We start from the raw sequence: 243,793 nt of genomic DNA, 5'->3' as shown, positions 1-243,793 counted from the left end.
ATAGCTACACAACTTCCCTTGCCTTGGACAATTTATTGCATTCACTTCAGGAGGGAATGAATGGTAAGAGATAGAGATGATTCCCCAGACTACCTCCTATTCAGTTTGGGAGCTAGTGGAAGACTGCCTTCTCTCCAACACCAGTCTCTGATGAACGGGATCTATTAAAAAGAACTGCGTTGGTTTACACTGCAGATTGAATGGAGCACTAAGTGACTGCATTAGTATTCTGCAGTGGGGGTAATTGTCGCCTCCAGTTGGTATATAATGTTGCAATAATACTTTCACACAGGTGCAACAACTGTTCAAGTGTCCTTATTTAAGTTGTCACTACTACCCAGAATATCTCCATCAAATGCCCCCACCTCCCTTCACCCCACAGTTTTTTCCTCCCTCTTAGCAGGTGTAAAATAAACAGATGAGGAAATACGTGTACTTTCAAACTGTCACCTATGTATCATGAAGGTGGGAGGCTACTGCAAATAACTTAGAAACTGCTTCTAGGAGGCGTTTAGCAATACAGCCCACCGATACAGGTCAGATGCTATTAATTGGATCACCCCCAACCCCTCAGGCCTGGGCTGTAATTTGCCAAACAACCATCTCTCATTTGCAAATAAAAGTTAAAATCAATCCACAGATACAGAATGCTGACTTCCTGTCACTAAAATTTACAGGGGTTTTCTTTGTAGAGCTGGCAGATTGTGACCAAGAGAGACAGAGAGAGAGAGAGAGAGAGAGAGAGAGAAGGAGAGGGAGAGGGAGAGAGAGGATGAATATCACTTGCTTCCTAAGCAGGGATTTGCCTGCGATGCGCGGCGAGAGGACTGCGGCGGCTGATTTACACAGTTGGAGCGGAGGAGGAGCCGGGGGGTGCTGGGGGGACAAGCTGGCTGAGGCTCCGGCGATGGGTTGATCTGGGGCTCCCGAGTGCCGCTCCCTCTCTGCGCGATTTGGGGACGGCTGATGGATTTGCATTCGGGTTCCAGCCTGGCGTTTGTTATATTGCCTCCTAACACTCGACCTGGCGCTCCCAGTTTGGGTGCAGACGTTGGTAAGTAACGTGTAATCCGATTTTAGTTATTTCCCAGGCCATTAAAGTGGCACTTTTAAAGCAGGTCAGTCATAAATGATGCCGCTGCCGAGAGCGTCTCCTTCGCCTGAAACGTTCCGCGGTCTCCTTCCCGCTCCCCACCCCCCCGCCGCACCCCGCTCCAGAAGTGAGGGTGCTTGAATGGTGAGCTGTCAGGGGGCTCACTCTCTGCCAACCGGATCGCTTCACCTTGGTGCTTTGCCCGAGATCACCCAAATTCAAGTCGAATTTGGTGTGTACAGCCGTACTGTCGTATTCGTATTCCATCTCTGCTTTTCTCTCCTCCCCCCACCGCCACCACCTTCGCTGTCTGGCCAATGCTGGGATCTGGGATCCGGTCACCCCCTTCCAGCCTCCTTCCCACTCCTCCCCACCCTCTTCTCTCATCTACACAGCACCCAGCCCCACTCCCACCTACTCAAAGGGTCAAGAGCAAAGACACCCGGAGAAGGCAAGGTCTAGTTCCAGCTCTCCCTAAGGAAGAAGGCCTCGCGAAGGGATTGCGCCGTGAGTGACAACCTTTCAGGAAGCAAGAGAAAAAAAAAACAAAACAAACAAAAAAAAAACCCAGAGAGCGAGCCAGGGCTTTCGGGGACCGCGAAGCTCGCCACTGAATCGAGAGCACCGAGATCTGAAAACAAAGAGCCCAGTCCTGGGACACTCACTGCTTGCCATCGAGGGTATGTAGAGCTGCGGTCGGGAGCTGCCTGTCACTGGCACTGCCGCGCTAGGTGTGCGCCCGGCTTTCACATTGGTATGCAGCGACCATTTCCCTGCAAGTCGCAAAGGTGGAAGCACTTAAAAGGATTACAAGCGTGATTTGGTGGCCTTTCTGAAAGTTGGTGCCTGAGGAGGAGAAACTGCAGGCTACTGCATGATGGATACAATTCAGCCTCCCAGAGAGTTTGCACCTCTCGCTGGGAAGCCCCTCGGAGTAAACCTCGGAGATCGAGAGCGCTCTGCACGGATAGGTACTCACCGCCATCCTTTCCTACTTTGCCTAATTGAAACCAGTATTCTCGCGTGTAAGGATGTTCTTTGTAGAGCATATAGTTTGGCCGCGGTGGCTCCTATAAGCTCACAGGTGCTAGAAGGTTGTAGTTTTGAACTGGATATTTAGCTGTAAGGACGATGATAGAAAGAGTGGTACTGGAGACCAACATACCCTCGGACCCCTTTTCTTGGGGGAGTAAATAGTAAGTAACTCCAATAAATAGGCCAGGTGGTGGAGCGAAGGGCCCCTCCCCCAGCGGATCGCTCGTGTTGTAAAGGATAGAAGGAAAATGGCTTGAGCTTTTAATCATTTTCCATTTCTAAACAGACCCATTGTGCGTTTCGCCCGGCGATAGATTAGAAAAGGACCTCTGGAAAGCTCAGGGCTTTACAGAAAATGAATGATGCAGCATTTTAATTATTTGTTCTAGGGAAGATCATTTTGCTTCCATATTGGAATATTTAATCTTAGATATGGAGAGATTAGTGGGCTCGGAGATCCAGCAAAGAGGAGGGGGAGGTGGGAGGGGGTACAATGGGGAGAAAGGGCTTCTTGTCCTCCCTGTGGACAAATGATGCCCGGGCGCTCTCAGCAGAAAGCGGTCGGAATCCGGGCTCCAGAGCCCTTCATCCCCTAACTTTTAGAGCTGTTCCTATAGCTTAGACACCCTAAACTGAGATAAAGGAAAGGAAAATGGTGAAATAGCCTATTGGACATGTCCCAGATCAAGAATTTAGGGGGTTGTAGTTCAAGAGAGAACAGAGAATGATTGCCAAGGGGGCCATTTACTGTCACTGGGAAGCCTCCCGATTACCCATCGATTCCATCGCATCTTGGGTTCCGATAAGATCCTTGAAACAGTCACCGTCTCTGCACGTTGGGTACAGAAGGTGGTGTGTGGGGGCCGGTGGGGGGGGGGGAATGGTGAAGGAGAAGGGACTGCTCTCGTTCTGAGCTCAGACTGTTAGTGTTGGTCTGCTTCTCGGTTGAGACCCGGAGAAATAGGGTGGGTCTGGAATGTTAAGGGTGTGGAATGTTAGAGAATCCTGCCGGCCTGCTTACTTAGTCTCTGACAGCTACTGTGAAGTGGCAGACACAGGTGCGGTCATTTCTAATGCAAAATACCATGCAAATATCTGGTGACTGACTCTTAAGCAACGTTTTGTTGAGTTAGGTGATTTATATATATTTAGAACGGTAAGAAACTGATACATAAGTTGGGTTTTGTATAAAGCGCTTTAAAAAACAATCAGCTCTACGGTCTAACTTTGAGCCCTTGGGCAAGTGAGTCCAGTTCTTTAGCGACCAGAAAGTCCCTCCCTTCCCCATGAGTTGGTGACAGGATTGGCGTGTGTTGAGGGGCTGGGGGGCGATATTGTGGAGGCACAGTTCCCGCTGACTCCTTTGCTGCACACTTGCCTCTCTCCAGCTTCTCTACTAAGGTGCATTTCCTCCCAGCAGGTAGGACTGTAGAACCATCAGGTGAGCCTTTAAAAACGCCTCTTAGAGGATTCTTGTGAGCTCTGGTCTGGTGGCTCCTCTTCACTGAAATGTCTTCCCTCAATCATCCCCACCCTCAGGACTCTCTACCATCCCTTTGCCGAAAATATCACGGAGAAATATTTGGTGGGGCGGGGGGGGGGTGGTGGTAGGAAAGAAAAGAAAGAATCTAAACCCTGAAATGCTGCCCCCTATCCCCTCGAGGTCTTTCCCTGTGTAAGAAGTGAAATGTGTCATTGTTACCCAAGTGGTCTGCGTATCCTTCCAGAGCATTGGTTTATCTCTGTTTTTAAAGAGGTGGCAGCAAACACATAGCTGTTGAATCCAGGGGGAATCGAAGGCTTTGAGGTGCAGTACAACAAAAGGATTCCTGGTGCAAAGAGATCGAAGCAAAATGCAGGAGAAACTCGGTCCAAGTCGCTCAGGCTGCCTGAGCTCTTACTCAGGACATTCAAGCAGAATCAGCTAGATTCAGGTCTTCTGCTATGGAGACCTGAATTTCCCTTTATCCCAGTCTTTGGAGGGAAGTGTGTGCTGTGAAAAGGATAATTCCGAAGGACAGTCTTACTTTTCAAACTGTCTACACTAGAGAGTGGAGATTTTGGGAACTAGAGGAGCAAACTAGTCAAGCAATGGTTTCCTTTAGAGTTAAAATAAATTAAAACATGCCTACACCCCTCCCCCAGTCCCAACCAAAGGAACGTTTCCCCTTGGTTGATCTCTTCTTCCTTCTTATTTTATTCTGACAATTTGTCATTTTGACCCCTTCACTTCTTTTCTCTCCCCTTAAACACACACACACACATACACACACACACACACACACACACACACTCACACACAAACTGTATAGTCACGGCTTCCTAGTGCTCGCGCCCGACCCCATGCTAAGCGCGTTCCCCTTCTTGGAGCTCATTTTGGTGACGTGGAAAGCCGGATCCAGGGTTACAGCACATATTAAAAAAAGAAAAAAAAAAAAAATCCAGCGCAAGAGAAGTCCGAGATTCTGCACCGTGATTGAGCCTGCCTTCCTCCCTGCCTTCCTCCCGCCCTCCTTCCAAGGATGCCCAATGATGTGCTGCCGGTACCCAGGAAGAGAAGCTACGGCGGTGGCAGCAGCAGCGGCGGCAGCGAAGCTGGAAGCCTGCAGCAGCCCTTCTCCCTCCTCTGTTGAGTGTTCCAAGCGGCAGTTCTGCATTCTAAAGAAACCCATTGAAAGGCCCATTGCATTCCCAGCACGTCTCAAGCTTGCTGCCTTTTATTTTTTTCCCTTGGTCTCCCCCCACCCCCCAACTCCCTTGCCTTCAGCTTCAGCAAAAGGAAGGAAGGGAGAGGGAGAGAGAGAATCCTTAAACTCAAGCTTTTTCTTTTTTTCCTCCCCCGATGTTCAATGCTAAAAAAAAAAAAAAAAAAAAAAATCCTGCAAAATAGGTAAGTCAAAGACATCTGGAGCCTTTCTTGTCTAAATCTCAAGGACCTCAAAAACAAGAAAAAGCATTTTTAAAAAAGAATGGTGAAAAGGAAATAACTTAAGTAGATTTTAATATTTTAAAAGGGATACAGGGAAGACTAACCGATACTGCAATGTAGCCTCATCTGCCTTCTCTCTTTTTTCATTTAATTGTTTCCAAAAATTGAGTATTGCATGCCTGAGGCAAATTTCTCTTTGCTTCCTTACGGGTTCTCCTTTCCTTACAGCTGTGTACATCATATGCAAGTTGAGTGCGGAGATTTATTCTTTTCACTCTCTCTGTAAATTATACCATTGTGTTTGAAGTTAGAGGGTTGACAAAATATTTCCTTAATGGATGCATCTGTGTGGAAAGAAAATATATGCTAAAAATTCGTTTATTTTTATTGATTAAAAACAATTCGATTTTGACTGTTATTTCAGTGACTCAGAAAGGGTAATCTAATAAAACTGCATTATTATAATTTATTTATGTATGTATTTTCATATACTGATGATATTAGGCAAGGAAAGAGAACCAAAGAGTAAGTCTCTGTATTATTAGAATAGTGCACTGTATTTGTTTCTTCTGATGGGAAAAGAACGATGTCTTTCTTTGAAATGTATTTCATCTGATAGATCATCTATCAGCAGGTAAGAATCCAGGTTTCCACTCTTTCCTGCCTTTAACTACCCAACTCTCCTCTAGCCAACCACCTGCCATTCCATCTTTTTGCAGGGTTTCTCAGTAGATCTCAAAGGCACAGATATACATTCCAAACTAAGCTCTGAAAGTGTTTTAATACAGACACTCCCAGGCTCAGCATCCTTTAGCTGTCACTATCTTTAGCTCTGACAATTGCATGGGCTTGTTCTTTAGAAAGGCTAATCACCCTTAAAGAATTTAAACGACCAAAATGATACACATATGTAGAAATCATTTAATTAAAGGAGATGTTAATGATCTGTTTGGGCAAAAGGGGTTGGGGTATAGTGTGTTACTGAGCATGCACTATAATTAAGCATATTGTGCTCATTTCTTAAGAGAAATCTTAGGTTTTCCTGAGATACCAATCATCTTATACATCTCAACATCTGATACTGGTCAATGGGCTCATAATTTATCATACTCTTTAATAACTTTGGGGTATGCCATGCCTTTTTATGAATAGAAACCCAGAGTTTAAAGAACACTTTCTTCCATCAGAGTTTCAATCAGATCCATAATAGGCACCTCTGATATCAATATGATTTTTAACAGGCAAACAGGTGTAATGGCCAAATGATTGCCATTATTACTGAATCTGCCTATCCGTAAAAGGAATCACTGTATGCAGTTTCCTTGCTTGCTATAAGAAGCAATGAAGGCTGCTTTTGATTTCATGATATGCCCTTTACCAAATATGGCTTGATTCAGGAAAATGTCATCACATGGTACAATATTTCAGTCTCCTAATTTTAGGATATAGGACATATTAAGCATGTTGATAGGTTATTTTGACTGTCAGTTCAACAATTACTAAAGTTTTTATATCACTCTTAAAAAGCCCCACATGTATGAGACAATTAGAATAGAGCATATGACTAAAAGCTAAAAATCTGCATCTTTATTTCTGTTGCAGTTTTGTAATCAACCGCGAACGATGAAACCTTCTATAGCTGAGCTGCTTCACAGAGGGAGGATGTTGTGGATAATTCTTCTAAGCACAATTGCTTTAGGATGGACTACCCCGATTCCCCTGATAGAGGACTCAGAGGAAATAGATGAGCCCTGTTTTGATCCATGCTACTGTGAAGTGAAAGAGAGCCTCTTTCATATACATTGTGACAGCAAAGGATTTACAAATATTAGTCAGATTGCTGAGTTCTGGTCAAGACCTTTTAAACTATATCTGCAGAGGAATTCAATGAGGAAATTGTACACCAACAGTTTTCTTCATTTGAATAATGCTGTGTCGATTAACCTTGGGAACAATGCATTGCAGGACATTCAAATGGGAGCTTTCAATGGTCTTAAGATTTTAAAGAGGCTATATCTACACGAGAACAAACTAGACATCTTCAGAAATGACACCTTCCTTGGCTTGGAAAGTCTGGAATATCTGCAGGCAGATTACAATGTCATTAAACGTATTGAGAGTGGGGCATTTCGGAACCTAAGTAAACTGAGAGTTCTGATTTTAAATGATAATCTCATCCCCATGCTTCCAACCAATTTATTTAAGGCTGTATCCTTAACCCACTTGGACCTACGTGGAAACAGGTTAAAAGTTCTCTTCTACCGAGGAATGCTAGATCACATTGGCAGAAGCCTGATGGAGCTCCAGCTAGAAGAAAATCCCTGGAACTGTACATGTGAAATTGTGCAATTGAAGAGTTGGCTGGAACGCATTCCTTACACTGCCCTGGTGGGAGACATCACCTGCGAGACTCCTTTCCATTTCCATGGAAAGGACCTGAGAGAAATCAGGAAGGCAGAACTCTGTCCCTTGTTGTCTGACTCTGAGGTGGAGGCTAGTTTGGGAATTCCCCACTTGTCGTCAAGCAAGGAAAATGCATGGCCAACTAAGCCTTCCTCAATGCTGTCCTCTGTCCATTTTACTGCTTCTTCTGTTGAATACAAGTCCTCAAATAAACAGCCCAAACCCACCAAACAACCTCGAACACCAAGGCCACCCTCCACATCCCAAGCTTTATACCCTGGTCCAAACCAACCTCCCATTGCTCCTTACCAGACAAGACCACCCATTCCCATTATATGCCCTACTGGGTGTACCTGTAATTTGCACATCAATGACCTTGGCTTGACTGTCAACTGCAAAGAGCGAGGATTTAATAACATTTCTGAACTTCTTCCAAGGCCACTGAATGCTAAGAAACTGTATCTGAGCAGCAATCTGATTCAGAAAATATACCGTTCTGATTTTTGGAATTTCTCTTCCTTGGATCTCTTACATCTAGGGAATAATCGTATTTCTTACGTCCAGGATGGGGCTTTCATCAACCTGCCTAACCTAAAGAGCCTCTTTCTCAATGGCAACGATATCGAGAAGCTGACACCAGGCATGTTCCGAGGCCTACAGAGTCTGCACTACTTGTATTTTGAGTTCAATGTCATCCGGGAAATCCAGCCTGCGGCCTTCAGCCTCATGCCCAACTTGAAGCTGCTATTCCTCAACAATAACTTGCTGAGAACCCTGCCAACAGATGCTTTTGCAGGCACATCTCTGGCTCGGCTCAACTTGAGGAAGAACTACTTCCTCTACCTTCCTGTGGCTGGTGTCCTAGAACACTTGAACGCCATTGTCCAGATAGACCTCAATGAGAATCCTTGGGACTGTACCTGTGACCTGGTTCCCTTCAAACAGTGGATTGAAACCATCAGCTCAGTCAGTGTGGTGGGTGATGTCCTGTGCAGGAGCCCCGAGAACCTCACCCACCGTGACGTGCGCACTATCGAGCTGGAAGTTCTCTGCCCAGAGATGCTGCACATTGCACCAGCTGGAGCATCCCCAGCTCAGCCTGGAGATTCTCACCTTGCTGGGGGGCCAACGAGTGCATCACCTTATGAATTCTCTCCCCCTGGGGGTCCTGTGCCACTTTCTGTGTTGATTCTCAGCCTACTGGTTCTGTTTTTTTCAGCAGTCTTCGTTGCGGCAGGCCTCTTTGCCTATGTCCTCCGACGGCGCCGGAAGAAGCTGCCCTTTAGAAGCAAGCGGCAGGAAGGCGTGGACCTCACTGGCATCCAGATGCAATGCCACCGGCTTTTCGAGGATGGTGGAGGTGGTGGAGGTGGAAGTGGAGGTGGGGGACGACCGGCTATTTCTTCCCCAGAGAAGGCCCCTCCTGTAGGTCATGTATACGAGTACATACCCCACCCTGTTACTCAGATGTGCAATAACCCCATCTACAAGCCTCGCGAGGAGGAGGAGGTGGCCGTTTCATCAGTCCAGGAGACAGGGTGTGCAGAACGCGGGACTCCTGGGACACAACCCCCAGGAATAGGGGAGGTTCTCCTAGGAAGTGAGCAGTTTGCTGAGACACCCAAGGAGAACCACAGCAACTACCGGACATTGCTAGAAAAAGAAAAGGAGTGGGCCTTGGCAGTGTCCAGCTCCCAGCTCAACACCATAGTGACCATGAACCATCATCACCCTCAGCCTCACCACCCAGCTGCTGGTGGGGTGTCAGGGGTAGCTGCGGGAACTGGGGGAGACTTGGCTGGGTTCCGTCGCCATGAGAAGAATGGTGGGGTGGTGCTGTTTCCGCCTGGGGGAGGCTGTGGTGGTGGCAGTACGCTACTAGACCGAGAGAGGCCACCACCAGCCCCCTGCACAGTGGGGTTTGTGGACTGTCTCTATGGCACAGTGCCCAAATTAAAGGAACTGCACGTCCACCCTCCTGGCATGCAATACCCAGACTTACAGCAGGACGCCAGGCTCAAAGAAACCCTTCTCTTCTCGGCTGGAAAGGGCTTCACAGACCACCAAACCCAAAAAAGTGATTACCTCGAGTTAAGGGCCAAACTTCAAACCAAGCCGGATTACCTCGAAGTCCTGGAGAAGACAACATATAGGTTCTAACAGAAAAAGAAAAATAAATTAGTGCTTTTTTTTCAAAAGAAAATAAAAAGAAAAAATATATCCCTTGCTCCCTTTATACTTGTCCCAATAACTCCATTCTCACAAACTTCCCTTCCCTGAACAGAACTGAAACCGCATGATAACTAGAAAATACAGATGTATGCTCTCCCCACTCAGATGTGATTCGGAGGAAGGGCCATACTCAGATCATTAATCAATGAAGTGCCTTCGCAGACTTTTGCCAGCAAATGTTATTATTTTTTTATACTGAAACTTGAGACTTTGACTGTGCCATGTGTAAGGTAATATTAGGGATCGTTGTATTGATCCTAATTAAGTAAAATTCAATGTGTCTTTTTCTTTTCAGTAACTTTTGTTTTTAGTTGTAGTTTTGTTTTGACAGGGAGGGGGGAAAACAAATTGACATTTGTGGCTTTCGTTCCTCTTGCCCTCATGGCACAGATTCTGTACATGTATTAATACTGCAGTTTGCTGCATGCCTGGAAACTGCAAGGCAGGGAGGGAGGGGGCGGGTCTTGCTCGAACGTTCTCACCCACTCATTTTTCTCTTACATACATACCCACACGCAAATCTCTGCACGTAGGTCCCTACACCTGCAGCCTCTTCCTTCTGGTGTAGGTACATACACACACACACACACGCACACACGCACACACTAACACCCCCCCACTCCTGTTCAACCCAATCTAATTAGTTCGGGTTCGATCCATTCCTATCCTCTCCATAGCTTCATCTTCCCTTCACCCCTAGTGTACAGCTCACAGCGTCTCTCCTCCGCCCTGGGAAAAGTCATCTTCCAGGATGGAGCCAACTGAAGTGGAGGCCTGGTGGTTTAACAGCCGTAGGCAGTCACCTAGGATGAACACCTTCTTTGTGACACTTCATCCTGATGCCAAGATTTTTTGGAGAACATCTGCACTTTCTTATATATATATATATATATATACATATATATATATAAAATATAAAAAACATAAAAAAGCAACTGGGTATATATCACTAACAGCTTTGTAGGAAGCACTTTTAATGTTTTCTCTCTCACACACAAAGATTCAAAAGAAATGTGCATATATTTATTCTGTAATTTCAGTGATTATAAATTGTAAAGGTAATGTTTAATCATTGTATAGTGATTATGCGTCTGGTATAGCTTTCCTAATAAAAAGTTTTTGAAAAACATAATACATTATATATAGAGGATACAAAGCTTGAACCTTAAATTCCAGCTATGCCATGCCTTTCATGCTCCCATTTTTTTAAAAAAACTTTCTTTTACTTCTTATACAGAAAGCTAGTTTATTAACAAGTTTGATGCACTGTGATATTGATAAATCTTATAACCCATCATGCCCATCCCATGCCAGGATATAAGTGGGACATTAAAAAAATCTGATTTATATAGTTCACCTCTTTCTCTTGGATTATGAATTTCAAACTTAGTACTCCAATGACACATCATTTTTCCTAGGCAGGATGCAATTGGGAGAAAACACAGTAACTATATTGCTAAGAAGTACAGGATTAATTTGGAGGAGATGATCAAGGATCCATGATTGTATGATAGTTAAAGACATAATAAAGGAAAAGGAAAGTGAAATTGCTATACTCTTTTAAAACTCACACTAAAATTACTTACACACACACACACACACCAACCAATAAAAATATAAGGCCTTGGAGCCATTTTGTCAGAATTCTGTTATTTGTTGTCACTGTTATATTTTAGCTACTTTTTTTTCCCAACCACTAACTGCAACCGGCCCCAAACATTCTTGAACAAAGACAGGATGCTGAAAGAGTTTTTCTTTCTGTATGACACTAAAATATGTTGAAAAATTAACCTGACAATAATCCAAGTTATGATCCATTTACATGTGAGCGAAACCAAAGAAAATCGGATTTTTAAGGTGCCAGTATGTTGTTTGTGGAGGAAACTAAACTGATACAAAAGAAATTCGAGAGCTTTGAGGCAGGCACTTATCTCATCAGGCCAGTAGAGGACAGCAGAGATCCAGAGATTCATAGAACCTGTAGCTGCAGAATTATGCAGTGAGGCCAGTGTTCTCTGCTAGTGTTTCCTCAAGTTGCCCTTAGTAGAAATTATTATTATGCTTTGAATGTAACTCACTACAAGTCACTGATGCCTTACATCACGTTTTTTCCATAAAAAAGGAGACTAGTGGCTTCTAAAACTCCATAACTGATAGAAAACTAAGGCATTGTATTTAAAAAGAAAAAAAAAAAACCCATGAATGTCTAGAGTAACCTATTTATATATCTCTTGATTAATTATATTTGGGTAATAACATAGATATGCATAAAATAAAAAACACAAGTATATCAATATGAAATGGAACTTTTCAGGGCTACCTTGCATTTGGTACATTATACCTAAACCTTTTGTCCTCCATTATTTTAAGTATATTTTGGAATTAGTTCAGATGAAGAAAAGCCCATGGACATGATTCACTATTTCTCTATATACAATATTGAAATGCAACTCTTCTAATGCAAGAGGATCAGACCCACTATTAAATAGGTGTCATTCTTCTTTTTTTTTTTTTTTTTTTTTTTTCTTTTCAGTACACGGGCCTCTCACTGCTGTGGCCTCTCCCATTGCAGAGCACATGCTCCGGACGCACAGGCCCAGCGGCCATGGCCCACGGGTCCAGCCGATCCGCGGCATGCGGGATCCTCACGGACTGGGGCACAAACCCGCGTCCCCTGAATTGGCAGGACTCCCAACCACTGCGCCACCAGGGAAGCCCCTTCTTTGTTACTTATTTTCTTTTTACTTTCCCATAAGTCATCTTTTTCATAGTTATCTCACTTTCCTTGTTTTTACTAATCATCTCTCCTTCACCTGAAGTCTTTTTTTTTTTTGAAGCACAGAAAGTATTAAACTTTAAGTGTTTTAATATCAGATTTATGAAGTCCCTCTAAGCTAGTTATTTATCATGTCCCCATTCCTTCTAATCAAATATTTTGATGAATAGTAGAAAGATGTGCATAATAAAAATTCAAAGTGCCAAGCTAGATACTTACCATTTCCTTAATAACTGTGCATACATTCATAACATGGCGTATTATCAGACTAAAGTACAATTCCTAACAATCTGGAGCTTTTGACATTTGAAAAATGGAGTGTCCATAAACCATATCAAATTATAATTTGATAATTATGTTTATATTTTATTTATTAAATATAGAAAGTAAGACTATCTTGTCTGAAATATAGGTATAAATTTTACCCTTGAATTAGGAGTAAATTTATTAGTGAAAATAAATTTATATGAGAATGGAATTTTGTATCAAAGGAGGTAATATTTTTATTCCATGGAGTTTTCTACCCCCTTGGCTAGGCCACTTATTTTAGCTGTGCATTAGAAATACTTAAGTTAGCTTTACATTATAATACCAGATATGTTTTCTTAAAGTACCATGGGTATTAATATAGGTCCTATGATTAGGATTTGTTCTATGTTTTTGCTGCAGTAAAATGATTATTTTTAAGAAAAAGATAGATTACTAATTCACTTCATAGTGCTGGTCAATTAAACTGAAGCAGACCCAGATCTGACAGATGTTTGTTATTATTCTTTGCTATTTTATTACAAATTATAATAATAATATTTGAAAGTAATAAAATGTATTGTAATATCCCTTTAACTATGAGATGGTGAGTAGAAAATAATTGAAAGTGAAATATTAGTTTGATTCAGTACTAGTTTTAACACATTATTTTTCTATACTGTATTATTATGTGAATGCTTTTATGTTTTTATTTAAAAAGCTGTATTATTTCATCTGATTGCAAAATACTAAAAAATATAAGGATGATGACCACCATATTTTAAATAAAAGTTTAGAGAGAGATCACAAGAAAAGTTTAATTACTGAGCTTGAAAAGTTTTTTTTTTTCTTACCTAGGAATATTGGTTTTAAACCCTTGTTATTTCAAAGAATATTTATGTTTAGATTATGAAAATTGATAATGCAATTGCAGAACATAAGGATTTTTCATTAACCATTGCAACACATTATTTTGATTCATTTAGTGTAAATTCATTGTTCATACAGTACTATCCTTTTGCAATTATGTTGTCTAAGCCAATAAATGTTGCATTTTTGTGAAATGGCTATGACAAAGGAATGATTAACAAAATGCTCCACAAAATGTAAGACATATGACTGTAACGAGTCAAGATAATATGAGAGGAAATGGTAATAAAAAGACTTCATCTTAAGTCATTTGAGCAATTTGAATTTGAGCTTAGACGTTTATAACTTATACTTAACTCAAAATCCTCAACTGTGAAAATTCAGGTAAACAGAACATAAATAACTATCACCAATTTCACTATATAAGTATTCTGTTTAATAAATATACTATATGCTTTTTAAAAGAAATAAGAGCAATAACACATTATAATTGGGCAATCATGTGTGTGTTTATATATAGTACTATTATATATGTATATACACTGTATATACATGTATATAGTTTATGCTGGATTATACTTACATGTAAATTATGGACTTTTTTCTTTCACATATAACAATTTCAGTTTTATGCATTTATTTTCCTTGCTTCTGTGTAGCTATGTCCAAGTGAAGCTGGGTGAAATTATAAGTCTTCACTTTGGGAATATGCACATGTAAAAAGTAACTCTGGGGCTTCCCTGGTGGCGCAGTGGTTGAGAATCCGCCTGCCGATGCAGGGGACACGGGTTCGTGCCCCGGTCCGGGAAGATCCCACATGCCGCGGAGCGGCTGGGCCGTGAGCCATGGCCGCTGAGCCTGCGCGTCCGGAGCCTGTGCTCCGCAAAGGGAGAGACCACAACAGTGAGAGGCCCGCCTACCACAAAAAAAAAAAAAGTAACTGCAATTACTATTTCTGAATTTAAAAGTCTTTTATCTTCCAATTTTTTTCATTTTATTATTTAAGTCATAGGGGACAAATCTCAGTCAAACTGTGAGTTAAGTCAAGTCCTCACAGTAAAGAAACTAATCTCATAAATAGGTATGTAGAAAAAGTGCAATCTTGAAGTTAAATATAAGAGAAGTAAAGAACCTATTTAAGACATTCATCATCCTATTTTACTTATTTTAATATCATCCTTCATTTATAATATATAATACTAGTAATAATAATAACAAACAGAGATGATCACTTCTAGTATGATTTTATATGAATTGAAGGGGAAGATTTTTCATATAAGAAAGCAGGTGTACACCAGGGGTTGCTAGTTGTGAAGAGGTAATAGTTTGACTACCTTCTTTAACTCTGATAATATTTGCTCCTGAAAATAATACATGCATTTTTTGAGAATATGTATTGTTTCTTCTCTATCGCACAGATACAGATGATTTTTCACATGATTTTTAAATTTTAATAGAAAATAATAGTCATGGTGAACTTTAAAGATATATAGCCAGAAATGCATTATAATAAATTATGTGTGACCCAAACCCTCCAATATCTTCAAACATTAAAAAACAGATGAACATTAGTAAAAAGAAGGCTTTCTTCATTAACACCCAGTGACAAAAAGGCCCAGCATACCTAATTAAATGTTTCTTTAATGTATCAGTTCATCCACTTATTTATGAGTAGTATAATGAACTGATAGACTTTGCAATGTATTCAAATGTATCAAAATCAAACAAGTTTCATCAAAAAGAATGTGCTAATAACCAGTACAAACAAACCTGTGTACTTTATTTTAATTCAACTGTAATAATTAGCGGGCCATTCTCTTGATGAGGAAAGGTACCACATTACCAATATTGCATTATATGTGAATACAGGGCTTTTGTGCTTTTGACCAATTTTACTAGGAACGTTGAGGGTTTAGAGTTTATTTGCATGATGAAAGACTACGTAATGAATTTTGGTAGAATTTAAAACAAAAGCATAACTTGCCTAACCTGGGGGTGGCAAAGCTAGCTCTGAAAAAAGATGCTGAAACAAAAATGTCATTTGATTATGTGAAGGAATGGAAAGAAGTTCTCTTCTCCCTCATGGTCCTATTCCTTTCACTATTCCTGACAGTCTTGCTTCTACTTCTGTTTCTGACTCAGTACCAAGATATTCTTGTAACTAAGGGCACATTCATTGAGCTCAAATTAGGTGCTAAGACAAGATCAGGTAATGATGAGAATCCCCACACCTAATGACAGAATGTTCAATTCACTTATCTTGTACCTTAAGCTGAGAAAATAATCAAACGTATTTCACTTCATTGTAAAATCATTTATAAGTCCAGTGAAAAAATCAGAACCTAAAATAATAAATTTAGAACCACTTCTGGAGATTGAAAGAATTAGCAAATGCTTTAAAAATATGGAACCTGTCTTTAAAATCTCAAAGCCTTGCTTTTCCTCCTCTGAAATGCCCTTTGTCTTTGACATGGCATCCAAAGTACTGGTTTAATCAAAATTAAAATTAAAATGCAAAATATTTGTATTAAGACGCCCTCTTCCTACTGGAATCCATATATTTTCAGTAGACTTTCCTTATTTGCAATGTAAACTTTCTGACTATTCAGCTGTAATATTGTTGCTTGGAATTCTAAGGTAGTTTTCCCTACAGAATTGTGGTAAAGCAATTTATTTTAAAATGTCTCTATTTTTTTTTTTTTGGCCTGCCGTAACTAACTTTAAAATAAAACAATTCTGTCAATATGTAAACTATTAACCATATACTGTAATTTGAAGGAAAAAAAAGAAACCCCAAAAGTCTATCTAAATTGAACATTTTATATGTATTAAACTGAGTTGGGATTTTTTTACCTACTTGTGCTCTTCTTCACAAGATTTGGATTCAAATGTGAAATCCATTCCTTTATTTCTAATTAACAGTTTATTAGATGCTTTATTTTTCCAGCTGGTAATAAAAGGGAGGTGGGTAAAGAAAATATTAACAGATATAATAATCTTTCTGTGGAATAATTAGGCCCATGAATCTCTCATTTTTTCCTTTAGTAAACCTTCCTCAACAAGAAGGACAATGGAAAGAGAAGGGAAAAAATGAAAAATGCTTTTCCTTTTTAAAGACCATTTGATAAAGGCTTAATGGAGTAAGTCTGAACTAGACTTTCATATTAACCTTTCAGTGTTCTATATTTGGAAGAATTAAACCCCATAGTAGGTTCACTATATCTTCCAGCATGATTCTAAGACACTTCAATTTCCATCAGTTAACATAGTCATTGGACATGAAATCAACCCTTAACAGTAACTAAAGCAAATATAATTAAAAGTAATTTTTTTGTGTGTATATGTCAATCCCAGTCTCCCAATTTATCCCTCCCCTCCCTTACCCCCAGTAACCATAAGTTTGTTTTCTACATCTGTAACTCTATTTCTGTTTTGTAGATAAGTTCATTTGTACCCTTTTATTAGATACCACATATAAGTGAGATCATATGATATTTGTCTTTCTTTGACTGGCCTCACTATGACAAATTCTAGATCCATCCATGTTGCTGCAAATGGTATTATTTTATTCTTTTTTATGGCTGAGTAATATTCCATTGTATATACGTACCACATCTTCTTTATCTATTCCTCTGTCGATGGACGTTTAGTTGTTTCCATGTCCTGGCTACTGTAAATAGTGCTGCAATGAACACTGGGGTGCATGCATCTTTTCGAATTATGGTTTTCTCCAGATATATGTCCAGGAGTGGGATTGCTGGATCATATGGTAGCTCTATGTTTAGCTTTTTAAGGAATCTCCATATTGTTCTCCATAGTGGTTGTACCAATTTACTTTCCCACCAAGAGTGCAAGAGGGTTCCCTTTTCTCCACACCCTCTCCAGCATTTATTGTTTGTAGACTTTTTGATGATGACCTTTCTGACTGGTGTGAGGTGATACCTCATTGTAGTCTTGATTTGCATTTCTCTAATAATTAGTGATGTTGAGCATCTTTTCATGTGCTTTTTACCCATCTGTATGTCTTCTTTGGAGAAATGTCCATTTAGATCTCCTGCCCATTTTTTGATTGTGTTGTTTGTTTTTTGGGTATTGAGCTGCATGAGCTGTTTGTATATTTTGGAGATTAATCCCTCGGCGGTTGCTTCATTTGCAAGTATTTTCTCCCATTCTGAGGGTTGTCTTTTCATTTTGTTTATGGTTTCCTTTGCTGTGCAAAAGCTTTTAAGTTTAATTAGGTCTCATTTGTTTATTTTTGTTTTTATTTTCATTACTCTTGGAGGTGGATTGAAGAAGATATTGCTGCAATTTACATCAGAGAGTTCTGCCTGTTTCCCTCTAAGAGTTTTGTAGCATCAGGCCTTACATTTAGATCTTTAATCCATTTTGAGTTTATTTCTGTGTATGGTGTTAGAGAGTGTTAAAAGTAAATTTTAATGCAAAAGAAATCACAAGGATAAACTGAGGCAACAGTGCAAACTAAGACATTTAGCTTAGTTCATGGTACAGACATGTAAAATGAATTATAAAAGTCCTCGCTTTCTTTTTAATTAGTAGTTTTTCCAAATAATACATAACTCATTATGCCACAGTTAATTTTGAGGCCATGTTAACATAACTTTTTCATTTGCTCCATATCAGAATTTATTTAAGGAAGACAACCCAGTTATTAATATTTATTTAATAAAATAATTATTTATTAAAAATTTACTATAATTTGTCATATAATATATCCCAGAGCTATGACTATTCCAGAGCCAAATATATGTAGTTTAAAACAATTTTCATTATCTATAATATTATTCTTCTCTATTAGTATTTATGATTTGAATTTTATCAGTATAAATTATATTGAAATTGCTCCTTAATTTGGATCATATACTCTTCTCTCTTTATAAATGTAGATAACTGATAGCTGAACATTGCTTAACTGAATTCTAATATATATATTCTGTATATATGTAAATATAATATATACACATATATATGGATTTTATTTACTAACAACTTTATCAAATAAATTTGCATAATGTATCACTGCACAGGTGAAATTTTAAAAAGATTTAAATTTAAGGTTCAAAATGGGGTAAGATATAGTGTGGAATGCTGAACAATACATATAATCTAGCTGCTAATGTTTTATTTGTTAGTTGAACCAGGCTTAAGTTTGACAATAAATCACTTCTCTTCCTATGTTAATTCAAATATGACCACCCCATTCTGAGATAATACGTTCACTACTCCTACCGCATTTCAAACAAAATAAACTAACATTTCTATAAATTGCTGTGTCTTAAAGAAGGGCAGGTAGAGATATCAATTCTGGGGAACTTCTCTGCAAACTACTCCTTGCCTATCTTAACTGCAACATGCACAGCTCCACTCTTATTTCCACTGCAAGGGGCATCACAGAATGATAATAAACAAATATTTATTGCAAACAGAAAATGAAGAAAGAGAGAAGACAGTGTGTAGTCAGTTGGAAAAAGTTCCTAAGGTAGTTCTGATATGCTCACTCATCAACTCCCACTTTGAAAACTACTGTTCCCAGCAAATATCTTTAGTTGCATCCAAGCAAATACTTTATCTTTTTGTTTATGCAATTTGCTAATTTCCATGTTTGTACAAATCACTGTGGTTATTCTTTTATTTTCTGAAAATACACATCTCTCGTGGGCACCAAAATTTAGTTTTGAGCTTCCTTGGTGGCGCAGTGGTTAAGAGTCTACCTGCCGATTCAGGGGACACAGGTTCGTGCCCCGGTCCGGGAAGATCCCACATGCCGAGGAGCGGCTAGGCCTGTGAGCCATGGCTGCTGAGCCTGCGTGTCCAGAGGCTGTGCTCCGCAACGGGAGAGGCCATAACAGTGAGAGGCCCATGTACCGCAAAAAAAAAAAAAAAAAAAAAAAAAAAAAAAAAAAAAAAAAAAAAAAAAATTTAGTTTCAAGTTTACTTCATCCAGTAGGCCTTTATTGATACAGTAAACAAAATTTTGATATTCTCTCAAACACTTATGCACACTATTAATTCTATGCTGCTTTAGATAAAATACGTTGGAATATTTTACCCTCAGTGTCCTTCAGTCACTTTGCCTGTCTGTACCAAGAATTCTGGCTTTTCCATTATAAGTACTTGAAAATACAGACTCTCTTGAAAGTCTTCTGTAGCCCAGTCTCTAGGACCATATTTTGCACAGCTATGGAAAATATATTCTGAACAAACTTCGGAGTTTCATGGATCCTATCTTGTTTCTACTACCTTTTTTTCCCCCATTATTTCTAACACACAGCCTTAATAACAATAGTATGTAAATATTTATTGACTAAATGAATGAACAGAGTTTTAAAATACGTATGGTCTATGCATTCTTGCAAAAGTTGATAGACCTTTGGTATGTAACCCAGAGAAAAGATGAAAAGGGATAGAGAGGGTTGGAGTGTGGAAGAGGCAGCAAGAAGTGTTACAGTATGGGAAATGTAATAACTTCTTGTACTTTTCTTGGTTTTCTTTATTAGTAATATACACACGGACCTCAAGGAAATAAGATTGAGGAAACTGAGTAGTGTGAGTATGTCTCTGGGGAGAAAATAATGAAAAGGAAGGAAGGGAGGGAGGAGCTCTAAAACTTAGTTTTATCTTCCTCAACAGCCCCAAAGCAAAGGAGTTTGGCTGGTAGTGTGCAGATATGGCATTAGTGAAGCTTGTACTCAGTTGTTTAAACGCTTATAAATAAGAGCAATAATTTAATAGACTTTGTTGATGTCTTCTTTGTTATGTTTACTTAACTGGTGGTTCTACCACTTTACTGAAATTTCTATTGGAAAGTTAATCCAGCCAAAGAGTATTAAATAAAACAGGGCACACATACAAGTATTATACGTACTACCTTCCTTTAGAGAGATGTGCAACTTAAAATTTTTATTTCTTCTATACCAGCCAAATATACAAGATTTTACACTTAAGAGTGACAAAATATGACTATCTCTATTCATATATTTCAGCCTCTGATCCTGTTGTGGACAAAGGTGAGGTAAATTTAGCTGATGAATGAAGAAGTGCATGGATCATCATATGAATGAAGATATAAAATGTATTTCTATCTTACAAGATGCAAATATTAATGTATAGCTAACCACATTTTCACTTAGGTAATGTGAGACTTTAAAAGGAGAAAAAAATCATCTGTGTTCTTACTAACGTTTAAATCTTGAAATGCTACTATGATCATATTCTCCTCTATCTTACCAAAGGATATAATAAACTAACCAATGAGAGTTTAGTTTAGTAAATTTAGCCCAAAAATAAACATGTAAGGCAAATACAAAGACATGCTTTTAAAATAATTTCATTTATTTTCATTAAAGCTATGGATATGCCTATGGAAATTCAGAGTTCTTTTTGGGTATCTGGAAGCTTGCTATTGTGGTGCTACACCTTAGCTTGCTTTAGTGTAGCACCAAAGCAAAGTCTTGGATGTTTGACTTTGTATTAAAATTATATATTCTTGTTGGCATTTTATGCTGTCCTTGAAAAAAAAGATCCTAAATTGTACATTTATATCTTTTAATACATCTAGAGTATAATTCAAATATCTTAGAAGTTATTGTGCAAAAGAATTGCAGAATTTCAAACTGTTGTCAAGGCAAATAAATGGCACATAGTCAACTATGTCGTAGAAGATGTAACATAAGAATATCTTGCTTATTAAATAGAATCAGGGATGCAGAGATGAATTCTTCAAATGCAAAGTAAGTTTATATAAAATTAAAATATTAAAACATGATATTTAGGAGTATTTAATATACTAGAATTTTAAAGTAAAATCTTTATGTGTATAGATATGTGTACTGATATTCCAGATACTTTTATTACTGTTTCCATTAACAAAAATGCTATAATCATATATTAGAAAGTTAATATACAACTTACAAAAGCTATGAACATGAGATATAAATTGAGTTGTATATACTGACCCATTGTAAAAGTTAGCAATCATATCAATTTGAATTTTTCTGAATAACTGTGTAAAAACATGATGTTATATGGAGGGCAGATATAGTAATAATTAATAACTCCTAGGGAAAGCTTTCCTATGCCTTAAAAATGCTCACAAACTGTAAACTTCTTTGCAGCTTTATAGCATGCTGATATCTAAGAAACATAAAAAGCCTTTTGCGCCTCCTATTAAAATGTATTTTTTATTTGATTGCTTATAGTTCTCAAATTGTGATATGATTAGATTTGTTTTAAATAGTTGAGGATCTCCTATCACTGTGTTATGTAGATTCTGCTCTGAGTCAATATTATTTTATTATGGACTATGCTCTTATCTTAAAAGGTGAAAATGTCAAAACAAATGTAAAATATAAAAAACAAAATCCAACAACTATGAATCTTTGCTAAATGAGTACTGTAGGGAGTTAGATTTCCTCTGCCTCCTGCTATTAACAGTTGAAGTGACGACTGGATAAGAAAAGACTACTGTAGTTTGCAATCTTATCCTTTTGTCCATGTCTCTCCACTAAAGTACTATTGTTCAATAGAAAGCTAAGTCTAAGGAGGATCCCACAGATAACCAGAGATAATAGGCCTCACTGCTAAATACCTTTCCCCCTGTGAAAATGGAGCTCGGTATATTAGAGCTCCTTGACCTAATATGAAGATAAGCAGGCTATAATAATACAGCTTGAAAATCCTTGAAGTTTTTTACATAGTTTTAGTTCCCCATTACACTCTAGAATGTGGAATAGGGCTAAACTTTAAAGGATGTCTTCATGATCCAGATATTGCTTCATAAGGAAGGGGAGACTGAAGCTCCATATGCAGAACGTGGGACCTCTGCTAATGACCATTTTGATAGTGCATCCTTTTGAATGTACATCCCAGTAAGTCATCATGGTGAAGGCAATTGTGACCACTGTAATAACCTCTCGGGAAGACTTTTTCTCATACCTTGAGAAAAATCTCAGATATTGCACTGTAGCTGAAAAGCAGAAAAATAACTTTTCCTTTTCCTCACTCTCCTACCTATTAGTTTAGTTGATATTGATAAACATTTCTCAGGATTTTGAATCAGACTGAATTTACATCATGAATGGGATATATGCAAAGATGGGAGACAATGACTTCTTTGTGATATATGCTGAATTCATGGCTCACATAGAGAACCCAACAGTAAAATGCTTAAGAAATATTGAATTCTGCCAGATCTGGGTGAAAATCCCTGTTCAGCCATTAATAGCTATATAATCTTGGACAGGTTGTTTTAATCTTTTTGAGGTGCTTAAAATCTCTAAGTTGCATGATTTATATTATTAAAAGATCACTCTAGCAACTGTGAAGACTGGACTGAAGGGGGCTAGACAGCAGCTAAGAAAACAGTTTGAGTTTATAAAAATATTTTTCTTTGCAATAATTTTAGATGTACAGAAAAGTTGCAAAGATAGTAAAGAGAGTTCCCTGTGTATCATTCAGTCAGGCTCCCCTAACATTAACATCTCACATACTGATGGTGCCTTTGTCAAAACTAAAAATTGCTAGCTAAACTACAGACTTTATTTATATTTCAACAGGTTTTTTTTCCACTGTTCTTTTTACTGTTCTAGGAGCCAACTCAGGATATCATATTGCATTTAATAGTGTTGCTTTTGCTTTATTTTTCCACATTCCAGCTTAAAGATACTGGTGACCTAGACTAGCTGGTAGCAGTGAAGAAGGAAGAAAGCAGATGTGAAACATATGCTGCAGCTAGAAACGATGGGTGAGATTACTAATAGATATAAGTCATGAAGCAAAGGAAAGAATCAAGGATGATTTGCACCTTCTGGCTTGAAGAACTGAGTGGAAAGTGGTGACTTTTATTAAGACAGGTGACTAGAGGGAGGGTGGGATTGAAAACATGTTTAGAATGAAAATTGTGAGTTTCATGTTAGACTTGTTAAGATGTGAGTATTAGCAATAATATTCATAAAACATTTAGATCAATGTTGCCACATAGTCTGTGTTCAATAAATGATGGACATTATGAAATTATTATTATTATAATCATCATCATTATCACCATTATTATCATCCGGAAGAAATTTCAATATTGCTTCAGGTTGCAAAGAAATTTTCTATCAAAGTGACAGTGAGAGAGGCGTTCCTGTTTGCTTCTACACTTTTCTCTGTACAGTGTTTTCAGAGACCTAACCAATGGAAGTGTAAGCTGGAAATGCCAGGCCTTGTTTGGGGCTGCAGAAGGATATGCAAATAACATTCCCTAACTAGGGATCCTATAGTACAAAGCACTCCACTGTAAAATCCCAAGTTGACAGGGTACTACACAACTTGAACAAAGGCATAGAGATATAAAAGGGAAAAAATATGTTAAGAAAATGGAAGAGGTTTGGTGAGTTGAAGGGAATGGTTAAAGATGATACTAGTAAGACAAATTGCAGTCATGGTAAGAAGGGCTTAAATGCATACAAAGGAGTTTGGAATTTAGCCCAGTAGAGGGGAGAGTATATAATTTTGTAATATCAAGATCTTTCTCAGTGGGAAAACTACATCAATGTAATAATGGAATTCTAATGTAAAAAATCCTTATAAGGAATATGATTTCCTATGTTCAGTCCATTGCTAACCATAGTGCTTTTCAGAGTAGCAAGAATGGATATTTTGAGGATGAGAATGGTGAATTTAGCAAAAGGAGTCACTTTTGCTTTTGATAGAAATATTTAGTAGATTCCTATGCTGGAAAAGGCCCAGGGCTGCTGTAAAGTTTCAATTATGATGTGCCTTTCCTTGGTCAATCTTAAACCATTCTCTTCAAGCCAGAGAGAAAGAAGACTAACATGTCAAAAATGCAGGACTGATCTTACTCTCTGAAGGATGGTAGAATATTATAGATCCTAGCATAAGTTTTGTCCAGTGTAAAATAACAGAAGTAAATTCTGGCTGAGCTAAAAATTGAGGCATTTCCAGGGCAAGAAAGGGCAGTATCTCTTCATGATGCTATAAGTATACTTTCTTTGTGCTGTACATAGACAAAATACCCAGAATTTACAAGTATCAGCATGTATCTAGCCTTGATCCAATGATAAGCTATTTTGACTGGAATTGTATGTTACATTTAATCTTGTAGCAGGTTCATTTTACATGTGCCTTGAACATCAAAGAGGGACAAAAGGGCAGATTCAATGTACTACTGGATGTAAAAATAGGAAATGATTTGTATATATACTAAAATATTAACAATTAAGAGTTATTCTACCATTCATTAGATGGAAGGTGGGTGCATGTAAATTGGTAGAATAAAATCAAACAAGGGATCAAAGATTTCTTTATAACTATGAATAATCTAATATCTTTTATTAGATCTGCTTATATTTTATTCTTTGAACACTTGTGCATGCTAAGCAGTAGAGATAATAAATAAGGTTTAAAGCAGTCACAAACAAGGAAATGCTATTAAGAAAATGAATGTTTTCATTTAGAATTAGCAGGGTAGAATCCAGGCCATGAATCCCATAAGAAGATTTAGTCCTTTAACTGCAGCCCCTGGGGACAGACAAAATGCCAATAAAGACTCACTTCACATACATATATGAAGGATGAGAGTGTGAATGCTTAGAAACACTCCCATGTCTTCCTTGTTCAAAGGGTTATTTAATCTTGCTGGTGTTATTTGAAACAATGGTTTCAACTCTCTGCTTTGCTTTTCCTGTGCAGACACAGCCATCACAGTGCTGAGTGGAGAATCTACTGTTTTCATAATTTAAGTATTGTTAGACTAGAAATAGGAGAAGAGCCTGCAGTAATGTATGTACCATTTAAAAATGTCTTTGGAAGTTCTCTAAAAAAGCTTCTATAGGTTTCTTCCTTAAAGTAAGAGATGTAATCTTTAAATGCTTAATTCTGAATGACTTTAACATTGTTGTCTGTGATACTGATGCCTGATTTTTCTCAGTTACACTTAGTCCAGTTTCTGCACTAGTAATTTTCTCCCTATTTGTATTTTTTCTTGTTTTGAGTGAAGAATCTAATTATATAAGTTTAAATTTTAAACCTGCTATAAAACAGTCAACAAGGTGGCAGGAATTTTATGAATAAAATATAACATGATGCTTCTTAAATGATGTTTAAAATATGACTTTTAGGTGTCTGTTCCAGGAATGATACAAAGTTACTTATCAAGAAGTTGGTGAGATACTGATAAGAATATACAGTGTCATATTTTGCATAGCGCTATTGAACATCTGCTTCAAGGCAAGCCACTGTGAATACAAACTATATTATCTCAAGGAAATGACAGACTAATTTTGGGAGATGTGACTTACACATGCAAATTATTTAAAGGTATTAAAAACTATTCTATAGATGTAACACACTATAGGAATTAAGAAGGAGTTAATTACTGTTTGATACTGTTTCATACCTTAATATTTAATCGGATGTCCTCAACACCCAGGTCAGCCCTGAGTAAGGACCTTTTGAAATGCTGAAGAACACAGCCTTAGCTCCCTGTTCACAGCTCATTCCTGTTTCAGTTTGTATTAGCTTGAATCAACTATTAAGTGTGTAGAATAGAGAAGTATGTAAAGTATTTGAAGGAAAACATTAACCATGATTCTACACTTAAAAGTCCTGAGCTTCAGAATCACTTAATGATACAGTTATAATTATTCAAACTCTTGCATTTTTTTAAAGTGTTCTAGATTTAGAAAAATGCTGACTTGTTCAAACAACTGCATCTGAAATCATTACACTCCTTTCTCAAGAAAAAAAAATAATCTCATATCATCATGGTTTAAAATATTCATTTAAACATATGTTATGGAAATAAACTCCAGCTCCCTGAATTTGGTTGTACTGCCATCTTTATCTCTGAACTGATGTATAATCATTGTTTCCATGCAGCCTTTTGTGAATGGTAGGAAAGGACTCGCATTGCTATGAAATAATGGCTGAGGTTATAGTGGTTGTACAGTTGGGAATCAGGTCAGCTTTTTCCAGACTCTTCTAGGTTGCTAACACTGCTCTTATCAGTCTGCACATATTCTGCTAATTTCAATAAATAACTATTGATCTCTGCAATAAATCTATAGGAGTCAGCAATATTCTGCTCCTTAAAGTAAAAATCGTAAGCATAATACAATCAGTTCATAATGGAAAATGTTATCCATCTGCAGAATAACTCAGACAATTGTTTCTGTTGAGGAGTTTCTTATATAATCATATTTGGTCAGAATGATTTAGATATAGTCTCAGGAATCCACAGGAGGGAAAAGACAGCCTATTGATTTTTATAACCCAAATGTTTCTGGAATTATTTCTATCCATCTCTAAGAAACTACTCTTTAAGCCATCATAATTTATTCTTGAACTAAAGTAATAGCTAATTATTCTAACAATTTTTACTCTTGACCCTACCCCCATAAATACCTTATCAAGAGCAGCCAAACTCATAATTTTTAAGTGCAATTCTAATTAGTTTCTTCCTTGCTTAAAAGCCCTTCAACAACTTCTTATAAAGTCCAAAATCTGTAATATATTCAGGAATGCCCAGCATGGTCTTCACCTCCCAAATCCTCACCTCCACTCCTCATTATTTATCACTCTTTCCCTCATTCACTAAGCTTCAGTGCATCCACTCTCTATTACTTACTTAAAAGTCGCAGGTTATTTCCCACCTAAGGAAATGTTCCATATCCCCACTGCCTAAAATCTCTTTCTCTACTTCTCTGTCGTGTCCATGCTATAAATCCTTTAAGTCCTATCTTAAAAATCGCTTCCACAGGAAAGCCTTGCCTGACTTCCCACAGAAAACTGGGTCCTCTATTTTGCAGTCTCACAACCCCACTTAATTTTTCTTCAGAGTCATGAAAGCAGTTGTAATTAATTTTTGTGTGATTACCTCTTCAATAACTGACTCCATCACTAAACTATAAGTTCAGTGAGGACAGAAACTATGTCTGCTTTGTTAATGTGTGTCTTCACTGATTTACTGGGTACTTAGCACATGGTCTGTGTTGAATAAATATTTTTTAATGAATTAATCAATGAATAAATGAAAACTAAAACCTAGTCAAGTTTGAGGGAGAAATATTAAAACCAAGGACTAACTAAAGGAAGTCAATGAGCAGGAACTTATCACTGCTTCACCAACACTGTGTCAGGAATGCAGGTGCCTCCTGAGGAAACACCCCGGTTAAGGGTCCTGCTATGAATCAGAATGAATTACTATTAAGATTATCCAGCTACTACCCTTGCTTGATTCTATGCTCATCAAAAAATACTCCCTTTTCAATTTTTTCTTTCCTTGTTATTTTTTCAGAAAGAAATGCCACTGTGAAATATGGAACTATCCTGATCTCTATGACATACTTCTCACTGTAAATAAAAGATATTGATATTCCAGTTTATGCATAATCCCTTATTAATTGAGTTAATATGAGTCAGTCTCACAAATCTAAATACCTCTCCCCTCATGGACAGAGTGGGGAAGAGCTAAGAAAACAGGAATTTTAAGAAAGCAATCCACTCAAGACTGCAGTGGACCTTAAATCAAAGGCATGAGCACAATCTGTTCTAGTTAAAAAGAACTTAATGTCTAGAAGGGACTTCAAGTATTAGAATAGAAACTGTTATAAATGCAGGATACAGAGCTAAGAATTCAATAGCCAAAGCAATAAAAATGAGAGGAGGCTGAGTAGAACTAAAGAGTGGCCTGGGAAAATTGTATGCCACAAGCACTGTTGCTCATAGTACCAGAAGTAGTACGTTGTGGCTGCTTGGTCAGCTGCATTTAAAGCACAGCAGGCATGAGTGACACTAAGGACTGGACACAAATGCAGCATCACAACAAGTCTAAAAGTATGCCAGTTAAAAACTGATCAACCTCTCTAGGGAGGCAGGAGAATGTGGAGTCACAGTGTGTTGATTAAGAGATGGGACCTAGAGTTAGAATGCCTATACCGAGTCCCAGACCTCCATATAATAACTATGTGACCTTGGGCAAGTGACATTATATTGTTAAGCATTAGTTTCCCTTTCTATAAATGGTAATAATAATAATAGTACCAACTTGTGAAAGTTAGATGGGAATTTATGTATACACTGCTATTTAGTGCAGTTCATGGGACAAAATAATGCTTTGTAACTGTAAAGGTACCCTAAATAAAATAACCTACTATGTTCAAAGCACTGTGATAACCATTCACAGGAGGAGGTAAGGCAGGGTGAAGGAAGAGAAATCTAAAGATAAATGAGACTGAATTCCTATGATTTAATAAGGGAGATTTATGATTTTAAAAAAGGGAGACTTTCTGATTAAAAAAAAAAAATCAAGAGCCTGTCCTGTCACTGTTTGCACAGGACAAATTCTTTTGGTAGATGGGCTTAGTTATATAAGAAGGAGAAAAGATGAAGGACAGAGATTAACTTGTTAGAATGTGGATAATTTATTTAACCTTTCAAGAAATTATTTTGGTAAAACTGAATTAATAAAACTCAGTAGAAGACAATTTGCAAAGTAATTTAGGGACATGAAAAGTAAAATTCCTGGGGCTTCTTTGGTGGCGCAGTGGTTGAGAGTCCGGCTGCCGATGCAGGGGACACAAGTTTGTGCCCCGGTCTGGGAAGATCCCACATGCCGCGGAGCAGCTAGGCCCGTGAGCCATGGCCGCTGAGCCTGTGCGTCTGGAGCCTCTGCTCCGCAATGGGAGAGACCACAACAGTGAGAGGCCCGCGTACCGCAAAAAACAAAACAAAACAAAAAAGTAAAATTCCTGTTTAAACAGAAATATTATTTCATACCAAAATGAAGACTGGATGCAAACGCTTAGTCAAATAAAAGTGATTTGTGTTTTGGGACTTACTAATGTGTGTAATTGTACAATAACAACTAAATGATGCTCACTTCCTTTGAAAAGTTCTGAGCAATGTTTATGGAATGGAGAAGTTGAAGATTTCAAAAAGAAAAGCTGCATCAGAGGAAAGAGAAGGAACAAAGTGATGGAAATAAGAGGATTGTTCAGTTCGCATATACTTTTACACATATATTTTAGGTAGGTGGTCGACCATTTGGGACCAACTATACCAGTAGCTATTGAAACAGTAAATTATAATAGGAAGGTTATCAAGTCAATATTTTACTAGTAAAGCACAAAATAATGACTTAGTAACAGGAAGCCATCTTGAGCTGTTTAAAGCATATTGGAATAGCAAGTGTTACAGGCAATGCAGTAAGTCAGCACAGTAAGAAGCTTACGTAATTAAGCCAAACATTGGTTTCGAGTTTTTGGTTGAAACCACCTACTGATGACTCAGTTAGAATGAGACTGAAAAGAAGGAATGAGTAAGGTATAAAAGAGTATGCTTGGAGGTTAGAAAAGTGTATGTGTGTGTGTTAAATAAATAAGTACACATGACAGAAAACCAAAGACTGAAAATTCAACTGACTAATAAGAATAAACCAATGATAGCAAAAACAAAAACTGATGTAAGGAGTGACCTTGCAAGTGTGATAAAAATTTCCCACTTCATAAAACTGCTACAAATAATAGACCGTTTCCCTCATTTACCAAGGGATCTCCTTTACCGAGATTCAAGACTCAGAAGATAAGATGAATTTCAATTCAGCAAAACTAAACAGGCCTAGAGGCAAATTTACTGATTAAAGAAATGCCAAACCATGTCTAAGTGTTACCAGTTATTCAGGTGTTTTGATCAAGATGTTATGACAAAATATAATCCCTGAAACTATATGTAGAGGCCTTGAGAAAGGAAATTCTCTAAATTCGGAGGACCTCTCTATATTCTGAGCAGTAGTTAATGGTAATAATGAAATCTGTTTGACTGCTGGGTGTTTGTGTGTGTGAGAATATAGGTTAAAAATTCAAACTACAAAATGTGAATTCCACATAACTATTCTGCTCTAAGTTTTTCTATGGGATTGTATTAATATATTTGTCTTTTTGTCAAAAGCATTTATTGTGCTTAATAATTTTATATTTGTGGATCATTATGTTTTATCAACTACATTTTATCATCTGAGGTTATATCTTCCAAACTTGCTGTAGACACGTATGTTCTAAAAGCCTTTTCAATACTGAATCATCACATTTTAAATTTCAGTTTTTTTAGTTTGATATTACAGGTTGCATTGAAACCTCTACAAAGTTTCATTTTATTTGCTTTTAATGTAGCTTGTCTTTAACATTTATTTCAAATGCATAATAGAAGGCAATTCCATTTACTGCAAACAAAAACTAAGTAGAAATAAAGTCTCTCTTCATAGAAAACTCTATGGCAAAATTAGATGCTGGAGAAGAGACAGATACTGTGTATACCTATAAAAGCAAAGACCAAAACATACTGAGGTACTTTTCCCATTTCAGTAAGACAGCAACAAGTAATGATCTTGCCTTCCTCAAAAAAAAAAAAATTAATACCATGTTCGGAATGTCACTCAGCATTCAGCTTCACAGAATTCTGCTCTTATTATTTAAAATGGGGTTTCAGAAGTTCATGGGAGAGCAAAATCTACCCCTTAAGATGTATGCTCATTAATGTTCCACTGAAGGAAAAAAAATACAGAATGTAGTTCTGATAACCTATTTATACAATTAATCTTTTGATATGGAATGTCCCAAACTTTTGAATAGAATTTGCTTAAAGTCAAGGTTTTTAAGGAACCCACCTTAATTATTCAGCCTTAGTAGAACAGAGCTTCAATACTATGGCTTCTTAAAGCAGTGTGTTTCATCATCCTAGCCATTTATGAAATATTATGTTATGGGTTAGAAAGGGTGAGATCATGAATTCTTTTTAAACATGTGTTTCACTTGTTTTAAGATTGAAATACACAGGGGATGATTACAAAGCTATTGTATAAGTGAATATTTTAGATATAATTTTAAAGCACAAAGAAATGAATATCTTTCTCCTCTCAACTGTAAGAAAGTTCTCCTAAGAGGTAGAAATGCTAGTGGGAAAGTATGTTTAATTGCACTTGTCTTTATTTATTTATTTGTTTGTTTGTTTATTTATTTATGGCTGTGTGGGTCTTCATTGCTGTGTGCAGGCTTTCTCTAGTTGTGGCGAGTGGGGACTACTCTTCATTGCAGTGCATGGGCCTCTCATTGCGGTGGCTTCTCTTGTTGTGGAGCATGGGCTCTAGGCTCGCGGACTTCAGTAGTTGTGGTGCAAGGGCTTAGTTACTCCGCGGTATGTGGCATCCTCCAGGACCAGGGATCGAATCCATGTCCCCTGAATTGTCAGGCGGATTCTTAACCACTGCGTCACCCGGGAAGTCTCTGTACTTGTCTTTAATACTTTGTTGCTAAACATGTGAGTATGTTATCCATGCATTTAAAAGGAAAACTTCTATTTTTACATAAGTGCCTAATATTTATTCAGAAAATCTGCTAACAGTGCATTGTTTGGATATAAAAAAGAAAGAAATTTTAAATAAGCACATTTTTATTTCTAAACTAAATGAAATAATATATGAACTACTTCTCTCTAGCATAACTAAAGAGGGCAAAAATTTATAAAAGTGATTCACTCTGGATTTGTACTCAAAAAGAGGGTAGTACACCTGTAGAAGGATGCATTTTGTGGGTTCATATTGATGGGGTTGCTATGTTAAGCAGGAGAATACATCCCAACTAGGTGGGGTGGCCTTGTTTTTACAAATGTGCTATACAGACTGAATGTCAGTGTCCCCCTCCAAACTCATATATATTAAATCTTAATGCCTGATGTGACAGTATTAGGAGATGGGGCCTTTGCAAAGTTATTCAGTTGAACCCTCATGAATGGGATTTGTGGCCTCAGAAAGAGACCCCAGAGAGCTCCTTTTCCCCTTCTACCATATAAGAACACAGAGAAATACTGTGGTCTATAAGCCAGAAAATGGGATCTCACCAGACACGAATCTGCTGGTGCCTTGACCTTGGACTTCCCAGCATTTAGAACTGTAAGAAATAAATTTCTGTTGTTTATAGGCCACCTAGTCTATACTATTTTGTTATGGCAACCCAAATGGACTAGAACAGAATGACTAGGGTTGATATGAAATATGCACATTTTGTATCATTCCATTAAACAGTGGCTTAATAATTTCTGCTTGAGCCAGGCTTCAGGAATGAGAAGAAAGTCCAGAAGAAGAGAAAAAAAATCAGGTTATTAGGCTATGTAGGGTTATATGTGCTAGTCTTAACAGACCATAGGTTTTCATAAAAGAAAAAAAAAGTCTGTTTGTCTCTCTGTCTCTGTCTCTTTATTGCTTTTTTTTATCAATATATGCTTGTAACTTTCAGAGCTTACATAGATAGGGATAATGCAAAAAATTATAAACTTGAGTAATATTCCTGGGAAATTTACATTTTGGTGGGACAATTTCTCTTCTTTGGCTGTAAAATATATGTTACTTTTACCACCACAAAGACTATGAGAGTGTATGATTATAAAGTGGTTATTTTCAGGGTCATATCAAGGGTGGGACACATGTGAACTTAATGGTTTGTTTCAGCTGGGTAAGATTCCACAGATTTGGATAGACTAGACTAAGGTTTAGCAGGTGCTGGGATAAGACAACATGTTATACCAGGGACAGGGAGAGCTTTCCCCAGACCGTACATAAGAGATTATACTAGCAGGATTAGACTTACGTGAAAATTGGAATTAGGAGGTGTTTAAAATTTGGCCTAAATGGGATGACAAAACTGATAGTCTCAAAGGAGACATACTGAGATGAGACAAGACTTTAGAATTGGGTAGTTATTTTTTTTTTAGTAAATTATTTCCATAAATTGCTGTTTAAATATTAGTGATTAGGGGGGATAAGAAAAAGATTAGAGCTGATCTGTATCATACTTTCTATCTGCTTCAACTTGTAAATGTTTTAATCTGTATTCAGGGTAGATTAATAGTCTGTAAATGTGTGTCATACCATAAATCTGTGTTGGAATGCAACAGGATAAATACCTTACTTGAAAATATGTTATCTGAATTTAATGCACTTGTTTCAGTTTCAGGGAGTAGAAATTGACACATTATTAAATGTTGAGTAGTCATAAAGTATCAATTTATTAAAAAAATTTTAGCACTAAAACTAACTAAAAGCCATTTAAGCTCATTAATAGGACTCTGACTTCTCAGTAACTTCCATTGATATTAACAATAATAATAGGAAAATTAACTTTGATGGCATAATTGATTGTTTATATTATTTAGTACCTAAAAACAGAAGTACAAGTGCAGTAGGCTAGAAGGGGTTATGGTTAATGTAAAAATCATATGCACTCAGCCACAAAAAAATAAATTCTTATAGTTAGTGCCTGAGGTCAGTAAAAGTATAGAGCATACCTTCACTATGTGCTCTGAATAATTTTGGAAGCCATAAGACAGAAAGAAGGGACACATTCCAAAGGTTTTTTGGGAAACTGGATTGAGAATTACTTTAACATGTTAAGAATAAAATTGGAATTAGTGATATGACTGCTTTAACTCCACATCTAAATCCTAAGCAGGCATCAGTGGGAAATCAGAAGTAAGATAATCCTTGTGGTTCAGAAGTCCCAGATAGGGCCTGGATTCTATCTCCTTTGACCTGAGCTAAAAAAAAAAAAAATTCTCCTACTAAAATAATATCTTTTCCTACTTGACTGTAACTTCTTCATGGTCAGAGGCTGTGCACATCTTAGTATCTAGCAGAGTTTCTGGCATATAATATAGACACTCAAAATAGTTTGTTCTTGCTATATCCGGTAGTTATTTTCTATAAAGGTCGGGGGGAACACTGAGTTAGTAAATACTGGACTGTTGCTCCGAGGAGAAATACATATATGTGTGTGTGTGTGTGTGTGTGTGTGTGTATATATACACACACACACACACACACACACACACATATATATGTACACTATGCACACACATATCACATATAAATTACAATATTAATACTAAAAATGACTCATCTTGGTAAATTCTATTTTCTTTATTTGACAAAAGAGAAAATGAGGTTCAGAAATGTTAAGTGACTTTCCTGAGGCTGCCCCATTAATAGGTGTCAGAGTTGAGATCCAAATCTCACCCAGCTGGCCTCAGAGCTGGAGCATCTTGCAGTACACTGCACTGCCCCCTACTGTCTCCATCTTCTGGTTATCTCTGAATAAGAACTAAGCCTAGGCAGTGTGTTGCCATGTTTGACCTCAACTGGAAATATGTACATTTTTAGGTGCTCTGCACATGTCCAGAATTTACCCCAGGAAGTGCCTCAAGTATTAACCTTGGGGTTACAAATAAATTTCAGTAAGAAGGTGAATTCACAAATATAGAATCCATGAATAACAAGTACTGCTCCTGCTCGAGGCTCATCTTGTGTATTTCCTGCCACAATCATTTCTACAATACAAGAAACCCTGGTTTCTTTTAGCAGTAAATGGTATTAGAAACCAAGATCTGGGTTCTATCATGCTCATTGCTACTGCGATGACTCTTCTTTAAGGCCCTCTCAACTGATAAAGAAAATAAATCTATCTTTGTACACTAATGTATAGATGCATATCTATAAATATTTCTTTATCTAACCATAATTAACTCTGTTAAACACGAGTTCTAACTGATAACTCTAATTCATTATGCCATGAATAATCCTAGTGTCTTTCTCCTTGCTAGTAAATTCCCACTCCAATGGTGATAAACCTGGCTCCCATCATCCACCATGCACTTACTTATTGGGTTCTAGAATCATGTACGGCAGTAACAGATTGATAACCTGTACCTCTGTGGGAAAAAATTCATCAACCAGAGTACAGTGCTTATGTACTGTAAAGGTCCTTGTACCTTTAATCTTACAGATTCTGTTAATTTCCAAAGTCACTTAGGTCAGTACCTCCACCATAGGAGTGCTTTACCTCCTCCATGAGGTTTTTTCATACATTTGTAATGCAATTAGATTCCCTTGTCACAGTGTTCATTCTTTCCTAGGACCTCAACCTCCTAAATTATTATTTAAAATTGCATACTTATGTTTCACTCTGTGCTATAAAGTTCCATGGGTTTTGACAAATGCGTAATATCATATCCACTATTACGGGTTTAATTGTGTCGCACCCCAAAGAATATGTTTGAGTTCTAACCCCCCAGTACCTCAAAATGTGACCTTATTTGAGATAGTCTTTACAGAAGTGATACGTAAAATAAGGTCACTGAGGTGAGCCCTAGTCCAATAAAGCTAGTTTCCTTATAAAATGAGTATACAGAGACACATACAGGGATGCCATGTTAAGATGAGGCAGAGACCATGGTGATGCATTACAAGCCAAAGGATGCAAATTTTTCCAGCAAACCACTAGAAGCTAGGAGAAAGGCATGGAACAGATTCTCCCTCATAGCCCTCCAAAGGAACTAACAATGCCAATACCTTGATTTCAGAGTTTCAGTCTCCAAAACTTTTGTTCTAAGCCACCCAGTTTTTGGTAATTTGTCAGGCAGGTCTAGGAATCTAATACATCCACCATTACATATAGAATAGTTTCACTGTCTAAAAATGTCCTGTGCTTCACCTATTCATCTCTCACTCCTTCCCCCTGAGTCCTTGACAATCACTAATATTAACGTTTCTATTGTTTTGCCTATGAAATGTAATTTTTAAGTAGCACTTTGGATAATCACAGGCAGCTAAAAAAAGAAAGAGAGAAAGAGAGAAGAAAAGCACTTGACTTTCAACTGTTACATTCAGGTATTTGTTGAAAATTATAGGAATAATTAAATGTGGAAACTAAGTAGTATAAAAAGAACTGTCAGAACAAAGAATCCTTCCAGTTTTTGAGGGTACATGTGGAGTAAGGTAAAATAACAGGTGTTACTGGCAAATAGTAAAAACTTAAGTACAAAATATTATGTCAGTTATAAAACTTAGTACTGAGGTCAAATAAAGCAGAGTAATCATCCTATCAAAGCAATGATAAATTAATTGGATTAATGGAATTCATAGTAACTTAAAACATCTGTTATTGCCTTTTGCTGCATAAGCAGGGGGCATACACTCAGATTTCAGTTTATTAGCAAGGTATATAACGTTCAAAGCCTAAAAGATATAATGTTTATATGTAGATACGAACTTGTGCTCAGCAAAAGATGTCAAAATTTATCAACAACTTCTCTTAAAATGTACATAGAAATGAAAGAGAATAAAGATTACATCCTTTAAATGGGCAGAGATAACTTTACAATGATTATTAACTAAATGTTAAATCCTTTACTCCGTCTTTTTCATCAAAAATGCATTGCCAGGCTTCCCTGGTGGCGCAGTGGTTGAGAATCCGCCTGCCGATGCAGGAGACACGGGTTCGTGCCCTGGTCCGGGAGGATCCCACATGCCGCGGAGCAACTAAGCCCGTGAGCCATGGACGCTGGGCCTGTGCGTCCGGAGCCTGTGCTCCGCAACGGGAGAGGCCACAACAGTGAGAGGCCGGCATACCGCAAAAAAAAAAAAAATGCATTGCCGCGTAGAGAAGCACACATCAAAGTTTAGGCATCAATTGATTACTTTCTAGAGGTGAGCACTGCCTCTAGTTGCTTCTAGGGAAAACGGACTCAAGAAAAAAGAGTGAACTATGCTTTGGTTTTTAGTAATTCCATCCAACTTATTTGCCTTGCACACACAGTTGAATATTTTGTTAAGAAGTGAGCATATTATTCAATATTTTGTTATCACATAGAGGGTTTGGGGCACTATAGTATGGAATCTACTATATTACACACAACCGTGTGTGTGTGTGTAGGTGTGTGTGTGATCTGTTTTCTCTGTTACACACTGGGATTTGAAGATGGCAGGGACCATGTTCTATTTATCTTTAATTCCCAAATACTTTACACTTGGAACATAGTATGTAGTCAATAAACATGTTTTAAAATTATTTTCTCCTTCTTAGTCCAAGATTATTTAAAAAATGTTGAATTACATAAAAATATAAAGCAAAATATTTAAATAACCAGTAAGATTACAAACCCAAATTAAACACTTATATCTTGATATATTTTCTTCTGACTTTTAAAAAATGCACACATATTTATATACCTATATGTAGGTATATATTATATAATTTGGATCAGATAATAAATTCTGTTTAGAGCCTCCCTATTTTGCTTACTATTATACATGCTAATTTTACAATATCAATAAAATCACTTAAATATGTCTTAAATGGCTATGCAATATACACTTATTTAACCATTCTCACCATGGCTAATTAATATTTTAAATTAAATTTATAATGTATACAATTTCATGATGAAGACACATGGTCTTAGAGTCTATGAGCACATAACATTATTATGGCTTAGCAAGAGTTTCTTTTTAAAATTTTTTTATTGAAGTATAGTTGATTTACCATGTTGTGCTAATTACTGCTGTACAGCAAAATGATTCAGTTATACATACATATACATTCTTTTTCATATTTTTTTCCATCGTGGTTTATCACAGGATATTGAATATAGTTCTCTGTGCTATATAGTAGAACCTTGTTGTTTATCCATTCTATATATACCAATTTGCATCTGCTAATCACAAACCCTTAATCCAGCCCTCTCCCACTCCCTACTCCTTGGCAACCACCAATCTAGTCTCTATGTCCGTTATTATATTTCTGTTTCATAGATTTGTTCCTCTCTTTCATATTTTAGATTCCACATATAAGTGATAACATATGGTATTTGTCTTTCTCATTCTGACTTACTTCACTTAGTTTGATAATCTCTAGTTCCATCCATGTTGTTGCAAATGGCATTATTTCATTCTTTTTTATGGTTGAGCAGTATTCCATTGTATATATGTACATTTTCTTTATTCATTCCTCTCTCAATGGACATTTAGGCTGTTTCCATGTCATGGCTATTGTGAATAGTGCTGCTATAAACATAGAAGTGCATGTATCTTTTTGGATTAAAGTTTTGTTTGGATATATGCCCAGGAGTGGGATTTCTGGGTCATATGGTAATTCTATTTTTAGTTTTCTGAGGAACCTCCATACAGCTTTCCATAGTGGCAGTACCAACTTACATTCCCACCAACAGTGTAGGAGGGTTCCCTTTTCTCCACACCCTCTCTAGTATTTGTTATTTGTAGACTTTTAAATGATAGCCATTCTGACTGGCGTGTGGTGGTACCTCATTGTAGTTTTGATTTGCATTTCTCTAATAATCAGTGATGTTGAGCATCTTTTCATGTGCCTATTGGACATCTGTATTTCTTCTCTGGTGAAATGTCTCTTTAGAGCTTCTGCCAATTTTCCAATTGGGTTGTTGTTGTTTTTTTCTGTTGTTGAGTTGTATGAGCTGTTTGTACATTTTGGAAATGAAGCCCCTGTTGGTTGCATCATTTGCAAATGTTTTCTCCCATTCTGTAGGTTGTCTTTTCATTTTGTTTATGGTTCCCTTTGCTGTGCAAAAGGTTGTTAACTTTGATTAGGTCCCATTTGTTTATTTTTGCTTTTATTTCTATTGCTTTGGGAGACTGACCTAAGAAAACTTTGGTACGATTTATGTCAGAGAATGTTTTGCTTATGTTCTCTTCTAGAGTTTTATGGTGTCATGTCTTGTGTTTAAGTCTTTAAGCCATTTTGAGTTTATTTTTGTGTATGGTGAGAGAGTGTGTTTTAACTTCATTCATTTACATGTGGCTGTCCAACTTTCCCAACACCACTTGCTGAAGAGACTGTCTTTGTCCCATTCTAAATTCTTGTCTCCTTTGTCAAAGATTAATTGACTGTAGGTATGTGGGTTTATTTCTGGGCTCTCTATTCTGTTTCATTGATCCATATGTCTGTTTTTGTGCCAATACCATGCTCTTTTGATTACTGTAGCTTTGTAGTATTGTCTGAAGTCTGGGATGGTTATGCCTCCTGTTTTGTTCTTTTTTCTCAGGATTGCCTGGGCAGTTCTGGGTCTTTTATGGTTCCATATACATTTTAGGAATATTTGTTCTAGTTCTGTGAAAAACGTCATGGGTAATTTGATAGGGATAGAGTTTAATCTGTAGATTGCTTTGGATAGTATGGCTATTTTAACAATATTAATTTTTCCAACCCAAGAGAAAGGGATATCTTTCCATTTCTTTGAATCATCTTCAATTTCCTTTATTAATGTTTTATAGTTCTCTGCGTATAAGTCTTTTACCTCCTTGGTTAGGTTTATTCCTAAGTATTTTATTTTTTTGGGTGACTTAGCAAGTGTTTCTAATTTTTATGCTGCGTTAATTTTTGATAAGATTTTTAGAGTATATTATTAAATTTGACAAATGATAGGACTAGGACTAGGGTGAGGCAAACAAAGTGCCTAAGGCAAAAATTTAAGGAAATACACACTCTTCAGTGCAAATGCTGACCCTGCACTTACATGAACTCAAGTGTGAGTGCTTCCTTAAATTTTGCACTAGTTCCCTTGTTTGCCTCACCCTAGTCAGGTCCCTGACTAAATGTTTATCTTAATTTTTGCAGCATCCTAAAAATACACCATGTGAGAAGTATTAGGCTATTCTGTTCCTAAAACCTAACCTCTAATTTCACATTTGGAAAGCATTCTTTGTAAATCATTATTTTTCATTTGGAGTTCATCTGTGTGTATCATTACTTCTAAGTCAGGATTTTTAAATCTTTCTGTTATGTTATTATGGATAAAGTATATTACCTCTAATGTGATGTTGTTTATAACAGAAGCCAAAAGCAACTTTGAGTTATTTTCCATTTCACCACTTAGGAAACTTAGGCAAGTTTTTGATCTAGTAAACAATAAAGCCTATCACATAGGATTTTTTTTAAACTATTAAATGGCAGACTGTGTAAATCATCTGGCACAGGGCTTGACATAAAGCAAGCTCTAAAAATGAAAGTTATTAGTTATTATTATTTATTAATTATTATTGCCATACACATCTACCTCCTTTTTGTCTATCTTAGTAGATGGCTTCTCCTACTGTTTGCTGCTGATTCTACATGTGTGCTCTTAATTCCATGTCCCTCTGTCTCCTCAACACTGTGACCATTAGCCAAATGCCTTAAATAGAATAGTCAACCCTTATTGGCTTTTCTTCTTAATCTGCCATTAATTTCTAAATGTGACTAACAGTCTAGTCCTCAAAAGCTGTGCAAAATGTACTGTCATTAACATATTTTTCCTCTCTGCAGCACTGGAATATTGAATAGTATCTCCTTGAACCCCATTCTTCTTGCCTGGAGTCTCTAACACCATTCAATTATGACTGTCTTTATATTTTTAAGGACACTTCTGCTTAGCTTTTTGTTTGCTTGTTCATTTTCTTTCATTTGCTTGTTTTGCTTTTTTGGAATGGCAATAGACATTGAGTAGGATTTGAAATTTTAAGATGGTATATCTAAAGGGTTTTCTGGAAATAGTTTGTAGTGAAGAAGAGGGAAAGTAAGAAATAATATGTGGATGGAGATTACAGAAAAAAGGAATTATAGGAGAAGGAGCTAATTTGGGAAAGGAAGTTCATTTTAAGTGTATTGTGTTGGAGAGGTCTATAGGACATTCAGAAGGGAAGATCAAGTAAGCAGTTGAGATACACAGTTCTAAGAAATCTAGTTGGAGTTACAAATTTGGCAGTGAATAGCATAGAGATAGTTATTCAAGTCTATTGCTTAATGACATCTCCTAAAATATTAATAAGAAAAAGAAAATAAGAGAAAAGACAGAATAGATTTCTGGAGATGAAAATGTAATGGCTGGGTAGAAAATGAAAATCCCGAAACTGAAAAGTACTTGGTGGTTGATAATGACAAGGCCTCTGAAAGGAACTGTGATGACAGAGAAAGTGTCATTTGATTTGGCATTTATGAGGCACTGAGTGTCTGACCTTCAAGATCAGGGAAGGAATGTGAATAGATGTTCAATGAAAAAATGTAATGATAATGTATAAGAAATTGAAGCACCAAATGACAGTCTAATAAGTTCAAGAAATTTGGTGGTATGGAAGTTTAAGTGGGACCTGAAATGGAGAGAAGGATTTTTTCATTAATTATTAAAAACGTGAACGTGTTTATGGATCTGTTAATAGTGGCTTGACATTTCACTGTAGATAAGTAAAAGAAATGCTTGGTACAGTTGAGGGTTTCTCTGAAATTATTTACTTGACTTTTTAGGGGATTCAATCTGCAATTAGGTGACTTTTCTGTAGTGCTTAGAATCATGCGACTTAACAACATGAGGAAGGAAAACATGAAGTCAGTGGACCTGAGAGAGAAGGAATGGTGGGAATACGAAAGTGGCAGGGAAATATTCTAAGTTTAATATCAAGGAAGTAGAGCAGTTCCAAGTGATAATCAGGCCAAAGAGGCAACTGTGCACGTGAGTTGTAACTGTTTGGCACAGAGGACTTCCATAAACTATAAAGTAAAGGTGCCAGGAAATGGCACCAAGGTGAAGCAGTATGGTATATACAACTGGGTATGGCTGTGATAAAGGAAAATAATACATTCTTTTAGTGATGGAGTTTGACCCTTGGTATTTTACCACAAATAACTAAATCACAAATAAGTTAATCTGAATCATAAAGTCATAAAGCTTTAAAACTGAAATGGATATCTAAGATAGACTTGAACTGCCATCATTTTACAATTGAGGAAGTGGTGGAAATGTGAGTTGTCAGAGGTCACACTTCTAGTGAGTAACAAATTTAAGGCTACATAAAAACTTAGCACTTCATGGATGGACCTAGAGGTTATCATACTAAGTGAAGTAAGTCAGAGAAAGACAAATATCATATGATATCACTTATATGTAGAATCTAATAAAAAATTATAGAAGTGAACATTTTTACAAAACAGAAACAGAATCACAGATTTCAAAATCAAACTTATGGTTACCAGAGGAGAAATGTGGGGGGAAGTGATAAATTATGAGATTGGGATTAACATATACACACTACTATATATAAAATAGATAACTAACAAGGACTTATTGTATACCACAGGGAACTCTACTCAATATTCTGCAATAACCTATATGAGAAAAGAATCTGAAAAAGAATGTGTGTGTGTGTGTGTGTGTGTGTGTGTGTGTGTGTATACATATATACATATATCTGATTCACTTTGCTGTATACCTGAAATGAACAAAACATTATAAATCAACTATACTCCCATTAAATAAAAACAAAAAAACTTAGTACTTGGCCATATGCAAAGGCATATCTCAGAGGTTTTGTGAGTTTGGTTCCAGACCATCATAATAAAGAGAATATAGCAATAAAGTGAGTCACACAAATTTTTGTTTCCCAGTCCATATAAAAGTTATGCTTACACTGCCCTGTAGTCTTAATAGCATTATGTCTAAAAAAATGTACATACCTAATTTTAAAATACTTTATTGCTAAAAATACTGTCATCTGAGACTTCAGCAAGTTATAAGTTTTTTGCTGGTGGCAAGTTTAAAATATTGTGGGAATTGCCAAAATGTGACAGAGGAACAGGAAGTGAGCAAATGTTGGAAAAATGGTGGTGATAGACTTGCTCAATGCAGGGTTGCCACAAACCTTCAAATTGCAAAAAATGCAGTATCCTTGAAGTGCAGTAAAGCAAAGTACAATAAAACAAGGTATGCCTGTAATTTAAATGGATCATATCTTACTGATACTGAAGAATGTTTTGTATCATGTGAAGAGTATCTGGTTTGTCCTTTCTACAGATTTGCATTTTTAGTTCTTTGTCTGCCAGGATTTATTGGATTGATAATGGTTTATTAATTGATAAAATACTGTTCTTTTAGACAAGAGATGTAGTTATACAGAACATGCAAGTTTTGATTGGTTCTAGCAGATTATATCATTTTTAACAACTTTATATTTTATTTATAACTTACATTGATTGAAAATGTATCCTCAAATTTTGTCATTGGCTACTGTTTAGCAATGTCTGAAACACAGTGTGATGTGCCCAACTAAATATTAGTTTCTTTTAATTTCACTGAGCTCAATAGAAAAGAATTATTAATTTCTCTTTGTGTGTATAATCACTTAGCAAAATTGCAGAATGAATCACATTTCTAGAATAGTTTATTGACATTAACCAATCCCACACCCTCAGTTTTTAGATGAGCAAAATAGAGATCAGAAAAGTTTAAATGATTGGTCTCACATGACTTGTGCTACATGATTATGTTTCTTAGGTTTCTTAGATTTTTTAATTCCTTTGGCACTTTCCAAGCTCCTCCTATCCCAGGAATGTAAGTACTTGGTGACAATAGTTGTGGATTAATGGAGTTTCCAAGCCTCAATCTCCATTACAATTCATTTTAGTGTACATATTCTCTCTTCTCAGTATAACATCTTATTTAACCTTACTCTACACATTGATATTCAGCTCCTTCATAACACATGGCCATAAGCAATTTATATTTTTGCTTGACAAAAAACATCCCTAGAAAGGAGCAGCCTAACAAGACAAAAATACTTTTAGATGATAAACACTCTACTATACTACAGTAAAAAAAACAAAAACAAAAACTGTGGTCCCAAGCCCACCCATTAGCAAAAGCTGAGTGGGGATCACAGGCTTCTGCCCTCACAAGTACATATTAAAGTGTCTCTACATCCTCACTGATATTGTTGCAGGAGAGATCACATGGGGAGTCTGGACTTGAACCCTCACTAAGTAGTAACCAGATCCCCCTCCCCTTCCCCTCTGGCAAGGTGTTAAAGGAGGCTTAATGAAGTTAGGACTTTCACTGTCACCTGACAGAAATGAGATCACCCACACTGCAGCATTAGGGGACACCTGGGGAGTCAGAAGCCCCACCCTCATCCAGTAAAATGAGAATCCTCCCCCTCATTTGTCAATGTAGACCAAGTGGGGAAACCTGGACTTCTACCTCCATCTGGTAATAATAAGAAGGTACCCTTCTTTTCCCCAATGGAGTGAGCAGTGTCAAATAAAGTCAATTAAAACAGAAGATTTAAGTAAGATGTAAGGTCTCACAATATATTAAATATTCAGGTTTCAATCACAAACCATTCATCATCCAACTACAAGGAAGATCTCCAGCTAAATGAAAAAAGACAATCAATACATGCCAACACTGAGATGGCAGAAATGTTAGAATTGTCTGACAAAGAGTTCTAAGCAGCCATGATAAAAATACTTCAATAAGCATTTATGATCATTCTTGAAAAATTAAAAAAAATAGAAAGCCTCAGAAAATAAATAGAAAGCTTTGATAAAGAAATAAATGACATAAAGTACCATCAAATGAAAATTTTAGAACTTAAAAACATAATAATGAAAATGAAAATCTCAGTGGATTCTTTCTTTTGCATCTTCCATTATAGAATGAAAGATGCAAAAGAAAGAATCAGTAACACAGAAGATGCAACAATAAAAATTACTAATCTGAACAAATAAAAAATAGAATGAGGAATAAAAACCCCAAAACCTCAGGGCCCTATCGGACTATAATAAAAGATCTAGAATTTTTGTCATCACTGTTGTGGATGGATAGAAAAGAGAGCAACTCTGAAAAAATACTTGAAGAAATAACAGCTGAAAACTTTGCAAATATGACAAGAGATATGAATCTACAGACTCAAGGAATAATAACCCCAAACATGAGAAACCTAAGGAAATCCACACCAAGACACATCATAATTAAGATGAAAACTAAAAACAAAGAAAATATCTTGAAATCAGTCAGAGAAAAATGATGCTATATCTCTAAGGGAAAAACAATTTAAATGACAGAGGGTTTCCCATCAGAAACCACAGAAGACAGAATAAATGGTCACAACAGGAAGGAACTGTGGCCCAGCATCTTATACCCAGCAAAAATATCTTTCAGTAATGAAAGGGAAATCAATACACTCTCCAATGAAGAAAAAGGTAATAGAATTTATTACCAGATATCCCTTAAAAAAATGGCTAAAGGAAGTTTTCTAAACAGAAAGGATATGATAAAAGAAGGAACCTTGAAACAACAGGTAGGAAAAAAGAACATGCATGGTAAGTGAAATATGGGTATATTCAACAAGTTTCCCCTCTACTTCTAAAATTTCTAATTTATGTTTGAAGGTTAAAGCAAACATCGTAAGACTGTTTAATTGGTTCCAAATGTATGTTGAAGAAATATTTAAAACAATTATAAATAGAAGAAGATAAGGGATATACAGGGAAATGAGTTTTCTATACTTCAAAAAAATCTTATAAACTAATGACTTCAGGTGACTGTGATAATATGTATTATAACATAATACCTATAGCAACCAATTAAGGAAAACTATACAAAGATATACTCAAAAACACTAGAAAGATATACTCAAAACAATAAAAGAAAAAAGAACACAAATAGGGAAAAAAGGCCGACTTAAGCCTTAACATGTCATTAATTACTCTGTAAGTGGTATAAATACACCAATTAAAAGGTAAAGGTTGGCAGATTTGATTAAAACTTATGGCCCAACTATATGCTGTCTATAAGAAACTCATTTCATGTACAACAACACATGCAAGTTGGAAGTATAAGAATGGAAAAAATATATATCATATAAACACTAATAAAAGGAAAGTAAGACTATGTGAATATCAAATCAACTTTAGAGAAAATAAAATTAACAGGGACAGAGAGGGAAATTATATAATAATAAAAAGGTCAATCTAAAAAGAAAACACAGCAATCCTAAATAAGTAGGCATCAAACAATGAAGCTGCAAAATATATGAAGCAAAAATCAGTAAAGGTTAAGAGGAGAAATAGGAAAACCTACAATTATAGTTAGATGTTTCAACTGTCTTACCTCAACAACTGATAGAACAACTAGACAAAAAATCAGCAAGGATATAGAAACTCTGAACAACATCAACCAACTGGATCTAATTAAAATTTATACAATGCTTCACCTAACAGCAGCAGAATGTACTTTTTTTTTTTTTTTTTTTTTTTTTTTTTTTGCAGTACGCGGGCCTCTCACTGTTGTGGTCTCTCCTGTTGCAGAGCACAGGATCTGGGCGCACAGGCTCAGTGGCCATGGCTCATGGGCCCAGCCGCTCTGCGGCATGTGGGATCTTCCCGCACTGGGGCATGAACCTGTGTCCCTTACATCGGAAGGCGGATTCTCAACCACTGCGCCACCAGGGAAGCCCATACCTTCTTTTCATGTCCCCAAGAATATACACCAAGATAGGCCATATTCTGGGCAACAAAACAAATTTAAAAGAGCTGAAATCATAAGAGTGCATTCTCTGACCACAGTGAACTAAAATCAGAAATCAATAATAGAAAGACACCAGGTAAATCTACAAACCCTTGGAAACTAAAAAACACAATTCTAAACAATCCATGTGCCAAGGAGAAAGTCTCAAGGGAATTTTTTTTTTAATGAACCGAATGAAAATGCAAATACAACATGTAAGATTTGTGGGACAAACCTAAAGCAATGCAGAGAGGAAAGCTTATAGCACTAAGTGCATATATTAGAAAGGAGAAATCACAAATCAATAATCTAAGTCTCATCTTAAGAATCTAGAAAAAGAAGACCAATATAAACCAAAGCAAGCAGAAGGAGGGACACAGTAAAGATAAGAGCAGGTTTAAATTCAGCTGAAAACAGAAAACAATACAGAAATATCAATGAAGAAAGAGATCTAGTTCTTTGAAAAGATAATAAAATTGGACAAACCTCTAGCAAAACTGGAAAAAAAAGATGCAAATTACCAATATCAGGAATGAAACAGAGAATATCACAATAGACTTTTCAGGAGTCAAAAGAATAATAAAGAAATGCTGTGAACAACTTTACACACATGGATTTGACACAAGGAAGGAATGGACCAATTCTTCAAAAAACAGAACTATCAAAATTCATCCAATATGAAATAGTAATTTAAGTAGACCTATAAATATTAAGGAAACTGAGTTCACAATTTTGAACATCCCCAAAACAAAACATCCAGGTCCAGAGGATTTCACTGGAGAATTCTACCAAATATTTAAAGAATAGTTAACACAAATTCAAAACTATCTCTTCAGGAAAATATAAGAGATTATAAAATTTTCCAATTAATTTTATTAAACTAGTATTACTTAAATACCAAAATAAGACAAATAGTCAGTACACAAAAAAAGAAAACTACAAACATACATCCCTCATGTATACAGATGCAACAGTCCTTAACAAATTATTAGCAAGTAGAATTCAGTAATAATTAAAAGAATTATAAACCATAATCAAGTAGGGTTTATTCCATATATGCAAAGCTGGTTCAATATTTGAACGTCAATCAATGTAATCCACCATATCAACAGGTTAAAGAAGTTAAAAGTCACATTGATTCTGGCAGTGAAAAATAGAAGAAGGACCTTGGTTTTTGTCTTCTTTGAAGAAAGAATTCAGTAAAGAGACCAAGATTGTGAAAAAGATAAAAGCATTTACTAGAAGCAAAGTACATGTGAAAGAACACACAGGTGGACTTACAGAATGACTTACGCACCATAAGGGCGGATTAGGTTGCTTACATGGGGACAGTTTTCTGGGTTGTCTCTGGCCAATCATCTCCATATTTGGTCCTGGTGTGCGCATGCATCTCTCAGCCAAGATGGATTCCAGCTGGCATCTTCTCCCTCCTTTTGTCCTTCCCCTAGACTGAGGGCCTTCTCTGTGCATGTGTTGGATAGGGAAATCCACAAGAATGTACCCAGCCAGGGCCCAGTGCTCCTGCTGGTATCCCATCTGGAAGCCTCAGCAGGAGACCAGGTGCAGCTGCTCAGCCTGGGGCCTATCTACTCCCACCTCAACATGGCCATATCAACATACACAGAAAAAGCTTTTGGCAAATTTCAACAGCCATATATGATAAAAATAAGCTTGATAAAAAGCATCTACCAAAAAAAAAAACACCCTACAGCTAACATTATATTTAATAGTCAAAGAATAAATGCTTTCATCCACAAAGAACAAGATAAGGATGTTTACTCTCACTACTCATTCAACATAGCACCAGAAGTTCCAGCCAATGCAAAAAAGGCCAAGTACAATATTTAGAATGTATAAAGAGGTCTCAAAACCTAATAATAATAATTAAAAATATCCAGTTAGAAAATGGGCAAAACAAGAAACATTTCACTAATGAGGACATACAGATGACAAATAAGCACATGTATGTTCAACATCATTTGAGAAATGTAAATTAAAACCATGAGATATTATTTACCAGAATGCCTAAAATAAAAAAGTAATGATAGCACCAAATGCTGGTAAAGGATTCAGGGAAACTGTATCACTCACACATTGCTGATGAGAATGTAAAATGGCACAGTCACTCCCAAAAAATTCTGCAGTTTTTATAAAACTAAACATGCAACTGCCATATTACTCAGAAATTGCACTCTTGGGCATTTATCCCAGATAAATGAAAATTTACGTTCACACAAAAACTTGTATATAAATATTTATACCAGCTTTATTAGTAATAGCCCAACACTGGAAACAACCCAGATGTCCAACTGGTGAACAGTTAAAGGAACTGTGGTATATTGATACCATGCAATATTACTCAGAAATAAAAAAGAACAAACTACTAACACACACAACTTGGATAAATCTCCAAAATTATGTTGAGTGAAAAAATCCAACCCTAAAAAGTAACTTACTCTATGATCCCATTTATATAACATTCTTGAAATGACAAAATTATATAAATGGAGAACAGATGAGTGGTTGCTGGGAATTAGAAGAATGTGGCTACTGGGGGTGTGGCTATAAAAGAATAACATGAGGGATCCCTGTTGCTATGGAAATGTTCTGCAACTTGTATCAATATCAATATCTTGGCTGTGATATTGTACTATAATTTTTTCAAGATGTCACCATTGAGGGAAACTAGGTAAAGAATACATGAAGTATTTCTGTATTATTTCTTACAACTTACATGTGAATCTATAATAATTTAAAACTAAAAAGTGTAAATAAGCAACAAATCCCTAGCTCTCTCTTTCCCTTCCCTGTCACCCACTCCACCACCAAAAGTTTCTTCTTTCAAGTGAAACAAATTCACTCCCACTATATTAAAAAAAAAAAGCAATTGCTACACATAAATGATTATAAAAGGTCTTAAATCTTTACATTGGATGGAAGAATGAAAAGAATCAGATAACACCAAATAATGCATAATCCTCTGATAAAATATTTCATCATCTTTTATAAAGCTGTGGCCACTTTTGATAAATATAAAAATCACACATTTTTCCCTATAATACTATTGAAATTTCAAAATAAATGATAATCACTAAACCATTCAAAGCTGTAAAAAATTTTGACTGGGTTTTCAACCCTCCTCCCAGAGAGTGAATGCACTGGCATCCATAAAACAACAACGTAGTAGAAGGAACACAGCCTTAATCTGAGCCAGGCTGTTCCTGCTATGTTTGACTTTATGCCATCCAGGTCTCTGCTGGTTTCCCGGGGCCTTGCAACTGGATGTTGTGACTGAGAAGAAAGCCAAAAGAAAATAAATATATTTCATTCTCTTCAAAGTTGAGGCTTGACTCTACTTGGTTTGGTTAACATCATCAATAAGGAAAACAACACAAGTGCACAGAAGAGAACGTGGTGATGGAATACTCATCTTCTTTGAGAACTGGTGCCAGACAGGGGGTTTCAAGAGAATGAAGCACATGAACAGACTGTTGTTTCTTTCCTGTTGCCTCTCCCATTTATAAAAATCTATATCTACATCTCCAGAATCCACTTCTCACCACTGTCATCACTACGATCCTGGGACAAACCACCACGACGCCGCTCAATTCTCGCAATAGATGCCTCCACTTCTATAAGCGATACCCGACCTCACTAAACAGAAGTTAGGTCATTTGTGTTACTTCTCTGCTCAGAACTGAGTGGCTCCTACTCGTCTCAAGGAAAAGCCGAAATCCTATACTTGTCTGCAAGGTCCTGCCGGCCAAGCCCCACGTTCACCTCATTCGCGCCGCTCTGGCCGCGCCCAGCTTCCTCCTCAGGAAAGGCCGGGTCCTGAGGAGCCGGGAGCCTGCGCCTCGCCCTCCCATCCTCAGCTCTATCCGCACCGCAGGGACCCCGCGTGGACACCAGGCCTACCTCCAACCCCACCAGTCCCTTTCCTCCACAGCTGCCGGTCACAGTCACCTCAACACCGGCCCCAGGACAGCAGGGAAGGAGACCCCCCGCAGGCGCCTGAAGCGGGAGGCGGGAACTCAGGGGGCCCCGGTAACCAATAAGAGGTCAAAGATGTTGGCGCCCCGGGGCTGGTACGTGTGCGCCCTCCGGGCTCTGGCCAGTCCCCGGGAGAGATTCGAGCGGGGAAGGTGGGGAGCGAGGGTGGAGAGTAGAGTGCAGCAGCTGCGTGCAGTCTCTCCGCAGAGCTCTCGGCTCTTCCTCCCACAATGGGTAAGCGCTCTCGCTTAGGTTCTCTGTCGCCTCCAGTCCCTCTACCTGCGGTGTTTGCCCCTGATATGCCTGTGACTCGCTCCCTCACTGCCTTCGAGGTGTTGCTTAAATCACCCGTTCTCAAAGTGGCATCATCTGCCCAGAACAATTCGTTGTGCAACCATTATCCCCACCCTTATCGATCCATGCCCCTTTATTAACTCTTTCTTTGTTCAAACAACGACTCACTTTCTAAGGTAGATAGTTTTACTTTTTTTGTCTTCCATAACAGTCGGCTAAAAGATAACTTTCTTTAGGGCAAGAGAAAAAATTCTCTAGCCATACCGGCTTCAGCTTTTAGGTCACAGCAAGGACTTTGTCTGCTACTTCAGATCTGGCTCTTCATGCTCACTGTCCCTATCTAGAGCCAAGCAAACATCCTTCTCTTGAATTACCACCATAACCTCCAGCTGCATACTATTCAGTGTATCCCCTTACATGCATCTAGAGGGCTTTCTAAAATTCAAACCTGATTATATTACTCCCCTGTCTAAAACCATTTAATGTTTTCTCATTGCATTTAGGATTACACAGAAGTTGAGTGAGGGACAAAGAAGTTGTCAAATAGAAGAATAGTGGAGCATCCTTACAGACAGACAGTTAAGCTTGGAGATGGTAGAATTATTCCTATTCCAGTGGGGCTTCTGAATATGTCCTTAGAAGAGGGACTGGTTGTGACTTAGGGCACTCTGGAATTTGAGAGTAATGTGCATAACTTTAGGTGTCACCCCGATCCAGGCTGGACAAATGAACTTGTCCAGCAGTCTTCTGCATTCCCAGTTTAGACACAGAGTAGACAGTCAATGAGATTCTCTCAGGGTTTCTGCTTTCCCTGAGAGTAGTTGAGCACTATTGAGGAACTTGGAAGTTTATTAGCATGAAAGGAAGACTTTGTGAGGATTAGGGGAGAAGTGAAACAAGGCAGTATGGGAGCAATTGTTTAGAGAGATTTATAACATTCCTTGGTATTTAGCAAAGATAGTATCTTTTGATGGCAGGAGGGGAGATGGTGAGGTTAGTATTGATCAGTAAGTAGCCTGGTCTCCAGGTGCTGAGGGCAGGAATTTGAGATCATGTAGAATCAATGACACATTAAAAGGTAAAGCGAGAAGATATCTTAGTAAAATCTTAATATATTATATAGTAAAATCTTAGTATATATTGATACTTAGTAATATCTTTACATCTATTTCATTCGAGGTAAATTCTGTGAATGTTTAGCTAATTTAAAATACCTCTATCTCAAGATGGAATATGGATAAGAGTGTTGTATCATTATGTAAATAATGTCATATTCTTATTAAGTAGACTAATTTTCATCAAAATATGGATCATATCTGTCTTATTTGTTATTCTTGGTACCTAGAGAAATGCCTGGGAGCATGCTTTATTATTTTTTTGAATAAATAAATCACATTTATTAGTTTTATATCATTTTTGATTCATATCATATTACCATTATATGCATGAAGATTTTTTTTAAATGTTTTACTTGAATGACAGTTTTGCAATTTGATGGTCTATGTATAATATCCTGTAAAAAATAACATATGAAGGACAGTTTGAGGATGGATGTTCATGATGGATTACCTTGAAGTTAGAAAAAGGAACATCCTGTTATGATGTATGTTAACTTAGATTATATAATAGGTAGTTAGTAGGTAGGTAATCCTTATTGTGCAGTGACTTGAAAATATATTCAGATTGTGGAAGCTGGATTGTAGTGGATCTGATACATCTTACATTATTTTAAACTGGAGCTAAAGGAAAATATGTAAAATCAAAAATTTGAATAAAAACATATGACAGAAGCAACCTAACTGTCCATTGACAGATGAATGGATAAAGAAGATGTGGCACCTATATACAATGGACTATTACTCAGCCATAAAAAGAAATGAAATTGAGTTTTTGTAGTGAGGTGGATGGACCTAGAGTCTGTCATACAGAGAGAAATAAGTCAGAAAGAGGAAAACAAATACTGTATGCTAACACATATATATGGAATCTAAAAAAAAAAAAAGGTCATGAAAAACCTAGGGGCAGGACAGGAATAAAGATGCAGACCTACTACAGAATGGACTTGAGGACACGGGGAGGGGGAAGGGTAAGCTTGGACAAAGTGAGAGTGGCATGGACATATATACACTACCAAATGTAAAATAGATAGCTAGTGGGAAGCAGCCGCATAGCAGAGGGAGACCAGCTTGCTGTTTTGTGACCACCTAGAGGGGTGGGTTAGGGAAGGTGGGAGACGCAAGAAGGAAGAGATATGGGGATATATGTATATGTATAGCTGATTCACTTTGTTATAAAGCAGAAACTAACACACCATTGTAAAGCAATTATACTCCAATACAGAAAAAAAAATTGAAAGAGGAAGGAAGGTAAGGAGGTAGATAACCAGGGAGGTAGGGAAGGAAGGAAGAAAGGGAGGGAACAGATGAGAAGGGAAGGGTGTGTAGGTAAAGGAAGAAAGAAAAGTCTCCCAAGGCCACAGCGAGAAGAGAAAACAGTATAGGTATCACTCTGCCTACAGATAAAGAATGATTATACATAAGTCAAACATGGGAGATGCCTTAAAAAAACTAAAAATACAGTTACCATATGATCCAGCAATCCCACTTCTGGGCATATTTCCAGAGAAAACTCTAATTCGAAAAGATACATGAACCTCAATATTCATAACAGCACTATTTGCAATAGGCAGGACATGGAAACAATCTAAATGTCCATCAAGAGATGAATAAAGGAGATGTGGTACATATATACAATGGAATACTATTCAGACATAAAAAAAGAATGAAATAATGCCATTGGCAACAACATGGATGGACCTAGAGATTATCATACTAAGTGAAGTAAGCCAGACAAAGACAAATATCATATGATATCATTTACATGTGGAATCTAAAATATGAAACAAATGAACTTATTTATGAAACAAAAATAGACTCACAGACATAGAAAAAAAAACTTACAGTTACCAAAGGGGAAAAAAGGGTTAGAAATAAATTAGGAATTTGGGATTAACAGATAACACACTACTATATATAAAAAAGATAAACAACCAAGACCTACTGTATGGCACAGAGCGCTATATTCACTATCTTGTAATAACCTATAATGGAAAATAATCTGAATCTATAATAGAACTGAATATACACTGTACATCTGAAACACTGTAATTCAAGTATACTTCAATCAGAAAAATAAATAAAAAGTCAAACATGGAAAAAAAATAACAACATATGACAGAGAGGTATCTTTTAATTTTTAGAGACTAAAATTCATTAGGGGTGTTAATTAAGCACTAGTAAATTTTCAAAGTAGAGTATAATAAAATATAAAAATTCATCCTAAGAAAATGGTAAAGCATGTGACATGAGATTCAAAGGGAACGTTTATATTTGAGTAGAGCTGAAACAGCCATACTTGAATAGTTGAAGTTGAATAGTTTATTTTCAAGGATATATAAAGATTTTACAGTTAAAGTTTAATACTAAATTTTGGAACTTAAGTCACTTATCACCTATTTATTGAGAACTTACATCATACTAGGATATGGAGTCAAAACAAAGTCCCTATCAACACATTCACACACACACACACACACACACACACACACGTACCACCCCATAATCTTTATATGCCTACTATACATATATACATACCTATATAATTACTTTATCTAGTTACATATACCTGTATGCCTATTACATATACACACATACATACCTACTACTTATATTGTACATACTTATATATTTTCTGAGACTTAAGAGAATATCAAAATTAAAACTGGAGACTAAAACCATTGTGGATGAGAAAGTAATTTTATAATTTTAATAACAAATGAATAAACATGGAACTAAAAGTCATTATCTAAAATTTAAAAATAAATAAAATGAGCATAAGAAAAAGTTTGTAATTTTATGAAATGACATTTTCTAGCAATAACAGCTTTAATATGTAAATTTTTTTTCAAAATTGTATCTTAGAAGCATTCATACTGGAATATGTGCTCAATTGTTAATTAGTGCTTTGTCATAGTTTTAATTCCATCTCCAAGTTTTTTCTGTTATCTCTGAAGGATTCACCTTGCTAAAATGATTATTCAATTTTAAAAGCATTCTGGTTTTAAAATATTGTTAAAGAAAAGCCATGTTAACAAATTATTTAGCCTATTTTAAAATGGCACTGCATAAATATTCTGCTAGACCCTTTCTGTGCTTCCTGGAAACCTCTCTGTATAAGATGCATTGACTCAGGCAATCAAGGTGCTGTTTAGTAAATGGCTTCACAGAGCATCAATTTCTATGTAAACCAGTGCTAGTTGCTCTTCTTTATCAGCCATTGTCAAAAGTACTTACTTTTAAAAGACAAGAATAAATAAAATGAATGAAATATTTCTCTTTCCCTTGCTAAGTTTGACAGATAGATTTATATGCCAAATGTATTTGTATTCTAAATCTTGTGTTTTAATTAACGCATGTACCTCATAAAAGCACGTGTTACCAGCCATGTGCAGAAAAGCTGACCCCTAATTATGTGTCCTATCTAATCATTTTTATGGCTGATTATCATAGGATTTGTGTACTGGAGAAAGATCAATTTAAAACAAGCGGAGGTAAATGCTGTTATAATAGGGCTTGTTATTAAGCAGAATCAGTTTTATGTCAAATCTTGTCCTCCAAAATACTTAAAGTACATACTGTAAAAATTTGATAAACTGTTCACCTGAAGATAAAATGATCATACTACACATGGATTAATAAATGCAAAAATGAGAAAAGTGTGTAAAGTAGGATGAAAAGTCAGGATTCAGGAAGAGAAAAGAAAGAGAGCAATGATAGGCAGGAAACAGAATATTATGTATAGACAGATTAAAAAACAAAAAGATCTCAACAAAATGGTGTATTGTTACTTCTTATCTGGTCCCTTTTTCCCAGTTTCCTCAATATTTGTGATGATGTTAAAATCTAAAAATTTTGCATCACTGTTCTTACATATGTAAGAGCCCTCCTCTTCCTTACTACCAACTCAGTTTTGCCAGCTAGGAAATACTCTTGAAAAACTGCTTCTGTGTGTGTACAGATGGAGAGGAGGAAGGGAGAGAAGGAGGAATATATATAGATATACACTATATATATATATATATTTAACAGTTGACTAACAAGTGAGTGACGATGCTTTAGCAATTGTGTCATTCAAGGAAAAATTTATCGCTTCTTTCAGTTTGTGGCGTTAATGAGTAGCCACAAAGTTGTAGCCAAAAATCAATGTCAGATGGTTCTGAGGAAGGTTTTCTGATGATTCTCTTATTTTTTGTTTACTTTGGAAGAAATGATTTTATAGAAAATCAACATAACACTCACACAGATCCATCTGTGCTTCTGGGTCATAACATAGTCCTTGTGACTTCAGTGATAGCAGAAGTATCCTGTCTTGAACAGCTTTAGAGTTCTTAAAATGTAAAGAGATTCCCCAAACTGTTTCAGCATACGAATTGCCTAGTTGAAATACAGATTCTTGGGCCACTGCCTTTAAGATTTGGATCCATTATTTCTGGGGGAGGTTCCAGGGGTCTGTTTTTTGTGGTATTCCAAGTGATTCTTATGTGCCTTCTTAAGGACCACTATTATAGTAAAACATAAATAAGCCTTGCTGATAACAAACCAGGAGGCTGCTTCTCTGGTCATTCCTATTCTGAGTTCAGAAATTTCAGGCATTTGTCAGCATCTGTACTCAGTTTGGACAACTTTCTGTAAACATAATTGAAATGATTCAGTAATTCGGAATTTGTGAAGATGACAAAAATAGTTAAAATTAGTTAGGCCACATTATTCAATAAGAGTTGTATTCACTGTACATTTAACCTCAATAAGCATTTATAACCAAAACAAGTGGGTTTTATAATGCATTCCTTTGGACTCAAAATCAGTAGTTGTTTGACATCCTACAGTTCCCTTTTTAAATTAGTACATTAAATCGCTTTCAAAATGCGTGAAGCTTTTTCTTTGTTTTTGAGCAAAGTATGTAGCTTTATTGCTGTTATACCTAGGAAGGTGACATTGAAAGCTGATGCCATATTCTTCTTTTTCTTCACTTCATTACCTGATGTAATGAACCAAAGAAGGAGATCTTTAGTCTTTTATTGAATTTGTTCTTTTTTGAATTCCTGATTAGGATGTTGTCAGTGCATACCGTAATATCTGGAATTCTGGAAAGCAGAGGTCCATAAAACTTTGGACAATACACAGAGTAATAGAAATTTGAGCTGGAAGAATTTCACTTGAAAATCTGAGTAGAAAATTGATTATTAAGAAGGACTGGAGAAACAAAAGCCCTGTTTCTCAAATGTTCAAATTCTAGGAATCATGTGGTATAGATGTTAAACACACAGATTTGATAGGTCTTAAAATCTATGTGTGGACCCTGACATCTATGTGTTTAACAATTACACAGGCCTTTTTATGACCACTCAAGTTTGGTATATACTGAAACAGAATTAATGATGGGTTAGTTTGATGAAGGCATGTTTGTAAAAGTCTTCACAGCTGAGTCTGGGAGGAGTTCATGACCTTGGCCACCAAATATGGGTGAGTCTTAGATTCTTATGCACAGTACTTCTATAATCCCTATAAACTTTTTAAATGGAAATTTATTTTGAGGAAATTTATATACAATAAAATGTACCCATTTTAAGTGAACCTTTGAATGAGTTTTGTCTCTATACAGTTATAGTGATGCAATACTTGGTACGTATTAATGTTTTGAGGAAATATCTATTGCTCTTTAAAAATTGAAAATAATTCTCCCTTTGATTTTTTTTAAACCTTGTTATCAACGTTTAAACAATTATACACCAGCAAACAATTATACACCAGCAAATTCGACAACATAGAATAAATGGACAAGTTTCTAGAAACAAATCTGGATTAAGAAGAAATAGATAACTTGAACAGACTGATCACTAGAAGTGAAATAGAATCCGTAATAATAATAAAAAAATTCCCTACAAACAAAAGTCCAGGACCAGACGGCTTCACAGGTGAATTCAACCAAACATACAAAGAAGAACTCATACCAATCCTTCTCAAATTCTTCCAAAAGATTGAAGAGGAAGGAACACTTCCAAAGACATTTTATGAAGCCACCATCTCCCTGATACCAAACAAAAAAAACAGACAAAGAAACTACCAAAAAAGAAGATTACAATCCAAAATCTTTGATGAATATAGATGCAAAAATTCTCAATACAATACTAGCAAACCTAATCCAACAACACATAAAAAAGATCATACACCACGACCAAGTTGGATTCATCCCAGGATCACAAGGGTGGTTCAACATATGGAAATCAATCAATGTAATACACCATGTCAACAAAAGAAAAGACAAAAACCACATGATCATCTCAAGAGATGCAGAAAAAGTGTTTGATGAAATTCAACCCTTATGATAGAAACCCTTATGAAAGTGCGTATGAAGAGAACATATCTCAACATAAGAAAGGCCATTTATGACAAACCCACAGCTAACATCATAATGGTGAAAAGCTGAAAGGCTTTCCTCTAAATTCAGGAACAGGGCAAGGATGCCCACTCTCACCACTTCTACTTAACATATTATTGGAAGTCCTAGCCACAGCAGTCAGATAAGAAAATGAATAAAAGTTCATTGGAAGGAAAGAAGTAAAACTGTCACTATTTTCAGATGACATTATACCTTATATATAGAAAACCCTAAAATCTCCACCTCCAAAATATTAGAACTAATAAATGAATTCAGCAAAGTAGCAGGATACAAGATTAATATACAAAAATCTGTTGCTTTTCTGTACACTAATGGTAAACTATCAGAAAGAGAAACTAAAAAATAATCCCATTTGAAATTGCATCAAAAATAATTAAGTACTTAGAAATATAATTAACCAAGGAGGTGAAAGACCTGTACTCTGAATACTATAAAATATTGATAAAGGAAATTGAAGATGATACAAAGAAATGGAATGATATCCCATGCTGTTGAATTGGAAGAATTAATATTGTTAAAATGTTCATACTACCCAAAGCAATCTACAGATTTAATGAAATCTCTATAAAAATTCCCATGACATTTTGCACAGAACTAGAACAAATAATCCTAAAATTCATATGAAACCACAAAAGACCCCAAATTTCCAAAGTAGTCTTGAGAAAAATGAACAAAGCTTCAGGTATCACCCTCCCAGACTTCAGCCTACAAAGCTACAGTAATTAAAATATCATAGTACTGGAACAAAAACAGACACATAGATCAATGGAATAGAATAGAGAGCCCAGAATTAAAACCACATACTTATGGTCAATTAACATATGGCAAAGGAGGTAAGCATATACAATGGAGAATAGACAGTCTCTTCATTAAGTGGTGTTGTGAAAACTGAACAGCTGCATGTTAAACAATGAGATTAGAGCATTTCCTCACACCATACAAAAATAAATTCAAAATAGATTAAAGACCAAATAAAAGACCTGAACCCAGTAAAAACCCTAGAAGAGAACATAGGCAGAACACTCTTTGATATAAATTGTAGCAATATTTTTTGGATCTGTCTTCTAAATTAAAAGAAACAAAAGCAAATATTTTTAAAGTTAAATACAGGCGAGTGTGTGCGGAAAAAAAGAAACAAAAGCAAAGATAAACAAATGGGACCTAATTAAACATAAAAGCTTTTGCACAGCAAAGGAAATCATCAACAAAAGGAAAAAACAACCTACAGAATGTACAAAAATGTTTGCAAATGATGTGACTTACAAGGGGTTAATGTCCAAAATATATAAACAGCTCATACAACTAAATATCAAAAAGCAAGTAACTTAATCATAAAATGGTCAGAAAACCTGAATAGACATTTTCCCAAAGAAGACATACAGATAGCTAACAGATGCATGCAAAGAGATTAACATCACTAACTATTAGAGAAATGCAAATCAAAATAACAATGAGATATCACATCACACCTGTCAGAATGGCCATCATCAAAAAACCTACAAATAATAAATGCTGGAGAGGGTGTGGAGAAAAGGGAACCCTCCTACACTGTCGGTGGGAATGTAAATTTGTCCAGCCACTATGGAAAACAGTATGGAAATTCCTTAAAAAAATAAAAATAGAGCTACCATGTGATCCAGTAGTCCCACTCCTGAATATATCCAGAACAAAAACTCTATTTAGAAAAGATACATGCACTGCAATGTTCATAGGAGCAGTATTTACAATAGCCAAGTCATGGAAGAAACATAAATGTCTACTGACAGATGAATGGATAAAGAACATATGGAATATATATATATATATATATATATATATATATGTGTGTGTGTGTGTGTGTATATAAACAAACACAATGGAATATACACAAACACAATGGAATAATATATATACACAAACACAATAGAATAAAACACAAGCACAATGGAATAATACTCAGCCATTAAAAAAAGAATGAAATAATGCCATATGCTGCAACATGGGTGGACCTAGAGACTACTATATCAAGTGAAGAAATGCGTTTCTCAAGACAATTTGGCCTTATATAACCTGAATCCTGATAATAATTTAGGTTAAGTTCTTAATATTGTTGGGTGGAAATACTTATCCTTTTTCTTAATGTTTTCAAAAATGTTTTAGTCAGAAATTAGTTGAGACAAATATTAGGTCTCCTCTAAAGACAATCTTTATGCTTGTCTCATGTTATTTAAAGGTTTTATTTTTCCTACAGGCTTCTTATGAATCTTATTGCTTCAGTTTTAATTTTTCTTTTAGATAAACGTTCACTTTTTCCTCATTATCTTGATTAAAAATAATTTATGCAAGATTTTAATTCTTTCAATACATATAGGCATGAGTTAACATTTTTCCTTTAGAATACATCTTGGAATTCAAACTTAGTAGAATGTACATATCTCTAATTGCATCACTAAAATGTTTTCTTCACTATAAAATTTTAATTTGTAAATATTTTATTAACAATAAATTTATTAAATAAGGTAATTAAAGAGAGATATACACTATACATGATCTAATGGAAGTATATTATTAAGCATTATTTGGACAATTAAATGTAAATCTAATACTAAGGTAAACTGATATATTTGTTGCATAGTAGAGACTAAGATAAACAATATTTCAGCCTGAAAATGGGTACATCTTGACCCTTGCTTGGCTTTTATTGTGGAATGTTGTGTCAATCAAGTCAGGAGCTAAAGTGAGTTTGGATTTTGTTGTTCTAAGGGCACCCTAATTGTATCACAAGCTTCACATTTCTTTAGCGTCATCTTACTTTTGAATTGTCCTTACTTCAAAAGAAGGGAGGGGAAGTATTGGATTACAGTGTATGTTCTCAGTGCTTGCTCCACCCTCAGCTTTAGGTCTTGCTTTTTCCTCTGTGCCTGAGAGAAGGTAAGCTGTCTCCATGCTCTTGATATCCTCAATTAACTGCAGATTCTGTTTCCTGGATCTCAATGGTCTTTAGCTAGTTTGGTGGCAGGGAATATTCTCTGTTGTTCTTGTTCATCCTCTATTTTGGGCAGTTACTGTGTCCCTGAGTCTCAGGCCTGGCTTTCTCAGTGATTCTGCCCCATTCTCATCTTTAGGAAGATATTTCTACTGGTCTGGGTCCAAGACATATTCTTGCGCCTTTCCCCAGATTCAACAGGTCTTCTTTACCTATGCCCCAAAGATGTCAGGGTTTACTGCCTTTTTCTAGGGTCTTAAGGTCTGTGCTCCATTAGGGGAGTTATGGAAGAAGGTGGAATATTATGCCTTTCTTGCTGTGGCAGCCATCTCCTTCCACTATCCCTGCATCACCAAGGAGGATTTTCCGAGACTCTCCATCTAGTCCTACGTTTGAAAAAGAGCCTGTGAATAGGTACAAATTTTCCTCGTGTCTTTGGCTCCCAGGTTATTCTCATGATAGCCACACGCAGCCTGTAGCAATTCATTACAAATATTAGCTGAATTCTCCTTACTGGTTTGTATGGCATTGGTGTCCATGTAATCTAGGTAAGCAAAAGTTGGGTCCTGTGTCTCCTTGCATTCTTCTAACTTAGATCCAAGTTATTAAACTTACCTGTAACCATCAACTGTACAGCGAATTCAAGAAAAGTTGTGGTTTTTCAGAGTAGTCAACTTTTTTGTTGTTTAAAAAGTGGTAGCATTATGATCTTTCCAGATTTCTATATTCCAGGCAGAAGTTAGAATCTCCACATTTTGAAGTGTAAGTAAAACAAACTTCTTTTTAAGAAATTGTGTTACTAAAATTGACCTGTCAGAAAGTAGAAATTCTTAGCAACTCAGCGTTCATGGAAGAAGCTGATGAAATACGTTTTGGTGCAAGGAGTTTTCAGTTTCGTGCTAGCAACCTTGTGGCTATCAAAAGCATTACATGTTTTCTGAGTTGTTTTCCCATGTTACTTGGGAAAGAACAAAACAGTTAATTAGATATGTGTATTATAGGTGACATGCAACACATGGACTTTTCCTGGATTATAATTTCTTTTAATGTAATTCAAATAATGTCGTGCAAACCTAAAATTGACCCCAACTATTAGTTTTAATTTATATTGTAGGTATAGATTCTCAGACATTCTGGAAGAAATAATTACAATATTAGTATTGTAAACTTTGTTTTGTATATTCTGAAAACATCAGAGAAGGTTGCTAATAATATAAAATGTTATCTCCTTTGTCTGTTTTCTTTTTTTTTTTTTTTTTGTGGTATGCGGGCCTCACTGTTGTGGCCTCTCCCGTTGTGGAGCACAGGCTCCGGACGCTCAGGCTCAGCGGCCATAGCTCACGGGCCCAGCCGCTCCGCGGCATGTGGGATCTTCCCAGACCGGGGCACGAACCCGTGTCCCCTGCATCGGCAGGCGGATTCTCAACAACTGCGCCACCAGGGAAGCCCTGTTTTCTTATTTTAATTTGACAATTTTCCTATTGTGTCATAAAGAGTTTCATAACTTAAGACTTTTGTACCCAGTGCAAAGTCTCACATACTTTATGAGACAGTGATTGTACAAATGGGAGTGCCATTCATCACTTTATCCTCCTTAATGCAAAGTTGGCATTTAGTAACATATCAATTGGTTAGAATGGTCATAGGGAAGGTGAGAGGGAGGGAGACACAAGAGGGAAGAGATATGGGGATATATGTATATGTATAGTTGATTCACTTTGTTATAAAGCAGAAACTAACACACCATTATAAAGCAATTATATTCCAATAAAGATGTTAAAAAAAAGAATGTCATAAAATTCTCAAAATGTAGTGAATATGAATATTAGAGTTGGGCAGAATTTCTTAGTTCAATGGTTGCTCATTACCTTGGAAAACTTGTGAGTTAAATGAGCTTTGATTCTATATTTTCCTCCTAAAAACTTACATTTCATGAAACTATTTCTGATAGAGGTGAATACTAAAATGAATATTGGAAAATATCTGGTATAATTTTAATTGAAAATGTAGAAAGATTACATCTTGTAGATGCTCACTCATTGGGGTACTTCATTACCTTCAAATAATTTGTATTTAAATTGATTTAAATTTCACTTTTAGTAATTGCCAACTAATAAATATTTTGTGAATTACATTATGGGTGAAGAAATAAGAAACTGAAATGTTTAGTCCACGTTTCACTGAGAAATTACTGTCATTGTTGAAACCTTTATAGAATTAGAATTGGAAATTTGTTGAACACAGAGTTCTATGCAATTTTTACTAATTATTCTTAATAGTATAGTAATTACCTCAGAAGGATTTAGAAAGTTAAGTTTCTAAACTGGCTTCAGTGTTCTTATTTTATTTGCCAAAGAAAAATGGCTTTAATTCTCTAGTAAATATTTATTTAAATGTGAGATTTAGGTAAATCTCACAGTGCTAAGGGAAACAAATTAATTTTAGACCATCCTCTAGTCACTTTAATTCTATTTTTCTTTATTGTTATGCATGGAATTACTATAGCAGGAATATATACATTAAGTAGCCATTCAAAAGAAATCATGGTCTGTTTACTTTGAATTCAGTACTTAGTCTGTTTTATTATTGGCTATTTCCAATATGTGAATGAATATTCCATCATCAAAATGTGGTTTTTCCTACAATAAGTTCCCTAGAATCAGAATATGGAAATAGGGTTAAGAAAGTTATTAATAAGTTGAAAGTTTTAGGACTGTTTTCATAAACTAAATATCATTTTGATATTTATATCATTTCAATGATATTTGCAATACAAACAATAATGATCAGAAATATTATTTTCAGGCATTCAGTTTTCTTAGTTGTTCCATTTTATGTGAACTGCATAGACTGATATTACACAAAATATTTTTTTACTATCATATGGTTGAAATTTAATAATAGCAGTCTATCTTGTCGATTTTTTCCAGTCATGATTAAATGACTGATTTTGAAAATTAACTTACTAGGAGTTCTTCGAGAACTTATGTTTGAAATGAGCCAGCTCTTCCCATCCAAGTCACTGTTCACATTTTAAGAATGAAAATTTGACAAAAACAAAACCTTTCCCCACAAAATAGCAAAGCATGAATAATAAAGTAACAATGAATTTTATTTCCTTTGGCAATCAATTTATTGTGATTCTATTAGTCCTTTTAAGATTTTATTATATTTTATTAGTCCTAGATGTTTATGCAGGGTATGTATGCATATAGTTTCCTGATTTGTAAAAATACTTGGCAATCTACACAACTGAAAGCCAGAGGAGGTAATAGACAATACATATAATCCAACCTCTTGATTTATAGTGGACACTCCTAACATTTATCATTAGAATTCATAATTCAATAACCAATTTCTATTCTTACCATCTGTATTGGATGTGTATAAGGTGCTCTAATAAAGACGGTCAAACCTTCACCGGCAAAGCAGATAGATTACTTCTCTCTCATTTAACATTTAAGAGGAAAGTTAATGATAGGGTGGATAGGTTCCTCTGGTTCACAAGATGATCCAGGAATATAAATCTCTTCTAACTTCTTACTCCACTGGGGATAGATGGTCATAGCTGGCTTACAGAACCACATGCTCATAGAAAGAATTAAATAGAGAATGTGGAAGGCAAGCAGTTTCTTCTTGAAAATGTAAGGTGGAAGTTGCATGCATGAATTCTGGTTTCATCTCACTGACTAGAATTTAGTTACATCATCAAAATCAACATCTGAGAGATTGGAAAATGTAGTCTGTAGATACGCATGTACCTTAATAAATTTAGGGGATTCTCTGCCACTAAAGAATAAAAAAGAAAACACAGAGAAAATGAAAAATTGGCTCTGTTGCTGGTGATACTGATAAACAATGTTTTTAAGTACACCATATTGTTGTTGCAAAAACTGACTTTTGAATGTATCACCAGTGATGTTCCCCAGCTACATTTTGTTCTTCCCACCTCCTGAACAAGGATTAGGATACTAAATTGTTGAATTGCCCTCACTTTTGGACATTATCCAATCCAGACCTAGTCCCTCCCCCTTCTCTAATTTCTCTTTGTAGTCACTTAGCATAAGTCCAAATCCTATAATAAACCCCTCCCAAGTTTGTCTGAGACACCTTTCCCTTCCTTGTTTAAATTCAGTCATGTTCCTCGTGGTCTTTGGCTGGTTGGTTTTGACAAGGGAGAATCGATATAGGTATACAATTGGTAGTCACTGCTATATCTTGCTTCATAAAATGTTGTGTGTACTATTGTGAATTAGGTAAAGGGGAGGAAGACATTGTCCTTGCTCTTTAAATGTTCTCAGTCTCATGTGGGCAATATAAGCAAGCATGGATACCTGTAATATGAGATAAACTAAGACAGTACTGTAACACAAGTATAAAATACACTGTTATGGAGGGGAATGGGGAGATATTAATTAATGCTCTTAAGGGCAAGTAGAAAAATTTGAATAGTCCCTTTAGAAAAAGAGTGATGTCAACTGACACTAGAACGATAGGTAAAATTTATATTGAAGAAGGGCAATCTAGCTTCTGGACCAAATAAGCACAGATGTGAGAGTAAGAAAATGAAAGAGCTTTGTAGATGGATATGGCAGAAGAGTAGGTTGATTGAGGATGTAAGATGAAATGGCAGACACCAAATTTAGAGTTTTAAATATAAGATTAAGAAGTTTAGATCTTTATCTCCAGGAAATATGTGATACTGGAATACTGCCTTGAGATTAAAACAAGTTGCATTATTTTGTTGGGGAGAGGTAGGTGTATACTTTAGGGAAAAGAGAGAGAATTAGAATATCTGGAGTCTGGAAGACAAGTTAAGAAAGAATTATAGTAATGTAGATTTGAAGTTATAAATTACAGCAGCAGCAGTAATGCAGTAAAGAAATGATTGCATATAAGATATTGGGAGAGAAGCACTTGCAGAATTAAATGTCTACATATGATGCCGAACAAAAAGGAGCTGAAAATTTTAAGCTTTCATGACTTGGAGAAAAGGGGAGATATTAAGACAGAGAGATAAACAATGCTCTTGATAGAAACAGTAATGAGTTTTGATTTAGATCTGCTGAAGATGGATTATCTGGAAACTTCGGTCTAAAACTTAGAGGAATAGCCATATCTAGAGCTAAAAAAAACTGGAGAGTCAGCTGTGCAATTTATCAGTGAGTGATTAGACTGGGATACCAGCACTCATCATGGTCTCTCTAATGGTGCTGGCCTCTAGCTCCTTACATTGTCCTCTAAATTCCTTTGCATTCAATGTTTCATATGTGTCTTAAAGCAGGAACCTTGGCTTCTCTCTTTGTATTTGTATCTACTCTACCTATTTCCGGCTTCTAGAGGTAACAACTGAAACAAATTTAACAATTCCTAGAACCTGCTTACATCCCTTCTCCTCTCCCCATGTGGCCATTTTCCTTCTAGGTTTTTCATAGGCCTCTGAAAGAAATAGGATATTTTTGGTAATTCAGGGTTTTTTAGTACCTCTGCATCATCACTGTGAAAATCAGATTTTTCTCTTCTGTTGCATTCTGCTGGCCAACAATACATGAAACTAGCATATTAAATCATATAACTTTTAACGTAAAGTGTATGTTTGATACACATAAGTTATACTGAAATACATACAGCAAAGTCCATGAAGAGAGTACTTAAATGTTCTGATTACTAAAAGTGTCAATCACCAGGTATGGTTTAATTTCACTCTTGGTTTTTACAACTTTTTTTGCCTATTGCCTACTCAACTCAATTTTTCTGTTATTTTACTTCATTAAGTTTTAACTGTATAATTTGTATATTAAAAAGTAAAATTTGTAAAACTCATAATTGCTTTTAAAGAAAAACAATATATTTTAAGTTAAAATGCCTTCTTTCATTGCTGTATATAATTTCCCTATATCTGTAATTGAGTACCCTTATATTGGGGTTTTGTCTAAATTTACATTCTAAGCAATTCATGAACACATTGCTTCCTTATTGGTGAGGTTAATGAATAGAACCAGAACTAGTGTTGGGGGATGTATGGAACAGAGAGAGCAAAAGGAACTAATCAAAGCAAAGTCCAGCTCATGGCACCAGAGAGGGAAATCTGGACACAAAATTGAAGATATAAAAATTTTAAATCACATAAAGCTTTTTAAATAGCACAAAAACTGTTACTTAAAATATGTCTACACATAAAAGAAAATCTAAAAGATTACTAATTAAAACTTGACAGATTTAGTTTCAATTCAAAGATGTCAGAAACTGGAAAGAGTGTTTTCTCTTACTCCTAAAAAGGGGGAAAAAAGGTGGACAAACTGCTAATTAATTACTTTGTTTTGAAACAGTCAGAAAACTGAAATTGCAGGGAAAATTTTAAGGTTGATCCATGTTGTTGCATGACTCAATATTCATAAGTCTTTACTGCTGAGTAGTATGTCATTGTATACATATGCCAGGTGTTGACAGATACCCGAGGTATTTCCAGTTTGGGGAAATTATAAAGTTGCTATAAACACAGATGCCAAAAATTTACAATCAACTTGTTTATAGCTATTTGCTGGGATTTTTATTGAAATTATATTGAATATATAGATCTAATTGTTAAGAACAAGAATTTAGCAATACTGAGTTTTCTAATACATAAATATGGTTTATCTCTCCATTTATTTAGTCTTTGACTTCTTTCATCAACATTTTGCTGTTTTCAGAATAGAGATTCTACATATATTTTGTTAGATTTATACCCAAGTACTTATTTTTCTTGCTATCATAAATTATCTATTCACTTATATCTCTCTAAATATTGGGCTGGCCAAAACGTTTGTTCGGGTTTTTCCATAACATGAAAAACCCGAACGCACTTTTTGGCCAACCAATATTTATAGCTATATCTATTTCTTTTTATCTACTTATCTGTCTGTCTATATTTTAGTTTCAGTTTCCAGTCATTCTTTGCTTTTATGTAGGAACATGATTGACTTTTGTACATTGACTTTATATACTGTGACTTGGCTACATTCACATCTTTGCTCTAGAAGATTTGGGTTGATTTAATGAGATTTTCCACTTGTATAATTATGTGCTTTGTGAATAGAGAGGAAGTCACTTAAAATTTCTATTACATTGGATTTAGTTTTGCCTGTTGTGACTATTCTAGAATGATTCTTATCTTATTTCCATATCACTGCTCTTTCTATACTGGACGTTCTCCTTTATATCTCCCCAGGGGCTTAACAGTACTCCATACATCTGCTTCTTTTACTGTTTCTCTTTAAACTCATATTCAAGATACCTCAAAAAACTAGTCACTCTACTCTATGTGACCACATTATTTTAAAATATATTCCTTTGAAAAGGTAGTGCCCAGATTATATGCAGCATTCAAGTACTAACTGTTTCAGAGTCAAATTGTACTCTTAGCAGAGCTGTAATAATAGTAATAGACTATGTAAGCACATATAATTCTCACAGTAGCCCTATAAATAAGTATTTTTATTTCTAATTTGTAGACAAAAAGACTCAGACTTGAAAAAATTAGCAAATGTGCCCAGAGTTTCTCAGGTATATGTGGTACAGCTGGTATTTTTACCCAAGTCTCTTATATCAAGTCCTTTGCTCTTAAACATTATTCTAGCTTAAACCAGCAGTATAATTGATAGCACATTTTTTCTGTATGAAATTGTATTTACACTATAATTTTTGATAATAAAATTAGTGCTATAACTAATAAATAGATAAATAAAATGTTGATTTTATTTCTGTATTACTTATTTATATAGCTCTACTTTTACCTTTCATTCTTATGGATTTTGCCAGTTCTTCTGCCTTAAGATTAATAATAAGACACAGGAGATAACTTGTTTAATCATTGCCTTTTATGAAATATTATCTGCTAATTGTTAGTTTCTGCAAATGTTTTTCAAACCCTAGCTTACAAATATGTTTCCACTTTCCAGTGAGAGTTTAAATTTCACACAATGAGATAAAACAGTAATTAAAACAATATCCAAATAGTAGAAGAAATACAATTTTGAAAAGAGAAAAAAACAATATAAATAAGTACTTTTATGTTCTTAAGCTAGCTCACAGCTTCCAGAAATCAAAGAGCATCTGAGAGCACAATTATTAATTAACTAGATTCCCAGAGTGAGATATTTACACAAGCTGTTTTCAGGGTTAAGGTTTTTTTAGATTGCACGTGAGCAGAAGTTTATTAAATACTGATAGGCTGGTGAGAGTGCAATAAAACATTATGAGTAGCTCAATTTATAGCTGAGCACTTTTCCCTGATCATTACTTTGGCAGCCTTGCCCAACTCTGGTACAGCAGAGCAAAAAGACCAGACTAGGAAATAAGGTAAGTTTACCGATCATATGTCTTTGTTACTTTCGTGTTTCCAAGTAATTGTGTGTTCCTTTAATTCATGTTAGCAATATTCCTGTCTATCTGCACTTGTTTAAAATAGCAACTATAACATATTTTCATTTGCCATTTTAAATATATAGCCCCTTGTACTAAAACAGGAAAAAACATTTCTAAACTTTTTTAAAGAAAGAATATTTTCTTTGCCCAGCTCTTCATTAAAATTTTTGTCAGTCTCAAGTAGAATCATAGCAAGTTTAGTTGAATTGCTCTATATAGATGAAAATAAAGATCAAAAATATTTTGAAATATAAAGAAATACTCTAGGTATGATTAAATATATTCTATTTAAGAAAAATATATATGGAGAATAGAATGCTACATTTATAAAACATTTAATCTTTTGTAGCAGATCTTTTAAAGATCAGTCATCAAGTTATCATCTAATAAAGTATTACTCATTTTGAAAATAAATATACAGAGAAAGGACATCAGTATATAATTTCCCCAAAAATATTTTGCTTAAAATTACTGTGATCTAAAATACGATCACTGTAATTACTACCTACAGCATATGAACAACTTTAGTACTGATCATTTATAAGTACTCATATGAATAATTTAATTTTGGTACATTAATTTTATTCTGATTTTTTTAGATTAAAGAGGGTTAGCTTCAGGACAATGTGCACTTTTTCTTATATTTCCCTTAAAAGAAATGCATAGTCCTTTTTATTGGCTTTTTGATCTCAAAGTGAAATTACTTTGAGTGATAGTTAAACTCATTTAAAGTTAAACCTTAAATGCAACTGTGTTTTCTCACATAACATTGAGCAACTGGGTTTCATTTTCTAAACAACTGCTTAGATCATGTCGCTTTATTTATATTTAGCTTACATTCATTCAGGTTCTCTGAAGATTCCTGATGTAATAAACAGTTTACATATCTATAACAGGAAATCATATGCTAAAATTGAATGCTAATCTTTAAACTTTCAATCATAAGGTATATTTTTAAAATTGAGCTTGTACTTATTCGATGTCAGGCTCTCAACTACTTTCATGATTCTTTCTATTAGGTATATAACAACCCAATGGAGGAAATTAATGCATGTTTAAATAATTGCAATAGATATACTATGTGCTATTGTAAAATGGGAAGAGGATAGATTAACTCTGCTTCTAAAAGTAGGAAAACATTCACAGATGACATGGCACTTGAACTGGGCATAAATTGGAACTAACCCAGAAGAGCAGATGTGGAAGAATTGAAGAAAGATTAAACAGCATTTACTAAGAGGACATGTTATTCAAAAAAATGATATTTCATTGGTGGGGATAAGATAAGGGTATAATTCTGAAAATATTCTGGAGGTAGAATCAACAGGACTTTTTGAATGATTTAATGTGGTAGCAAGATATGAAAGAGGGAAAATAAGTTTTTAGGTTGGAACAACTGAGTATATGAACTGACATAGATAGCTACAGGAGGAGGGACTGGTATGAGAGGGCAAAAAATTTTATTTTCAAACCGCAATCTGTAAGAGCAATTACTGTGAAAATTCTGAATTTCTATCTAGGTATATGCCATTGAATTAAAACATATAAAAACATAAAATACAGAAAAGCCATGGAAACTTAAAGACTAGGAGAGATAAGAGACGTATGGTCAAAACTAAGTTAAACAAATAGGTTTTAAGATAATTACTAGAGCTCTTCCCTACCTACATTTAGGCACTTCTGGATGCTAACTCAGATGCATAATGTTATCTGAAATGAATATATATTTTTGATATGAGAGTTTGGTATATTTTATTTGCTATTTAAGGGTGGAACTTAGAAAGCACGTAGTTTAATTTTTTTTTTTTTAAGAACCAACTCCTAAATATATACCATATGTATGTGTGTATATATATCTATCTCTGTGTGTGTGTGTGTGTGTGTGTTGTGTATATATATTTTTTACAAAATTTTATATTGGTTTTTTTTTTTTTTTTTTTTTTTTTCGGTATGGGGGCCTCTCACTGTTGTGGCCTCTCCAGCTGCGGAGCACAGGCTCCGGACGCGCAGGCTCAGCGGCCGTGGCTCAAGGGCCCAGCCGCTCTGCAGCATGTGGGATCTTCCCGGATCGGGGCACGAACCCGTGTCCCCTGAATCGTCAGGCGGACTCTCAACCACTGCGCCACCAGGGAAGACCTATATTGTATTATTTTATATAATTATATTTATTTTCTTTACCACATATTTATATTTATATTCTTTTCCACAATATCCTTATAAGAAAGCACTGTTGGAATTGTAGAGCAATAGTACGAAGAACTGGATTTTTTGACTTTGAAAAAAATAACATTTTCTCTAAGCCTTGAGTTCCTAATGAGTAAAATGTGAATAATGGCATCTCCTTCATACAATTGTTGTGAAGTAAGGAACATAATGCAAGCATAAGCTTTCTTTGACTTGAAAAAATGTTCTAAAATGAGAGAGCAAGATGCACCTATTTGGAGATCTTTTTCCTTTTGTATTTTCATTTTAGTATACTACTATAATGTGCATCACTAATTTATTCTTTTTACTTAAAACTGCATGTGTTGTTTACACTTTTGCCAATGTGTATTATTTTACATTATAAACTGATAGAGCTCTCTGCGACTCTGCTTGTGTTATGCTTAGTAGACAAAAAAACCAAATGTGCATAATTTTATATTAATAATGGTCACTTATTGTAGTTGTATATTCTACATTTCAAACATATATTCCTTTTCTTTCTTTAGATGGCAAGGAAGAAATTTACTGGATTAGAAATCTCTCTGATTGTCCTCTTTGCTATAGTTACAATAATAGCTATTGCCCTAATTGCTGTTTTAGCAACTAAGACACCTGCTGTTGAAGGTAAATAATATTGAAAATACTTATTATAGTGAGTTTGAGATAAAGTTTACTCCATAATAATTAAGGATTTTGAAACGTAACCTATATGAGATGAAGTGCATGAAGAAAGATCTCAGGTACGTTGAACAATTACTACAACTTTTTCTATCCATTATATTGCAGGTTTTCCAATGAAGCATCATTGTAATCAAGAAATCTATGTGCTTTGATATTAATGATCTTCCCCATATTGTGTTCCTTAAGCAACAGCAAAGAGGCAAAAGGATCAGGATGTTAATGAACAGTGGAATAATCATCTATAGTTACCAGTGAGGTTTTTCTAACTAGTAGGAAATCTCATTAGTGAGGTTTTGCTCTGGGTTTCAGACACCTGCAGGGATGTGGGGGGTAGGGTGGGGAAATTTAGGGGGATAATCTCTTTGTCATAGGCTTAACTTTTTATTAAGAAGAGAGATGTTGTATTAGAAAAACAGGTAGCAGGAATGAAACAGACTTGAAACGTTTATCTTTTTTTCCTGAATATTTCTATCCTGATTTGAGGTTGATACATGCCACTCTGATCCACCTAATCTACTTTTTCTTTCTTCATCATTCTGTCTTGACTAAATCAGAATTGGAAAACATATTGCAAATTATCTTCTAATCTAACAGTAGTTAGCATTTTCTGCTGCCTCTGGTCTCTTGTTTTACCTTCTTTTAGTAAACTGAAATCTCACTACACTGTGAAACAATCAAATTTATCTTCCCCATCTCTGATTGTTAGAAAGTCATTGTTTATTACACAGAGCTGGAATTTAGTTTTCTTTACTATTCCCTGCTTTCTCTTTGATTCACTTCAAGTATCTTCTTCCTCTTAATCTTCTCTTTTCTGCTCGAATTCTTGTCTCCTCTACATCCTTTCCCCATCCATGTTTTTCCACCTTCTTTCTTCATCTCTAAAACACAATTTTTAAGCACTGTGGGAATATACATTTTGTTTCCTTTTGAATCTACCTCAAGACCTCCTGTGAATGTATTTTGATTCTCTGAAGGAACAGTCAACAGGGCTTTGACAGTTTTAAATAGCATTTGGATCTTTCCCTTTTGGTGACTAGGACTTGAATTTGTGGGGTTTTTTTAATGCAAAGTTTATGTTAATTTTCATTATATATACATTTATGAATACTTTCAATGTTTTTGTTACTTGAGAATTTGGAAAATTAATTTAAAACCATGTTTTCTTTTATTGACCTCTTTCTTTCCCAGAAGTCAGTGGTTCTACTTCAACGCCTGCTACCATTCTCACAACCACTGTGTATCCTGGTTCAGGAAAATGTCCAAGTGTGCTAAATGATCTTATCAATGAGAGAATAAACTGCATTCCAGAACAATTTCCAACACAGGTCTGCAACAAAAGTCTTGAATAATTTTATGAATAGATATATATAGTATGATAATTATATTAAGATAAGTATATTAAGATAATTATTTAATATTGGATCAGTTCCATATTTTTAAAACTCTAGCCATTAATTAGGCTGCATTTCTTTTTATTGTATTTATGTATGAACAGATGAGAGATAATGGAAATTACTGAGCTTGCTTTTCTGTACTTCCTTACAATTCAAATTAATAAGTTAATATTTTCCCATGCTTAACAAGCTATTGTTAAATTTATAAATCTTCATGAAATTCTATCCTCTCCAACCTACTTCTTAAAAAAAAAAGTATAACCTTTGACAATATAGAACATTTGAGAAAGATATCTACATTCTATTAAAGTATTTGTGATGATAACATTAAGAATAGTCTGTGGAAAACAAAGTAACGTTGATTCTTCTAATTTTTAAAAATTATTTATTTTTATTATTTGGTAATTGGGGAGAAGGAGCTCAAATGGAGAAAAGTAAGTGTAACTGAATGGATTCACATAACCCTAGTTGACTCTCCCTTGGTCTTCATAACTTGCGTGGGATTAAAATGTCAATGAGTGAATTTGTGTGTGTGTGTGTGTGTGTGTGTGTGTGTATTCCCATTTTGCAATGTCTATATCAAAAGTCACACATACTTTAGTTTCTGTTAGGTAATGACCCTCCAAAATGCTCAGCTCCCATTTGCTCTCATTTGCAATATACATATTTGCATGTGTATGTGTGCATGCGTGTGTGTATGTGTACCTGATGACATTTTAATTTGATGTTAAAAATAGGAGAGAAGTTAACATGTATATCATCAGCTGGTAAAAGTGGAGGCTTTTAACAGTTTTTTCAAGGCAAATAGCCAAGAAGAAAAAGCTCACAAGCATTCAAATTATGAAAACATGTCACACTATTAAATTTAAATATTAAATAGATTTTTGATTATGCCAATGTTAACACACAGCAGCACCATATGACTCAACTTTTACTGTAAACATATATAATTTTTCTTTCACTTCATATAATCTTTCCATATAGATCATAAAATTACTGAGAATTTAGTATTTTACTTTATTAATTGGATGTTGCAACAACTGGCACATAAACTTGTTAAATCATATTGAACTATTAATTTTCTGGAAATAACTACCTTAAACATTTTATGTAGGCTTAAGTTTAGGGCCATATCTTCATCTTTATAGCCTCAACTGCAACTTGATACATAATTGGTACACAATAAATATTTTAGTTCTTCTGCATTGACTACATGACAACAGAATAGACTGTAATTATCCAGAGGGCAGGAACCTTTAAAATAACGAGCTTACAATAATGTGTATTGATATGTAAATTTGATAAATCACAATTCAGAACATCAGTCTCTGATAGGGTGTAATTGATTCAATTCATCAAATATTTACATTTCTTCCAAGTGAAAGGAACAAAAGAATAAATGATATTTTAGCACATTATATATTTGAAGAAATAAGATTTTTTTTAAACATTCACTCAGACATTTATTGGAATGAGTGTATGTTTAAAAAATAGAGATTGACCCACATGATAACAATACTAACCCCATGATTCCTTTAATAAATGTTTTATCAGACACTTTGTGCAGCTCGAGGTTGCTGCTGGAGACCATGGAATAATTCTGTAATTCCTTGGTGCTTCTTCGTAGATAACCATGGCTATAATGCTGAGGGAACAACATCAACAAATACTGGTGAGAAGTATTCTGTCATGATGATCCAACATATTTTAAGTTGAATGAAAAAACTACATTTAAAAATTTTCTTTGGAAAGATATCTTAAATAAAATCAAATGGGAAATATGTACACAAAAATGTTCAAATCGGTATATTAAGGACATTTTTTGCATGATTGTATCTTCCAAATGAAAAAAAAAAGTCATTATATGTGACAGGCAAGAAAATTAGAAAATGTGAAAATATTTAATACTTATTAATCTTTGTAAATAAAGTTATAATTCATGAAAACTTTTTTTCTTTCTTTAAGGACTTGAAGCCAAATTAAACAGGATACCTTCACCAACACTATTTGGAAATGACATTAACACTGTTCTCCTCACAACTCAAAGTCAGACACCCAAGCGTTTCCGGTTCAAGGTTTGGTCTTTGAGATTTCTAAAGAAAAGTTATTAATAAAACATGTTATGAATACACTTTTCACCCCAACAAGACATTTCCCTCTTAATAAATATTTATTCCAAAGCAAAGAGCTAGTTTAGACTCATTACTCCACTTCTCTGAGACTGTTTACTCAAATATAACAATAAATTTTTCTCTGGCAGTAGTTTTTGGAGAACTTAATAATATAGTCAATGTAAAATATTTGGTACAGTGTCCTGAGAAGAATAAACACTCAAAAAACTTTAGTAATTTTTTGTTATTCAACTAAAGACTGTGATAAAAGATTAGTTTAAAATTTAATTTGAGAAAGGTGTTAATTGTTCTATATCAATGTGACACACTCTCTAGTTCTTTTTACTGATATCACTTCTAGTCATGATTTTTTTTGAATTTTATTATTTTTTTATACATCAAGTTCTTATTAGCTATCTATTTTATACATATTAGGGCATATATGTCAATCCAAATCTCCCAATTCATCCCACCACAACAACTCTCCACCCCCGCTTTCCCCCCTTGGTGTCTATATGTTTGTTCTCTACATCTGTGTCTCTATTTCTGACTTGCACACCGGTTCATCTGTACCGTTTTTCTAGATTACACATGTATGCGTTCATATTCAGTATTTCTTTTTCTCTTTCTGAGTTATTTCACTCTGTATGACAGTCTCTAGGTCCATCCACATCTCTACAAATGACCCAATTTCATTCCTTTTTATGAGAGTAATATTCCATTGTATATATGTACCACATCTTCTTTATCCATTTGTCTGTTGATGGGCATTTAGGTTACTTCCATGACCTGGCTGTTGTAAATAGTGCTGCAATGAACACTGGGGTGCATGTGTCTTTTTGAATTATGGTTTTCTCTGGGTATATGCCCAGTAGTGGGATTGCTGGGTTATATGGTAGTCATATTTTTTATTTTTTTAAGGAACTTTCATACTGTTCTCCATAGTGGTTGTATCAATTTACATTCCCACCAAGAATGCAAGAGGGTTCCCTTTTCTTCACACCCTTTCCAGTATTTGTTGTTTGTAGATTTTCTGATGATGCCCATTCTAAGTGGTGTGAGGTGATACCTCATTGTAGTTTTGATTTGCATTTCTCTAATAATTAGTGATGTTGAGCAGCTTTTCATGTGTCTCTTGGCCGTCTGTATGTCTTCTCTGGAGAAATGTCTGTTTAGATCTTCTGCCCATTTTTTTATTGGGTTGTTTTTTATTTTTATTAAGCTGAATGAGCTGTCTATATATTTTGGAGATTAATCCTTTGTTTGTTGATTCATTTGCAAAAGTTATCTCCCATTCTGAGGGTGGTCATTATATTTTGTTTATAGTTTCCTTTGCTGTGCAAAAGCTTTTAAGTTTCATGAGGTCCCATTTGTTTATTTTTGTTTTTATTTCCATTACTCTAGGAGGTGGGTCAAAAAGGATCTTGCTGTGATTTATGTCAAAGAGTGTTCTTCCTATGTTTTCCTCTAAGAGTTTTATAGTGTACGGTCTTACATTTAGGTCTTTAATCCATTAGGAGTTTATTTTTGTGTATGGTGTTAGGCAGTGTTCTAATTTCATTATTTTACATGTAGCTGTCCAGTCTTCTCAGCACCACTTATTGAAGAGACTGTCTTTTCTCCATTGTATATCCTTGCCTTCTTTGTCATAGATTAGTTGACCATAGGTGCCTGGGTTTATCTCTGGGCTTTCTATCCTTTTCCATTGATCTGTTTTTGTGCCAGTACCATATTGTCTTGATTACCATAGATTTGTAGTATAGTCTGAAGTCAGCGTGTCTGATTCCTCTAGGTCCATTTTTCCGCTCAAGACTGCTTTGGCTATTCGGGGTCTTTTGTGTCCATACAAATTTTAAAATGTTCTTGTTCTAGTTCTGTAAAAAAAAATGTTTTTGGTAATTTGATAGGGATTGCACTGAATCTGTAGATTGCTTTAGGTAAAATAGTCATTTTCACAATATTGATTCCTCCAACCCAAGAATATGGTCTATCTCTCCATCTGTTTGTGTCATCTTTGATTTCTTTCATCAGTGTCTTATAGTTTTCTGAGTTCAGGTCTTTTAATTTCATAGGTAGGTTTACTCCTAGGTATTTTATTCATTTTGTTGCAATGATAAATGGAAGTGTTTCCTTAATTTCTCTTTCTGATCTTTCATTGTTAGTACATAGGAATGCAAGAGATTTCTGTGCATTAATTTTGTATCCTGCAACTTTACAAAATTCATTGATTAGCTCTAGCAGTTTTCTGGTGGCTTCTTTAGGATTATCTATGTATAGTATCATGTCATCTGCAAACAGTGACAGTTTTATTTCTTTTCCAATTTGTATTCCTTTCGTTTCTTTTTCTTCTCTGATTGCCATGGCTAGGACTTCCAAAACTATGTTGAATAATAGTGGTGAAAGTGGACATCCTTGTCTTGTTTCTGATCTTAGAGGAAATGCTTTCAGTTTTTCTCCATTGAGAATGATGTTTGCTGTGGGTTTGTCATATATGGCCTTTATTTTTTTGAGGTAGGTTCCCTCTATGCCTACTTTCTGGAGGATTTTTATCATAAATGGGTGTTGAATTTTGTCAAACGTTTTCTCTGCATATACTGAGATGATCATATGTTTTTTATTCTTCAGTTTGTTAATATGGTGTATCACATTGATTGATTTGTGTATATTGAAGAATGCTTTCATCCTTGGGAAAAATCCCACTTGATATGGTGTATGACACTTTTAAGGAGTTGTTGTATTCTGTTTGCTAGTATTTTGCTAAGGATTTTTGCATTTATATTCATCAGTGATGTTGGTGTGTCGTTTTCTTTTTGTGTAGTATCTTTGTCTGGTTTTGGTATCAGGGTGATGGTGGCCTCGTAGAATGAGTTTGGGAGTGTTCCATCCTCTGCAATTTTTTGGAAGAGTTTGAGAAAGATGGGTGTTAGCTCTTCTCTAAATGTTTGGTAAAATTCACTTTAACCGTCTGGTCCTGGACTTTTGTTTGTTGGAAGATTTTAATCACAGTTTCAGTTTCAGTGCTTGTGACTGGTCTGTTCATATTTTCTATTTCTTCCTGGTTCAGTCTTGGAAGCTTATAGCTTTCTATGAATTTGTCCATTTCTTCCAGGTTGTCCATTTTATTGGCATAAATTTGCTTTTAGTAGTCTCTTATGATGTTTGTATTTCTGTGATGTCCATTGTAACTTCTACTTTTCATTTCTAATTTTATTGTTTTGAGTCCTCTCCTACTTTTTCTTGATGAGTCTGGCTAAAGGTTTATCAGTTTTGTTTATCTTCTCAAAGAACCAGCTTTTAGTACTGATCTTTGCTATTGTTTTCTTTGTTTCTATTTCATTTATTTCTGCTCTGATCTTTATGATTTCTTTCCTTCTACTAACTTTGGGTTTTATTTATTCTTCTTTCTGTAGTTCCTTTTAGGTGTAATGTTAGATTGTTTATTTGAGATTGTTCTTGTTTCTTGAGGTAGGATTGTATTGCTATATACTTCCCTTTTAGAGCTGCTTTTGCTGCATCCCATGGGTTTTGGATCATCGTTTTTTCATTGTCATTTGTCTCTAGATATTTTTTGATTTCCTCTTTGATATCTTCAGTGATCTCTTGGTTATTTAGCAACATATTGTTTAGCCTCCATGTGTTTGTGTTTTTTATGCGTTAGTCCCTGTAATTGATTTCTAATCCCATAGTGTTGTTGTCAGAAAACATGCTTGATATGATTTCAATTTTCTTAAATTTACTGAGGCTTGATTTGTGACCCAAGATGTGATCTATCCTGGAGAATGTTCCATGTGTACTTGAGCAGAAAGTGTAATATGCTGTTTTTGGATGGAATGTCCTATACATATCAATTAAATCTATCTGGTCTATTGTGTCATTTAAAGCTTGTGTTTCCTTATTAATTTTCTCTCTGGATGATCTGCCCATTGGTGTAAGTGAGGTGTTAAAGTCCCACACTATTGTTGTGTTACTGCCAATTCCCTCTTTTGTAGCTGTTAGCATTTGACTTATTTTTTGAGGTGCTGCTATGTTGGGTGCATATGTATTTATAATTGTTACATCTTCTTCTTGGATTGATCCCTTGATTATTATGTAGTGTCCTTCCTTGTCTCTTGTAACATTCTCTATTTTAAAGTCTATTTTTTCTGATATGAGTATTGCTACTCCTCTTGATTTCCATTTGCATGGAATATCTTTTGCCAACCCCTCACTTTCAGTCTGTATGTGTCCCTAGGTCTGAAGTGGGTCTCTTGTAGACAGCATATATATGTGTCTTCCTTTTGTATCCGTTCAGTGAACCTGTGCCTTTTGGTTAGAGCATTTAATCCATACACATTTAAGGTAATTATCAATATGTATGTTCCTGTTACCATTTTCTTAATTGTTTTGGGTTTGTTTTGTAGGTCATTTTCTTCTCTTGTGTTTCCCAGTTAGAAAAGTTCCTTTAGCATTTGTTGTAGAGCTGGTTTGGTGGTGCTGAATTCTCTTAGCTTTTGCTTGTCTCTAAAGCTTTGATATCTCCATTGAATCTGAATGTGATCCTTGCCGGGTAGAGTAATCTTGGTTGTAGGTTCTTTCCTTTAGAAAGAAAATAGTTTTCCTTTCCTTTCATCACTTAAATATATCATGCCACTCCCTTCTGGCTTGTAGAGCTTCTGCCAAGAAATTAGCTGTTAACCTTATGGGATTTCCCTTGTATGTTATTTGTCATTTTTCCCTTGTTGCCTTTAATAGTTTTTCTTTTCCTTTAATTTTTGTCAGTTTGATTACCATGTGTCTCGCCTGGTTTCTCCTTGGGTTTATCCTGCCTGGGACTCTCTGCACTTCCTGGACTTAGGTGGCTATTTCCTTTCCCATGTTAGGGAAGTTTTTGACTATAATCTCTTCAAATATTTTCTCGGGTCCTCTCTCTCTCTCTCTCCTCCTTCTGGGACCCCTATATTATGAATGTTGGTGCATTTTATATTGTCGCAGATGTCTCTTAGGCTCTCTTTGTTTCTTTTCATTCTTTTTTCTCTATTCAGTTCCATGGCAGTGCAGCCTACCATTCTATCTTTCAGGTAACTTATCCGTTCTTCTGACTCAGTTATTCTGCTATTGATTCCTTCTAGTGTATTTTTCATTTCAGTTATTGTATTGTTCATCTATGTCTGTTTGTTCTTTAATACCTCTAGGTCTTTGTTAAACATTTCTTGCACCTTCTCAATCTTTGCCTCTATTATTTTTCCAAGTTCCTGGATCATCTTCCGTATCATTATTCTGAATTCTTTTTCTGGAAGGTTGCCTATCTCCACTTTATTTAGCATTTTTCTGGGTTTTTATCTTGTTCCTTCATTTGGTACATAGTCCTCTACCTTTTCATTTTGTCTCTCTTTCTGTGAATGTGGTTTTCCTTCCACAGGTGGAAGGATTGTAGTTCTTTTTGTTTCTACTGTCTGCCTTCTGGTGGATGAGGCCATCTAGGAGGCTTGTGAAAGCTTCCTGATGGGAGGGACTGGTTGTGGGTAGAGCTAGATTTTACTCTGGTCAGCAGAGTTCAGTAAAACTTTAATGCACTTGTCTGCTGGTAGGTGGGGCTGAGTTCCCTCCCTGTTGGTTGTTTGGCCTGAGGTGACTGAGCACTGGAGGCTACAGGCTCTTTGGTGGGGCTAATGGCAAACTCTGGAAGGGCCCATGCCAAGGAGTACTTCCCAGAACTTCTGCTGCCAGTGTCCTTGTCCCCATGGTGAGCTACAGCCACTCCCCACCTCCGCAGGAGACCCTCCAAACCAGCAGGTAGGTCTGGTTCAGTCTCCTATGGGGTCACTGCTCCTTTCTCCTGGGTCCTTATGTGCACACTACTTTGTTTGTGCCCTCCAAGAGTAGAGTCTCTGTTTCCCTCATTCCTGTTGACGTCCTGCAATCAAATCCCACTAGCCTTCAAAGTCTGATTCTCTGGGAATTCCTCATCACATTGCCATACCCCTAGGCTCAGGAGCCTGATGTGGGGCTCAGAACTTTCACTCTAGTGGGTAGACTTCTGTGGTATAATTGTTCTCCAGTTTGTGAGTCACCCACCCAGTGCCTATGGGATATGATTTTTATTGTGATTGCACCCCTCCTACCGTCTCACTGAGGCTTCTCCTTTGTCTTTGGATGTTGGGTATTTTTTGATGAGTTCCAATGTCTTCCTGCTGATGGCTGTTCGTTAATTAGTTGTGATTCCGGTGCCCTCACAAGAGGGAGTGCTCTAGTCATGATTTTAAAGAAACTAATTTCTGCTGTTTTTTACCAAGTAGTTTATTAGTATCGTCTTTCGGATTTGGCAGTGAAAACACTATATCCTTTGTACATTACCTTTTAGCCACAATTTCACAAAAATTAAGATTTTATTTTAAACAAAATTCAAAATTCTTGCTGGATTTTTAAGCAGGTGATCACTGAAATGTAACAAGGATAATTAAATTACAAAAACCCAGTATTCAAGAATCCATATTTACTAATACTATCATTATTTTTTTATATTGGTCAATAAAAATTTTTATTTGATATAGTACCATTATGACCAACAAATTCTATTAATTCCTTTACAATTTATTCTGTGCATAGCCATTCAGCAACATTAAAGTTAAGTTTATGACTAGATTAATAACTCATCTATAAAATTATTAAATGTATTATTTCATGTTTAGAGCTCACCTTTAATACTTAGTTCAGAATTGAAAAATTAAATAACAGTTTTGAATCAAATAATGCTAATTTTTCAAAATCTTTGCAGATTACTGATCCAAATAATAGAAGATATGAAGTTCCTCATCAGTTTGTAAAAGAATTTAGTGGAACTGCAGCTTCTGACACATTGTATGATTTGAAGTTTATAGACAATCCATTTAGCATTAAAGTTTATAGAAAAAGCAATGATAGACTTTTGTAAGTAATTATTTTATATTAATAAAAGATTAAATAATTGGTCAATTTTATTATGTTATCATAGAATTATGAAAGTCTTAATTTTAAGGCATTTTCAGAAATATTAAATTTCCTCCCAAAAGAGGGTGGGTGTACATGTTTTAAAGATTATAATGTTAAAGAGATTTTAATTTCTCATGGAATAAAGTAATAAGAACATGAACGAAAGTATAGAAATGGGGCCAACGAAAGTTGAAGGTGAAGAGCATTACTGATACAATATAAGTCTTGTTTATATTTTTGCATACTTAAACTCCTGTTGTGTCTTTTCCCCATTATTTATCATATTCTGTTGTCAGTTTGAAGTGTCAAATAGTTACTAAGCAGAGAGTGATGAATTTCCATAGTACAATTAGAGGATTTTTCATATATATGTATGAAATTAAATTGAGTATATATTAACATATAATAAATTTAAATACTATACATATATTAATTTAAATATTACCTGAATGCCTTCATTATAAATGTATTTTGAGGGATATTTTTTGCAAAGAATATAATAACTTTCAAGATTATAACTCTTGAATCTCCAAGAAAGGTTAATTAAACAATTGTCAAGACTGAATATCAGCAATTATTTTCTGTAAATATATTTTAATAACTTGCAATTGAGTTTATGTTAAATCACAAAAGAAATGCTGTTTAACATTTCTCAGAGTATATATTTGATATGCATAAAACATGTAACCTTTCTCTTTTTGGAAAAATAATTTTCAACTTAATTTTAATATATATATTAGAGGTACGGAAACCAGTATAGTACTGTATTTTAAAACTCTGTCTCTGGAGAAAAGCAGAACTATGTCTGAAATTTGGCTCTACTGCCTAACCTTAAAACATGAATAAATTTGTCCAATTTGTGTCATTTGTGAAATGAAATTTATAATGGTAGCTCTGCTTTAGGATTTTGGTGAAGATAAAAGGAGAGAATGCATGTGAAGAATCATATTGATGATGATGAAACAAATTGTGTTGATGGAATTAACAAGTTCTGGTTATGGTATAAAATTCATGTGTTACTAAGAATTGATCATAGCTAAAGACTGACATATTTAAAATGCAATATTCTGGATGATAACATAGACCTGTATTTAGTAGAACATTTTATATGTTTCTAGCTCATTTATTTATTTATTTCATGCTACAGGTTTGACACCAGCATTGGTCCACTGGTATACTCTGACCAGTATTTACAGATCTCAGCCAGACTTTCCAGTGAATATATTTATGGTATTGGGGAACATATTCATAAGAGATTTCGTCATGATTTATATTGGAAAACATGGCCAATTTTTACTCGGGATCAACTTCCTGGTGATGTAAGCCACTCTCTTTCTTGTTATAAATAAAATAGGTATATTTGAGGATAATTTTAGCCTGTTTGAAGCCATTATTTATTTGATGTCAGTGATACACATTTCAGAAGCTTGTTTACTTTAGGGGTGAGGATTGATATCAAAGTCCTAAAATAATTAAGTGACCAACTGATTTTATGAATATTTTAAAAGATATTTCCAATTTAGGAATGTTTTCTTTTGATTTTAACTTTTATATTTTATCATTCCACTCTTATACTTAAACCTATCCAGGGTTAGTTATTGCACAAGAATAATTCCAAACACCTTGCTTTACATGGTTTTGTATGTATGATATGGTGTCTGCCTATCTATTGGACATCATGTCCTGCATCTATACCCACTTTTTCCTTTACCATAACATATGATCATCTTTCTTAAGTTCACATATTTTCACAAGAGGTTGGTTCTCTTTGCAAGTGCTAAACCTTGAAGTTCTTTATTAATTATACAAGTCATTGATAGCTCGGTTGGTTTCACCTCATAAGAACTTTTCCCAGACTCCTCCATGCAGAATTAATCTTTACTTTCTAACCCTTTATTCATATTTTAATATGACAACCATCACAGTGTATTATTTGTGTATACATTTGTCTATACTTCTAGAATATGCGACTCTTCGGGACAAAAACCATACCATTAAAAAACCTTTTTTTATTCATTCATGATTGCTTTGAGTCAAATGTTAATGATTTTTAAAATGCTGATGCTCTTTCATTGCTCAAAATGAATGTGAGTTGTTCTAAAGACCTTCATTTCATACAAAAATATTAACAAATTTTGCCAATCTTTGTTTACAGCATCACTGTCTATAATAAACACCTAATAAATACCAGGCTAATAAATACCGCATAGCTATTTTCATACATCTTTCCTTTGAACTTCCATACCCAATCAGCCAAGAAGTCTTTCTTCTTTCACTTTTTAAGTTCATTTCCAATTTTCCTCCACCACTTCATCTACTCATCAGCTCTCAACGACTGTACTGCAAAAGATCTATGAGGGTGGACATCATTTTGGAATTCCCTATAATACCTTGGGCATACATGAAACATAATGGATAAGCATGCTATTACCCTATCACGGATAGCTTTTTTTCTTTAATTGAAGTATAGTTGATTAATATCTTATTAAAACTCATTTAATCATAATAAAACATAAAAGAAAGTAAACTATTAATAGTATAATATATAGTTATATATTTATATCTTAATGTATTAATAATTAAAATAAGTTCAATGTTTTTTGTGCTACAATATTTCATATGGTACTTATATAGAGAAAATTGTTATAGGAGTATGGGAGTAAGTTAAATATGAAGAGTAAATTACAAGAATAAATTGGAATCCATAAAGTCCATTTTCAGTGTATAATCTTTTTATTTTAAATAAATTTATGCCTTATAGAATAATAATAATTTATATGGCCATCAAACATTCTTCATGTGCATTGAAGATACTTCTGGAAAGTCATTTGGTGTTTTCTTAATGAACAGCAATGCAATGGGTAAGAGTAATTTATCTGATGATATATTTAAATGAGACTTGAAACGTTTAACTGCTCTTTCTTCATACCAATCATAGGTATTGTATACCAGAGTAAACTTTGTTGTTACTATTTAGAAGGTGAAATTATTATAAGCAGATTTTGTAGTTAGTGAGACATGGATTTTTGCATATCTGTGCTTCTGTTTGAGAGAAAGTATGCTATATTGTGATATTCAGGCACTTGATTTTCCCTCCAGAAGAACACTGAACACATCCATACAAATGAATATTCCCATTCACATAACCTCATTTGTTAAGATAAGTTAATATGTCACTCCAGATAAAAAAGAGAAAGGTCTATATGGGGATAAAAGAAGCAAGAATGATCTTTTTAATCTTATCATAATTCAAATAGTGTAGAACCTTTTGTTTTTTAATGTTGTGAATAATGCAATACCTAAATTGGATAGGTGGATCAGTGATAGTAAAAACTACAAAAATTTAATCAAGAGCTGTATACCATATGGTTATTCTGACAATTACTATGTCTTGCATATAGACAAATTAAAAACCTATGTAGTTTTTTTCTTAGAAATCAACATGTGATAATATGATGTTTCACAGAATCTTCAATTAAAATAACCAATTGAAATGCAATTTTAAAAAGAAATCCTTATGTTGTAAAAAGATGGATCCTCTATCCCCTGCTAAGCAGTTTCTAGAGGAGCTTTTGCCAACATCTGTAAAAGGAAGCATCTGGAATATCCTTTCTTAAACCTCATGTATGGTGGCATTCCACTTTTCTCCTATATTCTTATCTTCAATACCTTATCTTAATCATTTAAAAAAACTGTAAAACTATGTGATTAATACAAAGTACTTTAAATAGACATTGCAATTATTTTATCAGATGTACATGTTTACTATTTACATATGCTTTTCCAATTTTTGTTTTGTAGAGATTTTCATCCAGCCTACTCCAATAGTAACTTACAGAGTTACAGGTGGCATTCTAGACTTTTACATTTTTCTAGGAGATACTCCAGAACAAGTAGTTCAACAGTATCAAGAGGTGTGTTTCAAGTTTTTTTTATAAAATTTTTTCTACCATACTTTCAAACATGTCTACATATTAAAATGATTTTAGCTAAGATATTTGAGGGCTCTTAGCTAAATATATTTTTAAACCTTACCATTTTTCAGATATGAGAAAGTGGTTTTGTTTTTGTTTTTGATATACAGTGACACCTAGGTATATTTAGATGTCTACATTTCAGATATCAGGTTGTTTCTTGCTTCTAGGCAGGTGAGTTCAGTAGTTGGATTCCTTTGAGATGTTGCATATTAAATGTTTACTTATTCATGACCTTCTTTGGTGGGATAAAACAAAAGGAAGTATCTTATCTTCAAGTCTGAGGATAGGTAATGGACATATAGGTCATGCATCCGTTTGATAAGAATCTTAGAGACGAGTGAGTTATGAGGAAGGCTAGTGAAACTTGCTGTTAATGTACCATAGGTAAATTCCAGGAAAATTGGCTCTGACACTCAGGCTTAGAAGGACAGATATTGAAACATAGTCTGAAGTCTTAACTTCTTGAGGTTACTGTCTAAACAACTCTCATTTACCTATTAAATAGCATCTTAGTGTACCTGAGCCCAAGATGGACCTTAGAAAGGTGAGGAATCCAAGGCTTATTTTGAGCCTAATTCTAGACATTTCTCCCATGTAAATTGTTCTCCTGTGACTGTTAGTGTATATAATTTCTGGTGTTATTATGGAAAATAAATAAATTTTATAGATATAAGAGTTAAGTATCATGCCTATTTATAAAATTTGTTTTATTGATAAATCTCATGACATATAAGTCCCATTTTCAAAATGCTCTCAGAAGAGAAGCAATTACTATCAAAAACTTTAGTTAGGATCTAAAAACCTGAAATAAAAGTAGATAGGGTTTTACACAATTGAATAATTTACAATGTCTAGCAATTCCCAAATTGCTGTTCATAAATGTGAATTTCAGAAAGGCAACAAAATTTACAGTCTCTATAATATGAAATCATAGTTATTGTATACAGTTATCACACCATCAAAAGAGGGGATAGCACATTTTTGTAAGAATTCTATATTTTACTTGTGAAATATTAGTTGGGATAGTTGTCTATTACATGCCGGGTGAAGTCTGTGGTCAGCAGTAGTTGAGTTTGAGTCATGTTTGACATGAGAATGCAGCATTCATGTGATATAGAAGTCCATTTGCATACATCATTTTATGGGCAGACTTGTAGAAGCTTGAATTTAAAAAATAAGAAAAATGACTTGTTTAGAATATAGCACTATTAATCACTGCTGCATTTCAATGGGGCTCAAATTATGTAGAGAGAGGCAAAAGAAACTACCTCTTGTTTGAAGAAAAACAAATTATCCGCTCTGTATAAATTAATACAGTAGTGGTCCGAGTATGTCAAAATTTAAAACAATGCATTTGAATGACTAGATCATTTCATAAGTGTTAAAGATAATGTATACATATAAGGTATAAGATGAATAGTACATAATATAATATAATAAAACATGTTTTATACACTTATGAAAATAAATTATGTGATACATATAATACACACACAGAAATTTCAATCACATGTCCAAATCTTTAAAGAAGTTCAATGGAACATAAGGTGTTTATGAATAGAGTTTAAACATACTGAGTTTTGGGGGAGTTTTATTTGATACCAAGTTTTTTAAAATTAATTTAATGCTAAAATTTAATAGAATACAATAACCTGAGTATTTTTTTAATTTTTACATAGCACTTTTTTTAACATCTTTATTAGAGTATAATTGCTTTACAATAGTGTCTTAGTTTCTGCTTTATAACAAAGTGAATCAGTTATACATATATCCCCATATCTCTTCCTTCTTGCATCTCCCTCCCTCCCACCCCTCTAGGTGGTCACAAAGCACCGAGTTGATCTCCCTGTGCTATGTGGTTGCTGCCTCCTAGCTATCTATTTTACATTTGGTAGTATATATATGTCCATGCCACTCTCTCACTTTGTTCCAGCTTACCCTTCCCCCTCCCCGTATCCTCAAGTTCATTCTCTAGTCGGTCTGCGTCTTTATTCCCGTCTTGCCCATAGCACTTTTTAGACATACATGATGAAGAAATCATGGATCCAAAAAAATGTATATTACATAAAGATACATATATATAAACATATATAAATATGTATAAATACCTAAACCAAAGAAAACCCATCATGCCAAATAAGATATTTGTCTTAATGTAACCTAATACTTAGTTTTTGGTGAAAAAACTTAATATCAGTTGCACTCATCTTTCCATGTGCAAAATCCTGTGCTCTGTTTTGATGAGACATTGGTGCTCTGTTGTGAGTTTTCACTGAGCCTGCTTGGGTCACCAGAGAGTGGGAGGAGAAGGGCCCATTTGGCCCTTGAGGGAGAGAAGAAACCAGTGTCCTACATGTGAATATAAGTACCTTATGAAATAACTGCCTGGGATCCTTGTAGAAACATATTTTATTAATATTTTTGCAAACTCGGAGAGAAATAAGTGCCAAAATGCAAGGGAATAGAAATTGTATACTTTAAACATCTTTTTTTCTTATGTGATGATCATTCATTCATTCATTTTGTTGCTACAAGAAGTGGGAGTGTGGTGGGACAATTTTCTTTTTCTCAAATCTCTTTAATGCTATTCTTTTATTCTCTTTTTTAACTTTCCATGCAGGGCAAAATATACTTTTGTAAATGCTACTTTTTTAAGTGCTACCTTTCTGATTTTTTAACACAAAATTAACAAAAGATGAGTGACAGAACATAAACTTGCTAAGTGTTTCATAACAAAATTCTAAGAGAATATCCAGGACACATTTAGAATGCTGACACAAAATCTTTGTTTAAAGTATGTAGTTAAACTCAAATCAATGCTAGAGATGTAACAATAAGAAGCATATTAATATTTGTTTCTAATGTTCACTATTGAGACTAATTAAATATCCGTTTACTTCAAGCTCATTGGACGACCAACAATGCCAGCATATTGGAGTCTTGGATTCCAACTTAGTCGCTGGAATTATAAGTCACTTGATGTAGTGAAAGAAGTGGTACGAAGAAATCGGGAAGCTGGCATACCATTTGTAAGTAGGATGAAGGGTTTGTGGGAATATATTTCAAGTTAAATGTTGTCATATAATAATAAGTGTAGGAAATTGTCAGGATTATCATATATACCATATACATATAGATATAAATATAAATTATTAAGCTGCTTTTTAAATGATAAAGTACACATTATGTCCATATGCAATGTCCAGGCCTGCCTGAATTTTGAGAACTGATTATGAGTTATACTACACTAGAACACATGTTGAAGTGTGAACAAAATTACACTCAGTTTTTTAAATATACTTTCTTTTTAGAGCTTGTATACTTTTTAATGTAATAAAATTTTAATGTATTTTATGTAATGTGCAGTTTTGTTTTTTATACAAAGAACCCATATATGTACATATACATATATATATATATATATAGACCTAATACATATCTAGTGATCATCACTAAAACAAATGTGAATAATCATTTAATGCTTTTGTACTTTAGAATTAGAAAAACTAGTTTTATAAGCAATACCATTGTGTCTTTAGTGAAATAAAAATCTAAGTTCATTTACTTTTTAATCATTATATTTATAATGCAAATTCTTTAGACTTAAAGGTTGAGGTGATTAAAGGGTTCTTTCAGTACTGTTTATTGAAATATACTCTGCTAATTTTCAGGATACACAGGTCACTGATATTGACTATATGGAAGACAAGAAAGACTTTACTTATGATCAAGTTGCATTTAATGGTCTCCCTGAATTTGTTCAAGATTTGCATGACCATGGGCAGAAATATGTCATCATATTGGTAATAACTGATTATATATATTAAGTTTTAGTATTTACACATTTGTAAATTAATTGATTTTCTATAGTTTCTTTTCTCAATTATTAGGACCCTGCAATTTCCATAGAGAAACGTGCCAATGGAGCAGGATATGAAACCTATGAAAGGGGAAATGCACAAAATGTGTGGGTAAATGAGTCAGATGGGACTACAGCAATTATTGGAGAGGTAAATAATGATATTCATTAAGTTTGTGTTGCTCAGATTTTCTGTTGTGCAACAGCAAAGTGTTTCTGAGTGTGTGTGTGTGTGAGTTTATTTGCTTTCAAATCTGGATTTGATATTTAACTGCATAGAGAAATTTTAGAGGAAATATTTCAGTGATCTCTAAAACAGTTTTTGTAGAAAGACAGATAATTTTCAGTGGCATAAACAAAACTAATGATAAAAAATATGATAAATTATTTGGATTATTATAAAATTCTGATCATTTGATGTAAAATAATTGTATGTATAAACTGACTACTTAAAGGCAGGGTAATAAGATTTATAGTGTACATCTTCACAATGAAATCATAAGTTAGCTATGATTAAAATTATTACTTTACATGTGGAAAAAAGTGAATTTGAGAGAGGTGAGGTAACTTACCTCATGTCACAGAATTAATAAGGAGCAGTGTCAGGAAACTGCCTAGCTCCAAAAGGCATAATTTTTAACCAGAACAAATATTCTTTTGGAGACAACTTTATAAGACATATCAAAAACTCATATCAGAAAAAATAGACTTTAAAATAAAGAATGTTACAAGAGACAAGGAAGGACACTACATAATGATCAAGGGATAAATCCAAGAAGAAGATACATCAATTATAAATATATATATACACCCAACATAGGAGCACCTCAATACATAAGGCAACTGCTAACAGCTATAAAACAGGAAATCGAAAGTAACACAATAATAGTGGGGGTCTTTAACACCTCACTTACACCAATGGACAGACCATCCAAAATGAAAACAAACAAGGAAACAGAAGCTTAAATGACACAATAGACCAGATAGATTTAATTAATATTTATAGGACATTCCATTACAAAACAGCAGATTACACTTTCTTCTCAAGGGCACATGGAACATTCTCCAGGATAGATCACATCTTGGGTCACAAATCAAGCCTCAGTAAATTTAAGAAAATTGAAATCAAACCAAGCATCTTTCTGACCACAACACTGTGAGATTAGAAATCAATTACAGGGAAAAAAATGTAAAAAACAGAACACATGGATGCTAAACAATACATTACTAAATAAGCAAAAAGTCACTGGAGAAATCAAAGAGGAAATAAAAAAATACCTAGAGACAAATGACAATGCAAACACAATGATCCAAAACCTATGGGATGCAGCAAAAGCAGTTCTAAGAGGAAAGGTTATAGCTATACAAGCCTACCTCAAGAAACAAGAAAAATATCAAATAAACAATGTAACCTTACACAAAAGGAACTAGAGAAAGAACAAACAAAACCCAAAGTTAGCAGAAGGAAAGAAATCATAAAGATCAGGGCAAAAATAAATGAAAGAGAAATGAAGAAAACAATAGCAAAGATCAATAAAACTAAAAGCTGCTTCTTTGAGAAGAAAAACAAAATTGATAAACCATTAGCTAGAATCATCAAGAAAAAGAGAGAGGGGACTCAAATCAATAAAATTAAAAATGAATATGGCGAAGTAAAAACAGCCACCACAGAAACACAAAGCATCCTAAGAGAATACTACAAGCAACTCTTTGCCAACAAAATGGACAACCTGGAAGAAATGGAAAAATTTCTTAGAAAGGTATAACCTTCTGAGACTGAACCAGGAAGAAATAGAAAATGTGAACAGACCAATCACAAGTAATGAAATTGAAACTGTGATTAAAAATCTTCCAACAAACAAAAGTCCAAGACTAGATGGCTTCACAGGTGAATTCTATCAAACATTTAGAGAAGAGCTAACACCGATCCTTCTCAAAATCTTCCAAAAAATTACAGAGGAAGGAACACTCCCAAACTCATTCTATGAGGCCACCATCACTGTGACAACAAAACCAGACAAAGATACTACAAAAAGAGAAAATTACAGACCAATATCACTGATGAATATAGATACAAAAATCCTCAACAGAATACTAGCAAACTGAATCCAACAACACATTAAAAGGGTCATACAACATGATCAAGTGGGATTTATCCCAGGGATGCAAGTATTATTTAATATACACAAATCAATCAATGTGATACACCACATTAACAAATTGAGGAATAAAAACCATATGATCATCTCAATAGATTCAGAAAGAGCTTTTGACAAAATTCAACACCCATTTATGATAAAAAACTCTCCAGAAAGTGGGCATAGAAGGAACCTACCTCAACATAATAAAGGCCATATATGACAAACACACAGTAAACATCATTCTCAATGGTGAAAAACTGAAAGCATTTCCTCTAAGATCAGGAATAAGACAAGGATGTCCACTTTCTCCACTATTATTCAACATAGTTTTGTAAGTCCTATCACGGCAACAGAGAAGAAAAAGAAGTAAAAGGAATACAAATTGGAAAAGAAGAAATAAAACTGTCACTATTTGCAGATGACATGATATTATGCATAGAGAATCCTAATGATGCTACCAGAAAACTACTAGAACTAATTAATGAATTTGGTAAAGCCGAAGGATCCAAAATTAATGCACAGAAATCTCTGGCATTCCTCTACACTAATGATGCAAAATCTGAAAGAGAAATTAAGGAAACACTCCCATTTACCACAAAACGAATAAAATACCTAGGAATAGGAGGCTTTCCTGGTGGCGCAGTGGTTTAGAGTCCGCCTGCCGATGCAGGGCACACGGGTTTGTGCCCCGGTCTGGGAGGATCCCAGATGCCGCGGAGCGGCTGGACCCGTGAGCCATGGCCACTGAGCCTGCACCTTGGAGCCTGTGCTCCACAATGGGAGAGGCCACGACAGAGAGAGGCCTGTGTACCACAAAAAAAAAAAAAAAAAAAAAAAAAAAAAACCAAACAAACAAACAAACAAAAACCTAGGAATAAAGCTACCTAGGGAGACAAAAGACCTGTATGCAGAAAACTATAAGACACTGATGAAAGAAATTAAAGATGATACCAACGGGCTTCCCTGGTGGCGCGGTGGTTGAGAATCCGCCTGCCGATGCAGGAGACACGGGTTCATGCCCTGGTCCGGGAGGATCCCACGTGCCGCGGAGTGACTGAGCCCGTGAGCCATGGCCGCTGGGCCTGCGCGTCCGGAGCCTGTGCTCCGCGGCGGGGGAGGCCGCGGCGGTGAGAGGCCCGCATACCGAAAAAAAAAAAAAAAAAAAAAAAGATGATACCAACAGATGGAGAGATATACCATGTTCTTCAATTGGAAGAATCAATATTGTGAAAATGACTATACTACCCAAAGCAATCTACAGATTCAATGAAATCCCTATCAAATTACCAATGGCATTTTTTACAGAACTAGAACAAAAAATCTTAAAATTTGTATGAAGACACAAAAGACCCCAAATAGCCAAAGCAGTCTTAAGGGAACAAAACAGAGCTGGTGGAATCAGACTCCCTGACTTCAAACTTTACTGCAAAGCTACAGTAATCAAGACAATATGGTACCGGCACAAAAACAGAAACATAGATCAATGGAACAAGAGAGGAAGCCCAGAGATAAACCCACACACCTATGGTCAACTAATCTATGACAAAGGAGGCAAGGATATGCAATGGAGAAAAGACAGCCTCTTCAATAAGTGGTGCTGGGAAAAATGGACAGCTAAATGTAAAAGAATGAAATTAGAACACTCCCTATCACCATACACAAAAATAAACTCAAAATGAATTAGAGACCTAAATGTAAGACCAGACACTGTAAAACTCTTAGAGAAAAACTTAGGAAAAACTCTTTGACATAAATCACAGCAAAATCTCTTTTGATCCACCTCCAAAAGCAATGGAAATAGAAACAAAAGTAATCAAATGGGACCTAATTGAACTTAAAAGCTTTTGCCCAGCAAAGGAAACCATAAACAAGACGAATAGACAACCCTCAGAATGGGAGAAAATATTTGCAAATGAATCAACAAGGATTAATCTCCAAAATATATAAACAGCTCGTGCAGCTCAATATTTTAAAAAAACAAACAACCCAATCCAAAAATGGGCAGAAGACCTAAATGGACATTTCTCCGAAGAAGACATACAGATGGCCAAAAAGCACATGAAAACCTGCTCAACATCACTAATTATTAGAAAAATGCAAATCAAAACTACAATGAGGTATCACCTCATACGGGTTAGAATGGGCATCATCAGAAAATCTACAAACAACAAATACTGGAGATGGTGTGGAGAAAATGGAACCCTCTTGCACTCTTGGTGGGAATGTAAATTGATACAACCACTATGGAGAACAGTATGAAGGTTCCTTAAAAAACTAAAAATAGAATTACCATATGATCCAACAATCCCACTACTGGGCATATACCCAGATAAAACCATAATTCAAAAAGACACATGCACCCCAATGTTCATTGCAGCACTATTTACAATTGCCAGGTCATGGAAGTAACCTAAATGCCCATCAAAAGACAAATGGATAAAGAAGATGTGGTACATATATACAATGGAATATTGCTCAGCCATAAAAAGGAACGAAATTGAGTCATTTGTTGAGATGTGGATGGACCTAGAGACTGTCATACAGAGTGAAGTAAGTCAGAAAGAGAAAAACAAATATTGTATATTAACACATGTATGTGGAACCTAGAAAAATGGCACAGATGAACTGGTTTGCAGGGCAGAAGTTGAGACACAGATGTAGAGAACAAACGTATGGATGACAAGGGGGGAAAGCCGTGGAAGTGTGGGGATGGTGGTGTGCTGAATTGGGCGCTTGGGATTGACTTGTATACCCTGATGTGTATAAAATTGATGACTAATAAGAACCTGCTGTGTAAAAAAATAAATAAAATAAAATTCAAAAAAAAGAAAGAAAACTAATACTAAACTTTCTTTGGGTTATTTGTATGGAAATATGTTAATATAAATGTTTCAGACATTACATGAAATTCCTAAAAGTCTTATATGTTCTGGTATAAAGTTATAAGTCATAATTCTAGTTATTACCTTAAAATGTATATCTCAGAAATAACTAAATTTCCTTGTCAATTGCATTATTATGAACTTTCTTCAAATCTTTAACTGTGGTCATTTTTAAGTCTTTTGTCATTTAGAGACAGTTCTGGGTGTACTCTGTTGCTTTTGCAAAAGTGTTCCTATAAAAGGGTTTCATCTTCAAGGAATTCATGGATAAGACTCTGACAAGTACAGGTTTCTGGTAACTGACTATACTGCTGAACTGAATGAATAAGCATTTTCAGAACTCTAATGGAAAACTGATGAATTCACAAAAGTCCTAACAAAAGATCAAGATAAAAAAATTAATTACATGGGACTGAGTGAATTGTTGAGGATGATTATAATTTTTGTGACTTTCTGTTTGAATAAAAAAACAACAAAAAAAATGATTCTCGATACATTGACTTGATAATTCCACTTCTGTAATTTAATCAAAGGAAATAAAACAGGAGAAAATATCAATTCATAAAAACATTTTATGATAGCATTATTTACAATAATAAAGAATATCTTGACCATCACTTTCTATCACATTCATCAAAGTTAAAATTACTACTGAAAGTTTTTTTTCAAATAATTATGAGCTCCACCAGGAAACAAAGCTCAATATATCTCCCCATAATGCCCATTAATATCTCACAGAATACATTTTGTTATGACCTGTCCTATTGAATATGGACAGATCAGATAACCAATATGCATAATTTGGATATAAAACAATATTATTTATCCCAATACATCTGAAATTGAATTCTTCTTGTTGAATGTCATTATTTTAAATAGTAAGTAAAATAATTTGAAGAAGCATAAATCATAAAGAGCTAGCATAGTACATGTAGTGTTTAATAGCATGGAAACAGATATGAGATTGCCTAGGTTTGAATTCCTTCTATACCACTTAGTAGTGGTGTGGACTTGAAAAACTTCTTTGCTCATCACTTTTCTCATCTGTAAAATGGGTTTAATTTTACTACTTACCTCAGCTGTAAAGTGATGATAAAATTAATACCTATCTCCTAAAGTTCTAATGAAGATTTAATGAATTAATAACTAAAAGCACTTGGAACAGTCCCCAGCACACAATGAGTTATATTCACACTTGTTAAATAAAAATAAATGCACAAGGAATACTTTTGCTTGAATTTCTTGGAAACAGATGTCTTTGGAAATGAACTAACGTAATTTCTTTATCAGACAATGAATATATTATACAGTTTTTGTTTATTTGTTTTTTAACAACCCACTAGATGCTAAAAAATAAATTAGTGAAGTCAAAATAGCAGCTGCATCCCATATTCTTATATTTTTCCCAACTTAAATGCTTCATGTTCTCACTCTCTCTTTACTTTAACTATCAATACTTTCCCTTAAATGAACTTTAAAGTAGACATGAGATTATTGTAAATATAGATAGTGCATGGATCACATATACGTAAAGAAGTACAATGTCATAACTTCAATAATTATTTATTCTTCACTCAGTTTTATTTTTCATTAATTTTTGAATTTTCATTTATTTATATTTCCTTTTATTTATGTATATATGTGAATGATCTATTCTTCCAGGTATGGCCAGGATTAACAGTATACCCTGATTTCACTAATCCAAACTGCATAGAATGGTGGGCAAATGAATGCAGTATTTTCCATCAACAAGTGAATTATGATGGACTTTGGATTGTAAGTGGTTACTTTAGACTTGTGATTTTGGACAATGAGAATAGAATTATTTTTCCATAAAAATGATTAAGTTGACAAAAATATTTTATAACATATTGAACATAAAAATAGTGTTCTTATATTTTTCTAGAATGTATAAATATCATACCTGTCATGTTCATGGGTCAGAAAAAGAATACAAACTAAAAACTGTAAATTGAGATTTTTCTTATCCAGTAATATACTTTATAGGATAAAGTTCATTTCTGTAACTAAGGTGTTGTACCTTTATGACTAATAATTTATGTTTATGTTGAAAAGAGTTAACAAAATTTTGAGATTAGCCTGTAGTAGTGCAACTTCAAAAACTTTTACTAAAGTCTGCAGTAGTCAAGCAATTGCAGCAACATGAACTTAAGTAAGCCCTCAGCCTTTAGAAACTTTCTTTTTAGTAAGTTATTAAGTGGAACAAATCAAAATTGTCAATAGGTTAAGGTTTTATCTCAAGATAAACAACAACAACAAACAAATAATATCCTAGATTACTGGTAAAGTTATTAAAGGAGAACACTAATTTTTAAAAGTTTCTTTGGATGAAATTTTATATCTGTAGCTATTGATGCCTGTTGGTAGGTTTATAATTTAGAATAATACTGATGATAGTCAATGATTTAGTGTCTTTTGTTAAGGAAACTGTAACAATATTTGGGGAATGAAACTACTTGGTGATCCCAGAATTCTATATTTCAGAAAAAAATATCTAATTATCTTGAGCACAGGCAGAACATGAGGGATGTTTTTCAAAGGTGTTACAACTGTATGGAATTTTGGAAGGAGAGATAATGGATATCTGGGAATATTTGAATTTTTTGATTGTTTGTATCTCTACTTTCCTAAAGTTCTCATTATTAATTCAGTCATTATTTAAATTATTTATTTATTTATTGAATCAATTACAAGTGTTTATTTTGCATCATCATGAAAACGTGGAGTTGAACAGAAAGTTAGCATAACCGTCAGAATTCCTATGAAGGTAATAGAATGAAGATGGAGAGGCTTTGTTATTTGACACAAAATCAGTGAGATTGCAGTGATGATACCTAGCTGCTGGTAGAAATAACAACAAAAAAAATTCAATCTGCTCTTGCATTTTGTTTTTAATTCTAGCTCCAATTTCAATTATATTACTTAATTTAAATTAAAAGTACATTCTTTCCTTCTTTCCTTTATTTTTCTTTATTTTCTTTCTTTCTTTTTCTTGTATAGAAAAAATTTGAATCCATTAGAGCAGAGTTACAAGTAATAAATGACATTTAGGAATAGTGAAAAAGAATCTGATTGTGCTATATATAGAGAATATACTTCATTTCCTACATCTATTGAAGACTGAAATACATGATTCATCTCCAAAGAGAGGGAGGGATGGGAAGAAGAGGAGTATCTGATAAAAACAGAGTAGTTATGATACTAATACAGAAGCATTTTGACTAATGCTTATGATAACCAGTATGATTTCAAAGTTCACTAAATATCACTGAATTAATATATGCTATGTATAAGCAGTGAATATTCTGCTTCTAGCTCTTACCTGAATAATTGCCAAACCCTACTGCTAGGTTGTTTCTCAAATTCTTTTTCTTTCTTCAGATTATTTTTTTCTGACAGAATGAATATATAGTAAAGCAGCATTATTTAACTGATGAAATTTTATTTTCATGTCAAGTTTTTATTTTTATAATTTTCTAGATTTTTAATTTAGATTCAATTCTAATGCTTTTAAATTTTAAGTTTAAATATTACAATAATTTGGGGAAATGATACAAGCTTAATTGTAATTGAAAAATAGATTTTTTCATATAAACACACATTATGGTTGAATTCTCTTTTTGTGTATCATTCTTAAGATAATCTCCTAATATGTGAAAAATAAGAGCCTGCTGTATTTGGTATAATTAAGACTAATGCTGTGACTTCAAAATAAAAACGTTAGTATTTTTAAAATTCAAAGAAAAATTTTCTGAAAAAATAAGCATATTTTTGTGATCATGTTGTTACTATGATTTTATTCTTTAAAATCTAACAAGCAGAATTCTTCCATAAAGAAGTCTAATAATTTAATATATAGTTTTGGGAAACCTAAAATTCATTGAGACGATATATCCATACACATTCATATATCCAAATAACTGGGGGCTTAATTGGATATATTATCTCTACATTTTATAGGATTCTTAGAAAAACATCAGTTATTTAAAAATTTCTTTGAAAATAGGGTTATTTTTATTTAGATTTAGTTTAAAAGTGAAGTTATGAAATGCCACCAGATTTTTATACAGTTTTCAATAGATTTTAAAGAAACACCCCTAAAAATGTTATTGACAATTCCTAGAAATGGTCATTACTAGATTTGAGATGATTTTAATGATACTGTTGGAGTACTTATTACTATCAATCCACTGAGTTCTTTGTCTCATGACTTATAGTGCTTGAATCTACTGACTGTAATATTGACAATACTAATCAAATTCACTTTCACATGACATTAAATAAACATAACATTACTTAAGTCCTTGAATAGGTTAGAGAAAAATATTTTTAAAATTTTGAAAGAAGCAAAAATACAAAATACATTAAAAGAGATACAAATAAATTCTATCAAATTATGAGTAGTAAGTTTAACCTATTAATAATTTAATCTTGTCAAATAGACAATTTAATAAAAAAAATCAAATATTAAATGCTTTATTTGTTTTAAATATGGTTAAATTCATGTAAAAGTGATTAAATTTTATTTTAAGTTATTTTATTATTATATTACATTTATTAAATTATTTTATTTATTCTTAAATTACATAAAAGTCTATTTTGAGTGAGTGCTATAAGAGCTTGTGACGTTTATTTCAAGTTTGCAAATACTTAGTTCAAATAGAATAACATTAATTTCAGAGTTAAATGTTTGTCCTTGTACTTCCTTGATGAATATTATATACAAGAAGTAATAAAATGGTTTAGAAAAAGACTCTTAAAATTTAAAATAATGCAACTCAGTTCCATTTATGAGTTTCAGTAGTTGAAGCTGTTTTTGAATTTAATTCAGTTGGTACATTCATGAAGAAAAAATACTTAGGTTCATCTAAAATTTTTGGCTGTACTATAGTATATCTTTGTATTAATTTTACTGGACATAGGATAACAAAATTGAATATAATATATCGGGTAATTTTAGTAAAATAACCCCAATGTGTACTTTAGAATAACTATGTAATTGTCCTTTGTGGCTATTAAGGAAACAAAAATCTGTTTCACAATGAGAAATTTATTCTTTTCTCCCTTGAGCAGTCTTCATTTTTCACATTAATTCCATCTGGGCATCATTTTGATGGGAGAAGGGAAGAGTGGTAAAGAGAAGATACTTCTGAGGAAAACAAAATTAACGAAGGACTTGAATGAGTGTGATGCCTTTGTGAGAGCAGAGAGAACATATTATAGAGATGTGGGAAATAAGGCTCAAAAATTCTTTGGTGCCATTAACAGAGATGGAGAAAGACATACACATTTCTTGAGCATGTGTAGTGTAATATATGATTTTATATGAATAATCTTTTTTAGTCCAAAGATTTTACTTAACTGGTTATGGACTAGAACTAGTAAACAGCAAGACAATACTGGGGCCTCAGTTTACAAGGCAAGAAAATCCATAAGTGCAATACCCCACAACTCTGACTCCAAGAGATGTTTAGGTCACTGGTTCTCATAATGTGGCCCAGGAGCACTAGGATTCCCTGAGACTATTCCAAGGATTCAATAAGCTCATAACCATTTTCATTAGAATACTAAAATGCTGTTTGACTTTTTTCACATTCATTCTCTCATGAAAGTGTAGGAGTTGTGCACTAGGCAAAAAAGTGTTGTGCCTAGCTGCTAGCAAGGCACATCATAGAAGCTAGATAAATTCCAGCTGAAATTAATAAACTATGTTGAATAAATGAATGTGCTGGAAATATGTACAATAATAGGCTCACAGTGAGGAGACTGATACAGCTATTTAGAAAAGACAGTTGCTTAATACTTTTAATGTAATGTAATATAATTAATGCTTTATATATATAATTAAAACTAGGTAAACCACATACATTTTGGTTGTATAAAATCCTTTAATCCCACCTAAGATACCTCTGTTATCTGGTATATACATTTATGAAAAAATAAATAATATTATTTTTCTCACTATAATGACTTGCTCATGCTGGAAGTATTTTGGAATCAAGTAGTGAGAATAGTTAAGCAAGTTTGTTTGTAGGTTGATAGCTTATATATGTCTTCTAGGAGCAGAGGAACATCATGGTTGTGCTAGATAAAATGTTTACAAACAAGTAGAGAGTTTCTGCTTATATGATTTAGAATTACTTAAAATCTGCTGTTCTTTATCTTATATCCATTCAGGACATGAATGAAGTTTCCAGCTTCATTCATGGTTCAAAGAAAGGATGCAGTGACAACAAACTGAATTACCCAGCTTTTACTCCTGGTAAATTTTATTTAACTATCTCCTTAGAATTAATTGAGAATAATTTTCTTTATTTACTGGTAAATTGTAGTATATATTTCTAAATCACAAACTTTGATATAATTTTGAGACCCTGAAATAACTGTGGTATTTTGTTAATTTTTTTTGTTTTATTTCTGCCCAAAATATGTAGGTCTAAGAGAAAGAGCATGTTTTTTAAATTTTGGTGCAGATTATTGATTTGTCTTTACCTCTGATAAACTTCCCATGATTAAATGATTAATGAAAAGAAACAAAATTTGTTTGAAATCATAATTTGAGTGATCAAATATTTTCCTTGAGCACTTTGTTTTAAGTTTCTGCAGTTATTAGATGTACCTGATGTGAATAGTTACATCTCACTTATTCCAAAAAGCATGTTTTCATCATTAAAATTGGTAAAAAAATTTTCACCAAAGAAAAAGAAGTGCTCTGAGGGGAGTAGATTATTATAAGGACATCTGAAGAAAGATGACAATAATTATTACAGTACAATATAAGCCTGCAAATTAAAGCACAATAAGAACTGAAAAGCAGAGATTTAAATGATTTGTTATTGTGTAACAGGTCTACATGTATGGAATTAGGTTATATTTAAATAAATTATAAAGCTTTCAAATGGGTCTATAGTTATATGATTTATAATAAATAAATATATATATATATATTTTTATATTCATGTTGAAGTCTATTTTCTCCATGGATTTATTTATGACTAAAGTTAAGAAACAGGGTATTCATTATTGTAAGTGCAAATGTAATTGTTAATCAGTAAGAGTAAAGGGTGAAGATCCAACTGGAACTTAGCATAAATTGTTGTCTTTCATTACTTTTTAACTAAATATGGTATTACATAGTACATCACATAAGATTATAAAGTTTAAATTGGCAAAATATTTCTTAAGAAATTATTTCTTATATTTTTTCTAAGATATTCTTGACAAAATCTTGTATTCCAAAACAATTTGCATGGATGCTGTGCAACACTGGGGGAAACAGTATGATGTTCACAGTCTCTATGGATACAGTATGGCTATAGCCACAGAGAGGTAAGTGCAATTTCACTCAGAAAGCCCTTTAATATTTATTGTCTAGAAACATATCTGGTAATTTACATATAGTGGATAATAACAAGAGTAGGAAAGCAAAGAAAGATAATATTTTCATGGTGAAAAATTAGGGCGTTAAAAGCATCGCCTCTTTTACTAATAATCACAAATTCGAAACTTAGTTATCAAGAACTACATGATATATGAATAAAACTGTGATTATTTTTTAATTCATAAATGGAAATTTTCCTTCCAAATTTTGATTCAGTTTGGTATCTCTGAATATGTGCTCTAAGCATGAAATTCACAATTGGCCTGAGAGAATGGTGCTTCTAAAACAAGTCTTTATTTTTAAAAAACAAGAGTTTCAGGCTTCTGCACATGGGACCCTAAGCTGAGGTATCAGCACAGTTGTTTCATAGGAGGAACTCTGGTCTGAAGGGCCAGGTGTGAGGCCTCGGCATTGAGCTCCCTGTGAACAAGTGAAACTAGACTTAAGCACAAAGGAAAAGAAAAAGTTCTTGAGAGTGGAAAATCCAAGATCAAGGCACCTGCTGATCCAGTGTCTGGATGTGGCTCACACAGTTATGGAGACTAGCAAGCCCAAAATCTCTAGGATGGCTCAGCAAGTTGAAGACCAGGGTCTTGGTGCTCCATCCTGGTGTCAGGCTTGAGCCTCTGACGTGAGAGAGCTGAGCTCAGTATACTGGACCACCAGAGACCTCCCAGCCTCTCATAATATCAAATTGTGAGAGCTCTCCCAGAGATCTCCATCTCAAAACTAAGACCCAGCTCCACAGTGCTGGACAAGCTATGCCAAACAACTAGCAAGACAGGAACACCACCTCAGCCACTAGCAGAGAGGCTGCCTAAAATCATAATAAGGTCACAGACACCCCAAAACACACCACTGGACGCTGTCTTGCCCACCAGAAAGACAAAATCCAGCCTCATCAACTAGAACACAGACACAACTCACCTCCACCAGGAAGCCTACAAAACACACTGAGCCAATCTTAGCCACTGGGGGCAGACACCAAAAACAACGGGAATTACAAACCTGCAGCCTGCGAAATAGAGACGCCAAACACAGTAAGTGAAGCAAAATGAGAAGACAGAGAAACACACAGCAGATGAAGGAACAAGGTAAAAACCCACCAGACCAAACAAATGAAGAGGAAATTGACAGTTTACTGGAAAAAGAATTCACAGTAATGATAGTAAAGATATCCAAAATCTGAGGAATTGAATGGAGAAAATACAAAAAAAGTTTAACAAGGACCAAGAACTAAATAACAAACAAACTGTGATGAACAACACAATAAATGAAATTAAAAATTCACTAGAAGGAATCAATAGCAGAATAACTGAGGAAGAAGAATGGATAAGTGACCTGGAAGATAAAATAGTAGAAATAACTACCTCAGAACACAATAAAGAAAAAAGAATGAAAATAATTGAAGCCAGTCTCAGAGACCTCTGGGACAACATTAAACACACCAACATTTGAATTATAGGGGTCTCAGAAGAAGAAGGGAAAAAGAAAGGGACTGAGAAAATATATGAAGAGATTATAGTTGAAAGCTTCCCTAATATTGGAAAGGAAATAGTCAATCAAGTGCAGGAAGCACAGAGAGTCCCATACAGTATATATCCAAGGAGAAATATGTCAAGACACATAAAAATCAAACTATCAAAAATTAAATAAAAAAGAAAAAATACTTAAAGCAGCAAGGGTAAAACAACAAATAACATACAAAGGAATCCCCATTAGGTTAACAGCTGATCTTTCAGCAGAAGCTCTGAAAGCCAGAAGGGAGTAGGAGGACATATTTAAAGTGATGAAAAGGAAAAACTTACAACCAAGATTACTCTACCCAGCAAGAATCTCATTCAGATTCAATGGAGAAATTAAAACCTTTACAGAGAAGCAAAACTTAAGAGAATTCAGTACCACTAAACCAGCTTTACAAAAAATGCTAAAGGCACTTCTCTAGGCAGGAAACACAGAGAAGGAGAATACTTACAATAACAAAACCAAAACAATTGAGAAAATGGTAATAGCAACATATATATAAATAACTACCTTAAAAGTAAATGGATTAAATCTTCCACTCAAAAGACATAGACCAGCTGAATGGACACAAAAAATAAGACCTGTATATATGCTTTCCACAAGAGACACTGTTCAGACACATAAAGACTGAAAGTGAGGGGACGGAAAAAGATATACCATGCAAAAGGAAATCAAAAGAATTTTGGAGTAGCAATTCTCATATCAGACAAAATAGATTTAAAAATAAATACTATTACAGAGGCAGAGAAGTTCTCAAAATAATGATCAAGGGATCAATCCAAGAAGAATATATAATAATTGTAAATATTTATGCACCCAACATAGGAACACCTCAATACATAAGGCAAATACTAACAGCCATAAAAAGGGAAATTGGCAGTAACACAATCATAATTGGGGAATTTAAAACTACGTTTTCACCAATGGACAGATTATCCAAAATGAAAATAAATAAGGAAACACAAGCTTTAAATGATACATTAAACAACATGGACTTAATTGATATTTATAGGACATTCCATCCAGAAAACAACAGAATACACTTTCTTCTCAAGTGCTCATGGAAGATTTTACAGGATAGATTATATCTATATATAGATTATATCTTGGCTTGATACTAAATCAAGCCTTGGTAAATTTAAGAAAATTGAAATCATATCAAGTACCTTTTCTGACCACAGTGCTACAAGATTAGATATCAATTAGATGACAAAAAATGTAAAAAAAAAAAAAAAAAAAAAAAAAAAACATGGAAGTGAAACAATACACTACTAAATAACCAAAAGATCACTGAAGAAATCAAAGATGAATCAAAAAATACCGAGGGGCTTCCCTGGTGGCGCAGTGGTTGAGAATCCGCCTGCCGATGCAGGAGACACGGGTTCGTGCCCTGGTCCGGGAAGATCCCACATGCCGCGGAGCACCTAAGCCCGTGAGCCATGGCCGCTAGGCCTGCGCGTCCGGAGCCTGTGCTCCGCAACGGGAGAGGCCACAACAGTGAGAGGCCCGCATACCGCAAAAAAAAAAAAAAAAAAAAAAAAAAATACCGAGAAACAAATGACAATGAAAACACAATGACCTATGGGATGTAGCAAAAGCAGTTCTAACAGGGAAGTTTATAGCAAGAGAAATCTACCTCAAGAAAGAAGAAATATCTCAAATAAACAACCTAACCTTACACCTAAAGAAATTAGGGAAAGAACTTAAAAAAAAAAAAAAAAAAAAAAAAACCTGCAAAGTTGGCAGAAGGAAAGAAATCATAAAGATGAGATTGGAAATAAATGAAAAAGAAATAAGGAAAGATAGCAAAGATCAATAGAACTAAAAGGAGGTTTTTTGAGAAGATAAACAAAATTGATAAACCATTAGCCAAAGTCATCAAGAAAAGAAGGAAAAAACTCAAATCAATAGAATTAGAAATGAAAAGGGAGAAGTAATCTTGAGAGATTACTACAAGCAACTATATGCCAATAAAATGGACAACCTGGAAGAAATGGAAAAATTATTAGAAAAGTACAACCTTCAAAGACTGAACCAGGAAGAAATAAAAAATATAAACATACCAATCACAAGCACTGAAATTGAGACTGTGATTAAAAATCTTTCAATAAACAAAAGTCCAGAACAAGATGGCTTCACAGGTGAATTCTATAAAAAATATAGAGAAGAGCTAACACCTATCCTTCACAAACTCTTCCAAAATATAGCAGAGGGAGGAACACTTCCAAACTCATTCTTTGAGGCCACCATCACCCTGACCCCAAAAGTAGAGAAAGATATCATGAAGAAAGAAAACTACAGACCAATATCACTGATGAACATAGATGCAAAAATCCTCAAAAAATACAAGCAAACAGAGTCCAAGAACACATTAAAATGATCATACACCATGATCAAGTGGGGTTTATCCCAGGAAAGCAAGGATTCTTCAATATATGCAAATCAATCAATGTGATAAACCAGATTAACAAATTGAAGGAGAAAAACCGTATGATCATCTCAATAGATGCAGAAAAACTTTTGTCAAAATTCAAAACCCACTTATGATAAAAACCCTCTAAAAAGTATAGAGGGATAGGCATAGAAGGAACCTACCTCAACATAGTAAAGGCTAACAAACCCACAGCCAACATCATTCTCAATGGTGAAAAATTGAAACCACTTCCTCTAAGATCAGGAACAAGGCAAGGTTTTCCACTCTCACCACTATTATTCAGCACAGTTTTGGAAGTTTTACCTATAACAAACAGAGAAGAAAAAGAAATAAAAGGAATCCAAATTGGAAAAGAAGAAGTAAAGCTGTCACTGTTTGCAGAAGACATGATATTATACATAGAGAATGCTAAAGATGCTACCAGAAAAGTAATACAGCTAACCAATGGATTTGGTAAAGTAGAAAGATACAAAATTAATGCACAGAAATCTCTTGCATTCCTATACATTAATGATGAAAAATCTGAAAGAGAAATTAAGGAAACACTCCCATTTACCATTGCAACAAAAAGAATAAAATACCTAGGAATAAACCTACCTAGGAATAAACCTACCTAGGGAGACAAAAGATGTCTATGCAGAAAATTATAAGACACTGATGAAAGATACTAAAGATGATACAAACAGATGGAGAGATATACCATGTTCTTGGGTTGGAAGAATCAACATTGTGAAAATGACTATACTACCCAAGGCAATCTATGAAAATCTATGAATTCACTACAATTCTTATCAAACTACCAATGGCATTTTTCACAGAACTAGAACAAAAAATTTCACAATTTGTATGGAAAAACAAAAGACCCTGAAGAGCCAAAGCAATCTTGAGAAAGAAAAAGGGAGCTGGAGGAATCAGGCTCCCAGACTTCCGACTATATTACAAAGTTACAGTAATCAAGACAGTATGGTACTGGCACAAAAACAGAAATATAGGTCAATGGAACAGGATGGAAAGCCCAGAGATAAACCCATGCAGATATGGTCACCTTATTTTTGATAAAGGAGGCAAGAATATATGTTGGAGAAAAGACAGCCTCTTCAATAAGTGGTGCTGGGAAAACTGGTCACCTACAGGTAAAAGAATGAAATTAGAATACTCCCTAACACCATATACAAAAATAAACTCAAAATAGATTAAAGATCTAAATGTAAGGTCAGACACTATAAAGGTCTTAGAGGAAAACATAGGCAGAAGACTCTGTGATGTAAATCATAGCGAGATCCTTTTTGACCCACCTCCTGGAGAAATGGAAATGAAAACAAAAATAAACAAATGGGACCTAATGAAACTTAAAACTTTTGCACAGCAAAGGAAACCATAAAAAAAATGAAAAGAAAACCCTCAGAATGGGAGAAAATATTTGCAAATGAAGCAACTGACAAAGGATTAATCTCCAAAATTTACAAGTAGCTCGTGAAGCTCAATATTTAAAAAAAAAAACAAAAAACACCCAATCCAAAAATGAACAGAAGACCTAAATAGACATTTCTCCAGATAAAGATATACAGATTGCCAACAACACATGAAAGGATTCTCAACATCACTAATAATTAGAGAAATGCAAATCAAAATTACTATGAGGTATCACCTCACACCAGTCAGAATGTCCATCATCAAAAAATCTAGAAACAATAAATGCTGGAGAGGGTGTGGAGAAAAGGAACCTCTTGCACTGTTGGTGGGAATGTAAATTTATACAGCCAGTATGGAGAATAGTATGGAGGTTCCTTAAAAAACTAGAAATAGAACTACTATACAACCCAACAATCCCTCTACTCTGCATATATCCTGAGAAAACGAGAATTCAAAAAGAGTCATGTACCATAATGTTCATTGCAGTTCTATTTACAATAGCCAGGACATGGAAGCAACCTGAGTGTCCATCAACAGATGAATGGATACAGAAAATTTGGCACATATATACAATGGAATATTACTCAGCCATAAAAAGAAATGAACTTGAGTTATTTGTAGTGAGGTAGGTAGACCTAGAGTCTGTCATACAGAGTGAAGTAAGTCAGAAAGAGAAAAACAAATACAATATTCTAACACATATATATGGACTCTAAGAAGAAAAAAATGGTTCTGAAGAACCTAGGGGCAGGACAGAAATAAAGACACAGATGTAGAGAATGGACTTGAGGATACAGGGAGGAGGAAGGGTAAGCTGGGACGAAGTGAGAGAGTGGCATTGACATATGTACACTACCAAATGTAAAATAGGTAGCTAGTGGGAAGCAGGTGCACAGCACAGGGAGATCAGCTTGGTGCTTGTGACCACCTGGAGGTGTGGGATAGGGTAGGTATGATTGAGAGGCAAGAGAGAGGTGATATGGTGATATATGTATATGTATAGTTGATTCACTTTATTATACAGCAGAAACTAACACACCATTGTAAAGCAGTTATACTCCAATAAAAATGTTAAAAATAAATAAATAAATATAAAACCAAAAAAATGACAAGAGTTTCAATTAATTTATAGCTTTCTATGTATTATCTCACAAAGTAATTCTCTAATGGAATGTTTTGCTTGTATATAAAAAAGGAGCATGATACAAAACAAAGGAAGGGGACAATCATATATTGATTGCCTACTATTTTCTAAGCATAGTATAAGGACCTATAATGCTATAGTTAATAAAAACCAGATTCTGTGTCTATAAATTTTAAATTTTCTCATAATTAACTGTATTCAAGTTTTAATTCAAAACCATATTTGGTCCCAGATCATACAATGATATCAAAATTTAAGAGGCTTCCCTGGTGGTGCAGTGGTTGAGAGTCCGCCTGCCAATGCAGGGGACACGGGTTCGTGCCCTGGTCTGGGAGGATCCCACATGCCTTGGAGAGGCTGGGCCTGTGAGCCATGGCCACTGAGCCTGTGCATCAGGAACCTGTGCTCTGCAACAGGAGAGGCCACAACAGTGAGAGGCCCGTGTAATGCAAAAAAAAAAAAAAAAAAAAAAACCCAAAATTTTATACAGTATCTTCATAGTGTTTGTTTACTTAAGAGAGCATTATATGTCATGGGGTATGAATAAATAAATTCTAGAAATAAAAAAGAGCACTATAGTTCATATATAAGTAATATTATAGAAAAAGCACATGAGAATACTATTATACTTTTACGATGGTAGTCTGGATAACTTTAGATACTGAATTAAACTTTTGTATCTTTTTTCTGATTATTTTCCAAATATGGAAAGAAATTGTCAACAACATTCAGGTATCAATCGTGGTGAGATGAATAATGCCAATATTTTTGCATGATGAACTTCTAAAAACAAGATAAAATGCCTCTCAAATATATTAGTTTTATTTCAACATTGCTTGATAATTGAAAATGCAGATATTAAGGTATAATTAACATCACTGAACCACAAAAATGTGTATTTTGTTCAAGTTTAGATTACAATATTTTTTATTGTAAAGAGATTTCAATGGGTTTAAATCATTCATTTTAAAAACAAATATTGAGTGGATACAAAAAGCACATGTTTAATTTGGTAAAGAATATTATTCAAAGTTTAAATCTTTTCTAGAAGATTTCTTTTCTCTGTGTTTGATTAGAATGTATTTAACTAAGTAAATATAGTAAATACAAAATTAATATAAAATATTGATAAAATAGTTACAAATATTATGGCTTAGCTCTAGGAACTGTAATACATGCATTGAAATTAAGATTTTAGAATTTGTAAAATAAATATTATTTTAAAGTAAATGTTATTTATTAATTTGATTTTGTTTTTAGAGCTGTACAAAAAGTTTTTCCCAATAAAAGAAGCTTTATTCTCTCCCGGTCAACTTTTGCTGGATCTGGAAGCTATGCTGCACATTGGTTAGGAGACAATACTGCTTCTTGGGAACAAATGGAATGGTCTATTACAGGAATGCTGGAGTTTGGTTTGTTTGGAATACCTTTGGTAAGTGGTGTTATACCATGTTATTTATAAACACTGTAATTACAATTAATTTTGTAATATTATCATCAATGATTTTCAGTAAAATGATTAAAAGTATGTGACAGAAAATTTAAGTCTTTATTCCTAGGGAATTTATGAGGAAAATAAGATTGTGGATGATGTCTATAACACTCAAGCCATTAGAATGGAAAAATAGAATGAAGAAAATTCAATCAAATCAAACTAATTCATGAAACAAATGTCAGTATAAACAAAGCATAAAAAAGCTTATTTAATAAATATAAAGCACCAGAGAAAATGGTAGGGGAAAATCCAAATTTCAGATAGTAATAAAAGTAAATATCAAAAGTCTAGATATATTTAAAATCCTAGACTGTCAGTTTAGGTTAAAAAAAATAAAGCTCTTTCCTCTATTTAAAAGATAAAAAATAATGACAAAATTTTCAAATCTTTGAAGCAGCGAAAACTTATATATGCAATTCTAAACATAAGAAATCTGGTCTCTATATCTAGCAAAAAGAAAGAACTATGTAATGTTGATATTCAACACTAAAGAGTGTCATTACATAACAAAATAAATTTAAAACATTTAGAAAATTATAGTCTTCATGTATTCTTTCATATTCATTGAACCAAATGAAAACCAAAAACAAACCAACAACAAAAAGCTAACACACACACACACACACACACACACACACACACACACACACACACACATACACACAATCTTGAATTTGGAAAGTAAAAAAACACATTACCAAATGATTCACCAAAATAAACTGAATGGAAATGAGAGAGAAAAACCTTAAAACTGAAAGCTGACAATTGTACTTCACATCAGAACTGTGGATTATCAGCTAAATTGGTATTTAGAAGAAAAATTTTGACCTTAAATGCTTAGATTATAAACAAAGAAGGGTTGAATATTAATTAATGAAGGGCATGAATTAAGAAAATGGAAAAAGAAAAACAGAATAAACCTAAAGATGTAGGTAATGAAAATAAGAGAAGAAATGAATGCAATGAAAGCAATGTCTCTAGAGAAAAGTTAACAAAGTACAAAGGTGATGCTGAAAGTTTGAATATAATAGACCAATACATGGCTAGTTTTGTGTAAAAAAAGAAGAAAAAATAAGCAATTTTAAGATGTATTTCAAGGTAAGGTGTTATACAGTATAGCAACTAATTAATAAACAATAACCAGGAGTAAATATTCAAATTAAGTATAGGACTTTTTGAGAGAAATTTTAATAACTTAGTAAATCAAAGATATACCATTTTCATGGAAAAGAAGTCTCAATATACTAAAAATATACATTCTCCCCAAACTATTATCCAAATTCAGTGATATTCCAATTTAAACTATACAGGGAATTTGAAGAATATAAAAGATTATTCTAAACTTCATATGGAAGACAATACAATTTAAAGAAGTAGAAAAGAGCACAAGTATTTGCCTTACCAGATAAAATAATAGTATAACACAATGATACTTAACTGTGAATATTCAAATAGATTAATATTGCAAAATAGGACATGGGCCCATACATTAATGGAAATTTGTTTAATGGTAGCACTATCACTGTGAGGAAAGTATCAACCATTCATATGGACAATTGATTATCCATTTAAAAAATAAAATAAAATGGCTCTCTGTCTCACCTCATACCCAATCGATGTGTGAAAATTAAACATCTTAGAAGAAAATATAAGTGGGTAACTTTATGACATTAGGTTAAGAGAAGAATTTCATAAACAGAACACAGAAGGCACAAATAATAAAGATACATTAATTTGCTTACAACAGAAAGAAAACTTCTGTTCATCAAAAGTCTATTTTTAAAAAGTTAGAAATAAAATGTTTCTACTACTGGAAAATTATATTTTCAATTCATATAACCAATAAATGATTAGTATTTAATTTGAAGAACATACTACAAATCTGTAGAAGGTAAAAACAATAGAAAAATTAACAAAGGTTATATACAAGCAATTCTATAGAAAGAGAAATCCATATGGATTCAATAAAAATATGAAAAAAATTCTCAACTTTCCTAGTAATCAGAGAAATGCAAGTAAAAACTTTGGTAAGATACATTTAATATATATAGGTGATAAAAATTAAAAGTCTGGGGCTTCCCTGGTGGCGCAGTGGTTGGGAGTCTGCCTGCCCATGCAGGCGACATGGGTTCATGTCCCGGTCCAGGAAGATCCCACATGCCATGGAGCGGCTAAGCCCATGAGCCATGGCCGCTGAGCCTGCGTGTCCAGAGCCTGTGCTCCGCAAAGGGAGAGGCCACAACAGTGAGAGTCTCGCGTACCGCAAAAAAAAACCCAAAAAATCAAAAGTCTGAAAATATCAGAAATTGACAAAAAAATGGAGCAATTGCAGATTTTATGTACTGTGACTGTGCTTATAAATGGTAACAACAAGTTTTGATTAAACAATGTACATTTCCAATAAATCAGGAAAATATTCCTATATATATATATATATTACAGAATAAGACTACATTTTACATATTCACAAAGAAACTTTTATAGACACTTCATAGAAGCATATTTTATAGTGATGGGATCCCATACAATAGAGAACTACAGCCATATTAACATAATTGAATCTCACAAAAGTAACACTTTGAGAAAAACTTGAAATACAGTGTAATGCATACAACATGCCATCTATACAAAGTTAATAAGCATGCAAAACAATGTTATATATTGTTTATAGATACATATATACTATTTAGAAAAATAAAGAAATGCTTCTAAACAGTAAATATTGATAGTAAGTTAAGGATAATAGATTGTTGTTTTCTTTTTTTTTCCTCTGGAGGGTCCTTGAAGGATGAGGAATGCAAATATATATGAGCATACATCTGGCAATTTTTTATACTATTTTACTGCTACAGTAATATATTATAAATAGGAAAAGTCAAATCATAGGTGGTGAGTTTTCGATTAAGAAGCAACACATTTTAATAATACAATTTTAGCTTTATACATTCAATTAGTGGCAAGTAATGTGGCAAAAATGGAAAATAAACTTGGCCAAGGAAGAGTATATGAAGACAGTAAAACAAAAAGATTGTTAGTGCAAATTAATCAGCTTAGGCATAAAATGTGATGCTCTGGGCAAATCTGAGAAGCCTTACACTGTAAATAATAGATATGTATGTTATTTAGGTTGGAGCAGATATCTGTGGATTTGTGGCTGAGACCACAGAAGAGCTTTGCAGAAGGTGGATGCAACTTGGGGCTTTTTATCCATTTTCCAGAAACCATAATGCTGATGGATATGAGGTAAATGCCTCTAGTTCTCCATGTTTCAAAATAAAACATAATTTTAAACTTAAATTTATATCTATAGAAGATCTGGTCTGAAAGTTTGTAGTATAATTCATAAAGAAGAGTTGGAAGTCCTCTTCTCAAGGTCTATAAATATTTTGTATATATAAATTTGATCAAATAAGGAAATCATGAGACATAGCATAAATATTTTATTTAAGCCTAAAACATATACACATGTGTTAAATCACAATATTTTAAGTTAAGGACAAAGCTTTTTGAGTATGGATTCTTACATTCTAACAATATAAGTTCAGGTAACTTTCATTAAAATATAATATACTATTAAGGATTTCCAGTTTTTCTTTCATTAAAGATACACAAGAAATTAAAGATACTTGCAAAGCAGTTTGAGGCCATAGTCTTTCTGTAATAGGTAAAACTGTAAAGACAGGTGGGGAAAAAATAAAACTAACACTTTTAAAACATGCATCTGAACTGAGCATTCAGTGTGCAGTGGGCTCTCATAGGTATATTTCTCAAAGGGAATGAGGAAATTAGTTGAAAGCATTAAGTCAATTAAGTACGTGTTGGTTAAAAATTATTCACTGTGCACACACTGGGGCTTAATTCTCTTTGAGAAGAGGGACAACCACTCAGAGCTCAGCCTGGAAGGAAGCATGATAGTACAGAAGTAAAATATATAAATTGGATATTCATCACTTCCTAATCTACCTAAGTGATGCTTTAAGAAATTTACATTCATGGGAAGTCCTGATATGAATTACATGATAATTTGTGTTCATTTCTGTCCTCCAAAAAGCAGATGCCAAGAGACAATTAGACATGTTAGAGATTTATTGGTGAAGCACTTGTGGTGGATAAAGGAGAGGAAATAGGAGAAAGTGGAGAGAGCCTTCAGATCACAATTCAGGTCTGAACCAGGTGAAGATGAAGGCAAAGAAGGTTTGATAGGGAGAGTTATATACTACAGCCCAGTTCTAAGAAAATTATGGTCCAGTAGGGAGTCCTCAAGGCAAAGTTGACCACTGGGAGAACCCTGTATCTCCCTGGAATGGGCATGAATAGTAGTCCCACCTTGCTCATTGATTTCCTGGAAGCAGCCAAAGGGAAATGTGGCTTTGCGGTAAATATGATGGTGAATCTAGGGAAGCAGTAGCTGGTTCCCTCAGTTAATTTTGTTACCCATAGCAGGAAATCTAAGCAGGTTTGCTCACATCATTACACCTTGGCTGAGAGAGACAGCTAATCTAGCTTGGGCTCAGCAAGGAGTCTGCCCTTCAAGTTGCAAGCCTATAGGCTGGCCAGGCATCTCTGTTCCCTGTATCCCTTGGCTAGCAGACCATTTGGGCTTATTGTTCTAATAGCAATGACAAGGCACAAGGCAGCAAGTCCTCAGGCAAGCACATTTCCAGCCCTTACTTGAAGGTGTCACATGTAGTAAGACTCCATTGGCCAGAATATGTCATATAGCTGAGCACAAAGCCAAGTGGTGGGGAAGTACAATCCACTGCTAGAGGTAGGTGCAAAGTCCCATAGCAAAAGTTGAGGGTACAAAGAAGCATGAAAATTGGGGCCAATAATTCAATCTGCCACAAATAATAGAAGAGAAGAATGCTTTGTTAAAATAGTTTCTATCTTCTCTAAGTATGTATATTTAAAAGGGAATTGTCCACTTTAAAGTAAAGTTTAATTAATATATATATCCAAATGAAAACATAAAAGTTAGAAATTCATATCCTTTGATAATGAAATAGGAGTAATCTCAACTTTTTACAAACAAGATAAAATGTATACATTTTGGTTTTCAAAAATACATTTAATTCTTCTATTTTAATTTTCATTCATGTTTTAATTTCTTATTTCAATTCCTCTATTTATGCCACAGCATCAGGATCCAGCATTTTTTGGACCGAATTCTCTTTTGGTTAATTCATCAAGGCACTATTTGAATATTCGCTATACCTTGTTACCTTTCCTCTATACTCTATTTTATAAAGCCCATATGTTTGGAGAAACAGTAGCAAGGCCAGTTCTTCATGAGTGAGTACTGTGTTCAAGAATTTCAGTATCTTTCAAATTATATTCAGACATATGAAAAATGAATAGAGGTAAAACAAGATGTCAAGTAGATTTCTACTGCTTTTTCTTACATTTATATAAATAAGTTGATTAACTGTGGAATGATAGTAGTAAATATAATTAATTTGGTGAATTGGATAAGATTAATCTAGAAATGTGAGAATTGAATAGAACTTAAAAGGAAAAAGATATGTGGAATAATTTGAGAAATTATATATCAATAAGCAATATTAAGTATAGAATACTGAAAACATAATCATGTATATGTTGTGAAAATCATCTAATTATAGATAGTGTATAGTATAGTTACAAAACAATGAATTGTGCTTGTCTTTGTACTTCTTGACCAAGGCAGGGACTTTCCTCAAGAAATGACTAAAGATCCTTTCAAATCCAAGTCAAAATGGGAATTTATAAAGAAAAAAGTGTAAAAGGAGGAAAGTAGAATATGAAATATTTCTGGTACTTTATGAACCTATCTTACAGGAGAAAATGAATTAAATAGAGTTGTTTATTACAGATAAAAAGGAGCCTTATCATATATGATAGATTTTTTTGAGTCCTAAATTAACTAATTTCCTCTCTCCCTGTCTCCCTCTTTTCTCCCCTCTCTCCCTTCCTTTCTACCTTCTTTTTTTGAGTGTCAGATAAACCATAATGATGTAATAACTATAGATTCAAAATGACATATCAAATAAGTAAAATTAAAGACAATAATTATTCCCAGGGAAAAACTTAAAAGATAAACCAAATGAAGAATTTGGATAAACTTATTTTTTATCTTTGTATTGTAAATATTGTCATTGTTCTTAGGTTTTATGAGGATACTAATAGCTGGATTGAGGACACTCAGTTCTTATGGGGTCCCTCATTACTTATTACCCCTGTCTTGAAACAGGTAGGATACAATTTTAATAAATTTCTATTTTAATGGAAACTTTGTATAATCAAATCCACACTAAATTACAAAACATCTAGGTAATAAATGTTGCTCAATAGACCGCTTCAACCTGATAAGTGTTAAATTGAATTCTAAAATGCAGAAGAAATTGTGAAAAATTATAAGTATATTAAGTAGATTTATGCTGTTCAAATATATAATATGTACTTGGTAGAAAATGTTGTATAAAATTAGTATTCTTCTGAAAAGGAAAGCTTTATTTATGAAATCAAATCTTATAGCAATAACAAGGAATTCTCATTTAAGTAGACATAGACATTGAAATTTTGCTATATTGTAAATAAAGGTGAACTTGAAAACCAGTGGATCATATGAAAATGTTGAAAAATAGTCGAATGAGTTATATGGTTTTTATCTGTTATTTAAAAGACTATATGCAGAAATATACAGAAATGAATGTGTTCACACTCACAATTACCATGTAGATTACAGCAATACAAATGCATGTATCCATTATTTTAGTTGCCACTTAAATTCATTTCATCTTTGCTTTAGGAATATTTTACATTATAATATCTAAAGCCAGTAAAATAGCTTTTTGATTACTATATATAGAAAATATTGGAGTATAACAATACAAAGGAAGTTTCTTTTCACTTCACTATGAAAATCCAACTTAACATTTGATGTGATTCTCTTCCAATACATATTGAAGTAAAAAGTATATATCTCTATATAAATTATCTTGTCTATTTTAGGGAGCAGATACAGTGAGTGCATACATCCCTAATGCTACTTGGTATGATTTTGAAACTGTAAGTAACCTTGATATAATAATAGATCACAAGTACATATTGCTCAACATCTGTACATGGAAACTTAACTCCAAACACACAGCATATCTTTTTTTCAGTAGTTCTGTTATTATTATAAAAAATAATAATTCCAAATTTTAATAATGTGGAAGAGTCTGTGTGGGTGTACATTTTGTTGCATGTGAGAAAGTATATGTTTTGTTGCACGTGATTAATATGAAGTTATATTCTTTAGTGTAAAGAGTTATCCATTTTAAATTGTGGAAATAAAAGGTCAAGTAATTTTAAGAAGGAGTAGTAACTTATTTTAATAATGTCCCTATTTTACATATTCATCTCATGGCCAGAAGAATTGAGTATTTTAATCTTAAACATTTATTTTTATATGGTATATTGTAATTTTGGGAAAGATTTTCATCTCAATCTTGAAAAGGCAACGTAGCAGGGTTCATACACACAACCTATTATTTTTAATTGACCAAGACCTTCTGAGAATATTTATTTAAAAGGAAAGTATTTTGTAATGCATTTATATTTTCTAAGCAGACCCTTTATTTTTATAAGAAATGATTTTTTAAAAACTCTTTCTTGAGAAAGGGTTAACTTTAAACCAATACAAAGAATAAAAAATAGTGCTAATTAAGAATATTGTTAATTATTGTAGAAGGGAAAATGGATTTCTCTATGTTGATTTTTTTGTGTGTGAAACCAAACTTATTTTTGCCCATATTTCATCAGTAAACTGAAGAGTTTTCTTTAAAAGTTAGAAAATGATATGTTAATATTCACTAAGATGACACAAATTTCTCATAAGAATTATTTCTATGTGTAATTCTTGTAAAATGGGGTTTAAATTCTTTACAATAATGAAAAAAAATATTTTTATCTTCCAAATATTAGGGTGCAAAAAGGCCATGGAAAGGACAACGTGTTGATATGTATCTTCCAGCAGACAAAATAGGATTACATCTTAGAGGAGGTTACATTATCCCCATTCAACAACCTGCTGTAACTACAACAGCAAGGTAAAATGAAAAGGCATTAACTGAAATCTGAAATATAATTCAAGTTTTAATGTTTCACATTTTTATTAAGAATCAAATATTGATACTTAGCTTTTTCACCAGAAGATATTTGATATATGTAAGGACTTCTTACATATAACCATCATGGTTATAAAAAAAAGAATCAAATTATGTATATTACTACAAACTTCTTGATTTAAAAAATAAGCATAGATTAGAAATTTCCCATGCCAAAATGTACTGACATTCTCTAAAGAATATATATAATTAAAGTGAGCTGCTGATTCTTAATAAAAAATGAAGTATTAATTGAGTAAAGTGTCAGTTGTTACATATCTGGATTTTCAATACATAAATGTCACAATGTTTTTCTTTCAGCTAAAACGTTTTAAGTTAATAAATGAGGTAGATATTTCTGTTAAGTAAAGAACAAGATAGAAACTAAGTCTTTCAGTAAGAATACATTTCAGAACTATTTAGAAAAAAAGCAGAAACTTGAAAATTCTGTTGCTTTATATTGCAACATTCATTCTGGGTACATGGACAGTATGTGTCATATTGAATCTACGCATTTCCCCATATTCTACAACACCCCAATAGATATCTATTCCTTAATCTGCTGTATTTTCTTCATAACATTAAGAATATCTGGAATTACATTTTTACTTTTTCTTGTATGTAGTGTGTCTACTCCCCCAGACTATAAACTCCATGAAGGCAGACTTGACTTTTCACTGCTTTAGTCCCCAAACCAATAATAGTGTCAGCCTATTATGGAATAGGTTCCTGATTTTCTCTAAATATTTGTTGAAGGAACAAATTAATGAGTGAATGGATGTGTGTTAGTAACTTAATTATTTTTGTTTTCTAGAATTGATTACTTTCATATTTTAACTGTTTCATGACTATGTTCTCAAAATAATTGGTTATACTCTAGAGTGTATTGAACAAGAGACACATACACTTTGATAAGTGCATGTTGGAAGGAATATATTCTGTATAGAGCAGTTACCTGGACTGTATAGCCTCATTTTAAGTTTAAAAACCTATAGCAATATATAACTAAAATAATATTCATCATGTTTCATTTCACATGATAGAATTAGCTTCATTTGTAAGACTATTAGAGAGTCCACTTAGCATTTAAAATTTTATTTTGTAGTGCTTTTCATTGTTTTGTAACCTTGGTACACTGCAATTTAGAGTTAATGTGTATGTGACAAATACATGTTGAATTAATCAATCATAAGATATATTTAATTTTGTTGTTTGAATTGAAATATTTTTATACCGTTTCAGTTTTGGTGGTGTCTTGGCCCCCAAGAAATTCCATATTGTGTTTTTTAAATTAATTTAATTAATTTATTTATTTTTGGCTGTGTTGGGTAGGCGTTGCTGTGCATGGGCTTTCTCTAGTTGCAGTGAGCGTCGGGGGGGCTACTCTTCATTGTGGTGCGTGGGCTTCTCATTGTAGTGGCTTCTCTTGTTTTGGAGCACAGGCCCTACGCGAACAGGCTTCAATAGTTGTGGCACGTGGGCTCAGTAGTTGTGGCTCACAGGCTCTAGAGAGCAGGCTCTAGAGAGCAGACTCAGTATTTGTGGTGCACAGGCTTTGTTGCTCCCCGGAATGTGGGATCTTCCCAGACCAGGGCTCGAAACTGTGTTTCCTGCATTGGCAGGCAGATTCTTAACCACTGTGCCACCAGGGAAGCCCTCCATATTGTATTTATTCCTTTCATTTATTTTCTAAGCATATGAATTATTTTTCTCATTGATAAATTACTAATATGTATAGACATGAATTTTATTAATATCAGTGTTCTCATGTGAATGCAGAACTCCTACAAGTCCCTTATGTTGAAATGGATTTATTTATAGGATATTTCACTATTATACATTAATTTTAATCATATATTCACCCAAACTTACTTAACAGCCGAAATAATCCTCTAGGACTTATAGTTGCTTTAGATGAAGATAACACAGCAAAAGGAGACTTTTTCTGGGATGATGGAGAAACTAAAGGTAAGTTTCAGACTGATATGTTTTTAAATGTTTATTTTAATGATGGGAAGTTTTGCCTTTATTATAAAATTGCACAAAAATGTCACAAGTTTTAATTTTTAATTGTTGTTTTTTATCTATCTTAAGATTTTAGGTTACTTTATGAAATTTAACATTGGTTTTTAAATTATATTTAATTACAATATTTGGTTTTATCTTTTGGTTTATCATAAAAAGTCTGACAAATATAAATATCTTTATTAGATTACTGTATAAAAATTAAAATAGTTAATAAATTCACAGATGTATAATTTGCATCCTATTTTCAACTATATTATATGATTATAGTGGTTAAAACTAAAGTTTTATTACTGTAAAATAAAACCAACATTAAGGCTTTAGTTAATTAATGTAACAGGGAAGAGATAAGTTGGGAATTTGGGATTAACAAATTCAATACTATATATATAAATAGATAAACAACAAGGACCTAATGGATAGCACAGGGAACTATATTCAATATATTTTAATGAACTATAATGGACAAGAATCTGAAAAAGCATATATTATATATATGTATAACTGAATCACTTTGCTTTACCTGAAACATTGTAAATCAACTATACTTCAATAAAAACCTTTAGTTATTTAATGTCAAATTATTTGAGATAAAGATTTTGCCATATAAATGTGTCACAATTTATTTCAATTATTAAATATCTTTAATTTAATTAGACCCAAATTTGAGAATTCAGTACACCAAGGGAATAAAAAGAGTCGTTTTTGCTAATATTAAATTATGCCATAGAAAATTAATCTCTTTGAATTTACTTAGTTACAATCAGTCTCATAAATTTAAGGTTTTTTAATCTCATTTTTTAATAGAGGGCTCTTAGGTATGTGTTTTATATATGTACATATAAAAAATTATAGTTTACCTTCTATTATAGCTCACTACTTTTCATATATATTAAAGAATGCCCTATATGCCTTTGTATATGGTATATGAAACATCCAAATATCTCTAAATTAACTCCAAGAAATAGCCTATGTATTGGTGTGCTCTCTTACAATTTTGAAAATATGGAAACTATGAAAAAATTCTGTTCTTTTTTAAATCTTATCTCCTATGAATATGTAGATTACCACAATATATCTGTTCCACCAGATATATTGTCTTCCCCTTGTCAGTTGATGGTAATTTCATCTCTACAAGATGCCAAAAACTTTAGAGTTCACTCTTGTCTGTCACAACCTAGGAATTTCTCTTGGTTCCACCTTGATCTTGTTCTCTCATAAACTCCACCATTATCATCACTACTTTTCATTTTAATTACTGCAATAGCTCCCTACCTGGTCTCTAGGTCAATAGCTCTTGTCAATTCCCCTTTTTTTACATTCTATTCACCAACCAGCAGATAGAGTAATCCCCTTAAAAGATGATTCAAATCATCACACTTCTGCTCAAAACCCTCTATCAATTCTCCATTTTACTCAATTAAGAGCCACAGTCTTTACCAAGACCTAGAGCATTCACTATGTCCTATACATTTTACACACACACACGCATGCACACACACATACAAACTGTGCCCTACCATTCTCCATTTCTCATTCTACGCCAGCACACCAGCCTTCTCCCTCTTTCTCAAATACCTTAGAGTCAAACACACTAGGGTGAGCTCTGCCCTGAGAATAGATTCAAAGTATTTACTACATAGAAATTCTGTAAGAGAGGATTCCAGCAGAAGTAAATTGTTTCATAATCATCAGGTAAAGAATGTTGTTGAGATAATACCTCTATTGGTAGCAAGTGGAACCTGATTTTCAGGTTATTCTCATTTCTCAGATTATATAAATATTTCCAAATTCATTCTTTTTTCTACTTGCAAAAAATATTGATAATTTAGTCATATAAAATGGTTAAAAATATGGAGTTATGATTTAGTCAGTCATTTAATATGATATCTATATACTGAAGTGTGTTAAAAAGTTAAAATCAAAATTTTCTGAATAATCAATCAAACACAAGACAATAAAATGACCTTCAGTTTGGGTTCTGATTCTATTTTTATTTCCTAGGATTAAAATTTTAAGTAAATTAATGTTATTCAAAGTATTGTATATAAATCCTAGTATTCCCTTTACATTTTCTACCCTGTTTCTTCCTAATTATTTTAGTTATAATCTTTAGTTTCCTGTTAAAGAAACATGTTGATAAAAAGTTATGATACATTGTTACATATATGATGCAGAAAATAATTGTTTTCTTCAATTTTTCTCATTAAAGTTTATTTGAAACTTTAACGTCTCCACAGTCACTCATTCTTCAAATAATGAAAAAACATATTGAAAGATACAAACCAAAATTGTGGTGTGCCATGGCTTCCCAAAATAAGCTGAATGTTCTACAGTTTACTAAAAAGAGATAAAATATCATTCAAAAAATAGTTATAATTATATATATTTTACTACAAGTTTTGTGCTCTCTGAATTTCCAGAACTATTTTAGAAGTCTTTGAAAAATCAAACTGGGCAAAGATGCATTCATTACCTTACTTCCTGGGAAAATAAACGACCAAAATCGTTTCATTTAAAGATAATTAAGAACCTTAATTTAAAAGAATAATCTGTTTAATTTGCTTCATTAATAAATAATATCTATGTTTTAAAAATCCCCTGTGTTGTCTAACTGTAAAAATAAAACAGAATTTAACATTACATTTTGATCTGATAACTTTTTTTTCACCATTTCAGATACCATCCAAAATAGCAACTACATTTTATATACATTTTCAGTTTCTAATGTAAGCATTCTCCTTGAACACATAGCTAAATATAATACCTTGTTAATGTCTAGATTGTGCCTTTTCTTGGAATGATGTTACATTTTTCTCCAGAAATCAGTGGAAAGAAACAAAAGAAATTGTTCAATTTAAATTATTAAATTATATATGAATTACCTTAAATTTTTATATTTCAATGTAATAGATGAGTTTCTGTTGATGAAATTGATGCACAGAAATCTTCAGACTTCTGGTAGCACTATGTCTGGTTTAAGCAATATGTCCTGGGCAAATAATTGCAACATATTTGAAAATGTTTTAATATACCAATCACAGCAGTGACTATCATGGATTTGGGGTGAAAATGAAAAAGCTATGCACAAGATTAAATTTTGAATAATTAGTACCAATGCTTTTTGTAGAAGTTAGATTTCTTCATATATTCTTTTTTGCCAAAGATAATTTATTCCTCACCAATGAAGAGAATGAGAAGGAATATACATGATTTGCATCATGCATAATTTTTCTCTGAAAATAATTTTACAGCATGTATAAAAAATAATTTTAAAGAGTTACTAATAAGTGTATTTATATAGGGTACTTTGATGTGAAGAGCTGTTGGGAATGGAGGGATAGATGATTGTTTCTTTTCTTATTATACTATATTATTAAATACCAAATAATGCTATAATTTAATACTAAATTATTAGTATTATCAGCATAAATAAATTCTAAATTATGTGAGATGTAGAACATTCTTAGAATTTTGGCTAATTCCTAAGCTCTCTTGTCTAGAGTTTTTCACTTAGCAATTTTCATAAAAATATGTATTGGTTAATTATTTTTATTTAATAAATATACTATAATTTATACATTTTTAGAACTATAAGATTTAACCAATATAAATACTCTTGTTATTTCTGATTTGTATCCAATGACCTTCTACTTGATATATAATATTATATACATTTTTCAGAACAAATTAGATATTATATGCACACATTCGTCATACCAAGAAGGAACCACTTTAGCATTTGAGACTATAAAAATCCTTGGGTTGATAGACACTGTTACAGAAGTTTCAGTGATGGAAGATAATCAACCAATGAGAGCTCACTACAATTTCACTTATGATACTTCCAACCAGGTAAATACAATCTTAATATATTTTAGTTATCACATACTCTCATATTTAACATTATATAACCATTCAGCCTGTTGGTTTTGTGATTTTTTTTTCTTCATTACATATCTTTCTTTTCTTTTCTTTTTGCTGGCAATATTCCATTTTAGGTTATCTCAGTTTATGTTGAGATATCAACCTTAAGGTGAATTGATACTACTTCTCCCTCTCTAATTTTATCTTGGATATCACTTATGTATGCTTTTCTAATATTTTTTCTGATACCATTCTCCTACCCTGAACTCGTACTTACTGCATACAATAAAGAATCTAAAAGTTTTACCTTTTCATTTAAGACTTCTTAAGATAATGATTGAATCCATTTCTTCACTTCTCTCTACTTCTCCTTTCATGAACTCCCTTTGTCCTCAATATATCTTGTACTTCTCTTTCAAATTTTTGTTTACAGTCTCCCCTTCTAGTAGTCCCTTTCTTATCCTAGTTCTTGCCTTGTTTAACAAGTGTACTAGAGAGGGAAAAGGAGTAACAGAATTGGGCTCAAATTCCAACCCTGCAGTCTGTGCATTTAAACACAATTAATCTCTCATTATCTCAGCTTCCTCATATGTAAAATGTCATATTTAATCATAATGTTGGTTCAGGTAAAAAATTAATTATTGAAAATGTTAGACAAATATAATTTAAAACATGGAAGTGATTTTTATTGGCATTTACTTTTCTACCATTCCTATATTCCTAAATATTAGTAATGTTAGCATAACTTCTAAATTGAGATGTAGGACATTTTCTTAGAGGATTTTTTTCTAGCTTCTAAGCCCTCTGGCCCAGACTTTTTCACTTAGGAATTTCCATAAAAATATGTATTGGTTAATTATTTTTATTAGTAAATACACTATAATGTATATATTCCTAGGACTATAAGAACTAATCAATATACATTTAAATAATACAGGCTTATTGAGAACTTTATGACTCTAACAAAGATTATCAAGTGGGTATAATACAAAATTGTTTTATTATGTTTTTACAATCCCAATTTATACCAGTTTCTATTTTAATGCTAATGTAAATATTTACAAAGACACTTGTAGATACATCTTTTTAATTCTCCTGTGCTTGTACACTATCCTTCCACTTTTTTTTTCTTTTTGCATAATACCATGTTATCTCCTCTCTAACTTGTCCCTCAAATATTATAAGCAGTGGATAAAATTAGGAAAATAAATAAATAATATTCCCTCCTCTGACTCTGGGAGCCTCCAAATCAATCTAAGTGGTCAACATTTTCTTCCCTTTTTCTTCCTTTAGGGGACTAATATTTATTTCATACCTGGTATGCCCCAAGCATTATGCTAGGTGTTTTAAATTTCATAGATAACTTATTCATTATCCCCATTTTACAGTGGGAGGAAATTGAAGATAAAACAGGGTAGATTATTTCCCCAGATTCATGAGCATTAAGTATCAGAACTGATAATTGAACACATCTGGATTTAAAGATAATGTTTTCCATCAGTATTCTATAATTTCTTATAGTTTTGAGTACTGTTGAGATTCTAGCTATTTCAGTGGCATGCCATGTTTTCTCTTTTCTATTCTTTCTTTTAGTATTATATTAAAATTATTAATGATTTGATTTGAAGAATTGCTGTGGGGTTGCTGCATTTTTAAAATGTTAAGTATTTTTAAATTGTCCAGTGGTAAGAAATATTTTAATGTTTTCTTTCTCTTCAAAGAATCTACTAATTTACAATCTCATGTTTAACCTTGGAAGAAACTTTACTGTTCAATGGGATCAAACTTTCTTGGAAGTTGAAAAGTTTACTTGTTATCCAGATGCAGACATTGCAACTAAACAACGCTGTGAAGAACGTGGCTGCTTATGGGAAACGGTAATAAGAATTTTAATTATTCATGATATGGCTTTCACATGAATGTTTCAAAGTAAACCGTACATATTATAATTTTAATTCTACAGCATATAAACTAAATTCAGCTAGAGAAGCATTTGGAATTTGAAATTAGGACTTCTAATAGATAATTTATCTTTATCTTAATTAATTCTCCAACGACATAATTTAGTAAATGCCAGACTAAATGGACATGTAAGTTGCTTTCCAGGCATTTTGGATAGTGTTACTTTATTTAATAAACTAGAACTGTATTTGTTGCACTCTGTTAGATGTTAGTTGTGGCTGACTAGCTTAATTGAGCAAGGTATTATGCCAGTAGGGGGTAGTCTTTCAAAAGCATTATCTCAAGTTATTAAAATTTCTGAAATTGATTGATGGGCTGTATCTGTTCCACTAAGAGGTGACAATTTCTGCCAGTAATTTTGGTCAAACTTTCAAGAAGAGGGCTTCCCTGGTGGTGCAGTGTTTAGGAATCCTCCTGCCAATGCAGGGCACACAGGTTCGAGCTCTGGCCCTGGAAGATCCCACGTGCCGTGGAGTAGCTAGGCCCATGCGCCACAACTGCTGATCCTGTGCTCTAGAGTCTAGGAGCCATAAATACTGAGCCTGCATGCCACAACTACTGGGGCCTGCACACCTAGATCCTGTGCTCTCAATGGGAGAGGCCACCGCAATGAGAAGCCTGCACACCATAAGGAAGAGTAGACCCCGCTCACTGCAACTACAGAAAGCCCGCGTGCAGCAACAAAGATCTAATACAGCCAAAAATAAATAAATAAAATAAATTAATTTTAAAAAAAAACTTTCAACAACAATGATGGTCATTGATAGTAGACATTTTTTACAGAAAGGGATATGGGAAAAGTCCCCTCTTGCTACACTTGTTTTATTTTTTAAATTCTGAACTTTTGGTTACATCATTGGGTTTGTCAGCAAAAAAAGAAATTATTTCATATAATCAATAAATTAAATGCATGTGTTATAACACTGAGAAGAGTCTAGACACATCTGCCAGCAACTTCCCAGAAATGTCTGCACTTATATGAGGGAATATATAGAATCTCTGCCACCAGAGAAATGTCCCTCATTCCTCTCATTGCTTGATAAAGTAGCATAATCTTTACCACTAGGAAAGTTTATGGAAGAATTGAAGAAAAGAAGTGAGGAGGAGAAAAGATAATGAAATCAATAAAAGCCAAATAGTGAAGTATCTTTCCAATATGCCTCCAAAATCTTCTTTTTAAATTGCAGCTCTTCATTCAAATCCATACCCATTCTCTGTTGCAATCAGTGCATGGTCACTTACTCTCATTATCACCTGAAACTAGCACAACCTTGTTAATCAACTATACTCCAATATAAAAGTTTTAAAAATTAACATAAATGATGGATACTAAAGCTCCAATAACTTCTAATAAGAAAATGTGAAAACTTTATTTTTCCCATTACTATATTAGTATTCAACACCTTATAGATTTTTAAGTCAAACAAGTGAAGCGTTAGCATTAGAAGTCCATTAAATATGATGATTTAGAAAATGTATGTTTCTTTGGACCGTCCTGTTTATTCATTGATTCATTTAACAAATACTTGAGAACTACTATGTTCTAGGCACTGTTTTAGATTAAGAAAATAAACAAAACCCTCTTCCCTGATAGAGTTTATATTCTAGTGTGGGAGAACAAACAGATAACCTAAAAAATTATGTTTTACGTTAGATAAGTATTATGGAGAACAATAAAGCAGAAAAGGAGAAGGAGGAGTGGAGAATGAAGTGGTGTTACTTTAATGATTGTACACGGAAGGTTTCTTTGATAAGGTGGTGTTGGTTAAAGAAGTTGAAAGAAAGAAAGGAAGGAATATTCCAGAAAGAAAATACATCAACCTGAAGTACATCTGAAGTAAGAATGTACCTGGTATAGTCCACAAACAGCAAGGAGGCCTTCGTGTCTGAAACAGAATGAGTGAATGGAAGAACAGCAGAAGATGAAATTATAGACATATGGTAACAAATAATGTAGATCAATTACTTAGACCATTTTTAGGATTAAGATTTTTACTCCAAGATAGAATACTTCTGAAGAGTTTTGAAAAGATGAATGAGAAGATTAAATTTCCATCTTAATAGGACCATAATGGCTTCTGTATTGAGAACAGACTGTTAGAAGAATAAGGCAGGGAGACCAGGAAAGAGGCTGTTACAGTAATCAAAATAAAATATTGGTAGATTGAGTCACAGTGGTAATGGTAGAATTAGTAATAAGTGTTTGACTTTTCTACATATTTTTAAGATAAAGCCAAAAAGTGTTGTTCCTTGATTGGATATAGAATATGAGAGAAGAGTAAAAATGACTTCAAGTTTTTGGTTTTAACAGCTGGAAAAAAGAAATTTGATAGTAACAAAGATTGACAAAACTGTGCAGAAACGAACATGGAGGGGAAGAGTTAAGATTTAGACAAATTAAGGTTGAGGTACTCAATACAAATCCAAGTGCAGTTTTCCAATTGTGAGATGTAAACTAATGAAATTGAAAATTTTATGTCATTGGTAAGATCTAAAATTTAGAGTCAGCATATATACAGTGTTTAAAATCATGTGATGAGAGGGCAGCATCAAAGGAATGAGCTTGAATAGAAAGGGGAAAAGGTCAAAAACTAAACCCTGAATCATCCAACATTTAGACTCAGGGAAATGATAAGGAACCAGAAAAGAGACTGAGAACGAATTGTAAAAGAAGTAGGTTGAAAACAAAGAAAATGTTGCTTCCTATCAGCCAAGTGAACAAGGCGTTTCAAGACAGAGAAAATTATCAACTATGCAAATTATACTTATAAATCAGTAAAATAAGAACTAGAAACTGAAGTATGGATTTGGCAGCATGGAAGTCTTTGGTAACTATTACAAGAGAAATACTGATGGAGTGCTGGGAGTTAAAGCCTGGTCAGAGTGAGAATGAGATTCCAGTAAAAATGAAGAGACAAATTAGAGATAGTGAATATGGCGAACCTTTTATATTTTGCTCTAAGGAGAGCATTAAAAAATAGAGCAGTAATTGGAGAAATGAGTGAGGTGACAGTTTCTTTTAAGATGGGAGAAATCAAATTGGTTTATGCCATTGAGAATAACCTATAATAAGTGGAATATTAGTGATGCAGGACAGAGAATTGAGAATAGCAGGAGAAATGTCTTCGTTGGCAAGGAGGCATGGGATTGGGTGCACGAATGAAATGGTTCACCTTAGATAGAAGCGTAGATCATGCATATTTTGTAACAGGAGGTAAAGAGGTGGTGGGCAGTTGTGGTGTTTCATTCTGATTTTTCTCCCAATCGCATTCCTTTCTATACTAACAAAAATCATTAGGAGACGATGAGAATAGGGAGGGTTTTTGTGACTGGAGAAAAAAGGAAAATGTTTTTCAGGGCAGTGTGATAGTGAGTGAACTAGGCAAATAGTATGATTGATCTTTTGGACCCACTCTCACTTTCATGATTATATAAAGGGAGAGCAGTCTACATGATTGTGTGAATTTTTCAAGCCATTCAGCCACACAATTGTAGGCACTGAGAATGTAGAGGATAGGTTATTTTTCCAGCATTGTTGTTTTGCAACTGAGTATAAGAAAGCAAGTGAGGGACATAGGGAGCGAGATTATATGAAAAGGGGTGGTTTAGATGGGATTTATACAGTTTCCATAAATTAAATCACAAGATTATTTTCATCCTAACTACAAAAAATAACAATGCTGATAAACTACCAAGAAAGATAAATGAGAACACATAAAATGATAAAGGGAAAATGATACTGGGTAGAAATATAGCTATGAAGCAGACATACACAGACTTTCTAAAGTCGTTTTCTAAAGTCAATAATTTTCCTGGTTCCATTGGCACTCGATTCCATGCCTTTGGAATGAGTACTGAAGTATTCCTATCAGTTAAGGATTGCCTGAAGCTGAAAGTATCAGAGACCTAAAATCTGATTTGGTTAAACAAGACAGGATTTATTTTTCTATTACAGAAAAAATCCCAGGACTAATATTCTGGTATCTAAATGTTGTCAATGTCCTCTATTTATCATTTGTCTTTCATCCACAAAGTTTTATTATACAATTACATATGCATTCCAGGACTGGAAGGTGGAAGAGCAAAGGATACCCTAATTTAATCAGCTTATATCCTTTACTTTTAAGGAGATTTGGGGAGGGGGTCACAACTTCCTCAAAAGAGACTGAGAAATATAGATGGGCACATTTCTTCTTCCAACAATATATTAATTTAATAAGAAAGATGGGAGAATGGATTGTGGTAATGCAACTAGCCATCAATGCCATAGTGTTTCATTCTTTTTCTGAAGTCTTAGCTTCCACCCCTATACAAACCAATTAGCCCTGATCTTTGGCCACAGTTTCTATTATAATACTGGTCAGGATGTAATTAACCAATAGAAAGATGTCATGAAATAAGGAATAATATACTTTGATTATAAGTAAAAGAAAAGAACTTTAAATTTATGCCACTCTGAGGGTTATTGTAGAGTCATTTTACACACACAAAAAAGGCAGTAATCAATAAGAAGTGTAAAAACAAGCTTGGGATCAAAAGTTATGAGTAATAAACTGAATTATTTTCAGAGACAACACAATCATCTATATTCTGAATTGAAAAACTATGGCATTTGGTTGTTCTGCTCTACCTATCTTTAGAGTCAAAATATAAATATTCTAAACATTTTAGTACATGGTGTGTCATGTTGCCTAATAGATATTTTGTGCTATGACTGCAATTTCATTTTAGTATTAAACAATAACATTGTAAATCATACAACGTGTGATTAACATGTCTACGTTATTTTTTAAAAAAAATATTACAATGCTTACAATTTCTGACAATGAACTTGTCTTGTTTTTAGGCTCCTTTAGGATCCAAAGCACCTGAGTGTTACTTTCCTAAAGAAGATAACTCTTACTTAGTCCAGTCAACTCATTACTCATCAGTGGGTATAACAGCTGACCTCCAGCTGAATACTGTAAAAGCTCGAATAAAGCTACCTTCTGATCCCATCCCAACTCTTCATGTGGAGGTGAAATATCATAAAGATGATATGCTGCAGTTTAAGGTATGTTTAATATAAAGTATCTCAATGCATGATTCATCTCTCAAGACAGATTTTAAATAGATTTGGTGCTTGGATTTTTCATGTAATACTAAGGATTATTAATTGGGTTGATGATTTTTTTTTTTTTTTTTCGGTACGTGGGCCTCTCACTGCTGTGGCCTGTCCCTTTGCGGAGCACAGGCTCCAGACACGCAGGCTCAGTGGCCATGGCTCACGGGCCCAGCCGCTCCACGGCATGTGGGATCTTCCTGGACCGGGGAACGAACCCGTGTCCCCTGCATCCGCAGGCGGATTCTCAACCACTGCGCCACCAGGGAAGCCCGATGATATTTTGATTCTATAAAGTAAAGCTTTTTTTCCCTACAGAGCTCATAGCTAGATGAACAGTAAATAATTTTTTTTGTTTTTGCTTTGTGAATAATTAAACATATAGTGGTGATTTTTTAATTATTTAAATTCTTGATAAATTGATAAATCACTTAGAATTGGACTATGTTGATTGTCCCATTAAAATAAACAAAACAGAAAAAATAAACACAATAGGATGCTTACTATTTCCATTATTTCTTTTTAAACAGTGATCTGAATTTTCTGGCCAATGCAATAAGAAATACAAAAGTGATAATTTCTTTCAATAGTTACACTTAGCAATTTTTTTTTTTACTTAAGAGCTCCAAGGGACTCCATTAAGAAAACTATAAATGGAAAGCAATTTCAACTCATACAATCAAGAAAAATATTAAGACCTCACAAGCAGCCATTTAACAGAAGAAGAAATAAAATTTTAAATAAAATATTAAAGTACTTATACTCATTAAAAATAAAAGGAACTAAAGGCAAATACAATGAATGGGAAAGCTAAATGTTGAATAATCATGTAGAAAATGGTTTATCCTCATCAGCAAGGAAATAAATGACAGTTTGAGAAATAAATGCTTTTTAGTCTAACATATAATAGTATTAGAGTACACATTTTAGTGAGAATATTAATTAGTACAATAATTCTGGAAAACAGTTTACCAATAGTTTATCAAGGATCCTACAAATGTTAGAATACTCTGATCTAATACTATCACTTATAAGTAAAGTACTGAGGAAATAAAGACATGAATGAAGATAACTTAGTACTAATATTCATTGTAAGATCATACATAAGGCAAAAAAGTTCAAACAACTTTGTCTAACCATGAGGTGATAAATAATTTTGTGTATGCATATAAGTGAATATTTAGTTTTAAAGTTCTCTTTTTGAAGAATTCTCATTGTATGGAAAAATGAATTATAAAACATTAAAACAGGTAAAATACAGTACATAATTTGAGTCCATTACATATCGATTTATGTGTATGGAATTCTTTATAGATATATGGGCCATGGATACAAAATTAGGAATTATGATAAGAATTCTAATATTCTTGTTTGAACCATTATTTAAATTATTTAATGATATGTACCTAATATGTTGGCAATAAGAACAAAACATATCTGTTTTCATTATTTCTCTGTAATAGATTTATGACCTCCAAAATAAGAGATATGAAGTTCCAGTACCATTAAACATTCCAGCTACACCGACAAGTACTTATGAAAATAGACTTTATGATGTTGAAATCAAGGAAAATCCTTTTGGCATCCAGATTCGAAGGAGAAGCACAGGAAGAGTTATGTAAGTGATTCGGTCATTTGATATGAAGGATATTTTCACTGTGCTAGCATGTCATCACACCAAAAATGGTTTTAGGTGTATGTATTAAATAATTTGGCTTATTTTAACATTTAAAAACTAAAGTTAGCAAACCATTAACAGTTGGTGTAAAATTTTATTTACACTTTGGATGTGATGAATTTCATTATTAAATATCAGACCCATTCTTCTAATCAAGATGAGAACCAATACCAAGACTCCTATTGAAAAGCATGATGAGTGTTGTCAAAATAAGTAGTTGGAAATGTGTTATGTAAATATTTTATTAGAACTATTGATATTGGAGTTTTTTGGTCCTGGAATTTGATAAAGTTAATACTATCTTTGCCAGGAATTAATGAAAGGAAATTAAGATATACACATATAGATATGTTTTTATGTCTAATGAATAAATATAAATTTTAAAATATTACATTTATTTGGTAAAAAGCTCTACAAACTACAGTGTATTAAAAGATACTTCTATGTAATTTAAGCTTGCCCTGCTATCCTTTACAAGATGCTGTCACAATGTGTTCAGGTATTATCAGTATGGATACAAATAATGAAGAAAATTATGTTTATATGGTTTTAAAATTTTGTTGTTATGATAATAGGTTTGTTCCAAAGGATAAGAAGCAAAATGATTCTGTAGAAAATTCCTGATGCAGAAGCATTATTTATTGTTATTCAAGAAGCATTATTCTTTAGTAAATACTTTTCCAAAATCATTAATATAAAAATTTGAGGGGCTTCCCTGGTGGCGCAGTGGTTGGGAATCCGCCTGCCGATGCAGGAGACACGGGTTCGTGCCCTGGTCCGGGAAGATCCCACATGCCGCGGAGCGGCTGGGCCCGTGAGCCGTGGCCGCTGGGCCTGCGCGTCCGGAGCCTGTGCTCCGCAATGGGAGAGGCCACAACAGTGAGAGGCCCACATACCGCAAAAAAAAAAAAAAAAAAAAAAAAAAAAAAAAAAAAATTTGAATATGTCTCAAATTCTTTTTAATACTTATGTTTCCTTTCCCTGTCAACTTTCTTTTCTTCTTCTTTTATCTTCTTCTTGCAAATGACATTCTCTGTAAAACACTTCTTCTGGATTTCTTCATAAACACATGTTTTTATAAATACAAAGCAGAAGAATAAGAAAATGATTGGGAATAGTAATAGAGAGAATTTAGAATTAAAATATCCATTATACCTTATAGTTTATTTTGATATTGATTTATTTTTATTCTATATGTAGTAAAAATTTACTGATTATCTCAAGGGAACCAGACAATAAAGGACTTTCAATTCCTAGGACATATATTACTTCTAGGTCATATATTAATGATAACTTTATATTAATTTTATTTTAAAAAGCAATATATGTCTAAAGACAAATGTAGCCATAATATGATTATGAATATATGAATATATGAAACATATTTTAGATATTCCTTAACTTAGCCAAAAAATTTACTAGGAAAATTACCTAATTCCATTTGTATCTGGGTATGATAAGGCCTATAGAGAAAAATACAATTGATTTTCATATCACCTAAGAGAAAATTACCATTATTATTTGTGATACTTTTTGTATGTGTATACAGGAATAAAATTGTTTTCTTTTGTTTTCAGTTGGGATTCTCGCCTTCCTGGATTTGCTTTTAACAGCCAGTTCATTCAAATATCTACACGCCTACCATCAGAATATATATATGGTTTTGGGGAAGTGGAACACACAGCATTTAAGCGAGATCTGAACTGGCATACTTGGGGAATGTTCACAAGAGACCAACCACCTGGTGTAGGTACCAATATTTGACTACCCCAAGTGGCAACGAAGACCATGATTCAGACCCCAGCCACTTCTTTTGTAGGCCTGTACTTCAATATTGAAGCAATGAAAGGGGGCTAGAGATCCCAAGAGCTGCTAGAGTGATTTTCTGAAAAACAAATGAAAAATCACCATAAATTACAGGTGAAAGTAGAGGATCGAATGGATAACATCATTGACTACAGCGAGAAGTGAGGTTGTGGCCCAATTCCTTACCCTCTCAACTGCATAGAAAGAATATTCAGATTCAGAATTCCCTGTCAAATACATGTTTACTTTCAGCTTTTAGAAAATAATTGGCTTCTCTGTGAAATTTTTTTCTACTCCTTAGATAAAGATTTGATGCTTTTTCCTTTGTTACCCTAAGCTGCAGTTGTGCATTTTTATGAGGTTATATTGCAAGTTACAGCTTTAGAAAATGTTTTTATATGTTCATATCACTTTTCCCAATGTTTTTTCTTATTAATAGTGTACATTTCATGAATATTTAATACATTGCACAATTGATATAAACTATATTTTTTCTAAACATATAATGGAAAATACATTTTAATAAAAATACTAGCTCATTTCCATTTTTCACATGTGATGTGAACTTAAAGGATATATTCAGTATGAGATTATAAATGTGTATAATGTCATAACTGCTTTTTATTGTTAGGTGATCATACAACTTTTATTTGTATCACAATAGTTCAGACTTATGAAGGCTGTTTTTCATTTATTCCACTTGAAAGAATATGTTCTACCAAAATTTACCTCTTTAAAATCCTTCACGGACTTCCTTGGCAGCCCAGTGGTTAAGACTACACACTCCTACTGCAGGGCATGGGTTCATTCTCCTGGCCTGGGAAGTAAGATCCCGCATGCCCTGCAGCGGGGCCAAAAAAAATCCTTCATTATTATTGGCATTATTAGGTTCATATAACCTTGATTCTCAATATATAAATTTTCTTTCACATGCTAATCATTTACTGGGATTCAGTGTGTGTCAATGATATCAATTTGATTAGGGATCATCAACTTGTAAGTTTTGTAACCTTGACAAGATATTTCATGACCCTGAGTATAGATTTTCTATTCTGAAAAATGAAAAGATCTAGCTGAAAATGAAATTAAATGCTTTGTATATAAACAACATATTATTGTTTAAAATATTATCAAAATATTATATAAACTTAAATATTATCACATTAAATACTTAAGGAGTTTGAGTACTTTGATCAGTTTAATCATTTATAGAACATTCTATTATTAAAAAAGAAGTACAAATTTATAAATAACAGCACATAACCTGTGAAAAGAAACCCAACTATTCTAAAACCAATGTTTTTTTACATAAGTTAATGTGGCAGTATTTGTGAGTGTTACACATTTGTATATTCATTCGCTTTCTCTAACGCAGTAACGCTTCAAATAATAAATAAATTATTTTCTAAAAAAAGTGTTTAATTCAATCTTAGTTTATGTGTGCAGTGAAGGAACATTTAAATTCCTAGGTTCAGTCGTAGAGTGAATTTAAATATTACATTTACAAAATTCACATTCTATTATTATTTAAATATATACTATGTTTTTTTTATTTTAGTATAAACTTAATTCCTATGGATTTCATCCCTATTACATGGCTCTGGAAGATGAGAACCATGCTCATGGAGTTCTCTTACTTAACAGCAATGCAATGGGTAAAACAATTTTTTTTAGTTTATCATATTTTATGTGACTTTAATAAAATAATAACATAGATAAAAATGTAATCATATTTTGGACTTCCAGATGTTACATTTCAACCAACTCCTGCTCTAACATATCGCATAATTGGAGGAATCTTGGACTTTTATATGTTTTTGGGCCCATCTCCAGAAGTCGTAACAAAGCAATACCATAGAGTATGATTGCACATTACAAAAATATAATCTTTTTTATAATATAAAATATTTCTCTTTGTTCACAAATATTTTTTTTTTCAAAGGTAATTGGCCAACCAGTCATGCCACCTTATTGGGCTTTGGGATTCCAGTTATGTCTTTATGGGTACAGAAATACTTCACAAGTTGAAGAAGTATATAATGGCATGGTGGCTGCTCAGATCCCCTATGTATGTATATCAATTTTTAAAATGGTGTTAAATATGTCATCTATAAAACCAGAATGAAATAAACACATATACTTTAAAATTATTTTAAGCATTTGGCAAAAATCAGTGTTTGTTAGTAGCACCAAATGAATTGGATATGAGTTTTAATAGTAGTCTTTATCAGATGGATAAAGTAAAGGGATAATACCATTCCTTTTCCTTCTTTCTCACCTGTTCCATGACTGTGAGTTGTACTAAACAAGTCACTGTGCACTTGCTTTTCTCTCAGAAGCTTTGGGTCTCATAGGTAGTCAAACACATTTCTTCTCTTATTAACTGAGAGTAAGAGTAAATAGGAACCTATTTCATCAACTAATGTGATAAATTACAGAAAAAGAATTCGAGGTGAAACAATGATTTTTGCCATGGAATAGACGATAGTTGTCATATTGGAATACAGAATTAGTGGGCTTGCAGAATATCTTCTTCCCTCAGTGTTTGGGAAACTAAATATTCTTAAGTATCCAGAAATAATCACTTCCTGTGATTTTTATTTTTTAGGAAGATTAAGGAATCTCAGGGATCCTCCTGGTAACATTTAAACATTGAAATCTAGAATGCTTTGTATATAAGAACTCATTCTAAGAAGAGTAAGAAGGACCTCATTTATAAGACATCAGTACCTATAGTAGAATCCAATATATGGTTCCTGAATACATTATTATAGGGAAATTAATTTTTTAGGTTGATGATGTAGCAATACACAAGTGAAAAAAATGTTTTAAAAAGGAGATTTTTTCATTATTAGGTCTACTATGCTAGCCACATTTTTATAACACCTAAAAGAAGAAATTGTCTATTAACAGAAAATAATTTTTTTAAATGTTATTTAGGCCTAAATTAAAGATTCATAAAGCATTTATTACTTTAAATATATTTGTAAATACCTACTTATAAACAATATTTTGCTTATTTAAGCTTGGGCTGTTATTTCAAAAATGACTTTGGTGGATAATAAAAGAATAATTTTATAATTATTGATGGATTTACTAATAATTCTTTCTTCCCCTTTGGCAATATTAGGATTATTTGAAATTATCCCATATTTGCTCTGTGTTTTCAGAAATAGAGCAATGCCTATTTCTGTATATTGTACAAAATTCCGAATTGCCATTTAATATAATTTCATAACTTCATAAGTCCTTTACTCCTTTGTCTTTCTATTTCCTTTGGAAATTATATAACAAAAGATACTGATTTGAAAGAATTTGTACTTCTAAATCAAAATTACTATTTAATGAACTGTTAACAAAACAGAACACTTACACGACTTGCTCTTAGAATATTTTGCATCTATATATGCTACTTTTATTTCTTGAACATTACATTACTTGATTAATTCTCTTAGGAATTGAAACTTTCATATTGCTATTACTTTCATAAGTATAATAGAATGTGACAAACCCCCTCTATTGAATCTTACCCCACTAAAATTCTTATATCTTTCAGGATGTTCATTACACAGACATTGATTACATGGAAAGGAAACTAGACTTTACGATTGATGAACAATTCCGTGACCTTCCTCAGTTTGTTGACAAAATAAGAAGTGAGGGAATGAGATACATTATTGTCCTGGTCAGTGTTTATATTTTACATTCTATCTGAGCCTTATTATCTTAGTTTTGTTAAGATTTCTCTCCTGAATGAGGAAGGAAATGGTGTTTCAAAATATGAAGTATATAATTTTGGATTGTACTCCTGTCTAAATCTTTCTTCTTTAACACTTCATTTCTTTTACATTGCTGCCACAGGCTACCTTCATTCTTAGGTGTATCCTTAGAGATTTAAGACTAAATAAAGCTGGCAATCAAAGGCAGTTTGTTTTCTAGTAATCACCCAAGCTACAGACTGGTCTCAATTTACAGACACTATCACAATGTGATGATGGATTTTCTATTCCTATACAAATCTCAACTTATTCTCTGGGGCTGCTTCTTATGCTTGTCATGTTAAAAAAAAAATTCCTTCAAGTTAGTGATTCAGGGGCTTCCCTGGTGGCACAGTGATTAAGAATCCTCCTGCCAATGCAGGGGACACGGGTTTGAGCCGTGGTCCGGGAAGACCCCACATGCCATGGAGCTACTAAGCTTGTGAGCCACAACTATTGAGCCTGTGCTCCAGAGACCGCGAGCCACAACTACACTGAGCATATGTGCCACAATTACTAAAGCCCGCGTGCCTAGATCCCGTGCTCCGCAACAAGAGAAGCCATCACACTGAGAAGCCCGCGCACCGCAAGAAAGAGTAGCCCCCGCTTGTCACAAGTAGAGAAAGCCTGAGCGCAGCAATAAAGACCAAACGCAGCCAAAAATAAATAAATTTATTTTTAAAAGTTAGTGATTCAGTGGGAAGAATATTTCATCAATATCTTGCAGAAAGCAAGGTAGGTAGCCAGAAATCACATGAAGATATAAAAACAGAGAAAAACACCTATAATCTTACTTGAAATCATAGCTAATACATTTTCAAAAGTCCTTAAATTTTCCTTCTAGGGAATTTAGAGGACAATCTAGAACAAAAAAAGTTTATGCCATCAGTCCCTTTGTCAGTCCATGTGAGAATACAATATGATGATAATCTAAAAATGGAAAATTGTAACATTTTATAACAGCTACTAGAGTGGCTATACTTTTATACCATAGTTACCTGGATTGTATTTCATTTTAATTTTAGGATCCAGCAATTTCAGTAAATGAAACGAAGCCTTACCCTGCCTTTGAAAGAGGACAAGAGAAAGATGTCTTTATCAAATGGCCTAACACCAATGATATTTGTTGGGCAAAGGTACTGAATTGATATCTTGAAAGAAAATAAGTATAAAAATGCTATTTGAAAGTTTCTATTTAATTAAGCCACAATTAAAAACATATTCAGAGGGAGAGATGTAATGACTTAATAGGTAATAAATAAAATAATACTCTTTGAGTTCAATCCAAATTATTAGAAACAAAGAAAGAATTCATATGTCCTATGTCCAAATACTATTTGTTTCATCTTTAAATTGTCTTTTATTGTATTTCTTGGTACCTCTTGTGTTTTGTTATAAAACTGACATTAATAATATGGTTATTCGCTATTCTATACTACATGGGTCATTTAAATGTTTGTACTTCTCTTAAAAACATCTCATTGATAAAAGAAACAATGTTTGTAAAAGCTATACTTAGAGTATTCCTGACTTGAACAGGGAATATAATTCATTGTATTTCATTTAAGCAATAATATCCTGACCTGTGTATATTAACACATTATAGAAAGCATCATGATTTGGCTTACATATAAAGAGTAAAGAAAAAATCCACTAGTCATAACTAGAATGAAAAAAGTCCCATAATGGGAGATGTAATTAAATGAAATATGGGAGCCTTTTTGGATCTTGGACCAAAAATAGAATGTTAGTGATAAAGTGGTGAAATTCGAACATGGACTGTAGATTAGTTAATCATGTTCTACTAATGTTAATTTCTTGGTTTTGATAATTGTACAGTGGTTATAAATATGTTAATATTAGGGGAAGCACAGTGAAGTGTATAGAAAAGTACTAGGTATAATGTTTGTCATGTTTCTATAAGTCTGAAAATATTTCAAAATCAAAAGGTAAAAGTAAAATAGAAAAAATTTTGTGATAAAGAGTGAAAAATCATAATGTTTTAAGAAACATTACAGGTATACAGTACTGGCTATAGAAAGGGAATTTTTTTTCTTCTTATTTTCTCCTCATTTTATATTTTCTCATTCTATACATTTTCTCAGATTTCTACCTTTCAAGCACTATTCTCTATCAATAGCTAATTCCTTGTATGTAATTACCACTCTGTGGATTATTTACATTTTTATATAGAACTTTCTAATTTCTACAACATAGATTTAAATCCCAGAGCTTTTGGCCTGATTGAATTTGGGGGGAAGGGGCTAGAGTAGGTGTGTGGGAAAGAAGAGGATTTAGTATTAACTGCAAAAACCAAGAAGATATTTGCCTCAGCGTGGCATCATCCAACTCAGATCTTCAATTCCTTTCATGTAAAAATATACTTTTTGTTTTTAGATTTTAATCCTGGAGTAATTGTAGAAAGAGTTTTAATATACCACATTAAATTAAATTTAGAGTATGCTTTTCATATTACTTCTTGACCAGACCTTTTGGTTACATGCATTGTTTTCAAAATCGCTACCGACAACAAAGGATGCTATTCTTTTCCTTATTTGCCCTACTAAAGAGGAGATTAATATGGAAAATGGGAATAGTTTGCAAATGATACATATACCAGACACAAACTGAAAAAAATAATTGAAGGAATTACTGATCTGGGTATCTTGAGTCTGTAATATGCTTCTAAAACTCTATTACACTTTGTTTACAACAGTCATACCACACTGAATTTATTTTGAACTGGTTTCCCATTTCTCTTCTCTTTGTAGGTTTGGCCAGATTTGCCAAATGTAACAAAAGATGAAAGTCTAATAGATGAAGCTGTTAATGTAAGTTTCGTATCGATTAACCATTTAACTGAAAGAAATTCAGCACTGGGATTTAATGATGACTTTGACCAATAATTCAATTTGAATACTTTCCTTAAAAAAGTAATGGCTTATTTTCTAATTCTCTATATCAGACCATATTAAATCAGATTTATTTATTTTTTAAATACCAACATGTTTCAGTCACTCTATGAAGCAATTTTACATTTTATTGTATTTAATCCAAGGAACAACTCTTGTTTTTTAATTTAATTTTTTTTTTTTTTTTTATAGTAAGAATGCTTAACACGACACTTACTCTTAAAATTTTAAGTTTAAGATATAGCATCCTTCACCCTAGGGACAGTGTTGTACAGAAGATCACTAGAACTTATTCATCTCATGTAATTGACATTTTATGACTATCGAATAGCAACTCCCAATTACCCCTGGAACCCCAGCCTCTGGCAACTACCATGCAACTCTCAGATTCTGAGTTTGACTATTTTAGATACCTCATATAAGTGGAATTGTGCAGTATTTGTCTTTCTATAAATGGCTGATTTTACTCAGCATAGTGTCCTTAAGGTTTATTCATGTTGCCCCATATTGGAGGATCTCCTTCTTTTTGAAGACTGAATAGAATTCAATTGTATATACCACATTTTCTTTATCAATTCATCCATCAATGGACATTTACTTCAATATCTTCACTCTTGTAAATAATGCAGCAATAAATGTAGGAGTTCAGATACCTCTTCGAGATCCTGATTTTAGGTCTTTTTGGATAAATGTCCCCAAATGGGAGTGCTGGATCATATGGTAGTTCTATTTTTAATTTTTGGAAGAATTTTAATACTGTTTTTCTCAGTGGCTGCACCATTTTTCATTCCCACGAACAGTGTACAGGCATCCAATTTCTCCACATCTTCTCCAACACTTGTTTTCCCTGTTTTTTTTGATAATTGACATCCCAACAGGTGTGAGGTGATATCTCACTGTGTTTATTTTGTTTGTTTGTTTGTTTTGTTATTATTTTTTTTTTTTTTGCGGTACACAGGCCTCTCACCGTTGTGGCCTCTCCCATTGCGGGGCACAGGCTCCGCACGCGCAGGCTCAGTGGCCATGGCTCACCGGCCCAGTCGCTCCGCGGCGTGTGGGATCTTCCTGGACCGGGGCATGAACCCGTGTCCCCTGCATCGGCAGGCAGACTCTCAACCACAGCGCCACCAGGGAAGCCCCTCACTGTGGTTTTGATTTGCATTTCCCTGATGACTAGTGATGTTGAACATCTTTTCATCTATCTGTTGGCCATTTGTACGTGTTCTTTAGAAAAATGTCTATTCAAATCTTTGTGCATTTTCTAAGTGGGTTATAGTGTTTTCTCTACTGGGTTGTAGGTTACCTTTTCACTTTGATGATTTCTTATTCTGTGCAAAAACTTTTTACTTTGATGTAGTCTCACTGTTCTATTTTTGTTTTTTTGCCTGTGCTTTTGGTGTCATATCCATAAAATCTTTGCCAAGACTATTGTCATGAAACTTTTCCCTTATGTCTTTTCCTAGAAGTTTTGCAGTTTTGGGTGTTACTTTTAGGTCTTTAGTCCATTGTGGTTTGATTTTTGTCTACAGTGTAACATAAGGATCTGATTTCATTCTTCCACATGTGAATATCCATTTTTCCTAGCACCATTCGTTAAATAGACTATACTTTCCTCATTGTATATTCTTGGCACCCTTGTCAAAGGTCAGTAGACTATACATGTGTGGATTGATTTCTGGGCTCCTTATTCTGTGCCATTGGCCTATGTGTTTATTTTTATGCCAAGACTATACTTTTAATTACTGTAGCTTTGGAATATATTTTGAAATCAGGAAATGTGATACCTTCAGCTTTGTTCTACTTACTCAAGAATATTTTGCCCATTCAAGGACTTTCATGGTTCCAAATATATTGTAGGATTGTTTTTTATATTTCTGTAAAAGATGCTATTGGGATTTTGACAGGGGTTGCATTGAATCTACAGATTGCTTTCAATACTATGGACATTTTAACAATATTAATTATTTCAGTTCATTAGCATGGATTATCTTTCTATTTTTCTGTTTCTCCTTCAATATCTTTCAGTAATGTTTTGTAGTTTTCAGTGTACAAATCTTTCATTTCCTTAGTCAAGTTTATTCCTAAGTATTTTATTGTGGTTTGTTACTACTGTAAATGAGATTTTCCTTTCAAACAGTTTATTTTAGTCTATAGAGATGTAACTGATTTTTGCATGTTGATTTTGTATCCTGCAACTTTCCTGAATGTATTTATTAGTTCTAATAGTTGTGTATGTGTGTGTGTGTGTTCTTTAGAGATTTCTGCATAAAAGATTACATCGTCTACAAACAGGGACACTTTCACTTCTTCTTTTCTGTTTAGGATGCTTTTTTTCCCCCGTTATTTATTTCTAGTTATTTGGGCTAGGATTGCCAGGACTATGTTAAATAGAAGTGGCAAGAGTGAGCATCCTTGCCTTGTTTCTGATATGAACTAAAACTCTGAAAGTTCTTTTCTAAATGAGTATATGAGCTGTGGGCATTTATTATAGAGCTTTTATCATGTTGAGGACATTTCTTTCTATTCCTAGTTTGTTGAGAGTTTTTATAATGAAAGAGTGTTGAATTTTATCAGATAGATTTTCTGCATTGCTTATTGGCATGACCATGTGATTTTTATCATTCATTCTGTTGATGTGCTGAATCACAATGATTGATTTTTGTATGTTAAATAATCCTTGCCTCACAGGGAACAATCCTACTTATTCAGGGTGTATGATCCTTTTAATGTGCTGTTGAATGTGATTGCTAATATTTTGGTTGAGGATGTTTGCATCTCTACTCATCAGACATTGTTAGGTTGTCTGAAACTAGAAATGTGTCCATTTCTTCTAGGTTATCCAGTCTGTTGTATAATTATTTATCATGGCCTCTTACAATCCTTTCTATTTCTGTGAAATCAGCTGTAATTCTCATCTTCTCTTTTTTTCTTAGTCTAGCTAACAGTTTGTAAATCTTGTATATGCTGTCTATAAGAAACTCAGTTTAGAATTAAGGACACACATAGGCTTGAGTGGCTGGAGGAAAATCATACACATTCATTAAAGTTGAGATCAGGCTGCCTTCACTATCACTTGTGAATCTGACAGATAAATGTCTGACTGACTGGTCTCTCATATGACTTTCTATATATGGGTCTAAATTTTGTTTTTATAGGCTTCCAGAGCTCATGTAGCTTTTCCAGATTTCTTCAGGAACTCCACAGCTGAGTGGTGGACAAGGGAAATTATCGATTTCTACAATAACCAGATGAAGTTTGATGGCTTGTGGATTGTAAATAAACTTCAAGAAATTTATATTTTAAGTTATTTATTGTGTATTGATTATGCAAAATTCTTACTAGATTTTAATAATGTTAACAAAGTATTCTTTATGAAATTAGCTCACTCATTTTTTCCGTAGAACTTTCTTATGCCAAAGACTGCTAAAATGCAGTTTTAACAATTCAGTTTAAGTATTTAGTTGCTTTTTCCTGAATATTAAAGTTGAATATTTTCAACTTGACCAAGAGACCAAAATAGTCTCTTTATATAATGATATATAAATGCTTATAAATATTTATTTTATTTTCATTCAATATAATTATGTCTCACACTCGACTGTCAGTCTTTGGTGTAAGAAGTCATAAACTCTTACAGATGTAGCAAAATCATCTTCTAAATAATATCCTAATTTTAACTTTAAAATGCTGGCAATAAGATTTTTAATATAATTTTGAGATAGCATAAAAAAAATTTACTTTATCACAAGTAAATATTTAATAAGGAGATATTTACATAATACTTATCTAGATTTTTGGAGGTGACATTTCTACTCTGATGATTTTTCAATATGTATGCACTAATTTACTTACTTTTTTAATTAAAGAAACTTATAAGGGTGTAGTTATGTACAAGCCTTGAGGATATAAAGTTGTATAAAGATAGTTTTTAAAAATTATATAAAGTTATGTACTATAAGGGATTCCATTAAATATATCCCCAATAATTATATCTTGATCCAGAAAAGATAACCTTTTTATGATGGAGGAATCACCTTTAAATGGCAACTAATTTATATATTTTTAAGATGGTCCATTTATATATGGTTACTACAATTCTGAAATGTGTACTCAATAGAGATACTCTTTGAAATTTTCTGTATTTGTAAACCATTATCTTGTGGCTTTAAAAACCACAAACCATTGTTTTAAAAAAATTGATACAAGGCTCCAGGGTAGAAGTGGTGGGAAAGACATGGGGGAATATACACTATTATAATTTAAGTCTAGAAACATAAAAAACAATTCACTTTTGTATAGATTTTATCTACAGAGAAAAATAGGACATTTTATGATTTTTAAAAGGAGATGTGAATTGTAAAATGTTAAAAAAGACTGAGCTAAACTAAATTATTTAGTATTGTTAAGATGCCTTATACTTTTGCTTTTTAGAATAGTAAAGTGCTATTATTCAAATATCCTACTTTAATTTACTGGGTTTCTGAATTAGTTATTTTAAGAAGATATGCCCTAAATTTGTTTTTTGTTTACTTTTCTTTCTCTTTTTAAGGATATGAATGAACCATCAAGCTTTGTAAATGGAACAACTACTAATCAATGCAGAAATACAGCGCTAAATTATCCATCTTATTTCCCAGGTAGAATATTGCTGCTGTGCCTTGGATGTTATCATGCTATTATTATTTATTAATCAGGTTTATATACCTTATGACATAGAGAACAGGATTCACATTTCCAATTCTCACTACCCATCTACACACTGGACCACACCTCAACCCATTACCAATATCATCTAAATCATCTAACATTACTTTGAGAAGAAAACTCAAGAAACATGTTTTATCTATATGAATACATTTCTAAATTTGAAGTTGTTACTTTGATTTTCTTATCTTCCCAGATTTGAGAATCCTCAATATTCTTTAAGATAAAAAATTAAAATCTTTTATAAAGATTTTTAAAGTTTTTCTTTATTAGGAAAAAAGTGAAAGAATGCTAACAACACTTCTTTGGTTGTCCCTGACCTAGGAGGGAAAAGTAGTCTTTCAGCGTTCATCCTCATGCTCTTATGTAGGCCATAAACTACATAAAGAGTTACATCTAAAGTGATGGCAAAGCTCTGAAAATTTGCATCTGAAACTTAGAAAATATGCCAGGGCTTTATGTTAGCAAATGGATTTTTTTAAAAAATCTATTTAATCCGTATTTCTCATCTAAATGCATAAAATATAGTAGACTTTTTGGAATACACTTCCTTTTCAGATTTTTATGAGTTCATGTTAATTAATAACATTTTTATTATTGCATATAGTAAAATTATGCACATATTTTCCAGTCACAACTGTAACTGCAATCACATTTCAGACCATTTTTTCATTTATAATTAGCATAAACAAAGTGCACAAATGGTTAAAAAAATCAATAATATTTTCAAACAATGATTAATGTTTTGCCAAAATAATTTATAGTTACAATTTAAATATTTCAATATAGGTTACTTTATAACATATTAATTTTTTAATTAATTTTACCCAGAACTCACAAAAAGAACTGATGGATTACATTTCAGAACCATGTGTATGGAAACTGAGCAGATTCTTAGTGATGGATCATCTGTTTTGCATTATGATGTTCACAATCTATATGGATGGTCACAAGCAAAACTTACTTATGAGTAAGCAATCTTCATAATCATCATTTCTGACTCTTATTTTTTAGATATTAGATTTAATGTTACCTCTTTTGAGTCCTTCCCTGCTGACCTTATCTTACTTGGTCCTTTATGGCACTTAGAATAATTGTCTCTCTCTCTCTCTCTCTCTCTGTATCTTTGTTTTAAATTTTTATCCAATTCCCAAAAGAACCCTGAACCATTTTATTTTGTTCCCCAGTATGCACCCAGCTTATAGTAGTAAAATGCCTAACAAATAGTCAGTGCTCAAAGAATAATTTTTAATGAATAATTGAGTAAATAATATATAGTTTGATGTCACTAATTAAAACATGAAATCTGGCTAAATCTGCTATTTAAATCCATTATTAGCAATAAGAATATATGTCAATGACCTTAAGATCCTTAAACTTTAATATCCATATTAAATAAAATCTTATATGAGGCTAATGATGATGGAATACAGGCCATTCTTTGAGTATCAAGTCTTTATTAATAATGTGCAATAAAATGTTCTGCAATGATAGAAATGTTCTATAATTCTCTATTGTCCAATATGGTAGCCACTAGCCATATATTGTTGTTGATCAATGTGGCTAGTGTGACTCAGGAATAGAATTTTTATTTAATTTTCATAAATGTAAATTAAATGGCCCCACATGCCTAGTTGTCACTATATTACACAGTGCAGCTGTAGATCACTGGTTCTTATCTACACACTATAATCAACTGGAGATTTTTTTTTAATTTTTATTTTATATTGGAGTATATTTGATTTACAATGTTGTGTTAGTTTCAGGTGTAGAGCAAAGTGATTCAGTTATATGTATACATATATATATATATATATTCTTTTTCAAATTATTTTCCCATTTAGCTTGTTACAGAATATTGAGTAGAGTTACCTGTGCTATACAGCAGGTCCTTGTTGGTTATCTATTTTAAATATAGTTCAAACTGAAGATTTTTAAATAAATGCTGATTTAATTAGTCTGAACTATAGCATAAGCATCTGAATTTTTAAAAATCCCCCAGGTGGTTCTAATGAGTATCCAAAGTTGAAAACCATGGCTCTAATATATGACAGAAGTTGGAAAAAGAATGAAAAGCATTTTGGAGTAAAGGGTATGGCTAATATTTCCTCACTTAGTGAAACATGCTAATCTTATTTCTAGCACCAAACTATTTTTCAACCTAGAATATGTGAATTATTTAAGATAGTATTACATGAATGAATGACTACAGATTTGTTGACCAAATCCCAATGTAAGGGCACTAAGAACATGCAGAAAGACTAAGGAGTGTCAGCAGAACAGGAATAAAGATGCAGAGAATGGACTAGAGGACACAGGGAAGGGGAAGGGCAAGCTGGAACAAAGTGAGAGAGTAGCATTGACATATATGCACTACCAAATGTAAAATAGATAGCTAGCTGGAAGCAGCTGCATAGCACAGGGAGATCAGCTTGGTACTTTGTGACCACCTAAAGGGGTGGGATAGGGAGGATGGGAGGGAAACACAAGAGGGAGGGGATATGGGGATATATGTATGCATATAGCTGATTCACTTTTTTATACAGCAGAAACTAACACAACATTGTAAAGCAATTTTACTCTAAAAAAGATGTTAAAAAAAAAGTAAACAAACTGACAAAAAAACAAAACCTATGTCATGTGATAGATACTACAATAGTGTTATAAGAAACAAAGAGAGTGCTCAGCTAACTCTATCAGGAAAATAGAAGTGACATCAAAAGAAAAGTTATCATTTGAACTGATCTTGAAGAATAAAAAGAAATATGCCAGGGAGTAAAGGAAGGGAACTACATTTCACCAAGGCAAAGAAAGTTTATAAAATTTGTCATAAGCTATTTCTAGGATATCTATGGCCACCTAAACCATAATAAGTGCATTATAGCTTCTACAATTGGGATCTGTGGATAAGAATCATGGATGTGCTCTTTGTCAATCTGTGACAAGGATATGGTTGGCACATTTCTAGGATTTAATGAATGTGTCAGTATTTTACTAGACAATGCCATTGAATTTAAAATCTCCATGGAGAGAGGAATAATAATCAATTAAAATATATTTGGCTAAGTGGAAATAAAACAATGCTGGTTCCTGGGAAATAAGTATCTGAGGTAGGGATGAATTTCCTTGTCTTGTGCTAGAATTTTGTGTTGTTTGACAATAACATCAAAATAGAGGCTCTTCAAGATTCTAAATGCTATTATGCAGTAATTCAAAGTTGTGTATAAAGAGAAACTACTTTGGAGAAACACTGACAATGTCAATTTGAAAAAATTCATAATAAATATTTTGTAATATAAAAAAAGAGTAAACAAACTGGTTTTCAATAATGCCTTTTTACTGGGACAAATGCTTCTTAAATTAACCCTACTGGAACATAATATTGGAGCACAATTACCCTCAACTAACGTCATTTTACCATAAAGCTGTAGATATTAAACATAACAAAAATTTTGAGAAGTGAGTGATGAACTCTTTGGCAAAACTTATGCATCTTGAGATTAAAGTATGTACTTTAAGGAAAATTGGAAGAAAATATTTCTTTCATAGAGGGCAGTAACTTGAACTTCTGGAGCACATTACAGAATCTAGCATGGATCCTGACACACTGTAGGAAGTTTAGTAAATTCAAGTGAACCAATTTTTATCTCACCACATCAAAATCATATAAATAAATTCAAGGCAAAAGTGGATACATTTCTAAATAGTTGATATACAAAGGTGTTTAGAGATGTTTAAGAACCAGTTTTAACTCTTAAATAACATTATCAAGAAAATAGTACAATCTTCCAAAGAACATCCCTTTAATAATGTTAATTTTGCTCCTGTCCATAAATTTTTTCAGTAAAATTTAACCACATTTGTTGTTTAAGTTAAACAGATTAATAAATTTTAAATGTTGAGTTAAAAAGTCTGATTTATGCATAGCTATAGACTTTTTATATCTTTTAAATACTTTCTTACTATTTAATTTTTTCAGTTATATGAGAAAAAATTGTTGAACTCTCCTTCAGATATTTTAGATATTAAATATAGCCATTATATGTTTAAGACCTTGACGAATGTAAAAGGATGCTATAAATAAATTACGTTTAAGCAAATAATGGAGAGTAAAAACATTTTATCATTTGAGAAAACTGAAAGGATTAAGAGTGTAATTTATTTCTTCAAGTTACTCAGACTGTACCATTTTATTGTTCCTTTCTGTAACTCATTTTCTGTTTTCAAAATTGGCACACACTTGACATTCACCTAATTCTTGTTATTGTGCTCTTCACTTAACATGAAACAAACAACCTAAACAAGGAAAACAGAATGAGTGAATGCAGAACCAGGAGGTAAATAATCAGCTTGAAAGACTGCAACCAGTTTCATAGAAAAAAACCTTGGAGATCAGTGGCAAATGAAGAAGTTTCATGTATAAATCCCATACAAAAAGTTTTCAGTCTTCAATTGATCTTTGTCTTATTTAAAATTCAATATTGTACTGAAATAAAGCCTATGCTTCAGATGTAGGGAGAAATATATTTTTAAAATTTCAAATTGTGTGTTTAAATCTCAGATAATTATCCAAGGATTATACAGCTATATATTCCATACTTTCATCTTCAACAATACCTTGAATGACTTTTGAGAGTACTACATATTTTTCATTAGAAATAACATAGAAAAATCAAAATCTTTGACTCCCTTTGGAAGTTCAGGTTGTTAAGTATATAATTTTTAAGTAAATGCCCAAGATTTTTGTAATCTTAATTTAGAATGAAATAAAAATGTTAATAAATATAAGTTCTTTTCTCAGGTATTCCTAGAGAATGGGTTATTTAGCAACTTGGAAAATTATGTTGCTTTTTGATGTTTAGTGAATCTAACCTGAAAAATAAGAGGGATTTTTTTGGGGGGAGGATTGTGTACTATAGGAAGTGACCTCTTCTTGCAATTTTTTTAACAAAAAATAAGACCAGTATAGATAAAAAAACCAAACACTATACAAGTCATATATAATTTGGAAGTTTTCTTGGTTATAGCTGTAACTTTCTCTTAATTAACTGTTAGTAACTTGAAAAATATGGAATACGTGTCTCTTAGATATTACTTTCTGATTAATATGGCTGAGTTGAACATTGATATAACTGGTATCAATGTTTAAAAAAAATTGAGATCTGAATCCATAAAACCATTTCCATGGTTTAAACTTTCACATTCTTCTCACTAAAGAAATTTCACATTTAAGTTTTACTTATACACTCAAAAACAATGGAAATATTTCAGCTTACAAAAAACTTGTTATCCAACTCTAAAACTAAAACTGAAATTACATTTTCTGATCTAATGGTGAGTCTCTTTGAGTTGTGAAACTGGCAAGTTACTATTTCTAATGGATAGTAAATATATAATACTAAATGTTTTGCTTTCTAAAATTATAATTCAAAAAAAGTCTTTAGTTTTCAAAGAGATTTTTAAAATGAACACTAAGAGAAACAATCCTATAAAACTTTCTCTTCTTTGAGCATTACTGGTGAGTATTCTAAAATAATTTAATATCACCCAGTCAGAGATAGCAGTATTTGGGGTATATTTACCAATTGATTTCATCAGTAATTAAAAACAAGTCAATTTAATAATTTTGAAATTATTATCTTTGGAAACCATGACAAAAATAAAGATATTTATTTATTGTTAGGGCTTTAAAATATTTAAATTTTTTTAATTCAATATTCTTCTTTCATATAACCCACATTTGTAATCTACATGTACAGTTTTCTAAAAATCATTGTTTTCCTTTAGAAGGCCTTTTTTTCCCAATAACATATTTTTATAACTTTTCTAATACTTTTCAAAAACTGCTCATGTAGAAATTATAAACATGTAATAAAAATGTTTCTGTAACACAACATTGAAATTCTTTTTATAAGCTAAATTTTCTGAATCAACTTGTAACAGAGAACAAACTGTATTATGATTGAAAAGTGTTTCTTAAAATTAAATTAAGTTCATTGTGATTAACCATCTGTAAAGTTGGAACATGATGGAAATATCTACAAAATATTTATAGCTATGTAATTTTAAATTATAGTTTTAGTGATTTCCCAAATAAGAAATATTCTGTAAAGGGTTACAAAGGAGATTTTTCTAATGCAAGAGGCTAGATTTCCCTTAAGAGAAAATTGTTGTGAAAATATTTTATGCAGAATTCTTCTCAATCAGAAATCTAAAAAGGCATATATTTGGTTATTAACTTAAAGCCTCAGTAAAGACTTTTTGCAAAAGTAAGACATAAGGCAGAAAAAAAGAACCTTCAAGAATATGTATTTCTTGTATGTGGAAACATTAAAGATTTGGGACAACTCTATCCTTGTAAATAATTTTTATATCAATTAAATAAAATGAATTTTCTTTATAAATTAACTAAACTTAAGATATAAGTTTCCATGAACTTAAGATATAAGTTTCCATGAAGATTTCTAAACTGATCACCAGTTCTTCCATTCCCTATATAAATATACATTCATTTCTTGTTAAATGTCTGCAAATATGTGTGACATATGTTAAATATATTACTGATTCTCAATTGACTAGATCCTTTATATTTGTTATAAAAAATGAAGCAGTGAAGATGGTTTTCTTATATGATTTTTTTAAAGAGAGACATACAAGTAGGAAATTTTAAGTTAGCAAATACAATATTGTTTCTATTATCAACAGATGGTTCAATATATCATCATGTCTGTTTAAAATATTTTCAGGTTCCTGTAATTTTGAGATATTCATGAATTCAAAAATTTCTTAAGCTACTATTATACTATTATACGTATTAGGTGTAAGGAATATAAAGAAGATTAAGTCCGTCCTTAACCTCAAGAATCTCAAGGTGTCATTGAAGAAGCTTTATGTATAAACAAATCAGTACAATTACTGTGGTCCATCTTTAACAAGGAAATGATTAGATACAGTTTATAACATGGTAGTGGGTTACAAATCTGCCTAGTTAAGTATTTGAAATATTTCCTCCTGATATAGTTCTCTAGTCCTTGTTCACATACAAATTATTTTAAGTAATATACAAATAAACATTTTCTTTCCAATTAATATATATATATATGAATACTCCCTAAAACAGGGAGTATTATAGCAAATATTCTCTACAGAGTAATATGAAGATTAAGTGTTGACAAGTTATAAATAATAAGGGTTGGAGCAATTAATGAAGCCTAAATCTTTATTAAGAGAACACATTTAAGAATAAAATGTGTTCATTCAAAAACTCACAATATAATTAGTTGATTTGACAATATCAATAGTTGACTTGTATTCACTGAACCAATAAATAAAGGGCCACTTAGACATGTCACTCTGGAAAATGTTGGAAGGGAAAAAAGATGACCTTCATGCTTGTAAGGATTTTATAGTATAATGAGCAAAGACTCACTTATAAAGAGCTAGTCGTAAGAAGAGACAGCATAGACACCATATATCAGATAGTTTTTTCTTAAATGAAGTGGTCCTAAGTAGAAATATCCAAAGAAAATACCTCATATAAAAACTCATAGATCCTCTCCATCTATATTAGTGCATTGCAGAAGGCAACTGGCAAAAGAGGAATTGTTATTTCTCGTTCCACATATCCTACTGCTGGAAGATGGGTAGGACACTGGCTTGGAGACAACTATGCAAAATGGGACAATTTGGACAAATCTATCATTGGTATGTGAGAGTCACCATCTTTATCATTATTCTTTTGAATCTTCTATTAGGTATTCAAAGTATAGTTCCTATACTTTGTAAGTCCTTCTCTGAAATGTGCTTTTGTCATCATATTTTATGACAAACAGCATAATGAAAAGGCAGTGGGCCAGAAAGCAGGATCTAGTTTATTTTGAGAAAATAATTTCATCCCTTTTGGTCTCAGTTTCCTTCTATGAAAGGACAAGAGATGGGAAGAATAACATATAGAGCTAAGAATAGAAATGCTTAGAAATTCTAGATTCTAGGGAATAAGAATAACTCATAGATGCTAAAGTATGAAACATCTCAAACCAAATTTTGAAAGTTTTCTCACAATAGTTGGATAAAGAGTAAATAAAATATTATTTTAAAGAGAATATATTTGTTTCATATCTATACATACAAATTCTTTACTATTTATATTAGGATTCAAGGAAAACATTCAATGTTTAGAAATATTCCTTTAAAAGAAGAGCTGGGAATTCACATGCATTCTAGTTTATTAAAATGATCATTTCTCAGGAGATTTTTAGCGAATAAATATAATTCAATTTGTATCATATAATGACACCTATGGTTAAATAATTACAGAGACAGCATTTTATTTTAAAAATAAAACCAAGGAAGACTTCCCTGGTGGTGCAGTGGTTAAGAATCTGCCTGCCAATGCAGGGGACACGGGTTTGAGCCCTGGCCCGAGAAAATCCCAGATGACACGGAGCAACTAAGCCTGCTCCATAACTACTGAGCCTGCACTCTATAGCCCACGAGCCACAACTACTGAAGCCTGAGAGGCTAGAGCCCGTGCTCCGCAACAAGAGAAGCCACTGCAATGAGAAGCCCACGGACCACAACGAACAGTAGCACCTGCTCTCCGCAACTAGAGAAAGCCTGCACGCAGCAACGAAGACCCAATGCAGCCATACATTAAAAATAAATAAATAAATTTATTTTTTTTAAAAAATGGAACCACTAACACTTTCTTCTCATACTATAATGTGTTCGTAACGGTTTTGTGATCTAAATGTGTCATCTTGAAAGTGTCAAGGAGGCATTATGAGTGTCTTATTTTTATAAATGTCATTAACATTATAAAGCAAAAAATACATAAATTTCATGGGAAGAAATGATAGAAAAGTATATCAATAATCTGAAAAATGTTTCATTGAATTAGAGGTCAGTATTAGAAATAGAACATCTTCATAAATAGAAAAAAAACAAATGTCAAAATATATGAAATAGTGGCCTTCTGTAATTTTTTCCTAATTTTTTTAGGTATGATGGAATTTAGTTTGTTTGGAATGTCGTATGTAAGTAGCTCTATTCCTTTTATCTTCATCACTTGTTAATATTAAGAAACAAACTATTAAAATTAATTAAATATAACTGTATTTTAGACTGGAGCAGATATCTGTGGTTTCTTCAACAATTCGGAATATCAGCTCTGTGTCCGCTGGATGCAACTTGGAGCATTTTATCCAAATGCAAGAAATCACAACACTGCATTTACTAGAGTATGTGATTACTGCATTTACTCTCATTCCTTTGCCCCACTAACCTTAAACCTTTTTGAATAGAATTCACCCTTCCTGGCTGATTTCCAGATGAATGTTTTGAATCTCTTTACATTTACTGACGGCACCTGAGTGCATCACTCTGAGAAGTTTCTGACTTGAGTTTTCTTTATACTTTGGGGTTCAAGACTTGGTTAGCTGGCATACTTACTGCTGTTCTATATAATTTTGGATTAGCCAGAAAAAATAAAATCCTTCTGGAAATTATTCCAAACCTGGACAGAACGATAAAAAAAAAATCAGTTTCAAACTAAATAATTAGAAAAGTCATTTAAAATCAATGCACGAAGTGGGCAGGTTTAAAAACCAAATGTTTTAAAAATGAGTTGAGAAACAGAAAAAAATAAAAGGAAAAGGGAATCAGGAAAACTAATTTCTGAGTGGTGACACTATTTACTATATACTTTACTAAACTGGAAGAACTTTTTGAGAGGGGGGTGACAATAATAAAAAGTATAAAGAATTGCAAGCAATATCTAAGTAAGTGCTAAATTTTGTTATACTTTCAGTGAAGATGTATAGAAGAAAGTTAAATTATCAAAATGCACCTCATGGAAGAATTGTAGACAGAGCTGGTCTTTTAAGGATGGGTTCCAGCCATAGTAACTGATTGGTAGAGCTCATCATGAGTTTTGAATTCTTCATGTCACCGTGAGAAATTTTTTGTCAGAATAGAAGGGAGAATTTATGTTAGAAAATGAAAAATAAAAATGAAAATCTATACAAGGTTAGAAGGCAGTATGGGACCACATTTTGGAAAAATTTGAAAGTTGGGCAATAGAGAAAACTTGATGGGATAAGAATATTTTAGCAGGAAAACTTTATGTCAGTAATGAAATTCAGAAAGCTGTATTGTTGGGAGAGTGAGGCATGAATCAATAAAATCCTGAACAGGTTTTCATTTAACAAGAATTCATTGAAAATGTATTATTTAATATTTACAAAATCCCTGCCCTAATGCTTTATATAATGCAGGAAGGATAGAGATAACAGATAATAGACAATTATATATATATATATATATATATATATACATACATATATATATATATATATATATATATATATAAAACAGCAGGTACAAATAAATCATATGAGGGAAAACTAGAGTAAGCTAAATGATAGAGATTTATGGGTGTTCTGGTTTAGAAGGGATGCTCAAGGTGGTCCTCTTGGATGAAGTGACATTAGCATTAGAGCAGAGACTTGAGTTGAGGAAAACAACAAATTTACATATATGGGGGAGAATTCCAGTTCTGGGGAACAAGTGAAAGACTCCAAGATATGAATGTGGCTGGAGCTTTTGAGAAGATGAAATGGGAGAGGGTAAGGCTGATGGAGTACTTCTGAATAAAAATCTACAGAACTCAACTTAAGTTTAATTATGAGGTAATATAATTGAATTTAGAAATGTATGGTTTAGAATTAAATGCTTGTGTTTTATCATGTTAAAACTGAAATAACATCAACAAAGTCAGTATGCAACAGATATGATCTTTGCCTTTTCTAACTTGACTTTGAATCTAGTAACAGTAGGATCATATTGATATATAGCTTAATATTTCTTGGACCATTGCACTTTCAAGGTTTTGCCTATTCTAGCACTACATGTACTGGTGATAGCAATGGGTCATCATTCAAACCTTCTTACTACTTAAATCTAGAAAAGTTGGAATCTTCATAGATATGATACCACTCTTAAGGGCTCTGCTCCTGTTGATAACAACAAAAAAACATTGCAAGTGTTGCCCCCTGGAGTTATGTGGCAGCCTTGTTTTTTCCCTTGGTATAAATTAGAATATAAAATACTAATCATTCTCCTTATTATTTTTTTTAGCCAGTAAGTGCAATAACATTTTTTAGAAGCTTTTATCTTTCCAGTGTCAATTTTAGTCTTTTTATCTGGAGAGTATATTCCAGAGCAGACATGGGTATGTTCTTTTTTCTTATCCAACATTAAGTAGACCCCCTCTTCCTCCTATACTATTAATTCTTTAGTACCATAACTTATTCATTTCTCATGAGAATACACAATGTGAAGGGTCACCATGATGGGCTCTGCATGTCTGTTTATTTCATTACATTTATATATAGCATTCTGTTTCTCTCCTAGACTTTTCACCCTACACTGAGCATCACCACAGTTGGCAACGTGTTTGTGACCTATTCAAATGTGAACTGCTCTTTACATATGTTCACCTAAATGAAATCAAGCCATGGACTTAATTTGCATTTTTCTTATTAAAATATTAGTTATGCTTTCTCTTTCCATTGTATGAGATAGAAATAACTACTCCAAAAGGTTTTTGTGATGTAGCACATGACAGTGAATTAAATTATGCCTTTTTTAAATTCTTCAAATATGTATTTGAAAATTATGATTTAAACAAGGACAACAGCTTATGACACTTTCATTTTGCTTTGTTTCAGAGACAAGATCCTGTTTCCTGGAATGCAACTTTTTCTGAAATGTCAAAGAATATTCTAAATATTAGATACACTTTATTGCCCTATTTCTATACACAGATGCATGACATTCATGCTCATGGTGGCACTGTTATCCGACCCCTTTTGCATGAGTAAGTACAATTTTTTTTTCCTATCACAGAGAGAGTAATTTACTCAATAATCACTGCCATATAAAACATTTTAAATTGAAAGCTTTTTCATTGTTATTTAAGTGTACATTTTGTGTTAATAAGCATTTACATAAATAAATCTACTAATAAACAGACTAATATATGCCATTAAAAATGAAACACAATTAATCAGTTTTTAAAAGTAATAATTCTTAGGAATAACTATTGTATACCAGGTATTGTTTGAGAGAATTTACATACGTTATTACATTGAGTGTTTTCAAAAGATCTTGGAAATAAGTAATATTATCTCTATATTATGGTTGACTTAATTGAAGTTTACAGCAGTTAAGTAAATCCACTATATATAAATGCCTGACTAAAGAAGACCATCCTAACTCCTCCTAGAGGTGTTCTAATTGGGTACCTTAGAACAGTTCTACCATTCTCTGTGACAATTGTTTTGGACTTACTCCTTGAAGCTCAAACTGTTATATGATCAAATATTGAAATTCTATTCTATGGAGTATCGTTGCAAAAATTTTAGCCTGTTCTATTTTTAAGACAAATACAAGCAATTTCTTATGGATGTTACAAAAAAAAAAAAAAAAAAAAAAAAAAACCCACACATTCAACCATAAATACAATAAAACCCTTGAAATGATCATGATATATTTAGCTTCTTGTGTGTCCTATATTACCAGAGTAATTGATTGAGGTGATTTGTTAGATTTCACTATTGATAAATCAATAAAGAATAAACAGTAAATATTTACTCAAATTAAACAGTAGTAGCCAAGGTAAAATTACCAAAATAATAAGTAGATCAATATGCCTTCTGTTCTAATAATAAAAGATCCAAGTTTCAAAAAAAAAAGGGAAAAAATTCAAATTATCCTTTAGTAATTTATTACCATAATCCTTTCTTTATTTCTGGTAACATTTTATTAAACTCTTCCCTCTTTTATTTCTAGAATTGTCCTCTTTGTCTTCTCCCTATTAACTTTCCAGAAGAGCTGGGGTATCAGCACTGGTCTGAGTCCCCAGCCAGAAATATCATTATTAACTATGCAGACTCTTGTCCTGCTGAGAACTTCTGGGTTTTTGTTCCCATGGGAAGTTCATAGAGAAAAAACCCGGCAGTGAAAAACATTCATAGAGAAAAAACCCAGATTAATTTAGCATTAATCTCAGTTTAGAGTAAAATAAAACACAAAGAACAAAAATAAAAAATGTATGTTTCCATTTCAATTAAAGAAAAATTGTGGACATTTAATAGTGGCAATTCTCAAACTATAAAAAGCAGATTTTGTTTTTTCAGCCATTTATCTCAAACTCAGAAACATATTAACAAATGGAAGAACCTTTAAGGATTTATAAATTCACTATTCAATGAGCTTAATTTACATAGGATGTGCAAACTCTTTTTAAAGTTACCAAATTAAGACTCTTATAACACACTTGTCTCACACTTTTCTTCCAGAGTGTTTATAATTCTTGCTTCCTGGTTTGTTGGTCTTCTACTAGACAAAGTTAATATTTGAATTTATGTGAGTTCTCTTCAAAGGAGATTTCTCACTCGGTCTTACACATCCATGGCAACTCTGAGCTTTGTTGGAAGGTGTAGTCATGGTCTAGATTTACTTATAAAGTATTGTACTACTGCACACTGAATTCCAAGTGATAAAATTGTTTTTGATTTTTTATGTTTTGATTTTCATTTTAATCCACAAATGTCCATACTGCAAAATGTGATTTTAATAATTATGGTATTCAGAAGAGATACATTTATTTGATTAATTTTGTAAATATTTTGTCCAGGTTCTTTAATGAAAAGCCAACCTGGGATATATTCAAACAGTTCCTGTGGGGTCCAGCATTTATGGTTACCCCTGTATTGGAAGCTGTAAGTCCTACCACATATTTTTGTTCACAAAATAATTTTTCCATGGTTTATATGTTTTTAATGACTATATCTTTAAATTCCAGTATGCTGACACTGTAGAAGGCTACGTCCCTAATGCTCGGTGGTTTGATTACCATACGGTAAGTAGTTAAGGAATTCTGGGGGGTTGACTAAACAGAAATGGGTACCAACTTAATTATAGCCTTTTTATTAATGACATACTTGTTTTCCTTTCCACTTAAAAAGAGCAAGATATTTCTTGCTAATTATATCAGAATCAAATTAATAAACAGTGAAAGAGTTAATTTATTCTGCCATAGTTTCTTATGTAGTCATTGATTTATTTTACCAAATAAATGTGGAAATTATACAGTATACACAAAAAGGTCATTGCCCTTTATTAGGTATGCAGAAAGATCATTAAAAGTAATGCAGTCCTTTAAAGAATAATGTATATGACAAATCAATAATAACTTTTGTGACCCATCAAAAACCCATATATTTTCTTCATGTGAGTACCACAAAAACAAGTGGTGGTAAATTACTTTCAAAGCTATCAATAAACTAAGGAATAAGTATATGCATTAACAACATGAATTCCTGAATAAATGTTTGTGACTTTATTATTTTTTAAATAAAAAGTATATTATTTGATTCTATAAATGTGCCCCCTCAAGTACCAATATTGCTGGTGATTCTGCTTCTTATTGTTTTGCTATTTTGTCCAACGCTGTCATTTCCAGGGCAAAGACATTGGTGTCAGAGAAAAATTTCATACATTTGCAGCTCCTTTATATGAAATAAATCTACATGTCCGTGGTGGTTATATTCTACCTTGTCAAGAGGCTGCTCAAAACACATTTTACAGGTAAGTGAAATGTTCACTGAACTCAGATTAGATTTTGAGAGAGAGCATACTAGAATTGTCAAGAAACGGGAAAGGTCTGAGATTTTATCCTACTTCCAAGCTTACAGGTTAGCCTGCCACAGTTTCATGGATTCTGAGTCTGAGACAAAGGTCTTTCTCTTGGCATAGCAAGAAATATGAGCTTCATGTTTGCTCCAGTTGCCCCTGTCCCCCAAGTCTCATGTGGGTGACATCAAGTGGCCCAGGTAGATACTGCCCACCCAGGAGGCTTATGTCACAGCTAAGGAAGGCAACACTTTGGAAACTCAATCTTTTATAATAGGCTGTAAGCAAAAGCATCCATTCTTTGCCTTGAAGGGAGAAAAACTGTCATTGCTTCTGTATGTAAAATATGTAGAAATTTGAGAAACTCATGGAAAATTGTCCTCCAACATGATAGAATGTTTCCCCAACCAAAATACCAATGGAAACTTAATGTCCTCTGTGTAAACTTGCAAAGGTATTGATAAACGAATGTCTTGTATTTTAAATGCCAGTCTCATGTAAGACTTCGTCATTTTTTCTGAGTCTATTTGGAAAGAAATATTTTTTACTTTATGAAAATATGTTTTTAAAATGAACTTTTATGTGAGCTTTAAGCAAATATGGCTCAGAGGGCTTCTCTTTCCTTCTATCTTTTCTGCTCCCCCTTTTCTGCTTCCATCAGTCCTGTGACACATACCCGGACCCATTTTAGTCTATGAAATGTATATATCCATTGGCAAGATCACTACTCCTTCATACTATTTAAGTCCTCTGCTGTCTGCAGAAGAACCAGACCTATTTGTAGCAACCTTGTCCCATTTAACAATGAAAGGTAACTCAGATTTTCTATCCATTACCATTTATAACTGATCATCTGCTAAGACCACTTATGTGGTATTCTCTCCTTCATACTCAACAACATGTCCTATTTCCACGGATCATGGGTTCATTCTGTCTCCTGTGACTGATGTAAGAGTGAATTTCTGAGACCAGTCATAGAGTCTATTTCCCCTGACTAAATTCCTGGCTTAAACATTCAGATTCTAGAGGACTCAGTTCTGTTCCTCTTCTCATCTCATGCTGTACCCACTCTTGTGGTGATCTACATGCTGACAGTCCCAATTGACATGAATAGACTCTTTCTAGCTTCTGGAGCTACCCAGATACATTTCTATCAATATTTTACCCTGATGTCAGTTGAAGAGGAGAAAAATAATTATACCTTAGAAATGAGAGTTTCATGGAGGAAACCATTCATAAGTTGTGCCTTGAGTAATCCTTATGGTATGAGAGACAAGTAGAGAGGCCATTCTGGGTGTTCTGGGTGTGTGTGTGTGTGTGTGTAGGTGGGTGAAGTAAATAAGATATTGGGTTTAGGTATACTGTTGACCTTTGAACAGCATGAGTTTGAATCACATGGGTCCACTTTTACATGGATATTTTTCAATAGTAAATAATACAGTACTACTCAGCCCATGGTTGGTTGAATCTGCGGATGCAAAGGAACTGTGGATACTTGGATACACATTGTTCATTGGTCACCTGTATATACAGGGTAGAATGAAATTTGTGAAACTTTTTTTTTTTTTTTTTTGTGAAACTCTTTTAATCTTATTTTAAGTATGTTAGGAAATTGTGGGTTAAACCAGATTTTAATGTTGCTAATAAGATCTTCTTATCTTTTACCTCAGTGACTATGAATTGAAATACATATATACATGCATGTTAAGACATGCCAATATTTGTACATGGAAAATATAAAGTTGCTGTGGAGATTTGAACTCTAGATATTCTGGATATTTTAGGAGACTTCCATAGCAGTATAACCTTCAACATTTGTGATTGGAAAAGGCAGATAGCTAAGCATAATTGGTTTGAGAAACCCTTCCATAGCAATATGAGGCTGTCAAACCAAGCTTGTATACTGAGCATGGAAGCAGATATTTAGTTCATAGATAGGCCTATTGTAGGCACAAGCTTCGGAAGTACTGTCCAATCCAAGGAAAAGACTTGCAATTCTGGCTACTCTTCACATTCTTATTAACAATTGCCAATGATAATTAAGTGATTTATATATGGAACTGTGAGGAAGGCTTAAATCATATGAGATGAAAGCATGCCATTGAAACAGCTTTATGTTTAATGGTCAATGACAGGATTATCAGAGAGAAGAATAAATAAATATATCAATAAACAATATGGTTTTAATTATAAATGAGGCCATTTCTGTTTTGTTATAGTAGGTGAAGCCTTGATGTCAAAGAAATGCATGGTATTTTCTATTAAATATAAAGGATTTTATGGTGTATATAATTTCCATTAACTCATTAAAAAAGGAAAATCCTTCTATTTTCTTTGCCTAAAACAGTCTGTGTTCCTTTGGACACTTATATGGATGTCATATCATAACAAGAAACATGCTACTCTATAAACCTTGTAAAATTGTATTTCTGTCTTATAGTCGAAAAAATTACATGAAGCTCATTGTTGCTGCAGATGATAATCAGATGGCACAAGGATCTCTCTTTTGGGATGATGGAGAGACTATAGGTAAGTGTTCCATTTAGGAGATAAATATAACTGGTAACATACATATTACCTCACATGACTTTTTTATTAGCTATTATTGTACTTTGGAAGCTGAATAAATAGCCAATAATATTATTCAAAGCTAAAGTAGTTTAATAAATAGTTGAATCAACTTAAAAAAGAGACTTCCAAATATTTAAAGACTTTCTTCTTATCATAAATATATTTAATCCCTGTGATCAATGTCTAGATGATGAAGAATTTTGTGTGGGTAGAGCTGATATAGTGATCATCTTTGTAGTCCCAGAAGTTAGCCCAGTGCTGTTCGCATAATAGACACTCAGTATGTGTGAGGTCAACTGAGCTGAAAAGCCACGTTCTCGTGCGCACATATTGATGCACAAAGGATGCCTCTAAAACATGAGAGAGTTCAGAAACAAAACTCAAACTTGTTCTCTGTGCTTTATGGCTATAGCTTTTGTTTTGTTTTTGTTTTAATATTCAGCAGTTTTTTACATGAAAAGCTTAAAGATTTAAACTTAAATCTTTGTTTACTCCATGACTATTCCTCAAAATCAGACTGCACTACTAAACTTTTAGCAGTGCTTGCTCTGCTACTTGGGATAGTTTGTAAAGAATGTATATTCTGGGGCCCATCCAAATTCCATTAATCTGGGGAGAGGCCCAGGAATCTGCCTTTGAGTAAAATGCCCCCAGGTCATTATTATGCTGTTAAATAAACACTGTTAGAGGATTAGGTTTACTGACTGCCATTAGTAGTGCCAGCTCTGCTAGATGGGACTTCTGAGCATTCTCTTGACACAAATCTTTGTCTTAAAAACTAACATCTGCGTGGAGCCATAGGGCAGTTCACTGCCATCTAAATAAATTATCCATAGATGAGAGATTTTTCATTAATAGCAAAGACATACATCTTTCATCTTTTCAGGTAAATCATAGTTAATATTCTGCAAACATAATAAATAGAAATTTATTAGTGAGTAAAGCATATCAGAAAGTGATATAAGAATCATATTGTAATAAGCAAGACTCAAAAATAAAATTACCTCATCCTAGTGTTTTGTGATTTAGAAGGTGAAGAACTCAACTGCTATTAGTTAAAATCATATGTTTTCAGAGCCCTGAACTTCATTAATACATTAAGGAAGGTTCTAAAAAGTTTGCAACCTTTTTGCCTCACTGGGCCCAGCAAGAGACACTCTGAATTTGCCTACAATTTCCCAGGGATGCAAAGCTGAGTTATACATAATTTGCATGCTTGTTTTGGGATATCTGAATCTTACTATCTAACAAATTAAGTTAATTCATTTTAACAGTAAGGGGGACAAAGCTTCTCTTAGAATTTTTTTTTCCAGCTCTTTCTATCAAACTAAGATAGCAGATGAAAGAACTTGGTATAACCTTTACCCTGTGGAAGTTTCATGGCAGATTTTTTGTTTTATCACTGGAAAGTAACTGAACATAATTCATATATTTCTCTCTGTTCTCTTCATGCAAGAATACAAAATTGTTCTGGCTCATTACATCTACTTTTTTGGCTCTATTTCACAATCTCAGTATATTTGTTATAATTAAGTATAAAGATCTCAACTAATCCCCTGAAATTTCTTGTGAACAGCAAAAACAATACATAACAAATGCTTGGAGTCTCTGGATTTATTAGATCAGAATCTCCAAAGAAGTCTTCTCTCATAGCAAGCTTGCCAATCTACTCGATAAACTAGATGATATCTAAATGATTTCCTCTTTTAAGTACATTTAAAATTTATGGAATACTATTGAAATAGTAGAAATACGTCTTGGTGAGCTCTAAGGAGTTCCAGTTCTTTATGTCTCAGCACAGAAAGAATTAAATGAGAGGCAAAGTGATAGATAAGAAAAGATTTATTAGAATAGGGTGTTTGTGAGGTTTACAAGCAGGCAGGCAAGAGTGTGCCATGCAGAGAACTTAGTGGGCTACAGTTTTATAATCAAAGGAAAAGTGGGGAGAGGGAGAAGACCACCTTCTTCCTCATTCTTGAATAGATGTCAAGCTTCCTTCATGGGGCAGGGAGGTTTTCTTGTCCCTTCATGGTCAAACCGGGACTGTCATGGCACAATGGAAATGAGCAAAAATGTGGTAACATGTACTAAAATATGGTAAATCATCTCAGGTTTCAGTATAATGTCACCTTTTCCTTATATTTTTGTTTTTAGTGTGGTCAGAAAAGCATGTCCTAGGAATTATTAACTTACTGACCTCACTGGGCAGGATGTGGGTCTCATTCCACCATTGTTTTATTGTTTTGGGGCATGTCTCATGCTTATGCTGTATGGTTTTGTTGCTAAGCAAGCCTGCTTGATTTTGTGGTTAAGCAAACCTACTCTCTTAAGTGATCACTAACTTACAGATTTTTTTTTCCTTTACTTACAATCACCTACTGGAATTAACTATTTAATCACTTACTTGGTCCCTTTACTCTGTCCCAATCACTCTTATTTGTAGACATACTTTTCTCTAAAAAAAAATCAAAAATAAAGCAAAATAAACTTATTTTGAAATGTGTATATATTAAGTAAATTTTGACTGTTCTAGCTAATGAAATTATAGCTTAGTAAAATATTAATTTGTCCTACTCATCTTAGTGAAATAGACATATGTCTACTCTGGACTAAGTTCATATGTGGTATCTTTCTCTTATTCATTAAAAACAGCAAAACAGCAAAATCATTCATATCCTCTTAATAGCTTCACTTTTGTTTTCTTTTATCTCATTGATTTGTACTTTAAAAATTGCTCTTAAAAATTTAAGCTATAATTATGTATTTTAAATTAAGACTAAAAATTTTGCCTCAAAATGCATATTAAATAAGTGATGTATACATTAATATATACAGAGAAAGTTTGGGGCAGAATATCATTTAATTTTAGTATAGGCACAATTAGTCTCAAATTAAGCAATTTTTTTCCAAGAATTAATGAATATAATGCTGGCATGTATAAGTGGAAAAGAGAATAAAATTTGTTGCTTTTTCAATGTTATCCCAATACTTGTTTTAGTCATGAATTTGACTCTACTTTTGCCTTTTTGTCTTACACGTTTGTTTGGTTTTACATATGACACAATCATAGAATTCAGAGAAAACTGGACATAAGTCTAGACTTCATAATAAGTAGTTGTTTCACTTTTGGTCATTTATTTAACTTTTCTTTTCCTCTTTTGTACAGTGAGAGTAATAATAATACATATCTCTTACAGCATTGTGATAAAGTCCTTAGAATCTGACAAACAATAAATAATAAATTTTAGTTCTAAGATTATTTTTTAAACTGATTTTAAATTTGACAAGATTACATCTTATTTAAAGAGCTGAGTATAAAGCCTATGTTTTATCAGTTTGATTTCAGTTGACCTGAAATAATCTCTCACAATTGAATATTTTTCTCAAATGACACTAGGATAAGTTACCATCATGTTCTCTTTTCTTTATAATATTATTTTATTGTCTGTCAGTCATTGAGGTGGCCAGTAATTGTCCACGACTATCATACCTAACTCTCTTTATTGTTACACTTCTTCCACCCTCCCAGAACTGTGTGAAGGTGATTTTACATGTGTCACTGCTTTAGTGTTACTCTCCTGCATACAAACAGGCACACACCAACTTACCCGTCCATCTAGTACCCTCTCTGGTGACTCATCCTTCTTATTTCAGTGCTCCTTGAAATGTGTTCAAATAAGATATATAAACTTAGAGAAGATTAAATATACATTGATGGTATTTGGTACACTTTTACGGTGAAAGAAAAGCAAAATATACAGTACTAGTATTTACTATTGCTCTTCTTTGGAAATATAAATACATCACTCTTTTTTTTCTCTATAGACACTTATGAAAGAGACCTATATTTCTTTGTACAATTTAATTTAAACAAGGTATGTAGTCACTACAGATCATTTATTTGCAACTGTGTTAAATAATATTTGAAGTTTTATGCTGTATTTTATATTTACATATTTTATACATATTATATAACATACCTCTTTTCAAATATATGAATAAACAATTTGCTATACTATGAAATACATTTTGGTTAACAGATATATGCTTTTTAAAGATGTAATTGCTTTTGCTAGATGAAGGATTTAATTTCTTTTTCTTTGTCTTTATAGACCATCTTAACAAGCACTATACTGAAAAATAGTTACATAAACAAAAATGAAATGCGGCTTGGATACATCCATATATGGGGGAAAGAAAAGACTCTTGTTAGTGAGGTTAATCTGATATATAATGGAAATAAAGAGTCTGTTAACTTTGAAAACCCAGACCTGGAGGTAAGTGATGTAAGAAAACGTTTCTTTTTAAATGAGCTATTCAAAACGTCTACATGAATGTCTTGTATTTCTTAACCCTAAAGAAACATAATTATGGGTCAACTATTACTTCCTTGTTTGTTTATTTTCATTAAACATTCATATCTATTTCCATATTATCATACTTGATAACATATAAATCAACCAAACGGCATCTATTTAATAATTGTTCTGATATAATCAAAGCAAAATTAAATTTACATTAAATCTCTAAATCATTCTCATCCCTCAAAACCTAATACTCTTCAAAACCAAAATGTTCACTTTTGAACATTTAATATGTCTTAGATAAAATATACTTGAAAATCCTTGCAAAATTAATAGAATTGTCTATTAGCATCTATGAATAATTTGACATAGAGCTGTATAAGGATATGATTTACACGAAGGAGTCAGGATTCTTATGTTTAAATCCCTTTGCTGCTAGTAATAAGCTTTTTACATTGAATAAATAATTTCAGGACTTCTTTTTCCTTACAGTTAAGTAAGAATATGCAAGTAAACAACCTCTTAAGCTCCTTCCAGTCTTAAATTCTGTGAGAGTAGATTTCAAAGAACATATATTCTAGAAGCCAGCTAACTGTTTTAAGTGTTTGATCCAAGATTAAGGCTACATCTGCACTGCTAAGTGTGTATACACATACCTGTTTGTGTTTAAAGTTGAATAAAAACAACTAGCTTTTTATCAACTAAACACTTCAGATGAATTTAACTTAAAAAATAGCTAGCTATCTGACTACAACTTAAAAAATAGTAACTGTATCTTGGGCGCAATTTTAGGTTTTCATAAATTGTACAAGATGTAAGAGTTGAACAGCACATGAGAAGCCATTTCTTCAAGTTGAAATTTAACATCTGTCCTATTGTTATTGCTGTTCTGTAGGCAATCAGAATTTCCCCTTTAATATGCAACTATTTCTTAATTACTACTTTAGCATTAAAATACTTCTATTTCTTTAAATTCCATCAAGGTTGGAAAATTAGAGTTTTATATATTTAATGACCTTCCATGGTAAAATAAAAGTTGATAACCCACCACCTCACCCCCATTTTTCTTCTTTTAAAATTTCACCTGTTTATAAAATTCCAAAGGTAGGGAATCAGTGATTTAGTCCAGTGGTCTTATATGACAAACTAAGAAACTGAATCCTTAAAAAAGAAAATTAATTCCTCAGGAATAGTCAATGATTATCAATCATAATTAGAAATCAGTTTTTTTGAACAGTGCAATGTTCAATGAGATTAAAGAACACTGGTTTTCCTTACATTTTTTCTTGTTATTTATTACAACAATGGTGAAAAATAAAGCTCACAATTTTTACTATAAAAGTAAACTAAATACAGTCAGCTGAACAATGTCAAATAAGATATTTTAACATATCAAGTATTATTTCAAGATAATTTTGACCAAATACTTGGCATAAAAAACACTACTTATAAAGAAAAGTTCATTCCACTGCTTTCAAACACATTCACAAAGAATTTTAAATATTAAGAATAATTTTTTTCATGGTTCATTATCTCAATGATTCCAAAAGAAGATATTAACTTTACTAACAAAGGAGTAGTCCCTTCTAAGTGTATTGAAATAAAACAAATATTTATGAGTATCTACTGTTTTCTGAATTTTTATAGATATATGGGAAAAGGAGGGAGTAGTCAAATTCTTTTTCTATTTTGGTGGCCCTTTCCGTGAGTGTAGAAATTATATGCAAAGGACATTTAATTGCTCTATCAATACAATTTTTAAAACACTTTCCTAGCAGCAATTATGCCTAGTTGCCATCTGTATAGGTATTAAAATCTATGTGAGGTACTGCTTGTTTTTCACTTTTGATATAAAGGAATTAAGTTAGGTTTTGGTGTAAGATGGATCAGTTTCAAACCTGACTAATAGATACTAAAAAAAAAATTTACCTTTTACCTTTTAAACTCTTCTATTATGAAGCATGGGAAATAAATCCTAAGACTCTGTGCTTTAGTAAAGAATAAATTTTATAAATTCCCCAGTTAGTGTTTGGTATTTGTTTAGCAGTAAAGAAATGTTGGTTTTCTTCTTCTCTTGCATATTTGATGACTGAATTCAACTTTCTGAGCTAAGGCACTGAGAGTCATGTGAGTCTATTGGCACAATGGAAAAGTCTAATGAAATCGACATATTATAAAAATATTACAGATGATTGTTCGAGTACAGTGGCTTAATTGGTCATCTCCATACTTAGTCCCTATATAGTCTGACAGAGATTGTCTCCAGTGAAAGAAAGTAACATGCACAATGAAATCATTGGCAATAAATTCAGCATCTTAAAGCCCTTTAAGATTGATGTAAAAGAAAACATATTTCTAAAATCTCAGTTTTGTCTCTAGATGACTGGATAATATTTGAGGGTGGAATGCATAGAGATCTATGTAGTGCAATTATGAATAACTGCATATATAGGAGTCATGGAGAAAGAGTAAAGTAGTAGAAATAAGATAATTGGTTAATAGTCTCAGTTTTTAGTTGTATTTTGACAACCATTCTCCTCTCTGAGACTTATTTTCATCATCCGTATAATGGGTGGGTTGGGTGAGACTATTACTGAAATGGTTGTGAACTTTCTGGAATAAAAATTAATCAAAATGGAAAAGAAAAACAAGCTATACCTGTTTACTAATAAAGCATTTATTTATGGAATTAGTTTTTGTTAAAAAAAACAGTTCTGATTAAACAATTAATTACCTTTTTTTTAGATATTAAACATTGATCTAAGACAGAATAACGTTACTCTAGATGAACCAATAGAAATCAAGTGGTCATGAAGATCACCATCAGTCCCAGTTGTCAAAGAGAAATTAACATCTGGATTTAAGTTTCACCATACTTATTTACTTATTCACCCTAATTATTTACCCTCTTCATTTATTTCTTATATTGTGTAAAATGTGATTTTCATAACATCTATCTAAAGTTATTGCACAGTGTACAACATTAATACTGATTTTATAATATTAACGTGGCCTTGATTCAATGTTTTAACATATTTAGGAGAGTTTAGTTGTTCTAGTTACTCTTGCTAAGTATCAGCTAAAACTGTATACTAGTTACTAAATATATAATGTGTGTAATTAAGATATAATTAAAATAGGTGATTTTTAAATTAAGCAAAATTTTAATGTAATTTTATATATTTTCTTCAGTGTTTAATAGATTTAAGTTATGTACCAATAATTGTCATCAGATTTAATTATTTCTTAGTGTGTACATTTAATTAGAAAAGAGAAAATAAAATATATATGTGCATACAGTGTACATTTAAAAATATTTTTCCAAAAGAAAATTGTCTTGGTTTGGGTTGCTGTAACAATTTACCATAGAATGAATGGCTTAAACAATAAATATATATTTCTCACAGTTGTGGAGCCTGGGAAGTTTGCGATCAGGGTATTTACAGATTTGGTGGCTGGTGAGGTCACTCTTTCTGCTTTGCAGACAACCAAATTCTCCTTGTGTCCTCACATGGCACAAAACAAAGAGAAAGGATGCAACTCTCTGATGTCTCTTCTTCTAAGACACTAATTCCATTAATGAGGGCCCCACATGCATGACTGTGTATGTACCAAAGGCACATCTCCAAATACCATCACACTGGTGATTAGAGATTCAACATATGAATTTGGGAAAGGGGAACACAAACTTCAGTCCATAACAAAAGTCCAAATTTCTTCTTCTAACTTTGCTTTATGGATAGGAGAAAAAAATATTACTATCTATTCTATTTAGTTAGTGGAATAAATCATCTAGCTCATTCATTAAGGTTGGAGGACTCTCTAAGTCATGGCCTAAAATAGTAATCGATTTTTTTAACACTTATGTTGCTTTGAATTTACTTAATCAACTAATATCTGTAACTTGATATAATTCTTTCCTAATTAGAATATTAGAATATTGTTATAATGAAATATTTAAGACAATTCATAACTCATAATACAAGGCCCAGGGAAAAATAAAATGATAATGGCTATAATAAAAAACACAAGAAACAAGTGTTGGTGAGAATGTGGATAAAAAGGAACCCTTGAGGACTGTTGGTGGCAATGTACATTGGTGCCACCACTATAGAAAACAGTTTTGAGTTTCCTCAAAAAATTAAAAATAAAACTACCATATGATCCAGCAATTCCATTTCTGGGGATTTGACTGAAGAAAATGAAAACACTAACTGAGAGAGATATATGTGTCACCAATATTTATTGCAGCACTATTTACAATAGCCAAGATATGGAAACAACCTAAGTGTTCATCAATGGGTGAATGGATAAAGAAGGTGTGGTACATATATACAATGGATATTATTCAGCTATAAAAAATAATGAAATATTGCCATTTTTGACAACATAGATGGAGTTTGAAAGCATTATGCTAAGGGAAATAAGTCAGAAAGAGAAAGACAATACCATATGATAGCTCTTATATGTGGAATCCAAAACAAAAACAAACAAAAAACAAACAAGCAAACAAAAAACTCATTGATATAGAGAACAGATTGGTAGTTGCCAGAAGCAGGGCTGGGGGAATGGGAGAAGTGGGTAAAGAGTGTCAAAAGATTAAAAAATTAATAAATAAATAAAATTAGAATATCGTTATGGTAACTCAGAATACAAGGAACAGGAAAAACAATAACGATAAAGACAATAGTAATAATAATGAAGTTTAATTCCAAGAAATATTATAACAATTAAGGGGAATTGACAAGCAGATTATAAATTAAAAAACCAGATGCTGAGAAGAAATCCAGTCGTTACAGATGAGATTATAAATGAGTGCAGCCATTTTTGGAGGGAAATAATGTCATTTGTATTCGGTAAAGTTGTTTGTATTTTCCCTTTGACCTTGAGATATTCTCACAGATGTGCACAAAGAAGTATGTACAAGCATACTCACTTCTTTTATTTCTTTTTTTTTTTTTTTTTTTTTGCTGTACGCGGGTCTCTCACTGTTGTGGCCTCTCATTGCGGAGCACAGTCTCCGGACGCGCAGGCTCAGCGGCCATGGCTCATGGGCCTAGCCGCTCCGTGGCATGTGGGATCTTCCCAGACCGGAGCACGAACCCTTGTACCCTGCATTGGCAGGCGGACTCTCAACCACTGTGCCACCAGGGAAGTCCCATACTCACTTCTTATTGATGAAAAAGAAAGAAAAAAAAAAAAAAAATCACTGACTGCTGTCAGTTTAGAGTTAGCTTGGTCCTAAAGATTAGGCTGTGTTGTTTTTCTGTGAAAATAAGTATTTTCACGGAACACTTACATCAGACAAGTTCATCTGTAACCACAATGGAACAAGACAATAAAAAGTCCACTCCATAAACATTTTGAGAACAGAAAACAATAGAAAGACTCTCCAAACCACAAAATACCAAACACCTTCTTCTCTAAGTTAATATGAGTGACTTGCTTTTTTTAATCAATTGCAGCTTTAGTCCTACTCCATTCTTTCCACCTCCAGAAAAATAAATTAATTAAAAACATAATTAACACAAAGGCATCAATTTTGACTATGGTATCAAAGAAATGGAGATAGTGTCTATCCTGGTAGTTCCCCTAATGATACTATCCTATATGGGACCTAAGTCACTTTGCAAAAAGAAATTTTGGTCCCCATAATGAAATATTAGTTAAAACATATCAGCTTTAAATATACACCTAACTGGTTCAATGTAATTATTACTAAAGCAATTTTTATTTTGCTTTCAATGTCATACTTTATATATAATGTGAAGGCTTCTAGGTATACATTTTAAAAGGGAATGATGTTACTTGCAGCTATCCATATAAAAATGAGATTTCTATACTTTGTCTCCTAAACAACCTGAGGCTGTCTATGCCTTTGTTCTATGCCACCACTATTTCTCCTTATAATATCTCTAATAGACCCACTAATTTTTCCCTGCCTTTTCCAGACAAGGAAGAACTGACTTACCTTAGGGAACTTCAGGGTATCAAAACAACTTCCCCTATAATAATATCCTATTTCTGTGTTAAAAAATTATTACAAGTTTAGCAGCTTAAAACAACTCAGATTCATTATTTCATAGTTTCCAAGATTTAGGAGGTGAGTCATGGCTTAGCAGACTCCTCTGCTCAGGGTCTCAATGGCTGAAATCAAGAGTTGACTGGGTTATGTTATCATTTTGAGACTACACTGGGGAAGAATTTACTTCCAAACTTTCTTAGATTGTTGGTAGTCTTTATTTCCTTGCATTAGAAAGACTGAGGACCTGCCTTCTTGGTGGTTGTCAGCTACAGGTTGCACTCAACTTCTAGATATTTCCCTCACCTCCTAGAGGCCATCCATTGTTCCTTGCCATGTATGTTTCCTTAACATGGCACTTAGTCAAGGCAGCAAGAAGAATCTCTGGAGTGAGTCTGCTAACAAAAGAGAGCAAGAGTCCCCAACACCCGGGCTGCTGCTTGGTAGGAAGCGGGCCGCACAGCAGGAGGTGAGCGGCAGGAGAGCCAGTGAAGCTTCGTCTGCCCTATCCACCGCTCTCATTACCACCTGAACCATCCCCACCCCACCCCCTCTACTCTGTGCATGGAAAAATTGTCTTCCATGAAACCAGTTCCTGGTGCCAAAAATTGGGGGACTGCTGAGATAGAGTATTATATAACATAACATAATCATTTGAGTTACACCTCATCACATTTGTCATATTCTATTTATTAAAGGAATTGACAGGTTCTATTCACACTCAAGGGGAGGAAATTACACAAAGGCATGAACACCAGGAGGTGATGATTATGGAAGCCATCTTAAATTCTGTCTGCTCTATCCCCAAACTTACCCATGTGCCAAAAAGAACAAAATCAGATGGATAAAATAACTCACTATCAGAAATAAGGCTCTACCAAGGATTCTAAAAACAGTAGACCAAAGACAATTATGTCTGTACCTGACAAACCATGGCAAGCACTATAATAATCAATTAACAATATTTACTGAGTATAAACTACACACAAAGATGTATAAGACATCATATTGGCATTTGGAACCAAATTTCAGGTGAAGACAAAAGCTTAGCATGAACTGACGATCAGTCCCTCATTCCATAAAAAACCAACCTATATTAGCAATACTAAAAAAAAAAAAGTTCAAAATGAGTATTATGCAAATGTCCATCAACAGATGACTGAATAAAAGAGATGTGGTATATATATTTACAACGAAATATTACCAGCCATAAAAAAGAATGAAATTTTGCCATTTGCAACAACAGGGATGGACCTGGAGGGTATTAGGCTTAGTGAAATAAGTCAGACAGATAAAGAAAAATACTGGATGTTATCACTTATATGTGAAATCTAAAATAAATAAATAAATAAATAAATTTAACAAAACAGAAACAGATTCATAGGTATCACAGAACAAACTAGTGGTTACCAGTGGGAGTAGGGATAGGGGGGAGGGGCAAGATAGGGTTAGGGGATTAAGAGGTACAAACTACTATGTATAAAATAGGTAAGATAACAAAGATATGTTGTACACCACAGGGAATATAGCCAATATTTAAACAACTCTAAAAGAAGTGCAATCTATAAAAATATTGAATCACTGTGTTGTAAAAATTAAACTAATATAACTTTGCACATCAATTACACTTTCACAAAAAAATAAGTATTCTGCAATTAAAAACTATTATACTAAATATGTAATATGCTCAAATTATGATTCTTTATCTACCCAAAATAACTTTATGAGATTTATGTTCTTGCCAGTGATACAGTATGCTAGAGAATGGAGGTTCCTTAAAAACTAAAAATAGAACTACCATATGACCCAGCAATTCCACTACTTGGCATATACCCTGAGAAAACCAGAATTCAAAAAGAGACATGTACCATAATGTTCATTGCAGCACTATTTACAATAGCCAGAATACGGAACCAGTATAAATGTCCATCAACAGATGAATGGATAAAGAAGATGTGGCACATATATACATTGGAATATTAGCCATAAAAAGAAACAAAACTGAGTTATTTGTAGTGAGGTGGATGGACCTAGAGTCTGTCATACAAAGTGAAGTAAGTCAGAAAGAGAGAAACAAATACTGTATGCTAACACATATATATGGACTCTAAAAAAAAAAAAAAAATTGTACTGAGGAACCTAGTGTCAGAGCAGGAATAAAGATATAGACATAAAGAGTAGACTTGAGTACACGGGGCGGGAGGGGGAAGCTGGGGCGAAGTGAGAGCAGCATCAACATTTGTACACTACCAAATGTAAAATAGCTAGTGTGAAGCAGCAGCATAGCACAGGGAGATAAGCTCGGTGCTTTGTGATGACCTGGAGAGGTGGGATAGGGAGGGTGGGAGGGAGGCTCACGGTAGGAGGGGATATAGGGATGTATGTGTGCATGTGGCTGATTCACTTTGTTGTACGACAGAGACTAACAGTATTGTGAAGCAATTATACTCCAATAAAGATCTATTAAAAAAACAAATAAATACATATTTTTCTGTTTAATTTTTTTTTTTTTTTTTTTTTTTTTTTTGCGGTACGCGGGTCTCTCACTGTTGTGGCATCTCTCATTGCGGAGCACAGGCTCTGGACGCGCAGGCTCAGCGGCCATGGCTCACAGGCCTAGCTGCTCCGCGGCATGTGGGGTCTTCCCGGATCAGGGCACGAACCGTGTCCCCTGCATCGGCAGGGGGATTCTCAACCACTATGCCACCAGGGAAGCCCTATCTGTTTAATTTTTGAATTTTATTTAATTTATCTTTTTATACAGCAGGCTCTTATGAGTTATCTATTTTATACATGTTAGTGTATACATGTCAATCCCAATCCCAATTCATACCACCACCACCACCACTTCTGCCACTTTCCCCCCTTGGTGTCCATACGTCTGTTTTCTACGTCTGTGTCTCTAAAATAAATAAATAAATATATTTTTTAAAAAAGCATAGTATAGACTAGAGGTTTAGAAATGTTGTCCCCTAAAGAACCCTAACATCTCTGTAGAGGTTTCTCCAAATAAACGAAACGAGAGATTTAGCAGGCCAAGTCCTCTAGCCCATTCTCACTTTAACCATGTTAGCTCTGGTATATGTGACTTATGCACTTGGCTACCCAATAAGCTAACGTCGGGTATCAAACAGATTTGAGTTTGAATTCTAGTTCCAACATTTAATAGTGTGATGTAGAATCTGCTGCATAATTTTAGCTATCCTCATTATCCATACATAATGATTAGTGGCTACATTTCAGATCACAAAATTATATATATGATGTAGAAAATACATGGTATTCACAATCTTCCCTAGTGAGTCACAAAATCAATGTTACAAATCTGATTTAAGGGCTAAGAAGAGTAATTTGGTGATGATTACATCAAGGAGAATTTGCAGTAATACAAAATAAAATATCCCATATCTTTAAAAGTCATATATTTTATATTTTAAGCCCCTCTTCAGTCTATTATCTCCTCTCTACTTTTGTTCAGGTCACCATTGTTTCTAACCTGGAAACATTTTTTAGACCCTCTTAAATATTCATTATTTCTTCCACTCTCATCTCCTCCAATCTTTCCCAGTTACGACGTACTACAAAAAAAATCTAAGATATAAATCTTATCATTTTATTTTCTTGAATGATTCCCCTCAAATAAAATCCAAAACTCTTACTATCAAATACAAGGCTATAACTGAATAGGAAAAAAAAAACTGTAAAGTTCTACTAAATATTTTGGACAGATATACCTTATTTTTGATAAAGAGGTTTAATTTTAACCTAATCTCCCACCCTCATTTTGTTTCTTCCCCACCTCATTACCTAGAATGTTGCTTCTTTCTGTCTTATTCTTTCAACAAACTTTTGTTATCATATTATAGCTATGCTTCACTGACAAATTAATGGGCATATTTTCTAACTCCTCAAAGCAAAATTAGTTCTCTCTTCCTTCAAGTTTCCATAGTATCTCCTGTATTACATTACCTTGAAATGGAAATTGGCTATTTATGCCATCCAACTAGATTATGACCTTTTGAGGACAAAATACAGGGATTGATTGCTGTCTTTTTTCCCATGACCAATACCTAACTCTGCACACAGTAGTAGGTGTTAATAAATGTGTTGAATAAGGAAGAAGAAGAAGGAGGAGGAGAAGGAGGGAGAGGGAGGGGGCAGGGGGAGGGGGAGGAGGAGGAGGAAGAGAAGGTGGCCTGGCAAATTGATGGCAGCATCTTTCTAGACAAGCTACCAGATCTGTGAGTTTTATATTCCTTTCTCCCTGCTTCTCCTTTCAGTTGCTTGCCTCATTGTTAGTAATGAAAATCTTCATTGACTTCTCAGTGTTAATTTCACTGGGATTTATATTTAAAGAAATTGTCTTATTATATATGTATTAAGCAAGGTTCCATTATTAAAAAAAATAATCTGTACTCTATATGAAAAATTCCCTTAAATGATTTGATATTGAAAAGATTAGAACAAAACAATAAAAGTAAAAATGATAATGATGTGGAAATTAAATCTGAACTATGTAAATATCATGCACATTTCTGTTTTCGTCTAAATTTGTTCCCCATATGCAATATGAAATTAAATCATATCTAATGTAGTTTCCTCTGCATATTAGATCATTCAAATGGCAAGTCTGTATTTGACATAAATAGAAATAGTGGTTGGTGGGGGATCAATTAGAAAAAAAGTACATAGGATTTTTAATAAGTTAAAAAAAATAGCTTTTTTTTTTTTGTATGGATTTGAGAAAGTCATTCTAAGTGAGGAGAAATCCAAGAATAAGGGAGGGGCAAGCTAACTGGTACCAATCTCTCTGTAAAGAACAAAATATATTTAACTTAGTCTATCTGAAGTTAATATTTTTACTTACATCAAAGGTGTGAGAGCAGCTGCACACTGCACACAGAAGACTCTCTGCCTGGGAGACCTTCTGGTTTAACTAGGTGGAAAATGTTGAGACATCTTTTAAGCAGTTGAAAGACTGCAGAGGAGATTGTGGTGCTTTTATCTTCTGTCATTACAATGTTTCATGAATGCATGTTTCAAAATTAATACAATTTGCGTAAAATTAGGGGAAATGAAATATTATTTTATTAGCCCATATGTTTTACTTTTCAAGATACAACTCTCAGATTCCAGAGTTTGAACATAATGACAAACTAATCAATAAACAAATCATCTCACAATCTCTCTTCAAAGCTTATATAATATCATACATACATAAACTGAGTACTATAGTTTGCAGTTGTTTGTTAATATGTTCTTACTTTTTATATCTTCTAAAACATATCTTTTTGTCTTTTCTCAAAACTTAAATATTCTTCTCCTTATATTTTCTTTTAATGAAATTGTTGTATTTTCTATTCCAAGCTCAGTTAAAGTTGGAGAAATTATTTGAAGTGTGTTCTTTTATAAAATTATTTTTCTTCTGCTTCTTGTCTATTTTTATAGCTCCTTTATTCTTAGGCATTTCAGCTATTCTCTGAATAGCTGGATATAAGTTTGTTCCTTTTTAAACTTGACATATCATGTAGGACTTGAAATTATCAGCCATTTGATCAAATAATTATTTCCTTAATTAGCCAGGTCTTTCATATTTTGTTCCTGATGTGTGTTACTGCCATAGCTGACTAAGCTTTTTCTCCTATGATATGTGTTATTCATGTCTCTTAACGTCATTTTAGTAAATATTTTAAAGCTCTTTGATATAACTTTCTGTTTACTATGAATATGAATGTTGGTTCACTTTTTACATGAATATTAACTGTATGTAGTGACCACACATCATTTTACTTTAAAATAAGATTGCAATAAAATAGGTTAACCGGTAACAAAATATGTATATTACTTTCAGTCCCTTTATCACTTTGGACTTTGTAACTTATTATCAACTAGTATTTCATTTCTCAGCAGTAAGTTTGGGAAAATATTATAGCTCATTTAGGTGAAATCCATGCTTGAAATATATGAATATGATGTAATATTCAAAAAAGTCACAATATATGATTTGGGAAAAATAATTATCTAGAAGTACAATAAGATTAAATAGCATTTATCATACATTTACTCTTAAACCTCATCTGATGGGGTAGTATCAATGTGAAAGTTATTATCAATACACAGAAGTTATGGTAATGTAAATCTTAAGAATTTGGAAGTAAGATGTCTCTGAAATCAACATACAATGGTTCAGAGCAGAAATATGTAAATTAACCTTAAAGGTATTCCACATCGCCCAAAGGCTCACTACATCCTTTTCCCTTCACAGGTCTTTACTTCTCTACCTCTTACTCATTCTCTGAACCATTCCTCCTTCACAGTCAGTTAATGCCCAGATCTTCAACTTCTCCAAATATTCCCTCAGCACATTTTGTTGTCCTTAGCTGAAACTTGGCTGATTTCCCCCATGGCACTGCTTGTCTAGCTATTTATTACTTCAAGCTTCTGCAATCTTAAACTCCATGCCAGGTTTTTACCATGGGCTTCACATCTACGTATTCAACTCCCTCCTTTTCAGTAGTTTCTTGGACATCTACAAGCACCTCAAATGTGAACTTTTCAAAACTGAACTCATGATCTTGCCCACCTTCTCAGCTCCACTTTAACTGCCAAACTAGCTCTTTATCCACTCCTTCTCTCCTCAGAATATGACCTCACCATGCATCCAGTAGTTCATGCCAAAATTTGGGGGGGGGGATCATTTTAGACAGTGATTTCTCCTTTACACCCCAGAACTAATGTGTCACCAAATTCTGTTGATTCTAGGTCCTAAATCCTTCTTTCAGCTCTTTATCCCTCCAGCTACCAACATAGTACAAGTCATTGTTATGACTCATATGGAATACCACAATAGCCCATTAATTACTCTATCTTCCTCAATTTCCTCAATTCTTTCCCTCTCCCTATCTATCCCCTTTACAGAAACCAACATGTTTACTAAAAACAAGAATACAATTACATTATCCTCATGCTTACCCACCATTGGCTTCCCTTTACTCTTGGGGTGGAAATAAAGCCTTCAGATGAGCCTTCCTGATAATAGTGTAGTTCTCCATACTTACCTTGTGTCACACTATCCTTCACTCTCCCTGCTTCAATTATACTTACCTTCTTTGTGTTCCTAGAAACACTATGCTTCTTCCCACTTGAGAAATTTGAACATACTCTTCTCTTTGGACACTCCTTGTTCTCCAGGTGATAGCACATCTGGCTCCCTCACTTCCTTTAGGTCTTTGACAATCGTTGTCTGCTCAATGAGGTCTCCCTGATCACATCCCTGCACTCCCTATCCCCCTTCCATGGTTCATCTTTAGCACTTATTAACATAAAACATGCTATAATATTTATTGGTGTATTCTCTGTCTCCCATCCCCAGAATGTGAGTTCTTTGAGAGCATGACTTTGTCTTATTTGCTCATTGCCTTATGCCTAACTCCTAGAAAAGCACCTGCCAATGAGTAGACACTCTATAAATATTTTTGGAGAAATTAACTGATCTTAACTCTCCTGACAACACAATATTTATATAATTATCTCTATTTTTAAAATGAGGAAGCTGACTATTAAGGTCAGGCAGCATGAAAGTGGTAGAGCAGGGGTTAGAATCTCAGTTATTCGGCTGCAAGGTATTCTGGTTTGACACACTCACATGCACTTGCATGAATAAAGAGTAGCAGAAAAGAAGGTGTTTCGTCCAATAGAATGGTTATTACTTTACATGGACATCTCCTGTTTCTATTTTAAATGATGTATTTTATAAGGAAACAGAAATAAGTATTATTGACCTTGGCACTGATGTGTTTCTGCATTTAATTAGACATGTATGTGGTAAATTTAGCTGACCTGAGGAGCACTCTCACCCCTGAAAAATCAAAATACAGAAAACATTTGCATTTGACACAGTGAAAATATGGATGCTTCCTTTTTCAATTCAACACATTCTAATAGGTGTAAATTGTTTAAAATAGGATTCAGAAATGTGTTTTATCTCTTCAGATACTGTTAAATTTTAAAATAGACTTTTCCTTAAAAGAAAATTTTCCTTGCTAGAAACAATGCTATGAAATGAAAACTTTAGAAAGTGCATACTACATTCTATGCTTATAATAATGAAACTCCCACAAAACACTGCCACAGCTATCATCATGACAGTTACCATAGCAAATGTATTTTGGGGGGAGGGGTGGGGAACTTGGTATATTTGCTCAAACAAGACCACAGTAATCAGATAGTCATCCACTTAAAGTTTAGTGAGCTGAAATCTTATCTTTGGTCTATTTTTATACCCAATTGTGGTAAGCAGAACAATGCCTAATGCAAAGATGTTCATGTCCTTATACTCAGAACCCATGGATATATTAGGCCACACAGCAAAGGAAAATTAATGTTGTAGAAGAAATTAAGTTTTCTAATCAACTAACCTTGAGATGAGAAAACTATCCTGTATTATTTGAGTAGTCCCAATGTAATCACAAGGATCCTTATAAGTGGAGGAGGGAGGCAGAAGAGAATCAGTGTTAGGGTTGTGTGATCGGCCATTTTTGGCTTTGAAGATGGAAAGGGAGCACAAGACAGGAAATAAATAACAGAACCTCTTTGGCAAGAAAGTCTGGGAAATGTTTACAGGCCTAATGCCCTTGTGGTAAGAGTTTAGAAAGATACGTATGGTTCTGAATATCAACAAACACTATTGAGACTATTAAATGTATGACTTTGGGCACATTATATAATTATTTTCATCTGTGAAAAGGGATAATAATAGTATCTACCTTGTATATTCATATGGATTAAAGAAAATGATCCTTGGAAATAATTTAAGGAAAATCTGATACACAGAAAGATTGTAATATAGTTTAAAAATTATTTTAATGTCAGAAGAAAATATTAAAATAATAATACATGTAAAACTTAGGTGGTCATTGATTTAACTCTTGATTATAGTATCACTTACTAGTTGTATTCATTTTCAAGTTACTTAATTTTTTAGCCCTTCTTTCTTTAGCTATAAAATGTAGACATATTCATCTATGAGATAACACATGGCAGACACAATTAGAGATCGATATATTAAAGTCAATGTGATTATTAATAATTACTATCACAAAAAATAAATTTAAATAAATATCTTTGTATTAGATATGTTTTGTGTATCAATAAATGAGAGCTGAATGCAAATATATAAAATGTGAAGACTTGTGATTACATTGTAAGTCCAGCTTTATCTCGAAAAGGAATGTTAAAAGATAATTCATGAAGAACATTTTCTCGCTAATCCCACAAGAATCAAAAACTGTTGTATATTAAACTCAATTGACTTGAAACCTGGGCTTTCTATTGTATTTAGTGAATGATAAAAGCACACAATAAAGCAAATAATTTAGAATGCTTATATAATACTTAAAGGTATTAGAAAGGATTTTTGTTATTTTCAATTGTCTATTATTTAAGGAAATATAGTGTATTGAAAAGTTTTAAATAGAACAAAGCAGAAAAATACAAAGAGAAGACACTTTAAATCACCCAAAATCACACCACCCAGAAATGACATTATTTACATTTGATGACCGCTGTTCTACAGATCTCAATATTTATATGTACAGAGAGACACCAAAAACTGTTTCTTATAGAACACCTCATTTTCATTGTTAGTGTCAAAGCATAACAACTTCAGTAGATTTTGTATTCTTCTTTTTGTTCTTATGCATTTTATAACTAGTACTATCTTGGAAAAATATATAGACTTGTAAATATTGGGGTTACTACACTACAGTTTTGTTTGAAACTGTCATTTTATAATGTTCTGTTCAGATTGTCATTAGGAAGGCGTCAGAAAAGATAAGATTTTACTCTCTTACTTCTAGGACAAGAAAACAAAAGTCATTTTCCCTTTAACTTTGATTTTGCCCTCTGCTGAACGTAAAGCTACAGGTTTCCTAGCACAACATGTTGTGTGTGTGTCTGTGTTATTTTCAGAGGAGATTTATTTAATTCTAATCTTTAATAGGAAACAAAAATTTGTAAGCCCATTCCCAGGATTCGAATTTCTAAATTTTGTAATACAAATTAACAATGAAAACTTTAGGTAATAACCTTCAGCCCTGAATTAAGTTTATAGAGGGAGCACACACAAGTGGAAAAGAGGAAAACTACATTGAATTTTTGATGCTGTGTAGTAAATTAGGATCACTTCCCAGATGAATGTCTCTCTTCCACATTTAAGACTTCTAGCAGGTGTATGATTGAAATTTGTTTCCTTGCAAAGTTGCAAATTACCATGCCATAGACTTTCCAAGTCATTCATGAATTGTCCAAACCAAGAATGCAAATGAAAGGTTTTATAGCATCTCATTTCAGATATTTATACTTGCATTTCTGGCTTGAATTTCAAGTGGTTGTTTTGAATTATTTAAAGAAGGCTATAACTTTTACATTTCAGGCTTGAGAAAAATGAATCCACTCTTGGTGACTTTATAAAAATCATTCTCCGGACTTTGCAAGACTGCTGGGCAAGTTCTGATGCATGGCTAGTTCAGTAAGGCAGTACTAACTTGTATCTCCACAAACTGATTTATCTGAATCACCATGGGGACAGTGGCCAAATTTCTTCTTACTACAGAGCTCAAAAAGGTGCATTTAAATTTTAGCACTGTAAACTATCAGATAAATTTATTATTGTTCTTGAGAATAGAATCTGTTAGCTCTGAGATTACTAATATATGGCTGTTTTGAAATTTTATAAACCATTTTGACATAGTTGCTCTACATTTTACTTTTCAGAAATGAGAATTTCAGTGGTGTAAAGAATTGCAGCACAAAGTTGATTGATTGCCAGGAGTAGAGCATCAAAAGGAATAGCAGCAGTGGAAAAGAGCTGGTTCAGTAGATGCCTATGTGATTTTCTTGAGTGGCTTAATAACTGGAAGATGGTGGTATCATTAACTGAGATTCTGCGATAATGAAGTACGGAAATGGGGGAAAATTCCAGAGGATAGAGGGGGAGTTGGCGGACAGATAACTTAGCAGGGACTTGCTAACGGTAACAAACTTTTTTTTTTTTTTTTATGTGCAAGGAAGGAGCATCTTGTTCATTATCATATGAAATACACAGTGAACTCCTAAAATATTGAAACCTATATAAATTAGTTTACATACCAATTTTCAAACTTATATGTCCATCAGATCTATTTTCAGTAATAACACTTTTCAACATACAGTAGAATTATTGTCCCAAAGAATGTGATTAGTAGAGTATTGGTATATTGGTATAGTCTGTTTCTTTTTGCGGTAGGCGGGCCTCTCACTGTTGTGGCCTCTGTGCACCGGACACGCAGGCTCAGCGGCCAGCTCCGCGGTATGTGAGATCTTCCCAGACCGGGGCACAAACCCATGTTCCCTGCACTGGCAGGCAGACTCTCAACCACTGCGCCACCAGGGAAACCCACTCCCCTTCTTAAATTTACTTATTCTCCCTATATTTGTATTGTACCAATTTGGGGAGGCAAACTAACCCATTTTCTGAAATTCCTAGTTTTATTTCCTAGATTACATAGATTATTTGCATAGTTGAATTTAAATAGCCTTATAATTATATTTCTCAATTAACTACAATTACATTGCGATGCAGTATATCGTTTTCCAAATTATCATAAGAATATTTTAGTAAAAGCTTTTACTACTTTCCTTTTTTATGGGTAGAAACCTGAAGCTTCTCATCTGAGAGTAATGACAAACAATTAGAATATTTTGAATTAAAATGTACTTTTCTTCATTATCATTCAACACTAGAAAAGGCCTCCCATCTATTACTCACATGATTCTCTGGGAAATATACACAATAATTTTACTCTGATTCTTTGAATATCTGTTACAGTATGATACATATGAAGAGTCTTATGCAAGGGTCAGATGTGTATATTCCTCAGTACTGCTTCTCTTTTCAGCAAAGGAAGAAAATGGATTTTATATGATTAAACATTTTTTATAATTTAAGATTTCTGAGAGGTTTGAATACATTTTCTTATACCTCTAACGTGTATTTGTTTCCAGGATAATTTAAACATGAATTTTTGTTTTTTTCTTTTTTCTCTCTCCTCTCCCTCACTCCTTTTTCTAAGGAGCATATCACCACATCAGTACCAGGACACATCAGGAAGGACTAGTATAGTTTCCCATTATAATACTCTTAGTTTTTTGAAATGAGGAATTCAAAATATTAATTAATTAATTAATGTAAAGATAATTTGTTTTAAAAGTATTAACAGCACTTTATAAAATCATGTTTTTAATTTAATTTTGTTACCTAGTAAAATATTTCTTAACATCATTGAATCACATTGCTTAGGTACTCCAGCAAACTGAAACATACATTGGAATTTTGGAAATAAAAAATATGGGTTGACAAATATGACCATTTGTTCTTGAAAACAGAATATACATTATTTTTAATTTATTTTTATTTTCTATAGTGTAATAGCATTTTCAGGAACAATGAATTCCAGTATTCTGTTTTGTAGTCATGCAAAGTTGTACACAGTTTTATATTCAGAAAGCTAGTGTGTGTGTACTGTACCTGAGCATGTGTGCTATTGAAATTACTTACAGGTGAACTATGAAGAAAGATCAACCTTGCAGACTTCTGCATGGAATGTCTGCACAAGTATACAAGATTACTTTTACTTCTCCATTGTATGTATACATTGAAACTAGATGCAGGAAACTACTGAGGAGGTTAGAAATTTGTCATCAATATATAGTTTGGCTTTATTCATCTCTATAACCCTATTTCCCCAAATCTTAAATCCTATGCTACCAACCAAACCTTCTGAGAAAGGAATGTGTTGGATAGATCTGTGCAATCTAAATTATGATAAAAAGGAACTATAGCATTGAGTACACTTACCAAAGAAATGGACTTTAAATTTATCTTGAAAATGATAATTCATAAACTCATTAATAAACATTTACAAGTTCTATTCTTCTTCACTTTCTATAAATTTAAAACAGTTATTTTCAGGAAAAAAAATCCACCTTGTTGGTGATGGTCTTAAAATGTTAATATTTATAAATATTTACAAATAGAGCGATAGAACAAGGAGTATGATACTCTCAGGTACATTGATTATGGTTTATGTATACCAAATACAGAAGAAAACAAAGAAGAAGATTAACAGAGAGTTACATAATTATTTGCTAACTAGAGGAGAGATAAGACAGAATTCTGGAAGAAACTGAAGAGAAAATTCAAAGGAAATCTTGAGGTTCAGATCAAATGTATAAAAGTAAAATAGAAACAAATCATGAACATAGACTAAAATGAGGTCAGAACTAACACAACAAATGGCACATGGAGATTCAAAAACATCAAGTGAGGGAGTAAATTAATATGTAACAGTAATCTGATAATTTTAGCAAAATTTTTTGGAAAAGACACACAAGAAAGAACCAAGTATAGAACTCTCTTATCTTAAATATTGTTATATAAAAAGAAAGAAAAAATATAAAGCAAAAAAAAAAAAAAAACAAAAGAGGAGATTTTGAATAGTCATTAGAAAGCAATGGAAAAATAATTAACACTCCATGTCAATTTACAAATGAAGATAAATTGAAGATGGTGGCAAAATAGATGGTAAAATCAAGAACATTAAAATATCAGCTAGGAAAACATTTTTATAAAGGAACTCTATGCATGTCAATAAAATATAATTTATAGACTACAAAAAATAGGACATTAATGACAATTTGGGACCATCACTTACTACATCTCAAATAAGAAATGACACAGAATTTTCGAGGCAAGAGAGAGTTTTCACTCAAAACAATGTTGTGGTAAAGAAGAGATTGCAAAGATGTTAATCATCATGATGATAAGTCAAAGCTGGGGAGAAATTGTAATTGGAGGGGGCACCAAGCCATGTGGTAAAGAGAAATGTCCAATTGAGACTTGTTTATGAAGAGCCACTAAATTTACATTTGACGTAGTGATACCCCTCCTGAGAATTTATCATAATAATATGAAGCAAATAAAGTGAATATTGAGTAATAGTTATCTATATTAAAAGACAAAGATTAGTGATATCTAAAGATCTTTAGAGTTTAAGTAGGAAAAAAATCCAAATTGTTATGTATACAAAAATTAAACCTCATATGTCTGAATAAATTCTGGGATGCAAAATGAAACATTTAACTTAAGTAAGTATACATATACAGGCAAATTTATTAAATAGATTGACAGAGATATATAAATTATTTTGAGTTGAAATATATTTTGGGAGCCTAGCATTTTTATATTAAATGTATCACTTGCTTCTTATAATAGAAAGTGAGCAAAAGGACAATAAAAATGAAGAACATCTATAATTCTCTTAGCCAGAGAGATGGCCACAATTAAATTTTAATGTATTTTTCTTTTAATCATATTGTAGGTAGATGATAGATAGATAGATAGATGGATAGATAGATAATAGATAGATTTTTCTCTTTACATCTTATACACAGCACTAGAAACATCCTATTATGCTGCCTTTTTATTTGCAATATGATAATGGTTGTTTTTATTGTCATTAAAATTCTCATATTTAGTGACTATAATATTTCTAATAATTTTTCTCTTCATCAAAATTTAAGTTGTTTCCATTGTTTTGCTCCTTTTTGTGTTGTAAAACCCCCTATTTTACTCTGAAATGGCAAGATGGTGGTACCAGGAATCTTGGTACAAGTATGTTTTGTTCTCTAACCATTGGGTAAAAAGAACTGATGAGCAATGAAGAGACAGAGAACATGAAGATGGCATGGTATCTATTTCCTATCATTACTTCAAGAACCTAGATCTGAACCTAGTTCCTTATAGGAGGAACTATCACAAGAACATGACATTTGAGCTAAGAAATGAGTAGCAGGAAGGAGGCAATATGCAATAACCTGGGAGGAGCCTGGAACAGCATGTGTTGAAGGCTTGAGATAAGAACCAGCCTATGGTGTTTGAGAACCCAAAAGGCCAGTGTATCTGGTGAGGAGAGGGTAAGGAGGAGAGAGTAAGAAAGATGTAGGAAAGGTAGGCATAGGCCATTTCAGGTAAGGTGTTTGGGATTGCAGAAATGAGAATATATCTGTTCTAGGTGTAATGGAAAACAGAAAAGAGATATAAGTTGGTTCATATTTAAAATAATGACTCTATTTGATGATAGTGTAGACATTTGAAAAAAATTTACACAGTGCTAAAAATCTTTAAAAATGATAATTAAAGGAGAATCACTTATTCAAATAGAATAAAAACTTAAGGCATGTGCAGATGTAGGAAGAAAATATATGTTTCTTGTGAAAGGAGAATAAAAATTGGTGGGGTTTTTTTGCCTAATAATTCCTCACTTATCAATATGGCCCACAAATGCAGCTCAAACGGAAAAAATAACTATTTTTCATACCTGTTTAAAAAAAATTAGAGTTAAACCAAAAAGATTTCCTAGCAATTAGAAAATATCTGAGTAGTCCATAAAATTTCTTACTTTAATTAAAATTATAAATAGTTAGAAATCCCTGTGTAAATAAACATAAAGGGAACAAAGATGAGTATAAATAAGATTATGATCTGCTTAAAACAACTGGGAAAGTGTAGATAGAGTCTTGAAGCTGCTAGTGATATACATTTTTTTCTTTTTTTTGGTAAAAATATCTAAGTATTTAATAAACAGTATTATAACAGATAGGGAGAATAGTCACATTGAAGAAAATAATTAAATGATATAGACCTCAGTATGAATGAAGATTCTTTTGACAGAGCAGAAATTATACTACCATGAGTTGTGGATACAAGTGGCTAAAGCATTAGAACATATACAAAAGCATATACTGAATAAATAATGGTAATTTGAGCTTATTTCTTTATAAAGAATTGTCAAATTTTGGGAGAAAGTGTGGTGATTGATCTTGATATATTTAAATAACTTTTGTAATGGGTCTGTGACTCACAAAAAAGAAATTTTATGCCAAAGATGTTAAGTATATAATTCAGAGAAGAGGATGGATGGGGTTTTCTTCTTCCCAGTGAAAAGTTAATTCTATGACTTCTGGGGACAGCTCTTCCTCATAATGTGGCTGGAAAAGGAAGATAATTAGGACTAATTATCTGGAAGAAATATGTATTCCATTCTTCCTGGGCCCTCCTAATTAAAGCTTGAATTGCTGAATTCTTTTATCTCCATAATGCTCCTTGCCATCACTAGCCTTCTTATCCATTCTAGAGTAACCTTCTAAAGACACTTTGCAGGTTTGGATGCTTTGTGTGGTTTAGTTAGTCAGGAACAGAGTGAGCATGTGTTCCACAGGCTCCAGGTTAAGTGCCATTTCTACCCTTTTGGACTCTTCCAGCCTTGCTTCTTCAAATATAAGGATGCAATAAAAAATATTACCATGGGTGAAAATGTGTTCTTCCAAAAAATGTGTTCAAGTACAAATCCCCAGTACCTTAGAATGTGACTTTATTTGGAAATATGGTCTTTACAGAGGTAATCAATTTACAAAGAGTTCCTTAGGTTGGGCAGTAATCCAATAAGACTTATAAAGAGAGGAAATTTTTATACAGAGACAGGCATACAGAGGGAAGATTATGTGAAGAGACATAGGGAGAACATTATGTGAAGATGAAAGCAGAGATTGGATGAATCTTTTATACAAGCCAATGAATGACAACGATTGCCTGCAAATGACGAGAAGCTAGGAGAGAGAGATGGAACAGATTTTCCCTCACAGCCCTCAGAAGGAACTACACTTATTGATACCTTGATCATGGACTGCTAGCCTCTAGAAATGTGAGACAATAAATTTCTGTTGTTTTAAACTACCTAGTTTGTGGTACTTTGTCACAGTAGCCTTAGGAAATTAATACAATGTGTTTTTAAGAGGAATTGGATAGGAACCTTCACATTAATCACTGATGAATTATTTTAGTGCCCTCAATACTCTTTCCATGCTTGTATTAACCATCTAATCACAGTTTTTAATTACATTTTTGATTATTTTAGAGATATGATCTGGGAATTAGTGGCTTTGAGTAGCTGCCATAAATCATAGAAGATATTGTCATAAGTAAGCAACATGTTAATTGCCAATCTGTCTCTTGATTATTATTGTCTAGATGTTTATATTCCTACAATGTTATTCAGTTATTAAAAAGTATTTTGAGGACCTACTATGTTCAGCATTGTACTAAAATTTGGAATGGTGAAATACTCCTTCTTTCTTTCATAGAAATGATGAGGTAGGGCACAATATCTGAATTGTTCATGTCTACGCAAATACACAGCTGTACCAGTGACAAGAGTTGCACTTTCCATGCAAGGTATCTCCCGTTATCCTCAGTAACTACTTACTATGTCCCAGAACATTCATCTTAGTGCAGTAATTTGCATCCATTCATCCTACTTTAAAAAAATATTCCTGGTAGGCAAAAATTAATGCATTTTAATTTTCTAGAAAGCATATCAACAATATACATTTTCTGAACTGGATCCTATTTATATCTTCTATCATTTATAAGATAGTTTCCCATAGTTTTGCATGTTACTTCTTTTGTTTAACATACATTATGCCAGTGAAAAGCAAAAAAGTTTCACGCACTTTTGGCTATGGAATCGGGGTGACAGTGGGTGATGCCGAAATCTCAGCCTCTGTGCACTGGTGCTGAATTGAATCTCAGAGACAGAGTTTTGGGTGAAATAGGAAAGAATAGCTTTATTGTTTTGCCAGGCAAAGGGGGATGCAGTGTGCTCTTGCCCTCCAAACAGTGTGTCTGGACTGGAAAGGATTTGGTGAGGAGTTTTATAGTAATGGTTCAAGGGCAGCATTGTGACAAGGTGCAGGGCCTGCCCTCCTTTAATCTGGCCTCAGGTGGTCTCCTGATGAGCTTTGAATTTATCAAGCTGTGACCTTCTCTCCTGAACATATTCCATTTGGTGGGGGTTTTAGGTCTGCAGAAAACCTTCAAGATATTGTTATGTGTATCTCTTGAGGTAGAGCCAGGACCCTACCCCAAAGCTGAACTATTGCTTCTTGACTGCTCCTCCCTTGTCTCTGCCTCCTCTCCCTTCCCCGATTAACAAATGTTTGAATCTGACCTTTGGGATTCAGAGAAGGTCATGGAGAGTAGAGTCTATTCCCTAAAAACAAGAAACAGGAGACAGAAAGACTTCTGTGCCCAGGAGCCCCGCAGAGTCCTGCTCAATTTCATGGGCAATGATGACCAGAAACTGGGAGTTAAATAATAAAAGGAAGGGACTTGGCGTCTGCTGGTGCAGTCAAGCTATCAAAACTTGTTTCTTTCCAAAGTTTTTTTTAAAATTTATTTTATTAAAGTATAGTTGATTTACAATTTATATTAATTTCTGCTGTACAGCACAGTGATTCAGTGTATAACCATAATGGGAAATAATAGGAGAAATAATATATTATTTCTCCTATTATTTCCCATTATGGTTTATTACAGGATATTGAATGTAGTTACCTGTGCTATACAGTAGGATCTAGCTGTTCATCCTCCAAAGTTCTTTTAGTATACTCCTTGGGATTGTTTTTTTTCCTTAATAAGTAAGTGGTGAGAGAATAGGAAGAAAGGGAAGAGTCTCTAATGTTCCTCAAAGAGCTAAAAATATATTCGTTTCATAAGACTAAGATGATTCTACTCCAGTATACATATAAAGCATTAGTGAAAATATATAGTGGTGGTTACTTATAATTATATTACATGTGTCATAAATACAGTATTCTGATACTGCAATCGGTTACTTAAAAATATTTAACAGATCATAAATTGCCTCTCTCTAAATTATAAATATTTAACAGAACTTCTAAAGCCCTTCTCAGTTTGGCCCATACTTCTCTCTTCTTTATCCTCACCTCCTGTTATTTCTTTACACACAAATGCACATTATACTCTAGCCATATTTTTAAACAGTAACAGTTAAACTATGTTTTGCATGACTCATGTTGCCCTAGGTTTGTCTATTAATTAAAGCAAAAAGGTTGCAGGATAAACTCAATTTATTCTAAGTTCTTGAACCTGTCCTTCATATTGACTGTGAAATATTTGCTTGTGTCTATATATTGTGGTATTTTTAGGATTTAGTAAGTTCATACAATGAAAATTAGGGAAGCAGTGGTATACTTTACTCAATACAAATGCAAAATGGAAAAGATTGAGATATACAGTAGCTTAGCTATTACACAGCATAGCTTAACATCAGCTTTTGTGTCTCCTTACTACTTGCAAATTTTGAAGATGAAAGAATGTATTATATACACTTTTATTTCAGTAATTTAAATAGTCTGCTCATTATTGTTGAAGATATCCAGAAATGTCCTTGACAACAGAGAGGAATTAGAAAGACAACAGTGCATCTGGTAAGAAAGGATACAGAATGACCTATGACATCTATACATGTTTGTTGTAAAAAAAGACAAGGTCACAGCAGTGAAAAGCAAATGAAACCACAAATGGAATTCTCTTAGTAAAACAGCTTTTGCAGATAGTATTCATTATCCACAGCATTTAATGATAAGGAACAGGTAACATTTAGGAAAGATAAGTAGTAGAATGCTCTGATAAAAAATGGAACACACACACACAATAAAAAGTTTAAAGTATTTAAGTATTGCTTTAAAGGTTAGATAAAAAGGATCAGGAATGTGAGCCACTGATTGAGGCTTGGTTTACCAATTTACTGCTTGACTTGAGTCAAACAATTTCACAGATTAATTTAACTTTTTGGGAAAATAAGCTGGCAAGATGGAATAATATGGGTACTTCGAGGCCCACAAATACAAATGATTTTGTGATGAAATTTAGGCTGATGGTAAAAAAACACAAAATCTGTATGAGGAAAACTGATAATCATAAATGGAACTGAAACATGACCCGTTGGAGGAAGAGGGATACTAAATATTAACATTTAATAAGCAAGAGTCATTTCTGGGGATCACAAAATATGTTACATGAATTTTAATGTATTAATTAACATTGTTCAGGTATAAAAATAGTATGATTGCTAACCATTTAAAATTCATTTTGTGTAAAAGAAATGCAGCTCTATTAAGGATTAGGGATTTTCCATTCAGTCATTGAAAAAAATGTATGAAAAATATACCAAAAATTCAAAGGTAACTGTTTCTAGAGCTATTTAGGATAACATTAACTTATTCTCTGGAAAGTTGTAATCAATTAATATTTATAAAGTAGATATAAGTAGCCCTGGACTTTCTATATGTGAGTTATTTATAACTTACTTCTACCTCTACCAACCCTTCCCCAATAATTTCCTGGCACTGAGGATAAATATCTTTACATTATTTCCTTACCATGATATTATCACCTCAAGAGTGTGCACAAAACAAATTAATTTTTATCCCTGGATTAGCTAAGCTATATATAATATTTCTTGAATTGCCTAATATTTTCATTTAGGGAAGCTGTAGCATTATTCCTTTCAATGGATAATTCAGAATGGACTACCTGGATCAAACATTTAAAACTTCAAGGCAAAAAAAAAAAAAAAAATCATTATCTTCTCTCTCTGTTATCAGAATAAGAAACTGTAGAATTTCTTCTGCTGACATCTCTAAATTTCTTACATTACAAATTACACTGACATTCAGTTGAGTATCTATTGAGGGAGACTGGCTACTAGGAGTGTCAGGAGGAATGTGTCCTCCTCTGAGTGTGCCTGTGTTCTACACTTGTTTTTAAAAGGGTATTTACTTTTATGTACTATCATTGTTATAACTGGGAAAGAAATATATACTAAAAATAAAAAACACAAACAGAGAAAAATAAAAAAACAACTACATGAAAGTGTCAATGAAAAATTGATCAGTCAATCTAAGAAAGAAATGGAAAATTTTATTCGAGCCAAATTTGAGGGTTATAACTCTGGAAAGAGCATCTCAGAAAGTTCTGAGATACTGTTTCCACCCATTAGAAGTCAAGGCACAGTTATATAGGTGTTTGGAGACAGAGGGCCATACATCAAATGAAGTATTATTGACAGTTAATATAATTCAGATCTAAGCATCATTGTGGTGGGTCATGTGACCCCTGACAAGATCAAGAAGGAATGTTATCTTTTAAGGAGTTGTCTTGTTGATACTAGGAGAATGTTGCTCTTTATGACTGAAAAGATATTCCTGTTGATGGGGAAAGATGGGAAAGGTTTGGTCAATGCATAATGCAGATACACAATGCACAGTGCAGGGAGAGAGGAGGCCAAGGGCAGAGAAGATTTTTTGTTTAAATTCCTCTTGTCTTGCCATAAAAATATGACCATTATTTCACAAAAGTGAGCAGATGTTAAAGATAAGAGGAAATCCAGGTTATATGTGGTGCCAATAAACCCGAGGCATTAAAATTTTCTCTTCATCTCCTGTAAAGGAGCCCTCTGACTTTCACCTGTTTGTAAGAAATTTCTGTGAAAAGTAGTAAGTAAAATGAAGCTATTGATAGTATGCAATAGGACTCAGGTCAAAAAATAAAATATCTAAAATCAATATCTAAAATAGCTTGTTTAACAGAAGAATTAAACACATGCACTTTTCTCCACTCTAATCCAAAACAGTAAAGTTAAAAATTTATAAACACACAAGAACAATCAGACCAGAAGAGACATCAGATGAGAGGTATAAAAACATTTCTGGAAGATGTGAAGTAAATAAACAGATCATTATTGACTTAGTAGACTAGAGAAAGCATAAAATCATTATTGAATATTAGAATAGAAATTCACTTCTCAACAATGGATGCTAAAGGACAATGGAGCAGCCTATATTAAAAATTCTGAAAAAAATTATTTGTATAGACTTTAAGCAAAGCCAATTCAAAATTAAATGTTAAAGTAGACAAAGAAATTTTCAGACACACATGGACTCATAAAATGGCTACTGTATTAGTTTTCTAGGCTGTGTGACAAATTACCATAAATGTAACAGCTTACGAGAAAACACATTTGTTACCTTACTGTTTCTATGGGTCAGAAACCCAAGTACAACTGAGCTACATCTTCTCAGGGTCTTGCAAGTCTGCAATTAAAGTGTTGGCCAGGGCTTAGTTCTCATCTGGAAGTGAGTTAAGGAAGGATCCACTTCCCTGATCACGTGGTTGTTGGTAGTGTTTATTCCCTGCAGATGTAGGATTAAGAGCTTCGGGGTTTTTTTCTGGCTGGCTGTCAAAGACTGACCTCTGCTCCTGGAGTCTGCCTGCAGTTCCTAGAGGCTGCTCATGGTTTCTTGCCACTTGTCATGTGGACTTCCCCAACATGGCTGCTTACTTCATCAAGTCAGCAAGGAAAGAGACACTGGATCAAGATTGGTGCTTCAATCATATATAATAATGTACAAGTCCTGCACACAGTCAAAGAGAGATTATACAAAGGCATGAATACCAAGAGGTATTCATGAAGACATGAACTATTAGCACTATTAGTGACAATAGTCATTATTAGCAGAGGACTTCCTTGTTTCCAGCACCCTCTTCCTGTCCCCAGTCAAGGTTCCCCTGGTACACCTAGAAGAAAATTTGGTACCATTTATATGTGTGTGTGTGTGTGTGTGTGTGTGTGTGTGTGTGTGTGTGTGTGTATGTATATATATATATATATATATATATATATATATATACTGATGTTGCCCTCATACTTTTTCATTTATCTGTAGAACCCAAGTATTTCTCTTCCTCCTCAGTATATTGCATTGCTTTGCTCAGCAGAGGAATGATGCAAGAAAGACAATACTTTTATTTCCTGCATATCATCTCCACAATGTTAATTTTGAGAAAAATATACACGTGCATTTATGTGGATCTGTTTGTACAGAAGGTTTCTTTTTTTTATATCTTTTGAGAATGATCAGAGGAGATTTGATAGATAATAGATGATAGATAGATAGATAGATAGATAGATAGATAAAAGGAATAAAAAGTAGGCTGAATGGTAATATTGTATATTAGTCTTCCCAGAATTCATGGTAGAGTTGGAGGAATGGGAGGTTTGAACAATTAGGATTTTCATTGGTTCCTCATGGGCACCATGAGGAACCCGTATTCTTATTCTTGATTTTTCTCTGGGGATTTCCTTTCTTTCATGTGTGATAGCAATTGCAATTCATTATCAAAAAAACTAGGACTCAGAAAAAGAAATGTCATCTTAAAAAGATGACTCATATTTTAGAATTCAAAAATGGGGAAGTTATGATATTAAAAATGATGGTAATCAGTAAAACAAGTTAAAATGGTGATAAACATGAATTGTTTTGATGAATGTGGGCATGGATAAGATTATGATTAGTGTTTTTTTTAACATCTTTATTGAAGTAAAATTGCTTTACAATGGTATGTTAGTTTCTGCTGTATAAAAAACTGAATCAGCTATATGTATATATATATATATATATCCCCTCCCACATGTGTCTCCCTCCCACCCTCCCTATCCCACCCCTCTAGGTGGTCACAAAACACCAAGCTGATGTCCCTGTGCTATGCAGCTGCTTCCCACTAGCTACCTATTTTCCATTTGGTAGTGTATTTATGTCAATGCTACTCTCTCACTTCGTCCCAGCTTACCCTTCTCCCTCCCCGTGTCCTCAAGTCCATTCTCTACATCTACGACTTTATTCCTGCCCTGCCCTTAGATTCATCAGAACCATTTTTTTTTTTAGATTCCATATACATGTGTTAGCATATGGTATTAGTTTTCCTCTTTCTGACTTACTTCACTCGGTATGACAGACTCTAGGTCCATCCACCTCACTACAAATAACTCAATTTCATTTATTTTTATGGATGAATAATATTGCATTGTATATATGTGTCACATCTTCTTATCCATTCATTTGTCGATGGACACTTAGGTTGCTTCCAAATCCTGGCTATTGTAAATAGTGCTGCAATGAATATTGTGGTACATGTGTCTTTATGAATAATGGTTTTCTCAGGGTATATGCAGAGTAGTGGGATTGCTGTGTCATATGGTAGTTCTATACCGTTCTCCGTAGTGGCTGTATCAATGTACATTCCCACCAACAGGGCAAGAAGCTTCCCTTTTTTCCACACCCTCTCCAGCATTTATTGTTTCTAGATCTTTTGATAATGGTCATTCTGACCAGTGTGAGGTGATACCTCATTGTGGTTTTGATTTACACATATATTAAAATTGGATCAATACAAAGTTTAACATGACCCCTGCTCAATGTTGATATGCAGATTCATAAAGAATTCCATATTTTGTGATGATAGTTAACAATACTGTATTGTATATGTGAAGTTTGCAGAAGATAGAGCTTAAATTAATCTTACCACACACACACACACACAAAATGGTAACTATGTAGAAGTGATGGATAGGTTAATTAACCTGATTGTAGCACTTTTTTTACAATGTATATATATATATCAAAAAATATTTTGTACCTTAATTATATACAATTTTTATAGGTCAAAGGTATGTCAATAAAGCTATGTGAAATTTTTAAAAATAAGTTTTTTTAAAGATAGGCTTTATTGTTTAGAACATTTACTCTTTCTAAAATCTCATGGATTTCTCATTCTAAAAATCAGACACTACAAACAAAAAAGGCATAATTAATGTTCATCCTGTATGAGATATTGTGTATGCTATTGTGAATCTGTGTTGATTAAAAAATATAAGTTGTAATTAGTCATTTTTATTTTTTAAAAACATATTTCTAATTTTCATTTTCCTCTTTATGTGACATCACTTTCACTGCAGTAAAGAAAAAAATTATATAATTAATATTTTTGTCAATTGGAAAAATCTGATTTAATTTTTTGTGAATGACCAATTCTCTGTCATTCATGTGCACTTCTGAGACAAATCTAGAATGAGAAGATTGTTATTTTCTTTGACGACAGATCTTACCTCTATTGATGATTGTTCTAGTCTTTGTCTCTTAAATTTCAGAAATTCCAGAAACCTTTGATTCATTTCCAGGTATCAGTAAAGTGTTAGAGGAAAGGAAACAATAATTCCAAATGTCCTGAAAACTATCTTTTGTCTAAAAATTCAAAATCCAATAAATCTCCCAGATCAGATGCTGAGGGCAGAATTGAGAAGAGCATCTCAGTGCTTCCACAAGTTTACAGAAGTAGGTATGTAGTATTTTCTCTATTAATATGTGACTTAGTAGATGGCTGGATGAGAACTGAGAGTTCAGTTACTCCGGCTGTAGGAGTTTGATTGCTGATGGCTCTCAACTCAATCCCCCTCCAGGGTTGGAAAAACTGTAGACTCTTTTATGCAAATAAAATATTTCTCAGCCAGGTTGGGGAGCTCGAGTAATTAACTGACAGCTCTGATTTCTAGGTAAATATGATGATGAATTCCTATTTTCTAGAAAAAAAGTTGAAAACTTATCACATCAAGCAGAAATGGACAGTCCCTGGTAGCTCTGTGTTATCAATTGAATTTCCAGGCTTTCTAGGCATATTATGAGGTTTGCATTTACCTTATGTCTTTAGAGCTCCAGAGTAATGAAACTAGACTGAAAAGAGGATAAAGTAAAATAAACAATTGTCCTTTGGTTTTGCTTAAACTGCTGTGTAGCTAAGTGGTTTTTAACCAGTGATTTTGCCCCCAGAGGACATTTGAAATGTCTGGAGACATTTTTGATTGTCTCAACTTTGGAAGGGGGACTTCTATTGACATCTAGTACGTAGAGAACAGCAATGCTGCTAAACATCCTACAGTGCATAGTACAGACTGCTAAACAAAGAATTATGTGCTCCAAAACGTCAAAAGGTTAAGAAACCCCGCCAGCAGGCACTCAGTAATTAAGGAAGGGACAGAGTTACTCTTTTCTTTCTATGGACAACTGCTAAATTAGCCAAACAATTTCTATAAATGTGGTGCTTTTCTGTAAACAAGTCCACAGTTAATTTTGCTTTTTTCTTTCTTATACTGTAGACTTCCAAAGTTTATACAGCTTTTCCAGATTTCTTAACATCAACAGATGAAGGAAAAATGATGAAAATTACAGAAATGTACAATGCCATGCTGATCTCCTATTTGAAAGTATATATATATATATATATATATATATATATATATATATATAAAACTTACACCCTACAAACCATCAAACATGAGAGTGTAAGTTATATATATTTTATATATAATATATATAACTTACCTTTCTGTTACTTTGTACATTAGAGATTATGTGAATGCAAAATCTTTGGCATCAGATAATAATGCTGGCAATGTGACTTCTGTGAAAATAAGACTACAAACTTTTCCAGCAGTCTTTTCTTGTAAAAATGCTGGTGAACTGCTTCTCTAACACTCCAATTCAATAAATATTTATTGTGCTTACAACAGGTGCTGTTATGGAGGTTGGATCGAGTAGCATATTCCTTCCTGGACAATTTACATTTTTCCACACAGCGGACTGCTTTGAATTGGACAAAACTATCCGTTTAAACAAAATTAAAATTTATTTTCTTTGTATAATCTGCTTTTAGAGAAACAAAAAGAAAGTTTATTTTTCTAGCTCAAGCCATTAGCACCACAAAATGAACCTCAGAAGACTCTATTTAGACACAGATATGTTTTCTCATTATAGAATGCTACTTGCAGAAGGTTAACTGATTATGTAGTTAGATCAGTTTGATTTCTTTATTTAGCTAGAGAAAAGGTTAATATAGGAAAAAAAGATTATAATAGTCTATTTATGTAATGTTAGATTATAAGACTTGAAGTTGTTAGTCCAATTGTATTACTGAGACTAAAGCAAAGAGTCATCTCAGGTTTAAGGATTGATTCTCTCCCAAGAATTTGACCCATCCCTACTAGTTCCACTATAAGTCATGATGCTGTGACCTGGATACTAATGCTATCTGTAGCAGTCATCAGAAGTTCGATATTCTTCCCTATGAATTGTCCATTGTGCACACAAGACAAGGATATTCGTTAAAAACAAATTCTCCATTGAGACCTCAAAGACAGTTTAGTGATCACCTGAATGATACTATTTCACTCTCTTTTTTGTTAACTGTCTGTGAAGTCTTAATTTTGGTGTTTTATTTGAATTATTTGTTCAGCTTAGAAAAGACAAGCCATCCAAAGTCAGGAGGAGCCTTTGGCTTGAGGAAAGGTAGACAGGACAAAAGATACACTCATGGACAGTCAGGCAAAGGTATTAAGTCCTCAGAGACTGGCAATGGAAGAAAGTTGAAGTTGTTAGAAATTTACAGGAGCATCTGGGTCATGTTGCCTGTCAGGTGGAGGATCCTCTGTCAGGTTCTAGTAGGTACTAGCCAGTAGATCTATACCTATTACAAGTGCTAGCAGAAAAATATATGAGGGTCATTTATTTTCAGTAAAAGCCAGTAATAGATCTTAATAATAAAAATAAGGAGCAGATTATCCATACTGCCTGTGTTCAAGTATCAGCTCCACCACTTGCTAGCTATATATAGAGATAAATATCTTAACCTCTCTATATCTCAGTTTCTTTACCTGTAAAATCGGAAAATAACAGTACATCTGTGGTTGTTACAGAGATTAAAAGAGTTAATATATGTAGTAATAACATTTTACATGTTAGCTATTATTATGGTAAATATTTTAGCCTCAAATGTTAGCCTCTAAAATTAGAGAAATGAAATATACTTTTATTTTCACAAATCTGTTTGAGTACAGGCAATAAAATGATTTTGTGCTATTATAGACAATAAAATGATTCTAGTTGGTAATTTTACTCAAGGAACATTTATTAAGAGTTCTTAATGTCAATAGCGGCTTTTCTACCCTTAAAATTGAAGCTGAATCCGGCCTCTGTACCCCAACAACAAATTAGATCTTAGAGACAGAGTTTTGGGTGAAGTAGAAAAGAATAGCTTTATTGCTTCACCAAGCACAGGGAGCCAAAGCAGGCTAATGACCTCAAAACTATGTGTCCTAACTTGGAGAGGGTAGTGAGAAGTTTTATAGTAATGGTTCAAAGAGGGCGTGATCAGCTCGTGGATTCTTCTGATTGGTTGGTTGTGAGGTAATTGGGAGTCAGCATCATCGACCTTCTGGTTCCAACTGGTCTGGGGTCTACGTGCTTGTGGGCAGCATACCATCATTAACCATTTATTTCTTCCACCTGGTGGTAGTTTCTGCAAAACAGCTCAAAGAAATTGTTGTGTGTATTCCTTGAATGGGAACCAGGACATTGCCCCAGGGCTGCACTATTGTTTCTCTTGACTATTTGTTTCTCCCTTGTTTGCATCCCCTCACTTCCTAATTAACAAATGCTTGAATCTGCCAGTTGGAAATCAGGGAAGGTCAGGGAGGCTGAATGAAGCCTATTTCCTGTAATCAAAGATGGGGGACATAGAAAGACTTTTGTGCACGGGAGCCCCACAGAGCTGTGCTCAGTATCAAATAGTGTTCAGGCTCTAGTCATACCTTAAATAAGGGTGGTTCGAATTGAATAGGACCTAATTATTTAGTGTTTTCCAAAAAAATGGATGAAAATATTAAAAATGGAGTTACATTGTATGTGAAAGTAATCTCCAAATTGTAGAATTCTAGAGTAAAGACTCTGGCCTTGGGGTTAAATGGAGAAAACAAAAGGATTATAGTGTTCAGTAATTTCATGGATATCCTTAAGAAAGAGTTTAGAATGAAATTCTAAATAGGCTCAAGAAGAATTTACATAAATCATAAGTAATGCACCAAAGGAGTTATGGATATTTGTGTTACATAATTACATGCTAGGATTTTTTTTTTTAAGGAAAATTGCTTGAAAGGAAATGTAAATTTTCTTCCCAAAGCAATCTTTATTGCTCCTCTTAGACACAAAATATTATCCCAGTTGGATTATTTTAAATGAGCAGGATGATTATCATGTACATAGAAATTATTAATGAATATTAGACCCTGCAGTATAATAGAAAGAAAGGAGAATTTAAATCAGAGTGCAGGTGCCTGTCTGGGTTTTGCTTCTATATAGCTATATGAGTATAGGCAAGACAATTCATTTCTAGGAGCCTTTGTTAGATATAAAGTGAAAAATAATTCCTATCTTTACCTTACAATTTTAATTAAGATCAGGTGAAAACAAGTTTATAGGTCTTTGCAAACATTAAAATAATGTCAAATATAAGTAATAATAATAATTATTATTGTCATTTTGCCTTAATTAACCAGGAATATCCACCAATAAAATCAACCGTGGTCAGTCACCATGTTTATTTTCAAACAAATCACATCTATCCTAGAATACTTAATGATAATTTGAAAATATTTATAGCTGATAGAGATTGATCTGAATGACCTTATATAATTCAGGTTTTAGATAAATTTTAGTGAAATGAGAAAACAATCTTTTTGAAAATTTCAAACTGCTAAATACTTCCATTTTTATTTTAAGTTCCTTCAGGAACTAAAAATATATAGTTCAAAATTCAGAAATTTTATTATAACATCAACTAGTGAGAAATAGACAATTTAAAGGAAAATTGAGGTGGTTCACACTAATGGATAAACCTTGTCCTAAGAATGTAGACCCTTTCTGGAAATGAGAATTTCAGTTCACTGAGCTTAATATGAACAAATATAAATTCTCCAGTTTTCTAAACATCATCCAGTGATTTAGTTCCTTTTACATAATTCTTTTACAGGAAAGTGAAATCATCAAAAACTTGCTTAACAGCTCATTTTCAAATAATATCAAGAGAAAAAAAAGTTGTACGTGGCAAGGCAGGAGACTAATTCACTGAATTAGTCTGAAGGATGGGAAGCAAGTTAGGCTACAAAAAAAATTGTGACTTCTTTCTCCAAATAGCTCTACTTTCATTACACTTTCTAAATTTACATATATATGCAAGTCATATTTACAACAAACATTTTTATTGTTGCATACATAAAGAAAATATTTTTTATTTTGCTACTCCTAAATTCCATAATAGCCTCTTCTTCAGTGAGGTGAACATGTTAAATCCCTTTGTTCTAGTCTCTTGATACCTTTCTCAATGAAGTTACACCGGTCCCTGCTGAACAGACAGTGAGCCATATGACTCCACCCCTTCTGTTAGTTGATTCAAAAGAGTAGATTCTGATTCATAATTGCCTAACCTGTTTTTCTGTCTACGGAGTTGGAAATTGTACTGAGGATACATTGATTCTACTTAGTCTGTATCAGCACTGGAATGAGGACTTGACCAAAGAAGCGAAGAAAGACCGAAATCAAACTCAGAGCACAGAAGAGAGAAGAAACCAAGTAGCTTTAGAAATACTATTGTCCAGTAGATTTCTAGTTCCATGCAAGTCCCAAATGTACTTTCTGTTTTGGGTTTAATTAAGGTTCCCCCTTTTTCCCTTTCATTAAATTTCCCTTTTCTGCTTAAGCCAATAAGAGTAAATTTTAGTTACTTTCAACAAAAGAAGTTGCCTGTGGAATAAAAAAACACTAACGTGTACGTTTATACATTTGCAATTGCAGAAATTGATATACAGAACTTAAGGGGTGGATTCACAGGTCACACTATTTGTCAGTGATAGAGCTGGATTAGGACTCAGTTATTCCATTGCTTCTTTTTTGTTCAATGTACTTTTCATATGGTCCATTCTATTTAATTTCATATTATTTTCTTGTTTAAATTCTTTTATTATTTTTGTCTCCCCACTCCCATTAGAGCTCATGTGGTCTAAATCACTTTAGCAAAGATAAAGTCCTACAATTTGGTGAGGAAAAATAAACCCAAAGCAAAACATTGGAAACATTTTATAAATCTTCAATTAGAGGAATACAGTTTTCAGAACATGTATTTTTAAAATGTAGAGTTTTTAATTGACTCTAAACAACAGAACCTTCCTGGAAGTTGTAGTATCTCAATCTTATCATTACTCCTGGACAGGAGATCTCTTTGAAATGTGAGAAATTACAAACAATGTATAGTTGATTAAGCTCTGACAGAAAAAAAATCAGAGCAGAGAGAAGGTTTCACTCATTCATTCATGAAGAGTTCTTACCAATTTTCTTACAAGGGAAGACTTCAGATTTAGGGTATAAAGAACAAAATCCAACCAACAAGCATTTTCAGCACCTTACAATTAAGATCAAATTCTTTTAAAAATCCAGCTGTGAATTTCTTTTAATTAGCTTGCTACTCAGTATAACACATATTGCAAGTATTTCTTCTTGAATAACTTCTTTGAATAATGCAGCTGGGAGTATAGTCAGTTGAGCATTGATGCAGCTGGGTAGCTGAAAAGATGAAAATCAAATGTGAATTCTGATGAAGTAACTTCATTTTGAGCCTTTCATATTTCTTTCCCCCTAAATTAAAAAGAAATGAAACCTTGAGTTCAGTTGGTTCACTGTCTACTCCATGCCAATGCACATTTTCAGATAATAAGAGTATATTGTCCAAAATGAATACTAAACACAAAATTCTATTTTCTCATCTAATGGTGAGAATTTTTTTATGTATGGAGCCTATAGTAATTTGTTGTGATAATATAATAGCTGACCTGCTTTTTGAAGGGAGGTGAAAATATTATTTTTGCTAATATAATATAATGTTGCTATAATATTTTATCATGAGATGTTATCATCTCTATAAACATTCACTTACAGTATGTTCAGTTTTAATAAGAATTCTATTGTGAAATAACTATAATGATTATCCTGGGATAATCTTTTCATTATGAAATCATATCAGTAAGTTTTCAGAGACCATTTTTTTACCATATATTTATAATGTAATGAATGCCTTCAGAAATTTAATCAGCTGATAACATCATAATTTCAAGCAATATATCCATGAAATTCAATTAATATAATGGAAATATCTCCTTGCTTTAGTTATATATATGATAGCCCATTTTAATTACAGTATAGATTTTATTTTTAGTTCCCATTTGTTTTTCATTAATATGATATTTAAATATATTGAACCCTAAAATGTTAGAGTATAAAAAGTTATTTTTTTCATCCACTAACTTATCCATTTATTTGTCCAACAAATATTTACTGAAGACCCATTATGTGCCAAGTAGTACGTTAAGTACAGGAAACATAAAAATGAATAATACAAACGTTGGCTTTCAGATCCACAGGTTTTTTTTAGAGAATGAGAGACCATCTTACAAAAAAAAATAGTCTACATACTTATCAGATTGGCAAAAAAAAAGTGACAATACAAAATGCTGTCAAGGATGTGAAGAAATGGGATCACTCATACATTGGTGGTGAGAAGGCAAAATAGTCAGCCACCGTAGAAATTTGTTTGACAGTTTCTTATAAAACTAATCACACAACCACATTATGACCCAGCACTTGTACTCTGGTAAATATGTCCCAGAGAATGAAAACTTGTGTTCATACAAAAATCTGTATACAAATGTTCATAGCAGCTTTATTTGTAATAGTCAAAAACTGGAAACAGTCCTATGTCCTTCAAAAAGTGAATAAACAAATGGTGGTACATACATACCATGGAAACTCTACATGTCAATAAAAAGGAACTAACTCTTGAATCGTAACAACTTGGATGAAACTCCAGGAGATTATACTGGGTGAAAATACCTAATTCCTAAAGGTTACAAACTTCATTGTTCCACTTTTATAATATTTTTGAAATAATAAAATTATTAAAATGGAGAACAGATTAGTGGTTGCCAGTGGAAGGGAGGTGGGTGTGGTTATAAAAGGGCAACATGAAGGATACTTGTGATGGACCATTCAGCATCCTGACTGCTGTGGTGGACATATGAACATACAGACATGTGGTAAAACTGTATACATAATACTAAATACACACACTCAAGTGAGTACAGAAAAAATTGGTGAAATATAAATAAGATCAGCGGATTGAATCAATTTCAATATTTTGGTTGTGATGTATTATAGTTTTATAAAATGTTAGTATTGGGGGAAACTGAGTAAAGTGTACATGGAAGCTCTGTATTATTTCTTACCACTACAGTGAATAAATATGCAATGAGTGACAGAGGATCATTATTTGATTGACAGTCCCGAGTTATGTAACAAGTTCACTCTCGCACATGCCCTTACCTTTGATTCACTAAGAATAGCCCCCCTTGGGGCGGGGGTCAAAATCACGTGCAGATTGTATTGTAATGATGGTATAATGAGCTTGGGTTTACTCTAGGTTATAAGCCTGTCTATTCTGGGCATGCGCAGCCTGGGAAGTTCCCTCATGTTACTGTGGTCCCTCTTTATCAGGATAAGTTGCCCACCACCGACCATAGTTTCCCTGTTGTGGGTGGGGTCAGGGGAGGGTCCCCAGATGGTTAGGGTGTAACTTGACTATTCCCCTCTTGTCTTTTTGCCATTGCCACCTCCTTGCTGCAAATGTCAGGGGAGGGTCCCCAGATGGTCGGGGTGTGACTTGATTATTCTCCTCTTGTCTTTCCACGTTGTCACCTCCTTGCTGCTAATGTCTAACTACCTAACAATTTCAATTTCATTATGTGATATAATTTCTTTCTGTTATTCTATTTTGCAGGCATTATACATCTCATAATATTTTTCCAGAACACAGTAACAGCATAGTAGCCATGTTTTATTTCTGATTTATGACTTACTTAAACCTTCCTCTTTTTGATCATACTGTGATACTGTGACATTTTTAATCAATTTTTCATTCAAACTGAAAAGAACAGTATAACTAATAGTCCATAAAGTTTATTATACTTAATTGTAGGATGATATTTTGAAATTAGCTTGGATGTTTCAATATACCTAGAATTTAAGTAAAAGTAAACCACTCATTTCGGCTCATGGATAAATATTAAGTGGTCAAATGTGCCTAGTGTGTTGTATTTCCTACTAAAGAACTTCTCAAATTACACTTGGTTTATTTTACAGTGTAAAATTAAAAAGGCACACTTGGTGGTATGAATGGCAATTTAAAAGACACCAGTAAAACAAAATAAGGGCCCTTAGTGCAGAGAGTAGCTGAATTCTGATCTTTCAGCAATTATCAAGTGACTACTACCTGTTGGGGGTTAGTGATTAATAAGAAAATGAATAAGCTGTTCCAAGGGGAAACCAATACCCCAGTGACAATTGAGCCTTGACTGCCTTACTTCATCGGCTCTGAAATAAGCTCATCTCAAAATTTCATTATTTACATGAAATGAAATTAAACCAAATACTTTATGTCAGCTTGCTTTCCCATGAATTATTAAAGATAAAAAAGATTAGGTATACAGGTTTAAGTATATTCAGAATTTCCTTAGGTACTTGATTAATTTCCTCATATTAATTCTGTGAATAAGGCAAAGTAAAATGAAGAACAGCCCATTTGCTGTTTAAAACAGTAATCATTTTATTTCCAACAGTTATATTATTTTTAAGAGTTGTTTACTCTTGATGAATGAATTTAAGTAGAACCTGAGAGATGAAAAAGAATTACAAAATTAGATTCATTCTATTTCAATAAAGTGACAATTTTCTTCAACAGTTACACTTGATAAAGATGTATTCAAAAAGTTTCAAACAGTGCTAACCACAAAATCTAGACTCATGATTAAATAGTGAGAATTTATTTTCAATTTAAGAGTATAATTTTTAAAACATTCTACAAAATTTTATATTCATTGTACTGAGATAAGAGGATTATATGTGTCAGTACTGACCACTCTTCTTTCTAAAAATAAGTGTAGATCAAGATGTAGAGATTACTCATACCAATGAGATATTTCTATCAAATATTGCAGTAAACCCCCAAGAATGGTATTTTTTTACTATATCGTCCTCTTCTGGATAACCTCAGAATTGCAATCACATATAAAATTCTAGTATTAAACAAGGAAGTGACAATTAGAGGTTGTTTACACTTAAGTCATCATGTTTGTGTTATAATAATATATAGTATAGAGTCTACAACCTAGAAAGCAATCGATGTGGTAGTCAACAGGAAGACTCCACTCAACAGGATTTCCCAGGAGGGATTACAAACTCAAATGCTTATAATCGCCAAATAACATTTGCTAGGAAGTTTGTGATTTTTTGAAAAATATGTCAGCATTGGCAGTGCTACATCATGTGTGTGCGTGAATGTGTGTGCACACATGTGTTAGTTAGGTTGGTTACACCCCAGATGAATTCATTGTTCAGATCAGTTACCCTTTAGGGAAGGTATGTAATCAGAGAGTCCTCATTTGAGAAATGCCTACTTTAAGTGCTTCAAGCTACCTATCCTCATATGTAGTTTCGTTAATGGTCAAAATAAATGTCACAATTTTCTTGTGAAAATATTGCAATCCACATTTTGCAGACTGCCTAAAATATTCTTAGAACACTCCTTTCAAGAGATACTTCTTGTGACACACCTCACATCCCCTTAGCTTCACCTTTAATTCCAACAGCTACTGCAGTAAACATTCTAGGCAGGCTTCCACGCAGTTTATAATGACCAACATCCTACCAAATTTGATTTCCCTTTATTCACTTTAAGAAGGAATATGAGCAAATTATATAATACATCAAGAATTTATAGCCACATTTAGCTGACTAGTGATCTGTGAAACATTGTTTTCTGTCAGGTGTTGTTTATTTTTTTTTAATGTGCTTAAATATGTTAAGAAAATATCAGTTAAAACAAAGTTAAATAGGTTAATTTATTGTAGGACAACACAGAACCCTTAATATGTTAAAGGACTGTGGCTTTCAAAAAAGAGATTCTACACAATGTATACATTACTCACGCCCAGAAAAACACACATATGACAGTGGGGGAAGAAACTATAACAAGATATTAAAAGCACTTGCATATAGCAAGATACATTTATCATTAAAGGAAAAACTCAAAGTACTATTCATAGTTTTGTACTTTTGTAATCTTTATTGCCAAGGAAAGAATATGATTTACTTAGGTTAGGGTGGTTGACAACCATATTTCTGTCAATTGCAGGAGGATTTTTGTTAAACTCCTCAGGAAATAAAAATAGAGATTTTTCTTGATTGGATTCTCTCAGAAAACTGTAAGTAATTTTCTGAACATATTTATTTTTCCCTGGCAAGGTCCATGATGTCTGATTAGACATAGTCTCCGTCTGAATCCCTCATTAGAGCACCAGGAGAGTTGTATACATACCTTTGCAAAACAGTGAGGAAACAATTACTGATTCTTACCAAAGACAGTGGAATACATAAGAAGTTAGTGAATCACAGTTGTCTTCAGTTTGCAGGATCTATTTAAGTCTTTCCACATCTCCTACTTTCCTCCTTACTGACACCTTTCTGTGTGATGCAATCACATTTGAACTTCCTACTCAAACTTTCCCCTGAAATGGAACTAATGAAATCACATGTGACCCCTAAATTAATTAAAGTTTACATGGAAAAAAAAAAAAAAAGATTTTCTACTCATAATGACTTTCCTAAAATAGGAATCCTATTTCTGGGGAAATGAGGAGAGGATCACATACCATGAGACATTCATCCATCTTCAGTAGTGTGGATAAAAGAATGCAAATCAGACCACAGTTTGGTCAGTTTTCTCTCGTGTTTTGCCTTTCTCTTCCTACAATTTTCCACTCTCCTTAAGACCTAATATTTCTCCTGAATATACTAATTTACTTGCTTCAAATATTTTGATCTATTTATGAATATTGATGCTATGATATATGTTTAATAAGTTAGAAATTTCAGCATGCAATCCAACTTTTATGTCTTTCATGAACTCTTAAAATAAATGTACCTGCTGCCATCTCTCAGAGGCAAGAAAAGGGTGGATGGACCATGAGTTTGGTCTTGTAAAACAATGCTCTTAACTGAAGTTGCTTTGAATTGTCCTAGTGTTTCCACAAAACCCCATGTGTTTTAAAATTACCTTTTATGATTTAGTTGCCTGTATTTTAATGAACAAGTAAATTTGATGTCTTAACAAATCTATATCTAATATAATGAATTATTTTCCTTGTAAGAAAGCACAGACATAACATTACATTCCTGATCTTCAGAATAATAGACTTATTACAAAAAGACTAACTCCTCATGACAATATATAGTATATAAACTGCTATTAGCCTCTCCAAATTTTAAAAAAAAGTCAATGTTTATTTAAGTCCTCTGCCTGTTTTTTAATTAGGTTGTTTTGGTTTTTTGATGTTGAGTTTATGAGTTCTTTGTATATTTTAGATAGTGACCCCTTGTCAAATATACTCGTTGCAAATATCTTCCCCCATTCAGTAGGCTGCATTTTTGTTTTGTTGATAGCTTCCTTTGCTGTGCAAAAGCTTTTGAGTTTGATGTAGTCCCATTTGTTTAATTTTACTTTTGTTTCCTTTGCCTGAGGAGACAGAGCTAAAAAAATAGAGCTAAGGCCAATGTCAAAACCTGTAATACCTACGTTTTCTTCTAGGAGTTCTAGAGTTTCAGGTCTTACATTTAAGTCTTCAATCAATTCTGTGTTTATTTTTGTATATGGTGTGAGAAAGTAGTCCAGTTTGAGCCTTTTGTATGTAGCTGTCCAATTTTCCTAACACCATTTATTGAAGAGGCTTTTTCTCATTTATTGTAGATTAATTTTGCCTCTTTTGTTGTAGATTAATTAATCATATAAGTGTGGGTCTATTTCTAGGTTGTTTATTCTGTTCCATTAAATCATGTTTCTAGGTTGTCTATTCTGTTCCAGACCTACTAGAGCATGGACTTGAGGATATGGGGAGGGGGAAGGGTAAGCTGGGACGAAGTGAGAGAGTGGCATGGACATATATACACTACCAAATGTAAAATAGATAGCTAGTGGGAAGCACCGCATAGCACAGGGAGATCAGCTTGGTGCTTTGTGACCACCTAGAGGGGTGGGATAGGGAGAGTGGGAGGGAGGGAGACACAAGAGGGAAGAGATATGGGAACATATGTATATGTATAACTGATTCACTTTGTTGTAAAGCAGAAACTAACACACCATTGTAAAACAGTTATACTCCAATAAAGATGTTAAAAAATAAAAGACTGGGACCACTTAATTTAAATATTATTTGTACCAAACACTTGCTTGTTTGTCAATATGATAGACAAACTGGCTGTTTAATGTATCCACAGACACTTCCTATATGGAGAAGCTGTACTTTTGCTAACATGGTACCTAAATCTGTCACCTTATGGGTTACAGCTATAGCCAGGTTCAGAGAAACTGTCAGATTATTGTAACCCAGTGGCTATTGCCTGCATGAATGAATTCTTATTACAATATCACAGATGGCTGGAACAGATCCCCATTGATTTTTGGAATTAAGAGTGCATCAACTTATTGTGACATGAACTGTTTTTGCAAGAGAAAGAATACAGTAAATGACCAGACGTAGCAATCTTTTAATTTCTAGACAGTCATAGGAGGAGTAGTTGTTGAGAATCTCTACTATTAAAAAAAGATGTTTATTTAATTTAATAAATACCAGATTTAAAGAAAAGTTTTATAAAGCTTTGTACTGAACCTGGAATGAGAATAATTTTCAAGGAGTCTGGTTTGATGTATTCTCACTATATATCAGTTAGATAAACTTCACAATAAAGAGTAGTGAATATATATTTTGAATGAGAATGGAGTATGGATAGTATAAGTAAAAAATGGTGAGTCCAGGGCTTCCCTGGTGGCGCAGTGGTTGAGAGTCCGCCTGCCGATGCAGGGGACACGGGTTCGTGCCCCGGTCCGGGAAGATCCCACATGCCCCGGAGCGGCTGGGCCGGTGAGCCATGGCCACGGAGCCTGTGCTCCCCAACGGGAGAGGCCACAACAGTGAGAGGCCCGCGTACCGCAAAAAAAAAAAAAAAAAAAAAAAAAAAAAAAAAAAAATGGTGAGTCCATTGTGATAAATATGGGAATAACTTATAATGGAATAATCAGGTAGAACATTCCATTTAGATTGTGTTCTCTTCTATAATATCAGTTGAACTGTGGGACACTTGGTGTTGTAAACATATATAACCAGTGCATAAATTTGTTATTTATGTGTTTGAGTTTGCACTTTTGATAGCAATACAGAACCTGTAAATAAACTAAGTCAATTGGATAATTTGAAGAATGATCTGAATGGATAGATGACTAATTAGAAATATTGGCCTACAGCTTTGGGATTCTCCATCCCTCCCCCAACCCCGATAATTTAATCAGGTGAAAAACTTCTTCTGTTTGTGTATAATTGCAATAATATGATAGTTGCTCACAGGTGGTAAAGTGATATGATATATTTGGACTACACATGGAAATTGTATATGGGTAAAATGCACAAAATTATGGAATTATGTTAAAAAATTACTGTGTGTAAAGTTCAAGATAGCATGAAATCATAAATTTTAAATCTGAAAGTGTTTATGGGTCGTCATAAGACTCATGCATGTAGCATATGCAGATGTTTATTTTGTTAGGATAGTTGAGGTAAGAAAAGTTCAGTAGGAGTTTTGTTGCAAGTAACTAAAGTCCAGAAAATAAATGGAGACTGGCTGAATAAATATATTGTGGGGAGTAATGAGTATGCACTTATGGCTGGATGAGAGCATGGTGATTGAAGCAACTGTTCTGTCTTTGAGACTCAGACCATGTTCACTTTGAGAAAGTTTATGTCAACTGAGAGCAAAAAGGCCAAGAAAGTATAGTTTGAAGTTAGTCTTGTTATCATTAAAGTGCAGTAAGAAAGATGCTGTAGTTCAGTATAACAAACTAGAAATGACATTGAGAAATAGGCCAAGGAATTGCAGCCGGATTTGTGTTAATCACAAATCTTGATGAACTGCAGTGACCAAATTCACTGCTTTTCTACCTATTGAAAGGAAAATTAACAAGCATTTTGTTAAACTGAAGTTATGGAATTGGGGACAGAAATATTTGAAAGGAACCAGAAGAGTTTGAGAATTCTGGTTTCCTAAAATCTTCTAAATTACTTCCTAATCCAGTCCCCTAAGAGATCAACATGGGTATGACAAACCCGGGCAGTTTGGAAAAAGAAGCAAGATCCCAAGCCACTCCACACTGTAACCCAGAGGGGAACACAGAGAACACAAAGAATGGACAGAACATTCTAATCAAATGGAGCAAGTTCAGGGTGTCACAATAGGCACTGACAAAGTAACCAGAGTTTGGGGAATGACTAAACACAAGTAACCTGACATTTACTGGAAGCCTACTAAACTTTTGTGAAGGTAATGACACCCTGGGAAAAATGCAAAGCCTAGGAAACAGAAGCTTATGCTTGACTGCTAAGTATGCCAAGTATGAAGGATACACACAAAAATAAAACCAGTGGGAAGTGGACTAAAGAAGTAGTATATCCTTTGGGATGTGCCGTCAAAAGATCCTGTAAACCATGAAACTCATTTGGACCTCAATATAGTAAGACCATGAAATAATCCATTTATTCATTCATTAAATTAAAAAAAAGTTTTTGAATACTTAAGATATGTCATACACTATGATAGATTCTGGAAATACAGTAGTAATCCAAGAAACATGAATGTACAGTTTAATAAGAAAGATAAGCAATAAACAAATAAGAAAATAATTAGTAATTCTGTTTAGTGAGAGAAACAAACAAAGGAATATAAAATAAAATTTTTTTAAGTGACCGAATTTAGACAATAGGATCAGAGAATGGATTTTCTGAGATAGTGACAGTTAAGGTGAAAAATTAAAACAGAGCATCCACAGAAAGAAGAGTGGCATGAGGTGGGCAGAATGTCAGGCATGAAGATTCTATTTTATTTTATGAGAAAATATAAGCGTTGTGTTAAGAGAATCTACATCCACTTTTGGACCCTCATTTTTATGTTTTAAATGTATTTATTAAAATTACATAAATTTATTAGATTTTTAAAAATTACATCAATAAAAATCTAAATTTAAATATTCAACTAAAATAAGTAGAAAATTATTCTATAGAGTAAAAGCATTCGTGAATTTTATTTGAAAATTTATACATGTGTACAAAATATCAATGAATTTATTTTAAATACTAATTTGAGATCACAAAATATTTGTTTTATTTTTCTTGTTTTTGTCCAATTGCTTTTCAGTGGCTGTTACCATTTTTATAATGATGTTATTTTGTTTCAGAATATCAGAAATAAAAAGATTTAGACACTTGAACTTCATATCAAAGATACAATTTGGATCACAGGCCCGTATTAAAAGGCCCCAAATTTCCTAAATTTTTAATACAGTTTTTGAACATTGAACTCTTTCTCCAGAATAAACACATCCACTAAAATACAGTTTAAAAAAAAAGAAAACATGAATGTAATTTGAATGGAAGTTTCCTGACTAAAAGAGACATCTTGAAATTCCTTCTGGAAAAAAAGAATACTTCCAAAGCTGTTGCTCGGGAAACTCAGAAATAAGCTGACACTAACAAAAGAAGTCAAGATTGGTGCAATGAAATAAATATGATATTCTCTGTCTGCCTTTATTACTATAAGCCTCTGCTTCTAGCTATTTGTGCAGGTAATTTTTTAATTACTCTGATTCCTTTCCCTGCAGCCCACTTCTCCACACCTGACAATGTTGACCTGTAATTTGAACTTCAGTACAAAGAATCTGGGCTGTGATTTCCTCTGCTCCATATTCATTGATATAGCCACTTTTGTGTTCTGTGAAGAATTCAGCAAATTTCCATGCTTCTTCTAATGACTGTTCCTCTCCATTCTCAATTATTTTTATGCATTTGATCTTTTCTTTTGGTAAAACTTATGTAAATAGAATTTGGGGAAGTAAATGTATGTATTCAGCCCACCATGCTGAGCTAGAAGTCACCTTTTCATAAATTTAATCATAATCTATCTATCACCTATTTTAATTTCATCTATTTTGATTACTTAAAAAAGAGGACTCTCACATAAAATTTACTGCCCTTTGAGATATAAAATTAACTATTACAGAGTTCACTCTATACAAAGAATAAAAGAGAATTGTCGAGTTGAAATAAGGAGGAAGAATAGTTAACTACAGACATTCCCTGACTACCATATTTTGACTTTACAAAGGTGTGAAAGCTATGAATTCAGTAGAAACTGTACTTTTTGAATTTTGATCTTTTCTTGGGCTAGCAAAATGTGGGATGATACTCTCTCCTCATGCCTCAGTTCCCTGGCAGACATGTGATCATGAAGATAAACAACCTATATACTCTGTACCCATACAACCATTCCATTTTTCACTTTCAATACTGTAGTCAATAAATTACATGGAATCTTCAACATTTTATTATAAAATAGGCTTTGTGTTAGATGATTTCTTGCCCAAGTAATGTAAGTGTTCTGAGCACATTTAAGGTAGGCAAGGCTAATTGATGATGTTCAGTACATTAGGCATATTAAATGCATTTTGACTTAATGATAGATTTATAAGGACATAGCCCTGTTGTTAGTTCAGGAAGAACTGTATTTTCATCATTTCCTCAATCTCAAACTAAAACTGAGGGGACACATTCAGAAGGGAACAGCAGCTAAAGCAGGTGTGTGTTTGTAGGCATCAACTTCAATTAATAGTTGATTTTTACTTAAAGCCTAGAAGTAATTAGAAAATATTATAATATAAATATTGTTATAAAAAGAACATCTAAGGTACTGACCAGTATCTTATTAAGGATCTCCTATTTCAAACTCCTTTGATTAATTTCTCTCAAAGTTAAAAGATATTGAGAAGCTGGTAGGGCTTCCCTGGTGGTGCAGTGTTTAGAATCTGCCCTCCAGCGCAGGGGGCACGGGTTTGAGCCCTGATCCGGAAAGATCCCACATGCCATGGAGCAACTAGGCTCGTGAGCCACAACTACTGAGCCTGCGCTCTAGAGCCCGTGAGTCACAACTACTGAACCCATGTGCCACAACTACTGAGGCCTGCATGCCTGGAGCCCGTGCTCCTCAACAGGAGAAGTTGCTGCAATGAGAAGCCGGCACACCGCAATGAAGAGTGGCCCCCGCTGGCTGCACTGGAGAGGGCCCACACAAAGCAACGAAGACCCAATGCAGCCAAAAATAAAATTAATTAACTAATTATTTTTTTAAAAAAGCTGGCAGATTTCCAAGGAAGAAATTTTTTTAATAGATAAGATATTATCTAAAAATTTTCCCCTTTCCCTTGACTTTTTGTAAGCTTGAAGCTGTTTTCTACTCAGTGGTGATTACATATTAAAATTCTTCCTTCATTTAAAATTTTTGTTTTGATTTTATTATAAATCATTGCAAAGACTTTTTTGGAAGTTGGTAGTGTATAAAATATAAATAAATTCTGTTTACACTTACAGAGGTTTTATTAAATTTTTTTCTTTTGTAGATTGAATAGATTTATCTCATTCTTTTTTTGTGGAGGGAGAAAGAAAAATATGTGACGTAAATTGTCTAACTCTCTGCCAAGAAAGAGCAGCTGAATTTATTGTATATGAATGAAGAAGGGAATTATCAGGCAATTTCCCCCTTCTCTGCTATCATGGGATAATTTTTCCCTGGAGAATTTACCTTTGATCTTATTTGTCTTCCTGTACATTTTAGGCAAAAATAAGCTCCTAAGTTATCATCCATGCCCTAAGGTTTTTATAATGAATAAAAATATTTTAAATACTTTTCTAATATTCTTGTCACAATGAATATGACTAATTTAGATAATATTTCAAAAGCTCTCCTTTTTTAGGAAGATAAAGTTTATATTAACATTAATATAAAATATTATTTCCAATAGAAGATCAATTTCAATCACCTAAAAAATTAAAAGAAAATGAATTTCAATGGATTTCTTTAGAGTAATGGATTATCAAGAGTATTATAGACTGGTAATCTCATGCACCATGACAAACTTTAAAATGACTATCATCATTTAGCAAATATTAAAGAAATTAATATATTTTGTCAGCATAATTTATATATAAAGTCCATTTAGATATATAATGTCTAGGGATTTTTAACCACCACAGTCCCCTATATATTATAAGCATATAAGAAATTATAATTAAGATATAAGCCCATAAGATTTAAAATTTTTAAAAATCCACTATCTTTCACAACAAAACTACAAATGGGAGATGATTAGTTGGTTGATTAAATAATTAATTATTCTGATAAAAAATTCTCTACATATAGCACAGATACTATAAAATAAAGGTCAAAATCCCTCTTAGAAAATACATTTTCTATTCATACTATAATAGATAAATTTAAAGATATGCCATGAATTAATGAAAAAAAACAAGGACCATAGGAATTTTTGTGCAAGCATCAACTTCTGTCATCTTTAGCAGATGTCTTACTTACACTCTTAGTTTCTCAATTATCTGCAAATAAAGATTTTATTATTAGTTTCACTTAAGGATTTATTAATATCTAAAATTTTTCTTTGGGGTTAGTGACAGTCTCCATCAACTAAATACTAGGACAATAGGATGGCATCGCTATGACTTCTTTAAAATATAATTTTTTAGAGCAGTTTTGGGTACACAGCAAAATAGACTGAAAGATCCAAAGATTTCCTATATTCCCGCTTCCCCTATACACACACAGTTTCCCCATTATCAACATTCTGCACCACAGCAGTACATTTGTTACAATTGATGAACCTACACTGACGCATCCTTATCATCCACAAAGTCCATAGTTTATATTAGGGGTCACTCAGTGTTGTACACTCTGGGTTTGAACAAGTGTATAATGACACATATCTGTCATTATAGTATCATACAGAATAGTTTCATTGTCCTAAAAATTCTCTATGTTATGCCTATTCCTCTTTCTCTCCACTAACCTCTGACAATCACTGATCTTTATACTATCTGTAGTTTTGCCTTTTCAATAATGTCATATAGTTAGAATCATACAGTGAGAAGCTTTTTCGTATTGTCTTCTTTCACCTAGTAATATGCATTTAAGATTCTTCCATGTCTTCTCATGGCTCGATAACTCATTTCTCTTTAGCACTGGTTAATATTCCATTATCTGGGTATATCACAGTTTATTCATTCACCTACTGAAAGATATCTTGGTTGCTTCTAAGTTTGGGCATTTATTAGTAAAGTTGCTTAAACAACCTTCCACAAATTTTTGTGTGGACCTAAGTTTTTAATATATTTGGATAAATACCAAGGAGCATAACTACTGGATTGTATGGTAAAAAATATGTTCAGTTTTGTAAGAAACTGCCAAACTGTCTTCCAAAGTACCTGAATTCAAACATTTTGAATTTCCACCAGCAAGGAATGTGAGTTTCTGCTGTTCCACATTCTTGCCAGTATTTGGTATTGTCAGTGTTTTGGGTTTTGTCTTAATAAATGAATAGTAGTATTTCATTGTTTTAATTTTTGATTCCCTTGGGGCATATAATGAACATCTTTGCATATATGTATTTGCCATCTGTATATCCTTTTAGGTGAGGTGTCTACACAGGCCTTTTGTCCATTTTAAAATTAGGTTGTTCATTTTCCCATTGTTGAGTTTTAAGAGTTCTTTGTATGTTTTGGATAACAGTCCTTTATCAGTTGTCATTTGAAAATAGTCTCTTAGTCTCTGGTTATTCTTCTCCTTCTACTGTCATGGTCTTCCACAAGCAGAGGTTTTGAAATTTAATGAAGTCTAATTTCTCAATTATTTGTTTCATGGATCTTGCCTTTGGTGTTGTATCTAAAAAGTCATTGCCATACCCAAGGTTATGTATAAGATATCATTTCTCCTATATATATTCTAGAAATTTTATATTTTTGTGTTTTACATTTAGGTCTATGATTCATTTTAGGTTAGTTTTTGTGAAGTGTATAAGGTCTATGTAAAGATTCTTTGTTTGCATGTGGGTGGATGTACAGTTGTTCCAGCACCATTTGTTGAAGAGACTTTCTTTTCTCCATGTATTGCCTTTGATTCTTTGTCAATTATTAGTCTACTAGATTTATATGGATCTATTTCTTTCCTTGACCTGTCTGTTCTTTTGACAATACTTCACTGTCTTCATTACTGTAGTTTTAGAGTAGTCTTGAAGTTAGGTATTTTCTGTCCTACAACTTTGTTTTTCTCTATGAATATTGGGTTGGATATTCTGAATCTTTTGCCTCTCCATATAATCTTTAAAGTCAGTTTGCCTGTATACACAAAATAATTTGTTGGGATTTTGATAGGGATTCCATTGAATTTATAGATCAAAAAGGGAAAAAATGATGACAATATTGAGTCTTCCTATCCATGAATATAGAATATCTCTTCATTTACTTAGTCCTTCTTTGATTACTCTTATCAGAGTTTTGTAATTTTCCTCATGCAGATCTTGTACATATTTTGTTAGATTTATACTTAAGTATTTCATTTTTGGATGCTAAATCATACTGGGTTTTTAACTTCAAATTCCACTTGTTCATTACTTGACTGTAGAAAAATCAGTTGACTTTTATATATTATCATTGTATCTTCTGTAATTATTCATTTGTTTCAGAAGTTATTTTGTGTATTCCTTTGGATTTTTTAAAAAAATATTTATTTACTTATTTGTTTACACCAGATCTTAATTGCAGCATGCAGGATCTTCGTTGCAGCATGGGGGATCTTAGTTGCAGCATGAGAACTCTTAGTTGTAGCATGTGGGATCTAGTTCCCTGACCAGAGATCGAACCTGGGCCCCCTGCATTGGGAGTGTGGAGTCTTAGCCACTGGACCACCAGGGAAGTCCTTCTTTTAGATTTTTACATAGGTAATAATGTCATCTGAAGACAAAGGCAGTTTTCTTCTTTTCCAATCCATATATATACTTTTTTTCTCTTTTCTTTTATTATTGTATTATGTGGGGTTTTGGTACAGTGTTGAAAAGGAATGGTGAGAGAAGCAATCCTTGCCTTGTTCATGATCTGAAGGGGAAATTTCCTAGTTTCTCACCATTAACTATTATGCTAGCTACAGGTTTTTGTAGATATTCTTTATCAAGTTGAGAGAGTTTCCCCATATTCTTAGTTTGCTGAGAGTATTTATTATGAATAGGTGTTGGATTTTGTCAAATACTTTTTTTTCTGCATCTATTGTTATGATCATGTGATTTTTCTTCTTTAGCCTGTTGAAGAAATATATTACATTATTAGATATTTGAATGCATATGAGATAAATCCTACTGGTTGTGGTGTATAATTCTTTTTATATATTGCTGGATTCAACCTGTTAATATTTTCTTGAGGATTTTTGCATCTATTTTCATGAGAAATATTGGTCTATAGTTTTCTTTTCTAGTTGTGTTTTGTTGGTTTTTGTATTAGGGTAATACTGGATTCATACAATAAGTTAGGAAGTATTACCTTTGCTTCTATCTTCTGGAAAATATTTTATAAAATTGGTTTTATTTCTTCCTTAAAGGTTGGGTAGAATTCACCAGTTGATCCACTTGTCATTTCTTTTAGCCATGTTTTCCTGTTTTACCTTCTGCAAATCATTTCCCAAGTTCTAATTTGAATAATTCTGAATGGTGAGTGGATTGGCATTAAGATTATGAAAAATACTTATTATTGGGATATCAAATAATGTTAATGCTAGTGGCATGCAGCATAGGAAGAGATAAGAAAGAAATAATACAGTAAGACAAGGAGTTTATTTCATGGGTACTAAAAAATTAAATTCAAAATTTGAAGTTGTGGTTGGAATCAACTATAATAATAAAACAGATGAAATTGACAAAAAGTAGAATTTCAAAAAAGAGTTTGCAGGTCCTGAGCATAGCTTCTTACCCTAAGATCCACAGTCTCCTAGAGAGAACATGGAAGGGCTTCAGAATATCTGAAAACCATCTACAATTGTATGGGAATAATACATGTAAACAATTTGAGCACATGAGCTCAAAAAATAAACACGTGAGCATTTTTGTAAGGAGAGAATGCAATGGATTCATATAATTCATTAGATTATTAGAGACACCAATAAACCAACATAAATGAAGAATCACATACACAGCTCAGACACACAGAAGACTAAGTTGAATATACAGGTAGGGCTAAGTCTCCAAGGACTTAAATAAAATTCAAGGGAATCAAAATAATATGAGCAAAGAGACCAAAGACAACATCTCAGAATCTGCTGTTACCTGAAGATACATGGAACACTATATTTGGAACATAATTTTTGATTATGAAGTTTTAGCTCGTTGTCCTATATTATTATTGGAGCAATCATTTTAATGTAGGTAAACCAATACAGCTACATTTGCTTTAATGGAGTAAAAGACTGGAAATTTTTATAATTCACATTAAAAATATAGACAATCCTAATCCTGGGGGCACCAGCAAAACGTTCTCATAAAATGAGGAAAATTCATGCCTAATTAAGACAAAACAAATTGTCTTATGACTAAATTAGCCTACATATGACTAAATTAACCTTGAATGCCCTATTGGTCATATGTCTTTTATAATTGCATATTAATACACCTTGAGTGGTATAGAAAATATTTTCATGTAGTTTTACTTAAGGAATTAAAGATTTAGTATTCCATATAAAGACTTAAGAACAAGTCTTTACTTTTAATTATCTTGCATGTATTGGTAGCTATTTGGTCTTGCACATAGTAGTAGCTGGTCATACTTGCCACCTCAGTTTACCTCATAAAGCTTTTTCTAATTTTTTTGATTAATTCTTATTTTATTTTATTTTAACTTAATTTTACTGGAATATAGTTGCTTTACAATGTTGTGTTAGTTTCTACTGTACAGAAAAATGAATCAGCTATACGTATACATATATCCCCTTTTTTGGATTTTCTTCCCATTTAGGTTACCACAGAGCATTGAGTAGAGTTGCCTGTGCTATACAGTAGGTTCTCATTTGTTATCTATGTTTTACATAGTACCAATAGTGTACATATGTCAATCCCAATCTCCCTATTCCTCTCACCCCCTCTTTCCCCCTTGGTATCCATATATTTGTTCTCTACGTCTGTATCTCTACTTCTTTGCAAATAAGATCATCTATACCATTTTTTTAGATTCCACATATATGTGTTAATATACAATATTTGTTTTTTTCTTTCTGACTTACTTCATTCTGTATGAAAGTCTCCAGGTTCATCCATGCCTCTACAAATGACCCAATTTCGTTCCTTTTTATGACTGAGTAATATTCCATTATAAATATGTACCAACAGAGAAATGGATAAAGAAGATGTGGTACATATGTAAAGCATTTTAGACCAATGACTACCCAAACATCAGGTTCAGCTTTCCTTTACAACACTTTCTACATATTTTCACAGTTTATTATAATGCTATAGAAATGTATATACACATCTGCATTAAAAAGAATCTTCTTTAATCTTTTTTTTTTCTTCTCTTCTCTTCTCCTTTCTCTTTCATTCAAATATTTTCAGGGAAAGAAAAAAGAAAAGTTTTCTATCCTTTCTCCTCTTTTTGAATTTTATTTATAAGTTTCTAAACAGCTGTAATTACAAATAAGTAGCAATACTTGTATCAAAATAAAAGAGAATTAGTGAGAATCAGTAGTATCAGTCAGAAAAGCTCTTGTAATACTTCACAACCTAAAATTACTTCTACACTTTTACCTCCTTTTCTTTCCACTATTAATACATGTTTCTCCTTAGGTTCTAGACCTCAAGAAGTATTTAAAAATATTCAGTTGCATTTCATTTATTTAGTCATTTATTTAATGATCTCTGTATATTTTATTTTATATATGTATTTAATTTTGGCAGTAATATATTCCATTAATATCTGATGAAAACATAAATTATGAAAACATATAATCTTTTATGCTTATTTGGGATTGCATTATATTCTGCAATTTGTCCTGCTTTTTCAAACATTTTGCTTTGGAAAAAGATGTGTCAAATAACAAACAAATGACCTACAGAATTTTGAAAAATCAGCCATGTAATGTAGGCATCTGTAATTTGAGCACTTTCCACAATTTGCTTTTATTTATTTTTCTATTAAAAATACATTAATTTTATATGACACCACTGCAGTTGCAAAGTTCTCTTTGCATAAAAAGCATTTGGATTTATTTATGGTTTTTATCTTAAAATTTAATTTAATTAATTGATTTTTAACAAAGAAAATTACATATATTTACAGTGTACAATGGTGTGTTTTGATATATGTATATATTGTGAAATGATTACCACAACTTAACTAATTAATATTTCTATCACCTCAAACATTACCTTTCTGTGTGTGTGGTGAGAACAGTTGCGATCTACTCTCTTAGCAAATTTCAAAAATATAATGCATTACTATTAATTACAATCACCAGAATTTATTCATCTTATAACTCAAAGTTTGTATCTTTTGATCAATATCTTCCTTTTACGCACCTCACCCCCAGCACCTCCAGCATCTGGTCACCACCGTTCATTCTACTTTGTTACTATGAATTCAACAATTTTTTTCTAAATTCTACATATAAGTGAAATTATGTCAGATTTGTCTTTCTGTTTCTGGCTTGTTTTGCTTGGACATCATTAAATGGTTATGTAAATAACATGCACCTGAATACTTTAAATGCTTCTTGAACTCTGGAACCTAAGAAGTATCCATTAATAGTGGCAAGGAGAAGAGATCAAAGTATGGAAGTGCTTTTAAGTTGTGAAGTCTTAACAAGAGTTTTTCTGACTGATGCCACTGATTGTTACTAGTGCCCTTTTTTTCTGATATTGTCATCAGCATTGTTGCAAATGGCAGGGCTTTCTTCTATTTTAAGGCTGTATAATACATATACATAATATTATATACTGAATAATATATATTTATATCATATTTTCTTTCTCTATTTATCCGTTGTCAGACACTTATGTTGTTCCATGACTTGGTTACTGTGAATTATGCTGCAGTGAACATGGAAGTGCAAATACCTCTTTGAGATACTGATTTTTATTTTCTTTGGATATATACCCAGAAGTGGGATTGCTAGATCATCTGGTAGTTCTATTTTTTATTTTTCTGAGGAACTTCCATAATGTTTTCATGATGATTGTGCCAATTTACATTCTCACCAACAGTGTAAAAGTGTTTCATTTTCTCCACATTCTCATCAACACTTGCTATCTTTAAACTCTTTGGTAATAGCCACTCTAACAGGTGTGAGGTGATATCTTTTTTTTTTTTTTTAAACATCTTTATTGGAGTATAACTGTTTTACAATAGTGTGTTAGTTTTTCCTTTACAACAAAGTGAATCAGTTATACATATACATATGTTCCCATATACATATACATATGTCCCATATGAGGTGATATCTTACTGTGGATTTGATTTGCATTTCCCTGATGATTAGTGATGTTGAACATCTTTTCATGTTCCTGTTGGCCATTTGTCGTCTCCTTTGGAAAAATGTCTTTTCAGGGCCTTTATCCTTTTTTAAATTAGGTTATTTATTTTTTTAAGCTATTGATTTGTAGGGATTCCTGATGTATCTTGGATACTAATCATATATCAGATATATGGTTTGCAAATATTTCCCTCATTTCATAGATTGCCTCTTTATTTTGATTGTTTCCTTTTCTGCACAGAAAATGTTTACTTTGATGTGGTCCCACTTGTTTATTTTTGTTTTGTTGCCTGTGATTTTGATGTCAATTTTTTAAAAAATCCTTGGGCTTCCCTGGTGGAGCAGTGGTTGAGAGTCCGCCTGCCGATACAGGGGACACGGGTTCGTGCCCTGGTTCAGGAAGATCCCACATGCAGCTAGCGGCTGGACCCGTGAGCCATGGCCGCTGAGCCTGCGTGTCCGGAGCCTGTGCTCCACAATGGGAGAGGCCACAACAGTGAGAGGCCTGCGTACTGTAAAAAAAAAAAAAAAAAAAAAAAAAAAAAAAAAAATCCTTGTCAAGACCAATATCAAGGAGCTTTACCACTATGTTTTCTGCCTAGGAATTTCAGGTTTTACTTTTAAATATTTATTCCATTTTGAGTTGATTTTTATGTATGGTATAAGATAAGAATTCAGTTTCATTCTTTTGTGTGTTAATATCCAGTTTTAACAGTACCATCTATTGATGACTCTATCCTTTCCCCACTGTATTCTTGACACCTTCGTCAAATATTAGTTGACTGTATATGCATGGGACTGTTTCTGGACTCTCTATTGTTCCACTGGTCTATGTGTTTCTTTTATGTCAGTATCAGGCTGTTTTGATTACCACAGCTTTGTAACATAATTTGATGTTAGGAAGTGTGAGGCCTCCAGCTTTGTTCTTCTTCCTTAAGCTTGCTTTAGTTCTTTAGGGTCTTTTGTAGTTTCATACAAATTTTAGGATTGCTTTTAAAAATTTCTGTTAAAAATAGATTGGAATTTTGATAGGGATTGCACTGAATCTGTAGATAGCTTTTGGTGGAATGGACATTGTAACTGTTTTACTTCCTCCAACCCATGAACACAGTATATCTTTCCACTTATTTGTGTCTTCATTGGTTGATTTATTTTTCATTGTTTAAATAAAATGCTTTACTGATCTAACAAAAGAAGTGCATATTCTGAAATTTTCTCTTTTGCATCTGTGTGTGGACTGTTGATGTTTCCATGGCTTTTTAAAATTACTTGAGGAGAACCTAGTTTAAATGTATACTAGATAACAAAATAGTATTTCTGGAAAATATTCTTAAAAGTTAACAAAAAATACTTTTTGTTGTTGACATTTTGACAGATGACATACTAGAAAAACTCTGGTCATAGAATTTAAGATGCTGCAATGAATGACAGTTTCTCCTCAGCTAATTGACAATTCGGGCTAAAAATAAATCAAAGACAGTGCATTACAAAATTACTCAAGGGAATACAGTCTGTTAGGAAATGTACAATGTTTGTTTTTTGAAAATAAGACTGCATTTTTGCATTACAATGCTGAGCAGTTGGCTACCTCTTGTAAAGAAAAACACTAGCTGCAAAAATAATTATTATCCAATAGGCAGTGATGATACAATCAGAAAAGTCCTTCCTTGAAGGATTTAATGTGTTTTTGTTTAAACAATTTAGCAGAATTATGTGTATTATATGCAGAATCCTTTGTATGACCCAAAATTATAGTCAAATATCATTATATAATTTTTGTAGTTAATATTTTCACTCAAGTATAAAAGTCACCAAATTTCAAAGTCCCATAGAAATCCCATCAGTGTAGTGATTTCCACCCTTATTGTTTTTCCTTGCAATACACCTGATAGAGGTTCAAAAATAAGTTGCATTTTCTCAAATAAAAATTATCTGAGGAAACTGTGTGAATACTAATAAAAAACTCACCGTTGAGTTTCATAATGTGATAGAAATACAATAAGAATAAAAATAAGTGTTTATATCTGTCCTTGTCTAAAGAGTGAGTAGGGAAATTTAGTCTTTTCCAAAGTAAAATAATTTTTCTCCTGAAATTTTCTAGCTAACTGTGCCATTAGAACAGAGAACTAATTGGCTTTGCACACCTGCCCTATGGCTTACATTGTGCTGCATGCATATTGCTCAGTTCATGACAAAATGTTCAAGAGTCCAAAGTAAAATGAAAAAAAAGTATGTAAATTAGAGTTTTTTGAAAGGATAGATATTTTTTAAGTTTATAAGATTTTGTTTTTGTTCCGAGTTGATATCATTTCTTGGTGTTAAAATGATTTTATTTTTATTTTATTATAGGATAGTACATGATAGTTGTGGGGTGTGTTTTCATTTTTTATTTGGAGGAATGTAAAAACCTTACATGAGTCCCTGGAGGTTTTGGGAAGTGCTATGGCTTCTTGGAATGTAAAATTATGGAAAGTAAGGTCCTCACAAGGTAACTTCAGTGTACTTACCATTATCCCAGTAGAATAGGTGATAAATCAAGGTTCAAAGAAATAATAAGCTTTTCCAAGGTCATCCAACAAACAATAAAGAAGTGATGACAAATTCAAAGAGAAAAAATTTAAATCAGTTGGGGGTTGATGAATGAATCTATCAACTATACTTGATTGAACAATTCATGGGTAGTGTTTCTTTTCCTGGAAAAGTGGATCACCTTTAAAAGTGATACATAGAATATTTCTTTTTGTTTCATTTCTTACAGTCAGTTTATGATGTTCAAATGTGACATCTTGTCTGCCATCCTGGAAATGCCTCTTCTTATTTTTCTCAAAGCTGTGGTCTGGTCACTAGATTGTGATGTGGATGTAAGTAATGAAAGGTGCAAGCAGGAGTTTGGGAGAACATGTTGTTTGAGAGGTGTAGATTGATTAACCTTCCTTGAGGGAAAGACCAGAAGTAAGTTAAAAAAAAATTTTTTTAATCATTAAAATAAGGAAAGTCATGGTACAAAATGAGAAAAGTTGTGTGCAAGGTAGTTAACTAAATTTCAAGCTAAATATAAAAACCATGGTGATCATCAAAGCAGGGGAAAAATAGGTAATCCGTGGAAATCCAAAGAGCAGGTAAATGTAGTGAATGAGACAGGCAGTCCATGATGGATAGGAGGGTCTTGTTTGTCTAGGAAGCTGTGGCTCAGGGCAAACAAACAAACTAACAAAAAAGCCAGTCCTTAGAGGCTGGAGGCTTAGTTTGGAATTCAGTCACAAGGTGAAAATAGAAATCATTGAGACTACTAGGAATAGTAACTGCCTAATTCCTATCTAGGAGAAGGACTATTCTGAATTTGGGGCAAAACTGAATACATTGCTGGTAGTGAAAAGGGGCACTTGCAGGAGTCCCTAATTTATTTCTTTATTAGAAGTAGCAGTTCTTAACTGATTTTCACTTTAGCAACAGCTGCTTTCTTTATCTCTTTCTATCTTTTTTCAAATTGTGCATGCCTAGAGAACCTCACACTTCCATCTAATTAAAATCTCACTGTGTAGCAGATAGTTATTAACAGTTAGAACCACTTCCCTTTGGTGATTCTAATGTACATATATTGCTAAGAGTCCAAGAGTATTGCAGGCCTAGGGAACTATGTAACCCTTTAAAAAATGATCAAGACATTTCAAAGTGCAATGGATACAGATTGTAACACACAAGAGATAGTTACATTGATCATTTCATTACTATATCCTTGGATTAAGGATTTCTGGTAAAATAAGATGCACCATATAATATTTGCAAAGTTACTTAAACAGAAGGAATTTAGGAACTACTAATAGTGAAATGGAGAAGAAAATTATCTAGGTAGTACTGTATTACTGATAAATATAAGTTCATCATGAAGTTCCACAGATTTAAAGCAAAATAATGATATTTTAACTAGAATTGCTCATTAAAAAGTTCATCAATTTGGGTTAGACATTAAAAGTTCTGAGAGTACAGTGAAGGGTAAGAAATAACGATACTTATGAATAAAGTCATCTGGAAACAGCAGATAATTTATTGGTTGAAGCAGAAAACTTAGAACTTAGAATGACTAAATAATAACTGATGAATGGTTTTGACAGTGTTTCTCAATCTTTAAAGTGTATAAAAATCCTCTAGAATCGATAAAATGCAAATATGATTCAATATGTTTGGGGTGAAACCCAAGATTCTGCATTTCCAACAAGCTCCCTAATGATGCCATTGATGATGGGCCATAGAGAGTACTTTGAATAGCAAGTGATTAGGCCATCAAAATAAGAGGTAATCTGGGGTAAGTTTATAGTTCAGTAGGAAAAAGAAAATGTATTTATTTTACATTTTTATTCTTTAATAATATTAGTGACCCACTCCTTTCTTAGATTGTATTGGAGGCAGATTGTGTGAAGTCAGCCACAGATGACAACAGAATTCCATATTAATGTACTTGATGAATTTTAATATGATAATCTTCTTCTGTGAGGGGTAAGTGATCAGTACTCAATTTTACAAACATATGGAGATATTTAATAAAACAAATTTCAGAATAATCTTTTTAGAGTTTATGACAGCAAATTATCTTTCCAGGATTAATTTTGTCACCTTTTCATGAAATTTGAGGTCTTATTAATCTCAGGGTCAAAATTCTGTGTATCAAAACTCTTTTTAGAAAACTGGTACAATTTGGTATGTGTGTTGGGGACAGGGTTATAAGTTATAGAACAATCTATACACATTATAGAACATATTTCCCAGCTTGAGTCCAAACTGCATTCATTGTAGCAAGCAGAACGTTTGTGGGATGAATGACTGGGTTTTATTTTCTTGCATTACAAGGACACTGGTAGGAAAGATCTTAAATTTGTTTTAAAAAATTACATAAGCTTTGGAAGGTTGTAAATATTCTAGGATCTGTAACTGTCTGATCTATGGAATGTACATTGGCAATGATCATGTATATTTATGTCCAAATAGGGTAGGAGGGAATACAGTGTTTAAAAACTGCAAATAATAATAATAATACCTGCAATAATAGTAATAATACTATGCAAAAAATAGTAATAATACCTTCAAAAAATGTAAAACCCTAAAGAACCATTTCTATCAAATAGCTGTGTGATCCAGTAGTGCAAGGTGTGAGCAAGATTAGTTCCAGTATGAACAGTGGGACCAAAGTTGCAGTAAGTACAGCATGATGGTGATCAAGGTATTGACAACAGAAGCTTCAACACTGGCTGTGATTACAGATAGTTTTGACTCCCTCATCACTGGACCCTAATGTTTTTACTGTAAAACCCACACATTTAAATCTTGGCATCCACAAATTTGGACTAGATAATAGCCAGTAACAGCATCAATCAACTGAATCAACTGTTATTTAGTTGATTAACCAGCATCAATTCATTGGGGCCTTCAGGGGACCTCAACATCATATCGTCTACTTTTAGTATCAGTAGAAATCAGTCTTCATAATCCAGAGCAGGAACAAGAGAATAGTAAAGTATCCGTCATATGTGTTGGAAGATTCATTATTGGAGACGAATCCCTCTAGATTGACAAAACTATTTTGGAGGAACTTCAAGGAGCTGGTTTTCCTACAAGTGTGGGAGTAGAGCCACAGAAGAAGTACTGTGTAGCTGACATTGATATCTCCAGATTGGCAGGATCTAAGAAAAATACATAACACGTTTTTTTAAAGTTGGAAGAGAAAAATGTACTTTATGCATGCTTTATTGCACTTTTATCATTAAGGAACATCCCTGGAGACTTAAAAATCATAATTAAAAGGAGAGTGGGGAATTTTTAAAAAAATCTGCCAAAGTGATGAATTCTAAAGAGCATGAAAAAGCTTGGAAATTTCTTCTTGGGAATGAAAAGTGATTGAATTTGAGGAAATATATTTGTATAGCCAGGAGAAAAATAAAATGTGAGTGACATGATTAACAGTGCACAGGTTCTGTGCCTGGGAAGTATTACAAAAAAGAAATTGAGTAAGGAAAGAAATAGAGAATCTTTTTTAGCAGCTAAAGTGGGTACCTGAAGAATTAATGATATTCATATTAAAAATAAAAATTTTCAGCCTACTTGGAAATCTTCTTGTAGTAGTGGAATCAATTAAACAATAGAATAATTTTCTAAACTGCTTGAAGAATTGGCATTTACCTTTCTCTTGCTTATTTTAACTTTTCTTGTTACTATAGAATAGACATATAAGATGGCATATAGATTAATGAGGTGTCATTTTAGAGAAACAATGGAATCTTTTTAGAACCAAGTGACTATTTTCTATAATTACAAAGAGTATTCAGATTTATTAGAAAGTTGGACATCTTTTTTTGGCTTAGTTCCACTTTGCTCAATTGTTCTGGTAAAATTATAATTTGCTTTCAGAGGTCAGGGCTACAGAAAACAAAACTGAAGATACAAGGTAAGAATTCTTCATTAGTTAGTTTTTTCTGTGACTCTAATATTATGGCATCTGAATCATGATAACAATTAACCACTAGAAGAATGCTTTATATTTTTCAGTTTCCTGAACAACTTTAAAAATTAACAGTGCCCCCAATATTTTAAAATTAAAGTTATCTACAAATCAGGAAAATGGATATGGCCTTGCCATTTCTTTCATGTTTTGGTGCAAGATTCATATCTTTCTTAAGGATGTGTCAGGAGCTGTGTCAGGAGCTCAGCTGAGCTGGGAGAGAGAAAGTTGAGCTGAGAGAGAAAGCTGAGCTGTCAAGTGTCAGAGTAGACAATTAAACTTTTAATCACTTACTGTGATGGTATATGCAACAGTCTAAAACTGGAGGAAGCACTGATTTTCCCTGTTCCATCCCCCCATGCCCTCCCCCAATACCACAAAGGGGAAAGGGCAGGTGAATCAGTTCAGTGGTCATCTCACTGTTTAGGGACCACAGAACAAAAGGTTCTGGGATCAGGGAGAGGATGAGAGGGAAAAGTGAGGGGTGTAAAAGTATTGAGAACTGAGTCAGAGCAGGGAAAGGTGTCTTCAAGATTTCCCCTTCCTTCGTCAGGAGATCTCAGTAGACAGGCCTGAAGAAAACCTCTACCTAAAGCTTCATCATTTTGAGCATCTACTTCTTGACATCAGAAATGGAGAGTTAGAGATGGTTAAGCTCATATATATTCTCTGACCATCAACCTTAAGGTTTGCTCTTTTTCCTTTCCTTTTCGGTTTACAAATTTTCCTATTCATGTTTGCTCAACAGAAACCTTGTTTTATCTCCATTTCTAAAACATCTAACCAATATAATACATTCTATAACATAATTATGTAAATTTTACTTCACTTTATACTATAATTTCCCAGTGTATTCTTAATTTTAAAATACAATTTTAGCTAATAGTAGCTTAAAAATTGTCATAAATAGTAAAACATTGAAACACATATAAATGGTAAATATTTCCATGGTTCATTTTTTTCTTGTTTCAGTAATTTTTACATGAATATTTTCCATAAAGAATAAATTTATGGAAGGGATACTGTCTGTCTGATTTTATTATGTTAACACAGAGTAATTATATATTTCAAAGGTTGTTAACTAGCAAGGTAGATTAAAAACAATAACTTGAAGGAATGAATTGGTGTGAATAGACTTCACTTACTGGTTGCCTCTAGGAAAATGTAGGTCCAACTCTACCCTGCTACATAATGATGCCAACAGATTAGATAGCATAAGAGGAGAGAGTAGGTTTTAAATCCTAAAGGGGATGCAAAAGAAAAATCAGTGATATTTTTCAAGCAAAAAAATATTAAAACACCATTTAGGAACTTACTGAGAGGAAACCAAAAAATATATTTTGGTTGGATCAAATTTAAACAGAGTCCAAAACATATTATACATCTTACAATTGTTTCTAATGATTTACTAAAAAAATTTTATATAGAATTACAGAGATAATAGTTGGAAATTACAATAATAAAGGACTAGATAAAATTTCAGAAAATTAAGCAACTTCCGTTACTGTTTATGTATTATTTATTATGTTCTTTGAAGAATTGAAGACTGAGCCCAAAACTTAATTGACTGTAAATGGTAAACACTATAGTTAAAGATATAAAAGGGCAAATTTCACATACTATATATTGAAGCTTTATGGTTCTTTTTCTATGACAATCCACATTAGAACCTAATTTATATTTTCCACTTAAGAGTGATTTTTCTGGGGTTTAGAATTTCAATGTACATAGATATTCTGCAACATCTATCTCTGAGAGAATTCTTCCTTTGCCAATTGTATTAATGCTCTTTTTCCTTTGGTAAAAGCTGTATAACATGGCTTTGACATCTGATTCCAACTTTAGCCTACTCACTTTATAATAGAAAAAAATCCAGTCAGTACATCCTTCTTACTCCAAAAGCTCTTTGAAATTAGATAGATATTTAAACCCTTCAATTATATAAAGGTAAATTCAATATAATCATCTGTCCAGTTTTATAAAATATTCTATCCTTTACCATTGGAGATTTACCATTATCAGCCAAGGAATATTATTTCATTTTTTGTATTGCTTATTAAGGTAAAAGTTACATATATATTTTCAAGACAATTTAAAAACATTCTGGGATAAATCAAGTTGTTGTAGTATTTGTGGTTTTTACTGATATATGTCATATTATATAACTATATATATATTATAATTATGAGTCATTATTTTGCTAACTCAGACAAAAATATAATAGTGGGATTGCATACAAAACAACATAGATGTATGTGTGTGATATTTCCTACTGAACAACATTGAAATACTAAATAAGGTACCATATCATTTAGTTGGCACTGTTTTGAGAATTAGCTTTTTGAGGATTATTTTCACCAGGTACTCCCAAAGATCACTGGTATTTTCTCACTCAGTCCAAACTAATAAGTGTAGATTTCCATTGTTGAAAGTGAAAGAGCCTGTTTTGGACTCAGTTTTTGCTTCTACTCCCCTTGTCAGTCTGAGGCATCCAGGATAGTAAAGTCACCCTGATTGTATTCTTCCTTTGAAAATAACAATATTTCCATTCAACTTTAGGCCAGTTAAATCCAAATTTTAGTGGGTGTGGTCAACATCTAATTTTTTAAATTCTTGGGAGATCTGAATTTTATGGTACTGGCACAAAAACAGAAGTATAGATCAATAGAACAGGTTAGGGCTTCCCTGGTGGCGCAGTGGTTGAGAATCCGCCTGCCGATGCAGGAGACACGGGTTCGTGCCCGGGTCCGGGAAGATCCCACATGCTGCGGAGCGGCTGGTCCCGTGAGCCATGGCCTCTGAGCCTGTGCGTCAGGAGCCTGTGCTCCGCAACGGGAGAGACCACAACAGTGAGAGGCCCGCGTACCACAAAAAAAAAAAAAAAAAAAAAAAAAAAAATAGAACAGGTTAGAAAACCCAGAGATAAACCTATGTACCTATGGTCACCTAATCTATGACAAAGGAGGCAAGGATATACAATGGAGAAAAGACAGTCTCTTCAATAAGTGGTGCTAGGAAAACTGGGCAGCTATGTGTAAAAATGAAATTATAACACTCTCTAATATCATACACAAAAATAAACTCAAAATGGATTAAAAACCTCAATGTAAGACTGGACGCTATAAAACTCTTAGAGGAAAACATAGGAAGAGCACTCTTTGACATAAATCACAGCAAGATCTTTTTTGATCCACCTCCTAGAGTAATGGAAATAGAAACAAAAGTAAACAATTGGGACCTAATGAAACTTAAAAGCTTTTGCACAGCAAAGGAAACTATAAACAAGATGGAGAGACAACCCTCAGAATGGGAGAAAATATTTGCAGATGAATCAATGGATAAAGGATTAATCTCCAAAATATATAAACAGCTCATGCAGCTCAATAGCAAGAAAACAAACAACCCAATCCAAAAATGGGCAGAAGACCTAAATAGACATTTCTCCAAAGATGACATACAGATGGCCAAAAAGCACATGAAAAGATGCTCAACAACACTAATTATTAGAGTAATGCAAATCAAAACTACAACGAGGTATCACCTCACACCAGTTAGAATGGGCACCATCAGAAAATCTACAAACAACAGATGCTGGAGAGAGGGTGTAGAGAAAAGGGAACCCTCTTGCACTGTTGGTAGGAATGTAAATTGATACAGCCACTATAGAGAAGAGCATGGAGGTTCCTTAAAAAACTAAAAATAGATTACCATATGACCCAGCAATCCCAGTATACCCAGAGAAAACCATAGTTCCAAAAGACACATGCACCCCAATGTTCATTGAAGCACTATTTACAATAGCCAGGTTATGGAAGCAGCGTAAATGCCCATCGACAGATGAATGGATAAAGATGTGGTACATATATACAATGGAATATTACTTAGCCATAAAAAGGAACAAAACTGGGTCTTTTGTAGAGACATGGATGGACCTAGAGAATCTCATACAGAGTGAAGTAAGTCAGAAAGATCAAAACAAATATCGTATATTAACGAATATATGTGGAATCTAGAAAAATGGAACCGATGAACTGGTTTGCAAGGCAGAAATAGAGACACAGATGTAAAGAACAAATGTATGGACACCAAGGAGGGAAAGCAGTGGGGTGGAGGGGGGGGTGAACTGGGAGATTGGGATTGACATATATACACTAATATGTATAAAATAGATAACTAATAAGAACATGCTGTATAAAAAATAAAATAAAATTCAAAAAAATAAAATAAAATTTACCAAAATGATTCAAATATGCAACTAGGGTTTAAATCCACTTGTCCAGAAAAGTATACTGTACACTAGTGCTTTGGCAGCTCCTCTAAGAGCTGGCTCAGGTCCTTATACAAGATGCACTCTCTTAAATTAGCTACAATATTTAGATTTCCTGGGATAACAGCTAATAATAGACATTATGGTCCAAATAAGGCAATTGGTAGCCCATAGTACATTTTCCCATAGATACAGCCTCAATCATTCAATTTCAAAGAACTGCATGTGTGGCAGCAGGAAGTGGGAGGAAAATGGGAACATTATACACTCAACCTCCTCACTACTCTCCACATACGTACACACTGACACGTTGTTTATTCTCTTTATAATAGAAAAATTGTCTCCCCTTTTTTCTAAATTGTAATCAAGACAGTACATGCATCATATATCACTAACACACATATCTAGCCTGCTGCACTTGCATCCTGATTTAAAATGACCCCACAGGTTTTTCTTGGAACACCGCATGGGTAATCAGTATACATTTTTTTACTGAGGTACCTATATTGAGAACTTTTCTAAAAGAAGTCAATCTCATGGTCCTATCACTTAATTTTAAAAAAAGCAAACACTAAAATTGGATAATGACTATGAGCAGAGGCTGCTGTAAGTACTTGACGTGTATTGACTCATTTAATCTTCATATTCACACTGTGAATTAGGCTTTCTGAGGATCTTTTTAGGTAAGGAGACACAGACATAAAGATAACTTCCCAAGGTTGTAGAAGTGCGGAGGACAAGTTGAAGTCTGACCCAGTAGTCTGGCGGCAAAACCTAGACCTTCCCCACAGTATACTTGTCTCTTTTGAGTCTTCACTTGTGCAAACTGCTAGAAACTTCCCAAACAATTACCTTTGTCCTAGCACTGGGAATCTTATTATATGGAACTGAAAACTCTGGAATTAAATGCAAATGATTAACATGTAGATGAGATTTTAAAATTTTGACTAAATTGTCATTCATAAGCATTTAAAAAATGGAGCCCAAGACTTCATGGAAACATCCCTCTGTTATACAAGAGATAATTTGTACTTGGTTAATTTGTTGCATAACTCTACTATCAAAATGTCCTGATATATTTCCTTTTCTCTTCCTTTACAAATTGTCTTTATGTTTTATTAGTAGTATCTAATCTTATTGTATTATATTTTCATGGTACATTCACTCACTTGTCTTTTGCAAGTAGATGGAATACAAATAAGCAAATACCTTGATTTATAAAAAATTAAGTCAATTATATAGAGCATTCTCTGCACTATGACAAACAACCAAAAGTAGAAAAAACTTCCTAATGATGTAATTTTTTATTAGTTTTTTAAGGCTTGGTGTCTATTTTCCATTGACTGATTTGGTTCCTGTGATTGAGCAAGGCTTTTTATATTTGTAAAGAATAGAGTTATATCTATGGTGGCACATTAATGTGGCAGATTATTTGGAAAAATGTATTATTTATCCCCTTTTACTAGGGAAGGAACTAAAATTCAGGAGTTTAGTTGGTGCCAGTATCTGCAGCTTCTAAGTAAAAAAATCAGTGATTGGGACAAGATATTTTGATGCTACACCCAGTGTGCTTTCCACATCATGAGTGTAGATAAATTACTTAGCTATTTTTTTCTGTGATATTTACTTTACAAAGGCTGGTAGAGCACAGGAGAAATTTCAAGCAGTGAACCCAGAAAGGTCCAGGAGATAAATATGAGGTCAGAATCTACATATGACAGGTACAAATGAACCAAGTGTGGCATTGTAGCCTGGTGAATTATATTGATGGAGCTGTAAGCAAAAGTGTAGATGACTCAAAGTGTTTAAGCAAAAGTATAGATGACTCTACTCACCACTGCTAAATGGGTGACCTACATGATAAATAAATAGCAATAATAATGCATGTGGATAATGACAATTCACTTCAAGGAGATAAAGTCAACAAATACAACATCTCTTTACCCCCACTCACTCAGTATTTGAGAATTCTTACTTTTGAGAATTAACAATGTGTGTTTAGTGAGATGATAGCTATGTGCAGAGTCACAACCAAAACTAGGAACTTTGTTGCATTTCATAATTGATGATCTCACTCTCCTAGAAAACTCCCTTTCCTTTTTTTAAACACAACAATAAGAGTTTGGCACATGTAATATAGTTAGGGTATTATGTCTTCCCTCAGTCTGGTCCAGATTATCTTCTTATAGTTTTATGTATGTCTGTCATATTTATGTCTCACATTGTCCAATTATTCACATGTAAACTTCTGGTGCACACCTTACTCTCTAAAATCAGGGTGAGACAATAAGTGAAATCAAGTGAAGTCATCACTCAACTTAAATTGTTTGGTCTATATCTGAGAGTTCAGGAACTTTCTGCCTCACCCAAATATTTGATAAAGTGATAGCCAGTGTTGATATTTAGTCCTATGAAGGACAAAGCCATATGCTCTTGGTGAAGTTCTCATTGATTAGTTTGGATTTTATTTTATTAGGAACATGGTCAGATTGGTAATCTTGGAATCAGAACAGATTAAGTAAATTAAATTTGTAATGGGATCAGTCAAAAATTTCCTGAAGTATTAAATGCCACGTTAAAAATAATCAGTCATTTCAGTGGAACTGGAATTCTTTTATCATTTGGCTACGCTGTCCTCACTCTTCCCTGATAATTCAGGGATAGCTGCTTTCTGTGCCAACTTTCCAGCTATGGCTTTATGATAGACCACGCTTTCTATCCTTTCATAAATCCATTCTTCCTAGAGATGAATTAAAAGTTCAGTGACTTACAGTTAGCTTGGGAGGTATTTGAACTCCATCAGGTGAATTTACATTTCTTTGCTCCAGTTCTTTATGCCTAATTTGTACCAAGTATTTTCTTTTTTGTCTCTCTTTTTAAATTAGTAGAGGGGAAGGGAGATATATAGTAGCTTCTAAATTCTGACAAAAAATAAGAAGAACAAGAGCAAACATAACCTTTTTTTTACTGAGTTCAATTTCATGATATTTCATAGTTTCCTCATAAAAAATTTCTTATAGTCCCATTAAACTCTAAGATCCTTGAAAGGAGAGAGCCTACCAGTAACCATCTTTGTATTCCCTCTATCCAGTATGGCATGTCATATAGGGTAGGCAATGAAAACACATGAAGTGAATTCATAATCTACATTATTTATATAATTCTCAAAATATTATCTATCTATTATTGTTGTCTTTAATTGCTGTGTTATTGTGTATGTGTATGTGTGTGTATAGTGACAATTTCCCAGAAGCATTTTTAACATGTTTATTATATATCAGATTAATAAAGTGTACAGCAAAAACAAGACTGATCTACTGACAGCAAAAGGAAATATCTTTTCAAATAAGAACAGATGGAATAGCTTCTGATATTTCCTGATACATACATAGCAGCTGGTCAAATATGCAACAGTAAAGAAGGATATTTATTTATAAATAAGTATGTGGTGCTACATACACACTGGAGTTTCCTATAATTGCTATGTACATTAATTCTAAATTGATAGTAAAATCAACAGTTGAGATGTGTTTTGCAGATTTTAGCAAGTAATTTAGAATTTTGGTATAAATCTTTTACCTAATATAGTTTATTAATAATTATATTTCTTTCTGGAACTCAATTATCTCAAATGTATATTCACCAAATATGGTGAACATATATTTTAGAAAAGTCTAATAATATTTAATACTATGAAGTAGTTTATGCATCATACTTTATCAAGTTGGATTTTTGTCAAGTGATGTGCAATTACATAATTAAATTACACTCATGTCTGCTATTAAAAATAACCATGAAGAAATGTCTTGTGATTCATAGTATCAGTTATTGTAACATCATGCTAATGTACTTTGATGAGATTAATATTATTTAATATATGATGAGACACCCAATAATGCCAGATGGACTAGGACAGATCAACAACTCCTGAGGGTATATAATAATCATGTAGAGGAGGAAATATAATTACAAATTATGATTATATTTAACTTGAGTTTCTCAAGGAAATGAATCAAACATAATTGCTGTTTAAGTATATGCTTGTAGTTAATGAGAGCTGTTTCATGAAAAGAGAAAATATGAAGGGATATCTTACAATAAGCACTGTGAATTAAAATAAGGCAGAAAATTTTTGTAACAAATAAGGTCTTAGATTAAAGTTGCTCATAGAAACTCCAGTGATTATGCAAACAATGGTTTCTCTCTAGACTCTCAGCAAGATACTAGGTACATAGCAATTATATAAATAAAACTTAACGCTTGAGTGGTTTGTATTATATTGCCCCAACAATTTTGGTGAAGAGGACAAGATGTCTGCTAGTTCTGAAATTGAGCAGACTGGCTGATGGGCTGTGCCCATGCAACAGTCAGGATAGAAGCCCTGGATTACAGAAAGTTTTCGTTTTGTCTTTCCATTCTTTTGGAATAGTAGCCAGATGAACCACTCTCTCCAAATTCAAGATTTTACTATTGAGGGCTTCCCTGGTGGCGCAGTGGTTGAGAGTCCGCCTGCCGATGCAGGGGACACGGGTTCGTGCCCCGGTCCCGGAAGATCCCACATGCCGTGGAGCGGTTGGGCCCGTGAACCACGGCTGCTGAGCCTGCGCGTCCGGAGCCTGTGCTCCACAACTGGAGAGGCCACAACAGTGAGAGGCCTGCGTACCACAAAAAAAAAAAAAAAAAAAAGATTTTACTATTGAAAAAGCATGGGTAATACAAGTTCTAAAATCCCATTAAGATCATCATATGGTTGCAAAATTTGGGAATCCAGGAATCTTGCTTGAAGGTGTTTCTCTTAAAATGCTAATATCTTTCAGTCACATTTGGAATGGGTATATGAGAAACCAGTCTTGTAGTCGCTTAAGAACAGTTCTTTTAATTTGGATAAATTACTATCAATTTCCCTGTAAAGATGGATGAGAGCACAACTTCTGCTGGTCGTGAATTGCCTGCTCTGTTTAAGGACACAGGTTTGAGTATCTGCTGGTCTAACCGTGAGTCCACCCAGATTCCACCTGTAAGAGTCCCATATCATCCATACACCATGTAGCTAGGAAAGCAGACATGATGAAGGGACCTTATAAAGAAATAATTGAGAGCCTCTATAAAAGACCATGCCTTCATATAAAGGCAACAGGATGGAGAGAAGCTGAACTAATTGCTTGAAAAAAGGCAAACAAACTAGCTATTAAGCTGATGAATATCAACATGGGAAAGAAAACCAAAGTGCCATGGAATTTACATTTTTCTTGTCTCAATGCATGGAAAACCAGCCCTTCTTATTTTAATAATTAGCAAAGCTGATGCCACTGAGAAGCTACCCAGGATTCCCAGACTGTCCACATGCCTTTCTCACCAATAGGTATTACTCATTTAAAAGCTTCTTTTCCTTCTGTGGAAGTCCTCCGAAGTATGTCTTCAGTTTACAGACTCATGCATGGAGATATGCACTGGCTACTGTATGGAATTCAGCTACCAGCCGACTTTGCACTTTCGATGAAGCGAGCACATTGAGGTCCATAAGATCATCACATCAAGGGATATTGTGGCCAAGGGAAGAGGACTATCCACCACCTCATTAGAAAACCATCAGGAGGGGTTTCCAATAGCAGTTCTTAAGCTTTTCCATGAGCTGGGAGAAGTTTCAGAGATATATTGAAAAAATGGGTGAGTCCCCCATTGATTTCCATTAGCAGTTCATTGTGGCTCAAAATTCACAGGCATGAACCCTGGGACAGATCAAAAGCACACTCTAGTCTTGTCAGTCTTTGTTTGGGCACTTTTGCCAATTATGCAAACCCAAGTTAAGGTGGTAGGATAATAAGGACATATAATTATTATTATCTTGGCTACAAGTACTAAGTTTTAAGATGATCTAGAGAAAGACAAAGAAAAAAGAAGAAATTAAAGAATATTCAACTTTCTGCTCAGTTAGAACTCTTTACTAAATGAGCTAACCCCTACCCTGGCCAATCTATAAAGTAAAGAATGGAAGAAGGGAGATTGCAGGTCACTATTGCAAGAAGCTAGGATGTTGGAAGAAGGATTATAGCAAGAGGCTCTGTAGGATGCAGGAATTACAGAGATAAGAGTAAAGGGACAGCCTAGAAGGACACAGTTCTCAGCTAGGAGACAACTGACAAATGGCTCAAAACTGACAGATTAGGAAATTTTGGAGGAGGGCCCCCATGAACCATAAATGTCGATAACTTCCTCTGGCTCATCTATCCTTGCCTCTTCTGATAGATACTGGTGTTACTTATCTCGCAATTTCCTCAGAAATTTCTTGCTTTCCTTTTGGTGTAGATCAATACAGACTGTTAGTATCTTGAGGCAAACTTCTACTTTTTTTCTTTTCCACTCTTATTCCCTTACAGGTAAGTCCTCTTACTAAGTGTGTGAGTTCTTTCTTTTAAATTAAGAAGAGGGGCATGGCAGAGAGCAGCAGTCTGTCTCATACTATGCTGAAAAAGCACCTTGATCTGAAGTAAATTGAAGCATGAAACGCTAGGGAATAATAGTACCAATTAAATTTGAGATATAGACCCATAAAAATAGTTTAAAAAAAGCATAGGACATGGCTATATGTAAAACAATATTATTTACTGAGAGCTGAATTAAAAAGAATAAAACTGGTTGTAAAAGAATTAGAAAAACAAGAAATAATTTGAAAAGGCGCACTTACCCTGTAAAAGTTCCAAACTTCCAGTAAAGAA

General features: G+C 33.5%; 2 protein-coding genes and 1 non-coding gene across 6 annotated transcripts; all 3 read left to right on the top strand.

The window, feature by feature from the left end:
- Positions 1–711: 711 nt before the first annotated feature.
- On the top strand, positions 712–10,194 carry SLITRK3 (SLIT and NTRK like family member 3). 4 transcript variants are annotated; one of them, XM_067033951.1, is made up of 2 exons: positions 712–1,054; positions 6,660–10,194. In XM_067033951.1, the coding sequence occupies exon 2, from the start codon at positions 6,681–6,683 to the stop codon at positions 9,618–9,620; it is 2,940 nt and encodes a 979-aa protein (XP_066890052.1). In that variant the 5' UTR covers positions 712–1,054; positions 6,660–6,680; the 3' UTR covers positions 9,621–10,194. The 4 variants fall into 4 exon arrangements, with proteins under 4 accessions (XP_066890052.1, XP_058920903.1, XP_066890051.1 ...); XM_059064920.2 differs by lacking the exon at positions 712–1,054 and adding an exon at positions 1,217–2,064; XM_067033950.1 differs by lacking the exon at positions 712–1,054 and adding an exon at positions 1,514–1,773.
- A 6,465-nt stretch (positions 10,195–16,659) lies between these two features.
- SI (sucrase-isomaltase) lies at positions 16,660–171,887 on the top strand. The gene is made up of 48 exons (XM_059063987.2): positions 16,660–16,724; positions 72,661–72,778; positions 74,024–74,160; positions 75,784–75,901; positions 76,195–76,304; positions 83,095–83,246; positions 84,436–84,607; positions 86,050–86,149; positions 87,090–87,202; positions 90,169–90,294; positions 90,937–91,068; positions 91,156–91,275; positions 97,810–97,923; positions 102,346–102,430; positions 103,380–103,497; positions 111,325–111,496; positions 114,686–114,802; positions 116,697–116,851; positions 117,704–117,788; positions 118,550–118,606; positions 119,507–119,631; positions 121,568–121,656; positions 124,393–124,442; positions 125,398–125,568; positions 127,302–127,457; positions 132,389–132,595; positions 134,107–134,261; positions 135,899–136,067; positions 137,686–137,782; positions 137,874–137,986; positions 138,070–138,195; positions 139,684–139,812; positions 140,911–141,021; positions 142,657–142,716; positions 145,953–146,069; positions 147,347–147,434; positions 148,333–148,471; positions 155,072–155,205; positions 156,502–156,536; positions 156,624–156,740; positions 159,231–159,379; positions 161,201–161,285; positions 161,369–161,425; positions 162,029–162,153; positions 164,639–164,727; positions 168,595–168,644; positions 168,882–169,046; positions 171,819–171,887. Exons 2-48 carry the CDS (start codon positions 72,661–72,663, stop codon positions 171,885–171,887), a joined length of 5,478 nt encoding a protein of 1,825 aa, XP_058919970.1. The 5' UTR covers positions 16,660–16,724.
- Positions 171,888–199,246: 27,359 nt separating this feature from the next.
- LOC131757853 (U6 spliceosomal RNA) lies at positions 199,247–199,348 on the top strand. The gene has a single exon (XR_009336004.1). It is a non-coding gene; the product is annotated as a U6 spliceosomal RNA (small nuclear RNA).
- The last annotated feature ends 44,445 nt before the right edge of the window (positions 199,349–243,793 follow it).

This window comes from Kogia breviceps, chromosome 5 (assembly GCF_026419965.1).
Source record: "Kogia breviceps isolate mKogBre1 chromosome 5, mKogBre1 haplotype 1, whole genome shotgun sequence".
NCBI lineage: Eukaryota > Metazoa > Chordata > Mammalia > Artiodactyla > Physeteridae > Kogia > Kogia breviceps.
This window is presented reverse-complemented; position numbering and strand designations above follow the sequence as displayed.

Excerpts from the sequence above, each read along its gene's own strand:
- SLITRK3 (XM_067033951.1), top strand. The coding sequence starts at position 6,681 with ATGAAACCTTCTATAGCTGAGCTGCTTCACAGAGGGAGGATGTTGTGG.
- SI (XM_059063987.2), top strand. The coding sequence starts at position 72,661 with ATGGCAAGGAAGAAATTTACTGGATTAGAAATCTCTCTGATTGTCCTC. Across the intron at positions 136,068-137,685 it reads CAAGAGACCAACCACCTGGT|TATAAACTTAATTCCTATGG; the intron begins GTAGGTACCAAT and ends TTTTTATTTTAG. Across the intron at positions 139,813-140,910 it reads TGAGATACATTATTGTCCTG|GATCCAGCAATTTCAGTAAA; the intron begins GTCAGTGTTTAT and ends TTTTAATTTTAG.